Below are 288,358 nucleotides of genomic sequence, written 5' to 3'. Positions count from 1 at the left end.
CTCAAGAAAGCAGTCTCTATCCTCAAGGACCCCCCCCCCCCCACCCAGACCATGCCCTCTCCTCACTGCTGCCCTCAGAAAGGAGGTCCAGGAGCCTGAAGACGAGCACCCAGTGGTACAAGGACAGCTCTGCCATCAGATTCCTGAATGGACAATGACCTACAGCCTCATTTTCTCTTCTTTTTGTATGACTTGTTTATTCTTTAACCTCTTGTACTTATGGAAATGTAACAGCAATTTTGTGCCTGTTATGGCCAACACTGCTCCTTCAAAACAATGAGTTTCGTGACACGTGTTCATGACAGTAAAACCTGTTTCTGATTCTGAATTGAAAGTTGTGAACCTCCCCTTAAGATAGAACACTATCTTCAGCCCTCGATGTCATGCTGACCCCATATATTCCTACCAAATAAAAGGTATTAAATCATTCCAACCCCATGATCCTCTATTTTTCTTTCACCCATCTGCCTGTCTAAAGTCTCTTAAATGCCCCTTATGTTCCAGCCTCCACTACACTCCCGGCAAGGCATTCCAGGCAGCCACAACTCTCTGTGTAAAAAAATCTTACCCCTGACGTCCCCCGTAAACTTCACTTTGTACTCGTGTCCTCTGCTGTTTGCTAGTCCTGCCCTGGGAAAAAGGTGCTGGCCGTCTGCCTTATCTATGCCTCTCAGAATCTTGTAGACGTTGATGAATCAGGTGAAAGTGGCTGAGTCCAAAACACTGCCCCACTATCATGTCCTGGGACATCAAACGGCACATTCAGCTTCCTTTGCGTGAAGTATGCCCTCACATACTGAGTGCTTTTACATTGCCCTCACTTCCCAGGGTTCCTTGATGTTGTGATGGCAAGAACCTCCCAGTGGCTGACCACTACAGTTCCACACCCCACTGGTACACTGACATGTCTGTCCACGGCCTCATGTACTACCAGGTTGAGGCCGCCCACAAATTGAGGAACAATTTGTATCCATCAATATCGACCTCCAATTTCCATTAACCCCCCCCCCATCTCTCTCTTTCCCTCCTCCCTCTGTGGACCCCACCTTCTCAGGTGGAATTAGGGATGGGCGATGAATGCTTTGCCCGTGACAGTCAGATCCTGATGGTTTCATGTAAAAAAAATCCTTGCAATCAATACGTATCAGTTGGTCCCAGGGAGAGCCAGGTACAAGTAAACACTACGTGCAAGATGGGGGATTTCAGCAGGGGTCAGGCAGCATCCACGGAGAGACATGGACTGTCAACGTTTCGGGGTGGGATCCTTTATCGACTCTAAAGAGGGGAGAGAGCAGGCATAAAATATCCGAGTTTTGTGTAGGAGAGACTTCTCCACAAGAACATAAGAAAATTACATCAGGGCGGGTCAGTGGTGGTCAGCGCAACGCTGTTACAACGCTAACGACCCAGGTTCAAATCCCATGCTGTCTGTAAGTGTCTGTGTGGATTTTCTCCAGGGGCTCCGGATAATGCCCACCCTTCAAAATGTACCAGGTTCTGGGTGTATTTGGATGACACCGGCTTGTGGGCCAAAGGGCCTGTTACCATGCTGTATGTCTATTTTTGATTTAAATATTAAAATTTTATTTATTTATTTTTAAATTAAAGGAGGAGCAGCCCTGTTGAGCACGTCCAATCGTTCTGTAAGATCACGGCTGATCTGACCATGTACTCGGCTCCACTTATGCATCTGTCCCCAAGAACCCTTAATTCCCCATTCCACAAAAATCTACCGAACCTTAAATATATTTACTGAGGTCGTCTCCACTGCCTCAATGGGCAGCGAATTCCACAGATTCCCCACCCTCCTCATCTCCATTCATACCACCCTGCATCTTGATGCTATGTCCCCTCGTTCTGTTCTCCCCCACCAATGGGAACAACTTACCTACCTCTATCTTATGATTTTATGTTTCTACAAGATCTCCTCTCATTCTTCTAAATTCCAACGAGTACAGTCCCAGACAACTCAGTCTCTCCTCGTAGGCCAACCCCTCATAGAACCATAGAACCACAGAACACTACAGCATAGAAACAAGCCTTTTGGCCCTTCCATTCTGTGCTGAACCATTTTTTTTGCCTAGTCCCACTGACTTGCACCCAACCCTCCATACTCCTCCCATCCATGATTTGTCCAAATTCCTCTTAATTGTTAAAATTGAACCCACATTCACCACTTCAGTTGGCAGCTCGTTCCACATTCCCACCACCCTCTGTGTGTGAAGAAGTTCCCCCTCATTTTCCCCCTAAACGTTTCCCCTTTCACCCTTAACCCATCCTCTGGTTTGTATCTCACCTATCCTTAGTGGAAAACGCTGACCTACATTTACTCTGTCTGTCCCCCCTCATAATTTTAAATACCTCTATCAAATCCTCCCTCATTCTTCTGTGCTCCAGGGAATAAAGTCCTAACCTGTTTAACGTTTGCCTGTAACTCAGTTCCTCAAGTCTGGGCAACATCCTAGTAAATCTTCTTTGCACTTTTTCTATCTGATTAAGATCTTTCCTGTAGTTCAGTGACCAGAAATGGACACAATCCTCCAAATTTCGCCTCACCAATGTCTTATACAACTTTACCATAACATCCCAACTCCAGCACTCAATACTTTGATTTATGAAGGCCAATATGCCAAAAGCTCTCTTTACAACCCTGTCCACCTGTGACTCCTCTTTCTCTGTATTCCATGATCCCTCTGTCCTCCTCAGTGCCCGATCATTTACCACTTATATCCTTTCTTGGTTTGTCCTGGAATCATCTCTGGAATCAACCTGGTGAACCTCCTCTGCACCGTCTCCAAAGCCAGTCCATCCTTCCTCAAGTAAGAGCCCAGACTGAACACAATTCTCCAGATGTGGCCTCACCAGGACCTTGTACAGTTGCTGCAGAACCTCCCTGCTCCTAAACTCAATCCTTATCACAATGTAGGGCAACGTCCCATTTGCCTTCTTGATAACCGGTTGCATGTGCAAACCAACCTTTTGTAATCAACCTTTATTTGGCTATGGCCCATCCTGCTAGGACTCTGATCAAAGTTTATGGGGCCTCTTCCCTGTGAAGCCGTCAACTTTTGGTTTCTTCCATACTTCCGTACTGACTACATAAAAACCATGAAAAATATTGAAGCTCCACAAGGTGAAAGAAAACAAGCCTTTCACTAAAATGTGCTGTGGCTCCCTGAGGGCGGGTGGGAGGCATAGAGACAGGTTGAGAATGTCTGGTCGATTGCCTTCCTTGCACAGTGGATTCCATGGACTCCCCACTCTCTGGGAGGAGCAGTTCCTCCTCATCTCTGTCCGAAATCCACACCCCTGAATTGTAAGACTGTGTCTCCAAGTTCTAGTCTTGCCTCGATCCTGAAGGATCAGTTGAGAAAAGGAGAAATAGAATACTGTGTCACAACGTTAAAATCAAGAACTTGCTGGCACTGATGCAAGATGAAAAGGAGGATTATAAAATGCTCTTGCAGATTCTTCCTCATTTCTATCCTGAACCTGCTCCCCCGATTCTGAGGCTGTGTCCTCAAGTTCTGGTCTCACCTGCCAGTGGAAACAACCTCCCTGCCTCAATCTTGTCTATCCCTTAGAGGCAGAGCACAGTCACTCTCTGAAAGAAAGGGATCTTATTGGACGAATCTTGGGATGGAAAATTGAGTGAGATTGTCTGGGACTGTACTCGTTGGAATTTTGCCCATCTTCCAGGTCTTGAAACGGATACAGAGTTGAGATTGTTCACCTTGGGGTCTGTGTTTGCTCCATGCTAAGGAACATCAGCATTGAGTTGCATTAATATAGCACCTTTAACATATGGAACGCTGCTCAGAAAGTAAAAGAAAGAGGAAAGGGGGGGGAGGGTGGAGAGAGAGAGAGAGAGCGAGAGGGAAAAGAGGAGAGATGGAAGAGAGTTAAAGAGGGAGAGAGAGAGAGAGAGAGAAAATCCTGTACACACGCACACTGACTGGACCACCTGTTAAAGTGCCAGGCATTGCCCACCTCCCTATGATATTCAGGAGTCAGTCACTGAGGCAGTCCACCAAGCACTGGACCAGAGGCCCACTGATATCTTCCCTCGCCTCTCCTAGAATCAATGCTGGTGCTGGGAGGTTTCTCCCCTCCCCCCACCCCAACCCCCCCCCCCCCCCCCATCCTGACCTCTGGATTCTCAACCTACAGTGGGCAACAGGAGGGAGACTGTGGTCCCTGAGGTTGCGAGTGGACCCTTCGCTCCATCCCTTCCTACTCTCTCTCTCTCTCTCTCTCTCTCTCTACCCCTTTCTTTCTCTTTTCCTCTCTCTCTCGCTGACTCTCTTTTTCGCTCTTCCCCTCTCTTTTCTCTCCTTTTCTAGCTCTCTCCCCCTCTCTTTATTTTTTTAACTCTATTGTTCTTTTCTTCCTCCACCCGCTTGCCACACTCTCTCTCCACTCTTCCCTCCCTTCCCTCTCATTCTTTCTTCTGTCTCCCCAATCTCCTTCCCATTCCCTGTTTGCTCCCCTTGTGATCCACATACTTGCCCTCTGGTTATCGCTTGGTCAGATGTTCAGCCTGTTGATGTGGTGCTTAGCCAGAGCCAGAGAGGAGGTGGGAGGGCAGGAAGGGGGTGCTGACAGGGGACCCTGTCCATATCCTCCTGTAACCTTCAACAAACTTCATTTCATCCACAAACTTACTGACCCATCCTTCCACCTCTTCATCCAGGTCATTTATAAACATCACAAAGAGCAGGGGTCCCAGGACAGATCCACCTGTCCCCCACCTCCAGGCAGAATACTTTCCTTCCACTACTAATGGAGAATTTGTGAAGAGTTCGGGGCCTGAGTTGGAGAGGGCACTACTCTCAGTGCTGGAGCAATGAGATTAGGGTCTACAAAACTGGGAGGATGGACCTCCGGGAGACAAAACTGGAGGACATTGCAGAGAGACGGAAGGGTGGGAGGTTTGAACTTAAGGATGAGAAGTTTTCAGTGCAACAGGAGGATTTGAGATAGATTCAATCCTGCACACAAGGCGGACAAAGCTCTGGTGGTAAACAGGACGATCAGTCGGTGCTGGGGTCAGGGGCAGTACACAAACGTGCGGAACTTTTAGCAAAGCTCAAGGCTTCAGAAGGTGACAGGAGCCTCTTTAGTGATTGACAATGGGGCATCGTCCTTCTTTTTGAGGTCCAAGGACACCCTGGATCTCGGGGGAAAGAATCAGATGAAGATCATTTAAAAATAATCTGGAGTCCAGGAGCTGAGCAGAGGAAGCCGCAGTACCAGGCATCTCCAGGTAGGGGGCGGCGGTGGGCACAGGGTTGTCTTGTGGATAGGGCTGCCACCCCTAGTCCATTTGCTGGTATTGCAGAATCAGAATTTATTGTCACACCTTGAGGTCGTGTCTGTATCTTTATCCTTGCTGTATAAAGGACACTGTTTGACCTGCTGAGATTCTCCAGTGTCATGTTTTGACTTCAACCACGGTGTCTGCAGACTTTTCGTGATTTACTCATGTCTGTGGTTCATTGTCCATTCAGAAAGCTGATTGAGGAGGGGAAGAAGCTATTTTACTACCGCTGGCTATTCGTTTTCACACTCCTGTTCCTCCTTCTGATCGTGGCAGTGAGAAGAATATAAAAAAGTGGCTTGTAGGTGGAAAGCAGAGAGTAGTAGTGGAAGGAAAGTATTCTGCCTGGAGGTGGGGGACAGGTGGATCTGTCCTGGGACCCCTGCTCTTTGTGATATTTATAAATGACCTGGATGAAGAGGTGGAAGGATGGGTCAGTAAGTTTGTGGATGATATGAAGGTTACAGGAGGATATGGAGAGGGTGCAGAGTTGGGCAGAAAAGTGGAAGATGGAGTTCAATTCAGATAAGTGTGAGGTGATGCAGTTTGGAAGGACAAACCAGGAGGCTGAGAACAGAGTTAATGATCGGTTACTTAAGAATGTGGATGAACAGAAAGACCTTGGGGTGCAAATCCATACATCCCGCAAGGTCACTGCATAGATTGATAGGATAGTTAAGAAGGCCTATGGAATTCATTAATAGAGGGATTGAGTTCAAGAGTCCAGAGGTCATGTTAGAGCCATAGAACCATAGCAGCACAGAAAACAGGCCATTTGGCCCTTTTAGACTGTGTCAACCACTATTCTGCTAGTCCCATTGACCTGCTCCCATTCCACAACCCTCCAGACCTCTCCCATCCATGTATTTATTCAATTTATTCTTAAAATTGAAGATTAAGCCTGCATTCACCAAATCAGATCGAAGGTCATTCCACACTCCCACCACTCTCTGAGTGAAGAACTTCCTCCTAATGTTCCCTCTAAACCTTTCCCCCTTCAGCTTTAAACTATGACCTCTTGTATTTATCTCCCTGAATCTAAGTGGAAAAAGTTACTCGCATCCACTCTGTCTATAGCTCTCATAATCTTGTAAACCTCTATCAAATCTTCTCACATTCTTCACTCCAAGGAATAAAGTCCTAACCTGTTTAATTTTTCCCTGTAACTCAACTCCTGAAGACCCGGCAACATCCCAGTAAATCTCCTCTGAACTCTTTCAATTTTATCAATATCCATTCTGTAGTTAGGCGGCAAGAACTGCACACAATATTCCAAATTTGGCCTCACCAATGTCTTAAACCACTTCAATATAACATCCCAATTCCTATACTCAATACTTTGATTTTTAGTGGTGAAAATTCCAAAGACCCTGTCCACCTGTGATGCCACCTTCAAGGAAAAATGTATCTGTATTCCCAGATCTCTGCTCCTCCACAATCCTCGGTGCCCGACCATTTACTGTGTAGGTCCTGCCTTGGATTGTCCTTCTAAAATGCATCACCTCACACTTGTCTGCATTAAACTCCATCTGCCATTTTTTGGCCCAGTCTCCCAGCTGGTCCAGATCCCTCTGCAAGCTTTGAAAATCTTCCTCACTGTCCACAGCCCTTCCAATCTTAGTGCCATCTGCAAACTTGCTGACCCAATTTACCACATTATCATCCAGATCATTGATATAGACAACAAACAACAATGGTCCCAGCATCAAGGAACATCATTAATCACAGGCCTCCAGTCTGGGAAACAACCATCCACTACCACTCTCTGCCTTCTCCCATTCAGCCAATTTTGAATCCAGTTTACAACCTCTCCGTGGATACCTAGTGTCTTAACCTTCTGAACTAACCTCCCATGTGGGGCATCGTCCATGTAGACAACATCCACAGCCTTTCCTTCAACTACTTTCTTAGTAACCTCCTCAAAAACTCTAAGATTGGTTAAACATGACCTACCACGAACAGAGCCATGCTGACTGTCCTTCATCAGTCTTTTTTTAATTAATTTTTAAAATTTTTCACACTATGAACCCCATTAATCAAAATACACACAAACATTTCCCTCTTGAATATACACAGTGTCATTTTCTCCCCTGTTCCCCCCTCCCTTCCCTCCCTCATTCACCCCCCCTCCCCACCCACTCAACATTTAACATATATGATACATTAAACCCATTAAACAATGTCATCACACAATGAAAATAAACAAGAAAATTGTGTCATCTACTTTTACACACTGGGTCAGTTCATTTCGTCCTCTTCTCATTCTATCATTTTAGGCGGTGGAGATCCGCGGAGGGACTTCTCTGTTGTGTCCCATGTACGGTTCCCAAATTTGTTCAAATACTGTGATGTTATTTCTTAAATTATATGTTATTTTTTCCATTGGGATACATTTATTCATTTCCATGTACCATTGCTGTACTCTCAGGGTCTCTTCTGATTTCCAGGTTGACATTATACATTTTTTTGCTACAGCTAAGGCTATCGTAATAAATCTTTTTTGTGCTCCATCCAAATCGAGGCCAAGTTCTTTACTTCTTATATTACTTAGAAGAAAGATCTCTGGGTTTTTTGGGATGTTGCTTTTTGTGATTTTATTTAATTCCTGATTTAGATCTTCCCAAAACTTTTCCACTTTCTCACATCCGCAAATTGCATGTCCTGTTGTTCCCATTTCCTTCTTACAGCGAAAACATCTGTCTGATACTGTTGGGTCCCATTTATTTAACTTGTGGGGCGTGATATATAGCCCGTACAACCAATTATATTGTATCATGCGTAACCTCGTGTTTATTGTATTTCTCATAGTTCCGGAGCATAACTTTTCCCATGTTTCATTTTTTATCTTTATGTTTAGATCTTCTTTCCACTTTTGTTTGGGTTTACAGCTTGTTTCCTCGTTCTCTTTCTCTTGCAGCTTGATGTACATGTTTGTTATAAATCTTTTAATTATCATTGTGTCTGTAATCACATATTCAAAGCTGCTTCCTTCTGGTAATCTCAGTCTGTTTCCAAATTTGTCCTTCAAGTAGGTTTTCAGTTGGTGGTATGTAAACATTGTACCATGAGTTATTCCATATTTGCCCTTCATTTGTTCAAATGATAATAAATTATTTCCCAAAAAATAATTTTCTATTCTTTTGATCCCTTTTCTCTCCCATTCTCTAAAGGAAAGGTTATCTATTGTGAAAGGGATTAGTTGATTATGCGTCAATAATAATTTTGGTAGTTGGCCATTTGTTTTTTTCTTTCTATGTGAATCTTCTTCCAAATGATGAGCAGATGGTGCAGTACTGGTGAACTTCTATGTTGCACCAGTTTTTCATCCCACTTATAAAGTATATGTTCAGGTACCTTCTTCCCTATTTTATCTAGCTCTATCCTGGTCCAATCTGGTTTTTCCCTTGTTTGATAAAAATCTGATAGGTATCTTAATTGTGCTGCTCTATAATAATTCTTAAAGTTTGGTAACTGTAAGCTCCCTTGTTTGTACCATTCTGTTAATTTATCTAGCGCTATCCTCAGTTCTCCCCCACTTTCCATAAGAATTTCCTTATTATTTTCTTTAGCTCATTGAAGAATTTCTCTGTTAAGGGAATTGGTAACAATTGAAATAGGTATTGTATCCTTGGGAAGATTTTCATTTTAATGTGTAATTTACCCTTCCTATCAGTGTTAGTGGTAAATCTTTCCAATGTTCTAAGTCATCTTGTAATTTCTTCATTAATGATAATTTAGTTTGTATAGATGGCCTAGATTATTATCTAATCTAATACCTAGGTATCAGATTGCTTGTGTTTGCCATTTAAATGGTAATTCTTTTTTAAACTCTGTGTAATCCGCATTATTCATTGGTATCGCTTCACTTTTATTTGCGTTGATCTTGTACCCCGATACTTCTCCATATTCCTTCAATTTCTTATGTAATTCTTTTATTGATATTTCTGGTTCTGTTAAGTATATTATAATGTCATCTGCAAATAGATTGATTTTATATTCCTTCTCTTTTATTTTATTTTCTGTTCTTATCAGTTCTGCCAGTGGTTCTATTGCTAAAGCGAACAGTGAAGGAGATAGTGGACCTCCCTGCCTAGTTGACCTGCTTAATTTAAATTGGCTCGATATATATCCATTTACTGTCACCTTCGCCATTGGACCCTTATATAATGCTTTAATCCAATTAATATATTTCTCTGGTAGGTTGAACTTCTGTAATACTTTGAATAAATAATTCCATTCTACCCTGTCAAAGGCTTTCTCTGCATCTAAGGAAACTGCCACTGCTGGCATCTTATTTCCTTGTACTGCATGGATTAAGTTAATGAATTTACAGATATTGTCCATTGTTCGTCTTTTCTTAATAAATCCAGTTTGATCTAGTTTTACTATTTTTGGTCCACAGTCAGCCAATCTGTTTGCTAATAGTTTAGCTATTATCTTATAATCTGAGTTAAGAAGAGATATTGGTCTATATGATGCTGGTGCTAGTGGATCTTTCCCCGTCTTTGGTATTACTGTAATTATTGCTGTTTTACATGAATCTGGCAAGTTTTGTGTTTCTTCTATCTGGTTCATTACTTCCAGAAGAGGAGGAATTAGTAACTCTTTAAATGTTTTATAGATTTCTATTGGGAGTCCGTCCTCCCCAGGTGTTTTATCATTCAGTATTCTTCATTAGTCTTTGATCTGATCTCTCAGGACATCCTCCAATAATTTACCCATTACTGACGTCAGGCTCACTGGCTTATAATTACCTGGTTTACTTTTGGAGCCTTTTTTAAACAACGGAACAATATGAGCTTACTCTCCAATCCTCCTGCACCTCACCCGTGGTTAAGGGCACTCTAAATATATCTGCCAGGGCTTCTGTAATTTCTACACTAGTCTCTCTCAAGGTCTGAGGGAATATCAGGTCAGGCCTGGGGGATTCATCTCCCTTTATTTGAAGTAAGGCAGCAAGCACCTCCTCCTCGTTAAACTCTTTATGCTCCATGACCCTACTGCTTGTTTCCCTCCCTTCCTTATACACTCTGCCAGTTTTCTGAGTAAATACTGATGTAAAAAAACTGCTTAAGATTTCCCCATCTCGTGAGGCTCCACACATAGATGACCACTCTGATCTTCTAGGGGACCAATTTTGTCCCTTACCGCCTTTTTACTCTTAATATACTTGTAGAAACCCTTCGGGTTTACCTTCACATTATCTGCCAAAGCATCCTCATGTCTTATTTATGTCTTTGTGATTTCCTTCTTGAGTATTTTCTTGCATTTTCTATTCCCTTCTAGTACCTCACCTGCTCCTTGTTGCCTATACCTGCGACACGCCTCCCTCTTCTTCTTAACCAGACTAATATCTTTGCCTTTAACCCTGACAGGAACATGCAAACTGCACTCTCAAAATTTCACCCTTTCAAGGCCATCCACTTATTGACCACATCCTTGCCAGAAAACATCTTATCCAAATTCACTCTTCCTAGATCCTTTCCCATTTCCATGATATTGGCCTTTCTCCAATTCAGCTCGAGGACCAAGTCTATCCTTATCCATAATTAACTTGAAACCAATAACATTATGGTCACTGGACCCAAAATGTTCGCCGACACAGACTTCTGTCACCTGACCTATCTGGTTCCCTAATAGGAAATCAAGTATTGCATCATCTCTAGTTGGTACCCTCATATATTGATTGAGAAAACTTTACTGAACACATTTGACAAACTCCAAGCCATCCAGCCCTTTTACAGTACTGGAGTCCCAGTCAATATGTGGAAAATTAAAATCTCCGACTACCACAACTTTCTGCTTCTTACTTCAATCTTCTGTCTCTCTACAGATTTGCCCCTCCAATTCTCTCTGACTATTGGGCAATCTATAATACACCCCTATCAATGTGGTCACACCTTTCCCATTCCTAAACTACAGTCCTCTGTAGGGAAACCCTCCTGGCATCATACAGCTGAGATATTTTCCCTGACTAGCAATGCCACTCCTCCCCCTTTCATCCCCTGAAGCATTGGAACCCTGGAACATTGAGCCCCTGCCTCTCCTGCAACTAAGTCTCACTAAAAGCCATAATATCATAATCCCACGTGTTAATCCACGCCCTAAGATCATCAACCTTACTAACAATTCTCTTTGCATTAAAATAAATACACCTGAGAACATTTCTGTCACGTACAAACCTTTCTATCTGTACATGCAGTCCTCGCACCACCTTTGTCCTTCTTACTAACCTGCTCCCACACCACCCCCCCCACCCCGCAAATCTAGTTTAAACCCATCGGGACAAGACCAACAAGGATATTACTCCCCTTCCAGTTCAGATGCCATCTGTCGCATCAGTACAGATCCCACCTTCCCTGGAACACAGCCCAGTAATCTAGTGACCTGAAGCCCTCCCTGCCACATTGTGTCCTCAGCCATGTGTTCAGCTGCCTTATCCTCCTATTCCCTATTCACTACACTGGAGATCCTCTTCTTCAATCTGGTGGTCAACTCCCTTGCAGGACCACCTCACCCTTCCTACCTGTGTCATTGGTCGTCATGTTCTGGTCGCCTCATTATAGTAAGGATAAGGAAGCTCTGGAGAGGGTGCAGAGGAGATTTACCAGGATTGGGAAACAAATCTTATGGGGCAAGGTTAGCTGAGCAGGATGAGAGGAGACTTAATAGAGGTCGACAAGACTCTGAGAGGCCTAGACAGGGTGAACAGCCAGCACCTGTTTCCCAGGGCAGGAATAGGAAACACCAGAGGACATTTGTACAACGTGAAGGGAGGGAAGTTTAGGGGAGATGTCAGGGGTAAATTTTCCACACAGAGAGTTGTGGGGGCCTGAAATGCCTCACCAGAGATGGTGGTGGAGGCTGGAATATTAGGGGCATTTAGAACAGGCACATGGATGGAAGAAAATTAGAGGCTTACAAGACAGAGTACCTTTTATTTTAAGGAATATATGGGTTGGCACAACAGCAAGGTCCAAAGAGGCTGTACTGTGCTGTAGTGTTCCAACAGGACATGGCCTGGTGGTGAGGGGTCCTTGAGGATAGAGAGTGTTTTTTCATGACTGTAAGGCAATAATCACAAAGGCTGCTTGGTCCCTGGATCCAATCCCAGAGATATTGAGTGGAAAACATCACATCGATTCAGTGCCACACTTAGTTCCAGCGAAGTCCTTCAGAGGTTCAGACACCAGCATCGAGATCTCTTCACCTCGCTCAGTCCTGCATGTGTAAGCGAGGTTGGCGTCTGGATGGACTTGCTCTCAAGTGAAGATCTGGAGATTGCCTGACTTCAGCAGAATGGCCCACTTCCAATTCGGCATTGGGCGCCAGCTTAATGTGCATACCTGGCTGAACCCTGGGGCATCCAGACATGGCCAACAGATGTTACAGAAATGAAGCAGCAACCAGGCCTGGATTATCCATTAATTCAAATAAGTACGTGCTTCGGGCACCAAGGGAAGGGGGACCAAAGGGTTCTTCCCAGTGCCGGATTTACCCTGGTGCAGCTGAACTCAGGCCCCACAATAAATGAAAAAAAACAACATACTATACAGGTTCCATTTAATATCATTGTGGGGTTTGGCCTGGAAGAAAACAGAATTTTTAATCTATTATTTCACATTCAGCCCTTATTGAGTCTGAAAGTCAGTTGGACAATGGAAGGGTTGAGGGAGGAACTATTGTTGGGCTTTAATCCGACTCTTGTGACCACCCATTTCAATTCCCCACCCCTTTCCCTTGCTGACACGTCCGTTCATGGTCTTCCGCACTGATAGACTAAAACCACCCACAAATTGGAGGTTCAACACCTCATCTTCCATCTGGGCACCAGGTGGCATTAACCTCCAGTTTCTGTTAGTCTCCCTACCCCATCCCTCTCTTCCCCCCTTCTCTATTTCTTCTTTCTTCTCTCTCTTTCCCTTTGCTCTGTCTCCTTTCCTCCAGTTCTGCATTCACAGAACCACCCCCCTCCCTGATCAATTATCACCTCCCCTGCTCTTACCTTCCTTCTCCCCAGCCCTGTCGTCTTTTTACTCACACCTTGAAGAAGGGCTCAGGCCTGAAACGTTAGTAATATATCTTTACCTCCTGTGGACGCTGTGAGACGGCTCTTCCACCAGCATTTCTGTACTTGCACTAGAAGTGGAGCAGCGGAGAAAGGCGAGGGGTGGAGAGTACAAGGGGAGAGTCTGTGATGCGTGCTGAGACAGGGCACGAAGCATTAGTAATCACAGCTGACCTGTCAGAGGACGATGTAAATAGAGGGAGAGAAAGAAGCAGACGAGAAGGAGGGAGGGAAATGGAAACAATGAAGCTGGAACTCCTACCCAACTGGTGTTTAAACAGTTCCAGTGCCAGCTCCTGGATCCTGTGCTCCATGCTTCAGCCAGTGAGGGAATTGGCTCACTTACCCGACACACTCTCCAAACCACAATCCACTGAGATTTTGGGCGGACCTCCAGTTCGCTCTGAACAGGGGGGTCCAGTCTTGCAGACACCAGCCTAACACCAGAGGAATAAGGTGTGAAGCCAAGGTTCCATGCGGGGTGTCTGAGGAGAGCTCCTCCTCCCTCATTGACACCTGGGCATTCTGGACTGGAACTTGGATGGGAATTCCACACCCCATCCCCACACCGACATGTCTGTCCATGGCCTCGTGCACTGCCAACCCAAGGCCAGCCGCATATTCCACCTTGGCATTCTCCAACCTGACAACATCAATTTCCATTAACTCTCCCCCCCCATTTGTTTCTCTCTTTCCCTATCCCCCCTCTCTCCCATCCTCTAATCCCCCCTTCCTTTCCTTCTCCTATTGAAGAACTGCCCTCTCCCCATCACTTCTCAGCTTCTCCCCTCCCACCTGGACCACCAATGCCCTCTTACCTGTCAGCCTGTACTCCTCTCCCATCCGCTTCCTCCCCCCTCTCATTCTCCTCCCTTCTCCCCACCTTTTTACTCGCCTGTTTCTCCACATTCCCGACGAAGGGCTCAGGCCCGAGATGCCGACTCCAACTGACTTCCGATGAATGTTGCGGGACCTGCTGAGTTTCTCCAGCATGTATGTGCCCTGCCCTTGATCCCAGCATTCTGTTTTTAGCCTGGATAGGTGGCATAGAGGAAAACAGGCCTCATGCAGCCAATTGGCTGGCACAGTTAGAGCCACGCTATTACAACACCAGTGTGACTATCACCCACAACCTGTCCTGATCCAACCACATCAACTTGATGACCAGAACTCAACATTGTCAGTTCCCTCTGATGAAATTCAGCTGTCCCCAACAACCCTTTACGAGTCTCAATCATGGCCCATTGAAAGTGCTCACCACTGTGTCGGATGGGAACTACTCCACCCAGGAATGCAACTCTGACCACCACATCCACCCCCTCCCCTACCATCCCCTCCGTATGCACCACCCTCTGCCACCATATTTAAGGACATGTCCCACCCCGGTCAGACACTTTTATAACACCCCTCCCACCACTTCCATTGCGCAGAGGATAAAAGAGCTTGAAAGCTGACCGCCAGATTCAAGGAAAGTTTCTTTCCTGCTGTTATTGGACGTTTGAATGGACCTCCTAGTGGTACGTTCATGCCCATGCACTGTTCAACTGCACCTTTCTCCATACCTTGCCCTTACATGTTTGACAGCTCTTGGCCTGGACTCGTTGGAATTTAGGAGAATGAGGGGGGGATCTCATTGAAACGTTCTGAATGTTGAAAGGCCTGGAAGGAGTAGATGGAGAAAAGTTGTTTCCCACGGTGGGAGTCTAGGACAAGAGGGCACAAATTCAGGATCAAAGGGCGTCTGCTGGGAACAGAGATGTGGAGGAATTTCTTTAGCTCAAGAGAGGTAAATCTGTGGAACTTGTTGCCACAGGTGGTTGTGGAGGCCGAGTCATTGGGTATATTTAAGACAGAGATTGATAGGTTCTTTATTAGCCAGGATATCAAAGATTAAGGGGAGAAACCCGGGCAGTGGGGCTGAGTGGGAGAATGGATCACCTCGTGATAAAATGATGGGGCAGACATAATGGGCTGAATGGCCTATTTTTAAATTTTGTTTTAGACATATCATTTGGTAACAGGCTCTTCCAGCCCATGAGCCAGTGGCGCCCAATTATACCCAACTGACCTTCACACCTGGGACATTTTGAACAGTGAGAGGAAACTGGAGCCCCTGGTGAAAACCCACACAGACACGAGAAGAACGTACAAACTCCTTACAGACAGCATGGGATTCAAACCCACGTCGCTGGTGCTGTAACAGTGTTGTGCCAACTGTTCTGCCCGTTTCTGCATCTCTGACTTATAGTAATGATCCGTGTAAAACGACAGCCTGCACTTTTGGTCAACAAGCTGTCTATTGGAGGAACTTAGTGTGTCGAACAGCATCAGAATTGTTAACATTGACGAATCCTTTTCTCCCAATGTCACTGCCCGACCCCACTGAGGTTCTCCAATGGATTGTTGCTTCATATTCCAACATTTGTGGCTCAGAAGTTTTTTTATTGTACCCAAATACAAATTGACTTTCCTGGATAGAGAGGCATAGATAAGGTGGACAGCCAGCGCCTGTTTCCCAGGGTGGGAGTAGCCAACACCAGAGACATGTGTACAAAGTGAAGGGAGGGAAGTTTAGGGGAGATGTCAGGGCTAAGTTTTTTATGCAGAGAGTTGTGGGGGCCTGGAATCCCTTGCCAGGGGTGGTGGTGGAGGATGAAACTTTAAGGGCATTTAAGAGTCTCTTAGACAGACACATGGATGGGGGGTTATGGGGTAGGGAGGGTTTAGTACTTTTTTAAAGGAATATATGGATCAGCATAACATTGAGGACTGAAGGGCCTGTACTGTGCTGTAGTGTTCTATGTTTTAAAGCTTTTCACAGACTCTTGATACACATGATTCAAACAATTAAATTAAAACTATTGGGCTTAGTTTTAGGGATTGCGAGGGACCTGAGGTGGAGTTTGGAATCTGGGGAACACTGAGTGAGGTGGAGGGGAGATAGGAACTCTCCCCACAGTTATCTGAACAAGGACTGACTGTTGAGCCAGGGATGGTAACTGGGACTGGCGTAGATCAACACTGGATGGCCAGCAGGGGTTTGATGGGCCAAAGGGCCTGTGTGAATGCAGGGACAGACCGGTCTGGTGAGAAAGGGGGAAGAGGAAAGGGGGGAGGGGCTGGGGCAGGGAATGGCGGGGAGAGAGAGAATGACCCTTGTGGGGGTGGGGGTGGTGAGAGATGCAGCAGGGGTATGTGGAAGCGATGGGGAGGGGGGAGGGAATCACAGCAAAAGTGTGGACATTTCGGAGAAGAAATCCGAGTGCAGAGTTAGGCTAAAGTCCCACACAACAGATGTGAAGGATTTTGGAAACAGTTGGGAGATTGGCTGAAAATTCATTTCAAAATAATTTTTCTGAGTCAAGTGAGATTGCTGGAACATTCTTTGGCCAGCTGTCAAGGACAGGGTTTGGCTGTGGTGGATATTGTTCCTTGATGGGAGTGCGGGAGAAACGTCCACATGGGCAGGCTGGTCTCCGAGTGCCTTCACCAATTCCTGTCCCCCAGCAGGAGTGAAACCCTCCAAGGGGACAAGGGGGTGGGCTGTCACTTTAAATCGCCGGGGACACTCTCCTCCTGATGAACGGAACAGCCTGTTGCCGGGCGGAAATCCTGCTGGATAAATTACTTATGCACATTCAGCCACTGAGAGATCAGATTCCACTGTGTGAGGGCCAATCAAATCCACGGCGAGGACAGCAGTGGGAAATCCCAAGAGGGCTTCTCCTTCGACTGCCTTGCGCAAGCCTCCCACTTCATCCCAGCACGTCCCTCCTCTTCCCCCCGCATCTCTTCTGCAGGTTCGCTTTTCTCTCATGAGGCATGGATAAAGTCCACAGTGACAGAGTTTTCCCCCAGAGGTCGGGGAGTCTAAACCTAGAGGGCACAGATTTAAGGCGAGAGGGGGACCTGGAGTGGGGCAGTTTCCTCACACAGAAGGTGGTGGGTCTAAGGAACGAGCTTCCAGAGGAAGTGGTAAAGGTGAGGAGAATCACAGTGTTGAAGAAGCATTTAGGGAGGTTCATGGACAGGAAACATTTGGTGCCAAACGCAGACAAATGGGACCAGATTGGTCAGCATGGAGAAGATGGGCCAAAGGGCCTGTCTCTCTGCTGTCGATCTCTCTGAATGAATGAATCTCAGGGCTTCCCAAAGCATTTAAGGTCCACAAAGACCACTTGAGGTTCTGATAGCTCAGTGGTTAGAGCACTGGTCTTGTAAACCAGGGGTCATGAGTTCGACCTTGCTGGGTGAGGGGCGCTGGACAAAAAGGCAACTCTCTGGCTTCCTTATGGTAGACAAAGTTCAGGACCCTCATGTAAGTTACATTCTAAATGTAGTATTACATGACAATAATGGAATCTTTACCCTCGGCTTTTGAGATATAATAACACACCGAGAAAGATGTTGGTTTTGCACTGGACTTTTCCCTGTCACACTGCACACAGTTCTGTTTTATGGATTGCACTACTGGTAATGTGTAATGAACCAGAGTTCAAAAGGGAGCTGAAGGTGTCCTTAGGAGGCAGTGATAATTATGATTCTATCCTATCAATTCTACAATAGGATAGAATTCACCCTGCAGTTTGAGAGGGAGAAACTAAAACCAGAAGATTCAGTCGACCAGTGGAATAAAGGGGATGAGAGAGGAACTGGCCAACATTGATTGAAAGTGGACACTAGCAGGGATGATGGTGGAACAGCAATGGCTGGAGTTCCTGAGATTAAGGCAGAAGGCACATAACAGTGCAAGACTCCCCAAAGGTCAACTTATAGGTGGAGTCAGTGGAAAGGAAAGCAAATGCAATGCTGGAATTCATTTTGAGTGGGTTAGAATATAAAAGCAGGCACGTGACATTGAGGCTTTATAATGCAGAAGTCAGACTGCACTGAGAATATTGTGAGAAACTCTGCTTTCCATGATATCCTAAGACATAGGAGCAGAATTAGGCCATTCTGCCCATTGAGTCTGCCCTGCCATTCTATCATGGCTATTAACTGATCTCCTTCCTTCCCCCTGTAAACCTTATCTCAGAAATGATGTGTTGGCGTTGGAGAGGGTCCAGAGGAGGTTCACAAGAATGATCTCTGAAGTGAAAGAGTTTACATACGAGGAGAGCTGAAGGCTCTGGGACTGTACTTGCTGGAGTTTAGAAGGCTGGGAGAGGTGGGGATGGAGCAGATTCTCATTAAAACCTATCAAATACTGAAAGGCCTGGACAGTGTGGACGTGGAGAGGATGTTTCCTGTGGTGGGGAAGTCTGGGAGCAGAGGGCACAGCCTCAGAATATCCCTTTAGAACAGAGATGAGGAGGAATTTCTTTACACAGAGGGTGGAATTTGTTCTTGATCAGGAAGGGAATCAAGGGTTTCAGGGACAAGGCAGGAGAATGCGGTCGAAAAGGAGAGTATATCACCATGATGGAATGGTGGGGCAGACTCGATGGGCCGGATGGACCAGTCCCGCTCTTATGTCTTATGGATATCACGAAAATCAGCGTTTCTCACTGTATTTCGGTATGAGTCAAAACCTGGTGGGTTTCATCCAGTATTCTGTTTCCTCCCACCATTCAAAACATACCTGGCTTGTAGGTTAATTGGGCAGCAAGGGATCGTGGGCTGGAAGGGCCTGTTACCGTGCTGTATGTCTAAATGTAATTTAATTTAAATACACAGCTCCCACAAACAGTAATGTTACTCACAGACATGAGAGACCGCAGACGCTAGAATCTGGAGTGTAAAACTGTCTGGAGGTCAAGCAGCATCTGTGGGGGTGTGTGGTTGGGCTGAGGGAAGAAGGAATGGTCACACTTCAGGTCGAGACCCTGCATCAGGGCTAAGAGGCGAGGTTGGTCCAGAGCTCTCCCTGGATGCTGAATGAGGGGCAGGTTGTTGGATGTAGGACAGTTGGGAGATCATCCCTGCCCAAGACGGAGGCCGTGACTCCCCACATGCCCCTGAGAAGGCCATCACAGCCTCAGGGTAAGATGAGGGCCAAGAGGTACCTAGAACAAAAAAGCCCACACTGGTGGCTCTCAGCAAGTCAAGTGGCATCTTCATGTCCCATCCCAGATGGGACAGTTCACAGGCTGTCACTAGGCAGGGGAAGGCAAACGCAGGGCTGGAGTTAGGAGGGAAACCTCACTCTGGGTATAGAAATGCCTCCTGTATCCCCCAGTAATGGAGTTGAGCTGAGGGCAGCCTCGTGTCTGATTTATTGGGATGGGGCTGCAGAGAGGTCACGGCTGGTCACCCACCTTTCATTGTCCAGGGAAGGGGGAGCTCAGACGGAGGGCCGGCTGCAGCACAGCAGACATGGCCTGGCTCAAGATCAGGTGTCTGAGCCCAGCCAAGAGGGGCCCACAGAAGGGGTCAGGCTAACAGAAGGCCATCCAGATGTGTGAAGTGATGTGTGACCAGAACCAGAACATCGGTCAGCTCCGGGCTTCCCAGCCAGAACCTCCACATCACATACTTCTGAAGAGACACAGGGACATGTGTGTATGCACAAAACACACACACACACACACACACACACACACACACACACACACACACACACACACACACACACACACACACACACACACACGCACACACGCACGCACATGCACACGCACACACGCACGCACGCACACATCTCCCGGGCTTCCATGTTTGTTCCTTCTCCTTTCCCATCACCTCCCTCCCCCAGCTTCCACCTATCAGGTGCAAGCAGCAGAGTTTCAGTATGATTCGGACCATATTCAATACAAACACATGGGCTGAAGGGTCTGCTCCTGTCTGGACTGTTCTCTGTTCCACTATTGATCCCGGTGAACATCGCTCTCACTCTCCCCAGTGCAACATTGTGGATCGTGGAATCCGGTTTGCAACTTTGGCCAAGGATGCCCCATGTATGATGGGACCAAAATTAATTCTCACCTTTCTTCTGATCAAATCTAATTAACATGCCCTTGGCATGGGCCCAGAAAGTCTACCTCCCAGACCCACAGAGGCAGATGAAGCAAAGAGTAACACTGGTTTGGGAATTCGATTGCCCAGGAATGCAGAAGGCAGTAGAAAGAAACAAACCCAATCAGGTCCATCATAGGCTCTGATCTCCCGTCCACTGCCTCGAGATGGCACCCAATATCATAAAGGACCCCCATCGCCCTGGTCACAACCTCTTCTCACTGCCTGAAGCCTGAAGACCAGCACCTCTGTGGTCAAGAACAGTTTCTTTCCAACAGTTTTCAACCTATCAAACCTCCCCTTGTTACACTCGAATTCCCAAACCAGGCTGTGATGCAACCACTCAGAAGACTTTGGACAGTGCACGGGACGAATTTTGATTAGAGTATTTAGCATGGTGGTTAGCACATCTTTACAGCACCAGTGGATCAGGACCAGGGAGAAGGAAGGGGAGTGGACTGAGTGGGAGAATGGATCAGCTATCGATGGAATGGCAGAACAAACTCAATGGGCTGAATGGCCTGCTTATACTCCTATATCTATGGTCTTATGAGATGAACCTTTACTGTCATACACACGAGTACAATGTACTGATGCACCGAGATGCCTACTTGGTGCAGCCAGATAGGTATGTAAGATAGACTGACCTCAATAGTGTATATTCCATTACCATAACATGCCAAGGCAGGGAAAAAGATAATGAATATAAAATGATAGTAAGTTAAATGTTCACAGTTATGTGAAATACTTCAGTGGATGCAAACAGATCTTTGGTCCCGAAGTGGTTTATTGTCGAGGTAGGGTTGCGTGGGGAGGTTCAAATGTTGTTGGATGAAACTGTTCTTGAACCTAGAGGTGCTGGTCTTCGAGCTTCTGTACATGAATACTCTAAGTAATCTAAAATCACCAGTTATGAGAGTATTCTATAAATGGGCCTCAAACCTTGTCAAACTGAAACTTTTCATTTTTAATATTGTACCTAATTTTCTCAAAGCTTAGATATGACAGTACATCCTGTGGCCATTGTGAATGAGTCCATGAATCCTTCCATTTCATTAAAACTGCTCATCTGGATACCAACGTACTAAAAGCTAAAACTTTCTCTTGAGAAGTCAATAAAAGTTTATCTGGTTCATGTGAAAAACCAAACAGGGCAGTTAATCTAATTTAATCTTAAAAATCGTTGACAAAGAATGAAAAATCTTCCTAATTTCTTCCTAATTTAGGACATTCCCAAAACATATGAATCAATGAGGTGTCCTCTGTCCCCAATGGTTTTAATCCTCGTTATCGAGCCACTGGTGGAGATTATAAGGAGAGATCCAGATGTTAAGGGCTTCAGAGTTGGACAGGAAGAACATGAAATTAGTTTATTTGCTGATGACGTGTTATATTAATGTCTGACCCGCTGAATCACTGATAAAATTACAAACAATATTAGAAAAGTATGGAAGAATATCAGGTTGTAAAATAAATATGGACAAGAGTGAGATGATGCCATTTGACGAATTTTGATTGTGAAAGATGTCAAAAAGGTAGGAGATTTAAGTGGAAAATAGATGGAATTAAATACAGGAATAATGACAGATAATGACACAGAAATTATATAAATTTAATTCACTCCTCATAAAAAATAGAGAAAGATTTACAGAAATGGAAAGACTTTAGTGGGAAGAGTAAATTGTATTAAAATGAAGGTGATGTCAACATTACAGGATCTTTTTCAATCGGTACTTATTGCACTACCTAAAAATTTCTTAAAGTTATTGAATAAAGAAATTCCTATGGAATAGCCAAGTGCTGAGAGTTTCAATGGAAAAGCTAGCATGGGATTATAAACTAGGAGGATTTAGGCTTCTGGATTTTAAGAAGTATTATTTATCAGAACAATGGATCTCATGAGCTGATACCTGAGTTTGAGATATTGCACCAGTCACTAAGTAACGTCTGGCCTAATCAACTCTCAACCTATCACTGGATCATAAGCATGAGGTCATTGACCCATTATGCCTGTGCCATCCCTGTGAAGAAGCACTCCATTCCTCCCTCCCTACTCCCTGTTGCTCTCCCCTGTGAATTCAATGTCCCCATTCCCCTTTGAAAGTTCCCCTCAAATCCACGTCCACTCCCTCCATCCCCCCCTCCCCCCACTACATCACCTCGACCAATGGCACCAGGGCACTCTCTCCCTCTCATTCTAAAGGGGAAGGTGGGGGGGCTCCGGGGACAGCTATATTGGAGGAGGCATCCCATGCCCAGAAGGTGCCTCTGGTAGCTTCACCGATCAGACTGCATCTTCAGAATCAGAATTTAGTGTCATGAACATGTGTCACGAGCTTTGTTGTTTAAAATAAAATTATTACCCAAGAAAAATAGTGGGATGGTGTCTAGTTCATTGCCTGTTCAGAAATCTGATGGAGGAGGGGAAGAAGCAGTCTTTGTACCATTGAGTGTTTGTCTTCAGGCTCCTGGACCTCCTTCCTGATGGGAGCAGTGACAAGAGGGCATGGCCTGGGTGGTGGGGGTCCTTGAGGATAGAGGCAGCTTTGTCGAGACCGCTTCTTGTAGATGGCCTCAATGGCGTGAAGACTGGTGCCCGTGATGGCGTTGAGTTCACAACTCTCTGTAATCTTAATCTGTCCTGTGCATTGGCACCTCCGTACCAGGCAGTGGTGCAACCAGCCAGAATGCTCTCCCCAGTACACCAGTAGGTTGCAAGAGTCTTTGGTGACGTACCAAATCTCCTCAACCTCCTCATGAAGTGTAGTAGCTGACGAGCCTTCTTCATGACTGCATCGACATGAAGGGCCCAGGACAGATCCTCAGAGATGTGAGGAATTTGAAGTTCTTTACCCTTTCCCCTGTTGACTCCTCAATGAGGACCGGTTTCCTTTTCCTGAAGTCCACAATCAGTTCCTTAGTGGTGCTAACATTGCTAAGGTTCTTGTTGTGACACCACTCCCTCCTGTCCACTTCCTCATTGCTACCTGTGATTCTGCCGATAACTGTGGTGCCATCGGCAAATTTGCAGATTTCATTTGAATTGTGGCCGGCCTCATAGTCATGGGTGTAGAGAGAGCTGAGCACGCGTCCATGAGGTGCGCCTGTGTTGATTGTCAGTGAGGAGGAGATGCAGTTCCCGATCCGCACTGACCATGGGCTTCCTTAGCCCACTGCCTCTCCCTCCTATCACCCGATTTCTCCCACTGCTTCCCCCTTCCACTTGCATTCACCCCCCTCCCCCCCATCATTTTCCTGCTGCCTTCTTTCTTGGCGGTTAGGGCTAGAAACATCGACTGTTCATCTCTGCCTGAACGGCTGAGTTCATCCAGCACGTTGTGCGTTGCTCTGGTCTTCCACCGCCTACCGCCTCTCTCGTTTGTACTGCCTTTACTTCTCAATTTCCTCAGGGTGTCGGATTATTCAGTGACACTTTGTTTGCTTTCGCAGAGCAAACAAAGGAGAGATTGTACATCTTCAGTGCAGGACAGTAACCTGAATCCTGAATTCCTTGATTGATCATCCAACGTGGCTGTCACCATCCGTCCTCAGACTGGAGCTGACTTTGTCCCAGTTACATCATCAAGCAAAGGATCGTTGAGGAAACTGACAGCAGGGGTGGGGAACCTGTAGCTGCTCACCATTCACAGATCCTTATATTTCAGTGAGTGAGACACAAAAGCCTGTAGACGCTGTGATTGTAGTGAAAACACTACTACAGGAGGTAAAGATATATTTCCTTCCTCAAGGCTCAGGTCCATCCCTTATTTCTGTGTGTTTTTCTGGGCATTTGGCTGACCCCTAAGTTAACTAGATAACCAATTACCACTAATCAATATCACCTGCAAACCATGAACAAAAGCCCATCAAACGGAAAAGCAGAATTAGGCTGTTCGGCCCCTCGAGTCTGCCCCACCATTCGAATCACAGTTATCTATTCTTCTCTCCCATTCTGCTTTGGTTGGCATAGTGGTTAGTGCAACGCTGTTAATTCCCTAGCAATTGGGACCGGGGTTTGAATCCCACGCTGTCTGCAAGGAGCTTGTACCTTCGCCCAGTGTCTGCGAGGGTTTTCCCCAGGGGCTCAGATTTCTTCCCACTGTTCAAAATGTACCAAGGTTGTAGGTTAATTAGGTGTAATTGGGCAGTACGGGCTCGTGGGCCAAAAGGACCTGTTACCATGCTGTATGTCTAAATTATTTTTTTAAATTAAAATTTTTACATCGAATGAAGGGCGGTAACTGCAAAGCAGCAGACTGGAAGTCGAAACAAAGGACTGTTAAAACAGCCGAGAGGATCACTGGAGTTTCCCTTTCCCCTATAGACAGCATTTATTGGGACCGCTGACTAAATAGGGCTCAAGGAATTCTAGAAAACCCTTTCCAACTAACACACTACCATCAGGAAGGAGGTACAGGACGGCCAGGCTGGGAAATAGCTTCTTCCCACAGGCTGTGAGGTTGATGAACCGTGTCCTGTAACCAAGTAAACCATTCCAAAATATTTCTATATGTTTTGTGGCGCGACTGAGAGCTCTCAAGATCAGAGAGAGTACAACACACTTTTATTCAGTAAGTCTTTGGACTAAATTGGGGTTTTGGTGGGGTTCCAGGGTTTATACCGGGTTATGTGGGGGGCGGAGTCAGGGGAGGGGCCAGTCCTTAGGACATCACATCAATGGTGAATTCCCAGTTCACTCTACTGTTTGTTTTGATTCTTCATGTGGTTGTATCCACCCTGTACTGAGTGAGTGTGTATGTGTGTGCACCGGGGTCTGGAGAACACTGTTCCGTCGGGTTGTACGTGAACTTGACTGTCTGCTACTTCCCATGGATGATGCGTGACTGCACTAGACCCCAGCAGGTTATCTTGTTTACCTTCCACTCCCGTTTCTTACGTTGAGTGAGGTGCAGCCTTTTAAATTTAAAACATTTTCAATTTTCAATTTTATAAAAAAATTTAGACCCACGAGCCCGTGCTGCCCCAATTGCTTCTAATTCACCTACAAACCCCCTGCAAGTTTTGGAGGGTGGGAGGAAACCAGAGCTTCTAGGGAAAGCCCACACAGACACGGGAAGAACGTACAAGCTCCTTACAATCAACACGGGATTCAAACCTCAGTCCCGATCGTTGGAGCTGTAACAGTGTTGTACTAACCGCTTCGCTAACTGTGCCACCCTTGGGTTAGGTAGGCACATGTGGTGGACCAGAGAGGAGGGGTAGGGAAGGCAATGGGATCTCAGTCTGCAGCTTACAGAGGTTTTGCCCACCAGGGCTCCGGTGTCCTTGATCGGGACTCGATTCGAGTTACCAAGGTAACCCTGGGACGGAGCCTGCCTGCTGTCTGCTCTTCAGTGGGAGAGGAACTCTCGTTGCCGGGATACAAAGAATCTACTGTTGAGATGGAAACCTCCCCGTTCCTCACACGGAGGGAGGTAGACCACCGGCTGCTTCATTTTGTTTCTGGATGTGGGAATTGTAGTGGAGCTGAGCATTTGCTGGCCTTCCCTGACTGCCCCTGAGTTTCCGCCATGAACCGCTGTGGTCCTTTGGTGTCGGGCTTCCACGGTGCTATTGGGGAGGGGGAATCCAGCGATGATGAAGGAGCAGCGAGTGATTTCCAAGCTGGAGAGTGTGGGACTAGGAAAGGATGGTGAGGTTCCACTGCCACTGCTGCTTCTTGGTGGGAGAGGTGGTGGTCGGAGAACCCTAGATCAAGTTCAAGTTTATTATCACCCAATTACACAAGCAAAACCCAATGGAACAGCGTTCCCCGGTCCTCAGCGTAAACACATCCAGACAGAGGATACATGCTGTAAGGGCAGATGATACATTAGATTGTTTAATAAATAGCAGAGCCTTGGAGGGTTTAGTGTGAGCAGTGCGTCACTGCCCCAGATGTGAGTCAGTGGTGGAGCAGAGTCTGCCCCAACTTGGGGTCAGATGGAAAGGATCAGCCCAAGCACATAAAGCAGGGTTTCGGAGAAGATACCTGGAGACTTGAGTTGCACATGAAACAAATTGTTCAGAGGCTCAGATTCAGGACAGCCTCATGAGATAGTGGAACAGGTTCTGAGCAGAAAGACCACCCCCTGTTTAGTTAAACAAGAAAATCTGCATCCACCCACACTTCCTCCCCCATCACCATTCGGGGCCCCAAACAGTCTTTCCAAGTGAAGCAACCGTTCACCTGTAAATCCAGGAATAGGGCTGTAAGGTTAGAGTAGTGTTTAACGTGAACCTGAAATAGTGTCAGCACCTTGGGTTCAAATCCTACGCTGTCTGCAAGGAGTATGTGCAGACCCCCATGTCTGTGTGGGTCTCCTCCGGGTGCTCCGGTTTCCTCCCACCCTTCAAAACGTATAGAGGTTGTGTTTGAAGTATTTGGGCAGTACGGGCTCGTGGGCCAGAAGGGCCTGTTACTGTGCTCTATGTCTAAATCCACAGGGGTCGTCTACTGCATCTAGTGCTCCCATTGTGGCCTCCTCTACATCAGAGAGACTGGACACAGACTGGGAGATCACCTCGTTAAGCACCTTCACCCTGTCTGCTGCAACAGCAAGGACTTCTCAGTGATCAATGACTTCAATTCTGCTCATCACTGACACACCAACATCCTTGTCCATGGCCCCATGCACTAGCCACCTGAAAATTGGAGGAACACCTGGTATCTGTCTGGGCACTCTCCAACATGCCGGCATCAATATCGACCTCCAATTTCTATTAACCGCTCCCCGACCTCTCTTTCCCCATCCCTCTGTCTCTTTTCCTACAGCCTCGCCTATTCCTACAGCCTAACCCTATTACCTACCCTCTTTTGACCTTCTACCCTCCCACCTGTATCCACTTATCACCTCTTACTGGTTGGCCTAGGCTCCACCTGCCTCCGCTTCTCCTCCTCCTCTCACCTTTTTTATTCAACCGTTTACCTGTTTTTCCTGATTCCTGACGAAGGGCTCAGGCCCGAAATTTCGACTGCCTTTCAATTCCTGTATGGGCATGTGGATGCTGCATAACCTGCTGAGTTATCTTCCACCCCCCCCCCCCACCCCAGTGAGACTTATCTGCCTCTACCCAACCCCTTGGTTCTTCTCTCCCTTTATTGGCACTGGCCCATCTTACTTCACCCCCCCCCCCCCACCCCCGGTCCAGAAATATTCAGAAAAAACAGAGAAATTGGAGGTAAAGATATATGATCAGCATTTTGGCCCTGGTCCACCAATTCCACAGGGGTACCATGTCCCAGCCCTCCCACCCTGCCCTCATTCTGTCCAGGTGAAAGGCTTTGGCCTTCTCCCATGGATGCTGCTCAACCCAATGTCCCTCCATTAGACTATTTGTCTCTAGATACATCGTTTGCAGTTTCTTGTGTGTCTCCATTTCCCTCTTTGTACCATCTGCCTCGGCTGGAACAACAGATGAAGTTATTATTGACATAGCAAACACGAATTCCCCAACCTCTGTTGCCACAGTGACATGCATTTTCCAACTTCCCGCATCTTATCAGCGGAGCAGGAAATGTCAGCCATGGAGGCCTGGGTCTGGATTCGCACATAAGTGGATCTCAGACCCACCCTCAAAAGAGCTGATTTTTAAACTTTTTAGACATACAGGCCATTTCGGCCCATGAGCCCATGCCAATTAACCACACCCGATTCATCTACAACACCCATACGTTTTGAAGGGTGAAAAGGAAACCGGAGCCCCCGGGAAAAACACACCCACAGACATGGGGAGAATGCACCAACTCCTGACAGACAGCATGGGATTTGAACCCAAGTCCCAATTGCCGGCGCTGTAACAGCTTGCACTAACCGCTACACTAACCGTGTCACCCCTTGGCTGAGCCACATTAATCTGAAAGATGTCCCATAGTGAAGGAAAAGAGCTTTATCTTTGTAAGCAGGTGGAATGGGCTCCCCCAGTCAGCATGGACAAGTTGGACTAAGTTGAACAAATGAGTCTCAGAGGTTCAGGGTGAGCAGGTCCTTTGGTCGTTCACCATTCTCAGTGCCCGGGGGAAGAAGCTGTTCCTCAGCCTGGCGGGGCTGCCTCTGGTCCTCCTGTATCTCTTCCCCGCTGGGATCAGCTGAAAGATGCTGTGTGTAGGGTAGAAGGGGTCCTCAATGATTTTACACACCCTCTTCAGACAACAATCCCAGTAGATCATGTCGATGGGCGGATAGAAACTCCAGTGATCCTCTCTGCCACTCATATAGACCTGTGAATTGACCTCCAATCCATTTCCCTTCAGCGACCGTTTCGCACTATGTTGCAGCCAGTCAGAACACGATCGATTGAGCTCCTGTAGAAGGTTGACATGATGGTGGCTGGTAGCCTTGCCCGCCTCGATCTTCCCAGGAAGTGCAGTCACTGTTGCACCTTCCTGACATGTGAGGGGATGTTGAGGGTCCACAATAGGTCACTGATTAAGTGAATTCCAAGGAACTTGATGCTCTCCATTCTCTCCACTGCAGAATTGTTGATGTGTAGTGGAAGGTCATCTCTTGTCTTCTGAAAGGTGTAATTGCCCCTGCTTCTACTGCTCCCTCTGGCAGCTCGTTCCACACACCCACCATCCTCTGTGCAAGGAACCAGCCCCTCAGGCTCCCTTTTAAATCTCTCCCTTTTCACCTGATTTGAATTCGACCGCTCCAGTTTTATAACCACAGCGTAGATCAGCCAAGTCTCCCTCTTCCCCCTCCTCTCCCAAGGTACATTGGGGAGTGAGCCGCCCAGACTCACTAGTGTGCTAACTCCTGTAGGCACCATTTGATGTTGGGGAACAGTTCACCAGCAATCACAGAGTGGTCACAGCCAGGAGGAAGCCATTCGCCCATCCATCCATCCTGTACCAGTGGTCTGACAGCTGTCCAGCTCAGTTCTCTCTCTCTCTCTGCTGGGTTTTCCAGATGCACCCCACTCTCTGGGTGAAGGAGGTCCCCCTCACATGCCCTATACAACCTCATTATCCAGAACCTTCCATTTTCAGATCATGAGCTCTGTGTAAAAAATCTCATCAGATTAAAAGCTGCAGAAGGTGGTGAGTACAGCTCAGAACATCATAAAAACTTCTCTCCCCTCCACGAACTCCATCGACATCTCCCGCTGCCGGGAGCTGACACACTGAAGGACCCATCACACTCCCGAAGCGCTCGCTTCTCCCTCCTCCCATCGAGGAGAAGGCTCAAGAGTGTGAAATCATGCATCCACAGGCTTAATGGCAGTTTCTTCCCCACAGACATCAGGCTCCTGAATGAACCCCTTGCTTTCTGCTAATTGATCTTCATTTTCATTGCCACTCTGTAAGTTGCGATCTTCACACGGTTGCATGAATGTTAGAGATAACCTGTCAGATCGCTCACAAAAGAACCCTTCTCACTGTACTGGCTACATTGTGACAATGAACTGTTTATAGTTTTGGGCACCTCATTCAAGAAAAGGTGTGTTGGCATTGGAGATTAACTAGAATGACACCAGGAATGAAAGGGTTAGCATATGGAGGAATGACTGTTGGCTCTTGGAGTGTTCTCAGAGTAGAGAAGGATGAGGGGGAACATCATGGCGGCATCTTGGATGCTGTAAGGTCTGGACAGAGTAGATGTGGCAAGGTTGGTTTCCAAGGTCGGGGAGTCTAGGACAAGGGGGCACAACTTCAGGATAAAACCGAGATGTGGAAAAATGTCTTTAGCCAGAGGGTTGTGAGTCTGTGTTTGCCACAGGCAGCAGTGGAAGTGAGGTCATTGGGTGAGTTTAAGGCAGAGATTGACATGTATTTGATTAGTCAGGGCATCAAAGATTGCGGGGAGAAGGCTGGGGAGTGGGGCTGAGTGGGAGGATGGATCAGCTCATGATAAGAATGGCGGAACAGACTTGATGGGCTGATTTTCTTATCTTGTAAATTTAAAAACTGTTATAAGCTTTAATTTGGGAGAAATGTTTCCTGCAGTGATGCACCTCATACCCCACTCTTCACTTCCTCCATTCCTTGGAAAAGAGACCCTAAATCTCCCTTGACCCCCTTCCTTCACCAATGGACCAGGTTCTTTCCATCGCACCTCCTAAGTTCCCAACGCACTTGACTCAAGCCCCATCTCACCTACATTCCAGGAGCTCAGCCCCACTCTGCTGGTGAGAATCAGATTTGACTGGTCTATTTGTCCTGTCCGTGATTACTGTATTACCCCTGTTATATGCACCCCAGAATTTCTTCATTCATAGCTGTGATCATTTTAAATATCTCCAGAGCTCCTTGCAACCTTCTCTATTCCACCGAGAAACAATCCTGGCTTCTCCAATTCACCCGCAGAGGTAAAGCCCCTCATGTCTGGAGTCAAAGCCCCAGAAATGGCAGTGGTATAGGGCATGGTGCAACTGAAGAAATTCTGGGGTTGGTGTAACAGGGGTAATACAGTAACCATGGGCACATTTAATCATCAAATCAAATTAACAGCAACAAAAGGTTGTCTGAATTCCTGGAATGCATGTGAGTTGGGCTTTTAAGGTAGGGTTGGGAGCTGAGGAGGGAACAGGCTTTGAAAAAAGCCCCAGAAATGCTGGGGGGCTCTGCCGGTCTTGCAGCGTCCAGAAGAGGTAAAGATATGTGGCTGATGTTTCGGGGCTGAGCCACTTCAAGGTAAGCATTGTCCTACCTTGAGGATGGACTCAGGCCCAAAATGTTGGTCATGTATCTTTACCTCTGGACGCCGCGAGACCGGCTGAGTTTCCCCAGCTTTACTACAATCACAGCACCTGCAAGCTTTTGTGTTTGAGGTATTTTAGATGCAGTGCTGTGAAATGAGAAAAAGTTAATAAATAAATAACCCTTTAGGAGTTTGTACATTCTCCCTGTGTCAGCATGGGTTTTCCCCAGGGGCTCCGGTTTCCTCCCACCGTTCCAAAATGCACAGGGGGCGGCAGATCAATTGGGTGCAATGGGACAGCACGGGCTCATGGGCTGAAAGGGCATTATGTCTACATTCACATTTTATGTTTAACCTTGTTGTAAATGAGCTGCAATAAAAGAGTGACCACTGTGGTGAACTGTTGAACTGTATTGTATTCCTGATAACCTGGCTCCACCCTGTCCTGTGACTGTACCTGTGACCCCCTCCCTCTTTTGACCTTATATAAAGCCTTCATCACCCTGACCCTTCCCCAGAAAGCCTGGGTCACAACACAGGATGAGGTCTTTGTTCATTGTGAGAAAAAAACCTTGTAGATCAGTAATTCAGCCTCTCAAGATATTTACTGTGCGTCAACCACAATGTCATTTGATGTTCAGTTCGAAAGGGATCTGGTTCATGTTCAAGTTCATTGTAACATGCACCAAAGTGCGGTGATAAAGTTTGGTGTGCGAGCAGTTCAACGAGACTTCCCAAACGTAGTGCAGCAAGTAAGATGCAGCACAGATGTGCAGTGAACTGGGATTCACTGGTGGTGTGTTGTGCCGATGGCTGGCTCCGCTCCCATCTGCTCACATATAACCCCGGTTTCCTGCCTAAACCCAGAACCCTTCCGAAGACTACTGTGAGACCCTACCCTTAGTTATAAGCTCATGAAAGCTTTTGTTCTCCCTCCAGTTGAGAGACTTTATTCATGCTACACAGGGTTACAGAGAGGTTGGTTTTTATGGAGTTAAGGCAATATAATTCTACTGTTAAACAAGAAAGTCTGCAGATGCTGGGGCCGAGTGTGATACATCAACGTACCAGTGAAGGTTTGGCAGCATGGCTAGTGTAGTGGCCAGTGAAACACAGTTAGAGCGTCTGCGATCGGGACCAGGATTCGAATTCCACCCTGTCTGTAAGGAGTTTGGATGTTCTCCCCGACTCTGAGAGGGTTTTCAGAATCAAAATTTATTGTCATGAACAAGTCATGAAATTTGGTGTTTTGAGGCAGCGTCAGAGAGCAAACATTCATATTATAACCATCTTACAACATTACGATAAAAAATAATAGTGGATGAAATGTAAGGCAGTGTCTTTGGATCATTGATCATTCAGGAGTCCGATGGCAGCGGGGAAGAAGCTGTCCTTGTGCCGCTGAGTTCTCGTATTTAGGCTCCTGTACGTTTTCCTGATGGTAGCAGAGTGAAGAAGGCATAGCCTGGGTAGTGGGGTCTTTCAGGATAGAGGCTGCTTTTTTAAGACACCACCTCATGTAGATGTCCTCGATGGAGTGAAGTCTGGAGCCTGTGATGTCACAGGCCAAGTTAACAACCCTCTGGAGTTTATTCTTGCCCTGAGAGTTGCTGCCTCCACACCAGGCAGTGATGCAACCAGCCAGAATGCTCTCCACGGTCCACCTGTAGAAGTTTACGAGAGTCTTCGGTGACCACGGAATCTCCTCAGACACCTCAAAAAGTATAGCCACTGGTAAGCCTTCTTTGTGATTGCATCAGTATGGAGGTTCCAGGACAGATCCTCAGAGATGGTGACACCCAGGAGTTTGAAGTTCATGACTGTCTCCTCTACTGAGCCCTCGGTGAGGACTGGATCGTTCCCTTGACTTCCTCCTGACATCTACAATCATCTCCTTTATGTTGCTGACATTGAGTGCAAGGTTGTTCCCCGGGGGCTCCGGTTTCCTCTCACTGTTCAAAATGTATTGGGGGTTTGTAGGTCCATTGAATGTATTGTGTGGGACGGTATCATGGGCCAGAAGGGCCTGCAACTGTGCTGTATGTCTACATTTAAAAAAAATAAATTAAAAAAGAAACTCAGCAGACCATGCAGCACCCATCAGAAGTAAAGGGCTAACCAATGTTTCGGGCCTGGGCTGGGCCCTTTGACAGGTGTGAAGGAAACGCTGGTCACCCTCTATTTCCAATGGCGCTGCATGACCTGCTGGGTTTACGTTTGCATATTCCATCATTTTACTGGAGTGAGGTTCATTCAGGAGACAGAGGAACTGTCCCTGAATAATGTGGTGTAAGATAGATAGAGAGAGGGAGAGAGAGAGAGAGCGAGAGAGAGAGATGGTGAGAAGGGGGACAGAGAGAGAGAGAGAGAGAGAGAGAGAGAGAGAGAGAGAGAGAAGGCAAGGGGTAGAGGAGGCTGGGAGAGAGGGAGCAGATGAACCAATCTTGGAAGTTAATTTGGAGGAAAAGGGCAGTGCTGAGGGAGCTAAGAGTGGATTGATGGCCCAAATGGCCTGTATGGCTCTGTTCCTCATTCCTGCCCTGGTGTGGAGATAATTTAGATTGAAAGGATAACATTAGCACTTTGAGTTTGAGTGAGAGACAAGAGGTCATTCTGATCACTCGGGCTGCCTGTTGGGGGATGTTTCCAGCTCAGGACACTGGCTAATTTCTTTCAGGCAGGTTGGAAACAGTTCCAACTGTACAGGGAGCAACTAAATCTGACAAGGTCAGGCATTATACAATGCCCAATTCCGTCCCCTCTCCACCCTCAGTAGTCAGTAAGGGAGGGGAAACTGTTAGTTCCTGCCAAGTTTGAAATCAGAGACTGTGGTGAAGGAGGGTGTTACCACTCCATACTGGAGCAGCTGGACTCCCTACATTTCAGTGTAGCCCTCTCTTCCCTCCAGCATCTCTTTGGCCTCACCCTGACACTTTCTGAGTGCTCCCTCTATCCCATCATTCTCAATGCTCTCCCTCCCCTCCCCATCACTCTCCCCATCGACCCCTGTCATTCTTCCCATCCCTCTCCCCTTCACATCCTGTCCCAACAACCTTTACAATCTCCCCAACACCCATCACCCTCTCCTCATTCACCTCATCACCTGCCCTTCCATTCCCTCTTTGAATCACCCTCTGCTCAACCCATTATTCCTTTTGCCTCCTTCAATCTTTCCCTTTCCCTCTCTCCCTGCCCCTCCTTCACCCTCCCTCCCCATCAACCCCTCCACTCTATTCTCTTCTCCTCCAGGTTTCTCTGAATCGTCCCTCCTCTCTCCCTGCTCTCCCACATCTTCTGCCCACATGTTTCCTTCCTCCTCTTCCCCTCTCCCACCTCTCATTCATAGCCAGTGCCTGCTGTGTTTTCTCGAGGTTAGGGCTGCTAATTTACTACCACCAGCCCCTAGCCTCTGGAGTGGCTCAGACCATCACACACACACACACACGCACACACGCACACCCACACACACACACACACAAACACACACACACCCCTTCCCTTCCATCAACTATCTAAAACTCCTACTACCTCAGAAAAATAGCAACCTATAAAAGACTCACTCCATCTTGGCCGCACTCTCTTCATCCCCTCCCATCAGGAAGGAGGTTTATGAGATCATGTTCCCCCAGATTCAAGGACAGTTTCTTTCCCACTTACCATGACTCTGTTTCTGTTACTCTGCCCCCGTTCTGTGTGTTGTTAATTATCCATGAGGCGTAATAACAACCTCTGTTTCTGCATTTTCAAGACCAGAAGACATAGGAGCAGAAGTAGGCTCTTCAGCCCATTGAGTCTGTCCCGTCATTTCCACTCGACCCCATTGCCTGTACTTCTCCCCATAACCTTTGATGTCCTGGTAATCAAGAACCCATCAATCTCTGCCTGAGGTACGCCCAGTGACATGGCCTCCACAGGCACCTGTGGCAACAAGTTCCACAGATTTACCCCTCTGTGGCTGAAGAAATTCCTTTGCCTCTCTGTTTTAAGTAGGCATCCTTCAATCCTGAAATTGTGCCCTCTTGTCCTCACGCAGGGGTGGCCAAACTGCAGCTCATGAGCTGCACGCAGCTCTTTGACGTATATTGTGTGGTTCACAGAAACACGTTGGTAGAGACAGGAATTGTTTGAGTTGGTGCTCACAATGGTGGTGTTAGTGGGCTTGGCTTACGGTGGAAAAGGTTTGGTACATATGGCATATAATATACGTAAATGTCGGGGACCCCCTCCCCCAATTTTTGGTCCCAACTGGCCCACCCCTCTGAACTCCTAACACCCCGACCACATCTCTTGGCCAGACCCTGGTCCGCCCACCCTCCAGAGCTCCCGACACCTTGGCCACCCTCCCATCTGAGCTCCCGACACCCCAAATACGGACATATCAATATAAACAAAATATTTGATATGTATAGGTGTACCTTTTGATTATTGAAAGTAATACAAATTCATTCCCAGAATCATCCTTGCAAACCTCCTCCAAACCCTTTCCAACATCAGCGTGTCCTTTCTTAAATGAGGAGCCCAAAGTTGCTCAGAATTCTCCAAGTGAGGTCTCACCGGGGCCTTTCAAAGCCATGTGACAATAAACGAGCTTGAATTCCCCCTCCGTCAGGCCATTCCCTCCCAGACTTCCAGTTCAGTCCGCGGGAATCCTCCTGAAAGGTGTGTCCTCCTGGAATGGTGGTTGTAAGTCAGCATGAATGATGTGCCACCTTCAGCTCCTGGGACAGGACATGCAGGGTGAAGGCAATGGGAGCTCATTGGCAGATTACACTAGACAAAAAAGATTTTTCTTCCTGAACACTTTTGTGTGTATTTTATGGATTTCGGGCTGCTGTTTTTTAAAACATACAGCATGGTAACAGGCCATTTCGGCCCACAAGTCCGTGCCACCAAATTTACACCCCATTTACCTACATCCCCGGTACATTTCAGTGGGAGGAAACCGGAGCCCCCAGGAAAAACCCACAAAGACATGGGGAGAAATTACCAACTCCTTACAAACAGTGCAGGTTTCGAACCCCGGGTCCCATCCATGGCACAAAAATCACTCTAAAAATTTCCTATCTCGTACCGTGATTTCTGGTCATATTTTACGTCGACTTCAAGCAAACAAAACCACGAAATGCAACATGTCGTTGAAAATTCATTTTCTGCGTTCGCACTTGGACGTCTTCCCCGCTGATCTTGGTGCGGTCAGTGACGGACACGGTGAAAGGTTTCGCTGGGACATTGCGACCATGGAAAAGGGCAACTGGAATCATCAATGCCGGCCGACTATTGTTCAACACTGGCATGAGGGGCATCAGATGCTGAGTACAAGCGAAAATCAGCGGCAATACATTTTTAGGTCAGTTGAACTAACGCAATGTGTAAGGATCATTATGTGATTAAACCTGCTGAATTCAATAAAAGATAATTTGATGATTCACCAACTTCCTACGTGATTCAGCAAATCTGAAATTATTTCTGTGTTCAGCTTGAAATTGTCTGTCATGATCCCCAATTTTTTTTCAGGAAGCAAACCTTCTGAAATATTTCTTGTCCAGCGACATTCATGGTTGAAGTGCAAAAATTTGAGTGATGGACTTTCTGAGAATTTCCAGCCTTTTCTGATTTATTTTTGATTTCCAGCAGATTTTTTACATTCTATTTTTACGTTCACTACTTGCTGCCAGGGATTATTGGAACCTGAACCAGCTTCATTCCCTGGAACATAGAAGGATGAGGGGAGATTTGATCAAGGTATACAAAATGATGATGGTTTCGGATGGAGAAAAAACCAGTAAGTTTTTTCACTGAGGTTAGGAGAGATGCTGGAGGAACTCAGCAGGTCTCCCAGCATCCATAGGAGGCAAGACATATAACCTACATTTCAGGCCTTCAAGTTGTTTTGGGAGGCGCTGTTAGTGTAGCAGTTAGCTCAATGCCTTAACAGTACCAGCAATCAGGATGCGTTTGAATCCCGCACTGTCTGTAAGGAGTTTGTACATTCTCCCCATGTCTGTGTGGGTTTTCCCCGGGGGCCCCAGTTTCCTCCACCATTCGAAATGTACTGCGGGTGTAGCTTAATCTGGATACAAGGAAAGAGCAAATTAGGTCTTTATCCCTTGGAAGGTAGAAGGCTGAGAGGGGATTTAATAGAGGTGTTTAAGATAATGAGAGGGATGGATAGAGTTGATGTGGAAAGGCCTTTCCCATTGAGAGTAGGAGAGATGGATACAAGAGGTCATGGGTTGAGAATTGACGGGCAAAGGTTGAGGAGTAACATGAGGGGGGACTTCTTTACTCAGAGAGTGGTTACTGTGTGGAATGCGCTCCCGGGAAAGGTGGTGGAGGCAGGGTCAATTTTGTAATTTAAGAAAGAATTGGATAAGTATATGGATGGGAGGGGGATGCAGGGATATGGGCAGAGTGCTGGTAACTGGGATTAGAGGAGGGTACTTGGATCAGTGCGGACTAGAAGGGCCAAATTGGCCTGTTTCTGTGCTGTAATTGTTATATGGTTAATTGGGTGTAAATTGTGCAGCACGGACTATGGATGAAATAGCCTTTTACCGTGCTGTATGTCTAAATTTTAAACATTTAAAAAGGGCTCAGGCCTGAATCGTTGGTAATAGATTTTCACGGTGCTGAGAGACTGGCCGAGTTCCTCCAGCATTTCTGGGTTTTTACTACAAGCACTGCATCTGCAGACTTTCGTGTTTCATCAGGTGAGATACAAACCGGAGGAAATGGATTAAGGGTGAAAAGGGAGAAGTTTAGGGGAAACATTAGGGGGAACGTTCACACAGAGAGTGGAGAGCCAGCGATATTGCATTCGCTGTGGAGCGATTGTGACGACAGGTGAATTGCAGTGGGTCCAGACTTTGGCTTAGGGACGTGTTAATTCTGGCCATTACCAGCCTTTCATCGCAGTAGAAGTTGGTGCAACTTGGGCACCGGGATGACTGATGCCCTTTTGAAGCAGGTGGGAACTTCTGACCACAGGTTTTGAAAGGTTGAACATGTCTGTGAACGTTCCGGCTAGTTGGTTTGAACAGATTTTCAGTTCCCTGCCAGGTACACTGTCAGGGCCTGACACCTAGCGAGGGTTCACCTTCTTGAATGATGTTCTGACGTCACCCTCAGAGACAGCAATCACAGGGTCCTCAGCCTTTGCAGGGATTCTAGTAGGCACTGTTTGGCTCTGTGGTAAACCATTGATATGTATAATTGTCTGGTTAAGCACCCCTATTGGCCGGTTGTACCTGTGGCCCCTCGCCACAGGCTCCTGTATCAAGCTGACTGTTCCACTGCCCCCTGTAGCTCAGTGCAGGACAACCAAACAGTATGGATGTGCTTGTGTCCTTAAGTGAATAAAAGCCTATTGGTTTCTCTACTATAGTCTTTCAAGTAATTGATGGCACATCAGGTTCTTCTTCTCAAAGTGGACATAGAAAGTGTTCAGCTCACATCTATCTATAGTGTTCACCCTCGCTTTGTAGGCTGCAATGGCCTGCACTCCCTGCCATAGCTGGTGTGCATCTGTCTCTAGCTTCCTCCGGAATTGCATCAGAGATGGCCTTCTGGACTTCTTGTAGAGATCTCAATCCCTGGCCTTAAACGCCTTGTTCTCACTCTCAGTACGTTGCGAATCCTCTGATTCATCCAGGGCTTCTGATTGGGGAATACCCGCTATTTGTGCGTGGGCACACACTCGTCCATGCGGGTTTTGATGAAGTCGGTGACACCTGTTCCATATCCATTCAAGTCTACGGAAGAGTCCTTGAATATGTTCCAGTTCACCGATTCAAAGCCGCCCTGCAGTTGCTCCTCCAACTCCCAGCACTACACCTTCGCTGCCTTCACCCCTGGTGCTGTGGTCCTCAGTGTCTGTCTGTACGCCGGGAGTAGAAGCATAGCCAGGTGATCAGACTTGCTGAAGTGTGGCTGTGGAATGTGTTCTTCATGGTGGTGTAACATTGGTCGAGTGTGTTGGCTCCCATGTGACGGGGCTGGTGGTAATTTGTCAGAGACTTCTTCAGGTTGGCCTGATTGAAGTCCCCCATAATAATCGGGAAGGCATCAGGATGTGCTATCTCAAGGCTGATAATCACAGTATTCAGTCCCTCCAGTGCCAGCTGAAGTGGTGGATGCAGGCTCAATTTTAATATTTTTTTTTTTTTTAATTTTTTATTTTTCACACCATAAATCACAATAGCCATGATATACACTTTTTCTTTTCCACACATTTACAGTGACTTTTTCTCCCTCCCCCCTCCCTCCTCCCAAGCCACCCCCCCACCCCCCCCCTCTCATCCATTTTAGGTATACAATCTAGGTTGCATTAATTCAGTTAGACAATGTTGTCATTCAACAAAAATACACCAGAAATTCTACTGAGTCCATTCTTTTCTTTTCTTCTCCTTCCATCAACTTAGGTAATGTTTGTTCCCGGTAGGTTTTCGCTATTGTATTTAATGTAAGGCTCCCATACTTGTTCGAATATTTCAATATTATTTCTTAAACTATATGTTATTTTTTCTAATGGAATACATTTATTCATTTCTATATACCATTGTTGTATTTTCAAATTATCTTCCAATTTCCAGGTTGACATAATACATTTTTTTGCTACGGCTAGGGCTATCTTGACAAATCTTTTTTGTGCATCTTCCAAGTCAATTCCAAATTCTTTATTTTTTATGTTACTTAGGAGAAAGATCTCTGGATTCTTTGGTATATTGTTTTCTGTTATTTTATTTAATATCTGATTGAGATCATCCCAAAATTTTTCTACTCTCTCACATGTCCAGATTGCATGAATTGTTGTTCCCCTTTCTTTTTTACATCGAAAACATCTATCAGATACTGTTGGGTCCCATTTATTTAACTTTTGCGGTGTAATGTATAGTCTGTGTAACCAATTATATTGTATCATACGCAGCCTCGTATTTATTGTATTTCTCATCGTTCCAGAGCATAACTTCTCCCATGTTTCCTTTTTTATCTTTATATTTAAATCTTGTTCCCATTTTTGTTTAGTTTTACCATTTGTTTCCTCATTTTCCTTTTCTTGCAGTTTAATATACATATTTTTTATAAATCTTTTGATTAACATTGTATCTGTAATCACATATTCAAGGTTACTTCCCTCTGGTAAACTCAAGTTGCTTCCTAATTTATCTTTCAAGTAGGATCTCAGTTGGTAATATGCCAGCGCTGTATCTCCCGTTATATTGTACTTATCTCTCATTTGTTCAAAGGATAAGAATCTACTTCCTGAAAAACAATTTTCTATTCTTTTAATCCCTTTTTTTTCCCATTTTCTAAAGGCAAGGTTGTCTATTGTAAAAGGGAGTAGCTTATTTTGCGTCAATATTAGTTTTGGTATTTGGTAATTTATTTTATTTCTTTCTACATGAATCTTCTTCCATATATTGAGGAGATGGTGTAATACTGGAGAAGTTCTATGTTGTACCAATTTTTCGTCCCATTTATATAATATGTGTTCAGGTATCTTTTCCCCTATTTTATCTAATTCTAGTCTCGTCCAGTCTGGTTTTTCCCTTGTTTGATAAAAATCTGATAGGTACCTTAATTGTGCGGCTCTATAATAATTTTTGAAGTTTGGCAATTGTAAGCCTCCTTGTTTATACCATTCTGTTAATTTGTCTAGTGCTATCCTCGGTTTCCCCCCTCTCCATAAAAATCTCCTTATTATTTTCTTTAACTCTTTGAAGAATTTTTCTGTCAGTTGTATTGGCAATGCCTGAAATAAGTATAGTATCCTTGGAAAAATGTTCATTTTAATACAGTTTATCCTTCCTATCAGTGTTAGTGGTAGCTCTTTCCAATGCTCTAAATCGTCCTGTAATTTTTTCATTAGTGGATTGTAATTGAGTTTATATAATTGGCCTAGATTTTTGTTTATTTGCACACCTAGGTATCTTATTGCCTGCGTTTGCCATCTGAATGGGGATTCCTCCTTAAATTTTGAGAAATCCGCGTTATTCATAGGCATTGCTTCACTTTTATTTACGTTTATCTTGTATCCCGACACTTCTCCATATTCCTTCAATTTCTTATATAGTTCTTTTATTGATAGTTCTGGTTCTGTTAAGTACACTATCACATCATCCGCAAACAGACTGATTTTATATTCCCTGTCTTTTATTTTTATTCCTTTTATATTATTATCTCTTCTTATCGATTCTGCTAGTGGTTCTATAGCTAGCGCAAACAATAATGGTGATAGTGGGCATCCCTGCCGCGTTGACCTGCTTAAGTTAAATTGCTTTGATACATGTCCATTTACTGTCACTTTCGCTAACGGTCCCTTATATAATGCTTTAATCCAATTAATATACTTCTCCGGTAAACTGAATTTTTGCAATACTTTGAACAAGTAATTCCATTCTACTCTGTCGAAGGCCTTCTCTGCGTCTAAAGCAACTGCTACTGCCAGTGCTTTATTTCCTTCTACTGCATGAATTAAGTTAATAAATTTACAAATATTGTCTGTTGTGCGTCTTTTTTTGATAAATCCAGTTTGGTCTAAATTTACCATTTTCGGTACCTGTTCTGCTAATCTGTTCGCTAATAGTTTAGCTATTATCTTATAATCTGTGTTTAGCAAAGATATTGGTCTATATGACGCTGGTGAGAGTGGATCTTTCCCTTGTTTTAGTATCACTGTAATTATTGCTGTTTTACATGAATCTGGTAAGTTTTGTGTCTCATCAATCTGGTTGATTACATCCAGGAGGGGCGGTATTATTAGGTCTTTAAATGTTTTGTAGAATTCTATTGGGAGTCCATCCTCTCCTGGTGTCTTATTATTTGGTAAATTTTTTATTATCTCTTGTATTTCTACTGTTCCAAATGGTTCTGTTAATTTATTTTGTTCCTCTATTTGTAGTTTTGGTAGTTCAATTTTAGTCAAAAATTCATCTATTTTCCCTTCTTTCCCTTCGTTTTCGGTTCGGTATAATTGTTCATAGAATTCTCTGAAGTTTTCCTTAATTTCTTTTGGATTATATGTAATTTGTTTGTCTTTTTTCCTTGTTGCCAATACCATTTTCTTAGTTTGCTCTGTCTTAAGCTGCCATGCTAAGATTTTGTGTGTTTTTTCACCTAGTTCATAATATTTCTGTTTTGTCTTCATTATATTCTTCTCCACCTTATATGTTTGTAATGTTTCATATTTTATTTTTTTATCCGCCAATTCTCTTCTTTTGGTTGTATCTTCCTTTATTGCTAATTTTTTTTCTATGTTTATTATTTCCCTTTCCAACTGCTCTGTTTCCTGATTATAGTCCTTCTTCATCTTGGTTGCATAACTTATTATTTGCCCTCTAATGAATGCTTTCATTGCGTCCCATAGTATAAACTTATCTTCCACTGATTCCGTATTTACTTCAAAGTACATTTTTAATTGTTTTTCAATAAATTCTCTAAAATCCTGTCTTTTAAGTAGCATGGGGTTTAATCTCCATCTATACATTCTTGGAGGGATGTCCTCTAGCTCTATTGCCAATAACAGGGGTGAGTGGTCCGATAATAGTCTAGCTTTATATTCCGTTTTCCTAACTCTCCCTTGTATGTGGGCTGATAACAGGAATAGGTCTATCCTTGAGTATGTTTTATGTCTAGTCGAGTAGTATGAGTATTCCTTTTCTTTTGGGTTTTGTTTCCTCCATATGTCCACAAGTTTCATTTCTTGCATTGATTTAATTATAAATTTGGTTACTTTGTTCTTCCTGTTAATTTTTTTCCCCGTTTTATCCATATTTGGATCCAAATTCAGATTGAAATCCCCTCCTATTAGTATGTTCCCTTGCGTATTAGCTACCTTCAAAAAGATATCTTGCATAAACTTTTGATCTTCTTCGTTAGGTGAATATATATTAAGTAGATTCCAAAGCTCTGAATATATCTGACATTTTATCATAACATATCTCCCTGCTGGATCTATTATTTCCTCTTCTATTTTAAATGGCACATTTTTGCTAATTAATATAGCCACTCCTCTTGCTTTTGAATTATACGATGCTGCTGTTACATGTCCTACCCAATCTCTCTTTAATTTCTTGTGCTCCAATTCAGTTAAGTGTGTTTCTTGGACAAATGCTATATCTATTTTTTCCTTTTTCAGTAAATTTAGTAGTTTCTTCCTTTTAATTTGGTTATGTATTCCATTAATATTTAGAGTCATATAGTTCAGCGTAGCCATTTCATATTTTGTTTATCTTCTCTTTCCGTTTTTCCATCATTACCTTTCCTCCTTTTCCATTTCTGTTTTCTTATTTTCAACTCTTTACCAGACAACATTCCTACAACATCCAACATTTTCCTTATTCTCCTATTTCTATCTTCTTTATCCCCAATCTCCCCTTCCCCTCCTGAGTTGCCCTTTATCCCTTGTCGGACAACCACATCTCCCCTCTCCATTTGGATTTGCGAATCCACTCGCAAGCGTCAACTGATTTTGCAGTGACCGCTCTTTTCCCCCACCCAGCCCCCCCCAGAAAAGATTTCGCTTTTTATATGTCACAAAGGTCACTCTTTTAATTCCCTCCTTATTCTCTCTATTCCATTACCTTCCCTTATTAATTCTTGTCTATACTCTCTATGTTTTCCTCTAATTACAGATACTTTCACATATGCCCATTGTCTCTATTCACTCTTATACCTCTTTACCCGCATACATATCAATCGTGGTCATTTTTACCCTCCTTACCCGTCTTCATCCCTCAGTCTATTTTTGTCTTTACCCACATACATATCAATCGTGATCATTTTTGCTCTCATTACCCGTCTTCATCCCTCAGTCTATTTTTGTAATTGTTCTGCAAATTTTCGTGCTTCTTCTGGATCCGAGAATAGTCTGTTTTGTTGTCCTGGAATAAATATTTTCAATACCGCAGGATGCTTCAGTGTAAATTTATATCCTTTCTTCCATAAAATCGCTTTTGCTGTATTGAACTCTTTTCTCTTCTTTAGGAGTTCAAAGCTTATATCTGGATAAATGAAGATTTTTTGCCCTTTATACTCCAGTGGTTTGTTGCCCTCTCTTACTTTTTCCATTGTCTTCTCCAGTACCTTTTCTCTTGTAGTATATCTTAGGAATTTTACTACAATAGATCTTGGTTTTTGTTGTGGTTGTGGTTTAGGGGCCAATGCTCTATGTGCCCTTTCTATTTCCATTTCTTGCTGTAGTTCTGGACATCCTAGGGCCTTACTCAATTTTAATATTTAAGGAAAATTTGAACGGGCACATGAATGGGAGGGGTATGAACTGGGTGCATCAGTGAGACTAGACAGAATAGTACTTTGACAAAGACTAGAAGGCCTATTTCGGAGCTGTAGTGTTCTGTGGTTGCATGGCTCAAGGACGTGATTTTTCTGATGCCTGACGTGTCCTGAACTGAAGCTGCAGACAACACACACACTCTGCTCATGGGTCAAACAGCATTTGTGGGAGAGAAAGAATGGGCGAGGTTCTGGGCCAGAACCCTTTGTCCCTTCTTGATGAAGGGTTCCAACCTGAAACGTTTACCATTTTCTTTATCCTACTGATGCTACTCGATGCATTGAATTTGTCCAGCAGGTTATGTATTGCTCCAGATTCCAGTGTCTGTTGCCTGTCCGAGACATACAGCCAGGTCCACACCGTAGCACTGAGAGGTCAAGGCGGGTTCCCGCATCATCCTGCCCCTGACAAGGGAGTCGACCACCACAGGATGGAGCCTCAGTGCAGTTTGTTTCCAAATCTTCCACCTCTCCCCTGGAAACAGATCCACCCTGAACACAACACAACCTGTCTTATCCAAAACCCCATAAAACCCAAAGTTTCTCATCTCAGAGTTTTCAAGGAAAAGGCTTTGGAGGCAGTAGAAGTTGGTTATTATCTTCCAAAGTTCTAGCATTTCTGGATGTCAGAATCAGAATTAATTGTCATAAACATGTCACAAAATTCAATGTTTTGAGGCAGCGCCACAGGTACAAATATTCATATAAGGTACATTTAAAAATGAATGGGAGAAAATGACTCTTCTTTGTCCCCAGTTCAGAGTCATGCTATCTTTTTCGGCGCGGTACGCAATTTGACTGAAATGGTGCTGGCCCACCTACTCACGATCAGTGGTTACGGGGCATCAGGTCCTGTTTGAATATAGAAAGGATTCGTTAATAAATCAGAAGTAAGATTCCAGATGTTATGGGGTCATTTATGACTCACTATCTTATTTTACAATTGTTTGACGTATCTTTTCCGAGTTCTTTACATTTTCTACCTTCATTTTTCTTTTAAATATTAATCCTATTAAATGCCCCGCCGTTTAATCATGAGCTGATCCATTCCACTACCCGGCCTTCTCCTCATAACGTTTGAGGCCCTGGCTCATCAAGTCTTTGGAATTCTCTCCCCCATTGATGGGATTGAAGTAGAAATGGACCAATTCCAGGACATGGGAGTAGTGAGGACTGCACAGGAAACCAGCACTGAGAGGGATAATTGAAAAGATTACAGAGAGTTGTGAATTCAGCCAGCACCATCATGAGCGTGAAGGGCTCCTACAAGTGGTGGTGCCTCAAGAAAGCAGCCTCTGCCCTCAAGGACCCCGTACCACCCAGGCCAGGCCCTCTTCACTCTTCTACCATCAGGAAGGAGGTCAAGAATCCTGAAGATGAACATCCAGTGGTGCAAAAATAGCTTCTTCTCCTCCACCATCAGGTTCCTGGACGGACAATGAATCACAGGACACGACCTCACTTTCTCTTATTTTGCACTAATTTATTGAGTTAAAAATGTAATTTATGCTGCAAAACAACACATTTTGTGACATGTTCACGACAATAAAATCCGATTCTGATTCTGAACCCAATGAGGACTGAGATGAGGAGAAATGCCTTCACTCAGAGAGTTGGGGACATGTGAAATTCCCTGCCACAGAAATCTGTTGGGGCCAGTTCATTAGGTGTATTCAGAAGGGAGTTAGATGTGGCTTTTCGGGCTAAAAGGGTCCAGGGGTGGGGAGAGAAAGGAACATGGGACTGAGGTCAATAATCAGCCAATGTTATATTGAATGGTGGAGTGGGCATGATGGGCTGAATGGCCTTCTGCTCCTCCTGGTTTCTGTTTTTACATTTCCCAGGGTTGAAATGTATAATATTTCAAGGCACGGGTTTAAGCAAGTCTCAGAAACAACATACAGTAGCATTTAAACAATAAAAATACACTATTTGGCAGAGTTTAAATCTCCATTGGCTCTGGGATTAAAAACTGTCTGTTAGTCCATGATTTAATGGACCTGTATCGTCTACCCGAGGGTAACAGGTCAAACAAATGCTGGCCTGGGTGAATAGAGTCCTTAAGGGTATTGCTGCATTCCTGATACAGCGAGATCGGAATAAATCCTCTGAAGGTGAGAAGGAGCCCCCCAGTGATCTCCTGGGCTGTATTGATAACCCTCTGAAGATCCCTAAGGTGGGGGGGGGGGGGGGAGGTGGGAAGGATCTCTGAGGGTGTGAAGGTGAAGGTTTAAAGGCAATGTGTGAGTCAAGGTTCTATTTACAAAGATAGCAGTAGGTGCCTCAAACGTTCTGTCAGGGCAGCAGGATTGGAATGTTTAAGAGGTAAGAATTGGCGGGGAATGTGGGGGGGGGGGGGATAGAGACCCTGTACCAGGATGTTTTAAATTAGCATCACAGTAGTACAGGCAAGGTGGGCCGAAGGTCCTGTTGCTGAGCCGTGCCATCTTCTATTATTGGGCTGGATCGCTGGGGGTATTACATGTAAAGGTTCAAAGTTCAGATTTATTGTCAGAGTACATACATGACCACACATACAACCCTGAAATCCCTTTTTCCTGCAGGCCAGGCAGAATTACCTCTTATCGATAGTGCAAAAAAACTGTATTCAAGAAAAGTAACGTATAAAAGAGAAACAAACTGACTGCAATACAGAAAATAAATATTCAGAAATAAAGTGCACAAGTGAGAGTCCTTAAACGAGTCCCCGATTGAGTTTGTTGTGGAGTCTGAGGGTGGAGGGGGAGCCGCTGTTCCTGAACCCGGGGGTGCGAGTCATGTGGGACCGAGACCCCTTTCCTGACGGCAGCAGCGAGAACAGAGCGCGCGCTGGGTGGTGGGGGTCCTTGACGATGGCTGCTGCTCTCCGCCGGCGGCGTTCCCCGTAGATCTTCTCACCGGTGGGGAGGGTTTTGCCTGTGAGGTCAAATGTTGGAAAGATCAGAGGAACTGGTCGGAGGGAGTAGGTCAGCCAGGAAGAGAAGGAGTTGAGGTCAGATTGGAGGGACAAACGGCCTTCTCCCACTTGATGGGGCTTTCCCTCCCCAACGGAGGCTGCTCGACTCGCCGAGCTCCTCCAGATTCCAGCCTCTGCCTGTGCCCCAACCCCCCGTTTCTCTTTGAGCTGCCTGGAGGCGCCACAGAAATGCAAGTCTGTCATTTTTTTGGGGGCGAGGGCCTTGTATTAGCCTGAATACGGTAGCAGTAGGCTGGGGTTCTGGCAATGTGTGCGGTTTGAGCAGTAACATGGCGAGAGTGTCTTTTCCACTCTCCTCCCCGAATCCAGCACGGGGTTCTAGCAGTAAGGGCATAGCTACAACGGCCGGGGCAATAAGGGAACTGCGAGCCGGGGCAAACACACACACACACTCAGAATCCAAGGTAAGAGATTTCAAAGAAGCAGGAGCCTTTGGCAAAAAAGGAGAAGTGTTGTTGCAGAGACCCTGAAATTCACATCCTTTCGAACCCTATTTTTTTAATCGTGGGAGGAAACTTGGACTTTTTCTGGCGAGAGAGAGAGCAGCGAAGTTTCGATTGGCGAGAAAGGCGAGAGAGACACACACAAGGCGGACGGAGGGGGAGAGAAGTTGGGAAAAGTTGAAAACTTTTGATGTGTGAAGTTTTCTCCCTCCCGTTCGCGGCTGGACGGGGGTTTGGCGACTCTCAGCAAGTCATCCCCTTCATCCCAATCCCATTTTCCACAGAATGGCACTGAGGCGAAGAATGTCTGCGGAGGGGGCCAGCTATTAATTTGTGGAGAGATACTAGGAGTGTCCCCCTCCTCTTTCATCTGCCCCCCCCCCCCCCCCTCAGTATCAAAGTTAGAGTTCGGAGCAGGGAATCCTCGCAGTGGGGCGAGGAGTCACTTCAGGGGGTAAAAGGTTGGGGGGGGGGGGGGGTAAAAGGTTGGGGGGGGGGTCTGGAGGTGTTTGCCACGTATCTTGTTTTAACTAACGGTGGTTTCAGCCCATTTGGTAAAAACACACAGTGATTTCTCCTTCTCGAGAGCTGGTGCTTGAGAGAAAATGACCACTTGAAGAATTTTCCAGGCAGATCCAACGTGTCTTCACTCAGCCCCAGTTCCCAAGGAGGGGTGGAACAAAAAGGAGAGCACATTTTGGGACCCTGCCTGTTAGGGTCAAAGTCCGGGGGGGGGGGGGGGGGGTTTTAAAAAAAGAACAGTATGAATCACATTTAAGAAACAAAACTTCAGCCTCCCGGTCTGGACAAAACCCGAGGGTGGAGCGGGATGGGTCGGGGAGACGGGGCTGCCTTCCAAGGGACGCCGGGGTCGCCACACGGGCCAACTCCGGCCGAGCTGCGCTTCAGCATCAGGTGTCGCTCCCGCTCCGAGTCCCCGTCTCCGACTCTGCGAACAGGAATCTGGATGCATGGGTCACATTGGAGAAAGGATTGGACAGGCAGACGCTCTCCGGCTGCCTCCCCCCCCCCACCACCATTCTCCCCCCCCCACCACTCTCCCCCCCCCACCACTCTCCCCCCCCCCCACCACTCTCCCCCCCCCACCACTCTCCCCCCCCCCCACCACTCTCCCCCCCCCACCACTCTCCCCCCCACACTCTCCCCCCCACCACTCTCCCCCCCCACCACTCTCCCCCCCACCACTCTCCCCCCCACCACTCTCCCCCCCCCACTCTCCCCCCCACCACTCTCCCCCCCCACTCTCCCCCCCACCACTCTCCCCCCCCACCACTCTCCCCCCACCACTCTCCCAACCACCACTCTCCCCCGCCACCACTCTCCCCCCCTACCACTTTCCCACCCCCACCACTCTCCCCCCACCACTCTCCCCCCACCACTCTCCCCCCACCACTCTCCCCCCACCACTCTCCCCCCACCACTCTCCCCCCTCACCACTCTCCCCCCCCCACCACTCTCCCCCCCACACCACTCTCCCCCCTACTCCCCCACCACTCTCTCCCCCCCACCACTCTCTCCCCCCCCCACCACACTCTCCCCCTACTCCCCCCCCCCACTCACCCCCTCCAACCACACCCCCCTCCCCAAAATCTCCTGGCAGGCAGGAGGTGCGGGATAATTAATCCCCCCCCACCCCGCCCCCAAATCTGGACGAGATGCTGTTGTGTCTGGATTTCCAATGGGGTTTATTTCAGGGAAGAAAAATGCGGCAACTGCTTTGATCCGGTCACTTTCACACAAGATGAATCAGTGTGAAGAAGTTCAGACATTCCAGGGCGCGGATTTGTCCTCAACGCTGCGTCCAATCGGAAATCTGTCCCCAGGGACAGAGGGGTGAATGGTGGGGCACATTGTCCCAGGACTGGCTGGGGATCTGGACAGAGGGGTGAATGGTGGGGCACATTGTCCCAGGACTGGCTGGGGATCTGGACAGAGGGGTGAATGGTGGGGCACATTGTCCCAGGGCTGGCTGGGGAACCGGACAGAGGGGTGAATGGTGGGGCACATTGTCCAGGACTGGCTGGGAAACCAGACAGAGGGATGAATGGTGGGGCACATTGTCCCAGGGGCTGGCTGGGGAACCGGACAGAGGGGTGAATGGTGGGGCACATTGTCCCAGGACTGGCTGGGGAACCGGACAGGGGTGAATGGTGGAGCACATTGTCCCAGGGCTGGCTGGGGAACCGGACAGAGGGGTAAATGGTGGGGCTCATTGTTCCAGAGCTGGCTGGGGAACCAGACAGAGGGGTGAATGGTGGGGCACATTGTCCCAGGGCTGGATCTGGCATTGGACAGAGGGGTGAATTGTGCGGCACATTGTCCCAGGGCTGGCTGGGGAACTGGACAGAGGGGTGAATGGTGGGGCACATTGTCCCCAGGGCTGGATCTGGCATTGGACAGAGGGGTGAATTGTGTGGCACATTGTCCCAGGGCTGGCTGGGGAACTGGACAGAGGGGTGAATGGTGGGGCGCATTGTTCCAGTGCTGATTGGGTGCAGTGGGGGATCCCTGAGGAGCAGGGAGTCCAGTCCCACATGTATCTGTAAATGACCCTTCTCTATTCTGCTCTACCTTCCCACCCCAAAAGAAACATTTAAAATTTAAATGTAGATCCACAGCACGGTAACAGGCCCCTTCTGCCCATGTAGCCCAATTACACCGGTGCAGAAATATTTCTGCTTTGACTCAGTTCCCGAAGGCTGGTCAGTTTATAAAGTGAGGGACGTCCTGCTGAGGTGGTGAATCAATCCATTGGCTCCCTCTGCTCAATTCTCCCAGTGAGAATCTAGAGGAATTTCGGTCTCCCCCACCCACCTCTCCACGTGAGAACGTGGATCCTTCACTGATTCAGGAGTTAGTGGCTGATGTTCCTATACCCCCTCCCCCCTCCATCTAGACTCCATGAGGATTGTTACCCACCACGTACTTTCCCACCAGATATTCTCAGTGCAAGGCCCCGCTGTAGCTACTTCTTGAGACGTATGGCAGTGGTTTTGCAACCCTTTTCCCCACCCCCACTCACACACCACCTTCAGTAATCTCCGAACCACAGAGCACCTCTGTAGCATCTAATGCCGTGTCGTCAGTAAGGGATAACTTAAGGTGGTATGTGAGCAGAAAAGTGTTGCAAACCACTGATCCGTGGCCTTCCACAGATGCTCCCTGACAGCATTTGTTTCTCCAGCACTTTGTGTGTTGTTTTAGTTTCCCAGCATGTGTCGCCTGTCTCATTTGTCACTGCAATGTGCCCAAACACCAGACCCGATCCAGTGAGGGCTGGGCCTAAGGCCGAGAGCTCCAAGGTGTTTGGTGGCCAGATCCTGCTCTGTGCACATGCTAATATCTGTACACACTATCCCCTCACACAGCTGGACAACAAGCATTCTTCTTTCGCAGCCACTGCCAGCTTTCCATTCTCACACAACACAATGCTATTATAGTACCGATGGCCTGGGTTTGAATATGCTCCTGTCAGTATGTTCTCCCTGTGTCTGCGTGGGTTATCTCCGGGCAATCCAGTTTCCTCCCACCCCTCCAAAAATGGATGGGGTTGGTAGGTTTATTGGTCACATGGGTGTGCTTAGGCTTGTGGGATGGAAAGGTCTGTTACCGTGCTGGACCTCGAAATGTAAAATAAATCTTGCATCCTTTCACCATTGTCCCATCACACACTCTCGGGGTCAGACACAGAGTGAAGCTCCCTCCACACCGTCTCATCACACACACTGGGACAGGAACTGCATAGGTTTTTCTTGCCTTCTTAAAGTGAGCACTTTAAGTTGTGTGACTGAGGTACCAGCCACCATTGAGCATATGTGCAATGCTTAATCCTTGCAAGCACGTTCAAGCAACCACTGTTTCCCGACAGAATTGGGTCTGGCTAATCTGCCGAATTCCAGCAGGATTTTATGATGTGCTTCTCAATAGCGCCAAGTGACTTCTCACTTTGACTGTTTGGTTAGGAATAAGGCAGGGCAGTGTTCGTACCTCTGGTAGATCCCATCGGATTGGAATCCAAATAGAACGGCAAGCATGATGCTGAGTGAACTCTCTGGCTGGGAGATGGTCAGAATGTCAGGAGTTCACTCAGGTCTGAGAGTTGGCAAAGGATGTTTGAAGATGTGTGGAGAAACCGAGCTGTTGTGTGGGGGGTGAGGGGGAGGGTTTTGTGGTGGAAAGTATCCTTGGATTTTATCTTTGGAAGAGTGAAGGTTGGAGTATCCATAGCAGAGACCTTGGCAGATGGAGTCTGAGGGGAGCAGGCTTATTATAGTTCGGGTGTGAGCTCTCGTAACTGATGCCAGGAAATTGTATTGAACTTGGAAACCAATTCTCCTTTATTATTCTACGTCTCTGCAATGGTCTCTAGACTTGCGGAGATATTCAAAGGAGATGCACTTAACTGAGAGCCACCTGTAAACTTTCTCTTCTGGTGCTAACCGACTGAAGGAAAGCCACAGTGGTTCGGATTGCCTGGGCCGGCTTGGGGATGAACACTTGAATTCTGGCCTCCTAAAAAGGGGCATGGCCCTGAAATGTCGACTGCTGTTATTCACCGTGGGGCCTGCACGAGTTCCTCTGCATTGTTTCTATCTTGTTCCCGTTCCCGTTTGCTAGCATCTGCAGAGTCCCTGGTTACCTCCAGCATGGCCTCAAAGGGCGTCTCTGCTTCCAGGATTCGCGGTCATCTGTGAAGTCTTTGGCTGCTGTGTGCGCTTTGGGGGAGGTGCAGTGGGTCGCAGGTTTTACAATCTCCGCAGCAGTTGCAGTTACAGCTGGTACCATTGTTCTTGATTTTACATTTTCCTCACTCTCAGATCCTTGTCAGATTTAGTTTGGCTGCCATCAGTCGCACTGTCCTTGCTCTGTGTGTTGAGTGACCGGATGCAGGGAGACCCCAATGGGTGGGCTATGGGTCTCCATTTGTGCGTAGATGTTGGATCAAGGTCGGAGTACCATTAAGGGACGTGCACACATCTCTGTGGAGTCAGGGAGATGTGGCAGGCTGGCTCTATTGGGTCAGCTCAGGTGAGCTTTCCGGGGGCTTGGGTTTCAGATCCTTCAACAGATACTGTACGCCTGACCTCAATGAAACCATTGTCCGGGATTCTGCTGAGCCAGAAAATGGAGTGAATGCAACTCAAAAACTCTGGGAACATTCGGCAGGGCAGACAGCGCCCCGAAGTCAGGGATACCGAGTTAAGGCTCCAAAATGAAGACCCTTTGTCAGCGTCAGGACTGAGACAAGGCAGGTTTAAATGGGATGAGGGAGGGATGAATAGAACAAAGTGAACACTTTTGCTGGGTGAGGCTAGGGTTGTCATGGGGATAGGATGTTGAAGATCTGAAAAGCTAATGAGAAAAGACAAAGCCGTGAAGTGCAGTGTTAGACAGGCAGTTATACAATTATACAGGCCCTTCAGCCAACTGATCCATGCTGGCTGAGCCAGGCCCATTTAGCTGCACTTGGCCCACACCCCTGGAAACCTTTCCTACCTGTGTACCCACTCAAATATCTTTTAAACATTGCAATCGTCCCCGCTTCCAGCACTTCCGTTGACAGCTTTTTCCACATCTCCTCTGAGCCCCTCAGATCCCTTTTAGATCTTTTCTCACCTTACACACTTGCCCTTCCCTACCCAGGGAAGAGAGGATGGCCATCCACCTTATCCATGCTCCTCATTACCTTATAAACCTCCATCAGATCCTCCCTCAGTCTCCTAGGAAACTCAGCAGGTCAGGCAGCATCTGAGGAGACCCTGGACCAGGTCAGAGAGGACCTCCTTAAGGACCCCCCTCCGCCTCATACCCTCCTGGGAAAAGAGCCCAGTCTCTCCTATAACAAGCCCCCCCCCCCACCCCAACCTGGCATCATCCTCTCCAACTTCAAACATAGATCCCAGAGCACAACGTGGAAATGTGCCTTTGGCCCAACCGTGTCTGTTGGCCATGGTGCCAAATTATTAAACTCTACCCTCTCTGCCTGGTCAAGGTTTTATTCCCTTCACTCCCAGCCACTTTTTTGTCTGTGTAAATATTGCTGTCAACTGCTTCCCTCATCTCCAGACACCCACATGTCCTTTTAACTATCACCTATGGCACATATTTGATGCTTTCACCCTGGGGAAAATATCTCCGGCAATCTACCCTGGATATACTCTCATAATTTATATTCCTGTCGATTTCAACACATTCTAGGCAACCAGAGCTGAGCTCAATACTCCAAGTGCGGGCTCACCAATGTACTATACAGTGTAACAGGATGTTCCGACTCCTGGACTCGGTGCCCTGACCAATGAAGGCAAGTGTGCCAAACACCTTCTTCACTGCCCTGTTGACCTGCGTTGTCACTTTCAGGGACTATGAGCCTGTACCTCTGTTTCTTTGGTATTATAATGCTCTCCAGGGTCTCTGCCATTCACTGTGCAAGTCCTACCTGGCTTTCCCTTCCCAAACTGCAGCACCTTGCTCTTGTCTGAGTTAAACTCCATCTGCCATTACTTTCCCCCCCCCCCCCCCCCCTTGTCCCAGCTGCTCTTGACCCTGCTGTACATACCCAGCAGCAAGTTGGGCCTTCCAGTGGAGAGCCACCATCCCCATCAGCATCAATTCCACCTCCCTTACACCCTGCTATACAGTGGAAACCTTTCCTGTTCCCTCTCTGTCCAGACCCAGGCTTTCCACACATACTGCTTGACCCACTGAGTTTTTCCAGTGTCCTGCTTTTTGTTCTGGATGTCTGCATCTGCGGTATCTATTTCTTTCACAGTTGAAGGACCTGCAGTTATGAGATTGTAAAAACACAGAGATACTGGAGGAACTCAACGGGTCTCGCAGTGTCCATAGGAAATAAAGATATATCACCAACTTTTCAGGGCTGAGCCCTGAGACTAACCTGATTGTTTAACTCCATACAGAGCCGAGTGGGCCACAATATCACAGAGGGAAAGTGAGTTAAAGTCCTGATGGAAACCTGTGGAATTGTAAGGTCATAGCTGGAGGTGGGGCTGGTACAAAAGATTCTTAGACTGGCACATGGGTGCATGAAAAATAGGAGGGTTATGGGTGTGAGGTGGGGAAGTGTTCTCAACCTTTTTCTTTCCACTCACATACCTCTTTAAGTATTCCCTAAGCCATCAGGACTCTGTGATTAGTAAGGGGTTGCTTAAGGTGGGATGTGAGTGGGAAGGGAAAGGTTGAGAACCACTGTTCTAAAGTTTTTCACACAGTGTGATGAATCTCTGGAATTTGCTGCCGGTGGTGTAATAAGATGTTGAGGTAGTCTTGTCAATAGGCAAGGCATGGAAGAATCCAGACCTAATGCGGGCATATGGGATGTGGAGATGGGTGAGCATGGATATGTTGGGCTGAAGGGCCAGTTTCTGTGCTGTTTGACTCTGGGACAGACAGATGGGCAAGAGTGAGAAGGAGGATGAAAGAGTGTTGAAAGTGGAGAGTCAGGCTCACCCTCGACACGGGACGTGGTGTTCCACAAGCCATCTCCCAATCTGTGTTTGCCTTCCCTAATGTATGAAAGACCACAGGAAGGGTTCTGCATTGAATATCTCCCACATCATCCTTACACAGAGGTTTACTTGGTGTGATAGCAAGCGCGATCCAGCATCTTTACAGAACGTTGACAGCGGCTCCTTAGATCAGATTTCCAACTTCTGTGGCTTTTTGATTTTCAAATAATTTTAATTTATTCATTGCAAATGAGGCAGTTCATACAATATCCTGGGTCCTTAGGAATAATTGAATAGAGGAAAGGACACATTTTTAAAGAAAATATTGGTGATTTTTCATTTCAATGTGCAGTCACAGATCACAACTTCCTGTTGCCTGATTTCTGGTGAATCACCAATCAATGATTTTCAGCAGATAGACCCTATCAGACTGTAATGCCTGGTCGTCGGAGGAATCTCAGGTAATCCCCCTGCCCCACTCTCTCTCTCCGCATCCCCGTATCAGTCCCCAGACTAAACCATGGCTCCGCTCTCTCTCCGCATCCCCGTATCAGTCCCCAGACTAAACCATGGCTCCGCTCTCTCTCCGCATCCCCGTATCAGTCCCCAGACTAAACCATGGCTCCGCTCTCTCTCCGCATCCCCGTATCAGTCCCCAGACTAAACCATGGCTCCGCTCTCTCTCCGCATCCCCGTATCAGTCCCCAGACTAAATCATGGCTCCGCTCTCTCTCCGCATCCCCGTATCAGTCCCCAGACTAAACCATGGCTCCGCTCTCTCTCCGCATCCCCGTATCAGTCCCCAGACTAAACCATGGCTCCGCTCTCTCTCCGCATCCCCGTATCAGTCCCCAGACTAAACCATGGCTCCGCTCTCTCTCCGCATCCCCGTATCAGTCCCCAGACTAAACCATGGCTCCGCTCTCTCTCCGCATCCCCGTATCAGTCCCCAGACTAAACCATGGCTCCGCTCTCTCTCCGCATCCCCGTATCAGTCCCCAGACTAAACCATGGCTCCGCTCTCTCTCCGCATCCCCGTATCAGTCCCCAGACTAAACCATGGCTCCGCTCTCTCTCCGCATCCCCGTATCAGTCCCCAGACTAAACCATGGCTCCGCTCTCTCTCCGCATCCCCGTATCAGTCCCCAGACTAAACCATGGCTCCGCTCTCTCTCCGCATCCCCGTATCAGTCCCCAGACTAAACCATGGCTCCGCTCTCTCTCCGCATCCCCGTATCAGTCCCCAGACTAAACCATGGCTCCGCTCTCTCTCCGCATCCCCGTATCAGTCCCCAGACTAAACCATGGCTCCGCTCTCTCTCCGCATCCCCGTATCAGTCCCCAGACTAAACCATGGCTCCGCTCTCTCTCCGCATCCCCGTATCAGTCCCCAGACTAAACCATGGCTCCGCTCTCTCTCCGCATCCCCGTATCAGTCCCCAGACTAAACCATGGCTCCGCTCTCTCTCCGCATCCCCGTATCAGTCCCCAGACTAAACCATGGCTCCGCTCTCTCTCCGCATCCCCGTATCAGTCCCCAGACTAAACCATGGCTCCGCTCTCTCTCCGCATCCCCGTATCAGTCCCCAGACTAAACCATGGCTCCGCTCTCTCTCCGCATCCCCGTATCAGTCCCCAGACTAAACCATGGCTCCGCTCTCTCTCCGCATCCCCGTATCAGTCCCCAGACTAAACCATGGCTCCGCTCTCTCTCCGCATCCCCGTATCAGTCCCCAGACTAAACCATGGCTCCGCTCTCTCTCCGCATCCCCGTATCAGTCCCCAGACTAAACCATGGCTCCGCTCTCTCTCCGCATCCCCGTATCAGTCCCCAGACTAAACCATGGCTCCGCTCTCTCTCCGCATCCCCGTATCAGTCCCCAGACTAAACCATGGCTCCGCTCTCTCTCCGCATCCCCGTATCAGTCCCCAGACTAAACCATGGCTCCGCTCTCTCTCCGCATCCCCGTATCAGTCCCCAGACTAAACCATGGCTCCGCTCTCTCTCCGCATCCCCGTATCAGTCCCCAGACTAAACCATGGCTCCGCTCTCTCTCCGCATCCCCGTATCAGTCCCCAGACTAAACCATGGCTCCGCTCTCTCTCCGCATCCCTGTATGTCCCCAGACTAAACCATGGCTCCGCTCTCTCTCCGCATCCCCGTATCAGTCCCCAGACTAAACCATGGCTCCGCTCTCTCTCCGCATCCCTGTATGTCCCCAGACTAAACCATGGCTCCGCTCTCTCTCCGCATCCCCGTATCAGTCCCCAGACTAAACCATGGCTCCGCTCTCTCTCCGCATCCCCGTATCAGTCCCCAGACTAAACCATGGCTCCGCTCTCTCTCCGCATCCCCGTATCAGTCCCCAGACTAAACCATGGCTCCGCTCTCTCTCCGCATCCTTGTATGTCCCCAGACTAAACCATGGCTCCGCTCTCTCTCCGCATCCCCGTATCAGTCCCCAGACTAAACCATGGCTCCGCTCTCTCTCCGCATCCCCGTATCAGTCCCCAGACTAAACCATGGCTCCGCTCTCTCTCCGCATCCCTGTATGTCCCCAGACTAAACCATGGCTCCGCTCTCTCTCCGCATCCCCGTATCAGTCCCCAGACTAAACCATGGCTCCGCTCTCTCTCTGCATCCCCGTATCAGTCCCCAGACTAAACCATGGCTCCGCTCTCTCTCCGCATCCCCGTATCAGTCCCCAGACTAAACCATGGCTGCGCTCTCTCTCCGCATCCCTGTATGTCCCCAGACTAAACCATGGCTCCGCTCTCTCTCCGCATCCCCGTATCACTCCCCAGACTAAACCATGGCTCCGCTCTCTCTCCGCATCCCCATATCAGTCCCCAGACTAAACCATGGCTCCGCTCTCTCTCCGCATCCCTGTATGTCCCCAGACTAAACCATGGCTCCGCTCTCTCTCCGCATCCCCGTATCAGTCCCCAGACTAAACCATGGCTCCGCTCTCTCTCCGCATCCCCGTATCAGTCCCCAGACTAAACCATGGCTCCGCTCTCTCTCCGCATCCCCGTATCAGTCCCCAGACTAAACCATGGCTCCGCTCTCTCTCCGCATCCCTGTATGTCCCCAGACTAAACCATGGCTCCGCTCTCTCTCCGCATCCCCGTATCAGTCCCCAGACTAAACCATGGCTCTGCTCTCTCTCCGCATCCCCGTATCAGTCCCCAGACTAAACCATGGCTCCGCTCTCTCTCCGCATCCCTGTATCAGTCCCCAGACTAAACCATGGCTCCGCTCTCTCTCCGCATCCCTGTATGTCCCCAGACTAAACCATGGCTCCGCTCTCTCTCCGCATCCCCGTATCAGTCCCCAGACTAAACCATGGCTCCGCTCTCTCTCCGCATCCCCGTATCAGTCCCCAGACTAAACCATGGCTCCGCTCTCTCTCCGCATCCCTGTATCAGTCCCCAGACTAAACCATGGCTCCGCTCTCTCTCCGCATCCCTGTATGTCCCCAGACTAAACCATGGCTCTGCTCTCTCTCCGCATCCCCGTATCAGTCCCCAGACTAAACCATGGCTCCGCTCTCTCTCCGCATCCCTGTATCAGTCCCCAGACTAAACCATGGCTCCGCTCTCTCTCCGCATCCCTGTATGTCCCCAGACTAAACCATGGCTCCGCTCTCTCTCCGCATCCCCGTATCAGTCCCCAGACTAAACCATGGCTCCGCTCTCTCTCCGCATCCCCGTATCAGTCCCCAGACTAAACCATGGCTCCGCTCTCTCTCCGCATCCCTGTATCAGTCCCCAGACTAAACCATGGCTCCGCTCTCTCTCCGCATCCCTGTATGTCCCCAGACTAAACCATGGCTCCGCTCTCTCTCCGCATCCCCGTATCAGTCCCCAGACTAAACCATGGCTCCGCTCTCACTCCGCATCCCCGTATCAGTCCCCAGACTAAACCATGGCTCCGCTCTCTCTCCGCATCCCTGTATCAGTCCCCAGACTAAACCATGGCTCCGCTCTCTCTCCGCATCCCCGTATCAGACCCCAGACTAAACCATGGCTCCGCTCTCTATCCGCATCCCCGTATCAGTCCCCAGACTAAACCATGGCTCCGCTCTTTCTCCGCATCCCTGTATGTCCCCAGACAAAACCATGGCTCCGCTCTCTCTCCGCATCCCCATATCAGTCCCCAGACTAAACCATGGCTCCGCTCTCTCTCCGCATCCCTGTATCAGTCCCCAGACTAAACCATGGCTCCGCTCTCTCTCCGCATCCCTGTATGTCCCCAGACTAAACCATGGCTCCGCTCTCTCTCCGCATCCCGTATCAGTCCCCAGACTAAACCATGGCTCCGCTCTCTCTCCGCATCCCTGTATCAGTCCCCAGACTAAACCATGGCTCCGCTCTCTCTCCGCATCCCCGTATCAGTCCCCAGACTAAACCATGGCTCCGCTCTCTCTCCGCATCCCTGTATGTCCCCAGACTAAACCATGGCTCCGCTCTCTCTCCGCATCCCCGTATCAGTCCCCAGACTAAACCATGGCTCCGCTCTCTCTCCGCATCCCTGTATCAGTCCCCAGACTAAACCATGGCTCCGCTCTCTCTCCGCATCCCTGTATGTCCCCAGACTAAACCATGGCTCCGCTCTCTCTCCGCATCCCCGTATCAGTCCCCAGACTAAACCATGGCTCCGCTCTCTCTCCGCATCCCTGTATCAGTCCCCAGACTAAACCATGGCTCCGCTCTCTCTCCGCATCCCTGTATGTCCCCAGACTAAACCATGGCTCCGCTGTCTCTCCGCATCCCTGTATCAGTCCCCAGACTAAACCATGGCTCCGCTCTCTCTCCGCATCCCTGTATGTCCCCAGACTAAACCATGGCTCCGCTCTCTCTCCGCATCCCCGTATCAGTCCCCCGACTAAACCATGGCTCTGCTCTCTCTCCGCATCCCTGTATCAGTCCCCAGACTAAACCATGGCTCCGCTCTCTCTCCGCATCCCTGTATGTCCCCAGACTAAACCATGGCTCTGCTCTCTCTCCGCATCCCCGTATCAGTCCCCAGACTAAACCATGGCTCCGCTCTCTCTCCGCATCCCTGTATCAGTCCCCAGACTAAACCATGGCTCCGCTCTCTCTCCGCATCCCTGTATGTCCCCAGACTAAACCATGGCTCTGCTCTCTCTCCGCATCGCCGTATCAGTCCCCAGACTAAACCATGGCTCCGCTCTCTCTCCGCATCCCTGTATCAGTCCCCAGACTAAACCAGGGCTCCACTCTCTCTCCGCATCCCTGTATGTCCCCAGACTAAACCATGGCTCCGCTCTCTCTCCGCATCCCCGTATCAGTCCCCAGACTAAACCATGGCTCCGCTCTCTCTCCGCATCCCTGTATCAGTCCCCAGACTAAACAATGGCTCCGCTCTCTCTCCGCATCCCTGTATGTCCCCAGACTAAACCATGGCTCTGCTCTCTCTCCGCATCCCCGTATCAGTCCCCAGACTAAACCATGGCTCCGCTCTCTCTCCGCATCCCTGTATCAGTCCCCAGACTAAACCATGGCTCCGCTCTCTCTCCGCATCCCTGTATGTCCCCAGACTAAACCATGGCTCTGCTCTCTCTCCGCATCCCCGTATCAGTCCCCAGACTAAACCATGGCTCCGCTCTCTCTCCGCATCCCTGTATCAGTCCCCAGACTAAACCATGGCTCCGCTCTCTCTCCGCATCCCTGTATGTCCCCAGACTAAACCATGGCTCTGCTCTCTCTCCGCATCCCAGTATCAGTCCCCAGACTAAACCATGGCTCCGCTCTCTCTCCGCATCCCCGTATCAGTCCCCAGACTAAACCATGGCTCCGCTCTCTCTCCGCATCCCTGTATGTCCCCAGACTAAACCATGCCTCCGCTCTCTCTCCGCATCCCCGTATCAGTCCCCAGACTAAACCATGGCTCCGCTCTCTCTCCGCATCCCCGTATCAGTCCCCAGACTAAACCATGGCTCCGCTCTCTCTCCGCATCCCCGTATCAGTCCCCAGACTAAACCATGGCTCCGCTCTCTCTCCGCATCCCTGTATGTCCCCAGACTAAACCATGGCTCCGCTCTCTCTCCGCATCCCCGTATCAGTCCCCAGACTAAACCATGGCTCCGCTCTCTCTCCGCATCCCCGTATCAGTCCCCAGACTAAACCATGGCTCCGCTCTCTCTCCGCATCCCTGTATGTCCCCAGACTAAACCATGGCTCCGCTCTCTCTCCGCATCCCTGTATGTCCCCAGACTAAACCATGGCTCCGCTCTCTCTCCGCATCCCCGTATCAGTCCCCAGACTAAACCATGGCTCCGCTCTCTCTCCGCATCCCAGTATCAGTCCCCAGACTAAACCATGGCTCCGCTCTCTCTCCGCATCCCTGTATGTCCCCAGACTAAACCATGGCTCCGCTCTCTCTCCGCATCCCTGTATGTCCCCAGACTAAACCATGGCTCCGCTCTCTCTCCGTATCCCCGTATCAGTCCCCAGACTAAACCATGGCTCCGCACTCTCTCCGCATCCCCGTATCAGTCCCCAGACTAAACCATGGCTCCGCTCTCTCTCCGCATCCCTGTATGTCCCCAGACTAAACCATGGCTCCGCTCTCTCTCCGCATCCCCGTATCAGTCCCCAGACTAAACCATGGCTCCGCTCTCTCTCCGCATCCCCGTATCAGTCCCCAGACTAAACCATGGCTCCGCTCTCTCTCCGCATCCCCGTATCAGTCCCCAGACTAAACCATGGCTCCGCTCTCTCTCCGCATCCCTGTATGTCCCCAGACTAAACCATGGCTCCGCTCTCTCTCCGCATCCCCGTATCAGTCCCCAGACTAAACCATGGCTCCGCTCTCTCTCCGCATCCCTGTATCAGTCCCCAGACTAAACCATGGCTCCGCTCTCTCTCCGCATCCCTGTATGTCCCCAGACTAAACCATGGCTCCGCTCTCTCTCCGCATCCCCGTATCAGTCCCCAGACTAAACCATGGCTCCGCTCTCTCTCCGCATCCCCGTATCAGTCCCCAGACTAAACCATGGCTCCGCTCTCTCTCCGCATCCCCGTATCAGTCCCCAGACTAAACCATGGCTCCGCTCTCTCTCCGCATCCCTGTATGTCCCCAGACTAAACCATGGCTCCGCTCTCTCTCCGCATCCCCGTATCAGTCCCCAGACTAAACCATGGCTCCGCTCTCTCTCCGCATCCCCGTATCAGTCCCCAGACTAAACCATGGCTCCGCTCTCTCTCCGCATCCCTGTATGTCCCCAGACTAAACCATGGCTCCGCTCTCTCTCCGCATCCCCGTATCAGTCCCCAGACTAAACCATGGCTCCGCTCTCTCTCCGCATCCCCGTATCAGTCCCCAGACTAAACCATGGCTCCGCTCTCTCTCCGCATCCCCGTATCAGTCCCCAGACTAAACCATGGCTCCGCTCTCTCTCCGCATCCTTGTATGTCCCCAGACTAAACCATGGCTCCGCTCTCTCTCCGCATCCCCGTATCAGTCCCCAGACTAAACCATGGCTCCGCTCTCTCTCCGCATCCCCGTATCAGTCCCCAGACTAAACCATGGCTCCGCTCTCTCTCCGCATCCCTGTATGTCCCCAGACTAAACCATGGCTCCGCTCTCTCTCCGCATCCCCGTATCAGTCCCCAGACTAAAACATGGCCCCGCTCTCTCTCCGCATCCCCGTATCAGTCCCCAGACTAAACCATGGCTCCGCTCTCTCTCCGCATCCCCGTATCAGTCCCCAGACTAAACCATGGCTCCGCTCTCTCTCCGCATCCCTGTATGTCCCCAGACTAAACCATGGCTCCGCTCTCTCTCCGCATCCCCGTATCAGTCCCCAGACTAAACCATGGCTCCGCTCTCTCTCCGCATCCCCGTATCAGTCCCCAGACTAAACCATGGCTCCGCTCTCTCTCCGCATCCCTGTATGTCCCCAGACTAAACCATGGCTCCGCTCTCTCTCCGCATCCCCGTATCAGTCCCCAGACTAAACCATGGCTCCGCTCTCTCTCCGCATCCCCGTATCAGTCCCCAGACTAAACCATGGCTCCGCTCTCTCTCCGCATCCCCGTATCAGTCCCCAGACTAAACCATGGCTCCGCTCTCTCTCCGCATCCCCGTATCAGTCCCCAGACTAAACCATGGCTCCGCTCTCTCTCCGCATCCCCGTATCAGTCCCCAGACTAAACCATGGCACTGCTCTCTCTCCGCATCCCCGTATCAGTCCCCAGACTAAACCATGGCTCCGCTCTCTCTCCGCATCCCTGTATCAGTCCCCAGACTAAACCATGGCTCCGCTCTCTCTCCGCATCCCTGTATGTCCCCAGACTAAACCATGGCTCCGCTCTCTCTCCGCATCCCCGTATCAGTCCCCAGACTAAACCATGGCTCCGCTCTCTCTCCGCATCCCCGTATCAGTCCCCAGACTAAACCATGGCTCCGCTCTCTCTCCGCATCCCTGTATCAGTCCCCAGACTAAACCATGGCTCCGCTCTCTCTCCGCATCCCTGTATGTCCCCAGACTAAACCATGGCTCTGCTCTCTCTCCGCATCCCCGTATCAGTCCCCAGACTAAACCATGGCTCCGCTCTCTCTCCGCATCCCTGTATCAGTCCCCAGACTAAACCATGGCTCCGCTCTCTCTCCGCATCCCTGTATGTCCCCAGACTAAACCATGGCTCCGCTCTCTCTCCGCATCCCCGTATCAGTCCCCAGACTAAACCATGGCTCCGCTCTCTCTCCGCATCCCCGTATCAGTCCCCAGACTAAACCATGGCTCCGCTCTCTCTCCGCATCCCTGTATCAGTCTTCAGACTAAACCATGGCTCCGCTCTCTCTACGCATCCCTGTATGTCCCCAGACTAAACCATTGCTCCGCTCTCTCTCCGCATCCCCGTATCAGTCCCCAGACTAAACCATGGCTCCGCTCTCTCTCCGCATCCCCGTATCAGTCCCCAGACTAAACCATGGCTCCGCTCTCTCTCCGCATCCCTGTATCAGTCCCCAGACTAAACCATGGCTCCGCTCTCTCTCCGCATCCCCGTATCAGTCCCCAGACTAAACCATGGCTCCGCTCTCTCTCCGCATCCCCGTATCAGTCCCCAGACTAAACCATGGCTCCGCTCTTTCTCCGCATCCCTGTATGTCCCCAGACAAAACCATGGCTCCGCTCTCTCTCCGCATCCCCGTATCAGTCCCCAGACTAAACCATGGCTCCGCTCTCTCTCCGCATCCCTGTATCAGTCCCCAGACTAAACCATGGCTCCGCTCTCTCTCCGCATCCCTGTATGTCCCCAGACTAAACCATGGCTCCGCTCTCTCTCCGCATCCCCGTATCAGTCCCCAGACTAAACCATGGCTCCGCTCTCTCTCCGCATCCCTGTATCAGTCCCCAGACTAAACCATGGCTCCGCTCTCTCTCCGCATCCCCGTATCAGTCCCCAGACTAAACCATGGCTCCGCTCTCTCTCCGCATCCCTGTATGTCCCCAGACTAAACCATGGCTCCGCTCTCTCTCCGCATCCCCGCATCAGTCCCCAGACTAAACCATGGCTCCGCTCTCTCTCCGCATCCCTGTATCAGTCCCCAGACTAAACCATGGCTCCGCTCTCTCTCCGCATCCCTGTATGTCCCCAGACTAAACCATGGCTCCGCTCTCTCTCCGCATCCCCGTATCAGTCCCCAGACTAAACCATGGCTCCGCTCTCTCTCCGCATCCCTGTATCAGTCCCCAGACTAAACCATGGCTCCGCTCTCTCTCCGCATCCCTGTATGTCCCCAGACTAAACCATGGCTCCGCTCTCTCTCCGCATCCCTGTATCAGTCCCCAGACTAAACCATGGCTCCGCTCTCTCTCCGCATCCCCGTATCAGTCCCCAGACTAAACCATGGCTGCGCTCTCTCTCCGCATCCCCGTATCAGTCCCCAGACTAAACCATGGCTCTGCTCTCTCTCCGCATCCCTGTATCAGTCCCCAGACTAAACCATGGCTCCGCTCTCTCTCCGCATCCCTGTATGTCCCCAGACTAAACCATGGCTCTGCTCTCTCTCCGCATCCCCGTACCAGTCCCCAGACTAAACCATGGCTCCGCTCTCTCTCCGCATCCCTGTATCAGTCCCCAGACTAAACCATGGCTCCGCTCTCTCTCCGCATCCCTGTATGTCCCCAGACTAAACCATGGCTCTGCTCTCTCTCCGCATCCCCGTATCAGTCCCCAGACTAAACCATGGCTCCGCTCTCTCTCCGCATCCCTGTATCAGTCCCCAGACTAAACCATGGCTCCACTCTCTCTCCGCATCCCTGTATGTCCCCAGACTCAACCATGGCTCCGCTCTCTCTCCGCATCCCCGTATCAGTCCCCAGACTAAACCATGGCTCCGCTCTCTCTCCGCATCCCTGTATCAGTCCCCAGACTAAACAATGGCTCCGCTCTCTCTCCGCATCCCTGTATGTCCCCAGACTAAACCATGGCTCTGCTCTCTCTCCGCATCCCCGTATCAGTCCCCAGACTAAACCATGGCTCCGCTCTCTCTCCGCATCCCTGTATCAGTCCCCAGACTAAACCATGGCTCCGCTCTCTCTCCGCATCCCTGTATGTCCCCAGACTAAACCATGGCTCTGCTCTCTCTCCGCATCCCCGTATCAGTCCCCAGACTAAACCATGGCTCCGCTCTCTCTCCGCATCCCTGTATCAGTCCCCAGACTAAACCATGGCTCCGCTCTCTCTCCGCATCCCTGTATGTCCCCAGACTAAACCATGGCTCTGCTCTCTCTCCGCATCCCAGTATCAGTCCCCAGACTAAACCATGGCTCCGCTCTCTCTCCGCATCCCTGTATCAGTCCCCAGACTAAACCATGGCTCCGCTCTCTCTCCGCATCCCTGTATGTCCCCAGACTAAACCATGGCTCCGCTCTCTCTCCGCATCCCCGTATCAGTCCCCAGACTAAACCATGGCTCCGCTCTCTCTCCGCATCCCCGTATCAGTCCCCAGACTAAACCATGGCTCCGCTCTCTCTCCGCATCCCTGTATCAGTCCCCAGACTAAGCCATGGCTCCGCTCTCTTTCCGCATCCCTGTATGTCCCCAGACTAAACCATGGCTCTGCTCTCTCTCCGCATCCCCGTATCAGTCCCCAGACTAAACCATGGCTCCGCTCTCTCTCCGCATCCCTGTATCAGTCCCCAGACTAAACCATGGCTCCGCTCTCTCTCCGCATCCCTGTATGTCCCCAGACTAAACCATGGCTCCGCTCTCTCTCCGCATCCCCGTATCAGTCCCCAGACTAAACCATGGCTCCGCTCTCTCTCCGCATCCCCGTATCAGTCCCCAGACTAAACCATGGCTCCGATCTCTCTCCGCATCCCTGTATCAGTCCCCAGACTAAACCATGGCTCCGCTCTCTCTCCGCATCCCTGTATGTCCCAGACTAAACCATGGCTCTGCTCTCTCTCCGCATCCCCGTATCAGTCCCCAGACTAAACCATGGCTCCGCTCTCTCTCCGCATCCCTGTATCAGTCCCCAGACTAAACCCTGTCTCCGCTCTCTCTCCGCATCCCTGTATGTCCCCAGACTAAACCATGGCTCCGCTCTCTCTCCGCATCCCCGTATCAGTCCCCAGACTAAACCATGGCTCCGCTCTCTCTCCGCATCCCCGTATCAGTCCCCAGACTAAACCATGGCTCCGCTCTCTCTCCGCATCCCTGTATCAGTCCCCAGACTAAACCATGGCTCCGCTCTCTCTCCGCATCCCTGTATGTCCCCAGACTAAACCATGGCTCCGCTCTCTCTCCGCATCCCCGTATCAGTCCCCAGATTAAACCATGGCTCCGCTCTCTCTCCGCATCCCCGTATCAGTCCCCAGACTAAACCATGGCTCCGCTCTCTCTCCGCATCCCTGTATCAGTCCCCAGACTAAACCATGGCTCCGCTCTCTCTCCGCATCCCTGTATGTCCCCAGACTAAACCATCGCTCCGCACTCTCTCCGCATCCCCGTATCAGTCCCCAGACTAAACCATGGCTCCGCTCTCTCTCCGCATCCCCGTATCAGTCCCCAGACTAAACCATGGCTCCGCTCTCTCTCCGCATCCCTGTATGTCCCCAGACAAAACCATGGCTCCGCTCTCTCTCCGCATCCCCGTATCAGTCCCCAGACTAAACCATGGCTCCGCTCTCTCTCCGCATCCCTGTATCAGTCCCCAGACTAAACCATGGCTCCGCTCTCTCTCCGCATCCCTGTATGTCCCCAGACTAAACCATGGCTCCGCTCTCTCTCCGCATCCCCGTATCAGTCCCCAGACTAAACCATGGCTCCGCTCTCTCTCCGCATCCCTGTATCAGTCCCCAGACTAAACCATGGCTCCGCTCTCTCTCCGCATCCCCGTATCAGTCCCCAGACTAAACCATGGCTCCGCTCTCTCTCCGCATCCCTGTATGTCCCCAGACTAAACCATGGCTCCGCTCTCTCTCCGCATCCCCGTATCAGTCCCCAGACTAAACCATGGCTCCGCTCTCTCTCCGCATCCCCGTATCAGTCCCCAGACTAAACCATGGCTCCGCTCTCTCTCCGCATCCCTGTATGTCCCCAGACTAAACCATGGCTCCGCTCTCTCTCCGCATCCCCGTATCAGTCCCCAGACTAAACCATGGCTCCGCTCTCTCTCCGCATCCCTGTATCAGTCCCCAGACTAAACCATGGCTCCGCTCTCTCTCCGCATCCCTGTATGTCCCCAGACTAAACCATGGCTCTGCTCTCTCTCCGCATCCCCGTATCAGTCCCCAGACTAAACCATGGCTCCGCTCTCTCTCCGCATCCCTGTATCAGTCCCCAGACTAAACCATGGCTCCGCTCTCTCTCCGCATCCCTGTATGTCCCCAGACTAAACCATGGCTCCGCTCTCTCTCCGCATCCCTGTATCAGTCCCCAGACTAAACCATGGCTCCGCTCTCTCTCCGCATCCCTGTATGTCCCCAGACTAAACCATGGCTCCGCTCTCTCTCTGCATCCCCGTATCAGTCCCCAGACTAAACCATGGCTCCGCTCTCTCTCCGCATCCCTGTATCAGTCCCCAGACTAAACCATGGCTCCGCTCTCTCTCCGCATCCCTGTATGTCCCCAGACTAAACCATGGCTCTGCTCTCTCTCCGCATCCCCGTATCAGTCCCCAGACTAAACCATGGCTCCGCTCTCTCTCCGCATCCCTGTATCAGTCCCCAGACTAAACCATGGCTCCACTCTCTCTCCGCATCCCTGTATGTCCCCAGACTAAACCATGGCTCCGCTCTCTCTCCGCATCCCCGTATCAGTCCCCAGACTAAACCATGGCTCCGCTCTCTCTCCGCATCCCTGTATCAGTCCCCAGACTAAACCATGGCTCCGCTCTCTCTCCGCATCCCTGTATGTCCCCAGACTAAACCATGGCTCTGCTCTCTCTCCGCATCCCCGTATCAGTCCCCAGACTAAACCATGGCTCCGCTCTCTCTCCGCATCCCTGTATCAGTCCCCAGACTAAACCATGGCTCCGCTCTCTCTCCGCATCCCTGTATGTCCCCAGACTAAACCATGGCTCTGCTCTCTCTCCGCATCCCCGTATCAGTCCCCAGACTAAACCATGGCTCCGCTCTCTCTCCGCATCCCTGTATGTCCCCAGACTAAACCATGGCTCCGCTCTCTCTCCGCATCCCCGTATCAGTCCCCAGACTAAACCATGGCTCCGCTCTCTCTCCGCATCCCTGTATCAGTCCCCAGACTAAACCATGGCTCCGCTCTCTCTCCGCATCCCTGTATGTCCCCAGACTAAACCATGGCTCCGCTCTCTCTCCGCATCCCTGTATCAGTCCCCAGACTAAACCATGGCTCCGCTCTCTCTCCGCATCCCTGTATGTCCCCAGACTAAACCATGGCTCTGCTCTCTCTCCGCATCCCCGTATCAGTCCCCAGACTAAACCATGGCTCCGCTCTCTCTCCGCATCCCTGTATCAGTCCCCAGACTTAAACCATGGCTCCACTCTCTCTCCGCATCCCTGTATGTCCCCAGACTAAACCATGGCTCTGCTCTCTCTCCGCATCCCCGTATCAGTCCCCAGACTAAACCATGGCTCCGCTCTCTCTCCGCATCCCTGTATGTCCCCAGACTAAACCATGGCTCCGCTCTCTCTCCGCATCCCCGTATCAGTCCCCAGACTAAACATGGCTCCGCTCTCTCTCCGCATCCCTGTATCAGTCCCCAGACTAAACCATGGCTCCGCTCTCTCTCCGCATCCCTGTATGTCCCCAGACTAAACCATGGCTCCGCTCTCTCTCCGCATCCCTTTATCAGTCCCCAGACTAAACCATGGCTCCGCTCTCTCTCCGCATCCCTGTATCAGTCCCCAGACTAAACCATGGCTCCGCTCTCTCTCCGCATCTCTGTATGTCCCCAGACTAAACCATGGCTCTGCTCTCTCTCCGCATCCCCGTATCAGTCCCCAGACTAAACCATGGCTCCGCTCTCTCTCCGCATCCCTGTATGTCCCCAGACTAAACCATGGCTCCGCTCTCTCTCCACATCCCCGTATCAGTCCCCAGACTAAACCATGGCTCCGCTCTCTCTCCGCATCCCCGTATCAGTCCCCAGACTAAACCATGGCTCCGCTCTCTCTCCGCATCCCTGTATCAGTCCCCAGACTAAACCATGGCTTCGCTCTCTCTCCGCATCTCTGTATGTCCCCAGACTAAACCATGGCTCTGCTCTCTCTCCGCATCCCCGTATCAGTCCCCAGACTAAACCATGGCTCCGCTCTCTCTCCGCATCCCTGTATCAGTCCCCAGACTAAACCATGGCTCCGCTCTCTCTCCGCATCCCTGTATGTCCCCAGACTAAACCATGGCTCTGCTCTCTCTCCGCATCCCTGTATCAGTCCCCAGACTAAACCATGGCTCCGCTCTCTCTCCGCATCCCTGTATGTCCCCAGTCTAAACCATGGCTCCGCTCTCTCTCCGCATCCCTGTATGTCCCCAGACTAAACCATGGCTCCGCTCTCTCTCCACATCCCCGTATCAGTCCCCAGACTAAACCATGGCTCCGCTCTCTCTCCGCATCCCCGTATCAGTCCCCAGACTAAACCATGGCTCCGCTCTCTCTCCGCATCCCTGTATCAGTCCCCAGACTAAACCATGGCTTCGCTCTCTCTCCGCATCTCTGTATGTCCCCAGACTAAACCATGGCTCTGCTCTCTCTCCGCATCCCCGTATCAGTCCCCAGACTAAACCATGGCTCCGCTCTCTCTCCGCATCCCTGTATCAGTCCCCAGACTAAACCATGGCTCCGCTCTCTCTCCGCATCCCTGTATGTCCCCAGACTAAACCATGGCTCCGCTCTCTCTCCGCATCCCTGTATCAGTCCCCAGACTAAACCATGGCTCCGCTCTCTCTCCGCATCCCTGTATGTCCCCAGTCTAAACCATGGCTCCGCTCTCTCTCCGCATCCCTGTATCAGTCCCCAGACTAAACCATGGCTCCGCTCTCTCTCCGCATCCCTGTATGTCCCCAGACTAAACCATGGCTCTGCTCTCTCTCCGCATTCCCGTATCAGTCCCCAGACTAAACCATGGCTCCGCTCTCTCTCCGCATCCCTGTATCAGTCCCCAGACTAAACCATGGCTCCGCTCTCTCTCCGCATCCCTGTATGTCCCCAGACTAAACCATGGCTCTGCTCTCTCTCCGCATCCCCGTATCAGTCCACCGACTAAACCATGGCTCCGCTCTCTCTCCGCATCCCTGTATCAGTCCCCAGACTAAACCATGGCTCCGCTCTCTCTCCGCATCCCTGTATGTCCCCAGACTAAACCATGCCTCTGCTCTCTCTCCGCATCACCGTATCAGTCCCCAGACTAAACCATGGCTCCGCTCTCTCTCCGCATCCCTGTATCAGTCCCCAGACTAAACCATGGCTCCGCTCTCTCTCCGCATTCCTGTATGTCCCCAGACTAAACCATGGCTCTGCTCTCTCTCCGCATCCCCGTATCAGTCCCCAGACTAAACCATGGCTCCGCTCTCTCTCCGCATCCCTGTATCAGTCCCCAGACTAAACCATGGCTCCGCTCTCTCTCCGCATCCCTGTATGTCCCCAGACTAAACCATGGCTCTGCTCTCTCTCCCCATCCCCGTATCAGTCCCCAGACTAAACCATGGCTCCGCTCTCTCTCCGCATCCCTGTATGTCCCCAGACTAAACCATGGCTCTGCTCTCTCTCCGCATCCCCGTATCAGTCCCCATACTAAACCATGGCTCCGCTCTCTCTCCGCATCCCTGTATCAGTCCCCAGACTAAACCATGGCTCCGCTCTCTCTCCGCATCCCTGTATGTCCCCAGTCTAAACCATGGCTCTGCTCTCTCTACGCATCCCTGTATCAGTCCCCAGACTAAACCATGGCTCCGCTCTCTCTCCGCATCCCTGTATGACCCCAGACTAAACCATGGCTCCGCTCTCTCTCCGCATCCCTGTATGTCCCCAGACTAAACCATGGCTCCGCTCTCTCTCCGCATCCCTGTATCAGTCCCCAGACTAAACCATGGCTCCGCTCTCTCTCCGCATCCCTGTATGTCCCCAGACTAAACCATGGCTCTGCTCTCTCTCCGCATCCCTGTATGTCCCCAGATTAAACCATGGCTCTGCTCTCTCTCCGCATCCCTGTATCAGTCCCCAGACTAAACCATGGCTCCGCTCTCTCTCCGCATCCCTGTATGTCCCCAGACTAAACCATGGCTCTGCTCTCTCTCTACATCCCTGTATGTCCCCAGACTAAACCATGGCTCCGCTCTCTCTCCGCATCCCTGTATCAGTCCCCAGACTAAACCATGGCTCCGCTCTCTCTCCGCATCCCTGTATGTCCCCAGACTAAACCATGGCTCCGCTCTCTCTCCGCATCCCTGTATGTCCCCAGACTAAACCATGGCTCTGCTCTCTCTCCGCATCCCTGTATCAGTTCCCAGACTAATCCCCCTGCCCTGCTCTCTCCCCACAGCCTTGTATCAGTTCCCAGACTAATTCCACTGCCCTGCTCTCTCCCCACAGCCATTTTCCTTTCAAATATTATTCAATTTTGCTTTGACATAGCCAAAGGTCTCTTCTTTGACCTGCTCCCTGCAGAATGCAGTCAATACATGAGCAATCTTCTGTTTAATTGAATGTGTCCTGGCCTTTTCCTATCTCTCTGGTGCTTGGCTTCACATGAACAATTCTCATTTGCTTCTTCTCCAACCAATGCCCTTCACATCATGTATTTTTTTTTTAAGTTGAAAAGAAATCTCTTGCCCTAACCTTGCAGCAACATATCTGGAGCCTGTCTCCACAATGTATTTTGCCTTCTGTATTTTGAGATTTCTTCTGTAATTTGCAATCCACAACTGCAGGAAAGACGGCTTGGTTCAATTCGTTTCCATAAATCTTGTGGCTCTGGATGCTTTTTCTTATTTGCGCATCTGAACTCTCGACCTATGTGCCCGGCTGTCTGATGTCTTGTGCATTCTGTACCAATCCCCTTTCACCAGCCCCACACAGTTAGTGTAGCATTTGGCCCAACGCTATTAGAGCGCCCGATTCCAAACCAGCGCTATCTGTAAGGAGTTTGTACGTTCTCCCTGTGACTGCGTGGGTTTCCTTTGGGGTCTCCAATTTCTTCCCACCCAACCTAGGCCAGTAAGATTAGTGCAACACTGTTTACAGTGCCTGCAACCTGGGTTCGAATCCTGTGCTGGCTGTAGGTATTTATGTTCTTCCTGTGTCTGCATGGGTTTCCTCCGGGGGCTCCTGTTTCCTCCCACCCTTCAAAATGCACCAGGGGGTGTAGGTTAATTGGGTGCCATGGGCTCATGGACCGAAAAGGCCTGTTACCGTGCTGTATGTCTAAATTTAAATGTAGAAATGTACAGGATTGGTAGGTGTAATTGGATGGCATGGATTTCATGGTTCAGAGGGGACTTCTAGCATGCAGTATCGATAAGATTATTTTAACATCACATTCAGTGGCGTCTTTCATCTGGTTGTTAATCTCAGTTTCCCCTCCCCCCCCCCCCCATGCCACAATCCTAAACTAATCCCACCGTGACCCAGCCGAACTCTGCTTGCACCCCTGTGTCATTGCCAAACTTGCCCTTACATTCCTGAGGCAGTTCTGAACTGAGCCCACAGGCCTGCTTTCTGGGACAGGGGCACTGGGAGAGAAGTCACCCGGGATCCTGTTGAATCATGGTCGAGACAAACCATTTCACTGGATCCCCTGTCCTTTCCCTCCATCCAGCCCAGAGAATGTTCCAGCATTGCTTTCCACTCAAAGTGCAGTGGCTTATTTCCACAAATGTACGAGTTTACTGTCATACATGTTGTACAATGTACAGATGAATGCAATTTCTTACTTCTGCAGCTGAAAAGGTACTTGGTTAAAAAAACCTAAAAAAACTACAATAGCATAACTTAAATTAAAAAAAAGACAATAAATATGAAAACGCAAATATTACCATGACAAAGTGAAGGGATGGAGGTTTAGGGGAGACGTCAGGGGTACGTTTTTTACCCAGAGAGAGTTGTGGGAGCCGGGAGCTCCTTGCTGGGGATGGTGGTGGAGGCTGGAACATTAGGGGCATTTAAGAGACTTTTAGACAGACACATGGAATCAGAATATATTGTCATAAACAAGCCACGAAATTCAGTGTTTTGGATGAAAGAAAAATAAAGGGTTACCGAGGTAGGAAGGGTTTCGTTTTTTTTTGGTAGGAATATGTAGGTCAGCACAACGTGGAGGGCCGAGGGGCCTGTATTCTTCTACGTTATATTTGACAGATTTACAAACATTCACCAAATTTGTTAAATTATGGGTTTTGAAACTTGCTCCATGTTTACATCAGCCCCCGCTCCCTCTGCACAGCTTGAATCTATGTGCAGTCTCCCCTCACTCCCACCTCCATCTGTCATCCTTCCCTCCCAACACCCTCCCCACCCCCCGCTCTCTGCTTGAGTAGCGTTTATGCTAGAAACAAGAAGAGCAGAAGGCCAATCAGCCTAATGAGCCTGACCCACCATTCAACATCGCCATGGCTGTTCGTTGACCTCAGTGCCCTGTCCCTACTTTCTCTCCAGACCCCTGGAACTCTTCACCCATGAGGGCCATATCCAACTCAACGTCTGAATATCACCTTATCACATATCACCATATATAGCACAGAACAGGCCAGTTTGGCCCTACTAGTCCATGCCGGAACAAATCCCCACCCTTCTAGTCCCACTGACCAGTACCTGGTCCATACCCCTCCAATCCTCTCCCCTCCATGTAATTATCCAGTCTTTCCTTAAATGTAAATAATGACCCTGCTTCAACCACCTCTGCCGGAAGCTCATTCCACACCATAACCGCCCTTTGCAATTTCCCCTCATGTTCCCTTTATAATTTTCCCCCTGCAATCTCAAACTATGGCCTCTGGTTTGAATATCCCCCACTCTTAATTAAAAAAGCCTATCCACGTTGACTCTCTCTGTCCCTTTTAAAATCTTGAACACCTCCATCAAATCCCCCCTCAATCTTCTACGCTCCAGAAAAAAAAGCCCCAGGCTGCTCAACCTTTCTCTGTCACTCAAACCCTGACATCCTGTCAACATTCTCGTGAACCTTGTATAGCTCATGAATCAGCCTCAACAGCTCTCTGTGGGAGGGAGTTCCAAAACTCTCTGAGTGAAGAGGTCTCTCCTTATCTCAGTCCTCAGTGACTTCCCCCTGCCCCTGAGACTGTGACCCCTTGTTGTGGACTTTCCCCAACCTTGGGAACATCCTTCCTACATCCACCTGGTCTGGTCCTGTGAGAATTGCGTACATCTCAGTGAGATCCACCCTCACTTTTTGAAATCCCAGTGAATCTATCCAGAGTTCAGCCTTTCACTTGATTCTGAGGAAGTCACTATAACACAATTAGGCTACGCAACCCTCTCCATTGGTGCCCTGTTCTGTGTTCAATAGCACCTGGTCCTTTTCCAGATTTTACCTGCACTGAACTCCTCCCAGCAACTGAGAAGAGTTTGCAGCATCTTTGACTGCGCTAAATATTCCTTAAAATCGGGATTACTCATTGTGTAACTGTGAGGAGTATGTTTATTCCTCAAGGCAAGGATTAGTCACTGTGTAACTGTACACAGTTTATTCCATGTTGTGGCTTATGCACCCTATAGACGTACAGAGTTGCTCTTTATTCCCCAGAGTGAGAGAAATGGAATCGTACAGAGAACTAATACTGACAATGAGTTTATTGTCATATACATTGTACAGTGTGCGTATGCACCGAAATTCTGCCTTGCTGCAGCTGAACAGGTCGTTGCAAAGAGAAACTATAACAGTAAACTAATTGAATTAAATTAAAGGAAGCAATAAATAGATCAGATCAGATAGGTTTAAATATAAATCCTAGTGCAAAGAAAAAGTGACTTTGACGTAGTGCAGACTGTCCTTTTGTGGTGCGGGAGCCGTCCCTGATCAGTGTAACAAGGGGAGGTTCAAGAGCCTGATAGATGTTGGAAATAAACTGCTGTTGAACCTGCTGGTCCTTGGGCTTCTGTACCTCTTGCCTGAAGGTGGGACTGAGAAGAGGTTGTGACCAGGACGATGGGGGTCCATTATGATGTCGGCTGTCTTCCTGAGACAGCACCTCACGTTGATGTCTACCGTGGATGGGAGGTCGGAGCCTGTGATGGACCTGGCTGCAGCTTTCTGTGTTCCTGGACGGTTGAATTGCCAATCCAGGCTGTGATGCAGAATAACGTTCCACAGTGCACCTGGAGGAGTTGGATCCAGTATCTGATGACGTGCCAAATCTCTTCAGCCTCCTGAAGAAGAAGACCATTGTCCATGTCAACTATCCATCTCGATTACCTGTTCAATGGTAATTCTTCAGCTCTTAAATGTTGACATTCTCCTCCTCCACTTCCCTCTGAAAATGTTCCAGATTCCAGTTACCCTCAAGGGTGACCACAACCTTCTTTCTGGGATCTCCTCTCAACCTCTTTGACCCTTTCTCTGGATTCTGATGCCATTCTGCATGGAAATGCTCTGCCTTGTCCACCCCCCTCGGGTTCCCCTCAGCCTCCTCTGACGAAGCCAAGCCCAGCCTCTGCTCGTAATGGAAATGCCGCAGCCCAGGCGACGGCCTCGAGCATCTCCTTCACCTAGCTCTGCAGTGCGATCACGTCCTGCCTCTGACGACCACAGCTGTTCACAGTTTCTGGTGGCATCACCCATATTCATTAAAATTGTATCACAACTTCCCCAATTCCATCTTCTTAGATTTTGTGGCTACTCTGATCAAGGCCTTCCCCATCACCTTAACGACGTGTGATGTCACCTTCAGGGATCAGTGCTTTCTCCATTCTGTAGGGCTCGATCATTCATTGTCTGTTTATTAGTCCTGTGCATCACTTCATAACCATCAGGATTCTACTCCAGCTGCTGTTCTCTTCCTGCTGCATCAACACAATCACCAATTTTCGCTGACTGGGAGATCGCTTCGTTGACTACCTCGGTTCTGTCTTCTGCCACAGCAGCGTGGATCTCCCAGTGGCCACCCATTTCAATTCTCCATTCCATTTCCTTGCCGACATGTCTGTCCATGGTCTCATGTACTGCCAGACATAGACCATCTGCAAAATGGAGGAACAACACCATATCCTCCCACTGGGAATCGTCCAACCAGATGGCATTAATATTGACTTCTCTGGTTTCTGTTAACAGCCCCCCCCCTCCTTCTATCCTGTGTCTCCTTTCCTCTAGTTCATTCTCACTCTCTCTCTCTCTCTCTCTCTCCTTTCCATCGAGCTCATTTCACAGAGCCAAAGAAAGCTCCGTCCCCCGATCAATGTTCACCCCTCCTCTCCTGTTCACCTAGCCATGCCCAATTATCGCCTTTTGTGTTGGTCTGGGCTCCTCTCCTTGCTCTTACCTTTTTAATTCGGGTGCCTGGTTGCTTTTTACTTGTACCTTGAAGAAAGGCTCAGGCCCGAAAATTCGGCCATACATCTTTACCTCATTTGGACGCTGTGAGACCGACTGGGTTCCTCCAGCATTTCTGCAGGTTTAACTACAATCACAGTGTCTGCAGACTTCTGGGTATCACTCCAATGTTCGTCTCACCTGCAAACATACCAATGAATCCACCTACATCCACATTCCAATCAGTACTGTATATAACTTACAGTAAGAGTCGTTGGTTCTCCTGCCGCCTTTAGATTACTGTGGAGTAGGTTACATAAATCAACAACACATTGTGGGCTGAAGGGCCTGTGCTGTAATGTTCTGTGTTGGTTCTAAATCTACCCGATGACCCAACCTCCACAGCCGCCTATGGCAACAAATTCCACAGATTCACCATCCTCTGGCTGAAGAAATTCCTCCTCATCTCTGTTCTAAAAGGACGTCCTGTTAATCTGAGGCTTTTCCCTCTGGTCCCAGACTCTCGCATGGCTGGAAACATCATGTTGTAAAGTCACAGGCTTTGAATCACTCTCCACCTCCATTATTCTGAGGGACTTGGCAAGGCGGGGATTAAGGAGGACTGAACAAATCTGACTGAAATATAAACAGTAAGTCTGCATTGGGAGGCTGGAAGGACTCTGGGTCTGGCAGCAACCATGGAGAGAAATGGTCAGCCAACAAGTCAGGTCAGGAGCCTTTATCGAGACTAAATTAGGAAGGTGGTAATATTACGAATACACTGGGGGAAGGAAGCTGGGGGAGAGCCACAAGGTGATGGGGTATTGGCCAGGAGAGATGGAGAGACCGAGAGAGGGAGAGAGACCTGAGATGGAGGGGGAAGGTCAGAACAGGAGCAGGAAAAGAGGAGGTGGATGCAGAAGAGCCAGATGAAATTGTGTGGGTGGGGGGGGGGGGGTATGACCTCAACTCTGTTCTGTTGCTTGGAAAGCAGTGTGATTCGTTAGGAGAGAGCCTGTCAAACTAAACTAAGTGAATTTTTCGGAGGTAGCAGTGTATTGATGAGGACCGTGTGATTTCAGTTATCTCACAGGGGAAAACATTCTCTAGTTAAAACCCATGAGATTCAGGGCAAGTGGATCTAGGACAATTTGGATGGAAAATGAGAAGAGGGGTTGGGACAGGAGTGGTCAGAGCCAGTTGGGTGGGGTTCATAAACCTGTGTGCTGTACTGCTAAAACAGACAATCAAACAGACAAAGTCCTTGCGTGATACAGCGTGGAAACAGGCCCTTTGGCCTGACTCATTCTTACCTACCTGCTCCTGTTTGCTTGTATGTGGCCCACAGCTCTCTAACCTTTCCCACCAACGTACCTGCCGAGGCTGTTTTACACCCCATAATTGTCACCACCTTGACCACATCCTCTGGAACTTCATTCCACACTCAGTACTCTGCGTGAAGAAGGTTTTTCTAAGTTCCCTTTTAAATCTGTCACCTTAAATCAAAACCATCTTGATTTAGACTCAGTGACTCACTGAAAAAGCTTTTCTCCATCTAACCGATCCTTGTCCATTGAGTTTACAGAAACATTTCTGAAGTTTCCCCTCAAGCTCTGTACTGTCACTGTGTTATACTGGAGTACAGTACTGGTGGAGATGGGTCAGTCACTGTGTAACACTGGGGTGTAGTACTGGTGGGGACGGGCCTGTCACTGTGTAATACCAGAGTACAGTACTGGTGGGGACGGGCCTGTCACTGTGTAACACTTGGGTACAGTACTGGTGGGGACGGGCCTGTCACTGTGTAATACCAGAGTACAGTACTGGTGGGGACGGGTTTCTCGCTGTGTAACACTTGGGTACAGTACTGGTGGGGACGGGCCTGTCACTGTGTAATACCAGAGTACAGTACTGGTGGGGACGGGCCTGTCACTGTGTAACACTTGGGTACAGTACTGGTGGGGACGGGCCTGTCACTGTGTAATACCAGAGTACAGTACTGGTGGGGACGGGTTTCTCGCTGTGTAACACTTGGGTACAGTACTGGTGGGGACGGGTCTGTCACTGTGTAATACCAGAGTACAGTACTGGTGGGGACGGGTTTCTCGCTGTGTAACACTGGGTTACAGTACTGGTGGGGATGGGCCTGTCACTGTGTAACACTGGGATACAGTACTGGTGGGGACGGGCCTGTCATTGTGTAACACTGGGGTACAGTACTGGTGGGGACGGGCCTGTCACTGTGCAACACCGGGATACAGTACTGGTGGGGACGGGCCTTTCACTGTGTAACACTGGGCCCCTGTACTGGTGGGGTTGGCCCTGTCACTGTGTAACACTGGGGCCCTGTACTGGTGGGGTCGGGCCTGTCACTGTGTTACACCGGGGGCTGGGGGGGGGGGTTCAGCTGCTTCTGATTCTGGTTGTTGGTGAGTGTGTTGACACTGCAGTATCGAGAGTGATAATGTGCCTCCATAATCCACCCTCCCCCTTTCACCCCCAACCTCATGATTCCTCCTGAAACTTTGCCTGAGTCTTGCGGATAGCTGCAGTACTGTGTATTGCAAGGTCCAGGTGCGGGAGGTGCCACTCATTACATTGCCATCTCTGTTACTTCCCCTGCCTGCTGTCAACCCCACAGCATCAGACCACTGATTCGAACCATTCCCTTCATCCTCACAATGTACGGCTGCCATGCCTTTGCACTTTCACCTCCTTTTATTGCAACCTTGGAAAGGTGGTGACTTGCATCTGGGAGGAGTGCGCTTTCTCTCACCCCTCTGTGATGTTAAAGTGATCTTCGCTTGTTCCTACTGCCTCGTGTTGATTGGAGGAATGGTATCTCTGTTCTTCATTGTACGGGGAACAAGGGACTTTACACTGCAGGAATATAGAGGTAGCCCTGGCTGAACCTCTGTGATCGTACCTCCGGGGCACCTTGCCAGCGGAGTTAACCTGAATCTCTGGAGTTCGTTTGAATCTATAACTTTGCCAGCAGGAGTGAGAGTGGTGGGAAAGATTCACAGGAATTATGGGGATATTGTAGAGCCTGTGGACACTGGAATCTGGAGCAACAATCTGCTGGAGGAACTTGGTGGGGTAAGCAGTATTAGTGGGATAAAGAGAATGGTGAACTGGGATGGGGGAAGATGACGGGATATGGGGGTGCAGGCAGCTGATTGGGATGCATCAGACAAGGGGAGGCAAGGTAACCTCACGCATTTATTGCCATACACGTTTAAATGTTAAGAGGCACTAAATTATTACTTGCTGCAGTTGAACAGGTAGTTGTAAAGAAAAAATATAACAGTAAACTAATCAAATTAATTAAGTGGCAACCAATACATAAGATTTATATTCACAGTAATCCTTGAGCAAAAATGCAGTGCGATCTTGCAGACAGTTTTTTTGTGGTTTCTCCCTCCCTTCTCCACCTATCACCTCTTGCCTTTGTGACCACCCCCTCCTCATCTCTTGTTCAGATGCCTGCTGACATTTCCCCACACCTTGATGAAGGGCTCAAGTCCGAAACGTCAGTTCTGTATCTTTACCTTTGCTCTATAAAGGACAATGTCAGACCTGCTGAGTTTCTCCGGTGTCGTGTTTTTACTTCAACCACGGAGTCTGCAGATTTTCGTGTTTTACTTCCACTGAGTTGCTCAAGTGGAGTGTGTTATGCACCAGGGGTGTTGTTGAGACGAGGCAGTTTGGGTGATATGGAGAGGTCCGATAGACTGGAATTGTTTTCCCTGGAGGGTCAGGTGACTTTTACAGAGATTTATAGTATCACGAAGGGCACAGATAGAATCGGGGTGTCGGTATAAGGTGACGGGGGAAAGATTTAAAAGAGACCTGAGGGGCAAAACTTTCACACACAGAGGGTGGTGGGTGTTTGGATGGGGCTGGCAAAGGCAGGGGCAATTGTTGTACTTACAAAATACATTTTGGATGGGTAAGATTCGGGGGAAATGGGGTTAACATAGCTAACCTTCCTTCAGATTCCTTCAGTCGCACAGCATGAACTAGATGGGTTGAAGGGCCTGCGGTAGAACTTGCCGTCCTGGAGTGGTCTCTGAGCTTCAGTCAGATGCCTCGGGCAGGGAGTGGCATGTTTGTGGCAGGGAGCGCGTGTGTGGAAACTTCTTTAATGAGCACAAAGGATTAGTTCTGTGTGGCAGCATTGGGAACCTGCTCTCTCAGCTAAGAGCAAGCATCAGGCAAGAACAGAAATGCTCTTTAATCTGCAGCTGATAGGAGCTGTTCCACATGAATGCAGGGCTGTTGAGTGATGTCAGAGTGGTTTGTTACAGCTGGCATGCTGAGCTGTGATTGGCTGCGAGCCTCCAGTGATGACAGCACTGGAGAATGCATGTTGAACGACGTGGAGGGAGAAGACACATGGCTGTTTCAGTGCTATGGTGGTAGGACTTTGAACTAAAGCCTAGTGATCTGTTTAGAATTTCAAAGAGCCTTCTACATTGTGCCAGAACGCTGGTAGCTGCTTCCAACTCCCCAGTGCACGCAATCCCTTCCAGCTGACTTTTTCCCCCCAGCTTGAGCCTGGGTTACCATGGGCTCCATTTGTCCCTGGCTTGGAAGGATGTGTGTTCAAACCCCACGCTGGAGACTTTGTTTTTAAAAAAAAAACCTCATCTGACACTCCCGCTGTTCCCTTTCCGACAGACAAAGACGCCGCCTGCGCACTCAGTTGGAGTAAATAACCCCGTGGCTGTTATTTTTAAGAGGGGCTGATTTCCCTGGTGGTGTGGAACCCAATATTGGATCCTCGTTAACATTGCTGGGACAGATTATCTTTGCTCTCTGTGGCAGTTTGCTATGCACAAAGTAAAAATTCACTTCTTGTTCAAGACTACTGTCACGTGTGCCAAGATGCAGTGAGAAAGTCTGTTTGGCGAGCAGTCTAGCTGTGCATCTCATACATAGTATAACGGGGAATGCTGCTGTCGGAGAGCAGCAGCAATCATCAAGGAGCCACACCACCCAGCACACGCTCTGTTCTCGCTGCTACATCAGGAAAGAGTTATAGGTGCTGCAAGACTCTTACCACCAGGTTCAGGAACAGCGGCTACCCCTCCACCATCAGACTCCTGAACAACAAACTCAATCAGGGACTCATTTAAGGACTCTTTCTTTTGCACCTTATTGATTTTGTTTTATTCTCTCTATATTGCAGTCAGTTTGTTTACATTTCTTTATTTGTTTACATGTGTACAGCCTTTTTTGCATGGCCAATAAGTTGTAATTCTGTCTCAGCCACTGGAAAAGAGGGTGCACAAAATCAGTGAACCGGTGCGGACTCGAAAGGCCAACATGGCCTGTTTCCGCTCCGTAAATGGTTATATGGTCATGCGATCTCATATATGTACTCTGACAATAAATCTGAAGAAGTAAGACACAGCAGAGAGAGATCAGTGGTTAGAGCAACGCTATTACAGGGCTCAGGTTCCAATCTGCCACTGAACTAGAACAGGATAGCACAGAAACCTTTAGCCCATCTAATGTGCGTCAAACTATTATTCTGTCTCACCCCATTGACTGTAAGGAGCTTGCATCCAGTGCCTGCGAGGAGTTTTTCACTCTTGTTACAAAGACAAATATGATTAAGGTTAATTGGTTGCGTGGGTGTATTTGGGCAGCGTGGGCTTGTGGGTTGGAAGGGTCTATTACTGTGCTATGTCTCTAAATTACATTGGTACAGATCAAAGCCAACATTGAGGAAAGTCTCTGTTAGAGCGCTGCAACCTGCCTGGGCACCAATGACAGACTGATCAGTTAATCGGATCACCATTAGAGAATTGGGCAAGGTGGCACGAGGTAAAAGATCAGCCAAGATCTCGGGGAATGACTGAGCCCATGTGTAGGGCTAAATGGCCAATATCTCTAATTTCCCTCTTGGGAAGCTGCCGTGGTGCTCCCGGTGTTCCATAAGGTCGACCCGGCACTATTTTCACATCTGGATGGTGTGCACCTCACACACCTGAGATGGTGAAAGGTGCTACTCAAGGGCAAGGTGAACAGTGTTGCACTTGGATTGACATCCCTAATTCTGGCAAGGTCTACTAAGCATAGATTCAAGATTGCATAGATAACTATTGTATGCCTGTCAACCACTACTGCCATAAGGAGATTAGGGTGAAGTTGTTGAGGACATCAGATCTTTTAATTAGCTCTGTTCAGAGGATCATTTTGTGCAGTATCCCTCAATGAAGAACAGCGACTCATGTCTTATATCTCCTGTCCTCTAGTAAGTGTCAAGAGGTTTTTAGAAATTAAAAACAAATGAGGGTGTTCTACATTCAATCATAGGGTCAGCACAGAAAGGCCCTTAAGCCCTTTGTGTACATACTAGCCATCAACCCCCATCCATTCTGAGCACATGGTCCGTAGACATCATCATCCATAATCATATAACAATTACAACACAGAAACAGGCCATGCCAAACACCTCCTCCCACAGAGTCCCATTGACCCACATCCAGCCCATAACCCTCCACACCTCTCTCATCCATATACCTATCCAACTTTTCCTTAAATATTAAAATCAAATCTGCATCTCCCACTTTGGCTGGAAGCCCATTCCACACTCCCACCACCCCCTGAGTGAAGAAATTCCCTCACATGTTTCACCTAAACCTTTCCCCCTTCAATCTCAATCCATGTCCTCTTGTTTGAATCTCCCCACATTGACTATTATCTGTCCCCTCATAATTTTAAATACCTCAATCTTCTACACTCCAAGGAATAAAGTGCCAGTCTGCTTAACCTTTCCCTGTAACTCAAACCCTGAAACCTTGGCAACATTTATGTAAATCTCCTCTACACTCTCTCTCTCTATTCTGTTGATATCCTTCCTATAATTCGGCAACCAAAACTGCACACAATGTTTCCCATTTGGCCTCACCAATGCCTTATACAACTTCAACATGACATCCCAACTCCTGTACTCAATACTCTAATTTTTGAGGGCTGACATTCCAAAAGCTTTCTTCACCATCCTAATTACATCTGACTCCACTTTCAGGGAAATATGTACCAGAATTCCTAAATCCCTTTGTTCTACTGCACTCCTCACTTGGCGACCTTATAACACATATGACCTTTAATTATCTCTACCAAAATGTAGCACCTCACACTTCTCAGTATTAAACTCCATCCACCATCTTTCAGTCCACTCTTCTAACTGGCCTATATCCCACTGCAAGCTTTGAAAACCTTCCTCACCGTCCACAACACCATCTGCATACTTACTAATCCAATTTACCACACCAATTCACAAGATACCTTGTTGTGAGAGCGTCTTTCTCCACCACCTGCGATTGCTGACATAGTTTTCAGTGAGGTAGGTGCACAGCAGTTTCCCATGGGTGGCAAAGCAGAAATCAGATCACGTGCTGGAGTGAGTCAGTAGAGATCAAATACAGGCAGGATGCAGAGTTGGGCAGAGAAGTGGCAGATCGAGTTCAATCCAGGACAGTGTGAAGTGATGCACTTTGAAAGGTCAAACTTGAAAGCAGAGTTAAAGGTTAATGGCAGGATTCTTAGTAGTGTGGAGGAATTAATAATACTTCAGCACAGTCTAGAAGGGCTGAAGGGCCTGTTTCTGTGAGATATTGTTCTGCAGTGGCTATGAGTTACCCAGTGTACCTTCATTGGCTCCCCACCACACCGGTGATCTCGATGCTCTCAATCTCCTCCTCATGCATCCGCGATCCATCACAGTGTATGCAGCCCCCACGCCCCCCTCATTCTGACCTGTGCATGCACGCTACTACTCTTGTGTGTCGCCCCAGATACGACATTAGGATTGTGTGTAGACTGTGTAATTTATAGCCGCTATAGTTCTATGTTTCTAACTGACAAATCTTGGGGTTCAGGTCCAAGGATCCTTCAAGGAGGCCGCACAAATTGATAGGGTGGTTAAGAAGGTGGTCTACAGTTCTATGTGAATGGGGAAAACATCACTCTCTTTTGGAAAGAACAACCACCACAGGGTTACTTAAATTCACAAAAGTACTGGGGAAATTCAGCAGGTTATTGGCTTTTTTGTAAAAGGCAATCGACGTTTTGGGCCTGAACCTGTTGCTGGACAACATGTCCAGATCCTGACAAAGGGCTCTGCTGCTGACCTGCAGAGTTCCCCCAGCACCTGCAGACTTCAGGGTTATTTACTCCAACTGGAGTCTTTGTTTGTCTGAAGGGGAAAGTGGGAGTGTCAGATGAGACTTTTTTTAACGATGTCTCTGAGGTTTGGTTTGAACCCACAATCTTAAAACTCGGGAACAAATGCATTCCCCAATCAACCAGAGGTGAGAGCAGGAAGTCATCGGTGAGTCTCCCCAGCCAATGTGTCCTGAAGTCCATCAACTTCTGGGTGAGGACACAGTCCTCCCCATATCCCCTCCAAACCTTCTCCTCAGGTATGCCATCTCTGTGGAGAGGTTTCCCTCAATCTACTTCATTTATACCTCATTTTTTATTAAACTTCTGACACACATGGAAAACCAATCTGTCTATCCAGTCTCTCGTCATAGACTGAAAGCGGGGGGGGGGGTCACAGAGACGAGGTTGAGTGTAGGGAACAGAGAGGATTACAGAGACAGGGAAGGGTTTTGGGTCCAGAGGGAGTTACAGAGACAGGGAGATGTGTGAGAAACTGGAGGGTGTTACAGAGATAGGGGTGGAGTCGGGGTGTGTGTCAGAGATAGGGAGGTGTGTAGGGGAATGCAGGGGGTGACAGAGATAGGGAGGTGTTTAGAGGACTAGATGGGGTGACAGAGATAGCGAGTTATGTAAGGGACCGGAGGGGGGTGACAGAGATAGCGAGTTATGTAAGGGACCGGAGGGGGGTGACAGAGATAGCGAGTTATGTAAGGGACTGGAGGAGGTGACAGAGATAGGGAGATGTGTAGGGGAATGGAGGAGGTGACAGAGATAGGGCGGTGTGTATAGGACTGGATGGGGTGACAGAGATAGCGAGGTGTGTAAGGGAGGGGGTGACAGAGATAGGGAGGTGTGTAGGGGACTGGAGGGGCTGACAGAGATGGAGAGGTATGTATGTAGGGGACTAGATGGGTTACAATGACGAGGGTGGGTGTAAGAATCAGAGGTGGTTAAGGAGATGGGAAGGGGACTGATGAATTCCCATAGTGACATCCTGAGGCTAGGGGTAATTGACCTGAAGAACAAACAGCCCTCTTTGCCTCAGGTGAGGATCAAGCATGGGAGGGTTCTCCTGGAGGTGCCCATCTGTTTTCTCCCAGGCTCCTTGGCACCATGTGTGACCATGGTTGGACCAAGGTGGTGATAAGGTGTGAATCTGAGTGGTCCTGGCAAGACCTAAATCTGGCCGTTGCTTAGGGTAGCGCGACAGCCTTATGTCGTCATCTCCCTTCACCCGCATGGTAATTAGCTAGATTGGCTTAGCCTTGCCTTTAGTGAGCTGGATGTAGCTGGGCGGTCTTCCATGTGGTCGGGCAGATACCAGAGCTGTCACTGTGCTGGAACCATGGTGCGGAGCTTGTTTTGGCAGGGGAGGGTCTATCAGCTGGAGTGGTGTCTGGCCTCATGGTCTTTGCCGTTGTCACTCTGATATCAGGAGGAATGAAACAGATTGGTTAGAGCTTGGTTCTGTGGCAGTGGGCCTCAAGATGGAGATAGCTAGGTATTTAGGCAGATACGTTGACTTGGAAGGATGTGGACCTAAAGAGGTCAGCATAGATGAGTTGGGCCGAATGGTCTGCCTGTGTTGTATCCACTGAAGAAAGTGCCTCAGTGGTCTCCAACTCTCGCCCACTGTGCTCCATCAATTTTGGGGAGGGCAAAGTTCCTGCAGCTGTTTGTTGCCCACTGGCAGTCCCCACTGGAAGCCAGATCCCACGGCAGGTCTCTGAGAACATGGTGTTCTGTCTGGTTACGTGACGTAGCTTCATGTGGAGCAGTGTTTCAGCTTCACCAGTTTGGCAGCTCACTGTTAATCACTGGCTCTGTTGCATTCCCAGTTGCCCATTCTGCCCTCTCCATTGAACCACGATGGAGCCTCTGGACTGAAAATGACGATGGAGATTCAGGATATGTAGGGCCATGAGATTACTTATTGCAGAGGTCTACGATCCTGCCATGGGTGATGGACCACCGTGCCTCACCATGAGGTTACGATTTGTGGTGGTCTACGTTCCTGCCGTGGGTGATGGACCACCATGTCTCACCATGAGGTTATGGTTTGTGGTGGTCTATGTTGCTGCCATGGCGATAGTCCACCATATCTCACCATGAGCTGCCAGACCAATTCCCAGCCGGTCCCTCCACCAACACCCATCATGGAGGGTGATCTTACTGGAAAGGCACACCTCATCTCCTTGAGGCCTCTGTGTGGACAGGTTGGTGAGGACGAGGTCCAGTTGTTCCAAGTTCATTGTCACATTTACCAGGATGTATCAACAAGGTTTAGTTTGTGATCAGTGCAACAAGACATATCATACGTAATACGGCAAACAGGTCACTGTACACTTGTGAATCTTCTTCCCGATGGGAGTGGGTTGAAGAGATCATGGCTGGGGTGGGTGTTTTAATGTGCTTTTCCAGGGCAACCTGAATTTAGATGGTCGATGGAGGGAAGGGGGGAGATATGGACGATGGAGGGGAGGGGGTGTGTGATGGAGTTGATGGAGGGGAGGGGGTGGTGCGATGGAGTTGATGGAGGGGAGGGGGTGTGTGATGGAGTTGATGGAGGAGAGGGGGAGATATGGACTTGATGGAGGGGAAGGGGTGTGTGATGGAGTTGATGGAGGGGAGGGGGTTGTGCGATGGAGTTGATGGAGGGGAGGGGGTGTGTGATGGAGTTGATGGAGGGGAGGGGTGTGTGTGATAGAGTCGATGGAGGGGAGGGGGTTTGTGATGGAGGGGAAGGGGGTGTGTGATCGATTTGATGGGGAGGGGGTGAGTGATGGAGGGGAGGGGGTGTGATGGAGTTGATGGAGGGGAGGGGGTATGTGATGGAGTTGATGGAGGGGAAGGTGTATGCGTGTGTGATGGAGTTGATGGGGAGGGGAGGATGTGATGGAGTGTGATGGTCTAAGCGATGTTCTCAGCACTCTGCCGTTTCATGTGGTGTTGGACAGAACAGTTCCCGTCCCTCGAAGTGATGCACCCTGTCAGGATGGCCCTCATGGTGCCCCTGTAGATGTTGTTAGGGGATGCAGGGGACACGTGGAATCACCTTGGCGTTCTGAGGAAGTAGAAGCACTGGTGCAATTTCTTGGCCTTTGCATCGACGTAGGTGGGACCAAGACAGGAAATAGAGATTTACCCCAGGGGACCATGAAGCTGTGACAATTCTCCACTTCAGCACCATTGATGCAGACCAGGGGTGAACTCATTCCCTACCTGTCACCCACCCACTCTATCCTATAGGAGTCAGACAGTGTGGAATTGGGTGTTAGTACCAAACCTGCTTCTGGTGATGGACATCGAAACCCCATCGTTCTGCACCCTCTCCACCTGCTGTATTTCTGAGACTTGTGTCTCTGGATCTTTTAACCATCTGCCACCAGACTGACAGGTGATTCAGATTCCAGATTTATTGTACGTACATGACATCACATATAACCCTGAGATTTCTTTCCTGTGGGCCAGGCAGAATTATTACTTATTGGTGGTGCAAACTAAACTGCACACAACGTACACATGTAAACAAATATCCATTGTAAACCAATTGACTGTGCAATACAGAGAGGAAAAATATAAAATGCAAAAGTAGGGGTCCTTAAACGAGTCCCTGATTGAGTTTGTTGTTGAGGAGTCTGATGTTGGGGGGGGGAGCAGCTGTTCCTGAACCTGGGGGGTTCGAGTCTTGTGGCACTGACACCTCTTTCCTGATGGCAGCAGCGAGAACAGAACGTGTGCTGGGTGGTGTGGGTCGTGGATGATTGCTGCTGCTCTCTGACCGCAACATTCCCTGTAGATGTTCTCGGTGGTGGGGAGGGGTTTATTGCCCTGATTAAGCTTTACCTGGTTGTGTGCTTTTCATGAGTGAGAGTTTATCTGATTTTTTTTTAACCGGAGAAAACTACTATTTAGGGAAAGTGAGAGTTGCTTTAAAAGTTTGAACAACCATGAGCAAATTGGAGCATAAAGCAACCTGCTGAGGGAATTCAGCAGGTTGAATTGCTTCCCTGCTCCTGAGATGGTTCAGATGTGAGGTGATACAGGCCAGTGTAGTGGCGAGGGGCTGCAGTTCTCCTTGGGTTTTGGCTGGCCCTGGAGGGGGACTGGAGTGAGCTGGAGGCAACATTCCTCGCTGCATGTGTGACTTGGCACGCCATGGCACAGGGAGAGTGCTTGCTCAGCCTGTGTCAACATGCACGTTGAGTTCCTGTAGCGATGATAACTGGGGGCAGGTCATTGATAGCAGGGTGCAGAGGCAAGAATGTGCCTGCCAGGACCTGTGCTCCACAGCAGTTGATTCTCCATTCAAATCTTCTCCCACACCCGGTGCTCTCCACTCTGATGACCAACTCAGTAATCTTCATTATCCCTACTCCCCAGACGGCTTACCCCTGGCCCGACGTGGCCACATTCGATCGAGCTCCCCTCCTGGATTAGAGGATCTGGCTTCATTCCCGACCTCCGGAGCTGTCTGTGTGGAGTGTACCCGTTCTCCTTGTGGTGTCCTTATTTCCTCCTGCATCAGGTCTGTGGGTTAATCGGTAACTGTGATCAAATGCTGATGGTCGAACAAGTCGAATGATCACAGGAGTGTGGGGTGGGTGAAGGGACCGGTGTGGTTGTGCTGCTGGGAGTCAGCATTGTTGAGATTGGCAGTGTAGCCTCATTCATTCTTGTACTAAATAAACAGTGTCATGGACCCAGGTTCAAATCTATCGCTATCTCTAAGGAGTTTGTAAGCTCTCCCTATGTCTGTGGGTTTCCTCCGGGTTCTCTGGTTTCCTCCCAAGTTTCAAAGACATTCGGTTAATTTGTCACATGGGTGTATTTTGGTGGGAGGGCTCTTGAGCCTGATGGGCAATGAGCTATAAGACATAGGAGCAGAAATAGGACACTCAGTCCATCGAGTCTGCCCCACCATTTAATCACGAGCTGATCCATTTCCCCACTCAGCCCCAGTGCCTGGCCTTCTCCCCGTAACCTTTAATGTCCTGGCTAATCACGAACCTATCAATTTCTGCCTTAAATACACCCAAAGACCCAGCCTCCACATCCGCCTGTGGCAACAAATTCCACTCTCTGGCTGAAGAAATTCTTCTGCATCTCTGTTCTAAGTGGATGCCCTTCAATCCTGAATTTGTGCCCTCTTGTCCTAGACTCTCCCACTGTGGGAAATAGGCCTCCACTTGGCCTGTGGCAACAAATTCAAAGTTGTTCAGCACAGAACAGGGGTGGCACAGCTAGTGTAACAATGGTACAAGCAGCAGCAAGTGAGGTTCGAATCCCGGCCCTCTCTGAAAGGAGCTTTCACATTCTGCCTGTGTTTGAATGAGTTTCCTCTGGGTGTTCTGGTTTCCTCCCACCCTTCAAAATATATGGGGTTATAAGTTAATTTGTGTGTAACTGGGCAGTATGGGCTCGTAGGCTGAAGGGCCTGTTGCCGTGCTGTATGCAGCCTTTCTGCCCATTTTACCCATACTGACCTTTGTGACCATCTTCACTGAACATAGAACTTTATAGCACAGTACAGGCCCTTCGGCCATCGATGTTATGCCAACCCAAATACTCCCTGCCCGTAACTCTCTATTTTTCTTCCATCTGTGTGTCTAAGAGTCTCTTAAATGCCCCCAATGTTTCAACCTCCACCACCATCCATTCCAGGCCCCCCCCCCCAAAACTCTCTGTGTAAAACTCTTACCCCTGACATCTCCTCTAAACTTCCCTCCCTTCACTTTGTACACATCTCCATTGGTGTTTGCTATTCCTTTCTTTTTTAATATTTTTATTGAAATTGAAATTCCATAGAGTACATAAAAATAGAAAAGTTCAGACTACACGCCACTCAGATCATATTATTTCATCCACAGATTCCATATAACCATATAACAGTTTATGGCATGGAAACAGGCCATCTCGGCCTACAAGACAACGCCAGTTCACTCAAACACCTCCACTAGCTCCCCCCCGCCCCCGCCTATTCTCCACCCATAACCCTCTAACTCCCTCTTATCCATGTATATATCCAGCCTCCTTCTTAATCAAACAAAATATAGTAATATGTTATTATAAAACAATAATCTAATCCCACTACCAAATCAGAAGCTGTTTGGCAAAGAGAGAAAAAAATAATTTCCTGTCAAATTAATAAATGACCTTATTAGCCAACACATCTGCATTAATACCGAATCAGAGATTTTCAAAGCAATTCAAAAAGGGTCCCCACAGTGTTTGAAGATTTAAATTCAAATCAGAAATTGAGCATCGAATCTTTAAATTTAAACATGACGTCACGTGGCCATTGAGCATGACGAGATAGGGTAACGTCCCTCCATCTGAGCAACACCTCCTGCCTGGCCATAAGAGAAATAAAAGCTAATACATGCAATTCAGATGCTGTTAACGTTATGCCACTCTCTCCAACAATACCAAACAAAGCAGTTAAAGGATTAGGTTTAAAATTTTACTTTAAAAAGAACAGAAAATGTTTGAAATACTTCCTTCCAGTATTACCTAAGACTCGGACATGACCAAAATATATGCACTGTTGCATCTGTCACAATGAGGAGATACAGCCACATAAAAACTAGATAATTTGACTTTGGGACATGTGAGCCCTATGGACTACTTTAAGTTGTTGGAGGGAGTGGCGGGCACATAAAGATGAGGTATTAACCAATTTAAAAATTACATTCCAAGTTTCTTCAGAGATTGAAAACTGTAGGTCCTGTTTGCAGGGTTTTTTAAATTTCATCCAATGGAGCCTCTCTTACTCCCAACAACATGCCATGAATATTAGATATTAACCATTATAAAACAGTTGTAAATTAAAAATTACATCTACTAAATTCTTATCAAAGATCTGAGGAAACATAAAATTGAGATCGCATTAAATATCTCATCTGTAAATAATCAAAAAAAAAGAGTATTTGGTAATCTATCTTTAACTTTTCAAAAAAAGAGACTCCCCTCAACAAATAGATCTTTAAAACTTTTAATGCCCAGTCTATACCATTCTTTAAAAGCTGTCAATCATGGGAGGTTTAAATAAATAGTTAGTAAAAATAGGACTAGAAAGAGAAAATCTCAAAAAGCCAATATGTTTTCTAAACTGTATCCAGATCCTCAAAGTATGTTTAACTATCGGAGAGTCAGTTAATTTATTTAAAGACAAGGGAAGTGAGGATCTGAGAAGAGGAATAATAGAAAATTTTGTTACAGAATGTTCGCTATTCCTGTCCAGGGGAAAAGATGCTGGCTATCCACCTAATCTATGCTGCTCACAATCTGTCTTTTAGACATACAGTACGGTAACAGGCCATTTCAACCCTTGAGTCCGTACCACCCCATTAACCTACACCCCCAGTACATTTGAAGGATAGGAGGAAACCGGAGTCCCCGGAGAAAACCCACGCAGACAGGGGGAGAATGTGCAAACTCCTTACAGACAACATGGGATTGTAGACCTCTATTAAGTCTCCTCTCATCCTTCTACACTCCAAAGAGACTCTGTTAACTCTGTTAACCTTTCCTCATAAGACTTGTTTTCCAATCCAGGCAACATCCTGGTAAATCTCCTCTGCACCCTTTCCATCATTTCTACATCCTTCCTATAATGAGGAGACCAGAACTGAACACAATACTCCAGATGCGGTCTCACCAGAGATTTGTAGAGTTGCACCATGACCTCTTGAACTTAACCCCCCTATTAATGAAGCTTGGCATAGAACTTCTTAACTATCCTATCAACCTGTGTGGTGACCTTGAGGGATATATGGATTTGGACCCCAAGATCTCTCTGTTCATCCACACTCCTAAGTAACTGACCATTAACCCTATACTCAACCTTCTGGTTTGTCATTCCAAAATGCATACCTCACACTTATCCAGATTGAACTCCATCCGCCCAAGTCTGCATGCTGTCTATATCTTTTTTTAACGGATCCCATTTGATATAAATGTGCTTTTTCACTGTCTGTCTGAATGCCCTCCTAAATCGAGTGTCTTTAACTGATTCTACCACCTCCTCTGGCAGACGGTTCCAGGTGTCAACCACTCTCTGGGTAGGAAAATCCCAGCAAAGTGCCCCCTTCAACCTGCGTCTTCTTGTTCTTGATACGTCTCCTACAGGGAAACCATTCTGACTACCTACCCTGCCTATAACCCCGATTAGCTCACTCTTGGGCTTCCTTTCCTCTAAGGAAAGCGAGCCCAGCTTGGTCCTCCAATCCTGGCAAAGTCCTGGTGAGAGTTAGCGGATGCTGGAATCTGGAACAATTAGCGGGTCAAGCAGCACTGGTGAAGGAGGTTGTGGGGTGGGGGGAAGAGTGCTCAATGCCTCGGACTCCTTCACCGAGATGGACTCTGACCCGAAATGCCAATGTTTCTTGTTCTCTCACCGAATTCCTCCACTGTGTTTAACATCCTGGTGAGTGTCCTCTGCCCCCTCTCCAGTACAACCACATTCTTCCTGTAGTGTGGTGACCACCACAGCTCACAATACTCTGTGCGGTCTGACTCATTGCAACATAGAATCCCGTCTCTTGTATTCCCTGCCCCAATCTACGTAGACAAGCAATCCTTGTGGCTTCTTCGACTTTTAAGGTGGGTGGGAAGAGGTCAAGATATGATGAGGTATCACTCACTTCCACTGGATTTGTATCTCTCTGTTCCTCTCTGAACCCCCTTCTCCACCCCCAACCAGAGTCAAAATGAATGAGCACAGAGCCGACGGCCAGGGTTTAAAGCTTCCTGCCTCCTGCAGATCTTTCTTAGCGTCGAGCTCCTGCACGACCTTCCCCTTCTCAGTGGTACAGCCAATCCAGCCTTGTCTCTCAACTCCGGGGACTCGGCTTCAACCCTGACCTCTGGAGCTGTCTGTTTGGAGTTTGCACATTCTCCCTGTGACTGCGTGGGATCCCCCCCTCTCTCCTGGGAGGGGGGCTCTTGTTTCCTCCCACATCCCAACAACATGAAGTTGGTGGGCTCATTGTCCCTTGTGGGAAAATCTGGGAGGAGTTGTCCAAAATATGGGCAGAATCAGGTCCAGGAACAGCGAATGGGGGAGTGGGATAGCTCTTTAAGCAAGCATTGAATTGATGGGTCAAATGGTGTCCTTCAATGCCATAGAGAAAAGCTCCAGCTCTATAGCCCTGCTGATCTTCCCAACTCTCCATCTTCTGACAGTTCGTGGGTTTAAGCTCCTCCCGTGTACTTCCAGCTCCCTCCCCAAACCTCTGCACCACTCCCCCAGTTCCCAGTTCCTCCCCCCCACCCTCTCAAAGATACCTGCCCTTTTCCCCTCCCATCAGGGATCAATGTTGGGCACATGATGGGGGTCACAGGATGGTTCATGGGGCAGTAGAGAATTTAACCAACCGGGTGATGATTTCTCTGGGACTGGAATGGATCTGTTTCAGTCGGCCTCCCTGAGACAAGAAAAGCGGCCTTGTGTGGAGTTGGGAGTGAGGTCGGTCAGTCTTCAGGAGGCCAAAAGGCACTGTGTGCTTATTGATTCATCACCCTCTCAGAGCTGTGCCCCGGCTATTTCCTGCCCGGATGGAAAGGAAGAAGATCCCAAAGGAACGTCCCACACCGACTGAGGCTTTTGTTCTGCCCATTGTTTAATGGCCTTAATGTTGTGCATGTGTGCACGTGTTGGCTTGAACATGTGTGTGGGTTGTTACATGCATGTGGGCATGTATTCATGTGTGGGTTGTTACCCACATGGGCATGTTTGCTCATGTGGGCGCGTACGCACGTGTGGGGGTGTAGGCGTGTGTAGCAGTTATGCATGTGTGGGCATGTCCGCTCGTGTGTGAATATATATGCGCATATGTGGTTGTCCACGTGTGTGCGCATACGAGTTTACTTGGGGTTGTTCGCCGAGGTTCATCAGGTACGTGTGTGTTTGCTCATGATGGTGTGCGCTTAAGTGTGTATTTACGTGTGCATGATTGCAGCTTCTGCCCGTATCCTGTTCAACCATCAGTGCATCTTCCTACACTGTGACCATCCAAATTAGCCATTCTCAACATTCTTTTGGCTATGGACCCCCCCATAGGTCTCGGCTAATGTTTAAGCAGTCAAGTTTAGTTGATTTCTTCCATACTTCTGTCTTACCAACAACATAAAAAATTATTTGATAATTTCAGCCTGTAGCAACCCTTCCCCCCCTTAAATATGGTGTGGTCCCCAGGGGGATGTCCAGCCCCCGTTGAGAATGGTTGATCTCGAGTCTGCCTAGAGTTCACAGCCCTGGATGACGATGCAAGATCTCACATTTTTGGCAACTTTTCTCCTCGGTTTGCGCACTGAAATTATGCCAACTTGTGCAGCATCTGAGACCTGTTTCTCCAAGAGCGTATCCCCAGATGAACCTGCGCCTTATTTGTCCCACTCAAAAAGTATCTTGTCAGCAAAGATGGCAAAAACCCACTGGTGCTTGTTGAGCTGGCATCTGGTGGACTTTTGAGAACAGGCAGGAGGACCTTCATTCTTTAATTCCTGATGAGCCAGGACATCAAAGGTTATGGGGAGAAGACCGGGCAGTGGGGCTGAGTGGGGAAATGGATTAGTTCATGGTGGGGCAGATTCAATGGGCTGAATGGCCTGTTTCTGCTCCTGTGGTTCATTTCATCCTTGCTATTGGTTACCCGCGAATGAGACAAATGGGCAACTCAAGATTCTGGGTTCAGTTTATTGCCTTGTGCACAAGGTGCACAAAAATCTTTCCATTGTTTGCCATCAAAGGCAAAGCAAGTACCGGTAATTCAGTGCCATGCCAAGACAGAGATGCAAAAGGGACACCGAGTGTGCATGGATCCAGCCAACTCCTCCATGGTTAATGCCTCCACCGTCACCATAAGCTCAGCAGCCCCAACGATGAGCTCGAGGTATCCACGTTCCATCTCCTCGACTGCTGGGCGAGATCCCTGGCCTGGGGAAACAATGCTGGTGGAGTCAAACTCAGGATGATCCAATAATTGGAGGATCAGATGACATAAATCGAGCAGCCAAGGTTCCACTTGGCGAGCTCAAGTTCCTGCAGGCAGTCGAAGGGCCTAAAACAAACTGGGAGAAGTTGACTTGATATAAAAAGATGTTAGAATCAGGTAGAGTTGTGATGTGTGTCTAACCCAAGACTAAAGCTCCTGATTTCTCAATGTAGAGTAGGTGTTAATGAAACAGTTGAGAACATGGTGCAGTCCTGCGCAGGGATAGCCCCTGCGGCCCCTGTGTCTGTGCCGACCACTAATGCTGCCTGTGTGTAATACATCTCTGTTCATCCCCTTCGTGAGCTTTAGATCTGGGGCTCGGGCAGCCAGTGGATCGATCAGGGGTCTGTGTGGCTGGAGGAGTGCTGGAGGGAAATCCACGGACACTCAGGGACTTGATGGGGGGGGGGGGAACACCTCTCTTTTGCTTCCCTTGCTCTGACTGTAAGGGGGGCCAAATAATTTGTGCCGATGGTGAATCTCTGTCTGCCTTACGGTAGACGGAAGGAACTTTCATGTAATGTCACGTTCTCTGTTTTATTACGTGACAATAAAATAAAGTTGAATATTCATGGGTCTGTCTTGAAGCCTCTTAAACGTGATTGTATCTGCTTCCACCACTAGACCCCTGGTCCCCACCACTTTCCCCACACACCTCCTCATTGTTACCAGTCAGTTTCCTCTCCTTCAGCTTTTGTCTGCGTGTGTTGAATAACATTGAGAGAAGTTTAAAGTTGCAGGAAACCTGTACCTGCACTGGTTCACTATCACCCCTTCCTTCTTTAGTCTGGATAAAGGGTCCCGACCCCACATGTTGAGTGGACACGGACACTGTCTGACCCACTGAGTCCCTCCAGCTTCTCGTTGTGTGCTGGATATCAAGAGAGACTAACGATGGTGCTGGGCGAGAGAGGGAGCCGGGGGCTTGCCAATCGCAGTTGATCTGTCTGATCTGTTTCTGCTCCTATGGTTCATTTCATCCTTGCACTGGAAGTGTAATAAGAGGAATCTGAATGAGGACAGATGAGAGAGAAAGTGACACTGGAAAAAATCTGTAATGAAACGAATATTGACATCGTTTATTGTTGTCCACATTGTACAAGCACCAACATTCTTACTTGCTGCAGGTACACATAAAGAAAAACTACAACACTATACATTAAATTAAAAACAAGGTGAATAGAAAGGTTTCCATAGATCGGCACCACATTGTAGGCCTAAGGGCCTGTCCTGTTTGGTTTCTAAAACAGCTATTCTCAACGGGGACCACCCCACACTTCCCAGGGGCCACAGCACACTTAAGAGGTGGGGGGGGGGGGCAGGGACTGAAATCATAAAATTTATTTTATGATTTTTTTTTATGGAGAGGAGTATGGAAGAGACCGGCTAAAGTTGACGGCTTCACAAAGAAGGGGGCATCAACTTTGAGCAGAGCCCTGAGGGGTTCATAGCCAAAAAAACGGTTGATACAGAAAGAAATTGGCTAAATCCAACAGCATATAAATCAGCCATTCTCAACTATCTTTTGGCTCTGGTCCCCTTGGGACTCGGCTCAAAGTTTATGGGCCCCCTTCCCTGTGAAGTCGTCAACTTTTGGTCACTTCCATACTTCTCTCCTACTGACGACATCAAAAAATATTTGTTACGTGAGGTGAAAAGAAAACAAGGCTTTTAATTAAATGTGTTGTAGGGTCCCCGTTGAGAATGGCTGGTCTCGATCAGCCAGGACATTGGGTAAAACAATGGCAGATAGAATTTGTCTGACCTGTGTGGTGTTTGGAAAGTTGATGCAGAGCAGGATTTGTGGGGTCGTGGTGAGTGATATAGAATGTGGGGTTGCAAATACAGTAGTCCTTAAAAGTGGTGACACAGGGAGAGAGAATGGAGAAAGCGTTTGGCAAGTTGCCTTCAGCTGAAGGGGCACTGAGTGCAGGAGCTGAGTGTGACATGTTACAGTCGTGCAGGATGTTGGTGAACCACATGTGGAATATTGTATTTCTGGTCACCATGACATAGAAAGGATGTGATTAGATTAGAGAGGGATCCGAAAAGATTCACAAGGATGTTACTGGGACTAGAGCATTTCAGTTATAAGGAATGACTGGGCAGGGTGGAACTGTTTTTCTTTGGTCAGCAGGAGCCCACTAGGGCTCCTAGTGTTTATAAAATCATGAGGGATATCGATAGGTCACTGTCTTTTCCCCAGGTACAGGAGAATGGATCATCTTCTCTACCCTGGGAGCAGATTTGATGGACCAATGGGCCTACATCTTTTCTGATATCTTATGGGAATAACTGGAGGAAATAGCTCAAAATGAGTGGAAGGGGGATCTGAGGGGCCCTCTTCTTCATACAGAGGGTGGTGGGTGGGTGGAACAAGTTGCCAGAGGAAGCATTTGAGAGGGAGCAATGATGGTGGATAAGTCTGGACAGGGTCCATGGAGAGGAAAGGTTTAGGGGAATGCAGGCAAATGGAGGCAGCTCAGCTCGGCACCTAGGTTGGCATGGTTGGGCCGAAGGGCCTGATTCTGTGCTGTAAAACCTCCCAACAACCCCATGTGGAATTCCTTCTAGCGGCATGTTGTCAGTTGGAACTCACTGGCCAAGAAGGGTTGCAACATGGAACATTCTAGCACAGGACAGGCCCTTTGGCCCATGATTTTGTGCTGACCTATTTAAACCTACTCAACAAACTAAACCTTCCGTACCTCATATCCAAAACCCTCTATTTTTCTTCCATCCATCTGCCTAAGAGTCTTTTAAATGCCCCTATTGTACCAGCCTCAACCATCACTCCTGATAATGCATTGCAGGAATCCTCTGCTCTCTGTGTAAAATATTTACCCTGATGTTTCCCTGAACTTTCCTCTCCTCACCTTGTACACGTCCTCTGGTGTTTGCTATGCTCGCCCTAGGATAAAGGAGCTGTCTGTCCACCCTATCTATGCCTCTCATTTACAAAACCATCAGAGGGAACTGGGCATCCTGCCAAAGGAACTGAGTTGTGTTGATGGGGAAGAGCAGGGGTTTGGGATGAGTTTGTTGTTCTTGTTCGGAGACCCAGCACAGATGTGGCTTGCAGGGCTTTGTGAATACTGGGCGGGATTCATCAGCTGACAAGCACGTCGCGTCCAGCCACTTTCTGCAGATGCATCAAGAGTCACTTCCTTGGTATTTAGAACGAGGCCAAAGCCCCACTTGGCCACCAGTGATGCACCATGTTACCACGCATGGGTACTTTCCCCACAGCCAGGAACCTTGCCGAGTCTGTCACTGGATGTCCATGTGGAGACAGCCAATATCATTAACGACCCCTATCACTCTAGTCACAAGCTCTTCTCGCTGCTACCTTCAGGCAGGAGCCTGAAGACCAGCCCTTCTACGTTCGGCCCTCTCCCTAACTGTAAACTAGTCCAGGACCACCAAATGGATTTATCTGCATGACTGAAACACCACTTTATTTGCACAAATTGCAGTGGATAATATTTATTTATCCTTTGTATTTTTATTCTGTCACATGGTATGTGGCGCAGACCCACGGAGACTGGAAAACAGTCCTGCGGGGGTCTAATCACCCAGTCTGACTACTGTCAGCTCTGTGCAGGCTTTAAATGGCCTGTAAATGGAGCTGACAGTAGTTTATTTAAAATCCTGCAATCGCGGAGTCTGGGCCCAAGATGGCGGTGTCTATGATTGGCAGCGGCCACGAGGGGTTGCAGACTCTGGGGAAGCAGAGGCCTGGCACATGGCACCAGAAAACGGGGAGAACCCCCCTCCCCCGTTTGGGAAGAAGCAGAGGAGACAGACATCGAGGAGCTCTGAGGCAGCAGGTTGTTGGCGGCTCGAGGCGAGGAACCCACACAGGCTGCGGGGCTGCTGGCAACTGCGCTTGAGGAATTCACACTGGACTGTGGACTGCTGGAGACTGACTCAAGACAACTTGAAGGGGTACCGGGTAACGGAACCAGGATGTGAGAGGGTTCCTGATCATGTAAGAGGTTCAGATCTGGACCTCAGGTTCCTGTGTGGCTGTGGGGGCTTCAGGAGTGCTGGAGGTGAATCCAGGGACACATGGAGACTCTGTGGGGATTCTCTTTTAGTTCTCTTTCTCTGACTGTAAAAGGCGCTTCAGGCAATTTCTGCCGGTGGTGAATCAAATTCCGTGTGATGTGGCATTGTCTTCATTACATGACAATAAATTGAATCTTGAGTCTTGAACCTTGCATACCTGTGTGACTGCAGCAAGTAGGAATGTCAGAGCATCTTTACATTGTACTTGTGTGTATGACAATAAGTTCTCATCTCATCTCCCTGAGGTCATTGACAGAGAATGGGTAGAAACTCTGATCCTCATTTCTACAGATGGAAGCATTGACTGTCCACTTCCTTCCACAGGTATTTACAGCAGGGGATCTGTTCCATCACTCAGACTCTCACCCCCAAACCTTCAATTTTTCTGTTCCAGAATAGGAAAAGGTGTGTGTGTCAACTTGGAGTTAATAAAGCTTTGACTATGTGCCAGAGGCTGGGGCAAAGTGGAAGAGTGGCGGTCCAGGGTCTGAGGGAAAGGATGGGGCGGTCATGGAGGAGTAAAGGGGCAGGCAGCTTGCTAGGGGGTGGGACGGGACGGGCAAGATGTGAAGGGGATGTGGCTGCAGAGTAGGGGGTTCTGTGAAGAAGGAGATATTTGTTGCACTCTCTTACTGCCACTTCTCTGGACTGTTAGAGATAGGAGCAGATTTCATCAACATTAAGATAAATTTGGTGAAATTATTTGTAGGAAAGGGGACTTGTCTTTCAGCTTTGCTGGTTGAAAGCCTACATAGATCATAGAAATCTACAGTGCAGCACAGGCCCTTCGGCTCACAGTGTTGTGTTGACCTACTCTAACAATTGCCTAGAATTTCCCTATTGAAAAACCATGACCTACCTAATGATCTCTTAAAAGATCCTGCCTCCACCACCCATGGCCAGCAACACATTCCTTGCACCTACCCCTCTCTGTGTGGAGAACCTACCTCTTACATTCCCCCCCCGTACTTACTCCCAAGCACCTAAACCTTGTCTTGGTCCTGGGGAAAAGCCTCTGGCCATCAATGCCTCTCATCATCTTGTCCACCTCTATCAGGTCACCCCTCATCCTCCGTCTCTCCAAGGAAAAATGACCAAGTTCACTCAATCGATCTCCATGAGGCACACTCTCCAGTCTCAAGACTAAGACGGAATTACACTGAGAATGGGGAAAGCTGGGGAATGGCCCAGAGGTGCTGTCACAGCAGCATCCACACCTTCTGTCCCATAACCCGTCACCTCTGGGTGCCTCCTCCAGTTTTCTTTCCCCTAATTACAAATGTAATTTAACCTATTCCATCTTAGTCTTGAGAAAGGTTCATGACCAGAAATGTTCACTGACTATTTCCTGACAGATCCTGCCCAACCTGTCAAATTCCTCCAGCATTTCTTTGTCTGCTCAAAGTCATGGTTGCCGATCTTGCCCAGACCTCAGCTCCCCGATCTTTCGACAATTTGTCTACTTCATTTCCAAAGACCCAGTTTGGCAACTCTCTTGTGGAGAGATTGGGTGGATATTTGAGGAGGTGGGGTGGTCGGAGGTGAGATGGTGTCCCATGGGAGGTAGGGAAAGGAGCTGCATCATTGCCAGGAGGTGAAGCAGGAGCTACAGCTCTCTCTCCCCTTCGCCGAGGGTCTCGTACCCATCGGGAGATGTTGCTGGAGGGGCCTTTTTATCAGTATATATGTGGACTTTCTGCGTCACTTGTAAAAGAAAATGTGTTCCAACATTTTGAATGCCAACCTTCACTTCCTGTCTTGCTGACAACAGGAAACAAATCGAAATTGAGAAATGCTTAAATAAAGTTTGGGAAAGTGTCCAGCACTGTGGGCAATGAAAATAATTTGGACTGGGTTAACGACAGAGCTTTCACTGGGTGCTGGATAAAACAACTGGGCCTCACTGTGTCTCTGACCCAAACTCTCATTTCCTGCCAGTCAGCTATGAGACGGGATGTATTCACTCGATCAATAGCTGCAAGTTGAGATGTTGCCCATGTGAACAAATACTAGCCCCTCAAGCCTGCCACCCCTTATTCAATAAGGTCTCGGCACAATTAGCGTAGCGATTAGTGTAATGCAGAAACAGTGCCCGCAATCTGGATTCAAATCCCACGGTGTTTGTAAGGAGTTTGTATGTTCTCCCGTATCTGTGTGAATTTTCCCCAGGGCTCCGGTTTCCTCCCACCATCCGAAACATACTGGGGGCTGTGGGTCAATTGAGTGTAATGGGTAGCATGGGCCGTAAGGATCTGTTACCGTGATGCATGTTTAAATTTTAAAAAATAATTGAAAAAAATTAAATTTAACCTCACCATTTCCTTTAAAAAAATTTTTTAATTGAATTTAACATATAAATCCTACATTCAAAATCTTCTAATATAACAAAGAACAGGCCATATCAGGTATACATCACAGATTAAACATATGACGTAAATCACTTGTTTCTTTAAGACATCAAATTCTATCAAAATATGGAATTTAATCTGCTTCTTCCTTGAAGGGGTTCAGGCCCAACATGTCAGCAATATATCTTTGCTTTTTATGGATGCTGAAAAGACCGGCTGAGTTCATCTAGCATTTGGGTGTGTTTTTCCCAACTGTACCTCACTGCTGTCCGCCACCGACTGTGAGAGGATGATTGTGGCTTCAAGAAGCTGGAGGATGTACCAAAGGTCCTCTCCCCTTCAAGTTGCTTGAGCTCGTGACTTTTGGAATTCTTCATCACTGGAGACCACTGGTTGAGTGCGTTCAAGAGGCAGAACTGGCTCTCATTAGCCAGGGCTGTGAATACAGTTGAAAGGATACGCTTCACCCCAACAGACCTCAGCTGGAGAACTGCGTCTAGTTCTATAAGAACATTATGAGAGGTAGGAGTAGAATTAGGCCATTTGGCCCATCGAGTCTGCTCTTTCATTCAGTTCATGGCTGATATATTTTTCCTCAACCCCATTCCCCTGTAATTTTGATCCTTGCACTAATCAAGAACTCATCACCTCCTCTTTAAATTAGATTGTGGAGTGCCGGTAAGTTTATATTTGTTGGCGCGATGTTTTGATACTGTCGATCACGAACAACCCTGAGTTTCTTTTTCCTGCAGCCCAGGCCGAATTTCTACTTATCAGAAGTACGCGACTAAAATTCTCCATGATGTTGTATTTCAGTTCAGAGGTGAGACTGAACAAGGTCTGTCCTCTCCAGAGCAGGGGAGGCTAAAAGGGGGACTTGATTGCGATATATAACATTATGAGTTGTTTAGATAGGGTAGACCGCAGGAATCTTTTCCCCAACTTGGCCCCAGATAAGATGAGAGAACGTAGGTTTAGGTTAATGGGGAAGAGGTGGGAGGGAGACCTCCTTCACTTAGAGGGTGGGGAGTACTTGGAACTCGCTGCTGGAGAGTGGTGGCAGCCATAGTGACAGACAGTATTAAGCAGTCTTCAGATGAGCACTGATCACCCACCTGGACTCAGAGGTTTATAGACCGGGTGCTGAAGAGTCTGTATTGACTGGTTGGGCCAAATGGCCTGGTTCCATGCTGCACGGTTTTACCCCACTACTTGCTCTAGCCCTGACACCACATGTTGTGTGATGGTGCCTAGTAGCCAGAGGTTCCACCATGCTCCCCTGCTGTTCTCTGGGATGTTTGCGCTGTTTAAGGAGTCAGAAAGTTTGGCCTGAGGCCTTGGGGGAAAGCTATTAACACGCCTGTGGTGAGGAGTAGGGGGCACTTGTCCACTGGACCCCAGTGAAGTTGGAGCTCCTATATCGAGCCTCAAACCCACCTGGAGCAGGGACTGGATCCAGGGTCTCCACACTCACGGACGGGGATGGATTACTGAATTGCAGGCTCGTTCCTTTCAATATAAACCAGATAAACACCCATTCACTTCCTCGCTCTCCAAACCCCATCAGCTTTTCTCATTATCCGCAATGTGCAGAAGGTCTCTGCTGAGCACACTGTGGCTGAGGGGCTGCATTCAGAGCACGCAGAAGGGCTCTTTATTCCTCTCAACAGCCTTCCTCTGTCCTTTCTTCATTTGGTATCTCTGCTCGTTCCAATCCTCAGTCTCTTCACATATCTCCCTCTGCCTCTCTGCTCCTCATTTTCTTCCTCCCCATTCTCTCTCACTCTTTCAGTTTGTCTCCTTCGCACAGTGTGTGTGGGAGTGTGTGTGTATGTGCGTGTGGGCGTGCGCGTGTGTGTGTGGAGTTCCTCTGTCTTTCTCATTCTTTGTCTCTCTCTCTCTGTTTGTTTCTGTCACAGAGAGAAAGTCCCTCTGTTTCTTTCTTCTCCCTCTTTCTTTCTTTCTTTCTCTCACTCTGTCTCAGTATGTCTGTCTCTTTCTCACTCTCTCTCTCGCTCCCTCCTCCCTGACCCCCCACCCTTCCCACCCCCTCCACCTTTCCTGTGCACCTTCTCCAGTCCCTACCTCGTTGTGCCGGCAGGCCTCACTCGATGATGTGGCAACTCACTGATCATTCAGTCACTGCTCAGGAAGTTATCGAGCTGGACGTGTGCCTGGAACAGTTGCAGATGTTGAGTCTCAGTAACTGACAGGCTCCTCATTGTGGATTCAACACAGTGAGGTGCCTGATGCTTGAAACCCTGCTCCTGTCTGGAGATGTAAGCTGGTGAGTCTTTGGAAGCTGCTGCTGGACACCAAATGCTGAGAATCTGTAAATGATCTTGCTCAGATTTGAAAGAACCAAAACCCCAAGTTGATAAACTGCTCCTGATCTTAGACACAGAAGTAATCAGGCCGATGTCAGAAACCTGAAATGAAAATGGAAAAGCTGAAACTCTCAGCTGGTCAGTCAGCGCCTATGGAGAACAAAATTGCACTAAGGATTTGGGTTGAAGATGTTTAGTCGAACTTAAATTCAACATGTTTTAAGTTGTGGGGAAGGGGAGGTTTGGAGTGAACGGGAAGCCTGTGGTGGCATGGAGATGTTGTTTATTTAAATTCAGACGTACAGCACGGTAACAGGCTCAATTACACCAGATTGACCTACAACCCCCGGGTTCATTTTGAAGGGTGGGAGGAAATCGGAGCCCCCCGGAGGAAACCCGCGCAGACACGGGGAGAACGTACAAACTCCTTACAGACAGTGCGGGATTCGAACCCCAGTCGTTGGTGCTGCAACAACGTTGCACTAACCGCGTCACCCTGAGGTAAGGTAGGGAAAAAAATGAAAGGTGCGGTGGTTGAAGAGGGTGAGGGCACGTGTTAATCACAGCCGAGCCATCTTCAGGAGTTTAAACACAAGGAAATGAATGAGAACACGAAAGGAAAAGATGCTGGAACTGTCAGATGTGAAGCTGTTGGAAGTTTAATTTCAAAAAAATGTAGAAATACACCTCAGAAACAGGCTATTCTGCCCCACAAGATTGTCCTGCCCAAATATACCCATGTGACCAATTAATGCCAGACATTTTGAAGGGTGGGAGGAAACTGGAGCCCTCAGAGGAAACCCATGCAGGCACGGGGAGAACTCCTTACAGAGTGGGGGGGATTCAATCCCAGGTCGCTGGTGCTGTAATTGTTTGGCACTAACCATAATGCACCAAATCGGAAGTAAAAAGAAACTGTTGGACATAATGAGTAGGTCAGACAATGCCTTTGGAAGAGAGGGAAACAGTGAACATTATTGGCCACTTCAGGGCCCCAAACTGGGAAGGTCGGTGAGCTGAAGTTACTGACTTCTATTACCTGCCAGCTGAAGATGAAGTGCCGTTGCCAGAGCTTGGGCTGTTTCATTGGAGTGGCGTAGAACATAGGGACAGCAGGGGAACAGGCCCTTCAGCCCACATGTCTGCACCAAGCACGATGGCCAAATTAAACTGAAAGTTTAGACCCACAGCAGACTGCAGATGCTGGAATCTGAGCCAAACTCCACCTGAAGGAGGAACAGCAGGCCACGCACCATCTATGGGAGAACGTCTCAGGCCGAAACCCTGTATTAAGAGAAAGGGTTTTGGCCTGAAACGTCAACCGTTTTGTCTCCCACGGATCTGCTCGACCTGCTGAGTTCCTGCAGCAGATTGTGTTTAGAGAAACTAAAACTTTGCACATGATCTGCATCTTTCCAACCTTAAATAGTTCTGTAAATATCTGGATGCCTCTTAAATACTACCTTTGTATCTGGTTCCACACTGGAAACTCTTTCCAGACACTCACCAGTCTCTCTCTGTGTAAGAAAACAATGCTGTCCTGTGCATCTTCTTTAACCTTTCCCACCCCCACCCACTCATTCTTAAACACAGGTCCTCTCGTGCAGCCATTCCCAACTGCCCCCCACCCCTGGGATCACACCACATTGAAGTAAAAGTAGAATGTATAAGCATCTCATCTACTCATACCTTGAAGAAGGGCTCAGGCCCAAACCGTCAGAAATCTATCTCTGTCTCCTATGGACGTGAAAAGACCGGCAGAGTTCTTCCAGGTGTTTACTTCACATTACATAAATATCTTTTACATTTTTTTCTACGTACCCAGGAGGAGAAAAGTACAGAAGAAACCAAAACGACAACTTCACAGGGAAGGGGGCCTGCGCTGTCTGTCAGGAGTTTGCACGTTTTCCCCGTGTCTGCATGGGTTTTCCCCAGGGCCTCCAGTTTCCTCCCAACGTCCGAAATGTAGTTTAATGGGGTGTAATTGGGCGACATGGGCTCATGGGATGAAAAGGCCAGTCAACGTGCCAAGTGTCTAAATTTTAAGATTTAAATGTAATAAACTTTGAGCAGAGTCCGGGGTTGGGGGGAAGGGTGGTGGGGTTTGGGGGAGGAACATAAACAAAAAAAGGTTGAGAATGGCTGCTCCAGTGTGACGTGGGAAGTCACTGAAAGATCAAAGAAGAAATGGGATTGCCATGAGCTGGGAGTTAAGAATTAATCCCTTGGACTGAACAGAAGTCTTTTCTGGACAAGACCAGGTCAGCATTTGGTTTCCCCAGTGCAGTGGAGGTGACACTGTGAATACTGACTGCAGCCACTACGTCTGAGAGAAATGCAAGTGTCTGCTTCACCTGGAGAGAGTGTTTCGATCTCAAAGGTGTTCCCATGGTAATGTGCTGTGTCTGCCATCCTTGTGTCAGCCCCAGTCAGGGACCGCCCCCCCCCCCCACCCCTTTTAGTTCTGGACCCTGGATGACTGCCTCCTTCATGAGAACAGAATCCAGACCATTTTGAGTTTTACCACACGCCAACTTGTCTGTGTTGACGAGCGAGTCCCACTCGACTGTGTTTGGCCCTCTAAGAAGTAGAACACAAAAGTCTGCAGATGCTGTGATTGCAGTAAAAAACACAGAAATCCTGGAGGAACTCAGCAAGTCTTGCAGTGTCCATAGGAGGTAAAGATATTTAACTAATGTCTCAGGCCTTGAGGAAGGGCTCAGGCCAAAACATTGGCTCTCTGTGTTGTCTATTTCCCTCTAAACCTTTCCTTCAAAGTTTATAATTGTGCACTAGTTCCTCTGGCAGCTTATTCCACACTCCCACCACCCTCTGAGTGAGAAACTTTCCCCTAATGTTACCCTTACACCTCTCCCCTTTCAGCCTAAAGCTATGACCTCTTGTATTTATCTCCCCCAACCTAAGTGGAAACATCCTACTCACATCTATTCTGTCCATACCCCTATTTCTCTCCCCCTCTGTCCCACTCTCTATCTACCCCTCCTCTCTCCCTACTTTCTCCCCCTCTCTCTCCTACCCTACTATTCCCATCTCTCTCCTCTCTCTCTCCTTGCCCCCTCTTTCTCTCTATCCCCTCTCTCACTACCCCGCTGTCCCCATCTCTATATCCCCCCTTCTCTCTCTTCCTCCCCCTCTCCATCTATTTCTCCCCCTGCTCACCAGTGTGAGATCACACACCACCAGATTTCAGGACTGTTTTTCCCTGCTGTTATCAGTCTCCTGAATGAACCCCATACCAATACATTGATGCTGCCTTTGCTCCTTCCCTGGAACTCTGTACTTGTTGTACTCAGTCTGCTCGCAAAACAGTCTCTAACACAGCGCCTTAGCGCAAGTGACGACAGTCTTGAACCTGGCTGTGCGACGTCCAGTCATGCATGACTCCAAGATCTCCCAAGACACACAGGAAATAGACGGCTGTATCCAGAGGAAATTATTCAAAGTTGACATCAGAATTTCCTCAGAAAGATTGCAATATCCTCAGTGACTCATGGAATCCGTGGCCTGTGGACAGGAGGGGGAACATTTGAGGAGGTGTAGAGAATCTCCGGTCTCCTCACCAGTGAGGGTGGAAGGGTGACCTCCCATTACACCTGTCCCCTCAGTTCAGCCTTGCCAAGGCCCCAAACACCTCCTCCATATTCCTGCCTGGAGTGAAAGGAATTGTTCATTATCACGTGTATCAAGAGGCACTGAGAGGCTTTGTTTTGCATGCTATCCAGCCAAGTCAACTGAAAGAGTGCTACAATAATGCAGTGCAGGGTGTGGAACAGACCCTTATGTTCCACTTGTCCAAGCCGGCACTCTGGGCTAGTCCCATGTACCTGCATTTGGCCCATGGCCCTCCAACCCTTCCTATTTCTACATCTCTCACTGGCAGCTTGTTCCAGATACGGACCGCCCTCCGAGTGAAGATGTTGTTCCTCAGGGCCACTCCCCCTCACCTTAAACCTATTCACTGTCTTCGTCCATGCGGAGGGAAAAGCTGATGAGCATCGAATGTATCCATATCTCTCGTGGAATTGTTTAAGCCTATGTTGCTGTGGTCAGTGCAGGCCGTAGTATCACCAGGACAAGGTGCAGGACTGCAAGTAAAAACTATGCAAGGTCATCATTCTTCACCAATTCAAGAACCTGATAACAACGGGAAAGAAACAGAATCTAGAGCTTCATGTTTTCCAGCTCGTGTATCTTCTGAATGACAGGAGGGGAGGAGTGGGGAGGAAGAGTGTGACCGAGGTGGGACCGGACTTTAATATGGTGGCTGCTGTGAGACTGTGAGAGGTATGGACGGAGTTGATGAAGGGGAGGGGTGTGTGTGATGGAGTCACTGGAGGGGAGGGAGTGTCTGATGGAGTCAATGAAGGGGAGGGGGGTGTGATGGAGTTGATGAAGGGGAGGGAGGTGTGTGATGGAGCCAATGGAGGGGAGGAGGTATGTGATGGGGAGGGGAGTGCGATGGAATTGATGGAGGGGAGAGGGTGTGTGATGGAGTCGATGAAGGGGAGGGGGGTGTGATGGAGCTGATGAAGGGGGGGTGTGATGAAGGGGAGGGAGGTGTGTGATGAAGCCAATGGAGGGGAGGAGGTATGTGATGGGGAGGGGAGTGTGCGATGGAGTTGATGGAGGGGAGAGGGCTTGTGATGGAGTCGATGAAGGGGAGGGGGGTGTGATGGAGCTGATGAAGGGGGGGTGTGATGAAGGGGAGAGAGGTGTGTGATGGATCCAATGGAGGGGAGGGGTGAGCTGCGTTCATAACTCTATCAGATTTCTTGCGATCTTGGGCAGAGTGATTCCTGTCCCTTGCAGTGATGCATCGGGTAGGATTCTTGCCATGGTAGATCCATGATTTGGGGTCAAGAATTTCTACAGACTTCTAGGGAAAAGGCTGGAAATTTTAACTGGATGTGAGAATGGTTTAGCTCAGGGTGGAGAGGTGGTGCAGACTCAATGAACCGAATGGCCTACTTCTGTTCCTTTATCTTGTGTGATTGTGAAGTCAGTCTTTGGGACCCAGCTTTAGACTTGAGCAAACATTTTGACTTCACTTTGGCGCATGCAGCAGTGAACTTGAAGTGAACGTAGAAGGCAGTGACCACTGTTCCGAGCATTGGACACTTCAGGATGTCTCGAGGAGGAGAACGTGTCTGCTCAGAGGATCCCCTCAATGTCACGCACCAGCCTGAACTGGGAACTATGTCACCAGCCCTTCATCACGGCTGGAACTCTCTCCCTGACACCACCTTCACCTGAACTTCAGCACCTCAGGGAGGTGACATCACCGCTTTCTCAAGGGCCACACAGGCCAACTGTGTGAGGAGATGCATGCTCCACGAGGAAATGGAGTTCTGATTGTACCAAATCAGAATTTAATGAAAAATTTAACGAAATGTTTTCCAGCAGCAGTGATGCTCATGACATGCGCAAAATTGCTATAAATTACATTTCTGTAAACGCACTACTGTTAACGTAATGGTTAGTGGAACACTATTCAGCACCAACAACTGGGGATCAAATCTCACGCTGTAAGGAGTTCGTAGGGGGTGGCACGATTAGCGGTTAGAGCAACACTGTAACAGCACCAGTGATCGAGACTGGGTTTTGAATCCTGCGCTGTCTGTGAGGAGTTTGTACGTTCTCCCCGTGTCTGTGTGGGTTTCCCCTGGGGGGGGCTCAGGTTTCCTTCCACCATTCAAAACATATTGGGGTTGTAAGTGTAGTTGGGGCAGCACGGGCTCATGGGCTGAAGGGGCCTGTTACCTGGATGTCTCAATTTAATATGAAATTCATGCAAAAGAAGAACAAGTGAGGTGGTGTCTGTGGTTCATTCATTGTCTGCTCAGAAATCTGATGGAGGAGGGGAAGAAGCTGTTTTTGTACCATTGGGTGCTCGTCTTCAGGCTCCTGGACCTCCTTCCTATTGGTAACAGTGAAAACAGGATGTAGCCAGGGTGCTGAGGATAGCGGCTGGTTTCTTGAGGTGTGTCCTTAATGGAGTGAAGACTGATGGTGCTGGTAGAATTCACAACTGTCTGTGGTCTTTTCCTGTCATGTGCACCACCGTACCAGACAGTGATGCAACCAGCCAGAATGTTCTCCATAGTACACCTGATGGATCAAGCCTGAGGCCCTTGGCTTGGACCCAGCACTGCACAGATAATGTCTCTGGCCCTGCAGAGATCCCTCAGATTGAATTGTGAGGCTTGGTGGGGGTGAATGGCTGGAGTTAAAATGCCCCCCTCCTGAGCTGATGATTCCTCGGTGCCCCGTGACATGCCGTAGATGGAGTATGCAGAAAGCCCTGTGTCAGAGTTCAGGCTGCAGGCATCTGGGTTCAGAGCAGGGCAGGGCCTTTCCCCTTGCTCACGGAGCAGGGTAGATGGTAACTGCAGCAAGTCGAAACCCAACATCTGCAGACTTTCTTGTTTAACCCACAGAACTATGGATCAGTGATGTAATAATGGCCCCAAGCGACAGAAAACACACTTGGCAAGGCCCACTGACAGTGTTGGCCAGCTTCCAGATCCAGATTTAGGACAGATACTCCAAATGAATATAATATTTCTACAAGGACTAACATATAGATTTGAACTTCTCTAAATATTTAGTTACTGCTGAGTGTCGGTCTTTCCCCATTAGTGAAGGATAGGAGATGTGTTTTATGGAAGGCCAATACACCATTCAGCCCATCAAATCTGCTTCCCCATTTGAACTAGATCTCAACCCATTCTCCTGTCTTCTCCCTGCAACCTTTGACACCCTTACTGCTCGAAACCTCTGTTTTGATTTGTTCAGGAGTGGTAGCAACAACCCCCAAGCCTGGATTAATTTTAAACTTTTTTTTAAATTTAGACATACAGCGTGATAATGGGAACTTCCAGCCCACGACCCCGTGCCGCGCAAATACACCAATTAACCCCTTCCCCCTCTATTCACCTACCCATCGTTCCTCCCCTTGCTGGCTGCTCTCTCCTCCCTCCTTTCTCCACCTATCACCTCCAACCATTACAGCCCCCATCGCTTTTGTTCAGACGCCTGCCGACATTTTTCCACACCTTGAAGAAGGGCTCCAGCTCGAAATGTTGGTTTTGTGTTTTTACTACAACCCCCATATGTTTTGAAGGGTGGGAGAAAACCGTAGCACCCGGGGAAAATCCACGCAAGCATGGGGAGACGTACAACCTCCTTACAGACAGCACTGGATTCAAACATGGGTTGTTGGTACTGTAATAGTGTGGGGCTAACCAGTTGTCTCCTGGAGGCAGCTATCTGGCGGGCTAGGGGTGGGGGTCCTGAGGTGACCAAAGGTCACCTTGCAGTTATGTGACAACTTGGACAACATGGAGGGCTCTGCATGGTGGTGAGCATGGAATCATAGGGTCATACAGCATGAAACAGGCCCTTCAGCCCATCTTGTTCATGACAACCAAGTTGGTGTCATCTTGTTTGCTGAGATATGGTCCATTTTCTTCTAAACATGCCATTTCTTTTTTTTTAAATTTTTTAACTTTTCACACCATAAACCATACTGACCAAAATACATACAGACATTTTTCTCTTAAATATATACAGTGTCATTTTCTCGCCTTTTTCCCCCCTCCCTTCCCTCCCTCCCTCTTCCCCCTTTCCCATTTATTCAAAGTTCAATCTATATAGTCTTTCTGAACATGCCATTTCCATGTATCTTTTGAACATTGGAAATTTTCCCATTTCTATTGTTTCCTCTGGCAGACAGGGACAACTCTATTAGTGAAAAAGGTTGGCCTTCAGCAATTCTATACCTTCTCAACATAATCCTTTGCCCTCTAGTTCTAGAATCATCTATGCTTTATCCATGAGCATTCACCTTATCAACGCCCCTCATGATGACATAAACTTCCGTAACTCTCTTCTTAACAAATCTTTTCTAACTCATTGACATCCTCAGTTGTATTAATGTTGGCCTCGGAGATAACGCTACTGGCTACGGTATTGGTGGGGTCCGTCGCTGTGCAACACCGGGGTACAGTACTGGTGGGGACGGATCTGTCACTGTGTAACACTGGGGTACAGTACTGGTGGTGATGGGTCAGTCACTGTGTAACACTGGGGTATAGTACTGGTGGGGATGGGCTTGTCACTGTGTAACACTGGGGTACAGTACTGGTGGGGATGTGTCTGTCACTGTGTAACACTGGGGTACAGTACTGGTGGGGATGGGTCAGTCACTGTGTAACACTGGGGTACAGTACTGGTGGGGATGTGTCTGTCACTGTATAACACTGGGGTACAGTACTGGTGGGGATGGGTCTGTCACTGTGTAACACTGGGGTACAGTACTGGTGGGGATGGGTCTGTCACTGTGTAACACTGGGGTACAGTACTGGTGGGGATGGGTCAGTCACTGTGTAACACTGGGGTACAGTACTGGTGGGGATGTGTCTGTCACTGTGTAACACTGGGGTACAGTACTGGTGGGGATGGGTCTGTCACTGTGTAACACTGGGGTACAGTACTGGTGGGGCTGTGTCTGTGACTGTGTAACACTGGGGTACAGTACTGGTGGGGATGGGTCAGTCACTGTGTAACACTGGGGTACAGTACTGGTGGGGATGGGTCTGTCACTGTGTAACACTGGGATACAGTACTGGTGGGGATGTGTCTGTCACTGTGTAACACTGGGGTATAGTACTGGTGGGGATGTGTCTGTCACTGTGTAACACTGGGGTATAGTACTGGTGGGGATGTGCCTGTCATTGTGTAACACTGGGGTACAGTACTGGTGGGGATGGGTCTGTCACTGTGTAACACTGGGGTACAGTACTGATGGGGATGGGTCTGTCACTGTGTAACACTGGGGTACAGTACTGGTGGGGATGGGCCTGTCACTGTGTAACACTGGGGTACAGTACTGGTGGGGACGGGTCTGTCGCTGTGTAACACTGGGGTATAGTACTGGAGGGGATGTGTCTGTCACTGTGTAACACCGGGGTACAGTACTGGTGGGGATGTGTCTGTCACTGTGTAACACTGGGGTATAGTACTGGTGGGGATGGGTCTGTCACTGTGTAACACCGGGGTACAGTACTGGTGGGGATGTGCCTGTCATTGTGTAATACTGGGGTACAGTACTGGTGGGGATGGGTCTGTCACTGTGTAACACTGGGGTACAGTACTGGTGGGGATGTGTCTGTCACTGTGTAACACTGGGGTACAGTACTGGTGGGGATGGGTCAGTCACTGTGTAACACTGGGGTACAGTACTGGTGGGGATGTGTCTGTCACTGTGTAACACTGGGGTACAGTACTGGTGGGGACGGGTCTGTCGCTGTGTAACACTGGGGTATAGTACTGGAGGGGATGTGTCTGTCACTGTGTAACACCGGGGTACAGTACTGGTGGGGCTGTGTCTGTCACTGTGTAACACTGGGGTATAGTACTGGTGGGGATGGGTCTGTCACTGTGTAACACCGGGGTACAGTACTGGTGGGGATGTGCCTGTCATTGTGTAATACTGGGGTACAGTACTGGTGGGGATGGGTCAGTCACTGTGTAACACTGGGGTACAGTATTGGTGGGGATGGGTCAGTTACTGTATAACACTGGGGTATAGTACTGGTGGGGATGGGTCTGTCACTGTATAACACTGGGTTACAGTACTGGTGGGGGCAGGTCTGTCACTGTGTAACACTGGGGTTCAGTACTGGAGAGTTGGCTGAAAGGGGGGGGTTTCTTTTTTTAAAATATATATAAAATATAACGTTCATGCTTTGTTTATTGATATATATGTTACTTATTATCTGTATTTTGAATGAATAAATAAAGTTTAAAAAAAAGGATGATTCTGGGATTGAAAGGATTATCATGTGAGGAGCGTTTGACAGCTCTCTTCCTGTACTCATTGGAATTTAGGAGAATGGGGAATGATCTCTGAATTATTTCTGTTGTTGAAAAGCATGGAAAGAGTAGATGTAGAAAGGTTATTTCCTTTGGTGAGAGAGTCTAGGACAAGAGGGCACAACTTGAATATATCTCCACTTAGAACGGAGATGTGGAGGGAATTCTTCAACCAGAGAGTGATGAATCTGTGGAATTTGTTGCCCCAGGTGGTTTAGGAGACCAGGTCATTGGGGGTATTTAAGCCAGAGATTGAAAGGTTTTTGATTAGCCGGGTTATCAAAGATCATGGGGAGAAGACTGGGCAGTGGGTCCGATTGGGGAAAATGGATCAGCTCATGATTAACTGCTGGGGCAGACTTCATGGGCTGAAAGGCCTATTTCTGATCCTTTGTCTTATGGACGTGCCAAAATTCATAGGTCTTCTAAGAAACCAGAGGGTTGGTGTTGATGTGGTTGGTCCTGGCCTGGTGATCTAGTCACCACTGTCACCATTTCAATGCCATTAAGATGGGTGGAGCAGGAGGTGGGACATTGTTCCAGCACTGGGTGGAGCCTTCCCACCAACTGGACAATTAGTGGATTAGCAAAAGTTCTTGACTAACGATCTGAGTTCAATCGTACCATCATCTGTAGAACTAAACGTCATTAATGGATAACAAGTTCATTGTCATACACATTGTACAAGGTACATATGCATTGGCATTCATACTTGCTGCAGACACACAGGTACTTGCCAAGAAAAACTATAATGGTAAACTAATTAAATTAAAGAGACAATAAAAAGATGAAAGAAAATAAATATTTTCAGTAATCCAAGTCCAAAACAGCAGCCCCTTCGTGTTGTCGGAGCAGAGCCTGATTAATATAACAAGGGGAGGTTCAAGGGTTCAATAGTTTAATTTGAAAGTGTCTGTTTGTAGTGGACCACTGAACCATTCAATTGCTGTAAGCAGGAAAACACGGGCTGACAAATGACCATCATGGGGGGTGGGGGGGCGGGGGGAGACGCTGCTCTCCTTGTTACCCTGGGGGGCATGTGGGAGACAGCAGAGGCTTGAATCTGGAGCACACATCCTCTGCTCGGGGAACTCAGCAGGTCAAACAGTGTCAGTGGGAGAAAAGGAACGCTCAACGTTTTGGGCCGGAAACCTTCTTCAAGACTGAAGAAGGATGTGGTTTTTGTATTTAGTTTCATAAAGTTAGAATAGGTTTAAGGTGAGTGGTGAGAGGGACATTTTCTTCACACAAAGGGTTGGTTGGTGTGTGGAATGAGCTGCCAGATGAAGTGGTGGAGACAGGGACAGTTACAACATTAGAAGATATTTAGACTGGTCCGTGGACATTATCAATGAAGCATAGCAAATAGAAGCGAGAGGGCCATTCAGCCCTTCAAATCTGTTCATCATTCAATGCCATCATAGGTGATCATTGACCTCAGTCCCCTATTCTTTCTTTCCTTCCACGCCCCTTGATCCCTTTGACCATAAGAGCAACACCCAGCTCCATTTTAAATGCGTCTGGTGGGCTGCCCTCGATAGCTTCACGTGGTAGGAAGTTCTGTGGGTTTCAATATCTTTTTGCAGTGGACTTTGACCTCTTGCCCTGGACTTCCCCATCATCGGAAACATCCTTCCTGCATCTACCCTGTCTGATCCCAACAGGGATCTCAATGAGATCCCCTCTCATTCTTCCAAATCCCAATGAGTGTGACCCTGGCCCCTCCAATCTTTCTCTATCTGTCAGTTCCTGCTGTCCCAGGATAGGAAAGGTTGGAGAGGGGGGGCATGGGGACAAGTGAATGGGGAAGTGGGCCATCATGGGCAAGTTAGGCCAAAGGGCCTGTGTAATGTGAATTGGGCATTCTGCTCGACACAAATGTGGGCAGAATGGCCTGTTTCTGTGCTGTCCTGTGTTCTATGAGCTTGTCCGGTATGTAGCCCTGGTCGTAAATTGTTGTGAGTCACCTCTGCATTGTGCCATACACAGGGGCCCAAAAACTGCACCTCCTCCCCCACTTGGTGCTCCTGCCTGTGCACCTCCTGAAAGTGTAGCTTCTCCCACAGCTGAGACCTCCCCCTGCCTTGCAGTGCTGTGTCTCCCCTAGGTAGTGACCAGGAGCACCGGGCCAGGAGATGGTCTGTGCTGGTGTTAGAGTGTCCTTGTGCACATAATGGACCGATCATGTTGTACTGTCCAGAAGCAGACCCTTCAGCTCATCAATGTGCTTCCCTGCACTGATCCCACTTGCCTGCATTAATCCCTCATCCCTCAATGCCCTGTTTATTCTCTTCCATTGTTGTCACTGTTCCTCCTCTCCCACCTCTCCAGGACCTCCTTGAAAATAAAAACACACTCAGATCCCCATGAACCCTTCTCCCTCTCACCGTAAACTGATGCCCTCGAGTTTGGGGAACAGACCACTTTATCTATGTATTTATCATCTACCAAGCCTTTATATTTATTATTTATTATTTATTTCCATGATTTATTCCATTCATTTCAACGGGGAACCTACAACCCTCCTGGGGAGTGGGATGGGGGGCGGGGGGGGGTGCCATGGCCCATTTAAATAAAAGCCTTGTCTTCTTTTCACCTCATATAACGTAAATTTTTTTAAACATTTTTGTAGTCAGTGGGAGAGAAGTACAGAAGAAACCAACTAAACTTGACTGTTTCACAGGGAAGGGGGCCAGTAAACTTAGAGCAGAATCTGAAGGGGGCCATAGCCAACACAAGGTTGAGAGTGGGTGATTGATATGATTGTCATTGGTGTATCCGACGTACTGGTATGGCTGCAGTGGGGAGGCATTTCTGTGCATCTGTACGTTGTACTCATGGATATGACAAGAACTCAAACAAGGTTCGTTTAGTTGTGTACAGATGCCGAGATGATTGTAGAATGAAGGAACTGTTACTACTCTCTGACTTTCTGACACAAACTAAAGGAGGCAATTTGGCCAGTCAAATTAATCCTGGCTCCCAGCTGAACAATCCCATTGCTCCCTCCCCTCCCTCCAGTCCATTATCTCCATGGGACTGATGATTAAATATCTGGTCCCAGGCTCTGCAGGATGAGGGGTGTGTGTGTGTGTGTGTGTGTGTGTGTGTGTGTGTGTGTGTGTGTGTGTGTGTGTGTGTGTGTGTGTGTGTGTGTGTGTGTGTGTGTGTGTGTGGACTTGAGGGTGAGGGGTACTGAGGAGGGGCTGCCGACAATGGGTTAAGTCCATGCAGAAGGCTGCCACTCCTCCTGGAGAGCTGCATACTCTGCATTCCTGGTGCAGCCACTGTGTAATCCTCAGGACTCTTGCTTTGTCCCTTCTTGCTCTCAGACAGATTCCACGAGTGAGCTGAAAGACCCGGGGCAGAGCCCGGCATTCCAGGGGAGCTCAGAATTCCGCTTGTCCTTTTCCTGCCCTCGCTGCTCAGGCAGAGGGAGTCCACGGGACTTGTGCAGTAGGCTGCAGAGAGAGGGGTGCGGATTAGGGCATGACCTGTTGGAGGAACTCAGCGGGGCAGGCACCCAGACCTAAAGGGTCAGCCTGTGTCATGAGGTGTCTCGATGAAGGGTTCCGACTGAAAACCTTATGGTTGCTGCTTGATCCATGGAGTTTCTCCAGCAGAGTGGTCGTTGGCCTAGAGTCACAGGGTGGCCATCCCGAGGACATGGGATAGGTGCCCACTACATACAGGATGGGTGCCCACAGAATACAGGATGGGTGTCCACAGAACATGGGATGGATACCCACTATATACAGGATGGGTGCCCACAGAACATGGGATAGGTGCCCACCTTATGCAGAGTGGATGCCCACTGCTGTTACCCTCATTCCCTACAGTCAACTACTCACTCACCACTGTAGTATTTGGCGAACACTGCATGAGCTCCTTGGACACCCTTGGTCCTTGCTGAAGTTCTCATTGACTTGTGATACAGGGTGCCCTTCAGACCATCACGTCCATGATGGTTCATGGGGAAAGCCCAGTCCCCAACAACTTTCCCTGCAACCCCATCACCCGACCTTCATTACAACTCTGCCCACTCGCAGACCACTCCCCCCAGGATCAGCCTCCTGCACATTGCTGGCAGACGGCAGCAGACAATGAAGCCCCCAGAATGTACATCTTAGGGACATGGGAGGAAACTGAACCCACCTATCACAGGGGTCAACGTACAAACTCCACACAGACAGTGGCTGAGCTCAGGGTCTACGATGTGGCAATGAATGCACAGCAAGATCCCTTGGGGTAATCCTGAAAGTGATCAAATGGCTATTCGAGGCATGGGATATGTTCTACTCCGGGGCCTGGGAGCATAGCCAGGGAGAAGGATGTGGATGATATGCAGGGTGTAGGATCCCAGGAGCAGAGGGATTCAGTCCCTAAAGCAGGGCGTAGGGTCCCAGAGCAGAGGGGTTCGATCCCCAAAGCAGGGTGTAGGGTCCCAGAGGAAATTAGAAGTAGCCACAATTGTGACATTCTAAAGACATTTGGACAAACAAATGGAGAAGGGAAGGTTCAGAAGGATATCTGTAAACCGATAAAAAGATCACTGTGGTCTCCCTTTCCTCTGTTGGATGACCTTTATCAGGACCAAAGAATAAGGCTCAAAGAATTATAGAGGACCCTTTCCATCCAGCACCCAGTATCTTTGACCCACTACCATCAGGAAGGAGGTGCAAGAGCATCAAAATCAGGATGGCCAGGCTGGGGAATATCTATGGATGAATTATATCCTGTAACCTGGGGTCTCTTATAAATGAAACAAGTACATTACTCTGAAGTATTTATACACATTTGTTGTATGTTATAATTTTATGTACGTGTATATATGGTTATTATGTGCTGTGCATTGGTTGCGCGCGCGCGTGTGTATTATGTGCTGCACAATGTGTGTGCTTGTGTGTGCACACCGTGGTCGGGAGAAACGCTGTTTCATCAGGTTGTATATGTACAGACAGATGATAACTACCTTGAGTAAAACACAAAAGTCTCAGACACCATGGTTGAAGTAAAAACACAATGCTGGAAAACTCAGTGTACATAACCAACGTTCTGGACTTGAGTCCTTCATCAAGGTATGAGCAAAATCTAGGCAGGCATCTGAATTCAGATGAAGGGCTCAGGCCCGAAACATTGATAATAAACTTGAACTTGATCTGGACTAAATGCAGGCAGATGCTAACTTGGTCAGCATAGGCGAATGGGCCAAAAGGGCTGTTCCATGGTGTATGACTATGTGACACTAAGTGGAGGTCACAGATCGAATGTGGTTGGGAATTTAAGCAGGAGGGAGAGGCGTGAATGCTTTCAGGAAGTGAGTTGCTGTAATCTGGGCCAGGTTGACTGAGAAACTCAGCAGGTCAGGCGGCTTCTGTTGAGGGGGAAACAGAGTCAACAGGCCCTGTCATGCAATGTAAAAGCCTGACTGTAAAGGTGGAGGTTCTCCGCCCTTACGTCGGGAGACTTACCTTCTTGAACACACTGTGACCGGCTACAAGGTGCTGACAGCGATCCCTCTTGGAGAAGGGTAATCTGCTCCACCGCCTCACATGAATGTAATGCTGCTGTTGTAACTGGTTAGAGGCAGACTGATGGCGTCACAGTGACGTCGTCAGCCTGAGACGCAGGAGCGGGGCATTAATGGCCTTACTGAGGGTGCACTGGATTTCTGCCTGGATGCTAAGACCGGCTGAAAACATCACAAGCATCTGCAATGCTTGCTCTGGGGACGCCATGATCCACTGTAGGGGTCTTTCCACATCGGCGCATATGAATGACATCAACTCGGCGGATGACGCTATGGCACCAGTTGCCCCACCTCCATCGGCTCCGGAGGGAACTTTGAGGTGCCGTTCGACCTGAAGGTGATGCAGGAGCAGGCTTTTGGGGCTGCTTCATGAAAGGTAAGTTTATGCTTTCCTTCCGCGCTCACAGCCAGGTGGAGGCCTGGCACGAGAGGGCCTACTGCCCTTGGCCAATAACCTTGTGAGCAAGAAAAAATTCGGTGGAGAAAAGGAGGCGAGTGAGATCTCTTTCAACAGTGTGGCACAGTTAGAAAGGGGAGAGAGGCCTTCTCATTGTAAATGCAACGCACTGATCCAATTTCTGCTCCCAATTCACAGTGAGCAAGGCAAGAGATTGCTTCTGCTGAGAATTCCCATGGAATCCCAGTGGTTGACTGGTGGAGAAACCCAATCACACTCCTGCTCAGTAACTGGGAGATGTGATCTCAGCGAATGGGTTCAATACCAGTCAAATTCCTTTCCTTCCAAAAGCAGCCTCTTCCTTCAATTCCGTCATTGGTTGGACCCGCGCCATTTGCTACATACACACTCAAAAAAAATGAAGCAATTCTCAGCCTGACCCCAGCAGAAATTGTAGGAAATGACTTAGCTCTGAGATTCCAATCGCCTTGCCTTGCTGTCTTTCCCCAATGCACAGGCGACTGAACCATAACTTTAGAAGGCTCTTGGCCTGCACTCGTTAGAATTTAGGAGAATGGGGGTGGGGGGATGGGGGGGGTAGGGATCTCATTGAAAAATTCTGAATGTTGAAAAGCGTGGATGGAGTAGATGTAGAAAGGTTGTTTCCCATGGTGGGAGAGTCTGAGACAAGAGGGCACAACTTTAGGATTGAAGGGTGTCCATTTAAAACAGATGTGGAGGAATTTCTTTAGCCAGAGCGGGGTGAATCTGTGGAATTTGATACTAAGGGGGTTATGGAGGCCAGGCCATTGGATGTATTTAAGAGAGAAATTAAGGGCATTAAAGGCCGGACAGTGGGACTGAGTGGGGAAATTGATCAGCTCTAAATGAAATGGCGGGGTAGACTCGATGGCCTGAAAAGCCTATTTTTGCTCCTATATCTTATGGTCTTATAAAACACTACAGCATGGAGACCCTTCGGCCCTAACTGTGCAGAGCTATCATTCTGCCTCATCCCACTGACCTGCACCCAGTCCGTATTCCTCCATACCCTCCCGTCCATGTACCATCCAAATTTTTCTTAAATGTTAAAATTGAGCCCACTTTCACTACTTCAGCTGGCAGCTCATTCCGCACTCCCACCACTCTCTGTGTGAAGATGCTCTCAGAAATGTTCCCCCTGAACTTCCCCTCCTTTCACCCTTAACCCATGTCCTCGCGTTTTCGTCACTCCTAACTTCATTGGAAAAAGCCTGCTTGTGTCTACTTCCCTCCGAACATGGCCCTGTTTATGCCCCACCCCATCGAGATGTCACACCTCTGGAGGCCAAGGTTACACTCCCCTGTGACGTATTTCCCCTGCTTCTCTTGAACTCAACCCAAACACATTTGAGATTACTTTCCACTGCCGTAAAAACACAAAACGCTGGTGAAACTCAGCAGGTCAAACAGTAGCAAAGATAAAGAAATAGAACTGATGTTTTGGGCTTGAGCCCGGTTGGTTAATACCTTGAAACATTGCTTCTGTATCTTTATCTTTACCACATAAAGGACACCGTTTGACCTGCTGAGTTTTTCCAGCGTCGTGTTTTTACTTCAACCAGTGTCCGCAGACTTTTGTGTTTTGCTTCTTGCTACGCACTGCCTCTCCATCACCACTGTACTTTTGGTGACTAAGAACTCTACCATGTCAGTTTATCCCTTGGCCTTCTCTTATGAAATATCGTGCAACCAGCAACACTGAGCATCCTGGTCACCAACCGTTATTAGATCCCACCGCTGGATAACTCTTTGTGCTGTCCACACATCCATCTTATTGCAAATGCTACGTGAAGTCAGATAAAGACCATTACGGCTTGATCTTTAGGTGGGACAAAGCCTACACTTGCTTGGTCCTGTTTTGACATTAAGAAAATTCTGGGCAAGTACTTGGATGGGAGGGGTACGGAGGGATATGGTTTGGTTGCCAGTCAGTGGGACGAGGAGGGACCAGAAGCGACGAAGGGCCTGTTTCTGTGTTGTAATGTTCTCTGGGAGCTACGATTGACATGGGAGATATGAACTTTCACAATTCCCCACAGGCTCAGCTCCATGATGAACAGCATGTCCAACTGTCTTATTCCCACGTGCCCACACTAGGCCCAGAATCCCCTCTCATCCATTGTTATCCAGGTGGTTCTTAAACATTGATTGGAAAAATCGAACAGGCAAGGGTATTGTAAGGGGGGAATTAAACCATAGACCATAAGAAATAGGAGCAGAAGCAGGCCATTCAGTTCTTCAAGTCCACTCCACCATTTCATCATGAGTGGATCCATTCTCCCACTCAGCCCCACTCCCCTGCCTTTTCCCCATAACCTATGATATATGACTATTCAGAGAGCGATTAATCCCTGCCTTAAATACATTGATGGAGTGTCTCAGAGATTGCTTCTTAGAACAGTCTGTAATGAAACCTACTTGGGAACAGATCATTTGGTTGTGAATAATGGGGAAAGATTAAAAAGAGGTCTTGTGGTTAAGATCCCCTTTGATGAGAGTGACCACAATCTGATAGAGGTTAGATGCTCGACATCGGAAACCCTGGCAAATTTCTACAGAGGTGTAGTGGAAAGTGTGTCAACCGGCTGCATCACGGTCTGGTGTGGGGACACCAATACCACTAAGTGTAGGACCCTGCAAAAGGTAGAGGACACAGCCCGGGACATCACAAGCAAAACCCTCCCCAGTATCGAGGACATCTACAGGGAATGCTGCTGTGGGAGAGCAGATGCTCTGTTCTCATTGCTGCCATCAGGAAAGAGCCACAGGTTCCACAGGACTCACACCCCCAGGATCAGGAACAGCCTGCTACCACTGGTGTTTGCTATCTGTTCCATTCTGAGAGGCATTGATGAGGTAGACAGCTAACACCTTTTGCCCAGTCTTTTATGTGCTGTAGAGTTCTATATTCAATGTTCTATGGAAGTCCCCCCTCGGCTCCCATCACTCCATAGAAAAAGTCCCAGGCCTATTCAGGCCTGCCAGTCCCAGTACATCCTTGTGAATCTTTTCTGCTCAATTATATCATTGCTGGAGTTGGGTGACCAGAACTTCTCACCATTTCATACGTGGTGATGGAACTCCATCGATGTCTCGGCTGCACTCTGTCCTTGGACCCTGCAGCATTTTATTTTTAACTCACACCCACACTTTAAGTAGTTCTGAAATGTTTAAAACTCTCAGAGTTAGGGCAACGGTGACAAACTTTAAAGTTTGGGGGCAGGGTTTTTTCCAGGTATCAAGGGTTCCAAAGAAAGTTTGGGGCCAGTGGATCATTCTGACCCTCAGTATTATCCCAATATTCCCATCAAGGTCCTCCTGCCACTCAGACTGACTAAGGCATAGACAGTTAATTAAAACACGTGACATTCAGCCAGGACTAGACACAAGAGAGGTTTCAGTGGTGGTGTGACAAGAGTGATCCCGGAGAGGAGAGTGTTAACGTATGAAGAGCGTTTGATGGCTCTGGCCTGGATTTGCTGGAGTTTAGAAAGATGAAGGGGGGTCTCATTGAAACATTCTGAATATTGAAAGGGCTGGATAGAGTGGATGTGGAGAAGATGTTTCCAGCAGTGGGAAAGTTTAAGACCATGTCCAGCATGGGCACAGGCTCACGATAAAAGGATATCCCTTTAGAACGGAGATGAGGAGAAGTTCCTTCAGCCACGGATGGCTGTGGGAGCAAGGTCTGAGTAGATTTAAAGAAAACATTGACGGGTTCTTGATCAGTGAAGGTACCAAAGGGTATCAGCTACGATTCGAATGGTGGAGAAGACTCGATGAGCTGAGTGGCTCCTAAGTCTCATAGTTAGATACAGGAAGAATGTTCCTAGTACTAGGGAATGTCAGTACAAGGGGGTCACATTCTACGGATGAGGGAGAGGTCATTGAGGACTGAGATGAGGAGAAACCTCTTCATTCAGAGAGTTGTGAACTTGTGGGATGCCCTCCCACAAAAAGTTGTTGAAGCTGGATCATTAGATATATTTGAAAGGGAGTTGGATGAGGCCCTTATGGGGAAAGGGATCCAGGGGTCTAGAGAGAGAGCAGGAATAGGGAACTGAGGTCACATGATCAACCATGATTCCATTGAACAGAGGAACAGGTTCAAAGGCTGAATGGCCTTCTGCTGCTCTTGCATTCTATCATTCTCTGAAATGGCAGATACGTTCACCATGGAGGACACTGCAAATATTCCCAACCTAACCTTAGACCCATGGAACATTACTGCACAGAAACAGCCCCTTCAGCCCTTCTCATCTGTGCCAAACCATTTTTCTGCTAGACCCACTGACCTGGACCCAGTCCATAGCCCTCCATACCCCTCCCATCCATGTACCTGTCCAAACTCTTCTTAAATGTTAAAATTGGGCCCATTCACCACTTCAGCTGGCAGCTCGATCCACACTCCCACCACTCTCTGTGTGAAGAAGTTCCCTCTAAACCTCTCCCCTTTCACCCCTAACCAATGTCCTCTGGTTTGTATCTCACCTACCCTCAGTAGAAAAAGCTTACTTATATTTACTGTCTATCCCCCTCATAATTTTAAATATCTTTATTAAATCTTGCCTCATTCTTCTACACTCCAGAGAATAAAATCCAAACCTATTTAATCTTTCTCTGTAAATCAGTTCCTGATGACCAGGCATTATCGTAGTAAATCTTCAGTGCACTCTTTCTATCTTATTGCTATCTTTTTCCTGTCACAGATCAGCTCATTTCAAAAAACAGGGAGAAGGTAAATGTCCCAAACACAAGAGATAAAGGTATCAACAAAATTCACAGAGCTAAAAGTGGACAAATTGCCAGATCCAGTGACCTGCTTCCAAGGGTTTTAAAGGACGTGGCTTCAGAGATTGCAGCCTCATTGGTTGAAATTTTCAACATGCGCTGAATTCCGGGAACCTACCAAAAGTTTGGAGACTAGCCAGTGTGAATCCCCTGTTGAAAGAGAGAGCAAGGCAGAAGGCAAGAGACTATTGGCTGCTCCAGTAACATGGTTGTTGGCAAGAGGAGGGAGTCAATAAACAAAGAGGAAATAACTAATCATTCAGGAAATCGGAATAGAATCAAAGCTAGACAACATGGTTTAATGAAAGGTAAAGCTGTTTGACAAATTTGCTCCAGTTCTCTGAGGGTGATGAATCTGTGGAACTGGTTGCCATGGGCATATGTGGAGGGCAGGTCGTTGGGAGTATTTAAGGCAGAGATTGATAAGCAGGGTATTAAAGGTTCCCGGGGGAAGGCTGGGGAGTGGAGTTGACTGGATCAGCTCATGATTGAAAGATAGGACAGACTTGATGGGCTGAATGGCCTATTTCTGCTCCAATATCTTTTGGATTTCTGTGCACCTGCAAATTGGAGGAACAGCACCTCATCTTCTGACTGGGCGCCCTTCAACTGGATGGCGTTAACATCAACTTCTCTGGTTTCTGTTAGTCCCTTCCATCTTTCCCTATATCTCTTTTCCTCTCTCTCTCTCTTTCCTTTTCCCTCTGTCCCCTTTCCTCTAGTTCTGCATTCACAGAGCCATCCCCTCCCTGATCAATTCTCACCTTTTCTCTCTCCTGGCCTCCTACCCATGCCCAATTCTCACCTTTTGTCTGTGGGTCTGGGCTCCTCCCCCCTGCCCAAATTTCCCTTCTCCCCAGCCTTTTAATTCGGATACCTGCCTACTTTTCACTCACACCTTGAGGAAGGGGTCAGGCCTGTAACATCAGTTATAAAGCTTTACCTCCTATGGATGCTGCGAGACCTGCTGGGTTCCTCCAGCATTTGTGCTTTTACTTATGTCACAGGGAGAGTTGATGGAGGGAGAGTGAATATGTAAATGTAGTGTATTTAGATTTCTGCAAGGCATTTAAGAAGGTGCCCCATAAGAGACTGAGTGTGTGAATTAAGAGTCCAATGTATTGGAGGAAATTTGTTGGCAGCAATTACCTGGATAATCCCTGGGATGAGAGGATTGTTCTCTCAAGAAAGACTAGACCGTTGGATCTGTGTTCCTTGGAGTTTATTTTAAAAGTTTATTTAAGGTCCTGAGAGGGGAGTGAATCTCTCCAACACCCCTCTCTCCACCTTGGAGAAGCTCTTTCTCATTGAACTTTTGTTAACTTGCCCACATCTCACTTTAGAGCACCATGCCAATTATTAGGCAATAGTTCTGAAATGCCCCGATACCTTAGTCATGGAACTTTACAGCATGCAAGCAGGCCATTCAGCCCAACTTGTGTATGCTCACCAATTTGTCAAACCCAAGCTCGTCATACTTGCTTGGGCCTTAACCCACTAAAATTACGTTTCTCAGCAGTGGCCACTGTGAGGTCCCATGTGGGTCTTTAAAAATGTTATATTAAATACTTTGAATTAGATAAAGATGTATTTCTTACAGAGTTGCTTTTGACTTGAAAATATTGCTCAGGCATTGCCACTAGTGGGCCATGTCATGTTAGGCTGGAAGCCAGATGGGCCTTAGACCGATAAAGGTTGAGAATCACTGTGAGTAAACCCTTCCTATCCATGTACCTGTCTAAATGTATTTAACACTGTAATTGTCCCCACTTCTACCACTTCCTCTGGCAGCTCATTCCACACATCTGTTGTGTGCAACAAGGAGGCATCGTTCCTCCCTCACCTTCCACCCTCATCCTTTAGTCTTCGATCCTCCCTACCACTGGGGTGGGATAGGGGAGAGATTGTAACCATTCACCTTATCAATCCTTATCTATGCTCCACTTGATTAACTTCTCAGAGAGTGATACAGCACGGAACTGGGCCTTTGTCCATCTTTTCCTTGCTAGCCAAGTTGGAATTCTGGGTTAATCCCATTTACCTGCATTTGGGCCCCATCCTTCTGAAGCCTTCCCACCCATTTATCTGCCCAAATGTCTTCTGAACATTGTTCAAAACCTCTATTATATTGAAGCTTCTTTAATAAAATGTCCATGATATTGAAGGCATTTCAATAAAAGCTCTATTACAGTACATTGCAAGTTCCATTTTTAACCTTCTGCTTTACTGCAGGTTCTGAGAAAGACCAGGGTGCAGGGAAGTGGAGAGTTAACTGTGCAGGTTTCAGACTGGGGTCACATACATACAGGCACTGCTGTTGTTGAACACATTGAGCAAGTTAGTCTGGGGCCAGGTTCACTTGTTGGCAGCCTTTGTGAACTGTATTAAAGAGGGCCTCTGTTCGAGAAGCTGCCCATAGTTAGGACGCCAGTAGCCTCCTCCCTGACCACGACAGGGCTGTGAATGTTGTGCATCTCTGCAGAGTTGATAGTGAATTCAAGGGACATGATTTGGCTTAGCGTGCAGGAGACATTAATGTCATGGCTGTCAGAGCACAGTGACATTTTGCTCATTATAATTAGCCTTTCACCACCTCCGTTCCTTGGGGATACGATTTACAGCTCCCAATGTTCTGAGGGAGATCTCAATTAACATTTTTTACAACAACCGTGAAAGGTCACAGCTGCTCTCTCCAGATTTCATTCTTTTTCCAAGCTAACTTGCCACCGTGGGATTTGGGGAAAGCTCCATTCTCAGCTGTGGCCCAAGGCTGGGCACTCGAACCTCCGATAAAGATACAGAACTGAAGGAGGGGGTCAAGATCAAAACGTTGGTGCTGTATCTTTATCTTTCCTCTATAAAGGACACTGTTTGACCTGCTGAGTTTCTCCAGCGTGGTGTTTGTTCAAGAGATGAGGAGAAGTTTCTTCAGCCAGAGGGTGGGTGAACCTATGGAATTCTTCAGGTGACTAGGAGGCCAAGTCATTGGTAGATTTAAAGGAGAGGTTGGTTACTAAGGGCAGCAAAGATTATTGGGAGAAGGCAAGGAGAATGGGGTGAGGGGACAAATACCATCAGCCATGATATAAGTGTCAGAGCAGGCTCAATGGGCTGAATGGCTGAATTCTTCTCTGGTCTTCTTGTCTTAAATATATGGTGCACACTTTTTGTTTCTCACTGAGGGAATGCTACACTGACAGAGATACCAGCCATTAATCTGTTGGCCTTGTTTGTGATCTCCAGTGAAGGTCAGTGACCCTTGTCCGCTGGGAGACGAGCAACTGACTTTGCAGTCTGGAGGCCAACTTCGATAATGAGTTTATTGTCATACACATTGTACAATGTACATGTGCACCAAAACTCTTACTTGTTCCCAAAGAAAAGGTATTCGTAAAGAAAAACAATAACTGTACACTAATTGAATTTTAAAAAGTAATAAATTCATAAGAGAGGTAATAAATATTCATAATGATCCCTGTACAAAATAAAAGGGACTTTGCAATCATGCAGACAGTCCTTTTGTGATGTGGGAGCCGTCCCTGATCGATGTAACTAGGGGAGGTTCAAGAGCCTGATAGATGTTGGAAAGAAACTGTTCTTGAACCCAGAGGTGTTGGTCTTCAAGCTTCTGTACCTTCTGCCCGAAGGGAGTAGCGAGAAGAGGTTGTGACCAGGGTGATGGGGATCCTTCATGACGTTTACTGTCAGGGGTGAGAAGGACAGTGTGAAGAAACTGGAGCACCTGGTGGAAACCCACACAGATATGGAGAACATACAAACTCCTTGCAAGCAATGCCAGATTTGAAACCAGGTCACTGCCACTCTAATATTATGCTAACCGCTACGATTAATGTTGAAGCTGTTCTTGAGGTGCTGGTCTTACCTTCTGCCTGAAGGGAGCAGTGAGAAGAGGTTGTGACCAGGGTGATGGGGGTCCTTTATGACTTTTGACCCTTGATCACAAGCAAATCCTGTAGTGGCTTATTGTGCACAGTTTGGCTGCAGTCTTCTCTACATGTGGCACTGGCTGCAGTAGGGTAGACCACAAGATGAAGAATTAGTCCATTCCTCCCATTGAGTCTGCTTGCCCTTAAAATCTCTCAACCCGATTCTCCTACTTTCTCCCCATAACATTTGACACCCTCACTGATCAAAAACCCATCAACCTCTGCTTTAAATCTACCCAGGGATGTGGCCTCCACAGCCACCTATAGCAATGAATTCCACCGATTCACCACCCTCCGGTTGAAGAAACTTCTCATCTCCATTCTAAATTTATTCTGAGGCTGTGCCCTCTGGTCCCAGACTCTCCCATTATCGGAAACATCTTCTCCACGTCCAGTCCTTTCGTTATTTGGTCTCTCGAGATTCTCGCTCATCCTCCTAAACTCCAGCAAGTACAGACTCAGAGCTATCAAACGCTCTTCATATGTTAACCCCCTCATCCCTGGGATCATTCTCAAAAATCTCCCCTGGACCCTCTCCTGCACCGGCACACCCTTCCTTAGATATAGGGTCCAAAACTGCTCACAATGCTCCAAATGTGTGGTGGATAGTGTAGGAGGTTGTCTCAGGTAACAAGATGCAGAGTCGGGCGGAGAAGTGGCAGCTGGTGTTCGTCTGGATAAGTGTGAAGTGATGCATTTTGGAAGATTGAACTTGAAGGTGGTTAATGGCAGGATTCTTAACAGTGTGAAAGAACAGAGGGACCTTGGGGTTCAAATCCATACATCTCTCAAGGTCGCCACTCAGGTTGGAAGGGTAGTTAAGAAGGCTTCATTAGTTGGGGGTTTGAGTTCAAGAGTCATGAGGTGATTTGCAGCTCCATAAAACTGGTTAGATCGCACTTGGAATATTGTGTTCAGTTTTGGTCACCTCATTGCAGGAAGGATATGGAAGCCATGGAGAGGGTGCAGAGGAGAGTTACCAGGCTTGGATTGGATCTTATGACCAAGGTTGGCAGAGCTGGAGCTTTTCTCTTTCGAGCCAAGAAGGATGAGAGGTGACTTAGTAGAGGTCTACAACATTATGAGAAGGACAGGTAGGGTGGACGGCCAGCACCTGTTTCCCAGGGTGAGAGTACCGATCGCCAGAGGACATCTGTACAAGTTGAGGGGAGGAGAGGTCAGGGGTAGGTTTTTTTTAAACACAGAGAGTGGTGGGTACCTGGAATACATTGCTGGGGATGGTGGTGGAGGGTGGAACAGTTGGGACATTTAAAAGATGCTTAGACAGGCACACGGATGCAAGAAAAATAGAGGGCTCTGACTGTGAGACCCAGTTAAAGATTATGGCCCTGAGGTTCTTCTACCAAAGTGCATGACCACACAATGCTGTATTCCATTTGCCACTTTGCCCATTCTCCCAACCTGTCATTTAAAAATATTTTTAAGAGCAAGTTACTTTTTGATTTTTATCAATTTGTTTTACATTTAACAGCTGAGGTAGGAAGGATGAATCATGATTTGCTTTGCATTTGGCCTTGAGTGTTCTGCCGTGTGTATTGCAGTGAGTTTTGACTGATAGTTAATGATTACCCCTGGCAGTGAGGGGACACTATGTAGCATGTCAAGGACTTGGAGTGGGTGCAGAAGCTTTGAACTTGAACAGCCTCTGGGGCATAAGACCTCGGTGATGCTCGCAGGCTGGAAGGAGAGAAGATGAGAGAGAGGATCCACTTCTCCTGGCATTTAAGGGGGGGGGGGGGAGGGAAGTGAGGACGAAGGTGACAAGATACAGGGGGCTGGAGGACCAGATGGCAAGGAGAGGTGAGTCACAGAGCATGGAAGCAGACCCTTAGCCTACTGAATCTGTGCTGACCATCAGTTTCTATGTGTTCCAATCCAATTTACCAACACATGGTTGTTCCCGATCTTTGGTGTCAAATGAAATACAATGCTGGAAAGTGTACGGTCATGCACTTTGGTAGAAGAAATAAAGGGACAGACTGTTTTCTAAATGGAGAGAAAAGTGAAAATTCCCAGATGCAAAGGGACCTGGGAGTCCTCGTACAGGACAGCCTGAAGGTTGAGTCGGTGAAGAAGGCAAATGTGATGCTGGCATTCATTCCAAGAGGAATAGAATATAAGAGCAGGGATGTGATGTTGAAGCTTTATAACAGTGGTCATCTACCTTTTTCTTTCCACTCACGTCCCACTTTAAGTGCTCTGTGATTAGTAAGGGATTGCTTAAGGTGGGATGTAGGTGGAAAGAAAAAGGTTGAAAACCATTGTTTTAAATGTAATATGCATGGTTTCATAACTCCAAAGGAAATGGGCCAATGGCAATTTTTCTCAAGCAAAATATTTCAGTAACAATTGGGTCTAGAGCAGTTATTCTCAACCTTCCCTTCCTTCTCACATCCCACCTTAAGCAATCCCTTACTAATCGCAGAGCCCCAATGGCCCAGGGATTACTTAAAGTGGGACATGAGTGGAAAGAAAAAGGTTGAGAAATGCTGCATTATCAGGCTCTGGTGAGACCTCACTTGGGGTACAGTGAGCAGTTTTGGGCTCCTCATTTAAGAAAGGATGTGCTGATGTTGGAGAGGGTTCAGAAATGATTCCAGGAATGAAAGGGTTATCATATGAGGAACATTTAAAGGCTCTTGGCCTGGACGTTGGAATTTAGGAGAATCAGTGGGGGGGGGGGGGGGGGGGGGGGGGGGTGGAATCTCATTGAAACATTCTGAATGTTGAAAGGCATGGATGGAATAGATGTAGAAAGGTTATTTCCCACAGTGGGAGAGTCTAGGACAAGAGGGCACAACTTCAGGATTGAAGGGCATCCACTTAGAACAGAGATGCAGAGGAATTTCTTCAGCCAGAGGGTGGAATTTGTTGCTACAGGCGGTTGTGGAGGCTGGTGTATTTAAGGCAGAGATTGATTAGCCAGGGCATCAAAGGTTATGGGGAGAAGGCCGGGCAATGGGGCTGAGTGGGGAAATGGATCAGCTCATGATTAAATGAGGGGGCAGACTCGAGGAGCTGAATAGCCTATTTCTGCTCCGATATGGTTTTATTAACTTAATGTTTGCTCCCAGGACTTTGAAGCTATCTACTGTCTCCACCTCATTGCCATCGGTGCAGACAGTGAAGATGTATTGGAAAAGGCTGGAGTTTGCAAAGATTTGGAGGGGTGCTTTAGAATTTCTTTGAAGGGGGATTAAGAGGGGTGCCATTGAGGGAATGGTAGTCGTGAATATTTCCTGAACCACTGTACGCATGGACATTCTGTGATTGTCGCGAGTTGTGTTATTGGCAGCTGTGCTTCTGGTGGACTGGGCCTCACCTCCCCGGACTCCCCCACCATCTCTGCCTTCTCCTCCACATGTCTCCGCATCTCCTTGGTTACATAATCTGTCCCGCAGATCATCCAGGAGATCATGGCCACGTTGAGGGTGCTGTCGAAATGTGAGTTGTACGAAAGAGACACCCCCTTCTCTTTGAAACAAGTTACATTTCGGCAGCCCCGTCACCCCCGAATGGACTCAGGGCTTTGATGAACCTCCTCCACCACGGTGGGGTTTCCACTCCTTCCTGCACCCCTCGGCATGCCGGCCATGCACTCACCTCTTGACAAGATGTTCTGAAACCTTGCCAAGCCTGTGATTATGGCCTGCGGTTGTCATAGTGACTCCTGGAAACACAGACGCCGCGCACAGCTGTTACTGTGGTAACAGGCGGGGGACTTCAAGGTCTGGAGTGCTCACACACTGCAGTCTGCTGCTGCTCCTGTCCACCCTGATCACTCCGGCGTAGGGTCAATCCTCCCTCCCTCCTCACTCTCGCCCATGTGTCCTCACAGAGGTCGCTGCCTGCCAGCCTGAACGTTGCTACCTCCCCCCCCACCCCCCCCCCCCCCCGTGGCATCATAGCGTTCAAGGGAGATAGAGGCCATTTCAGGCCATTTGGCTCTTTGTGCCTGTATAGCAATTACATGACATGTCTGATCAGCAACATCTCCGGGTACTCCCATTGTGGCCTTCTCTCTATCGGAGAGACTGGGCGTTGACTGGGCGATCGCTTTCCTGAGCACCTTCACGCTGTCCGCGTTGGTGACAGGGACCTCCCAGTGGCCGACCACTTCAATTCTGCGCCCACTCCCATGCTCGCATGTGTGTCTGTGGTCTCGTGTACTGTCCCGTCAAGACCACCCATAAATTGTAGGAACAATACTTAATGTTCTGTTTCGGCACTCCCAGCCAGATGCCATTAACGTCAGCTTTTCCAGTTCCCGCTAACCTACTCCCCGTTCTCCCTCTCTTGTCCATCCCCCTGCCTCCTTTCCTCCAGCTCTCCAGCCCCTTCCTCTCCATTTACAGAGCCATCCCCCCTCCCCCTATTTGCTAGTGTGCCTTCCCTCCCTTCTCCACTTATTACCTCCTGCCTGTGGGACCATGCTCCTCCTTCTGCCCCTCTCCAACATTTTGTTTGGGAGCCTAATGACATTTTACTCACACCTTGATGAAGGGCTCAAGCCAAAAATGTTGGTTCCGTATCCTTAGCTTTGCTACATAAAGTCCACTGTTTGACCTGTTGAGTTTCTCCAGGATTGCGTTTTTATTTCAACAGTGGTGTCTGCAGACTTTCACACTTTATTCCTGCACTTATCTTCAGGTCCCTAGGAGTATCTATCACCCACGACCTATCCTGGTCCCAGCACGCTTACCCATCAACGAGGTAACAACTTCTGAACCTCCTCAGAATACTGAGATTTGGCATGTCACAAAGTCTCTTACCAAACTTTCCAGATGCACTATTAGAAAGTATCCTATCAGGGTGTATCACCCACTGGGATGGGAACTGCTCCACCCAAGACCGCAGGAAACTGCAGAGAGTTGTCAATGCAGCTCAGGACCTCACACACTCCCCTCCCTTCCATCCCCTTCGTCTACACCTCCATTTGTCCCGGGAGAGCAGCTGACATGCTAAAGGACCTGTCCAACCCCAGTCACACTCTCTTCTCCCCCACTTCCATCAGGCAGAAGATATGAGTTTGGGTACGTGCTCCTCCAGATTCAAGGGCGGTTAATTTCCTACTGTTACGATTCTTAATGAGCCTCTCACTGTTTAACTGTACTTTATCTTGGTAACTCACACCCTGAATTATTTGATTTACCGTTAGACTACCTCCTGCAGTTCCACAACCTGCTGGATTGAACTATGAGTTGACCTGGCTGGATAGCATGCAAAAAATGTTTTTCACAGTATCTTGGTGAACAATTCAATTCAAAATTCCCTTAATTCCTGAATATCTAAACATCTACCTTGAATCCATTCTGTGACTGAGCCCCATAGCACTCTCAGGTAGAGAGGTCCAGAGATTCACCATCCTCTGTGTGAAGATAAAACTTCAAACTTGCAGGTTGAGTTGACAGTGAAGCAGGATGTTATTTTGAGTCTTTATAATGCAGTGGTGAGACGTCACTTGGAGCAGTTTTGGGCTCCTCATTTAAGAAAGGATGTGCTGGCATTGGAGATGGTTCATAAAAGGTTTACAAAGATGATTCTGGGAATGGAAGGGTTATCATATGACACCATTTGACAGCTCTTGGCCTGTATTCATTGGAATTTAGGAAAATGAGGGGGGGGGGTGGTTATCTTAATGAAACATTTTGAATGTTGAAAGGTTTGAACAGAGTAGATGTAGAAAGGTTGTTTCCCTCAGTGGGAGAGTCTAGGACAAGAGGGCACAACTTCAGGATTGAAGGGTGTCCACTTAGAACAGAGATGTGGAGGAATTTATTCAGCCAGAGGGGAGAGAATCTGTGTAATTTGTTGGCCCAGGTAGTTGTGGAGGCCGGGTCATTGGGTGTATTTAAGACAGAGAGTGATAGGTTCTTGATTAGCCGGGGCATCAAAGGTTATGGGGAGAAGGCCGGGCAGTGGGGTTGAGTGGGAAAATGGATCAGCTCATGATTGAATGGTGGGGCAGACTCGATGGGTTGAATGGGCTATTTTGCTGCTGTGGTCTTATTTCCACTAGTGGGAGATCCTTGAATAAGGGGAGTGCACTACAAAGTAAGGGATGCTTCAAAATGTCTTCTCACTGAGGCTGGTGAATATCTTGAATTCTCTGCCCCTTCCCCAAGAAAAATTTGGACAGGTACATGGGAGGGTTATGGAGGGATATAGTCTGGGTGCAGGTAAATGTGACTATGCAGAATAAAGTTTAGTACAGACTAGAAGGGTCGAAGAGCCTGATTCTTTGCTGTAATGTTCTCTGGTTCAAGGATGGTGGAGGCTGATCACAAAATATATTCAAGGTGCAGCGGTAAATATTTGAAATGTTGAGGAATTGAGAGTTATGGGGAACTGACCCAGCAGACATGATGGGGGCTAGCACACGTCAACCAGGATGGCGCTGAGCAGTAGGTCAAGCTTGATGGGCTGAGTGGCCTTCTCCAGCTCCTGTTGCCTTGTGTTTGTCCACCTGGTCGTGTGCTTTTTTTTGGCTGCCCCAAGGTTTCGAGATGTAGACGCTGCATTCCTCGAAAAGAACACTCTGAAAGTCCTTTGACTGCGATTGGTGGTGCTGGATATTTTTGTGTTGTGAAGGGGGACCAATCTTTGAGCCGAGGAAGGGTCAAACAACCTTCAGCTGGGTCTGAGGGGAGAGGAAGGGTGCAGTATGTTTCACTCTGTTGGACCTTAAGACCATCAGAGCCGAATGAAGCCATTTGGCCCATCAAATCTGGTCCCCATTTCTATATGGCTGATTTACTCTCCTTTTCAATCCCCTTCTCCTGCCCTCTTCCTGCAAACCTCGATCCCCTTCCTAATCAAGAATGTATCAACCTCCGTCATAAATATTCTCAATGACTTGGCCTCCACAGCCATCCATGGGATTGAATTCCACAGATTCACCACCCTCTGTGTAAAGAAATTCCACTCATCTCGTTTCTAAAAGGACAATTTTGTATTCTGAGAATAAGCCCTCTGCTCCCAGACTCCCCCACCACAGGAAACGTCCTCTTCACGTCCACTCTACCCAGGCCTTTCAGTTTTCGCTAGGATTTGATGAGACCCCCCCCCCCCCCCCAACCCCACATTCTTCCATTAGCCAGTCCACACTCTGGCCAGGATTAACAGGTGTCCCTTGGAGGCAGCCAGTCAGTTAGTTGCCTTGCCTCAGCCTGGAGGGTTTGGTGAAACTGGAGACCTGTCGATGTTGGCAGGGAGAATGAGTGAAAGGGAGCTGCTCTTCACAGTTTCCATCCCCAGCCTGAGGTGTATCCTGGACAGGAGTTGACACAGATTGATCTCTACTTTCGAAGGAGACTGAAGAGATTTGGCATGTTGTTGAACACTCTATCAAACCTCTACAGATGCGTGCGGACTGATTGGTTGCATCATGGCCTGGATTGGAAACTTGAGTGACCAGGAACGAACCCAGAAGGCTGGAAAGAGTAGCAAACCTTGCCAGGTCCATCACAGTCTCTGACCTCCAATCCACAAGCGAGGCAGCCAACAACATAAAGGACCCCCATCACCCTGGTCACAACCTCTTCTCGCCGCTCCCTTGGGGGCAGAAGGTACAGAAGCTCGAAGACCAGCACCTCCAGGTTCAAGAACAGTTTTTACTTAACAGCTATCAGGTTCTTGAACCTCCCCGTACTACCCTAATCATAAACTACTCCGGGACCACCAGAAGATCTCTCTGCACTACTGAAACATGACTCAATTTTCTTGCATTAATTACAACTGTGTAGATAGCGACAATGCCCTTTCAGCACCAGTAAATTGAGATTGGAGTTCAAATCCCTCGCTGTCTGTAAGGAGTTGATACGCTCTCCCCTATCTGTGTGCATTTTCCCTGGGGGGCTCCGGTTTCCTCCCACCCTTTGAAATGTACTGGGGGTGTCGGTTAATTGGGTGTAAGTTGGGCGACATATACTCATGGTCTGAAATGGCCTGTACTGTGCTGTATGTCTAAATTTAAAATTTAAAATAATTATTTTGTTCTCTGGTGTGGCATACAGTAATTTAATGTGTACTTTGTGGATGGTGAATCTTACATATCTGTGTGGCTGCAGCAAGTAAGAATTTTGGAGCATCTGGTCCATTGTGCTTATGGATATGACAATAAGCTCTCATATTACATTAAACAAAAAGATTTGCAGATGTTGGGGTCAACAGGAAGTTAAAGGCAGTTGATGTTTTGGAATTCCAGATGAAGGGCTCAGGCCCAAATATTCGGCCACCTTTCTGCTTCCTATGGACACTGCGTGACCTGCTCCATTTCTCCAAGCTCTTCCATAATCTCATCGATCATTTACATTTTTTTAAATTTAAATTAAAAAAAAATTTAGACACAGTAACAGGCCCTTTTGGCCCACGAGTCTGTGCCGCCCAAATACTCCAATTAACCTACAACCCCAGTACGTTTTGAAGGGTGGGAGGAAACCAGAGCCCCCGGGGAAACCCCATGCAGACACGGGAAGAACGTACAAACTCTCTACAGGCAGCACCAGATTTGAACCCCTGTCGGGACCGCTGGCGCTGTGAAGGCATTGCGCTAACCGCAATGCCAACGGTGCCACCAATATCGAGGCACACGCTGCACTATTTTATCACAGCCTCAATTCTGCTCCTGCAAACATTGCCCAACAGCAGATTAAAAGGTACGCTGAGACCTTGCTGTATACAGATTGGTTGCCAAGGATACAACGAGAGTCTGCAGAGTATTGGACGTGAAGCCTGAGGTGTGATTTCGAGGGGATAACTGAAGATTCATCCTCTTTCCCTGCAAGTTTTTGTCTTAGAATCGCGCAGTGTATTAATTGCCCACTGAGGTGCAGTGACACGAGTGCAGCATTTCTGAGCCTAATGTGGGCTACGTGATTGTAGATGAGCAATTCCTCGCTCTCAGTTGGGAGAAAGGATGTGAAGGTCGCCAGATGATGCAGAAGGGCGACACAGTTGGCTGCCTCTGCCTCCGAGAACCCAGGTTCGATCCCGCACTCTGGCTCTGTCTGCGAGGGTTTCTCCCGGGTATTCCAGTTTCTCCCCACGTTCCAAAGAGGCGTGAGTAGGTCAGATAGTAACCCTAAATTGCCCCTAGAATTGATAGATGTTAAAGGAACCATTGGGAAGTTAATGGATGTATGTGAGAGAGAATATGAGGAAGGTGAAAAAGTGGAATTATGGGGCAGGAAAAGATCTTTGGCATGGACTTAAAGGGCTGAATGGGCTAATTTTGGTCCATATTGACTGAGTAATAAAGATCTTTTCTGGTGGTCCCAAAGGTTCAGGTGTGGGGTGGAGGTGCTTGGAATGAAGGTTGAGAAGAGATTTTGTTGGTTGGGGAGGGGAGAGGGGTGGAAAGAGGAGGAACCTAGTGACTGGTAGGAGAGTTGCGCAGAGAGTGAGGAGTGCTCTTGACTGGGAGTGGGATGTGATAGGAAGAACATGAATGCACTGGAGAGGGTGCAGAGGAGATGGGCCAGCAAGTTCTGATGAAAGAGCTTCTCCCTCTAGAACTGCTGCCTGACCCTTTGAGAGTTTCCAGCAGTTTTTTTGATTTCTATTCCTGAGGAAAGAAGATCCCATTCGAGAGGAGAAGCAGGAGAAGGCTGAGTTTGTGTACTTCGGAGTCCAGGAGGCTGAGGGCTGACTGGTTGGGGCGAATCAGGGCAAAGGCTGAGGTAGACAGTGAGAAACCTTTCCCCATAACAGAGGTTACATCCCCTCCTAAATCTCTTACTTAAACCACTACGGGTTTAGGATAAGGGATAGGAGGTTTAAAGGGGATCTGTGGAAGACTTTTTATCCCCCAAAAGTGATACAAACCTGGAACACTCTGCCTGAGGGGGCGGTGAAAGCAGAGACTCACAATATTTAAGGAATATCTGATCAAGACTATTGAGCCAATGGGCTTAATGCAGATGGGTTAACATGGACTTTGGGCCAAAAGCCTGCTTCTGCTCCACATGGCTGTATGGCTCTGCCCAGGGAGATGGTGGAGTCGCTCAGAGCCTGGAGAAAAGTCATTTAGGTCTCCATGAGGAAAAAGCAAGGAAATAAGATAACTGGATTCGTGTAGCAGAGACCTGGCATGGACGAGATGGGTCAAGTTGCCTTCATCTGTCCTGTGACCATTCAGCGCTCGTTTAACGCTCCAACGTTGTCTTGTTTGCGCGCAGGACGCTGGTTCGAGTGGGCTCCATGAATGTATGTCGCAATGATGATGGCGGACCAGATCCCCTTGGAACTCCCTCCTTTGCTGAATGGTGATGTTCCCATGATGCCTCACCTGGTCAACGGGGATGGCTCGCAGCAGGTGAGTGAGTGGGGGAGGGGGGGGTGAACGATCCTGGGGAGGGGCTGCGGCCTTGGTGCGGGGTGGCCAAAGCATGGGGTCAGCGCAGCGGAAGTGTGGAGAAGAAGATGCGTGCCTTTGGCCGAATCTTGAACCTGGGGTCACCATCCAGAAAGGACCACTGGCCCGTTTAAAAGAGAAATGAGCTTAATTGTATGAATTAATGTCATTTCGATGAATATTTTATTTAAATTTTCATATATCTTTCAAACTATTCCAATTTTTTAAGATTCCATCCATCACGTCATCATATATTTGGAAAATAAATGTCCTCGTGTAAGTAAAGTATATATCCAAAACATTAAGAAGAATGGAGCTTGGCTCTACCCAATTTCAGATTTATTATTGGGCTGTCAATATTCATTATGTTATATTCTGGTAGAAAAGCGGGTGGCCCTGCTTTGGTTGATCTAGAGCTGAATTCGACCCCAAAATTCTCTATTGTTTCAATACTTGGAGCACCTCTACCTTTACCTATTGGCAAAAAGATTGATAATCCAGTAGTTAAACATGCAATTAAGATTTAGTTCCAGTTCAGAAACTAAACTCCTTTGCTCCTTTGATTCTTTCTCTCTCGTACTGCAAGGGGCGCTGGGCAACACTAATGGCGAGTCTTTGTCTGCCTTATGACAGGCAGAAGGCAATTTCTTGTAATATTACAAGTTCTGTCCTATTACATGACAATAAAGGAATCTTGAATCTGGTATATAGGCGGGGTGGAGGGGAGGAGACAGTGGATCACAGGGTGCACTGTGAATATAATTACGTCACCTGTCACCACACACTGGATGCCCCAGGGAACCACAGCCCTGGTCCACTGACCCAGAGATCGTAACCATAAACCTTGCTCAGGTACTGTCAGCCTATCCATCAGAAAAACATCCCTCGTTAAATTATCCAGGACGGGTGAACAGTCAGGAAATTGCTCCCCAGGGTCAAAACATCACGCGCAAGAGGAAATGCATTAAGCTCTGGGGGCAAGTGTGTTTACATAGGGAGTAGTGGATGCCTGGAACGGACTACCAGGGTAGTGGTGGCAACAGATGCAGATGTAGTGTTTCAGAGACTTCTAGATAAATAAACGAGGGGGTGGAAGGAGATGGATCGGGTGTAAGTGGCAGAGATTCATTTTAAAATGGGTTTTGTGATTGACACGTCTGTCCATGGTCTCACGCACTGCCAGACTGAGAGCTCCCACAAACTGAAGGAACAACACCTCATCTTCCGACTGCACCCCCTCCATCTGGATGGCGTTAACATCGACTTCTCCGGTTTCCGTCAACCCACATCTTTCCCCATGTCTCTCCTCTCTCTCTCTCTCTCTCTCTCTCTCTCTTTTCCCCTTTTCCCTCTGTCTCCTTTCACAAAGCCAAAACCTAGCCACCTCCCCCCCCCATCACTTCTCACCTTTCCTCTCCCCTGCCCTCTTATATTCAAATGACACCTTTTGCCTCCACCCTTCCCATTCTTTGTCAGTCTTTTAAGACAGACCCTTTTTTTTAAAATTCGGGCCTTGAAGAAGGGCTTGGGCCTAAAATGTTGGGGATATATCTTTACCTCCTGTGGACGCTGCGAGATCTGCTGAGCTCCTGTAAACACAGCATCTGCAAACTTTATGTTTCACTCCATTGTGATTGGCACAGGCTTGCAGCCTGTTCCTGTGTTGTACTGTTCCATGTGAAGCACAAGGATGGTCAAATGTTCCCGACTGATCCACATCCTGTCGAGGAAGTCCTCACACATGATAGATTTACCAGGAGGGATATCAATCAATATGAAGGGATGTCAGAGAATTTTAGTTTGATTTTAATTTTTTTGAAACATTAAAAATTTTGACATACAGCGCAGTAACAGGCCATTTCAGCCCACGAGACTATCCTGCCCAATTTATACCCCATTAATCCACATCCCCAGTACGTTTTGAAGGGTGGGAGGAAACCAGAGCTCCCTGGGGAAAACCCATGCAGACATGGGGAGAACCTATGAACTCCTTACAGACAGCGCAGGATTCGTACCCTGGTCCTGATCACTGGCACTGTAACGGCGTTGTGCTAACTGCTACACCAAACATGCCACCTAAGTTCACTAGGATGATCCCGGAAATGAAAGGGTTATCATATGAGGAGCTTTTGACAGCTCTTGGCCTGGACTCGTTGGAGTTTTGGAGAGTGGGGGGTTGGGGGAAGTGATTTGATTGAACAACTTCCAATATTGAAAGGCGTGGACAGAGTAGATGTAGAAAGGTTGTTTCCCACAGTGGGAGAGTCTAGGACAAGAGAGAACAACTTCAGGATTGAAGGACATCTACTTAGAACAGAGAAGTGGAGGAATTTCTTCAGCCAGAGGGTGGTGAATCTGTGGAATTTGTTGCCACAGGTGGTTGTGGAGGCCAGTCATTGGGTGATTGATTATCCAGGGCATCAAAGGTTATGGGGAGAAGGCCGGGAGGTGGGACTGAGTGGGAGAATGGATCAGCTCATGATTAAATGGTGGGGCAGACTCGATGGGCTGATTGTTACTGGTGGCCTTGAGTCAAACCTGGTCATCCATGGCTCACGCAGTCTCCAGCACCCAGAAGTGGGTCGACAGTAAAGGTTGGTTGTGATAGCATCATGGGGTATGTCGTGGGCTGACGGTCAGGGAGATTCCGGAAGCTTCTTGGGCAGCGGGGATGTGTGGGAGGGTTGACTGCAGGATGGGGTGGGTCACACGGTGCGGAGGAGCATGCTGGATTCCAAGGTGGCCCACTCCTGTTACTCTCCCCCGAGAAACCCACAGGCATACTCTGCCCTGTTACCACAAGGGCACAGCAAGATCCCACAGTGAAAAATGCCTTGAGCCTGGGATCCATGGAACACTAAACAGTACAGAATGGGAACAGGCCCTTCGGCCCATGTGTCTGTGCTGAACATGGCATCCAAGTCAAACTGAAACTCTGTTAGCACCTGTTACATAACCCTTTACCCATGTCTATCTGGAAACCTCATTAACACCACTATCAGTGCTTCCAACACTGCTCACGGTAACCCGTTCCAGGCACCCATCATTCTCTCTATAATAAAAACTAGCCCCACAATTCTCCTTTAAAATTTCTTCCCTTCACCTCAAACACACGTCCTCCAATGTGGACACATGGCCTGGGGAGAAGATTCCAGCAGTCCGCACTATCAACTTATCTCATGATTATGTATACCTCCATTAGGTCTCTCCTCAGTCTCCCTCACAGAGAAAACATTCACAATGTCTGTGCTAAACACGGTTAGTGTAGCGGTTTGCACAATGCTGCCAGCTGGCGCTGTCCGTAAGGAGTTTGTACCTTCTCCCACTGTCTGCGTGGGCTTCCTTCTTTGTATTCCAATTTCCTCCAATCGTTCAAAACGTATTGGAGTTGCAGGTCAATTGCATGTAATCGGTCGGCAAGGGCTCATTGTCTGGACGGGCCTGTTACCGCGCTCTATGTCTAAATTTAAAAAAATTAAAAAATTAAATCAAACTAAAATTCTGCCTCTTATGTACCTCGACATTGATATATATCCCTCCTGATATATCTGTCATGTAGAGAGATATCAGATGCAGGTGGTCTTCCTCTGGAGAGCAGGTGGGATAGGTCAGGCATTTCAGCCGAAGGGTGGCCATTCTGACGGTTAAGGGATGGAAATGGGGCTCCTTCCTGCCAGTTTTGTTGCCTCATGCGATTATGTGGTCACCTTAGCATGCCATAGGCAACTCTTGGTTCGAGCAGGCTGTAGTCGGACAGCTGAAATGTCAGGCTGCACACAGTGATGGAATGCAGTCTGCCTGTGGAGGTGGATTCCAAAACCCTCTGCCAACACATCTGGCAATGTCTGCAAAACGTTGTACAGTCGCCAAGAAGCTTCACCAGCCAGCATGAATGGGGTGGGGGGGGGAGGGGGGAGGCGAGACACCACAAAACAAAATATCTGCTCTGCAGCAGCAAGAATGTTGGCACATCTGTGCCTTGTACAATGTAGATGGCTTAAAATTCCTTATCACAAAGGGATTTGCTGAGATTCCTTTGCATAGGGCAGTCAGATACACAGGGAGGTGGAAAACAGGAGCATCACCTCTGTAATGTTGGAATCTCGAGGGAATGCTAGAAGACTGAGGAACTCACCGGTTCAGGCAGTATCCGAAGAGACTCAATAAGGGATCCTGACAAGTTTAGGTGAGATTAGAGATACAGCACAGTAACAGGTCCTTTCAGCCCATGAGCCTGTGCTGCCAAACTACACCAGTTAAACTACAAACCCCAGGGTGAAAGCAAACCAGAGCACCCAAAAGAAACCCATGCAGACACAGGGAGAACATACAAACTGCTTACAGACAGGGTGGGATTTGAGCCCAGGTCACTGGCACAATGCCATCAAAAACTCTAATGGTCAGATGCAGGCTCCCTCCGCACCATCCCATCACACACTCCCGGGATCAGTCACGGAGTGAAGCTCCATCCACACCATCCCATCACACACTCCCGGGGTCAGACGCAGAGTGAAACTCCCGCCACGTCGTCCCATTGCACACTTATAGGGCATGGGCTAGAAACAAAGTGAATCTCTGACTAAACCTAAAACAGGGAAAATACATGTTATAGACACAGAGTAAATTTCACTCTGTGGCCTTTGTGGGAGAATATTAAGAAATCTCACTTCAGTGATTAATAGAGGAAATTAGATCTGGTGGTGCTGAGGGAAAAATCCAGACTAGGCCACAGGTTTGCAATGAGAGTATTGTGGGCATTGCTATGGTAACAGGAAGGAGCAGTAAATACTGATTTCTCTGCAGTGTGTGTAGGAAACGAGAGGATAATTGATTTCTATTCTCATCTGGTCTGAACACGCAACATGAGACAGGAGATTAGTCACTGAACGTCATGGCCCTTGCAGGAACCAGAACCTTTACTCTTTGCGTAACAAGCACAGAGAACAAAACTGGGCTTTGATAAAACAAAACAATCTTGCAAGTTCATCCCCTTTTTCATTGAGAAGGAGAAGAGGCCATCAATCTTACTGCAGGCCGAAGCCTGAATGTTGGCGGACTCCAACATCCAGCATGCCGTGTGTAGGCCCTGGGATATGTCAGGTTACCATGTCGACAGACAGTTGTCAGGGCAATGTCCTTGTTTGACTTGCCCTGTTAGTTGTTGGAACAAAAGCAATCAAAGCTTTTGGAGAGAGTGGTGGAATGTAACGATCTTACTCAGTCTGCAGACATCCCAGAGGGGCTGTGGATTTCTCATCAGCTCTGTTCTCTGGTGAAGCACAAGCCTGGCCAGCAACCAGCTCGGCCTCTTCCCTTTAATTTCTTCACTCTTCAGCTTCAGTATCTTTCTATTAATGCTGCTAAATCCGTAGGTCCTTCCAGGTAATGTTAGGGCGTCCAAGATCACGTGTGGCAAGTGGCAACAAGAGTTTGGGAACTGTTTCTGCAGCAAGGGTGGCTGGGGAGACCCAGGCAGTGGAGACGAAGGATCCCAGGAAGTCCCGGTTTATTTTTTCACAGGCTTCTAGGAGCTGGAGGGACTCAAAATGGTGGGTCCACATTTCTGGTGTGGACCTGTTATCCTTGGAGGATCCTCACCTGAAACATCCTCTTGACATAAACGTGCTGGAGAAACTCAGCAGGTCAACCATCATCCAAAGAAATAAAGGGTCACCAATGCTGCAGGGAGGAAGGGGCAGGGGGTGGGAGGAAGGGGCAGGAGAGGAGGGATGGAAGGGCAGGGATTAGAGGAGAGGAAGGAGGGGGTAGGGGTGGAGGAGAGGAGGGAGGAAGGGGGAGGAGAAATAGTGCACGAGAGGACCCATGTGGGTGAGGAATAGAGAAGGGACGGAGACTTCACTGTGGATGCGGCTGGGCTGGGGACCCCTGGGGGGCGTCTGAGGTGCTGTTCCTCTGGATTAAGTTTGGCCTCACCCTGTTAGTGGAGGGGGCTGAGGAAAAATGTGGGTTTGGGGACAGAAAGGGGAACTCCTCTGGCCTGCGACCAGGAGCTGGATGCAACCACTGCGGTCGAGCGGGGTCTTGGCCGACAGGCATCGGGCATAGCTCCCGTCCAGCTCACCTTCGGCTCTCCACGAGGGCCGGCCTTTCTCCCTCACTCCTGTGGCCGTGAGACCTCCTGCCAAGAAGGGAGCAGGCACGAGGGGCCACGCCACCACCTCAGCTTCCCCTTCAAGCTCCTCCCCACCCTGGAAATCCATCGTCATTCCTGCATCGAAACCCTGGAACACCCCACACCCCATCCCCATCACCCATATGGGGCTGTTTTGGTTCAAGAAGGTAGCTTAACCCCATCTTCTCAGGGGCAGTATCTGCCAACAGTTTCAGTCCACGTTTAAATTCAAGTTTATTATCGTCTGACTCTACATGTACAACCAAACAAAACAGTTTTTCTCCGTACCACAGCAAGCGGGGACACGTACACACACGCACACACATGCACGCGCGCGCACACACACACACACACACACACACACACACACACACACACACACACACACGCGCGCACATGCACATGCCGCATAATAATCAAAAATATACATATAGATATAAAATAAATATTCTGGAATAATTTGTTCATGTCTTTGATAAAAAACCCAAGGTTACAGAACACTGTGAAGAAGTTATTCCCCAGTCTGGCCGACCTGATTTTGATGCTCCTGTACCTCCTTCCTGATGGCAGTGGGTCAAAGGTCCCATGTGCTGGATGGAAGGGGACCTCAATAATCCTTTGAGCCCCATTTAAGCAACGCTCCTGGTGACTGTCGTCAATAGAGGAAAGGGAGACCCCAGTGGTCTTCTCGGCCATTTTGATGATCCTCTGTATTGACTCCCTGTCCGATCCTTCGCAGCCACCATCCCACACACTGATGCAGCCGGACAGGACACTCTCAATTGTGCTTCTATAAAAGGTTGTCAGGATGGGGTCCGGCAGCCTTGCCCTCCTCAGCCTCCTTAGGAAGTGTAGGCGCTGCTGTGCCTTACTGACTAATGAGGAGATGTTGTGTGTCCAGGTTGTCTGTTCTAGGCTTTCAACTCTCCACCACATTGATGTCCATTTACAAACAAAACATTGTGGCCTCAATAGGCAGTTTGATTTTGAGCAGTTAAAATTAAAAATATTTTCTTCAGCTTAATTAAAATCCCCAAAGAAATAAATGGAAGACTTTCTTTCATTGAAACCCTGCTGCAGTTCATCCTAGACATAACACCTCTGGGCATTGGAGCCTGTTTCAGCTCTTATCTACAGCTCTTGGAACAAAGATTTGGACTTATGAGATGCCAAATCACTGAAAATCTTTCAAAGAGCAACCTCCATAAACTTTTCCGTTGGGTTTCAGGGACAGGTGTTGAACTCTGATGGGGCTCCCCTTCACCCTCTCCTTATGCATGCTCACCTGTAAGAACAAAGCCAAACAGCGGCACCACAGCAGAGCAGTGCTCCCTCGGTGCCACTCTTCGACGGCCAGGTTGTGCGCAGTGAGATCCCATGGAATTTGGACTCAAAGAACTTTCATCCTCTTTACCCAGCTAAAATCACAACCAGTAGTAAAACACGAAAGTCTGCTAACACCATGGTTGAAATATAAACCCAATGGTGGAGAAACTCAACAGGTCAAACAGTGTCCTTTATATAATGGAGATAAAAATACAAAACCAAAGTTTCGGGCTTGAGCCCTTCCTGAACCCACAACCAGCTCCTTGCATGCTGCCCAGATGTGGAATCTTGCTGTGTGTAACTCAAGGGCTGGATGCCAAGGTCAAGATTATTGTCACGTGTATGAAGATCCAGTTATGGAGGTTTTTTTGAGAGCAGAGGTAGACATCTCATACGTAGTCCAACTAAGACTCAGTACTCAAGTGCATTTTGTGCCCCACTCCTGCGCCACAATGTCTGTCCATAACCTCATGTACTATGCCACCAAGTTCAACCGTAAATTGGAAGAGCAACATGTGATTTTACATCTTGGCACTCACCAGCTGAATTCCATTAATGTCAGCTTTTCCAGTTCCTGCTAAACGACTCCCTCTCTTCTCCATCCCCGTCTTCTTTCCTCCAGCTTTCCACCCCCTTCCCTCTACGTTCACAGAAACATCTCCCCACCCCTTGTTCTCTGGTGTTCCCTCCTTCCTTTATCCACCTATTACCTCCTGCCCGTGGGACTGTGCACCTCCCCTGGCCCCTCTCCCCACCATTTTGTTAGGTGCCTGTTGACATTTTGCTCACACCTTGATGAAGGGCTCAAGCCCAAAACATTGGTTCTGTATCTTTGTCTTTGCTACATAAAGGACACTGTTTGACCTGAGTTTCTCCAGTGTCGTGTTTTTACTTCAACCACGTTTGCAGCAGACCTTCATGTTTTACACCAGTGCAGGGTTACAGAGAGGAATCAGTTGGGACAGAGCAAAGGCAGCGTCATTGTACTGATGTGGGGTTCATTCAGGAGCCTGATAACAGCAGGAAACAAAGTGTTCTTGAATCTAGGGATGTGTGATCTCACACTGGTGAACCTTCTTCCTGATGGGAGGGGAGGGTGAATAGAGTGTGGCCAGGGTGGCACATCTTTCAATAGATTGGCTGCTTTACCACGCAGTGGGAGTTATAGAGAGAGTTGATGTATGGGGAGGGGCATGTGATGGGGGTCAATGGAGAGGAGAGGGTGTGATGGAGTCAATGAAGGGGAAGGAGATGTGTAATGGAGTCAATGGAGGGGAGGGAGTGTGAGATGGAGTCAATGGAGGAGGAGGGGTGTGTGATGGAGTCGATGGAGGGAAGGAGGTGTGTGATGAAGTTGATGGAGGAGAGGGAATGTGTGATGAGTTGATGGGGGGGAGGGGTGTGTGTAATGGAGTTGATGGAGGGGAGGGGGTGTGTATGATGGAGTCAATGGAAGTGAGAGGGGTGCGTGTGAGGGTCTGATCCACATTCACACACTCCGTAAAGATGGTTTCAATGGTGCCCCTGTAGAAGTTGTTAAGGGATACAGGGGACAAGTCAAATCCCCTCGGGGTAGTAGAGGCATTGGTACAGTTTCTTGGTCATTTCATCGATGTGGGTGGGTCAAGACAGGTTAGTGGAGATTTTTCCCCCGGGGAAGGCCAAGCCGTCCATCTCAGCACCTTTCCTGCAGTACTGTTGAGGTCTGCAGCTCAAGACAATTTCCTACCACATGGGGGGCCCTGAGGTTTTACAAGGCACTGTGGAAATGAACAGAGTTTGTGTACTTTTTGGAGCTGATCTGTAAACACTGGATTAAAGAAAACTAGGAAAGCAGCTGATAGGATTTAGCATGGGAACCACACAATCCCTTAGTGGAGACACAACAGAGCCCTACGAGGGAGACTGCCTTGACATTATCTCCAGCAACTTGATGCATATTTCATGGTCTAGTGATTTTCCCAAAGTGGGTGATGGTCAATGAAACACTTTCAAGGCCTAAGCATGCGGCAGCCATTTTGTGCACAACAAGATCCCACAAGCTGCAATCTGCTAGAAGTTGAACACGGAAGTCTGCAGAGGCTGTGATTGCCATTGAAAAAACAGAAATGCTGAAGGAACACACCAGGTCTCGCAACATCCATAGGAGGTAGAGCTGACCTTTGGAGCCTGAGCCCTTTCTGGGCCGGCCAACTCTTCCACAATTTCAAGGTTCCAGGTCAAGATTGTGACGTTGACAAATTACATGAGGTCCTTTCCTCTGTTTGCATGCCAGGAACCTCCTGGACAGCCAGGCCTCCCTGCCCCGAGGAAGGCGAGGTAAATATGGTGCATTCACCCACGGCTTCCCATTCACATCCCACCCTACCTCTGCTGCTTCCCCACCCTTCATTTGCAGAGTCCATGTCCTGTGGTTCTCGACCCACAGTTGGCATGTGATGTCCACTCACCAAAAGGACTGTAGTTGTTCAATGAGGTGACTCATCACCATCCTGATCAAGGGGCACTTACAGCCAGCACTGTCCCCATTCAATACATTCAACAAATCCCTTGTTTCCCATCACAGAGAATCAATTTGATCGCATGCTGATGTTGAAACCTAGCAGATGTTCAGTGCAGCTCCAGGAACGATTTGCGAGTTTGAGAATTTCATTTCTAATCCTTAGGACAGCATGGTTAGTGTAGCAGCTAGCACAACGCTGTCACGGCGCCAACAATCAGGACCAGGCTTTGAATCTCGCGCTGTCCATAAGGAGTTTGAACGTTCTCTCCGTGCCTGTGTGGGTTTCCCCCGGGGGCTCCAGTTTCCTCCCACCCTTCAAAATGTACCAGGGGTAATTTGGCGACACAGGTTCATAGGCTGAAGGGCCTGTATGTCTAAATTTTTGAAATGCAAAATTAAAAATTTCTTGTAGTAGTTTATTCCTATGGCACACCGGTTTAGATGGAATGGTGTTTTTGTTAGAGAAAAGTGATCCTCTGAATTCAAGATTGCATTTCACGTGAGTTCAGAAGGTCTTGCTAAAAGTTGGCATTCTTGTCAAACCCATCTGGTTTGCAGCCTTCCCATCAGGAATACAGCACAGTACAGGCCCTTCAGCCCACAATATATGCTGACTGATGTAAACATGATCAATCCAATCCTTCCCTCCCTCACAATCCAAAACGCTCCATTTTTCTTGTGTCTGTGTGTTTGTTTAAGAGTCTTTTAAATGTCCCTATTGTACCAGCCTCCACCACCTCCCCAGCAATGTGTTCCAGGCCCCCACTACTCTCTGCAGAAAAAAAATCTACCTTTGATATATCCACTAAAGTCAAGTTTATTGTCATCTGATTGTACAAGTACAACCCGTTGAAACAGCGTTCTCTGGTCCTCGGTGCAAAACATGCAGACACACACCCAGACATAGCACACATACAGACAAACAATACATATGCAGGACGAGTATTGATATATACAAATAAATACTCTGTGTATATGAGAGTCTTGGATGGTTAGTACGAGCAGTTCCTTTGGTCGTTCAGCATTTGCACTGCCCGTGGGAATGAACATTTCTCCACTCAAGTTAGACAGATGTCCTCTGGTATTGGTCATTGCCCCCCAGGAAATAAGGTGCCGGCTGTCCACCCTAACCATGGCCCTCATAATCTTGCACACTTCTTATCCTCCGTCGGTCCAAAGAGAAAAACCCTGGTTCACTTCACGGTAGACCCCCTCCCACGTGTGACTGCTTCAGTAACACAGCACACTGCTCAGGAGCTAAACACCCAACATTAAAATATCCATCCCACCTCCGCCACACTCTTTTCATCCCTCCCTTCTCCCATCAAGAAGGCTCATGAGTGTCAGATCATGCACTCCTAGATTCAAGGGAAGTTTCTTTCTTGCTGTTATCAGACTCCTGGATAAACCCCACACCAATGCAACTATGCTGCCTTTGTTCCTGGTAAATTTGTTCTTCACTGGTTCCCAAATTCTCTGCATCCTTCCTGTAATGAGGTGATGATGGGATGGGTTTACTGTGCATCTGGGGCTAATTCTTGTCTCTCTGTCACAGGTCATCCTGGTTCAAGTTAACCCCGGAGAAACCTTCACCATCAGAGCAGAAGATGGTTCCCTACAATGCATCCAAGGTAAGCCTGCAGCTGTGGGAAAGGGTTACCCAGGGAGAGATGGTGGCACTGGCTCCTTGCCAAACCACCCACCGGCATACCGTCTAGTGCAGCATTTGGGAGTGGCACCCTCTCACTGCACCAGTGATCCAGGTGCGAATCCCACACTGTCAGTAAGGAGTTTGTACGTTCTCCCTGTGTCTGCGTGGGTTTTCCCCAGGGTCTCTGGTTTCCTCCCACTGTTCAAAACGTTAAGTATGGGAGTTGTTGGCCAATTGAGTATAATTGAGCAGCACGGGCTTGTGGGGCAGAAGAGCCTGTATGTTGAAATTTAAAATTGAAATGTAACATTTAATTTAAATCTAGTTCTGTATTGCATGGGGGCACAGTATTGAATGATTTCCACATTTTAATGAGCTGGTATATGGGTGGGAAAGGTTTAGAAGCATATGGGCAAAATATAAACAATTGGGACAAACCTGGTTAAACACCCCCACCCCACTCTTCCCCTGTCACCTTCCCCCAGTTGTGTCTCACCCTTCCGTCTCCTTTCACACCAACATGATACATTCTTACCTCCTCCTGTATCAACCTTTTGTTGGTCTGGATCCCTCCCCCATCTGGCACCATCTCTATTCTGAGACTGTCCAGAATTTCCTGCTTCTGGCTCATTCTGCTTATTCCTTGAAGAAGGGCTCAGGCCTGAAACATTGGCAACATATCTTTGTCTCCTATGGATGCGGAAAGACCAGGTGAGTTGGGACCTTTCTCAAGGCCGACCTGAATCGATAACTGACTATTTCTGGCCACGGCTGCTGAACTGACCCCCTCCCCCAAGTCCCTCCACCTCCCCCTGGTTGGTTTGAGTGGGATGCAGTGGTGGTCAGTGGACACGAGAGATACGTGACCCGGAGTTTGCTCTGCTTGGGTGGGAATTAATTAGTGTGAGGGGGTCAGGAGGTCTGGAATCTCCAGTCCTTCATCCCAGCTCCTCCATGCTGCCGAGATTGTCTATCCAAGCGAGCCCCATTTGTTGGGCCTACACCCCTTCCACACCTTCCCTATCCATGTATCTGTCTGTCTTTTACAATTGTCCCCACCTCTGCCACTTCCTCTGGCAGCTCTTTCCATTTACCCACCACCCTCTGTTTGAAAGAGGTATCCCTCAGATCTCTTTTAAACCTTCCCCTCTCACATTACACCAATGCCCTCCAGTTTTGGGCATTTACCTGGGAAAATGTACTGTGGAAATTCACCCTATCAAGGCTCCCTCTATAGAGGTTTAGAAATGTCTATAAAACACCTCCCTCCCCCATCCCCTGTCAGCTTCCTTCACTCCAAGGAGAAGGTTCCAGCTTTATCATTTCTCCTCACAATTGAAGTCCTCCAGACCCGGCAGAAATCCTTGTGAATCTTTTTTGCATCCTCTTTTATCTTGGCGAATGTTGGGGAGGTTAAGTTGGGGGTAATGAGAGCTTTAATTAGAACATAGAACATTACAGCACAGTACAGGCCTTTTGGCCCTCGATGTTGTGCTGACCTATATATCCCTACCAAAAAACTCAACCTTTCCTACTTCATAACCCTCTATTTTCCTTCCATCCATGTGCCTGTCTAAGAATCTCTTAAATGCCCCACCACCAGCCCTGGCAATGCATTCTAGACACCCACAACTCTGTACGTAAAAAGTGTATTCCTGACGGCTCCCCTAAACTTTCCTCCCTTCACTTTGTACAGATATCCTCTGGTGTTTCCTACTCCCACCCTGGGAAACAGGCACTGGCTGTCCACCCTTGTAGATCTTGTAGACTTCGATCAAGTCTCCTCTCATCCTTCTTCATTCTAAAGAGAGAGGTGTTCAATGCATAAAAATAATTGGGGATTGGCTGTTTTTGGCGAGCCATCTCCTAGAGGATTCTCATTTGTGAGGAAACGCTATGTTGGTTGAGCTGGTTTCCATCAAAGAGATTGCAATTGAGAGAAAACACATTCCTACAGATTCAAGTTCAGCTTCTTTCCTGCTGTAATCAGACTTTTGAACAGGCCTCTCATTCGTAAATGATGATCTTTTGAAACATTCTCTGTAATACTATACACTGCACTTATTTTATTTTTGCATGACCTCTGGTATGGGTTGACAAGCCTGGATAGCACATAATACAAAGTTTGTTACCGTGCCTTGACACACATGTCAATAGATGGATGAGATGCTCCTTGATTCGGTGCCCTATGCCCCTCAGCTGCCCTTCCTCGTTAGGCCCGTAACTGTGCCCACCCATTTCTTTCCACAGGGGTCTTCTCACCCTGGCACATGAGGCAGGTGTTGTGTGACCTGAGGCATTCCACCCCGTGGGAAGGGATGATTTTGGGGATGTTTTCCTCACCTCATTTTCCCAGGAAAACTCAAGGACGAAGGGGTCAGGGGTGTGGGAGAGGCAGTGCTGTGTGGTATGTTCAGCACAGTTGCTGGGGACCGACAATACTCAAGTTCTAAATCTGGATCTCTTATCCCAGTGGCAGACGTAGAGGCTCCAACTCTTTTTTTGGAACGCTGTCGCCTGGAGAAAGAATCTGGGTTTTACAGAGTAAATGACTCCATGGTGAAAATAAAACAAGGAGGCATTGGAATGGGGGCATAGAACATTTCAGGCCCTTAGGCCCATAATGTTGTACAATCTAACCCTTCCCTCCCTCACACCCATAACCCTTTATTTTTCTTGCTTCCATGTGCCTGTCTAAGAGGCTTTTAAATGATCCTATTGTTCCAGGCCCCACCCCCACCCCTGGCAATGCATTCCAGGCACCCACCACTCTCTGAGGAAAAAAACTTGCCCCTGATGTCTCCCCGAAACTTTCTTTCACTCTCCTTAAACAAATGTCCTCTGGTAATTACTTTTGATGCCCTGTCTAGGCCCCTCATAATCTTATTAAGTCTCAGGGAGCAAAGTTCAGATCTCTGTGTGGTAGTTGTGGTATTAAAATTTGTTCGATAATGTGAAACTTGGAAAAAAACTACACCCAAAAGGCAATGTGCAGGTGAAGTAAGAGATTAGAAAGGCAAATAACATGTCGGTCTTTGCTTCAAGAGATCCAGAGTGCAGGAATAAAAGGGCTCTCACAGGCAAGATACAGAAGGTGCTGATGCCGGCAAATTGACACGGACATGGTGGTCCGGAGGGTCTGATTCTGTGCCGTGTCTTGGATGGCAGTCCAAACGCAGTTAAAACTGCTTGGTATAAGAGACAGCAAAACGTAGCCGAGATTGAGGCAAGGAGACTATGACAATGGTGCCAGAGGAGGGCGAGCAATGACCATCTCCCATAAGAGGAGCTAACCACCATCGTCAAGATGGTCACCATCCTACAGGAGGAGAGTCCGTTACAGGGCACTGAGGAGGGGGATAGAACAGAGGGATCTGGGAATACATACACTGGTGCATAATTCCATGAAAGTGATTCACAGGTGGATAGGCTTGTATAAAGAGAGCTTTTGGCCCATTGGCCTTCATAAATCAAAATATTGAGTATAGGAGTTGGGATGTTGTAGTAAAGTTATACAAGACATTGCTGAGACCAAATTTGGAGTAATTTTGGTCACCTATCTACAGGAAGGATATTGAAAGCGGCAGAGAAGATTTACTGGGATGTTGCCCGGACGTCAGGATCTGATTTACAAGGAAAGGTTAAACAGGTTAGGACTTTATTCCCTGAAGTGTAGAAGAATGAGGGGAGATTTGGTAGAAGTGTACACATTTGTGAGGGGTTTCGACAGAGTAAATGTAGGTTGGCTTTTTCCACTGAGGGTGGATGAGATACAAACCACAGGACCTGGGCTAAAAGTGAAAGGGGAAAAGTTTAGGTGGATCATGAGGTGGAACTTCTTCACACAGAGAGTGGTTGGGGTGTGGAATGAGCTGCCAGCTGAAGTGGGTGAACGTGGGCTCAATTTTAACATTAAGGAAGAATTTGGACAGGTACATGGATGGGACGAGTTCAGTACAGCCTGGAAGGTCCAAGGGCCTGTTTTCTGTGCTTTAATGGTCTAAGGCAATGATTCTCAACCTTTTTCTTTCCACTCATGACCCACTTTAAGTATTCCCTATGCCAGTGGTGCTCTGTGATTAGTCAGGGATTGTTTAAGGTGGGTTGTGGTTGGAAAGGAAAGTTTGAAAACCTCTTTTTTAATCGTCCTTCATTAACTTATTATGTGCACGGTTTCACAACTTCAAAGGAAATGGACCAATGACAATTTTTCTCAAGCCAAATATTTCAGTAACAATTGGGTCTAGAGCAGAGATTCTCACCCTTCCCTTCCCTCTCACATCCCACCTTAAGCAATCCCTTACTAATCACAGACCACCACTGGCATAGGGATTACTTAAAGTGGGTCATGAGTGGAAAGAAAAAGGTTGAGAATCATTGCCTTAGACCATTAAAGCACAGAAAACAGGCCCTTGGACCTATTATTGTGAAATCAATAGTTGAGTCACGGAGGGCTTGTATGAACAGGTCATCAGTTGTTCAGCATTCTAACTCCCCTTGGGAAGAAGCTGTTCCTCAGCCTGGTGGTGCTGGCTCTGATCCTCCTGTATCTCTTCCCGACGGGAACAGCTGGAAGAAACTGTGTGTGGGGTAGTAGGGGTCCTCAATGATTTTTCCAAGGTCTTTTTAGACAATAATCCTAGTAGATCATGTCGATGGGGGGGAGAGGGAGATTCCAGTGATCTTCTCAGCCACTCTTACGGTCCTGTGGATTGACCTCCGATCCATTACTCTGCAGCAACTGTACCACACTGTGATGCATCTGTCCAGGACACTCTCGTTAAAGCTCCTATAGAAGGTTGACATGATGGTGGCCGGTAGCCTTGTCCACTTCAGTCTTCTCAGGAAGTGCACTTCCTGACAAGTGAGGAGATGTTGAGTGTCCGCGATAGGTCACTAGTTAAGTGGATTTCAAGGAACTTGGTGCTCTCCACTCTCTCCACTACCAATCCATTTATGTGTAGAGGAGGATGTTTGTCTATAGTCCTCTTGAAGTCCACGATCATCCCCTTTGTCTTGTCCACGTTGAGACTCAGGTTGTTTTTCTCGCACCATTTCATGAGATTTTCTACCTCTTTGTAGTCCAACTCATCACTGTTGTGTCATCTGCAAACTAGATGACACTGTCGGAGTTGGATCTGGTGATGCAGTCGTGGGCCAGTAGCATGAACAGGAGGGGGCTGAGCAAACAGCCCTGATAGTGTGACAGACCTGGACAGATTGTGGTCTTTCAGTTATGAAGTTCAGGATCCAATTACAGAGAGGGTTATGAAGTCCCAGTGAGGACAGCTTCTCCACCAGCTTCTGGGGAATGATCATATTAAGCACCAAGCTGAAAGCAGCATGTCGTATGAGGTGTCGTTCTCCAGGTGGGTCAGGATGAAGTGGTGGGACAAGGCTATAGCATCATCAGCGGAAGGCTTCTTTCTGGAGGCGAATTGAAATGGGTCCAGAGGTGCACTTTGATGTGTTTCATCACCAGACACTCAAAGCATTTCATCATGGCAGAGGTCAGTACCACAGGCTAGAAGTCATTGAGGCCTGTTCCCTTTGCCTTCAGGTGGTGTGTCACTTTTCCTGCTACCTCCAGACAACAATCCATGAAGATTGGTAAGACCTTCTCCTCCACAATCTCCATCAGTACCAGAGCACCACAGGGCTGGGCTCTTAGCCCCCTGCTCTACTCACTTTACTCCTACAACTGTGTGGCTCGGTACAGCAATAACATCATTCTCAAATTTGTTGATGATACCACGGTAGTGGGTTGTATAAAGGAAGGGGATGAGTCACTATACAGGAGTGAGATTGAAAACTTGACTGAATGGTGCACCAACAACAACCTCACCCTCAATGTCACCAAAATTAAGGAGCTGATTGTTGACTTCAGGAAGGGAATGCCAGAGGTGTACGATCCAGTGATCAATGAGGGAACAGAGGTGGAGAGGGTGAGCCATTTTAGGTTCTTGGAATTCACTATTTTGGAGGATCTTTCCTGGACCCAACACACTAATGGTATGGTGAAGAAGGCTCGTCAGCACCTCTATTTCCTCAGGAGTTTGCGGAGGTTTGCTATGACATCAGAAACCCTGACAAATTTCTACAGGTGTATGGTGGAAAGTGTGCTGACTGGCTGCATCACTGACTGGTATGGAAACACCAATACCCCTGAAAAAGGTAGTGGACACAGCCCAAGACATCATGGGCAAAACCCTCCCCACCATCGAGAACATCTGCGGGGAACACTACCATTGGAGAGCATCAGCAATCGTCAAGGATCCACACTGTCCAGCACACATTCTGTTCTCGCTGCTGCCATCAGGAAAGAGGTATCGGTGCCACAAGACTCACACCCCCAGGTTCAGGACCAGCCGCTCCCCCTTCACCATCAGACTCCTCAACAAGAAACTCGATCAGGGACTCATTTAAGGACTCTCACTTGTGCACTTGATTTTCTTTCCTATCTGTATTGCACAGTCAGTTTGTTTGCATTCGTTATCTGTATACGGTTCTTTTGATTGTTTACATGTTTACACTGTGTACAGTTTTTTTTTGCCCGACCAATTCTGCTACACCCACAGGAGAAAGGAATCTCTGACTTGTATATGATGTAATTTATGTACTCTGACAACAATTCTGAAATCTGAAATCGACTTCAATCCAGACCCGCTTACGTGTGCTTGGCTCTTTTTTAGAAAGATTGCCTCCAGGTAGTACAGTTTTTACAGTGGCAGAGAGCTGGGTTCGAATCCCGTGCTCTCTGTAAGTTGTTTGTACATTTTTGCCATGTCTTCATGTGTTTTCCCTGGGGGCTCCTGTTTCCCCCCACCCTTCAAAACCTACGGGGGTTGTAGGTTAATTGGGTGTAATTGAGCGGCACGGGTTTAAATGGTCAAAATGGACCTTACCCTGCTGTTAAAAAAATTAAAAATTGAGACGGCAGGCGCAGGAATCTGGAGCAAAGATAGAACATAGAACAGTACAGGTCTTTCAGCCCTCAATGTTATGCAGACCCATATATTCCTTAATAAAATTACTAAACCCTCCCTACCCCATAACCCTCTATTTTTCTTCCATCCATGTGTCTCTTAAATGCTCCTAATGTTTCAGTCTCTACCACCATCCCTGGCAAGGCATTGCAGACACCCACAACTCTCTACATAAAAAACTCACCCTTGATGTCTCCCTTAAACTTCCCTCCCTTCACTTTGAACATACTCTCTCTGATGTTTCCTGATCCTGTCCTGGGAAACAGACGCTGGCCGTCCACCCTGTCTAAGCCTCTCATAATCTTGAAGACCTCTATTAAGTTTCCTCTCGTCCTGCTACACTCCAAAGAAAAAAATCCCAGCTTTGCTAACCTTACCTCATAAGACCTGTTTCCCAATCCAGGCAACATCCTGGTAAATCTCCTCTGCACCCTCTCTATATAATGAGGTGACCAGAAATGAACATAATAAATGTGGACTTACCAGAGATTTGTAGGGTGATCTCTCAAGTCCTGAACTCAATTCCCCTATTAATGAATCCCAGCTTCTCATAGGCCTTCTTAACTATCCTATCAATCTGTGCGGTTACCTTAAGGGATGAATGGATTTCAACGAACCACAAGGTTCCTCTGTTCCATCACACTGTTAAGTAACTGACCATTAATCCTGTACTCAGCCTTCTGGTTTGTCCTTCCAAAATATATCACCTCACACTTATCCAGATTGAACTCCATCTGCCACTTTTCTGTCCAACTCTGCATCCTGTCTATATCCTCTTGTAACCTTCTACAACCTTTAGCTCCATCCACAACTCCTCCAACCTTTGTGTCATCTGAAAACTTACTGACTCATCCTTCCACTTCTTCATCCAGGTCATTTATAAAAATCACAAAGAGTAGGAGTCCCAGAACTTTCCTTCCACTACTACTCTCTGCTTTCTTCTTCCAAGCCAATTTTTTATCCACATAGCCAAGGTTCCACTGATCCTTGCCTCATGACTTTCTGGATGAGTTCCTCATGGGGGACCTTGTCAAATGCCTTCCTAAAATCCATGTAGACCACATCTACCTCCCTACCCTCATCAATTTCTTTTGTTACATCCTCAAAAAACTCATTTAGACTCATGAGGCACAATCTTCCTTTCACAAAGCCACGCTGACTGTCCGTGAGTAGACTGGACTTCTCCAAATGCTCATAGATCCTATCCTTAAGAATCCTCTCCAATAGTTTTCCCACCACTGATGTAAGACTCACCAGAATATAATTTCCAGGATTCTCCCTATTACCTTTTTTAAACAAGGGGGCTACATTTCCCATTCTCCAATCCTCTGGCACCTGCCCTGCAGCCAAAGAGGATTCCTCACAGGGCAGAGAGGAGCTGAGTGTTTGCACTTTGGCCAGCGGCCTTTGTTAACAAGCTGTAGTTGATACAATGAGCAGGTCAGGGCAACTTGCTCCAGCTGTCAATCACTGTCACTCGTGCCAGGTCATTTTCTGGACTGTGGACCAGAGCTTCATTCAGGTGGCATTTGCTGGCAGGTAACTTGACCCCTGGGTCTTCTAGGAAACTCTGTAGTGGAGAGAATGGAGAGCACCAAGTTCCTTGGAGTTCACTTAACAAGTGACCTACTGTGGACATTCAACATCTCCTCACTTGTCAGGAAGGGGCCAGAGCGACTGCACTTCCTGAGAAGACTTAAGTGGGCAAGGCTACTGGTCACCATTATTTCAACCTTCTACAGGAGCTCTATTGAGAGTGTCCTGGCCGGCTGCATCCCAGTGTGGTATGATTGCTGCAGAGAAATGGATCGGAAGTCAATCCACAGGACCATACGAGTGACAGAGAGGGTCACTGGAGTCTCCCTCCACCCCGTTGACGTGATCTACTGGGATCGTTGTCTGAAGAGGGTGCTCAAAATCATTGAGGACCCTTTCCACCCCACACATAGAATCTTTCAGCTGCTCCCCTTGGGGAAGAGATATAGGAGGATCAGAGCCAGCACCACCAGGCTGAGGAACAGCTTCTTTCCACAGGCAGTGAGAATGGTGAACGACCAAAGGAACTGCATCCACTGACCCTCCGAGACCCTCATATGTACAAAACAATATTGATTTATTTATTTGTGTATATGAAGTTTTGTCCTGTATATGTATTGTTTGCCCTTATGTGTGTGTTATGACTGGTTGTGTGTCAGCAAGGACCAGAGAATGCTGTTTCACTGGGTTGTACTTGTACAATCAGATGACAATAAACTTGACTTGCAAACATGAAGTCTGCAGATGCCGGGGTCCAGTGCAGTACGCACAGTACGCACAATGCTGGAGAAACTCAGGAGGCCATGCAGCATCCATGGGAAGCTAGAGGCGGTGGAGCTGTGTGGGATCCAAAGCAGAGAAGACCTGTGGAGCTGCCTGATGTGGTCAATAAACAAGAGACGGCCCAACCTGACACACTACAAATCTTAGTTGGCGACTTTGACCAGGCCTGTGTCAAGAAAACCCTGCCTTAACTACCACCTGCCGTACCAGAGGTCTCAGCACACATGATCACTGCCTCACCAAGATGAGGAAGGCCCCTAAGTAACATAAAAAATAAAGAATTTGGAATTGACTTGGAAGATGCACAAAAAAGATTTGTCAAGATAGCCGTAGCAAAAAAATGTATTATGTCAACCTGGAAATTGGAAGATAATTTGAAAATACAACAATGGTATATAGAAATGAATAAATGTATTCCATTAGAAAAAATAACATATAGTTTAAGAAATAATATTGAAATATTCGAACAAGTATGGGAGCCTTACATTAAATACAACAGCGAAAACCTACCGGGAACAAACATTACCTAAGTTGATGGAAGGAGAAGAAAAGAAAAGAATGGACTCAGTAGAATTTCTGGTGTATTTCTGTTGAATGACAACATTGTCTAACTGAATTAATGCAACCTAGATTGTATACCTAAAATGGATGAGAGGGGGGGGGTGGGGGGGTGGCTTGGGAGGAGGGAGGGGGGAGGGAGAAAAAGTCACTGTAAATGTGTGGAAAAGAAAAAGTGTATATCATGGCTATTGTGATTTATGGTGTGAAAAATAAAAAATTTAAAAAAAAAGATGAGGAAGGCCGACTATTCTTTCCTGAGACTGCACTTTGGGAGGTCTGATTACTGGCTGTACTCCTGCCTTCGTACAGACAGAGACCACAAAGAGAGGCTCCAGAGATCAGGACAGCTAGAAGGTGGTCGCAGGCGGCTGAAGAACGGTTACAGGAGTTCCTCGAGTCAGTGGATTGGGCCCTGTCCAAGAATTCAGCTGAGAATCTGAACAAATACACCGAGGCTGTCACACACTTTCAAAATAGCTGTGGATGAGTGTGTCCCCATCAAATCATTCAGGGTTTTCTCCAACCAGAAGTCTTGGATGAACAATGAAATCCAGAACCTGCTGACAGCCATATCGCAGGCATTTAAGTCCAGAGATCCAGATCAGTACAGCAGGAGCAGGTTTGCGGAAAGCCATCGCCTGGGTGAAGTGGAGATTCCAGATGAAAATGGAAACAATGAGGGTCACTCGACAGCTGTGGCAGGGCCTAAATGGCAAAACTTGTTACAAAACCAAATCCGGTAAAGTAGCAGACGGCAAAATTTCTCTCCCAGAAGAACTCAACGCCTTCTACGTCTGATTTGATGACAGTAACGGTGAAGAACCTCCCCTCTGCGCCCCCACGTCTGCTGACGACCCCATCCTGTCCATATCTGAGGTGCGTGCTGCCTTCAGGAGAGTGAATCTGAGGAAAGCATCCAGCCCGGCCGAATATTAAAGATCTGTGAGATATTGATATCTCACTCCAGCAGGGAGTGGCACCCATCTGTTTCAAACGGGCGTCAATCATACCGGTGCCCAAGAAGAGGACAGTGAACCTGCCTTAGTGACAGTCAACCAGCAGCACCTTACATCAACAGTGGTGAAGGGTTTTGAAAGGCTGGTGATTAAGCAAAAATTAAATCACAAAATTCTCTGGACACTGTGATTGAAGATAAACATTCACAAGGCTGGAGAAACTCAGCAGGTCAAACAGTGTCTGTTATTCAGCCAAGGCTGAATAAGAACCAGGGCTTCATCCATTACCAGGATAAGGAGAAACAAACTTCCATGTTCCATCTGGGTAGTTAGTAACCCCACAGCAGGAACATTGAATCTTGCTCTTTAGTTAACCCTCATCCCGATGTCCAGCAGCTCCCTTTTACCATTTTGTTCAGATGCCTGCAGACATTTTTCCAGACCTTGATGAAGAGGTCAAGCCCGAAACATTGGTTACATCTCTACCTTTACTCCATAAAGGACCCTGTTTAACCTGCTGAATTTCTCCAGCGTTGCGTTTTTAATATATCCTGCTGTGTTCTTTGATAACCCTCTGCGCTGCCAACAATTCCACCAATCCTAGTATAATTTGCACCCCCTAAGTTTCATCCAAGTAGTTTATGTATGGCACCACTAATAGAGGTCCCACCACTGATCCCTGCAGAACATCGTGCTCCTCCCCTACCCCTCTCCACCCCCCCACCACCATTTTGTTCTAGCACCTGCTGACATTTTTCCAGACCTTGATGAAAGGCTCAAGCCCGAAACGTTGGTTATGTATTTACCTTTGCTACATAAAGGACCTTGTTTTGATCTGCTGAGTTTCTCCAGCGTTGTGTTTTTACTTCAACTACAGACTTTGGTGCTCTTCTCTTCTACTCTCTATCACTCCTCGTCCCACTTTTCTCCCCCCCTCCCCCACTCCTCAGCGTTCCCCTCTCCTACACCTATCCCTGCACCTCCCATCTTCATTTGTCTGGAATTTGGGAGCCTTCCCTTTTGCTGCCTTCCTTCTCCCCTCCCCATTTCGAGGAAAGATGCCAACAGTCCATTTTTCCCCATGGACGCTGCCTGTCCCGTTGAGCTCCTCCAGCATTTTTAGTTGTGGAGTTCTGTTGAGGACTGATCTCACACTGCCTTACTTTGTCCCACATTATTATCCCGTGTTGATATCAACAATATTGCTCCCCAATGATTCTGCCAACGAAGAAAATGAGCACTCTGTCTGATGCAGCTTTGAACAGAAGCATTGTCTGCCAGTTTGTTCATTAAACTCACTGTGTTGTAATTAACCTGTTCAGCCATGGCATCCTAATTGCTGTTTTTCCTTATGGGAGAATTAGTTTTAAGAAACCTCCACCTTTGATGTTTATGATGGAAATAAATCCTGGTTAATTTCACTCCCTTTAATGTGGATAGCCTGGGGGGCGTGGGGTGGAGTGTGGGGGAAGGAAGGTCGGGAAAGAGCTGTGATTGGAGGTGCCTGTGGAGGGAGGGGGGCAAAGGCTCCTTAAGGTGTGTGTTCAGGTGTGTGTCACAGACCTGTACCTCCACAGCCAGGCAACAGGAAGACTTGGGCACTCAGCAATTATCCACATCAGTCCAGTCCTGACAGGAGAGGACAGACCTTATCTTGGAAAGATCTAGAATCACAGCAGACAATGCATTGATAAGGAACTTCTCATTGAAGGCAGGGATGAGGTAAAACTCCTTTCTCTCACAGCATTAAAAACACTACATTGGAGAAACTCAGCAGGTCAAACAAATCTTCTTTGGCTTGGCTTCGCGGACGAAGATTTATGGAGGGGGTAAAAGTCCACGTCAGCTGCAGGCTCGTTTGTGGCTGACAAGTCCGATGCGGGACAGGCAGACACGGTTGCAGCGGCTGCAGGGGAAAATTGGTTGGTTGGGGTTGGGTGTTGGGTTTTTCCTCCTTTGCCTTTTGTCAGTGAGGTGGGCTCTGCGCTCTTCTTCAAAGGAGGTTGCTGCCCGCCAAACTGTGAGGCGCCAAGATGCACGGTTTGAGGCGATATCAGCCCACTGGCGGTGGTCAATGTGGCAGGCACCAAGAGATTTCTTTAGGCAGTCCTTGTACCTTTTCTTTGGTGCACCTCTGTCACGGTGGCCAGTGGAGAGCTCGCCATATAACACGATCTTGGGAAGGCGATGGTCCTCCATTCTGGAGACGTGACCCACCCAGCGCAGCTGGATCTTCAGCAGTGTGGCCTCGATGCTGTCGACCTCTGCCATCTCGAGTACTTCGACGTTAGGGATGAAAGCGCTCCAATGGATGTTGAGGATGGAGCGGAGACAACGCTGGTGGAAGCGTTCTAGGAGCCGTAGGTGATGCCGGTAGAGGACCCATGATTCGGAGCCGAACAGGAGTGTGGGTATGACAACGGCTCTGTATACGCTTATCTTTGTGAGGTTTTTCAGTTGGTTGTTTTTCCAGACTCTTTTGTGTAGTCTTCCAAAGGCGCTATTTGCCTTGGCGAGTCTGTTGTCTATCTCATTGTCGATCCTTGCATCTGATGAAATGGTGCAGCCGAGATAGCTAAACTGGTTGACCGTTTTGAGTTTTGTGTGCCCGATGGAGATGTGGGGGGGCTGGTAGTCATGGTGGGGAGCTGGCTGATGGAGGACCTCAGTTTTCTTCAGGCTGACTTCCAGGCCAAACATTTTGGCAGTTTCCGCAAAGCAGGACGTCAAGCGCTGAAGAGCTGGCTCTGAATGGGCTCTGAATAGAGCAAAGGTAAAGATACAGAATCGACGATTCAGGCTTGAGGCCTTCATCAAGGTGTGAGCAAAATGTCAGCAGGCACCTGAACTCAGCCACCTGCCTACATTTTCCTCAGTCCTCGATGAAGGATTCAAGCTGGAAATGTTAGTTATTTTAAAATTTTAATTTAACATACAGCTTGGCAACAGGCCCTTTCAGTCCATGAGCCCATGCCACGCAATTACTCCCAATTAACCTACAACCCCTGGTACTTTTCAAATGATGGGAGGAAATCAGAAACCAGAGCCCCCAGGGAAACCCCACGCAGACACGGGGAGAATGTACAAACTCCTTACAGACAGCGCGAGATTCGAACCCCAGTCCCAATCACTGGTGCCATAAGAGCACTAATCGCTACACTAACCGTGCCACCCCCTACAAACTCCTTACAGTCAGTGAGGGATTCAAATCATGGTCCTAGAGTTCTTTATCATTATTTATTCCATCTAAAGGACACGGTTTGACCTGCTGAGTTTCTCCAGCTTTGTGTTTTTACTTCAACCATGGAGCCTGCAGACTCTTGTGTTTTACATGTATCACAGGATAGCGAGTCTTTGAAGCATTTCCACAAAGGGTGCTCTTTGACTACCTCTAAGGCAGGGATAAGTGGATACATGAGAAGCCAGACGGAGCTGGAGGAAGTGCGGGAGTGCAAAATGGAGATAGTAATCCAGTCAGCCGAGAGCTTATTGAACGGTGGACCAGGTTCAAGGAGCTGAGTGGCCTTCTGCTCCAGATGCGTTCGTGCAATTATTTTTTCTCATGGACAGGAAAAGGCTACACACCCCCTCCTCTCCATTGACTCCATCACACACTTCCTTCCCTCCATCATCTCCATCACACAACCCCCTCTCCTCCATCGACTCTATCACACATTTCCCCCCCCCCCCACCTCTATTGACCCCAAAGATAACACCTGCTGCCACAGACAAACTGCCAACATATTACAAGACTCACTCCATCCCAGCTGCACTCTCTTCACCTCCTGTGATGGAGGTGTGTGATGGTCTGAGCCACGTTCACAGTGCTCTGCAGTTTCATCTGGTGTTGGACAGAGCAGTTCCTGTCCCACACAGTGACGCACCCCGACAGGATGGTTTCAACAGGGCCCCTGTAGAATTCGTTAAGGATACAGGGAACCCGTGAAATCCCCTCAGGGGTCTGAGGAAGGAGAGGATTTACGAGTCTGAGATCACTCCCCATTAGATTTGAAGACAGTTTTTATTTCCTGCTGTTAGTACACTCCTGAATGATGGGCGGCTGGGTTGGCATGGTTAGCACAACGCTGTTACAGCATCAGCGATCGGGACCGGGGTTTGAATCCCGTGCTGTCTGTAAGGAGTTTGTTCATTTTCCCCGTGTCTGGAATGTAGGTCAATTGGGTGTAATTGGGGGGCACGGACTTGTAGGCCAAAATGGCCTGTTACCTTGCTGTATATTGAGATCTTTTTAAAAATTAAAAGAATGAATCCCACACCAGTACAACGATGCTGTCTTTGCTCCATCCCAACTGAACTCTCTCTGGAAGTCTGTGCCTTACTTGTTGTCCTATGTAGGAGACGTCTAACTCGTCTGCATGCAGAACAATCTAAATCACTGCAATTTTGATATTTGTGACAATAAAGTTAAACTCTTTGAGATGTGAGAGGAAAGTGGAGCACCGAGGAGGAAATATGTTTAGGGACAACATGCAAAACTCCACACAGACAGCGCTGGAGGTAGGCAAACCTGTATTTCTGGAGCTGTGTGAGGCAAGCTCTACAATCTATACCATGGGACTGCCCAGTTTTGTTTTATCAGTATCTCCAGTGTCTTCAATAAATAATAGGAGGAGATACATAAATAAGGAACAATGCCTATTATTCCATCTCTCCAACCGGACATCGACTTGTCCGGTTTCGGCTAGACCCCTCCCCGTTCTCCCTCTCTTCTCCATCCCTCTGTCTCCTTTCCCCCAGCTGTCCACCCACTTCCCTCTCCACTCACAGGACCACTCCCCCTCCCTCTGCTGCAGATGCCCTCCCTCCCTTATCCACCTATTACCTCCTGCCTGTGGGACTGTGCTCCTCCCCCTGCCCCTCTCCACCACCATTCTGTTTGAATGCCTGCCTACATTTTTCCATCCCTCGGTGAAGGGATCAAGCCCGAAAAGTTGGTCACGTATCTTCACCTATAAAGTCCACTTTTTGACCAGCTGAGCTTTGTATTTTTGCGATAAAAATCCACGGGTCACTGTAGCTGTGCAACACCTTGGCTTAGCTGCGCTGGGAATATTGTGTGCAGTTTTGGTCACCTTACTTCAGGAAGGTGTGGAGGCTTTGGAGAGTGTGCAGAAGAGATCCTGCTGAGTCTTAGAGGTCGGATAAACTTGGGGTTGTTTTCTCTGGTGCATCAGAGGCTGAGGAGAGACCTGATGGAACTTTATAAAACCACGAGAGGCATTGATGGGGTGGGCAGTCAGGGTCTTTTTCCCTCAGTGGAAATGACAAATACTCGAGAGGGCATAGGTTTAAGGTGAGAGAGGCAATGATGAAAGGCATGGAGGGAGGGGGAGGTTTTGTTTACATTGAGCTGTGGGTGCCTGGAATGGGCTGACAAAGGGTAGTAAGGGAGTTCAGGAGGTATCTGGACACACAGGGAATAGAGGGATACAAGTCCATGTGCAGGATTCATTAGAGTGGCGTCGTGGTCAGCACAGACATGGTGGGCTGAAGGTCCTGTTCCTGTACTGTTCTGTTCTGAAGAAGGGGGAGAGAGTGTGGATGGACACAGGTTGATCAGCAAACCTTCTGGAGCAGGCAGAAGCCACATTGCACAAGTGAGTGTGACCTGGGACACACTTCCCAGCACTTTCCAAAGGTAACCGCACAACTGGAAAAACAAAAGTGACATTTTGTGTCTGGGGCAGGAGAGGGCGTGAATGGAATGAATTGGAGAGCTCGATCACAGAGCTAAAAAATTGTGACAGGCTGTATGGCCTCGAGAGTTGAGTGATTCTGAACTGACACGTTGGTAGTCACATGTTTCGGCTGGACAGGATTTCAAGCGTTCCCACACAGCGCTGCCTTGCTGTGGTCAAACTGATCCAATATTTAACAATCTTCTTTAATTAGAGCTGTATCTGGGCCATTAAATCCTGCCAGCAGGAACACATCTTGTTCCCAGGGCTGTCACTGCCAAGGATTTGTCCTACGATTGGAAGGGGTGTTCAGGAAAGCAGCTGGTATGGTGATGCTTCTCATTACGTGGGAGACCAGAACCAGAGCCATCGGTTCAAGTAAATCCAGAGAGGAAACCTTCCCCAGGGAGTGTCCCAGAGTGACTGAGACAAATCGCAGAACTGAAAGTAGGGACAAGTGAGGAAGGGCATCCAGCAAAGAGAAGCTGGAGGAACTCAACAGGTCAGGCAGCTTCAGTGGAGAGAGATGATCCGTCAACATTTTGCGTCTGTCTTAATAACAGGGTGCCGATCTCAAACACCCACCTTTATGCTGATGGTCAAGCTGAGTTCCTGCAGCTTCTCATTGCTCACTTAAAGTTCCATTATCTGCCATCCTTCTGTTTCTCCAGTGAGGAAGGGAGGAGTGGGAGGTGATGGAGGGAGATGGTGATGGAGGGAGATGGTAATGGAGGGAGATGGTAATGGAGGGAGATGGTAATGGAGGGAGATGGTAATGGAGGGAGATAGTGATGGAGGAAGATGGTAATGGAGGGAGATGGTGATGGAGGGAAATGGTGATGGAGGGAGACAGTAATAGATGGAGATGGTGATGGAGGGAAACGGTGATGGAGGGAAATGGTGATGGAGGGAGATTGGGATGGTGGGAGATGGTGTTGGAGGGAAAGGGTGATGGAGGAAGATGGTGATGGGAGGAATTGTGAAGAGGAGAGGAAGAACTGTGTGTGGACCTGCATTCTCCATACTTTACAAAAATGTGAGGAGATTGCATTGAGAATGGAAAAACTCGGTGATGGTTTGACAGATTCAGTGATGGTTTCACAGAATCAGTGATGGTTTCACAGCCTGAATGCAGGGAGGACGTTTCTCAGGATGAGGAGTTCAGAACTGGGGACAGTCTGAGAATAAGTGGAGAATTAGTTAGAATTGAAATGAGCCAAATATTTTGGGTTGGGACCCTCGAATGTACAACTAATTCATTCTCATTTTATGTTATATGAAAATAGTTCATGTATTCTAATACGTGTTGTTAAAAGGAAAGAAAAAGTCCCATGAATTTATCATGCCGACAAATATGTGCCATGTAGTATGAATCTTGTTCTGGTCACTAATCCAGTTCTGCTTCAGGAAGGGATATTTGCTTGAAGCTGCATCCGTGATGTGAGCTTTTCTGATCAACAATGTATTAACATACAAATGTCTTGCTGTTCTGTAGTCAGCTACGTTGGAATGAATAAATACCTGCTGCCATGTAAAAGAGGAAAATGTTTGGCTTAAGGGCCTCCTGACTCAACTGTTCCTCCCGCAGAGTCCGTGACACACTCCTACACCTCGTTTATGTGGTGAAGGAGCCACATCATCAGGAAATAATAGGTTGCTTCACGGCCGTCTGTGGCCATGTATGCCAAACTCCAGACAGTAGGCAGCCTTCAGGGGCAGGGAGAAGATGGGGAGCGGCAAAGAGATAGAGAGGGAGTGAGGGAGAGAGGGGGGAGAGGGAAAGGGTGTGGGGAGGAGAGAGAGGGAGAGGAAATGGGAGAGAGGATGGGAGAGGGAGAAGTGGGGGAGAGAGAAGGGGAAGACAGAAGGAGGAGGAAGGGGAGGGGAGAGAAATGAGATGGGGAGAGAAAGGAGGGAGAGAGAAAGACAGGGGAGGGGAGAGAGAGAAAGACGGGAGGGGTGAGAGAGAGCGATTGTGTATGAATTTTGGGAGGAGGAAGGGGATATATTTTGGGAGTAGCTCATGGCTTCAGGATTACTCAATAGAGAGATGCAGCTGGGAAAGAGGCCCTTTGGTCCCCTGACCTCCACACCACAGAACAGGACAGGAACAGGCCTTCCAGCCCACGAGTCTGTACCGAACATAAAGCTAAAGTTAGACTGAACCTGCTCCATTTCCCACTGTGCTCTGCATAGTTATGTGTGTCTCTGGAAGATTTTTAAACATTTCTATTGTATTTTCTTCCATGACCACCCCAGGCACCTCCTGGCCCCAGACGTCCCCCTTAAATCTCCCCACCCCTCACCTCTAGTGTGTGTTGCTTTTACCCTGGAAATAAGGACTCTGCCTGCCCACCCTGTCTACAGTCTTGATAAACTTTAATCACGACGATTCTCAGCCTCTGAGGCTCCGGAGAAGGCAACCCAAGTTTGTCCAATCTTTCTCCCCAACTCACATCCTCTAATCCGGGTAATATCCTGGTAAACGCACTCTTCTGGACAAACTCAACAGGTCAAGTAGCAGCAGTGGGAGAAGAAGATGTTTAATTGGGACTCAATAAAGTCGATCCATCTCGATGAAGAGTTTTGGCCTGAAACGCCGGCCCTTGGATGCTGCCCGGCCTGTGATTCCCCCAGAAGATTGTGTTTGGCTTCAGAGTCCCTCGGCAGCAGTCTCTTGTGTATCCCTTCTGCACCCTCTCCAAATACTCCACCTCCTTCCTGTAATGGGGTGACCTGAACTGTGGCCAAGTGTGGTCGAATTAATATTTTGCAGAGCTGCAGCACGACTTCCTTGCCCATGAAGTCAAGTCACAGATGCCTCCTTTACCAGCCCATCTCCTTAATTGCTCTGCCTGTGATTCATTAGGGGAAGTTTAGCAGCAAGAAAAGGAGATGTGTTGGCTGAGTTTCTGTTGCAGACAATGGTGGGTGGTGCCTGGAAGCAGATACAATGCAGGTGCTCCCCTGCTTCCAATGGCAACTGGGCCAACTTATGAGTTTTGGAAGTTACGATGGTTCAAATCCATACTTTCACATTTGAATTCCGATCTGTTCCTGTGGTAAACTACTCTCTCGCGATGCACCACGCCCAGTGGGCTTTTGTCAGTGTGGGGATGTTGAATGGTGTGGGGGTGGGGGGGGGAGAATAGAGTGTGACGAGGGGGCGGAAGAGTAACAGGATGCTCAGGGGGGAGAGTGTATCTGGAGTGGGGGAGAGAGTGACGGGGGGAAAATATGACGGGGTGAGGGTTGGGGTGGGAAGATTGTGACAGGGGTTGGGGTGAGTGACTGGTGTGGGTATGGGGGGGCAGTATGCATGTGACTGAGGGGGATTTCTGAGAGGAGAGAGTGTGTGGGGGTGGGTGGAAGGGGGCTGGTTGGCTGCTTTTCTGAGAGAGCGGAAGGTGTGGAGGCAATGGTGGGGAGGGTGGAACACTAAGTAACAACAGGGTTACGTCTACTTCATCTCCCCTTTTCATTGATAAGATTTTTGTATATTTAACTCCCTAAAAATGTTCCTGATTGCAGTGCACATGTTCACCAGAAGTTTCTGGAACATTATCCTTCCCCACAGTCCGTACACTTGGCCCATGTTGACAGAGATGTGTTAATCCTTGAACAACTGTGCGATTGACTTCAGGAACAATCATGATCCCTGTCTCTTCTGTATTCTCCCCGAGCACTTTTGATAGGAGTTGAAATTTCTGGCGTGCCCACAATATAATGCCTCGAACATTTAGAACCAGTGCCTCCCAGATCTATGGCTTCCTTATTGACACCCCCAGAAGGTTTCAGAATCGTAGTTAACTCTGTTTCAGCGCCAGCCAGCAACCCAAGATCGAATCCCACGCTGTCTGTATGGAGAAATGGGTCTTTCAATGTGTTGCCAGCTTTTTTGAGGCAGGGGGAGGGTATCTCACCCTGACCAGATATACTGTACTGGTTGGGTCGGGTCAGTCACTGTATAACACTCGGGTATAGTACTGGTGGGGACTAGTCTGTCACTGAGTAACACTGGGGTATAGTACTGGTGGGGATGTGTCTGTCACTGTGTAACACTGGGGTATAGTACTGGTGGGGACATGTCCAGTACTGTGTAATACCAGGGTACACTGCTGGTGGGGACGGGTCTGTCACTGTGTAACACTGGGGTACAGTACTGGTGGGGACTAGTCTGTCACTGTGTAACATCAGGGTACAGTACTGGTGGGGACATGTCAGTTTCTGTGTAACACTGGGGTATAGTACTGGTGGGGATGGGTCAGTCACTGTATAACACTGGGGTACAGTACTGGTGGGGACTAGTCTGTCACTGTGTAACACCAGGGTACAGTACTGGTGGGGATGGGTCTGTCACTGTGTAACACTGGGGTACAGTACTGGTGGGGACATGTCCGGTACTGTGTAATACCGGGGTACACTGCTGGTGGGGACGGGTCTGTCACTGTGTAACACTGGGGTATAGTACTGGTGGGGATGGGTCAGTCACTATGACACTGGGGTACAGTACTGGTGGGGACTAGTCTGTCACTGTGTAACACCCGTGTATAGTACTGGTGGGGACATGTCAGTTACTGTGTAACACTGGGGTATAGTACTGGTGGGGATGGGTCTGTCACTGTGTAACACTGGGGTACAGTACTGGTGGGGACGGGCCTGTCACTGTGTAACACTGGGGTACAGTACTGGTGGGGACGGGCCTGTCACTGTGTAACACTGGGGTACAGTACTGGTGGGGACGGGCCTGTCACTGTGTAACACTGGGGTACAGTACTGGTGGGGACGGGTTTGTCACTGTGTCACTGTCCATATTTGGGTCACGTGTTATAGTAACCAGGCTGGTCCATGTCTGCTGACTGCCCTGCTGGTGGATGACTTCATTCATGTGCTTCAACCCCAAAATCTGATCAGTGTCCATTCTAACTTCCCCTTCATCTATTACCAACTCCCTTTTACGTTGACGAGGAAATAATGAGCCCGAAGAAAATCAGCACCAAGCAAAGGTTGGGATACTTCTGCTATAATAAATGGCCAAGTGTAGAGATGATTCTCAAACTTGACATTCATCTTCCTGGGACTGAAGGATGGAATGTTAGCTGCTCTTAGTTGCAGGTCTGGGGTAAGGTGGCGGGTGTCAAAACCGAGGGGTGGAATACATCAACTTCTGAACCCGTGTCCACCAGAAATTTTCACTGGGACAACTGGTCCCATACATACAGTAGGCTTGCAGTTGTCTTGCCTACCACCGCATTCCTTACTGACGGTTGGCCTGGATGTTTCTCGCAAACAGGCAGGGTGGAAGGCACTTGTGGGCATTTACTCCCCAATGCCTGTGGTAATAACACCAAGATGAGGTGTCCACAGGCTGCTTGCCCGTTTTGGGGCTTTGTCTGTTTGTAGGGAGTGATGTGCTAGAGCACTAGAGTGCGACACGGGGTCAAGAGTTTGTTGCACAGACTTGCCTTTCCTTGCTGTCCTTTTTATCCAACCATAGAATGTCTTCCTCCACTGCTACAGCCCTTGGGTCTTCAAAAGAACACTTAGATAACAAGAGCTTAATATCATCTGGCATTCCCTCTAAAAAGAGCTGCTCAAATAACATTGGGCCTTTCGTCAACTGCCAGGAACAGCATTTCATTCGTTAATTCTGAAGGGGCACGGTCTCCCAACCCATCGAGATGTAGTCGTTTGGTTGCCCTTTCCCTACAGGACATGCCATATACATGTAATAAAAGTGCTTTTAAAGCGTCATACTTGCTGGTATGTGGTGGATCCCGTAGGAACTCGCCGACCCTCTTAGCAACGGCCTGGTCCAGGGCCCTGACGAGATGGTAATAAGAGTGGTGTCCAGTTTGACTTGGTGAAGGTGAAATTGAGCTTTAGCCTGTTGGAACTACAGTTCAGGCTCAGCTGTCCAGAAAGGTGGCAGCTTCTCAGCAACGGCTGCAGAGTCCATGTTTGTCCAAAAATACATTTTTGGACCTGTTGGGGTCACCCATTGTGGCCACTGGAATCACAGTGGAGACGATGAAATAACCACGCAGGGTCTTTTGAGTGAATCAAATGGATTTACTCTTCAGAATGCGAGCAACCTTTTAAAAGTCTGAATCATGCGCCCAACACGCGCTGACGTCATCACGCACTGATGTTACGTGGCCTGTTCGATATCTCCTGGGAGTTGTCACACTGCCATAGCGCCACTACGCACTCTTTGTTTTCTGGAGTTTCTTCCAGGCTGCTCTTCACCTGTGTGAAGACACAAGGTGCCAAATTATTCCTCTGGAGTCTCGTATGTGACGACACTTTGCATTTATGAAGCCTCCAGCATCTTCCTCAAGGTGAATCCTAACATTTTAGTGTGTATATAGATCTTTTGTTGGTCCAGTGTTTGTGGTCCAGGACAGTTAGTGTAGTGGTTAGTGTAACACCTTTACTGTGCCAGTGATCGGGACCAGGTTTGAATCCTGCGTGGTCTTTCAGGAGATTGTATGATCTCCCCGTGTCTATGTGGGTTTTCCCTCGGGGGCTTTGTTTTCTTCCCACCTACCAGGGGTTACTGGTAAATTTGCTGTAATTGGCTAGTGTGGCCTCATGGGCCAAATAGCCTGTTACCATGCAGTACGTCTAAATTTAAATAAATATTTAGGAAGGTGTGCATAATTAAAGATGTCGATAATGAGTTTATTGTCATACAGATTATGTACACGTTCACCGACATACTGCAGCCAAACAGGTACTTCAGGGGAATGAAAACAGCCACAAAAGTGTTCATTAAATTAAAAGTAGATTTTAAATGCACAACAGCCACTCATAAATATTCACTATTATCCCTGTGTTCCCACACAGTCAGTCCTTTTATGGTGTGGGAGCTGTCCCTGATCAGTGTAATAAGGGGGAGGTTCAGGAGCCTGATCACTGTTGGAAAGAAACTGTTCTTGAACCAGAGGAGCTGGTCTTCAGGTTTCTGCACCTTCTGCTCAAAGGGAGCAGTGAGAAGAGGTTTGGTGTTAATGTGGTTGTTGGTCGTCATGGATTTGATAGGCTGAATGGCTTGTTTCCGTGCTGTCTACCTCACCACTCTACTGACGGGCTAATCTGCTGCTAAAATCCTTCTCGTGTCTTAGAGAGGAGGTGTTCAGTGATGCACGGAGGAGGGGCTTGAATCTGATGGGCAGGGAAAATGGAAGAAAGGTAACCTCAGACTCCAGTCATGGTTTACCCATGGTATTCTCCTGCTCTGACCTCAGAGACCCAGCTAGCCAGGTCATTTCTACTTTGCCAGGTACTCCTATCAATGGGAGAGGCCTCTTGGCCCATCGAGCCTTGGATTAGACTTTGAAAGATCTTCAAAGCAGGAGTTGGACACTTATAAATTTGGATAAGCACAAGAGGGATAAGGCAGGTAATGATCCAGGTGCAGATCAGTGGAACCAAGCAGAATAAAAGTTCAGCATGGACTTGATGGACTGAAGGGCCAGTTTCTGTGCTATGGTGTTCTATCTGGCCCATTGAGCCTGCTCCAGCATTCAGTAAGATCACGGCTGATCTGGCCGTGGTCTCAGCTTCACCTGTTCCCCATGACCTTTACTTCATCTGTCTGTGTCTTAAGTATATTCATTGAGGCAGCCTCTACTGCTTCCTTAGGTAGAGAATTCCAGATTCCCCACTCTCTGCGAGAAGCAGATCCTCTTCATCGCTGTCCTAAATCTACTCCCCCGAATCTCGAGGATATGCCCCCGAGTTGTGTTCACATCTTGCCTGTGGAAACAATTCTGCCTTTATCTTAATTGAAATGTTTCTCCAAGATCTACTGAAACCCAGCAATGTGGGTCAGGCCCTAGATCTCGACCACTAACACAGGGCTGTATGGATCTTGACATGTGTGAAGGCCTCTGCTCGATACGACAGTGTCTGTACTTCAGAGAGTGCACCAATTGGCAAAGCTCCACCTGAACTTCTGGAATGCTGGACGCGTTCATGTGTCTCTGTCCTTCTCTTCAAAGAGATCTTTCAAAGACAGGATCCTTCGGAGAGGGGAAGGGGAAAGAGAGTTGGAGGAGAGGGAAGAAAGAGTGGAAGCAGACTGAAGTAGGAGAGGAGAGAGCAGACTACCAGAGGGAGAAACAGACAGTCACAGGTAGAAAGAGAGAGAGAAACTGAATGTCCAGGAAGGTGGAAGGAGAGAGTGAGGCAGGAGGAAGGGAGAAGCAGCCAGAGAGGAGATGGGACAGAGGGAAAGAGAGGTACACAGAGGGAGGGAAGGAGGAGCAGAGAGAGGAATAGACTCAGATGTAGAGAAGGAGGAAAGCTGAGAGAGAGAGAGAAATGGGAATGAGGGAGAGAGAATATTAGGTTAGCAGATAGACAGAGAGAGGGAGAGTGATGGAGAGGGAGAATCAAAGGCCAGCAGCCAGACTGAGAGAAAGAGAAAGAATGAGTGTGTGTGAGAGAGACAGAGAGATGGAGGGAGAGTGAGACAGACAGAGAGGGGGTGTCTGATGGGAGAGACATGGGAGAGCAGTGCATTCATCTCCCTGGGTCGTGTGTTGTCCCTGGGCTGGATTTGGACCGCGGACTCTGCCTGCACGGACGGTGAGGCCTGGTGATTCCCTCAGACATGGTTTGCTTGTGATTTTTCGCATCTTTCCTAGGAATAATATTGTGCTGCTATTTGTTCCTGATGTTTGGTTACTGTCTGATGTCAGACCTGCCAAGTACCGTAAATATCCTAACAGCAGACCACACTGATTCAGGAGGAAAAGTCCATGAATGGGGACTTAGGCAGGTCCTTGCAGGGTAGACTCTTGGCAAGTTCAGGGCAAGTGTTCTTGGTTTCTGGGTTATTAGAACAAAAGATCATGAGAAACAGGAGCAGGAGTCGGCCATTCGGCCTGTCGAGCCTGCTCTGCCATTCAATAAGTTCATGGCTGATCTGGCTGTGGACTCATCCCTATCTATCCATGGGCCTCAATCCCCCTCTTCTTCAAAAATCAATCTATCTGTCTTAAATATGTTCAATGAGGCAGCCTCTACTGCTTCCTTGGGCAGAGAATTCCCCTATTCCTCCTCATCTCTGTCCGAGATCTACTCCCCAAATTTTGACTGTGCCTGAATTCTAGATTAACCAGCCAGTGGAAACAGCCTCCCTGCTTTTAACATGAATTGCTTTCAAAATGTTCGATGTTTCCAGAGGATTCCACCGACCCCCCCACCCGACCCCGCCATCCTTCTAAACCCCAGGGAACAATCTCTCTTCATAAACATCCCCCATAGTTTTCGGAATCAACCTCGCCTGCATCACCTCCAAGGCCAGAATATTCTTTATAGAGTCACACAGTGTGGAAACAGGCCCGTCAGCTCATCCTGCCCACGCCAACCAAAATGTCCCATGCACTCTCATCCCTCTAAACCCATCCTATCCATGTATTTTCTTAAACATTGCAACAGTACCTGCCTCATCTACCTCCGGCAGGATGTTCCGTACACCCACCACCCTCCGTGTAAGTTACCCCTCAGGTTCCTGGTAAATCTCCATCCCACCTCACCTTAAACCTATGACCCTCCTTCCCCCCTCCCCCTCATCTACCTATTCCCTCCTGCCTTTGGGACTGTGCTCTTCCACCTGTTTCCCCCACCATTCTGTTCTGGCACCTGGATGACATTTTTCCAGACCTTGATGAGGGGCTCAAGCCCGAAATGTTGGTTCTGTATCTTTATCTTTGCTCTATAAAGGACCCTGTTTCACCTGCTGAGTTTCTCCAGTGTTGTGCTTTTAATAAATCCTGCTGTGTTTTTTGATAACCCTCTACACTGCCAACAATTCCACCAATCCTAGTATAATCTGCACCCCCTACATTTTCATCCAAGTTGTTTATATTCGTCACCACTAATAGAGGTCCCACCACCAATCCCTGCAGCACATCGTGCTCCTCCCCTATGCCTCTCCCTCCTACCATTTTGTTCTGGCGCCTGCTGACATTTTTCCAGACCTTGACAAAGGTTGAAACGTTGGTTCTTTACCATATAAAGGACACTGACCTGCTGAGCTTCTACAGAAGTGTATTTTTACCTCAACCACAGTGTCCTCAGACTCTTGAGTTTACCCCTTAAACCCATGTCTTCTGGTTACTGATTCCCCTACTCTGGGCAAAAGATCTCCTGATCTATTCCTCCCATGGTTTTGTCCATCTCTATGAGATCACATCTCATCCTCCGGCGCACCAAGGAATAAAGTCCCCTATCCTCTCTTCCCATCTCTTCTGATAACTCAGGGCTCCAAGTTCTGACAACATTATTGTAAATCCTCTCTCTGTTCCCTCTCCAGCTCGGTGACATCTTTCTCATGAGGTTCCCATGAGGTTGGCCACTCAGAGAGTACAGCCTGGCCTTTGGGTCATTTTCACACATCAGCTGACCCCAGCACACAGTGCCAGCTCCGCTGACCATGCGCAGGCACAACCTCCTGCCAGCTGCTCACAGGAACAGGATGGGCACCTCCCCTTCCCTGCTGACCGACCGTGTGGCTGTGGTGGGGCATTTAATCAAGGCGAGGTTGCTGCCCTCACATCCGACAAGGGTCCAAGCCGGTGGGCCTTCCCCAAACTGTGGGGCCCGCTCGTTGTGTGGAAGGGACCAAGCCCTGAATGGCAAACGTCTCTGGACCTCAGGACAGCAAGGGGCCTGGTCTGAGCTGCTAACGTCCTCATCCGATTTGAATTCCTCAAGTTTTAATTACTGGGTTTCAGATCTCAGCTGTGCAGCCAGAGCAGCAATTCACTTACAGGCTCGAAGGCAACAATAGGGTGCCCTGTACTCAGCTGCCCAAGTGCTGGTGAGAGCCCTCCCACCGCCCCTGCAGCTGGGCAGTACTTTACTCATGTTCCACTGGGGCAGGGGCTGTGGCTCCACACCCTTCTGATGCTGCTTTGCCACACTACAACACCTACTTGCATTTCTCTGTCACCTCCCCATCCTTCCCTTCTCTATCTGCCATCTCCCTCTCTCCCCTTCTCCTCTCTGCCTCTCTCCCCCCATTCTCACACCCTCTCTCTTCCACTCTCTCCCTCTCCTGCTTCTCCCCTGCCATCTTTCTCTCCTCTCTCCCTCTTCCCTATCTTAAACCCTGTTCTCACATTCTCTCTCCTTCTTCCCTGCCAACCTTTCTCTCCCTTGCCTCTATTTCCTCTTTCCCTCCATCCTGTCTCAAACCCTCTGCCACTCTCTTCCTTTATTATTTTCTCCTCCTCTCTTCGTCTTTTTCTCCTTTCATTCTCACACCATCCCTCTCTATCTTACACTCCCTCTTCATTTTTCTCTGACTTTCCCTCCACTGACTCCATTCCTCCCTCTTTCTCCCCTCCATCTCCCTTCCTGCTTTATCTCCTCCTCTCTCCCTCCAGTTTCAAACTCTGCCGCCTCTCTCCCCTACTTTCCCTCCCTTTTCATCTTCCCTCCTCTCCACCCCACTTCCCTCTCTGCCTCCTCACCACGATTCCCTCACCCACCCACCCCCAACACTCTCCCTGCGCTGAATGCAAGAGATCAGCTGGTGCTGTTTGGAGGAAGGGGAGACCCCTCTTACCTCCGAGGCGAGTCAGGGATGGACACCTATTTACCTGTGGGATCCTGCTGTGTCCAAGGTACTTGACACGTGCCCACAACCTAACGAGGTTTCCGTGCAAGGACGTATTGGGAGTGGGGGTGTCTTTTTACTGATTGCCCAGGGGTTGGGAGATGTCCAACTCCTGCAACCCCCATTCCATCAGACCATGATACAGGAGCTGAAATAGGATATTCAGCCCATCGAGACTGCCCTGCTATTCAATCATTAACTGATCCATTTCCACACTCAGTCACACTGCTGGCCTTCTCCCTGTAACCTTTGAAACCCTGGCTAATCAAGAACCCATTAACCTCCACCTTCAATGCACCCAATGACCCGGCCTCTACAATCACCTGTGGCAACAAATTCCACTGATTCACCACCCTCTGGCTGAAAATTTCCTCTGCATCTGTACTAAGCGGATGCCCTTCAACTTTGAAGTTGTGCCCTCTCTTCCTAGATTCTTCCCCCATAGGACCTCCCCTGGATCCCTCCGTTCAAGTCACTCCCAGGGCCTGGTCTCCAGAATCCTGACCTGTGACATCGGAGTGGGGCTGGGAACCGCTTGGTCTAACAGTTGCTCAGACAGCTGGGCACCCTGTCTCCTTAACCTGACCCCCTCTCACCCTGTGACCCTGACCTGATGTTGCGTCACTGAATCTCTCCCTCTCAGTGGTGTGACAAGACCCACTGAACCCCACAACTGCTCATGGCAGCAGAGGCCATTTAGCCCATGAGAACCCTACTCATTCCCCACTTCAGTTATTTTCCCTCTAACCTCTCCTCCATTCTCACCAACACTTACCAGGGATTTGGGTTCAATCCCAACCTCAAGGGCTTTTTTGTTGCTTTTGCTAAAAGCCCAAATATTTTGGGTGAGGCTATCATTTGGGAACTCACAGGATGCAGGATGGCTGCATTTCTGGCAAAACCAGGACCACGGGGTGACTAGAGGTTGCATTGCAAGCAGACCAGGACACATCCCATACATCAAAGTACAGTACAGATACAGAGAGAGATGAGTTGGGACAGAGCAAAGGCAGTGTCATTGTACTGGTGTGGGGTTCATTCAGGAGTCTGATAACAGCAAGAAAGAAACTGTCCTTGAATCTGGGGGTGCGTGATCTCACACTCATGAATTTTACTTATGGGAGGAGCGTTAAGAGAGTGTGATGGGGGTGGGTCTTTTAATATGTTGGCTGCTTTTCCAAGGCAGCAGGAGTTGCAGATGGAGTCAATGGAGGGGAGGGGGCTAATGTGATGGAGTTGATGGAGGGGAGGAGGAAGGTTGCACGAGTTCCCTGGGTGGGGAGTCGGGGGGGGGGTGGAGTTGGGGGGGGGGAGGTTGCACGAGTTCCCTGGGTGGAGAGTCGGGGGGGGGGGGGGGGGGGAGATTGCACGAGTTCCCTGGGTGGGGAGTCGGGGGGGGGGGGGGAGATTGCACGAGTTCCCTGGGTGGAGAGTCGGGGGGGGGGGGAGATTGCACGAGTTCCCTGGGCGGAGAGTCGGGGGGGGGGAGTTTGCACGAGTTCCCTGGGTGGGGAGTCGGGGGGGGGGGGGGAGATTGCACGAGTTCCCTGGGTGGGGAGTCGGGGGGGGGGGGGAGGTTGCACGAGTTCCCTGGGTGGAGAGTCGGGGGGGGGGGGAGTTTGCACGAGTTCCCTGGGTGGGGAGTGGGGGGGGGGGGGAGGTTGCACGAGTTCCCTGGGTGGAGAGTCGGGGGGGGGGGGGAGGTTGCACGAGTTCCCTGGGTGGAGAGTCGGGGGGGGGGGGGAGTTTGCACGAGTTCTTTGGCTGTTTGTCAAGTTTTCCAGCCAAGTTTCCTGTTTATCGGACGCGCTGCGACTGGACGAAGGCGGGGTGGGGGTGGGGGTGGGGGCGGTTGGGGGCGGGGGGTAGGGCTTCTGCGGGGCCGCGGACACGTGGGGAGAAGCGACACGTCGGGGCGATCGTGAACGAGCGCAGCGGAGTTTTGGCAGCAATTCCCGAGTTCGTTCCCAGTCGCGCTCCTGGGCTCTGGTTTGATTGACAGGAGAGCGGTGGGTGAGGGCGCCACCTGCTGGAGGCAACTGAGATCCGCAGCTCCCACAGATTCTCCCTCTCCCCCCCCTCTGCATCCACCTCCCAGCCAGCGCCCCGGGGAGGGGTCGACGGGCTTCTTGACCCAGCTGCCAGCTTTGCCTGGATTCCACTCAAGGGATTGCCCAAGCTAGTGTCTAAAAGGTTCCAGGTTCCTTTTATTGTCACATTAAAAATGTGATCTACCTGATGGAAGTCCGAGAGTCTCCGTGAGCGTTGCCCGGTGCCCCTAACAATAGGAGAAAGAAGCAAACGAGAGTCCCTTCAGAGTCACTGAGTGTCCGTGGATTTGCCTCCAGTGCTCCCGCAGCCTCTGCTGCCATACGGACTCCTGTCCGATCCATCGGCCACCCCGAGCCCCAGATCCAAACCTCCAAAACGATCAAGAAACCTTGAGTGCCCGAGACCCTTCGGGAGCCCCTCTTGCCCTCTCGAATCCCGGCTCCCGGGAGCCCCTTGCTGGCCCGACGCCATGCTCATCATCCTGCAGGGTCGTCTCCGCTACTTCTCCTTCTCAATGGGGTAGGGCGGCAGTATTCGCCCCGTTCAAGTTAATTATGGAGAAGGATATCTGCACCCTCTCCATAGCTTCCACATCCTTCCTATAATGAGGTGACCAGAACTGAACACAATACTCTTTAAGTGTTGTCTCACCAGAGATTAGTAGAGCTGCAACGTGACCTTGGTCCTCTTGAACTCAATCCCTTATTAGTGAATCCCAGCTTAACTATCCTCTCAACTTGTGCGGCAGCCTTGAGGGATGTATGGATTTGGACCCCAAGGTCCCTCTCTTTATCCACACTCTTAAGTAACTGACCATTAACCCTGTACTCTGCCTTCTGGTTTGTCCTTCCAAAATGCATCACCTCACACTTATCCAGATGCCTGTTGGAATGGGATGGGAACTTCTGAAACATCCCAAGAGAGAAAAAGCCAAGCATAAAACCAAGGATGATACAAGCTTTTCCAACTGTTTGCAGAGACAGCTATTGACATCAACGGGGGTAAAACACAAAGGTCTCCAGACACTGTGACTGAAGTAAAAACACAAAGCTAGGGAAACTTTATACAATAAAATCCCTGTGATCCAGAATTCAGGAAACCTGCAGCCTCAAGCAATCAGCAAAAGAAAATTACCAAAAGTAAATGGGTAAAAAATACGGACATTTAAAATTGGCGCCCCTTGCCGTTAGTTCTCCATTCAACTAGAAAATTCACTTATCTGGCATCTACCGATCCCCATGGGAGCCAGATACTAGGGATTTTACTGTACAGCAAAGATAACCAAACGTAACCAATGTTTTGGGCCTGAGCCCTTCATCAGGGTATGAGTTCAGGCACCTGCCTACATTTTGTTCATACCCTGATGAAGGGGTCAGGCCCAAAATGTTGGATACATAAAGATCACTGTTTGACCTACTGAGTTTCCCCAGTATTGTGTTTTTACTGTTGACATCAATGGTTCCATCATGGAGAGAGTGGAGGGCACAAAGTTCCTTAGTCTGCATAAATAGGATGACCTATCCAGAATCCACAACACCTCCTCATTAGTCAGGAAGTCTCAACACCAACACTTCTTCGGGAGGTTGAGGAGGGCAAGGCTACCGCCCCACATCTTGACAACAAAAGCACAATTGAGAGTGTCCTGTCTGGCTACATCAGTGTGTGGGACGGTGGGTGCAAAGGATCGGACAGGGAGTCAATACAGAGGATCATCAAAATGGCCGAGAAGACCACTGGGGTCTCCCTTTCCTCTACTGGGAGCGTTGCTTAATTAGGGCTCAAAGGATTATTAAGGACCTCTTCCATCCAGCACATGGTATCTTTGACTCACTGCCATCGAAGGAGGTACAGGAACTGCTGGTCTGTGAGATTGATGAACAGTATCCCATAACCAAGTAAATCATTCCAAAATATTTAAATGTATTTATTTCAAATTATATATTTACATTTATATGTGATTATTATGTGCTGTCCATTGTTTGTGTGCACAAGCTCCATGGTCCAGAGAAATACTGTGTTGTGGGGTTGTATATGCACAGTTAGACGATAATAAACTTGAACTTGAGATAGACGGCGATAGTGGTTCTAGTTTTCCCACCAGACAGACACTCGTTTGGCAGGGGCTGGGTTTAAGGCAGGGGATGGGGTTTAAAGTGGGAGGGGGTTAAGGCAGGAGATGGGGTTTAAGACAGGGGATGGGGTTTAAAGTGGGAGGGGTTTGGCAGGAGATGGGGTTTAAGGCAGGGGCTGGATTTAAGGTGAGAGATGGGGTTTAAAGCAGGGGATGGGGTTTAAGGTGGGGGTGGGGTTTAAGACAGGGGATGGGGTTTAAGGCAGAACTCAGAACGTGAGTTCTGATGAAAGGCACAGACCCGAAATGTTGGTTCACCTTTTCTTCCTATGGGCCTGCGTGACTTGCTGAGTTTCTCCAGCACGTTTGGGTACTGCCCTCGGAACCTGTGACGAGTTAACTGGATGTCAGTCAGGGAATGTTCGGCAACAGGAACTGGTGAGGGACTGGCTCTGGGAGGCGGGGGGAGGAGAAGGATGCCAACAGCTGCCACAGTTGGGTAAGGGGGGGAATGCAACACTATGGGAGGGGCAGCTCACTGAACTCAGGATTCCTGCTCTGAATGGACAGACCTGTGAATGTAATTGTACTAGTTTTAAAAAAGGAACTGAGAAAAACCCTACACTGGGGCCAGGTCAGTTTTGAAGGCAGGCACTTGAAAGGTTGATTGGGAGAGGCTCCATCTCTGTCAGCTGTCCAATACCTCATCCCCTCCCCCAAGCTTCTTCCACCCTTTGACATGTCGCTATTTCTCCTCACCCCTGGAGTCTTCGTAAAGGTTCCTGACCTGAAACCTTGACTGATTTGTTCTATCTGTGGGCACTGCCCAATCCCCTGAATCCCTCCTGCTCTTTGCTCCTTGAGTACAGGGATTGGGACCTCATGATACATTTGTGAGACCACAGTTGGGGCATTGTGTGCATTTCTGGAAGGATGTATTAAGCTGCAGAAAAGATTCACGAGGACGTTGCTGAGACGGAGGCTGGTTGGTCTGGGACTTTTCTCCCTGGAGCATCAGGGTGACCTAGTACCATAGGACGTCACAGCACAAAAAGCAAGCCCTTCTAGTTTACCTGGTCCCACTAACCATACCCAGTCCATATCCCTCCATACCCCTCCCATCCACGTACCTGTCCAACTCTTCTTTAATGTTAAAATTGAGCCCGCATTCACCACTTCAGCTGGCAGCTCGTTCCACACTCCCACCTCTCTCTGTGTGAAGAAGTTCCCCCTAAACTTTTCCCCTTTTACCCTTAACCCATGTCCTCTGGTTTGTATCTCACCTACCCTCAGTGGAAATAGCCGACCTACATTTACTCTGTCTGTCCCCCTTATAATTTTAAATACCTCGATCAAATCTCCCCTCATTCTTCACTAGGGAATAAAGTCCTGACCTGTTTAACCTTATAAAACCACGAGGAGCATAGTTAAGGTGAATGGCCCACATTTTATTTCCCCAGGGTAAAGATACATGACCAACATTTTGAATTTTGGGGTCAAAACATTATTATATATCTTTACTTCCTGTGGATGCTGCGAGACCTGCTGTGTCCCCCAACATTCCCATGATCAAGTCTTGTTGCAACCAAATAATATATTTCTCCTTCAACAAAGGTGGTTTATTCAGTGATTAAAATCACATTAATGCAGTATTACACTCTACTTCTAGTTAAACACATTTCACAGGTTCAAATTAAGATGTGGTCATTGTCCTGCAGAGCTCTCTGGTCCCAGAAATCACTCATCATCTCCAATGAGATGAGTCTCAAAAACTTTGGTGAGGCCACACTTGGAATTCTGTGTGCAATACGGGTCATCCCATCGCAGCAAGGATGTGGAGATTTTGGAAAAGGGTCAGAAGAGGTTCCCCAGGATGTTGCCTGGATTAGACGATAGGAGCTATGGGGAAAGTTTGGCCAAACATGGGTTGTCCCAGCTGATCTCTCTCTGTACCTCTGCACATCCGTACTGTGCCTTGCTTTTACTGTGTTTGAGATGCTGACTGGTCAGTTTACAAAACAACCTCTCTCATTGCCCCTTGTGACAATAAACGCACTTGAAGTGACTGAGGGGCGTATTCCTGCTTCAGTTTTGTATGTTCATTTGTTCCTAAGATGCTTCTTCACGCCAGTACCTGCCCTCCTTCATGGTGTGTGTTCATTGTCAGGTCCAGCAGAGGTACCCATGATGTCCCCCAATGGATCGATCCCGCCCATCCACGTCCCACCAGGCTACATCTCACAGGTGAGTCAGGGGGTCAGCAGCTGGGGAGGGGACATTCTGTAGGTTGGGGAGATGATCTTGGGGCAGAGTATCCAAGGGAAGAAGGGTGATGGGAAGAGTGATCGTGGGAGAGTGTCCGTGTGGATTGTCCGTGGGGAGAGTGTCTGTGGGGGAAGAGTGTCCAGTGGAGAGTGTCTAGGGCAGTGTCCGTGGGGAGAAGGGGTGACAGGGGAGAGCATCTGTGGGAGATTGTCCGTTGGCTGTGGGACAGATGTGGTGGGTGGGGAGAGTGGGTGATGGGGGAGATTGAGCAGGTGGCAGGAATTTGTGATAAGGGAAAGAACATGTATTTTGTGGTTTAATAAGGAGGAGGAATTCAGAATGCGGATCCTTTGAGCAGGATGTGGATTAGCCACTAGTTTAACAAAACAATCCTGACCTGTCTTTGAACTCAGGAGGTTAAAGAGAGTGTGTGAGGCCAGGTCAACGGGCTTTGCTGTGTCGCAATCAATGAGGGGGAGCATGTTTAACTCATGACTTCTGGAAATGTGTGTGTAAGGGGGGTGTATGTGTTTGTGTACATATTTGTGTCTGTATTAATTGGTGAGTAGTTGCGTGTGAATAGGCATGTGTGTGTGCATCACCCTTGACCTGTTTATAATGCAGTCGGACAGTGGATGGGAGGTGTTGGGGATGAGCACAGAGAGAGGGTTTTCTACAGTCTGGGGCTCTGGAGTCTCCATATTGCTGGAGATCATTCAGTTCGAACACCTTCTGGATGCAAAATAGAGGAATGCAGTCTGGATAAATGTCTTCAGGACTAACGTTCTCTCCCCCTCTCTCTGTTTCTCTCCTTTCCCTTTTCTCCCTCCCACCTTCTCTCCCTTTCTCTCACTCTCCTTTCCCTTCCTTTTTCGCTCCCTCCCTCTCCCTCCTGTCCCTCCATTCCCCCTCCCTCTCCCTCCCCTCTCCATTTCCCTGCTCCCTCTTTCTCCCTCTCCCTTCCTACTCTCTTTCTTCCCCTTCCCCCCTCCCTCACGCTTTCTCCCTCCCTCTCCCTTTCTTCCTCCTTCCCACCCCCCCCCTCCCTCACCATGCCACCTCCAGGTGATCGAAGACAACACCGGAGTTCGCAGGGTGGTGGTAACTCCTCAGTCTCCGGAGTGCTTCCCCCCGAGTTACCCATCCGCCATGTCTCCGAGCCATCCCCTGCCTCCATACATCACGCACCATCCCCCCCTCATCCCTCACTCGCATGCAGCCTACTACCCTCCCGTCACTGGCCCCGGAGACCTACCCCCTCCCTTCTATCAGCACCACCTGCCGCCTACAATCTACGGGGAGCAAGGTAACTGCCGCACAGCGCAGTAGTTCTGCGGGGGCACGCGTGAGAGGGTGGGGCACTCGACGGCCATAACAAAGGCCCCAGAGAGGGGTGAGAAGAAGCATGAAGTTAACACCGGCTCCTGGGGATGGTAGAGTCGAGGTGGTGCATGTGGGGAGGGAGGAGGGTATGGGGCGGTGGGGAGGGAGGGGAAATGGTGGGAGGGTGCAGGGGTGTGCCATGGGGGTTGAGGGTGGTGGGAGGAGCAGTCAAAGATGGACCAGGTCCTGCCGAGTGGGATTTCAGTCAGGATTGAGATCCCCCTTCCCCAGATAACCGTCTCTCGACACCAGCAGAGACAGAAGATGGTTCAGAATAATTTCCAAATGTCCACCAGAAAAATCGCTTTCCTTAAAAACACTCGTGTGATTTCAACTTCCAATAAAACTCTCCTCTACACCCACTCCTTATCAGATAACTAAACTATGACTGAGCTCAACATATAGAGGTATTGTACTATAAGATATAGGAGCAGAAATAGGCCATTCAGGCCATCGAATCTGCCCCACCATTCAATCATAAGCTGATCCATTTCCCCACTCAGCCCCACTGCCCAGCCTTCTCCCTATAACCTTTGATGCCCTGGCTAATTAAGAACCTATCACTCTCTGCCTTAAATGACCCGGCCTCCACAACCGCCTGTGGCAACAAATTCCACAGATTCACCCCCCTCTGGCTAAAGAAATTCGTCTGCATCCTTGTGCTAAGTGAACACCCTTCAACCTTGTAGACTCTCCCTCCATGGGAAACAACCTTTCTACATCTACTCTGTCCACACCTTTCAAAATTTTAAATGTTTTAATGAGATTTCCCCTCATTTGCCTGAATTCTGACAAGTGCAGGCCAAGAGCTGTCAAATGTGCCCTCATAAGCTCCTGAACTGGAGGGGTCTAGCATCCTTGCAGGTCCAGGGAGTTGAAATTAGATTGGCAGGAGGAGGGAAACAAGAGTGTTAGAGTAGATAGTGAGGTGGAGGAGGTTAAAGTTCATGCAAGGACTGCACGTAGAGACAGAAATCAAAGGTCCGCATGTGATAGAAATGTTCTCAGGTGTATTTATTTTAATGAAAGGAGTACTGTCGGGGATATGGGGAAAAGGCTGGCAATTGGAACTAGGTGTGAGTATAGTTCAGACTCGATGGGCCAAGTGATCTTAATCTTGTGAACTTAGGGCATGGGATTGTGACATAATGGCTTATGACTTGGTGGCAGGAGGGGCAGGACTGGCAGCCGGGGTTCCGTTGTTTCAGACGTGATAGAGGGGGAGGGATGAAAGGGGAAGGAGTGAATTTGCTAGTCAGGGAAAATATCTCAGCTGTGCTTAGACAGAACAGCCCAGAAGACTTGTCTACGGAGGCCATATGGGTGGAGCTGAGGAATGGGAAAGGTGTGACCACACTGATAGGGGTGTACTATAGACCGCCCAATAGTCAGAGAGAATTGGAGGGGCAAATCTGTAGAGAGACAGGAGACTGAAGTAAGAAGCAGAAAGTTGTGGTAGTGGAAGATTTTAACTTTCCACATATTGACTGGGACTCCAGTACTGTAAAAGGGCTGGATGGCTTGGAGTTTGTCAAATGTGTTCAGTAAAGTTTTCTCAATCAATATATGAGGGTACCAACTAGAAATGATGCAATACTTGATTTCCTATTAGGGAACCAGACAGGTCAGGTAACAGAAGTCTGTGTAGGCGAACATTTTGGGTCCAGTGACCATAATGTAATTGGTTTCAAGTTAATTATAGATAAAGATAGGATTGGTCCTCGAGCTGAGATTCTAATTTGGAGAAAGGCCAATATTATGGAAATGAGAAAGGATCTAGGAGGAGTGGATTTGGATAAATTGTTTTCTGGCAAGGATATGTTCAGTAAGTGGATGGCCTTGAAAGGCGAAATTTTGAGAGCGCGGAGTTTACAAGTTCCTGTTATGGTTAAAGGCAAAGTTACCAGGCATAGGGATCCTTGGTTTTCAAGGGATATTAGCAATCTGGTTAAGAGGAAGAGAGAGGCGTGTAGTAGGTATAGGCAACAAGGAACAAGTGAAGTACTAGAAGGGAATAGAAAATGCAAGAAAATACTCGAGAAGGAAATTACAAAGACATAATAAGACATGAAGGTGCTTTGGCAGATAATGTGAAGGTAAACCCAAAGGGTTTCTACAAGTATATTAAGAGTAAAAAGGTGGTAAGGGACAAAATTGGTCCCCTAGAAGATCAGAGTAGTCATCTATGTCTGGAGCCTCACGAGATAGGGAAATCTTAAACAGTTTTTTTACATCAGGAAACTGGCAGAGTGTATAAGGAAGGGAAACAAACAGCAGTGGAATGGAACATACAGAGGTTAACGAGGAGGAGGAGCTTGCTGCCTTACAGCAAATAAAGGGAGATGAATCCCCCAGCTCTGACCTGATATTCCCTCAGGCCTTGTAGAAATTACAGAGGCCCTGGCAGATATATTTAGTGTGTCCTTAACCATGGGTGAGGTGCTAGAGGATTGGAGAGTAAGCTCATGTTGTTCCATTGTTTAAAAAGGGCTCCAAAAGTAAACCAGGTAATTATAGGCCAGTGAGCCTGACATCAGTAGTGGGTAAATTATTGGAGGGTGTTCTGAGAGATCAGATCAAAGACTGATGAAGGACAGTCAGCATGGCTCTGTTTGTGGTAGGTCATGTTTAACCAATCTTAGAGTTTTTGAGGAGGTTACTAAGAAAGTAGTTGAAGAAAAGGCTGTATATGTTGTCAACATGGACTTTAGTAAGGCCCTTTGACAAGGCCCCACATGGGGGGTTAGTTCAGAGGGTTAAGACACTAAGTATCCATGGAGAGGTTGGAAACTGGATATGAAATTGGCTGTGTAGGAGAAAACAGAGGGTGGTAGTGGATGATTGCTTTTCAGATTCGAGATCTGCGACTGGTGATTTGCCTTAGGGATTGATGCTGGGACCATTGTTGTTTACTGTCTATATCAATGATCTGGATGATAATGTGGGAAATTGGATCAGCAAGTTTGTTGATGACACAAAGATTGGAGACGTTGTGGACAGTGAGGAAGGCTTTCAAAACTTGCAGAGGGATCTGGATCAACTGGAAAAATGGGCCAGAAAATGGCAGATGGAGTTTAATGTAGATAAGTATGAGGTTTTGCATTTTGGAAGGACAAACCAACGTAGAACATACATGATAAATGGTTGGGCACAGGGGAATGCGGAAGAACAAAGGGATCTGGGAATACAGATACAAGATTTGGTGAAAGTGACGTCACAGGTAGACAGGGTTGTAAAGAGAGCTTTTGGCATCTTGCCCTTCATAAATCAAAGATTAAGTACAGGAGTTGGGATGTTATGGTGAGGTTGTATAAGACATTGGTGAAGCCATATTTGGAGTATTGTGGGCAGTTCAGGTCAGCGAACTACAGGAAAGATATCAATAAGACAGAAAGAGTGCAGAGTAGATTTATTAGGATATTGCCGAGTTTTCAGGAACTGAATTACAGGGAAGGTTAAATAGGTTAGGACTTTATTCCTTGGAGCGAAGACAAATAAGGGGAGATTTGATAGAGGTTTACAAAGTTATGAGGGCTATGGAGAGAGTAAATGTGATGAGTAGGGATTTCCACTTAGATTGGGAGAAATAAATACAAGAGAACATGGCTTTAGGGTGAAAGGTTTAGGGGGAACATTAGGGGGAGTTTCTTCACTCAGAGTGAAGTGAGTTTGGAACGAGCTGCCATCTGACATGGTAAATGTGGGATCACATGTTTTAAGAATAAATTGGATAGGTACATGGATGGGAGAGGTCTGGAGGGTTTGGGATGGGTGCAGGTCAGCGGGACTAGAGGTATGATGTTTTGGCACAGACTAGAAGGGCCAAATGGCCTGTTTCCTGTGCTGTAGTTTTCTGCAGTTCTATGTGATAACCAGAATCATCCTAGTGAATCTCCTCTGAACCCTCTCCAACATCAACACATATGTAGGAAGGGTAGGGACTTATTTGGCTGGTGGTAATCAGTCTGACTGTCCTGCCAGCGCTTTCCTTTCGATAGTGATCTAATTCCCAGTCCAAAGTTCCCCTGAATGTGCTTCATTCATCTGGGGAGATTCTAGCTTGCTACTGCCTACTCGGTTTAAGGCTGTTGGTCTCTCTGCAGAATTCATCCCTCTGTATGGGATGTCGAGTTACATCACCAGGGAAGACCAATACAGCAAACACGACCGCCTGCACAAGAAGTTGAAGACAGAGAGGCAAAACCGGCTGAACAGCCCTCCCACCGCCATCTACAAAAGCCACATGAGCTCATGCACCACCATATACAATGGCTACGGCAAAGCTCAGTGTGTGGCGGGCGGGGGAGGGGGAAGCAGCCTTAAGAAGGCGGAGCGCAGAGCAAGGAGCAGCCCCAAGATGAACGAGCAGGAGATCCAAGGTGAGTAGGCTCCTGGTGCTACCACTGGGTTTGGGTGACTTTCCCCTCCCTGTCACCTGTCCCTCCACCTCCCCATCCTGACACCACTCCCCTGTCACCTCTCCCTCCTCCTCCCCACCCTGACACCTCTTCACTGACACCCCTCCCTCCTCCTCCCCACCCTGATTCTCCTCCCTGCCCCTCACCTCCTTGACACCGCTCCCCACCCTTACATTCCTCCGCACCCTGACACCCCTCCCTGCTCTCATCTCCCTGACTCCCCTCCCTGTCACCCCTCCCCACCCTGACAGTCCACTCTACCTCTCACCACCTTGACACCCCTCTCACCTCGTCACTCCCCATCTCGTCTCTTTCCATTGTGACACCCCTCCCTAACAGCCCTCCCTGCACCCGTCCCTGACAACCCTCCTATTTCATCATTCTCCACCTCATCTCTCCCCATCCCAACACTCTTCCCCACCCTGAAACCCCTCCCTGAAATCTCTCCCTGATACTTCTCCCATCTCGACCCCTCACTTCCCACCTTGTCTCTCCCCATCACTTCATCACTGCCCAACCTGAGACCCCCCTCCCATTCTACCACCCCTTCCTGACACCTCTCCCACTTCATCAATCCCACAAAACTTTCCCCACCCCTCCCACTGAACCATGAAGCACAGGAACAGGCCCCCTGGCCTTGGATATTTCCACACTGGAACAGTTTCTGGCAATTTATCCTCACGTTGCCCTCAGCCACCGACAGCCCAGAAAACACAGCCCCTTTGTCCTTTCAGTGAATACTCTCTAATCCAGGGAACATTCTGGTGAAAACTGGAGAAAGACCAGACTGTTGGTCAGAAGCTGGAGGAACTCAGTGGGCCAGGCAGCATCCGTGGAGGGAGATGAACAGACAGCATATCGTGCTGGAACCCTTTATGGGGCTAGAGCAGTGATTTTCAAACTGCTCCTCTAAACTCATATCCCACCTTAAGTCATCCCTGGGCTATCGGGGCTCTGTGATTAGTAAGGGTTTGCTTAAGGTGGGATGTGGGTGGGAAGGGAAGGTTGAGAATCACTGCTCTCGACCCAATTGGTACTGAAATATTTTGCTTGAGAAAAATTGTCAATGGCCCATTTCCTGCGGAGTTATGAAACCATGCACATAACGAGTCAATGAGGGACGATTAAAACAGTGGTTTTCAAACTTTTTCTTTCCACCCACAGACCACCTTAAGCAATCCTTTACTAATCACAGAGCACCTATGAATAGGGATTATTTAAAGTGGTCTGTGAGTTTAGGGGATCAGTTTGAAAACCACTGGACTAGAGGGAGAGGGGTGATGACAAGTATATGAGGGGGAGTTGGTGGGGGTCCAGGGATGATAGGTGTTGGACAGAGGTGTGAATGCTGGAGAGACTGGGTTAGGAGAGACAAATAGGAGGGGGGAAAACTGAGAGTGGGAGTACTTGGAGAATTAATGGGAACGGTGGAACTGTCTGTGAGTCCAATCTGGAGCTCTCATTTCCTGATTTTCCTCACCATTCCCACACAGTCACATTTATTCTCAATCTCAACCATCGCCCAGGGTGAGGACAAACGTAAACGTGGAATCGACACATCACATACCTCTCGGACAGCCATCGACATTGACTGACCCACGGAATCCCTCCAGCTTCTTTTTCTTGACTCAACATCTTGGTAAACCTCTATAAAAGCCTCCACATCCTTCCTGTATTGTGGTGACCAGAAATGAACACAGATCTCCAGATGTGATCTAATTAAAGTTTTACACAGCTGCAACATGTCTTCCTAACTTTTAGAACATAGAGTGTACAGGACAGTACAGGCCCTTCAACCCACAATCTTGTGCTGACCAATATAAACCTACTCCACAACAAACAAATCCTTCCCTCCCTCACACCTATAACCATTAAAGGTCTTTGTGTGTGTGTGTGTGTGTGTGTGTGTGTGTGTGTGTGTGTGTGTGTGTGTGTGTGTGTGTGTGTGTGTGTGTTCATGTACGCGTATGTTGGGCTGTGTGCGTATGTGTGTGTGTGCGCGTTCGTGCGCGCGCATCTTGGGCTGTGTGCGCGTGTGTGTGTATGTGTGTGTGCGCAAGTGTATGTGAATGAATGTGTGAACATGCGCAAGGGTGTGTCTGAATCAATATGTGAGTGTATGCAAGAGTGTGCGTGAGTGCATGTATGTGTCTGTGCATGAGTGTACACGAGTGTGTGTAGACATGTGTACGTGTGCACATGTGAATGTGTGAGAAATTGCATGTGTAAATGTACATGTGATGGCTGCACACACATGTGTCATTGAGCGTGATTGCATGAACACATGACTGGGAACGCGTTGCCCTGTCTCCACAACCTGATGGAGGACAGGACCTTTCATATACAGCTCAATGTCTGCCCAGTGTGATCCCACAAAGGTGTCGTATGAGGAGCAGACACTGGTCAGGAAGACAAGGAAGTCTCCCGCAGCTCACAGTCAGGGACGTCCATGTCCAACAGAGAGGACTTGCTTCACCCAAGAGGCGAGTCTCTTGCCAGCCTCTTCTCTGAAGTTGGGTACCAAGTTCCTCCCTGATGGCTGAGACCTGAACAGCTCTGTGAGGTCAGATCATTGTCTGCTCGTAACCCAATGGAAGCCTTCATCTGTATCCATTCAGACATCCCCGATTTTCTTCCTGTGGATACCAAGTGCTTTGAGTAAACTCTTCAAACGATGTCTGTTTCCATCGATCTGGGTTGAATGCCAAAATCTCAGCAGAGAACAGGAACACTGAAGAAGATAATAATTGCTTGATTTGTGTTATTTGCAAACTTATAATTCACTTAAACGTTTTATAATAGCGGTTTTATATAAAGGAGTAAACACGAGGTTATTTGGACATTGACTGTGGTTGGAGCACTGACCCATAACAAGACATGGAACACACAAGGACCACAAATGAGAGGAAAGGAGGGAGAAAGAGAAAGTCAGAGAGAACAGAGAGGCCAAGAGAGGGAGAGAAGACAGAAGCAGAGGGGTGAGAGAGGCAGAGAGATGGGGGGAGAGAGAGAGAGGGAGAGGTGCCGAGAGGAGAGAAAGAGGAGAGAGAGGATGTGAGGGAGGGAGAGAGAGAGTGAGAGGAAAAAGAAAGAGGAGAGAGGCAAGAGAGAGAAGGGGGAGAGGGTAAGTAAAGCATACACATTCTCTCCCATTTTCATCCATGAATCTGGACTCCTTATATCCCTCCACACGCCAATGCCAAGAGCCCTGTCATTAACTCTATGCTCCCTTTACATTTGTCAGCACCTCACACTTGTCCATTTGCCATTTATCTGCCCTTATCTATAACCGGTCCTATATCCTGCTATAAGATATAGGGACGTTGTGATTGAAGTAAAAACACAATGCTGGAGAACTCAGGAGCTCAAATGTTGGTTCTGTATCTTTATCTTTGCTCTATAAAGGACCCTGTTTGACCTGCTGAATTTCTCCAGCCTTTTTAATAAATCCTGCTGTGTTCTTTAATAACCCTCTACACTGCCAACAATTCCACCAATCTGCACCCCCTACATTTTCATCCAAGTTGTTTATATACATCACCACTAATAGAGGTCCCACCACCGATCCTTGCAGAACATCGTGCTCCTCCCCTACTCCTCTCCCTCCTACCATTTTGTTCTGGAGCCTGCTGACACTTTTCCAGACCTTGACGAAGGGTGAAATGTTGGTTCTTTACCACATAAAGGACACTGTTTGACCAGCTGAGTTTCTCCAGCAGTGTGTTTTCACTCAACCGTGGTGTCCGCAGACTCTCGTGGTTAACTTCTTACAACTCACTGTGGATCCCATGCATCTGCACCTTCTGGATCAGCCTGCCACAGGAACCTTATCAAATCCCTCTCTAACATCCATGCAGACAACATCCATGGCCCCACCCTCATCAACCACCTTTGTCACCTCCTCTAAATTCTCAATCAGAATGGTAAAACGTGACCTGCCCCTCATGAAGCCGACTGTCCCTAATCTGATCTAGACTTTCCAACTTTGCACAAACCCTATCTCTACGTTTTCTCCCCAGTAGTCTCCCTCCCTCTGATGTGGCCAGGGAACTGAGTGAGTAGCGTGTACACAATGGGCTGAACCGACCCTGATCCTAAGGCAGACTGTGGTTGTTACCAGAGTTGGGAGGCTCGTTCAGACCTGAGTTGTGGATCACTGATCCCAGGTTATCTAGCACTCCATGCCGTGGCGGGGCGTCATTCTCCACAGGGGAGGGGATCTCATTCTCCATGGGGAGGGGGATCTCATTCTCCACGGGGTAGGGGGGTCTCATTCTCCGCAGGAGAGGGAGGAATCTCATTTTCCACAGGGGAGGGGGGTCTTTCTCCACAGGGGAGGAGGGGAGATCTTGTTCCCCACAGGATGAGGGAGAATCTCATTCTCCATGGGAGTGTGAGGATCTCATTCTCGATAGGGAGGTGGTCTCAATCTCCATGGGGAAGGAGGCGGGGGTGTCTCATTCTCCATGGGGAAGAGGGGGGTCTCATCCTCCATGGGGTAGGAGGCAGGGGGTTCTCATTTTCTATGGGGAGGGGGAGGGAGGAGGCTGGAATAAGGAGAGCATCACATTGGCATCATCTGGTGTAGGGAAATGGCCCCCAGATGGTGGAGGTATAGTCTCGCTGCCATCCTGCTGCTTGGGTTAGACACTACAGACTTTGGACCTCAGCCCCATCTAGTGGCTGCTCACAACTTTAACCCATGCTGTGTTGTCATTGGATTTTCAGATTTCGACTCCGAAACAAAGAGAGTTCAAGACATGCTTTCTGGGATGGGCAAACCACAGGTATGTATGGAATCCTCGGCCTCTCCTGCTGCCTGCCCTGATCTTCTCTGGACAAACTATGGGCCGGCTTGCGACCCACTTCTCCTGAGACGCTTTTGTCCACTCCATTTGTACTTTGGCAACCCCAGAAGTGATCAAGATAAGAAAGTTGGGAGATTAGATTAGAGTTTTGGGGGTGGGGGGGAGAGAGAGAGAGAGAGAGAGAGAGAGAGAGAGAAGATGGTAGTGCTGAATGGATGAGAAACATATAAAACAGGAGCAGGAGAAGGCCATTTAGCCCTTCGATTCTGCCTATCATCCAATACCATCATGGCTGATCATTGACCTCAGTTCCCTATTCTTCATACCCCTGGATCCTTTTAGCCATCAGGGCCACATCCAATTCCCTTCTGAATATATCTAATAAACCAGCTCCTACAATTTTCTGCGGCGGGGAGATCCACAAGTTCACAACCCTCTGAGTGAAGAAGTTTCTCCTCAATCCTCAATTGCTTCCCCCTTCTCCTGAGGCTGTGACCTCTTGTTATGTACTTCTCTAACATCAAGAAAATCCTTCCTGCATTTACTTCAGTTGTGTGAAGTAAAAACGCAATGCTGGAGAAATGCAGAAGCTCAGACAGGAGCCCGAAACACTGGTTCTGCATTTTTACCTGTGCTGTATAAAGGACCCTGTTTGACCCACTGAGTTTCTCCAGCCTTGTGTTTTTACTTCAACCACGACATCTGCAGACTTTCGTGATTTGCTCTCGATAGAATTTTATGTCTCAATGAGATCCCTTCACATTCTTCTAAATCTCAGTGAGTGTAACCCTAGTCTATCTGGTCTTTCTTCTTCCATCTGTCCTGCCATCCCAGGGATCAGTCTGGTGAATCTTTACTGCACCCTCTCAGGTGCAAGAATCCCTCAGATTCAGAGACCAAAACGGGGCTCTGTGCTCAAGGTGTGGCCTCAATAATCAGCAGTGGTGGGCTAAACCAGTATGGGCAGGTTAGGCTGAAGTGCCAGTTCCTGTGATCAGTTTTCAAATAATTTATGGAGCAAAACATGAAATCTGAAGATGCTGTGATTGTAGTGAAAACACAGAAGCACTGGAAGAACTCAGCCGGTCTTCAGACCAGCTGAGTTCCTGCAGAACTGCTGTGTTTTTACTTCATCTACTTGATGCCTGGAATTGCCTCATCTCTCTTCCCATTTTCTCCTGTGGATCTCTCCTCACCAACTCCCAATCCTCATTCATATGCCATCTGCCAGACACCCACTGTATAAGTTTGTGTTGACTTGTCTTGATAGAACACCAAGCAAAATCTTTCACTGTATCTCAATGGACATGACAATAAACAAGCCCATTCTGTGACATTGCACGGAAACATTCTGTACGCTGAGAGGCTCCAGCTCTCCCTCCTCGTTCCCTCCCTCCACTCCTCCAAAGAAACGGAAATGCCCTCCTGTCAAGTGATGGGAAACTGCAGCAAGCTCTTTCTGTGTCCCGTGGCTGCCGGTTCCATCCCAAGGGTTTCCATCAGGGACCTGGAGAGGAGAGAGTTTTACAGTGCAGAATCAGGCCCTTCGACACCTCTTGTCCGTGCCAGTCAAATTACTGACACAAGCCAGTCCCTCTAAACTTTTTAACCGAACAATATCTATCTATTTATTTGTTTGTTTGTCTATGTGAATACTTATTCTGCATATGTATGTGTGCTGTGTCTGGTTGTGTGTTTGCGTGTTTTGCACTGAGGACCGGAGAACGCTGTTTCCTCAGGTTGTTCTTGTACAATCAGATGACAATAAACTTGACTCGATTTTTCCATCCACCTACCCATCCAAATGTAATTGTCCCCACCTCCATCACTTCCTCCGGCATCTTATTCTACACACTCACCACTCTCTGTGTGAAATATTTTCCCTTTAAAATCTTCTCCACCTCCACCTCCACCCCCCCCCCTCCACCAAAGTTAAACCGTGCCCTGTAGTTTTAGATTTCCCCTACCCTGGGGAAAAGACAGTAATGATCTACCCTGTCTATGTCCCTCATGTTTTTATAATCCGTAAGTTCACCGCTCAGAATTCCTCACTCCAGAGAAAGCAGACCCAGTTTATTGATCTGTCCTTGTAAGCCAAGGCCCCCAGTCCCGGTAACATCTTTTCGGACCCCTCTCTGGCTTAGCGTACTGGTTAGCGCAACACTGTTCACTGTTAGCCTCCTGGGTTAGAATCCAGCGCTTACTGAAAGGAGTTTGTATGTTCTCCTCATGTCTGCATGGGTTTTCCACAGGGTGAAATGTTCAAAATGTACCGGGGGTGTAGGTTAATTGGGTGTAATTGGGGCAGATCAGGTTCGTGGGCAAAAAGTCTACATTGAAATCTTTTTTTTAATGAATCTACAGGGCGATGATCAGAACTGCCCACAATATTTCCTCTTGTGGAGGGATATGGAAATGAGGGTGTGTGGCTCACTGTTTAAAATTAAGGGAACCACCCATTGAAGCCAGAGATAAGGGGAAGTTTGGCTCAGAGGGCGAGGAGCTGTGAGATGTCGCCTCCTCAGTATGTGCTGGAACCAGATGTTGAATATTTTCCATTCAATACGAGATCAAAGTCTGAAGTTCAGATTTATTGTCAGGGTACATACATTATATCATATACAAACCTGAGATTCTTTATCCTGTGGACCAAGCTGAATTGCCACTAATTGGTAGTGAAAAAAAAATTATTGAAGAAGAGATACGTGTACAAAAGAGAGAAATGAAAACAAATTGTATAATGCAGAAGATAAATATTCAGAAATAAATAATGTGCAAAATAAGAGTCCTTAAATGAGTTTATATAAATCAGAGTTTATTGTCATATACATAAGTACAATGTACAGAGGTACCGACATTCCTACATGCTGTAGCCACACGGGTACATGAGACACTACAACAGTAAATAATCAGGGTGAGAGGTCTCATATGGAGCAACACAGCTGTACAAAGCACAAGTGCAAGAGCACATTACAGTGCCCAGAGTTGCCATGAAAAGAATACACCACAGGAGAAATGTGAGAGCACTGTTATGGGGTTCCTCCAGGAGCCTGATGGCTCCAGGAAAGAAACTGCTCTGTGGAGCACAATTTCACCCTCTTGAGCCTTCTCCTCAATGGGAGGAGGGAGAAGAGAGCGTGTCCAGGGTGGGATGGGTCCTTCAATGTGTCAGCTGCCTTACCCAGGCAGCGAGAGACGTAGATGGGGTCCTTGGAGGGGAGGGAGGTTTGCGTTCACCACCTTCTGCAGCTTCTTCCAATCTTGAGCAGAGCAGCTACCGTCCTGCGCTGTGATACAGCTAGGCTCTAGTCTTAAGCAGACACCTGTAGAAGATGAGATAGATAATTCGAATGGTGTAGATCCGATGGTGGGATTCCTTCACCATAACAAAAGGACTGGAGATTGGTCCGTTGAAGGCTGATGTGTGGCCGTCACCAGCACAAAGCTGAGGGAGCGAATGGCTGGCTTGTCACTCAATTTTGTTTACTCTCCTTTGGCAGGTGTCCAACGTACAAGCCAGGGCAGCACTGCTGAGCTGGGCCCCTCCTGTCGGACTCATGAATGGGGACAAGCACACAAACAACCTGCCTTCCACATGCAACTATGAGGTGGCTTCATCAGACAGGGGGAAGGACGGCAAATACAAGATCATTTACAGGTGCGATAGCTGGGGGCAGGGGAAGGGTGGTGGGGGACAGGCACCAGGGGCCGCAAGAAGGATGGTGGGGGACAAGCACACATTGATCTGACTGATGCAGACTCCCGGGGTCAGACACAGACTGAAGCTCCCTCCACACCATCCCATCACACACTCTTGTGGTCAGACACAGAGTGAAGCTTCCTCCACACCGTCCAATCACACATTCCCGGGGTCAGACACAGAGTGAATCTCCCTCCACACCGTCCCATCACATACTCCCAAGGTCAGACACAGAGTGAACCTCCCTCCACACCATCCCATTAAGTATTCCCCAGGGTCACACCGAGTGAATCTCCCTCCACACCGTCCCATCACACACTCCCGGGGTCAGACACAGAGTGAATCTCCCTCCACACCGTCCCATCACACACTCCCGGGGTCACACCGAGTGAATCTCCCTCCACACCGTCCCATCACACACTCCCGGGGTCAGACACAGAATGTCAGGTTCAGCAGTAATAAGATACAGCATGAAGCTCCCTCTGGACCAGAGACTGCTCTGCTTCTTGGAAACAACACAGCTGATGTGACTGGAATCTCAGGACCAGATTCTGCATAACACCCTTTGCAGATTTCACCCCTCCTGATTTATGGAGAAATTTCCCACAGCTGGTAGCTTCTATCTGATTCACAGGAACTTTCAAAGCCACTTGGTTTGGAAAGGGATGGATCTGGGGGCTCTGTTAATGGCACCGAGGTCATGGTTTGAATAGTTGGGTAAGATTGCATGTTGTTGACAACTGTGTCGTGTTGCTTGCAGTGGCGAGGATTTAGAATGCAGCCTCACAGACCTGCGGCCAACTACAGATTACCACATCAGGTGAGCATGGGTCCCTTGTGGCCTTCCAGACTTGCTGGGAAAGGCAAGGAAAGAACATAGAACCCTGAACATGGGTATGTGGGATTAGCAACCCTGCAGAACCTTCCATACTCATGGATGGAGTAGATACAGGATGGATTGTACAGGGTCCAAACCTGGGGCATTAAAACTGCAGAGCATCACTTTTTTTTAAATTTTTTATTTTTCACACCATAAATCACATTAGCCATGATATACACTATTTCTTTTTCACACATATACAGTGACTTTTTCTCCCCCCCCCACTTTCCTCCCAAACCACCCCCCCACCCCCCCCCTCATCCATTTTAGGTATACAATCTAGGTTGCATTAAGCCAGTCAGACAATGTTGTCATTCAACAAAAATACACCAGAAATTCTACTGAGTCCATTCTTTTCTTTCCTTCTCCTTCCATCAACTTAGGTAATGTTTGTCCCCGGTAGGTTTTCGCTATTGTATTTAATGTAAGGCTCCTATACTTGTTCGAATATTTCAATATTATTTCTTAACCTATATGTTATTTTTTCTAATGGAATACATTTATTCATTTAAATTTAGTAGTTTCTTCCTTTTAATTTGGTTATGTATTCCATTAATATTTAAAGTCATATAGTTCAGCGTAGCCCTTTTATATTTTGTTTATCTTCTCTTTCCGTTTTTCCATCATTACCTTTCCTCCTTTTCCATTTCTGTTTTCTTATTTTCAACTCTTTATAAGACAACATTCCTACAACATCCAACATTTTCCTTATTCTCCTATTTCTATCTTATTTATCCCCAATCTCCCCTTCCCCTCCTGAGTTGTCCTTTATCCCTTGTCGGACAACCACATCTCCCCTCTCCATTTGGATTTGCGAATCCACTCGCAAGCGTCAACTGATTTTGCAGTGACCGCTATTTCCCCCCACCCCACCCCCCCCAGAAAAGATTTCACTTTTCATATGTCACAAAGGTCACTCTTTTAATTCCCTCCTTATTCTCTCTATTCCATTACCTTCCCTTATTAATTCTTGTCTATACTATCTATATTTTCCTCTAAGTACAGATACATTCATGTATGCTCATTGTCTCTATTCACTCTTATACCTCTTTACCCACATACATATCAATCGTGATCATTTTTACTCTCATTACCCGTCTTCATCCCTCAGTCTATTTTTGTCTTTACCCACATACATATCAATCGTGATCATTTTAACTCTCATTACCCGTCTTCCTCCCTCAGTCTATTTTTGTAATTGTTCTGCAAATTTTCGTGCTTCTTCTGGATCCGAGAATAGTCTGTTTTGTTGTCCTGGAATAAATATTTTCAATACCGCTGGATGCTTTAGTATAAATTTATACCCTTTCTTCCATAAAATCGCCTTTGCTGTATTGAACTCTTTTCTCTTCTTTAGGAGTTCAAAACTTATATCTGGGTAGATGAAGATTTTTTGCCCTTTATACTCCAGTGGTTTGTTGCCCTCTCTTACTTTTTCCATTGTCTTCTCCAGTACCTTTTCTCTTGTAGTATATCTTAGGAATTTTACTACAATAGATCTTGGTTTTTGTTGTGGTTGTGGTTTAGAGGCCAATACTCTATGTGCCCTTTCTATTTCCATTTCTTGCTGTAGTTCTGGACATCCTAGGGTCTTAGGGATCCACTCTTTTATAAACTCCCTCATATTCTTGCCTTCTTCATCTTCCTTAAGGCCCACTATCTTTATGTTATTTCTTCTGTTATGGTTTTCCATTGTATCTATTTTTTGAGCTAGTAGTTCTTGTGTCTCTTTAGTTTTTTTATTAGATTCCTCCAATTTCTTTTTTAAGTCTTCTACCTCCATTTCTGCTGCTACTGCCCGCTCTTCCATCTTGTCCATTTTCTTTCCCATTTCTGTTAAGGTCATCTCCATTTTATTTATTTTCTCTTCTGTGTTGTTGATTCTTTTTCTTAAATCCTTAAATTCCTGTGTTTGCCATTCTTTAAATGACTCCACGTATCCTCTAATAAGAGCAAGTATATCCTTTACCTTGCCTTTCTTTTCTTCTTCTATTTCACCATACTCTTCCTCTTCTTCTTCCTCCTCTGGGTTGACCATCTGTTGTTTCTTTGGTGCCCTTTCCTTCTCTTCTTTCTTGTTTCTATTGTCTTCTGTGGTCTCTTCTTGCTGCAGGTGTTCTGCAGCTGTCGTTGCCGGCTGTGGAGATCGACTCCCCAGCTGGTCCCCCCTCCCGTCGGTGTGTTTTTTTTCATGCGTGGTTGCGCACTTTTACTCGGCTCAGCGAGCCATTTTTGTAGTCCATTATTTACCGACCTGAGGGAGCGGGTTTCTCTCTCCGCAGCGGGCCTCTTCGGACAGGTAAGGCCTTCACCTTTTTCCTCCTTTGTCTTCTCTTCCTCTCTTCTTACCGTTGCTTTCGATTTTTCTTTTTTTGTCGCCATCTTCTTTCCACCTTTATACTCACTTTTCTGTAACTTTTATTTCTGTGCCTTTGTGTTTTCCTTTGTTTTTCCCGACTTTTCTGGAGAGGGCTGGAGTTCACTGTCCGGCCACTACTCCATCACGTGACTCCTCCCTGCAGAGCATCACTTTAGGGCTAAGAGGGTTCAGGGGGGTTCTAAGGAAGGACGTTTTCATCCGGGGTTGGGGGGGGGGAATGTTTGGAACTTGGGAGGCACTGCCGACATCAGTGAAGAATCTAGTTGAGTTGCATTACCTAGTGGAGATAGGTGTATGGTGGTCAGCAAGATGAAGGCGGCAAATGCGATGCTGGCGTTTATTTCAAGGGGAATAGAATATAAGACCAGGGATGTGATGTTGAGGCTTTATCAGGCACCGGGGAGGCCTCACGTGAGGATTGTGAGCAGTTTTGGACTCCTCATTTGAGAAATGATGTGCTGACATTGGAGAAGATTCTGGGAAAGAAAGGGTTATCATACGAGGAGCAATTGACAGCTCTTGACCTGGACTCATTGGAATTTCGGAGAATGAGATAGAGAAGCACATTGATATGTTTCAAAGATTGAAAGGTGTGGACAGAGTAGATGTAGAAAGGTTGCTTCCTATAGTCTAGGACAAGAGGGCACAACTTCAGGTTTGAAGGGTATTTTGTTGCAGCGTTATGGTGCAGAACGAGATACAAAATTACTATAAATTGCTTTTCTGTAAATACACCATTTAACAAAAGAAGAACAAGCGTGGTCGTGTCTGTGGTTCATTGTCCATTCAGAAATCTGATGGCAGAGGGGAAGAAGCTGGTTTTGTACCATTGGGTGCATGTCTTCAGGCTCCTGGACCTCCTTCCTGGTGAAGTGAGGAAAGGGCATGACTTGGGTGGTGAGTAATCTGCGAATAGTCTGTCTCTGGAGAGCTTGGCCATGTGGAGTGATCTTGGTGGCCTGTTTGGGGACCTTCAGATATCATGCCTGATACTCAATGTCTACACCTCAGCTAAACCTGCTTTTGCTGCTCCAGGAATCAACAGTTCCAATGTTCCCATACTTGATTCACTCAACACACCCTGCAAAAAAAGCCCGATCACCTGCCCTGATACCTCCCTCTGTTGTTTGGCAGCACTCCCTCTGTGAGGGCCTTTAAATGTGGCTGACAATCAGAGAAGACCATTGGACAGTAGAGGTGTTGTCCATCAGTAGCTGGAGAGGGCAGAGAGCCGAGCTTATTGGTCCAATCAGAGTTTGCAGCTCTTGTGTTGGTTGCGTCAAAAACTCATCAACCTCAAAAGTGATGGTTCAGGTTGGACCCAGATTCCTCACCTTTGCTGCAGCAGAGCATTGTGGGAGCACGATGAAAGTCTGTGTGAGGGATGCTGGGAGATACTTGACGATCCCAGTGAGATCTTCCTCCAGGCCTCCCCTCCTGCCTCTGCCCAACATTGACGGTGGTCTCCACCTTCTTCTGTCCTTTCCTTTCTGCAGAGTTTCCACCATCTATAACTCGGTTAAAGGGTCGTACTCTGAGCCAGTGAGCTTCACCACACAGAGCTGTGCTCCAGACACCCCTTTTCCACCAAAGGTTGCACAGAGAACTAAAAACACACTGACCATCCAGTGGAAGGTAAACAATGACACCAGCACAGCAAAGGTTACGTCACAGAAGGGTAGAAGTAACAGACCACACTGTTGGGCCAGACACACCGTTATGGAAGAGAGCAGGGCAGTGGGATTAGTGTGAAATTGTACAGGGTAATGTGGGGTTGATACAGAGCTCTGAGGAGAGAGTGGGGCAGTGGGATTAGTGTGGGGACTGATACAGGGCTGTGGGGAGAGAGTGGGGCTATGGGATTAGTGTGGGGACATTCAGGGCTGTGGGGAGAGAGCAGGGCAGTGGGACTAGTGTGGGGGCTGATACAGGGCTGTGGGATTAATTTGGGGTTGATACAGAGCTGTGGGGAGATAGTGGGACAGTGGGATTAGTGTGAGGACTGATGCAGGGCTGTGGGGAGAGAGTGGGGCTATGGGATTAGTGATGGGGCTGATACAGGGCTGTGGGGAGAGAGAGGGGCAGTGGGATTAATTTGGGTTGATACAGAGCTGTGGGGAGAGAGTGGGGCAGTGGGATTAGTTTGGGGACTGGTACAGGGCTGTGGGAAGAGAGTGGGGCTATGGGATTAGTGTTGGGACATTCAGGGCTGTGGGGAGAGAGCGGGGCAGTGGGACTAGTGTGGGGGCTGATACAGGGCTGTGGGGAGAGAGTGGGGCTATTGGATTAGTGTGGGGGCTGATACAGGGCTGTGGGGAGAGAGAGGGGCAATGGGATTAGTTTGGGGACTGGTACAGGGCTGTGGGGAGAGAGTGGGGCTATGGGATTAGTGCGGGGGGCTGATACAGGGCTGTGGGGAGAGAGTGGGGGAGTGGGATTAGTTTGGGGACTGGTACAGGGCTGTGGGGAGAGAGTGGGGGAGTGGGATGTTTGGGGACTGGTACAGGGCTGTGGGGAGAGAGTGGGGCTGTGGGATTAGTGTGGGTTTTGCATTAGTGCCCCGGGTTGAAATACTGTGTGAAGTCTTGTCACACTCTACTTGACGTGGATGTGACTTAACTGTAAATCCTTGTTTCTGCTTCTCCAGGCACCTCTTGATAATGGATCGAAGATAACCAGTTACCTTCTGGAATGGGACGAGGTGAGGGTTTCTGGTTTGATCAGGCCACCAGATAGCTCAGAGTTTTGAGAAGTCTGTGTCCGTGTCCAGTCTGTTGGCAGGAAGGGAGATGTAATTAATATTTTGATGCACAGAACACTAAAACATCCTCCTAATAAGTCAACTCCAAGTGAGAAGTAAATGTCCCTCTGTGTTTAACTTGCTGTCATACTCGTGGACTTGAGGAACTGTTTCTCTTCTGTATTTCTCTATACCTTATGGTCTCTAACACATCTGCATGAGCTGCTCTTTCTGTACAGAACTTTGGAACATGCAATGCGGGTAAACACTTTACTGTCTCTCCCAGGTAATCAGAAAGAGGACAGGAGTTGGCCACAGGGCTGTGGGGAGAGAGTGGGGCTATTGGATTAGTGTGGGGGCTGGCTCTACCATTCAATAAGATCACGGCTGATCTGGCCATGGACGTAGCTCCACTAACCTGTCCATTCATTAAAATTCGCAATTCCCTATTCTTCAAAGATGTAGTTATCTGTCGTAAATACATTTTTTACTTGTGCAGAGAATTCCAAAGAGCAGGATCCTGAAACTTCCTGATTGAGCACAGTTCAGGTCACCATCTCCGTGTCGTGTTTTTGCACAGTTGGGGAAATTTTTACCTCATAGGAGAATTAACAGTTCAGACCATCGAATGTTACAGCACAGAAACAGGCCCTTTGGTCCATCTCATCTGCCTGGTCTCACTGACCTGAACCTTGACCATTGCCCTCCATGTACATAGGAACATGAGTAGGCCAAAAATGTCTCATCGAGCCTGCTCCGCCATTCAATAAGATCATGGCTGATCTAATTTCTGACCTAACTCCACCAACCTGCCTTCTCCCCATATCTTAAAATATTTTTCTTAAAATTGAGCCTGGATTCACCACTTCAGCTGGTAGTTCATTCCCCTTGAACTTTTCCCCTTACACCCTTAACCCATATCTCATGCAACCTTAGTAGTTAAGGCAACTGGTATTTACTCCTATTTTTACCCCTCATAATGTTTAATACCTCTGTCAAATCTCCTCAATTCTTCTGCTCTCCAGGAATAAAGTCCTAACTTGTTTAACTTTTCCCTGTAACTCAGTTCCTGAAGTCACGGCAACTTCCCAGTAAATCTTCTCTGCCCTCTTTCTGTCTTATTGATATCTTTCCCGTAGTTAGGTGACCAAAAATGCTCATAATACTCCAAATTTGGCCTCGCCAATGTCTTATACAACTTTACCATAACATCCCAACTCCAGCACTCAATACTTCGATTTATGAAAGCTCTCTTGCAACTCTATCCACCTGTGATGTCACTTTCAGGGAATTATATATGTATATTCCCTTTGATGTGTTCCATCAGCAGATCCTTGAAGCATTTCATAATGGTGGAGGCCACAAGGTGGTAGTCATTGAGGCCTGTTATTGTTGCCCTCTGGTTCTGGGCTGTCCTGAAACCCACGGGGATGATGGACTGCTGCAGTGAGGCGTTAAAGACTTTCTTCTTTCTTTGTGCTCAGGGGAAAAGGAACAATGGATTCCGGGAATGCTACCTGGGAAGCCAGCGGCAGTGTAAACTCACCAAGCTCCTACCGGCGATCTGCTACACCTTTCGCGTCGCGGCTTGCAACGAGATCGGGACCAGGTAGGTGGCGTTCTCCGTCTGACCCAGCAAGAGGGGTGGGGTGGCACCATCCAAATACCAGCTGTCCATGGAACCTTGCTGGGCACCGGGGAAATGGGGTGAAGCTCAGACATGGGGCAAAAGCCAGATCGGGGTCAGGTAAAATACCTCTCCCTTCACAGACATTTACATGCAATGGGTGCTGCAGATGCTGTGATTGCAGTAAAAGCACTCAGTAAATGGTGGGGGAACTCACCAGAGGGTGGAGGTGGGAAGGAGGATGGGGTGGAGATGGAGGGGAGGGAGGATGGGGAGATGGGGGAAGGAGGATAGAAGTGATAAGGAGGGTGTGGGAGGGAAGGTTGGAAGTGGGAGGGAGGTTGGAGGGGAGGGAGAATGGGGTTGGGAGAATGTAGGAGGGAAGGTAGGGGAGTTTGAAGGGGAGGGTGGGTGTGGGGAGAGGAGGGAGGTTAGAAGTGTTGGGGAGAGTGAGTGGATGGGGAGGAGAGATGGAGGGCGAGTGGAGGTGGATGGGAGAGGGTGGGTGGGGGTGGCGAGGAGGGGCAGGAGCCTCATGGTGGCCTTGGCTCTCATTGACGGGTTTCCTTCCTCTCTCTCCCTCGTTCCTCATTCACTATCATCCCTCGAACTCTCCCTCCCCTTCCTCCCAACCCATCCCTCCACTCCACCTCAATTATTCTTTCTCTCCTTCTTCCTTCCTCTTCCTCGCTTCCCTTCCTACCCCCTCCCTCTTCCTCACTCCCCTTCCCCTCTCCTTTCCCCATTTTACACCACCCTCTCTCTGATCCACCACATTGCTGCCTCCTCCACCACATTGCTGCCCCCCTCCACCCCACTCCCTCCACACCCTCTCTCTTCCCCATCTATTTCCACACTGCTCTCATCACCCCCTCCCTTGCCCACTCTCTCCTGCACTACCCATTCTCTCCCCACTCCCTCTCCCCACACTCTCCCCATTTCCCTTCTCTTTTTGACACTTTTCACCCATTCTTCTCTCATCTCCCTCTTTCTCCCCTCCCTACTCTCCATTCCCTGCTCATCGCCTTCTCTCCCATCTCTCACCTCTTGCTCTCCCCTCTCTGCCACCTCCTCTTTTTCCCACACTGCTCCCCCCTCTCCTCCTTCCCCCTCTCTCCTCCCTGACTTTCCCCCTCTTTGTCCTCCCCATCTTTCTTCCCCCTCTCCCCTCCTCCCCTGGCCTTGCCCCTCTCTCACCCTTTCCCCTCTCTCCCCTCTATTTCTCCCCCACTCAACCCTCCTTCCTCTCCCTATCTCTTTCCCCTCTCCCCTTCTCTTCCACTCTCCCCATCTTTCCTACTCTCCTCCCATCCATCCCCTCTCTCCCCACTCCTCTTTCCCTCCCTCTCCTTCTTTCACTCTCCTCTCATCTCTCTCTCTCTCCCCCAACTCTCATCTCTCTCCCCCACTCCCCCGTCATTCTCTCCCTCCTCTCGTCTCTCCCCATCTACTCTCCTCCCACCCTCCCCATCTTCCCCATTTGCCCATTGTCCCCTCCTCTCACTCCTCCAACTTTCCACTCTACCCCTCTCCCCCACTCCCCCCTCCCTTCCTCCTTCTTCTCCTTCCCTCTCTTGCGACCGTGCAGTGCGTTCAGCCAGGAGCTGGTGTGCTACACGGAGGGGAACCTCCCACAGACCCCGGCAGCTCCTCGTCTGGTGAAGGCTGGGGTTACCTGGGTCACGTTAGAGTGGAGCCGCCCTCAGGGTTCCCAGCCAGAGGAACACATCACGTACACGTTGGAGATGGAGGACAGCAGCACGGTGAGTTCCGACCGCCTGTCTGAGCCCAGAGTACCACCTTGGGACAGGGAGACCCAGCTCCTCCCAGCCTTGGGCTTCCAGACCTCTGTCCTCGCTGACCAGATGAACTCTCCTCACTTGACCCTACCCCAGTCCCCCTCATCCTGCCATTCACCCCGTGGTCACTGATCTCCACTCTGGTCCTAGCCCTGCCACACAGCAGCAGGCCCTTCCTCAGAAACAGGAGCAGGAGCCGGCCATTCGGCCAGTCGAATCTGCTCCCCCATTCAATTAGATCAGGGCTGATCTGGCCATGGATTCAACTCCTACCTTCCTGTTCCCCCGAACCTTTCATTACCCAGCTATTCAAAAATCTATCCGTGTCTAAAATACATTTAATGAGGCAGCCGCCACTGGTTTCTGGGGCAAAGCAGTTCTTCATCTCTGTCCGAAATCTACTCCCCTAGAAGCTATGTCTCCTAGTACTGGACTCGTCTGTCAGTGGAAACAACCTCTGTCTTATCTATTCCTTTTGGAATATTTTACAAAGCTTTTTGACTCACATGGCAAATGCAAATGGTTCCCAGCACTGCCCCCAGCACCGATCCCTGTGGTCCACCCCCAGCACTGATCCCTGTGGTCCAAACCCCCATCGCTGATCCCTGTGGTCCACCACCCCCCCCCCCCCAGCACTAATCCCTGTGGTTCACCCCAGCACCGATCCTTGTGGTCCACCCCACAACACCAATCCCTGTGGTTCACCCCTAGCAGCGATCCCTGTGGTCCAACCCCCATCACTGATCCCCGTGCTCCACCCCCAGCACTGATCCCTGTGGTCCAACCCCCATCACTGATCCCTGTGGTCCACCCCCCAGCACCAATCTCTGTGGTCCACCCCCCCAGCACTGATCCCTGTGGTCCACCCCCAATCATAGCTGAATCCCAGCACCGATCCCTGTGGTACACCCCCAGCACCGATCCTTGTGGTCCACCCCCCAACACCAACCACCCCCAATCACTAATTCCTGTATTCCACCCCTCAGCACCAATCTCTGTGGACAACCCCCCAGCACTGATCCCTGTGGTCCACCCCCAATCACAGCTGAATCCCAGGACCGATCCCTGTGGTACACCCCCAGCACCGATCCTTGTGGTACACTGCTGGTCACAGCCTGTACAAACACATTAATGACCATCCCCTTCCTCTCACCTAGCTGATTTTGGATTGAATTTGCCAGATTGTGTAGGATCCCAGGGATTGTACCTTAGGGAACAGTTTCCCCTGTGGGGAGCTTGTCAAAGATCTCCCCATCTCTCTCGGAGTCTGCCCTCTTGACCAACCCGAACTTCCGTCCGTGGACCATGCTACTGTCCAGCACAGGAACAGGCCCTATAGCCCATATGTCTGTGCCGAACATGATGTCGAAACAAACTAAATGCTGCCTGTGCCTGATAGATATCCCTCCATCTCATTCACATTTATGTGTGCATCTAGATCCCTCTTAAACACTACTATTGTATCAGTTTCAACCAGTACTCCCAGCATCCCATTCCAGGCACCTATCACTCTCTGTGTAAAAAATTTGCCCCACACATCTCCTTTAAACTTTCTTCCCCCCTTCACCTTAAATGCATGAACTCCAGTGTGTGACACTTTTGCCCTGGAGAAAAGATTCAGATAACCACCCTATCAACCTCTCTCATGGATTTATACACCTCTCCTACCGTTCCTCTGGCATCTTGGGAAAGCTTTCCCGAATCCTCACTCCCATCCGAATCTCTCCGTAAGACCCTGCCTCTCAGTAATGTTTACATCCCCCGTCATGTCGCTCCGTCTGAGCCCATGAGCTGCCCTCTGCCACAGTGCATAGGAAGGAGGTTGGGCTTCGTTTAACGCAGACATTGCTGCTGTTCCAGGTGTCCGGCTTCCAGTCAAAGTATACGGGCGAGGATCTGACCAGCACGGTGAAGTCACTGATCAGGAACACACAGTACAAGTTCAGGGTAAGGCCAGCCCTTCCTGCCTTCAGTGCACCCTCTCAGGCATACAGAACACCAAGAAGTGGTTGGGGTGTTGGCACACAGATATCTGTTCACCCCTGGAAAGGGTTAACCCCTCCAGGTATCAGCCCTGTCTCTTGTCAAGTTTATTTATCATCTGATTGTACAAGTACAACCTGACGAAACACTGTTCTCTGGTCCTCGGTGCAAAACACACAGACACACAGCCAGACATAGCACATACGGACAAACAATACACATGCAAGACAATTATTTTATCTATACAAATAAATAAATGTGTTGATTCACCCAATTGTGAGTCTTGGATAAGCAGTTCCTTTGGTCGTTCAGCTTTCTCACTACCTGTGGGAAGAAGCTGTTCCTCAGCCTGGTGGTGCTGGCTCTGATCTTCCAGCATACACTGCCAGCTGGAAATTGGAAGAGCAACACTTAATTCCATCTGGACGCTCTCCAACCAGATGGCATTAATATTGAATACTCCAGCTTCTATTAGGCCACTCCCCCCCCACTCTTTCTCTTCCCTATCCCTCTGTCACCTTTCCTCCAGCTCACCACCCCTTCCCTCCTCCATTCAAAATGCTATCCTCTCCTCCATCACTTCTCAGCTTTTTTCTCGTGCCCTCCCGCCCATATCCACCGATGAGCTCTTCTCTGTGACCCTGCGCTCCTCCCCCACCCCTTCCCCCACCATTTTATTCAGGGGCCTCCCTGCATTTAGCTCACACCTTGACAAAGGGCTGTCGGAAACGTTGGTTCTTTATCTTTGATACATGAAGAACGCAGCGTGTCGTACTGAGTTTCTCCAGCATCTTTGTGTCAACTTCAATCAGAGCGTCTGCAGACTTTCTTGTTTAACTCGACACACTCACCTGTCCCTCTGAAGACCTGGGAATCATCCAGGAAGAATCACCTGTCTTTCTAGCCTACTGTCCGATGGATGAAATCCCTCTGCCATTGTTTTGAAGAAGATTTCAAGAACTCTCCCCAGCGTCTTCAAACAGCAGCAGGAAAAGCACCATCTAAATTTAGATGCACAGCCTTTCTCTCCGTAAGACCCTGCCTCTCAGTAATGTTTACATCCCCCATCATGTCGCTCCGTCCGAGCCCATGAGCTGCCCTCTGCCACAGTGCATAGGAAGGAGTTTGGGCTACCTTTAACGCAGACATTGCTGCTGTTCCAGGTGTCCAAGTTTGTACTGCCCCAATTAAGCCCAATTACCCCCAGTACATTTTGAAGAGTGGGAGGAAACCAGGGCACTCTGAGAAAGCCCACGCGGATATGGGGAGAATGTACAAACTCCTTACAGACAGCATTGCTGGCGCTGTAACAGCGTTGTGTTAACTGCTACGCAAACCGTGCCATCCTTCCTTTGAATTGTATTGGTTGAGGGAGGGAACGAGAAGTTGGGTGGACTCAGCAGGTCGGGCAGCATCCATGGGGAGAAATGATCAATTGGCATTTCAGGGCTGGACCTTTATCGAGATGACAATGGGAAGGAGGGACAACAAGGTGAATCTGAACCCCGGACGAGCCCCAAGGATGCTGCCTGATCCCACTCCACCCACCCCATCTTCTCTTTGTTGGCATAAGGTTCTAACATCCACAGTTCTGGTTTTTGGGATCTCGTGGTCCGCACCACTGCAGTCCCTCCCTGCAGTCTGACTCCTTCAGTGAGCTGGTTAAGCAGTGCCCCTCACCCTCTACCTCTCTGTAAACTCAGTCCTACTCCCCCTCCCCACAACCCTCTTCCCCTTCCATTCTCCCCCTTCCTGTCCTGGCTCCTTGTGTAGTCTATGGGACATGGGGGATGGGGGGGGGGTCTGTGTATCCCTTTTTACAGGGCATGGGGAGGGGGGGTTGTATAATCCTTATGTACGGGGTGGGGGAGGGAGGGTCGTGTATCCTGTGTATGTGGAGGTTGGGGAGGTGTATAATCCCTGTGTATGGGGGGAGTGGGTGGAGTGGGCCATGTAACCATTTACATTGACAACCCAGCTCTCATGATGTCTGTTTCCTTTCACAGCTGATAGCTTCAAACCCAGAAGGCAAGAGCAGTCCCAGTGAAGTTCTCGTCTGTATCACCAACCCTGAGCAGCCGGGACCTCCGTCCACACCCTACCTGGTGGGTCCCACAACCTCGCACAGCCTCCACCTCAAGTGGGGTGAGTAAACCTTCTACTGACCCTCTGCTCTTCCTGTCCCTGAGCTCACGGAGAGGACCTCAGCTCTCACATCATCTCTGCACTATAACAACCTTCCAATTCATGGCTCTGAGGAACTTTTGATGGCTCCAAGAAACGTTTAATAGCTCTTGGACTGTACCCTTGCCATTCAGAAGAATGAGGGGGTACGTCATGGAAAAATTTTGAATGTTGAAGGCCCTGGACAGAGTAGATATGGTTGACATGATGTAGATGTGGTTGACATGATGGTGATCATTCGCCTTGCCCGCCTCATTCTTCTCAGGAAGTGCAGTCGCTGTTGCGTCTTCTTGACAAATGAGGAGATGTTGAGTGTTCACGATAGGTCACTAGTTAAGTGAACTACAAGGAACATGGTCCTCTCTACTCTCCCACTACAGAGTTGTTGATGTGTACTGGAGGGTGGCCATTCCATGGGCGAAGCTCAGCCTGACACCCTGCTCTCTGGTTCTGGACCCTCCCATAAAGGGAAACATCTCAGCATTTATCCTGTCTATAAGGATCATGTATGATCTGATGTAATCATCTCTCATCCTTCCAAACTCTAGTGAGTAAAATCCCAGACTGACTTCCCCTTGTTGGACAACCCCTGGGTGTTCTGCATCATCCTAGTGAATCTTCTCCGAAGATGAAGTAACATCTTTCTGTAAATGCAGAGAGCTTGCTTGCACACTTCAGGTTTAGTGCAGAGAGATTGGCTGATATTTTTAACATACCCCGCAGTAACAGGCCCTTCCAGCCTACGAGCACATGCCACCCAAATACACCGAATGAACATATAAAAGCTATACTTTTTATTTGAAAAGTGGGAGGAAACTGGAGCACCTGGAAGAACCCCATGCAGTCATGGGGAGAATGTTCAAACTCATTACAGTTATATTTTATTTTCCAAATATTTTTCCGTAGCTTTTGAAAGGTCCCGTTGAATATTTCCACTGCCCTTTGAGGCAGATCCCAAGCCGCGCTGAATAAGAACACTCAATGACCCCATTCCTCTGATTGTCCTGCTGTTTGTTTTCCATCCCTGACCTCTGGTCTCCAACCCTCTGTGAAGCTGCTCAGTGTCTCCTCTGTGGGAATCCATCAATCCATCTTTCACACATTAGCTTAAGGACCTCTGCTTTTGGAGAGTAACCAGTACCTCTGCAGTTTATCTCCGTCTCCAGTGATGTGACACCTCTCCTATTGATATGTGACTTACATGCTAATCCATGACTTCTAACGTGGATCACCAGAGCTGAAGTTTCTCAACAGGACCCCTTGGCCGGCAACCCCACGGCATATCAATATGTCCAAATCCTTTTCTCATCTCACTCCTCCCTTTCCCTCTTTCTTCCTTCAAAACCTGTTCTAGCCCTTGGACATCAGGCCCTCTGGTGGCCGTGCCTTCAGACACCTGCACCCTGAGTTCTGGAATGTCTCAGGCCTCTCTGCCTGTTTCTCCACCGTTAAGAAGCTCCTGGAAACATTTAACCATTTCTGGTCACCATCTCTCCTCCTGTGTCAGTTTGTCTGACACTTACTCCTGGAGGTGTTTTGGAATGCCCACACACCTTAAAGTCACTTCAATTATGTTAGAATATAGAGCATTACAGCACATTTCAGGCCCTTTGACTTACGATGTTATGCTGACACATACATTGCATACCTACCAAAAAACTACCTCATAACCCTCTATTTTCCTTCCATTCATGTGTCTGTCTAAAATTTCTCCAATGTTCCAGCCTCCACCACCACCCCGGCAAGGAATTCCAGCCACCACAACTCTCTGTGTAAAAAACATACGCCTAACGTCATCCCTGAACTTCCCTTCACTTTGTACTCATGTCCTCTGGTGTTTGCTACTCCTGCCCTGGGGAAAAATGGGCTGACTGTCCACCTGATCTAGGCCTCTCATAGATTTTTACTAACTCACTTCTCATCCTTCTTGGCTCCAAGGAGAAAAACCCCAGCTCTGCTAACCTTGCCTTATAAGACATATTTTCCAATCCAGGCCACATCCTGGATATGCTCCATGGTCCTGGAACAACACTATCATCTTTACCGTGCGAGCATGGTATGAATAAGAAATAAAGGTGACTTGACTCGACCCTGGTAAATCCCCTCTCCACACTCTCCAGAGCTTCCACAACCTTCCTGTAATGTGGTGACCAAAACTGAACACAATATGCCAAGTGTGGTCTCACCAGAGATTTGTAGAGCTACAACATCACCTCAGGACTCCTGAATTCAATCCCCGACAAATGAAGCCCAGCATCCCATAGGCTTTCTTAACTGTCCCGTCAAGCTGAGCGTCAACCTTAAGAGATCTATGTTGATGCAAGGTGGCTGATTATCCTTTTGGTGAATGCTTTTCTTACAAACTCTTATGTCTTTTTATAGACTCCCCAGAAGACAATGGTGGATCGGAAATTCTCAAGTACCTGCTGGAGATTTCAGAGGGAAGTTCAGAAGGTAAGATATTATTTAATGTTAAACATTTTATTTCTCCTTTTTGCCTTTGTCTCCTTTCCCATTGGGCCTAGGATTTCCTTGGAGTTTCAACTCTATCAACATTGGAAGGCCTCTTGTGGACTTGTGAAGATTCAGGCCATGACGCTGGATGATTGCCCCAGAAATCCCTGCCCAATATCCCAGCACTCCCAGGGAAACGCTGCTCAATATCTGATGCATATGAAGGAAGACGAGTCAGATAAATCCAAGGATACTGTGGGAAGCTAGAGAGGAAACTGCAGGAGCCCTGGCTGAGATTTATGAGCCGTTATTAAGTACAGGTGAGGTGCTGGAAGACTGGAGGGAGGCAAATGTTGTGCCTCTATTCAAGAAGGGCTGCAGGGAAAACCCTGGGAACGACTGGCCAGGGAGCCTTACAGCTGTTGTGAGTAAATTACAAGAGAGAACTCTGAGAGAAGACAAATTTGTAAGGTAGACAAAGGCTGAGTAAGGAATAGTCAGCACGGTTTTGTAAGTGAGAGGTCTTGTCTGGCAAATCTGATTCTTTTCTGAAGATGTGACCAAGAAGGTTGATGAAGGCAGAGCTGTAGATGAATATATGGATTTCAGCAAGGTATTTGATACTGTTCAGAACCGTAGACTGCTCTGGAAGGTTAGATCGTAAGGGATCCAAGGAGAGGTGCCAAATGGATAAAAACTTGGCTTCATGGGTGTAAGCAGAGGATGATGGTGGATGGTTGTTTTTCAGACTGGAGGGCTGTACCCCAGAGTTCAGTGCTAGGCCCATTAGTTCATAGCACAATTAGCAAGTTTGTGGGTGACACTAATGTGACTGGGGTTGTAGAGAGTGAAGATGGTTGCCAAAGATTGCAGCAGGATCTTGATCAGTTGGGCAAGTAGATGATGGAATCTTATACAGAGAAATGTGAGGTGTTGCATCTTGGGGTCTTAGAGTAGGACCTACACAGTGAATGGAAGGGATCTGGGGGCCATTATAGAGCAGAAGGATCTAGGAGTGCCTTGAAAGTGGCATCACAGGTAGATGGGGGAGTTAAAAAGGTTTTCGGCATATTGGCCTAAATTGGTCAGAGTATTGAATATAAAAGTTGGGAGGTCATGTTGCATTTCTACAAGACATTGGCGAAGTACAGTGTTCAGTTCTGGTCACCGTGCTGCAGGAAAGATGTTGTCAAGCTGGAGAGGGTGCAGAGATTTATGAGGATGTTGCCAGGACTCAGCGGCCTGAGCTACAGGGAGAGGTTGTGCAGGCTGGGGCTTTATTCCTTCGATGAGGGGTGATTCATTGAGATGTTCAAAATCTCATTCCCGTATCCCCTGTTTCCCGATGCAGTGAGTTGGGAACATATTCCTGTATCGCCCGTTCCCCGTGCAGTGAGTTGGGAACACATTCCCGTATCCCCCATTCCCCGGTGTAGTGTCGAGCAGCCTTTGACAGAGAGACTATATTGGGTGATTCCCCTTAGGGAAATGAGGTGCGGACCACTGGACTCTAGGACATGAGGTGCTGGGGGAAGTGCTCCTCATGCCTCGATCACCTGTGGGATCATCTGGATGGTGAATGGATGGGGTTGCTTCCCGAAGTTCTCAGAATCTTTCTCAATGTCCTGCTGCAGGAAGCCAGTGGGAGGTAGTGTACAGCGGATCATCCAACGAGAACGTCTGTGAGGACCTGAAGCCGGGCACGTTGTATCGTTTCAGAGCCTGCTGTATCAGCACTGGGGGCCACAGTCAGGTACCACAGCAGCAGCCTATGTTTTATAGCCCCTGTCATCCTGGGGAAATCCCCAAGGCACATCAGAAAGAATAATAAAATAAAAACCCATGACCGACCACACATCCAACAGCAACCTGAGCTCAAGATCCAAACCTTTCTCCCTCAGGAAGCCTTCAACACCCAAGGCCCCTCAGGAGCACTTCTTGCCCCAACAACCCTCTCAAAACCGAGAGAGGGAGGTGATAGATAGAGAGAGAGAGAGAAAAAGGGAGAGGGAGAGAAAGACAGAAGGAGGGAGTGGAGAGTGAGAGAGAGGGAAAGACAGGGTGGGAGTGGAGAGAGAGAGAGAGAGAGAAAGGGACAGGGAGGGGAGAAAGATAGATGAGAAAGAGAGAGAGGGAATGAGTCAGAGAGACAGGCAGAGAGGGATGAATGGATAGAGAAACGGATAGGTACCTGGATAGTAATGTTGTTTGGGCAGCAGGGTTGGCGTGGCAGTTAGCACAACACCGTTACGACGCTATTGATTGGGACTGAGGTTTGAATCCACGCTGTCTGTAAGGAGTTTTTACGTTCTCCCCATGTCTGCGTGGATTTTCTCCAAGGGCTCATGTTGCCTCCCACTGTTCAAAATGTACCAGGGATTGTCAGTTAATTGGGTGTAATTGGGTGGCACGGACTTGTGGGCCGAAATGGCCTGTTACCGTGCTGTATGTCTAAATTTAAAAAAAAATTAAATACACTTAAAAGTGTAGTTAGATGTCGAGATAGATTGACTGTAACACTGACCCTGGCAGGTCGTTTGGTCATTGGCCTGAGTGAAGGTCTTTGTCCTCGGCACTTCCACCCTTCTCTTTGTGTGATGGTCCCACCATGAATCTGAGCCCAGTTAATTCTCTGTCTTTCTGCCCCTTTCTGCCCTGTTGCTGCAGTGTTCCGAGAGTCTGTCCATCCTGACACAGAGTTTGGCACCCAGCGTCTGTCCACCACCCAGGCTTGTTGGGAATCCCAAACACAGGGAGCTTCAGATTGAGTGGGGTAAGTGTGGCTAATGAGGGAGATTCTAAAGGAGAGGCTGATGGGGAGAAGGGCCAGGGAGGGAACGCCAGAACTCAGGGCCACAGCAGAGGCAGTCAATGGGAAGCGATGTGATAAAGAGGTTGGAAATGGAATGGGATGTGGCTGTGTTCTTTGTGTGGGGTCACTTGTCCTTGGCACACCTCAGGAATATCTGGTCTGGTTTGGAGGGCCCTATAATTCAGTGTGAACTCATACACTTCATTCCTCAGATGCAGCAGGCCTCCTGGCATCTTGATTCAACCTCCCTCCTCCAGCTTGTTCCTCCTGGGAAAGTGTCTCACCGCATTGTGGGCTTGACCATGGAACTGGGGGGGCCAATCTCAGGAGGAGCAGTCAGTCCATTAGGATTCAGACGAAGGACAATTTCTTCATGCTAAGCACAGGGAATTGTCTGTCCTGGAAGCCCGACTGTTGAGGAGAATGGAAACAGAACGGGAAGGCGATGAGACAAATGATCTACCATGGAAGGACAAATAGAAGCTCAGATCATTATTTAAATGGTGAAAGATTGCAGCATGCTGTTGTGCAGTGACTTGGGAACGCTCGTGTATGAATCGCAAAAGGTTGGTTTGCAGGTGCAGCAGGCCATCAAGAAGGCAAATGGGACGTTGGGCTCCATTGTGATAAGGATTGAATTGAAGAGCAGGAAGGTTCTGCTGCAACTATACGTGGTCCTGGTGAGGCCACACCTGGAGTTCTGCAAGCAGTTATGGTCTCCTTACTTGAGGAAGGATCTACCGGCTGTGGAGACTGAAGGTTAACTAGGTTGATTTCAGAAATGAGGGGGTTAGCCTATGAGGGGAGATGCAGGTGCCTGGGACTGTACTTGCTGGTCTTATAGAAACACATAAAATTATGAAAGCAATAGATAAGATAAAAGCAGGAAAGTTGTTTCTACTGGAAGGGGAGAGTGAAACATGAAAGTCTGCAGGCACAGAGAAATGCTGGAGGAGCCCAGCTAGTCTCACAGGAGGTAAAGATATATTACTGACATTTCAGGCCTGAGCCTTTCTTCATGGTATAACCTAAAAACAGGAAGACTGGGGAGATAAAGGGGGAGGAGTCAACAGATAAAAGGAGTTAATTGGATATGATAAGTGGAAAGATGAGAATTGATTTTGGCTCTGCGAAAGGAAATGGGAAGAGAAAGAGAGAGAAGTCAAGAGGATGGGAGACAGAGGGGTTAACAGAAACTGGAGAAGTTGGGGCTCATGCCATCTAGTTCAGGGCGTCCCATATGGAAGATGAGGTGTTGTTCCTTTAATTTTCAGGTGGTCTTAGTCTACCAATGAATGAGACAATGGACAGATATGTTGGCCAGGGAATGGGACAGGGAATTGAAAGGGGTGGCCACTGCGAGATCTGTGCTATTGCAGTGGACAGAGCTAAGGTGCTCAACAGAGTGATCTCCCAGTCTGTGGCTAGTCTACCCACTGGTAGGTGAGTCTAGAACTCGGGGGTCTCAAGATTTGGGGGAATGAGGCAGATGAGGAAGAACTGCTTCTCCCCGAGAGGAGTGAATCAGTGGAATTCTCTGCTCAAAGAAGCAGGAGTGCTGCCTCACTAAATGTATTTGAGAAAGAGTTAGATTTTTGCATCGTTGGGGAATTAAGGGTCATGGGGAACAGGCGGGTAAGTGGAGCTGAGTCCACAGCCAGATCAGCCAGGAATTTACTGAATAACAGAGCAGGCTCGATGGGCCAAATGGCCAACTCCTGCTTCTAATGTTCATATGATCTAATTGAATGACAGCACAAGCTGGGGAGAACTTTTCCTTCCTCACGTTCCATCTTCCACGACCAGTCACAGGAGACTGTCCAACCCCTCTTCTGCCACTGGGTAGAACTTTGGTGGCTGAGTGATTCACAGTTCAATTCAATTTTTTTTTGTCAGATGTAATATTACACAAAATTGCATTTACTCTTCCATAAGGCAGAAAAAGATTCGCCACGAGCATTGCCCAGAACCCCTTACGGTCAGAGAAAGAGAAGGAAAAGAGAATCCCTTCAGAGTCACTGAGTGTCCGTGGATTCGCTTCCAGCCCTCCCACAGCCGCACACACTCCTATTCGATCCATCAGTAACACGAGCCCAGATCCAAACTCCCGATACAATCAGGAAGTCTTCAGCGTCTGAGGTCCTTTGGGAGCCCTCTGGAATCCGGGCTCTGATACCTGGGTCCCATGAGCCACTCTCCCGCACCCTTTATGGATCCCTTGACACCAAGTTGCTCACAGTCTGTGTGGGTCCCTCAGCCATGGAGCCCCTCACTGGTCTGCTGCCATGCTGTAGGGTCACCTCCTTTTGTGGGGGGGGGGGGTGTTCTCCCTATTTCTGTCATCCTGTGCCAGTCCGCTTTTTCCCCGGAGTCTGAGACCCCCTCGTGGCCTCTCATCTTAGGGACAGACCTTGCATCGCAGGATTTTACTGGTAGCTGTTTAAAGCCTGTACAGAGCTGTCAGCTCTAAGACCGGGTGGATGAAACCCAGAGCTAGGTCTCCAGTCTCTGCTTTCCTGGGTCCACACCAGCGGCACCACCTGCCGTTTCAGCATCTCTGGCAGCACTACCTCTTTTTAGTGCCGTAGTCGTGGCAAGAAAAAGTGGTGCTTCAACGGTGCAGACCAAATCCACCGCACATCCTGGTTCTCCCACCAGCCCCTCCTTCCCACAGACTGTGCATCAGCCTCTGAAGTTTAGTTTAAATCACGGACACTCAAACAGAGTGCGAATGGATGGCTGGCAGGGCTCGTTCAGGCACATGAATTATAACATGTCCAGTTCCCCGCTCACTGAACCAACTCTCCATCCTTTCCTTCTCAACAGCACCAGCCAAAACAATAATGGCCCACAGATATTTTCCAACCACTCTTCAGGGGAGAGTGGACCAACTCAGGATGTTTTTACTGATAATTTCTCACCATGAATTCGGGAATCCATTGCAAAGCAAACGTGAAACGACAGTGAGATAAATGGCAGAACTTGTTCTCACTCTAAACTTCACTTCTTCCTGGACCAAAGACCCGACCCATCCCTCTCTACCACCATCCCCATCTGCCTAGCAGAACCTGTCCTAACCCTAAACTCTTTGGGAGATAAATGAAGTGGTTTAATGATGGTGATTAAGGGAGAGGGGTGGGAAGGGAGGTTGGGTTGGTGAGTTCTGGTAGGATGGAGGGGATTTGGGATGAGGAGTCAGAGAGGGTTGAAGGAGTTGGGGTGGGAGGTATGGGGTTGGGTGTGGGATGGGGTGGATCATGGTGGGATGTATGGGGTTGGGTTAGGATGGGCTATTCACAGATGTCAGGAAGGAATTGGGTGGGGGTTCATGGGGGTTTGGTGTGGGATGGGGTGGATCATGGTGGGAGGTATGGGGTTGGGTTAGGATGGGCTATTCACAGATGTCAGGAAGGAATTGGGTGGGGGTTCATGGGGGTTTGGTGTGGGATGGGGTGGATCATGGTGGGAGGTATGGGGTTGGGTTAGGATGGGCTATTCACAGATGTCAGGAAGGAATTGGGTGGGGGTTCATGGGGGTTTGGTGTGGGATGGGGTGGATCATGGTGGGAGGTATGGGGTTGGGTTAGGATGGGCTATTCACAGATGTCAGGAAGGAATTGGGTGGGGGTTCATGGGGGTTTGGTGTGGGATGGGGTGGATCATGGTGGGAGGTATGGGGTTGGGTTAGGATGGGCTATTCACAGATGTCAGGAAGGAATTGGGTGGGGGTTCATGGGGGTTTGGTGTGGGATGGGGTGGATCATGGTGGGAGGTATGGGGTTGGGTTAGGATGGGCTATTCACAGATGTCAGGAAGGAATTGGGTGGGGGTTCATGGGGGTTTGGTGTGGGATGGGGTGGATCATGGTGGGAGGTATGGGGTTGGGTTAGGATGGGCTATTCACAGATGTCAGGAAGGAATTGGGTGGGGGTTCATGGGGGTTTGGTGTGGGATGGGGTGGATCATGGTGGGAGGTATGGGGTTGGGTTAGGATGGGCTATTCACAGATGTCAGGAAGGAATTGGGTGGGGGTTCATGGGGGTTTGGTGTGGGATGGGGTGGATCATGGTGGGAGGTATGGGGTTGGGTTAGGATGGGCTATTCACAGATGTCAGGAAGGAATTGGGTGGGGGTTCATGGGGGTTTGGTGTGGGATGGGGTGGATCATGGTGGGAGGTATGGGGTTGGGTTAGGATGGGCTATTCACAGATGTCAGGAAGGAATTGGGTGGGGGTTCATGGGGGTTTGGTGTGGGATGGGGTGGATCATGGTGGGAGGTATGGGGTTGGGTTAGGATGGGCTATTGACAGATGTCAGGAAGGAATTGGGTGGGGGTTCATGGGGGTTTGGTGTGGGATGGGGTGGATCATGGTGGGAGGTATGGGGTTGGGTTAGGATGGGCTATTCACAGATGTCAGGAAGGAATTGGGTGGGGGTTCATGGGGGTTTGGTGTGGGATGGGGTGGATCATGGTGGGAGGTATGGGGTTGGGTTAGGATGGGCTATTCACAGATGTCAGGAAGGAATTGGGTGGGGGTTCATGGGGGTTTGGTGTGGGATGGGGTGGATCATGGTGGGAGGTATGGGGTTGGGTTAGGATGGGCTATTCACAGATGTCAGGAAGGAATTGGGTGGGGGTTCATGGGGGTTTGGTGTGGGATGGGGTGGATCATGGTGGGAGGTATGGGGTTGGGTTAGGATGGGCTATTCACAGATGTCAGGAAGGAATTGGGTGGGGGTTCATGGGGGTTTGGTGTGGGATGGGGTGGATCATGGTGGGAGGTATGGGGTTGGGTTAGGATGGGTTATTCACAGATGTTAGGGAGGATTTGGGTGGGTTCATGGGGGTGTTTGGTGTGGTTTGGGTGGATCATGGTGGGAGTTATGGGGTTGGGTTAGGATGGGTTTTGTGGGTTTTGATACACAAAGTAGATGGGGGGTGTCGAGTCTGATTGGAGGTGCTTTACTGTGGGGGGGTGGGGGGGACAGGGGTGGAATGGAGTAGAATTGGGGATAGAGTAGGACAGGATGTTTTGTTGGGGTGGGATGTTGAACAGATTGGTGTGTGATGTGAAGTGTGGTGTGGTGGGCCAGTGTGAGCGTCAGTGTGGGGGGTGGGTCAACTTGGGGGGGAGATTTCAGTGAGGGGGGGTGGGTCAGGGTGGGAGTTCAGACAGTGTGGGCATCAATGTTGGGGGGAGCCAGTGTGTGGGGGTCAGTGGGGGGTTGGGCCAATGTGGACGGTTGGTTAGCGTGGGGTTGGGACAGAGTGGGGGAGTGGGCCCGTGTGGGTGTCAGTGTGGGGTTCAGACAGAGTGGGGAGTTCCAGGGCATTCTCAGTCACCTCCCTGGGCTTCAATGCTGCAGAGGGGGTATGTTAAAGGAACCTTTCAGAACTGAGTCATGGTGAGTGGAGTTTTAGGTGACGTGGCCAACCAAGATGGGGACGGGGGCTGTCTCTCCGGGGCAGTGGGTCTTGGTGGAGATGGAGAGGAAGAGGTGGAAGCCTTGGGATAATAGTCATCGGTTTTACTTAATGCTTTCCTTCACATTCTCTCTCCCTCACTTTCTCCCTTTTTCTATCTCTTCCTCACCTTTCCCTTTCCTTTCTCTCTTTCTCTTCCCTTTTCCTTCCTTCTCCCCACGCTCTCTTTCTCCTACACTTGTTTTTTCTCCCTCTCTTTCTCTCTTCCCCCTCCCCCACCTCTCTCCTTTCCTCTCCCTTTCTCTCTTCCCCATATTCTCCCTTTTATTACTTACCACTCCTCTCTCTCCCCCTCTCCCTCCCTCTCCCCTTTCCCTTCCCTTGCTCTTTTTCCCTTCTCTCTTCCCCATTCCCTCTCTCCCTTTCTCTCTCTCACACTACCCCTTCTTTCCTTTCCCCCTTCCTTCTCTCCACTCTCTCACTTTCTCTCTCTCTCTTGCACTGTGTATGTGATTGTCTCCCTGTTATTAACGCTGTTCCGTCTGTCGGTGTTTTGGTCCTTCCTCCCCACTGTCTGCAGGTGCCCCGCCGGATGAAGGTTCACTGGTGACGGAGTACACTGTGGAGATGAGTGGGGAAGAGCACGAACCCATTGAGGTTTACCGGGGGTCTGAGCTTCACTGCTCCGTCAGCAGCCTCCTCCCTGGAACCATGTACCGGTTCAGGGTGAGGGGGATCAGCGATGCAGGGGTGAGTCACAGCTGCCACATCTTCCACCACTATGGTCTCACCACATTGCTCCTTCTGCTGCATCCACGAACCCACCCCCCCACCTCAACTTGCTCTTCCTGAAGCTGAGCTTATCCAGAGTTCTACTGCCCACATCTGGACTCCCACTGAGCCCCCTCTCCTAGTGTCTGCCGAGCCCTCTCTCCCCCAATACAGGGAGAGGTCCTTGGGCACTGGTGCTGTATCATAAGAAACATTACAAGGCAAGAGGAGGCCAATCGCCCCACTTACTGGTGCCAGTCACATTTCACCATCAAAGGAGGCCATTTGTCTCATCGAATATATGCTGGGTATCAGAACAATGCTACTCCCTCATTAATATTTCCCTGCAGCCGCAACTCCCCACATTCCCATCAGCTGCCCCCTCCCAGATTCTCAACTCCCCCCAGGTTCTACCTCTCACCAACACAATGGTGGGTAGGGTCAATGTACAGTGGCCAATTAGTGGAGACGTGGGATGAAACTGGGCACACCCTGGGTGGGGGAGGGGGGGTTGGTGTAATGAAGGGAGGGGGGAACCATGCAGTAACAGATATAACATGCAAACTCCATACATACAGTGCCATAGCTCAGTATCAAATCCAGGTCTCTGGAGCTGTAAGGCATAGGCTTCACAAAACACAGTCTGCTGGAGGGACTCGGCGGGTCGAGCTGTGTCCGTGAGTGAAAATAGAACGGCTGAAGAATTTCTCTCCCGCGGACACTGCTCGACCTGCTGACTTCCTCCAGCAGACTGTGTAATTGGCAACAGGTCCCTCCGTCTGCAGTCTCCCACATATCTCCTGCTTTACCAACTCCTGCTCTGTTGCCCATTCACTCGGATCTATCATCCTACAGGCCAGAGCTATTCCACTCATGTGCTGAGACGTTCAACCTCTCAGTCAATGAAATTTGTTGCTCTGTGGCAGTATTTGGAGAACAAGGTGTAAAAAAATACATTAAATTACAATTCTGTAAATACAAGAATTTTTTAAAAATGTGCAAAATAGAGAGAAAGTGAGGTGGTGTCTGTGGGTCATTGTCTGTTCAGGCAGAGGGGAAGAAAGGGTTTCTGTACCATTGGGTGTTTGTCTTCAGGCTCCTGTACCTTCTTCCCAATGGAAGAGGGCATGGCCTGGGTGGTGGGGTCCTTGAGGATAAAAGCTGCCTTTCTAAGACACCAACTCTTGTAGATGCCCCCAATGGAGTGGACTGATTCCCATGATGGCACTGGCCAAGTTCACTATGACCTGGAGCCTTTTCCTGTCCTGTGCATTAGCACCAGAGAGTGATAATGATGCAACCAGGCAGAATGCTCTCCAAGGAATACCTGTACAAATGCCTGTACCTTGAATGCTCTCCAAGGTATACCTGTACAAATACCTGTACCTTGAATGCTCTCCAAGGTATACCTGTACAAATACCTGTACCTTGAATGCTCTCCAAGGTATACCTGTACAAACTTGCAAGAGTCTTTGGGGACATGCTGAATCTCTTCAAACTCCTAAGGAAATATAGCCACTGGTGAGCCTTCTTCAGGATTGCATCGACATGATGGACCCATGTTAGGGCTTCAGAGATGTTGACACCCAGGAATCTGATGTTTTTTGTTCTACATCCTGACAGCATGGACCATATTCGGAAGTGACAGAACTCACCACAGCAGAAGGTCGACCAGTACAATGTAGAGCACCGATCCTTTCTTGTACGTCAGTCACCAGTGTACTTGTGAGCTGGGAGGTAAGTGCCAACTGAAGGCAGGGTTCTTGTGTCATCGGAGGTACCACCTCCACTGTCGTAGGACTGACCCTGAAACCCTCCTGCACAGCGTGAGCTATCAATGACACTCTGAAGCCTTGCAATGGAGAGGGGGAGGGGGGCATTTCATCCAAGCATTCTACATATCGAACAGGCTGGATAGAGTGGATGTGGAGAAGATGTTTCTGGTCGTGGGAGAATCCAGGACCAGAGGGAACAGCCTCAGAATAAAATAGATGTCCCTTTAGAACAGAGATGAGAAGATTCTTCAGCCAGAGGGTGATGAATCTGTGTAATGTTTTGCTACAGATGCTGTGGAGACCAGGTCACTGGGTAGATTTAAAGTGGAGGTTGACAAGATCTTGTTTAATAAGTGTCAAAAGTTAAGGGGGTGGAACTTGATTAGTAAGGTTCTGGAAGAAGGCAAGAGAATGGGGTTGAGCCAAGGATCGAATGGTAGAGCAGACTCAATGGGCCAAATGGCCTTTCACATTGTATTCTGGACTTATGGAAATGAAGAATTTGCACAGCACATCTGCTGGAAACATCGCTGAAGGGGGCTGGCTCTGCCGTATTTTCTGGATCGGCAGCCAGAAGTGTGACTACTGATGGTCAATCACAAGTTCAACTGTCACCACGGCTACTGGCCGTGGGTCAACTAAGTAAATCAATGTCGATTGATTAATTATGAGTGAAGTTGATAAAATAATTATATCAAGCTCTTAGCTTAATTTAGTTTCGAATCCAGCACGGTTCCAGGGCCTTCCAGCCCATGAGCCCACTCTGTGTGGCCAATGAACCTACTCGGTTCTTTGAAACGTGGGGGGAAAGTAGATCATTCGGAGGAAACCCACGAAGACACAGGAAGCATATCCAAAATCCTTACAGATAATGGCGATTAGAATCCAAGTCACTAGCACTCCAGTAGTGTTGGGCTAACCACTACCCTAACCACACCTCGTCCTCCAAAAGGAATCCTGCCATCCATACCCTCTCTACCCCCAGGGTCTTGATTCTGAACATTCTCTTTGTTCAGAATAAACAACAAACACAGGCAATCTCCATATTTTGTAAATAAATGAAGCAGTCAGTAATCAGGGAAGCCATCCTGGCTGCTATTTCAACCACTTCCTGTTCCCACACTGACCTCTCTGCCCTGGGCCTTCTCCACTGTCCATAAGTTCCTTTCTCACTGCCATCCCTTCTAGGGAACGGGAACATCTACAAGGCAAGCTGACCCCAGGAGCCTTTCACACCGCACCTTCATTTGCAGGGATTTTAAAGGGAGTCCCGCCTCCAGTGGTGACAATGCGAGAACAGGTTGTGCTTTTTCCCACTGCCAAAAGGCGATTGGTGAGTTAACTCAGCCGGGTTCTGACACTTGCTCCCTTCGTGTATCAGAGCCTGGTTGAAATCTTCTTGCCCTGCCCGGTTATGTCATTTCACACCACGAGATTCGCACGATTTGACCCGCGATATTGACAGGTTAACTCCAATGTAATCGGCGATGTGAAAGGGGCTAGAGTGAGGCCCAATGTAAACTAGAAGAACAAAACATCGTATTTCCCCTGGCAATCTACACCCAATGGTATTTAAAATCTCCACCCTTCAAACCAGTTCCATCCAATCCCACCCAACTAATGACCCAACTCTGCACTTCTTTTACTTTTGGAGGGTGGGAGGAAACCAGAACACCCCTGGGAAAAGCCACATAGACATAGGGAGGACGTACAAACTCCTTTCTGACAATGTAAAATTTGAACTTAGGTCGCTGGCTCTGTAATAGCGTTGAGCTAACCGTGACGCCCATGATGAGCATTGTTGATCAACAGCAGGCATATCCAACAAGTAATTAAGAAGGAAAGAGCATGTTGGTGTTCATTGAGAAACAGATGATATTTAAGAATAGGAAGGTTTAGTCACTGTTGTACAGGACGTAGGTAAAGGGTAGGAATATTAAGCATAGTGTTGGTCCCCTTCCATTAAAAAAAGAGATCCACCAGGCTATTTCTTGGAAAGAGAGGGTTGTTCTAGCAAGAGAGACAATAAGACTATAGGATATGGGAGCAGAAACAGATCATTCAGCCCATCGAGTCTCCCTGTTATTTAATCATGAGCTGATCCATTTCCCCACTCAGTCCCACTGCCCAGCCTTCTCCCCATAACTTTTGATGCCCTGGAATCAAGAACTTATCAATCTCTGCCTTAAATACACCCAATGATCCGGTCTTCACAACAACCTGTGGCAACGCATTCCACGGGGAGAGCGTACAAACCGTAAAAATGTTGAAATCACTGAATAGAGGGGCTGAATGGCCCCTAGTTGTGGGCAGTCACGAAATGGAGGAGCTGAATGGTCTTTCCTACACATGGTGGGCCCTGCGGGCGGTCAGTGTGAACGCACTGTGTAACTGTCCCTCAGTAATGTCCACTGTGGTTACAGAGGCCTGACAATCAAGGACAGGACGTCTCAGAGTACAGACTGGAATGGGGTGAGGCAGAGGACTCCATGGAGCTGGCTTATTCTGGCATGGAGACAGCGTTCGAGATCGACAGCCTCACTCCAGCCACACGGTACTGCTGCCGGTTGCAGGTAAGGCTCACAGTTCTTGTATACCTAAGGCTCCCACACCTAGTGGGGCAGGTCAGTCAGTACTGGTGGGGATGGGTCTGTGACTGTGTAACTCTGGTGTGGCTTCGTTGTTTGTCCCATGCAGTCATCACTGGTAGCAGCTGACCACCGTTCTGGACTGTGGGGCTTATTGGCTGAATATATCTCCATTAACTACAATAAACAAGTTGGTGATTTATGCACAAACCAGTTTGCAATTGTAAATGTTTTTTAATGACGTTTGGAGTCAGATTTCTTTTACCTGGTTCATTTATTATCTTCCTGTTTGCGTTGCAAATATAAAGTTTCTCCCCTCACTATCTCTCTTTTCTTTAAATTTATCCCCTCTCTGCCTCTCATTTTCCCTTCTCTTTCTTCTATTTTCTTTTTAATTCCCTCCTGCTCCCATCTATCTCTCATTTCTCTCTCCCCTTTGCTCTTTCCAGTCCCTTCTATCTCATTGTCTCTCCTTTCTCTTTCTCTCTTTTGTTCTACACAGGTACACAGTCCTTTATCCGGAATCCTTGGGGGACAGTGTGTTCCAAATTCCGGAATGATCCATAATTCGGAAAGCCAGATTTAAGCCCTAACCCACCCCCTTCCAGTCATGCTGCTGGTCTCTCGCCCGCCCGACTCGCGCTGCCAGTCTCTCCCCCTCGCCCACTCGACTCGCGCTGCCAGTCTCCCCCCCTCGCCCACCCGACTCGCGCTGCCAGTCTCTCCCCCTCGCCTGCCCGACTCGCGCTGCCGTTTCTCTATCCACTTGCCAGAATTTGGAGCTTTCTGGATTGTAGATGTCCGGATAAAGGATAGTGTACCTGTAACTTTCTTTCAATCCTCCCTCTCGCTCTCTCCCTCTCCCCCTCTCTCCCCTTCTCCCTCTCTCTCTCTCTCTCTCTCTCTCTCTCTCCTCCTCCTCTCCCTGACAGTTTCAGTGAGCCTCACATCAGTGGTTTCAGGAAATGTCTCTGCATGTGACTTATGTGTGGAAAAGCAAGAACTGATTGTGGAAGGTGAACATTGACTCTACATGTCTGAGAATTATGTCAGGTGTTTAATGGAGTTTATTGAAGAGGTGGCCAAGAGGATTGTTGAGGGCAGGCAAATGGACCTTGCCTACATGACATCTGGCTAGGCTTTTGACAAGGTCCAGATGGTGAACTGTCCTGTCCATTAAACTTATCAAAATGCAACACCTCAGGCATATATCCCAGAGTTCAATCCCATCTGCCTTTCCTTGGTTCATATCCCCAGTTGATCTTGTTGTCTCTTATAAACTTAGACAACTTTCCTCACTGTCCACTGCACCACCAAGTTCAAGGCCATCCTTAAGCACAGCAGCCTTGTTGATTCATTATCATTCTAATTCATTAATCCTGACGACAAATGCACCATGTGTCTCAGGCCCTAATCTGAGTATCACCCCTGTATGACCACCCTCTCTCCACCATGAAGCCAATTCTGTGTGCTTATGGCCAGTTCACTCTGGATCCCATGTGATCTGATCTAGTGGTCTAGCCTACTATGCCAGGTCCCTGTCAAATGCCTTGCTGAAGTCCATGCAGACTCTGCCTCCACCCTGCACTTGTCTGTCCTCTCCTCTTGGTCACTCTTCCAAAGACTCAATTCCCATGCACAAAGCCATGCTGCCAACTGCTTCTGGAAACAGAAAGGAAGTTTGATGTGAGGCGGGACCTCCTTCACTCAGAGCATGGTTTATCCGAAATGAGAAGCCAGAGTAAACTGTAGAAGCAAGAACAATTAAAACATTCAAAAGACAGTTGGACAGAGTTATGAAAAATCTCAGAAGGCATCTTGGTTGGCATGGGAAAATTGGGCCAAGGAGCCTGTTCCATGATGTAGGACTCAATGACCCTAAAAATCATGGAGGACCCATTCCACCCCACACACATCTTTCAGCTGCTCCCGTCATGGAAGTATCAGAGCCAGAACATCTTCTTCCCACGGGCAGAGAAAATGGTGAATGACCAAAGGAACTGCTCACACTGACCCTCTGAGACTCTCCTATTCATGAAACAATATTTGCTTAGAAACATAGAAATATAGAAGATAGGAGCAGGAGTAGGTCATTCGACCCTTCGAGCCTACTCCGCCATTCAACGAGATCATGGCTGATCTTAAAGTTCAGTACCCCGTCCCCGCCTTCTCTCCGTAACCTTTAATACCCTCATACTGAAGAAATAGATCTAATTCCCTCTTAAATATATTTAATGAACCTGCCTCTACTGCCCTCTGTGGCAATGAATTCCACAGATTCACCACCCTCTGGGTAAAGAAATTCCTCCTCATCTCGGCCCTAAATGGTTTGCCTATTATCCTCAAACCATGGCCCCGGGTTCTGGATTTTCCCATCCTTGGAAACATCCCATCCGCATCCATTCTGTCCAGTCCTGCCAGAATTTTATAGGTCTCTATGAGATCCCCTCTCAATCTTCTAAACTCCAGCGAGTACAATCCCAATTTGCACAACCTTTCCTCATAAGTCATTCCTGCCATTCCAGGTATCAGCCTGGTGAATCGCCTCTGCACTCCCTCCATTGCAAGAACATCCTTCCTTAGATAAGGTGACCAAAACTGCACACAATACTCCAGGTGGGGTCTCACCAAGGCCCTGTACAGCTGCAGTAAGGTATCCTTATTCCTAGACTCAAACCCTCTTGATATGAAGGCCAACATACCATTTGCCTTTTTAACCGCCTGCTGTACCTGCATGCTCGCCTTCAGAGACTGATGTACAAGTACCCCTAGGTCTCTCTGCACTTCCCCATCTCTTAATCTATTGCCATTCAAATAGTAATCTGCCCTCCGGTTTGTATTACCAAAGTGGATAACCTCACATTTATCCACATTGTAGTGCATTTGCCATGGATCTGCCCAGTCCTTCAATTTATCCAAATCACACTGGAGCTTCCTGACCCCCCTCTTCCGTGCACACAACCCCTCCTAGCTTAGTGTCATCTGCAAATTTGGAGATATTACATCGAATCCCCTCATCCAGATCATTAATGTAAATTGTGAACAGCTGGGGTCCCAGTACAGATCCCTGTGGCACCCCACTGGTCACCGCCTGCCACTCAGAAAACGAGCCATTTATCCCAACTCTCTGTCTTCTACCTGCCAGCCAGTTCTCAATCCACATCAATACTTTGCCCCCAATCCCATGAGCCTTGATTTTGGAAGCCAGTCGTTTATGTGGGACCTTATCGAAGGCCTTTTGGAAGTCCAGGTACACCACATCCACTGGCTCTCCCCCATCTATTTTACCTGTCACCATCTCAAAGAATTCCAATAGATTTGTCAACCATGATTTACCTTTTGTAAATCGGGGTGTTGACTCCGTCCGATCCCTTCTCTGCTCGTCATATGCTCCGCTATTACATCCTTAATAATGGATTCCATCATTTTGCCCACTACTGATGTAAGGCTCACCGGCCGATAATTCCCCGCTTTTTCTCTACCCCCCTTTTTAAATAGTGGGGTAACATTAGCTAACCTCCAGTCCATGGGTACTGATCCTGAGTCTATCGAGTTCTGGAAAATAATTCTTAAAGCATCTGCTATCTGAATGGCCACTTCCTTGAGTACCCTAGAATGTAGATTATCTGGCCCTTGGGATTTATCTGCCTTCAATCCCATCAATTTCCCCAAGATCATGTCCTTAGAGATACTGGTTTCTTTCAGTTCCTCCCTTGCATTAGTCTCTATGTTTCCCAACATCTTTGGGAGGTTATTTGTATCCTCTCTTGTAAAAACAGAACTAAAGTAAGAATTTAATTGGTCTGCCATTTCCTTATTCCCCATTATATATTCCCCTGATTCCGACTGCAAGGGACCTACTCTGGATTTCACCAATCTTTTCCTCTTGACATATTTATAAAAGCTTTTGCAGTCGATTTTTATATTTGCCGTAAGCTTACTTTCGTAATTTATTTTTGCTCTCTTGATTAATCCCTTTGTCCTCCTTTGGAGCATCTTGAACTGCTCCCAGTCTTCGGTTGTGGTACTTTTTTTGGCCAATTGATATGCTCTCTCTTTGGACCTAATGCTGTCTCTAATTTCCCTTGTTATCCACGGTTGAGTCACCTTTTTTGGTTTATTTTTATGCCAAACTGGTATAAACGATTTTTGCAATTTCTCCATTAGATCTGTGAATGTTTTCCATTGTCTATCCACAGTCAACTCCCCCATAAACACCACCCAATCAATCTTACTTAACTCCCGTCTCATACCATCATAATTCCCTTTATTTAAATTCAGGGCCTTAGTCTTGGTTTTAATTTCATCACTCTCCATGTCGAGTGAGAATTCAATCATATTGTGATCGCTCCTACCCAAAGGGCCTCGCACAACAAGATTGTTGATTAGCCCCTTATCATTGCATAATACCCAATCTAAAATGGCCTGCTCCCGAGTTGGTTCCTCGACATATGGGTCTAGATAACCGTCCCGTAAACATTCAAGGAATTCCTCCTCCTCAGTATTTTTACTAATTTGACTAGTCCAATCTATATGCAAATTAAAGTCTCCCATGATAACAGCTGTTCCCTTATTGCACGCTTTTCTAATTTCTCTTTTAATGCCTTCCCTCACCTCTACACTACTATTTGGAGGCCTATATACCACCCCCACTAACTTTTTCCGCCCCTTGCTATTCCTCAGTTCTACCCTTATAAATTCCGCATCTTCTGAGTTAATATCCTTCCTGTCAATTGTGTCGGTCCCTTCTCTCACCATCAATACTACCCCACCCCCTTTTCTTTCTTGCCGTATACTTGTCCTGCATATTTATTGTTTGTCTACACCATGTGACTAGGCTAGGGCTAGGCCATAAAGCCTCGGGATCACAAAAGAGAAGGAAGCAGTGTGCGAAGTGGAGAAAGCGCGGTGGAGAAAGCAGGGGTCCATGCCACCCGGCTCTCCTGTCTATCCTGCCCTCCCACGTCTGCTCCCTGGTGAATAAAATGGACAACATCTGACTCCAGAGGGCCGCGCAGCAAGAGTACGGGGGTTGCTGTGCTTTGATCTTCACCGAAACATGAATCAGTGACAGGATTCATGGTGCCATTATTCAGCTGGACGAGGTCACTTTATTTTGGGCTGACAGAGATGGTGCTCTGTGTGGAAAAGCCTGTGGCGGTGGATTGTGCGTTTACATCAAATTCAGCGAACGTGATGATGTGGTTCGAATCAAATTCGGTACGAATCTTGTCACTGCTCAACGGTGGTACGATTTATGACTGTCAGATGCGACCATTTTATTCACCATGGCCCTCATAGTTGGAGTGTACATCCCCCCCACCCAGCGCAAACACTAAAGAGGCAATCTGGGAACTGTACAAGGCAACAAACGAACTGAAGACCACACACCTTGACAGTCTGATCTTTGCTGGTGATTTCAACTGGGAAAACCTAAAGTCAGGGCTGCTTAAATTCCACCAGTATGTGGACTTTTCTACGAGAGGGGTGAGCACGTTAGACCTTGTGTTCACGACCATCTCCGACACGTATCAGGCAGAGCCCCGACCCCACCTCGGTTACTCAGACCACATCTCTGTAATACTAATCCCAGCATACAGACTGCTTGCGAGACACTCCAGATCAGTCCCAAAGCAGGTTAAAACTTGGCCAGTGGAGGCCATTCACGTGCTTTAAAACTGCTTTGAGCTTGCTGACTGGAGCATGTTCAAGGAAGCAGAAACTGTTGGCGACAGCATGAATCTGGAGGAGTATACGGCATCAGTGACCAGCTACATTAGTAAGGGTACTGACACACGAAGCCCAAGCCCATCACTACTCGCTCTAATCAGAAGCCATGGATGACTGGAATCAAGACGCTGCCTTCAGAGCAGGTGACGAGGCAGTCCTAGCGATGGCAAGAGCCATCAGGGAGGCTAAGCCTGTGCAGGCCCAATGCATTCACAGTCACTTCCTGGACAGCAAGGTCACATGATGGATGTGGAAGGGCATCCAAGATATCACCAACCACAAGACCACACCATCTGCCCGTGCTGGTGATGCCTCCCTCCCTGATGAACTGAACAACTTTCACATGTGGTTTGAGGTGAAAAATGGTGGAGAAGACCACCCCTCCTCCAAACGATCAGTTGCTGTGTCTTGCAGTGGCCGACGTGAAGGGAGAACTAGGCAAGGTCAACCCAGGGAAAGCTCCTGGACTGGATAACGTTCCCAGCAGAGAGCTCAAGGGATGTACAGCTCAGCTAGCCGATGTTCTCACCGACATCTTTTACATCTCCCTGAGAAGTGCCGTGGTCCTAACGTGCTTCAAAGGCGCCACCATTGTCCCCGTGCCGAAGAGGACATTTGTGTCCTGCCTCAATGATGCCCTGTCGCATTCACGACCATCATCATGAAGTGCTTCAAGAGGCTCATCTCGGGGCACATCAAGCTGCTGCTGCCCCTCTCCCTGGACCCCCTGTAGTTCGCATACAGTCCCAACCGCTCTACAGACGATGCCATCGCCACTGCCCTCCATCTAGCCCTCACCCACCTGGAAAACAAGGACTCGTATGTTCAACTGCTGTTTATTGACTTTAGTTTGACATTCAACACAGTCATATCACAGTACCTGATAAGGAAGTTGGTCTTGTTGGGTTTAAACTCTTCCCTCTGCAATTGGATTCTTGATTTCCTGTCGGGGAAACCTCAGGCAGTCTGGATTGGTATCAGCACATCCAAGACCATCCCACTGAAGACGGGGTCGCCCAGGGATGTGGGCTGAGCCCACTGCTATTCCCTCTGCTGACCCACGACTGTGCAGTTAAACACAGCTCGAACCACATCATCACGTTCGCTGACGACGTGATTGTGGTGGGCTTTATTAGTGAGAATGAGGAGTGAGCGGACACAGATGAGGGGCAGTCGCTAACGGAAGGTCCAGAGCCAACAACCTGTATCTGAACATTAATAAAACAAAAGAGACAGTTGTCGACTTCAGGAGGGCCCCGGGGGGACCACGTTCTGCTGACCATTGACGGCTCGACTGTTGAGGTTGTCAAGACTATCAAGTTCCTTGGAGTACACTTGGAAAATATCACTGGGTCCCTTAACACCAGGTCCATAGCCAAGAAATCCCAGCAGTGCCTCTACTTCCTGCAAAGGCTGAGGAAAGTCCATCTCCCACCCTCCAACCTCTCTACATTCTACAGAGGATGTATCGAGAGCATCCTGTTCAACTGCATCACTGCCTAGTTTAGAAGCTGTACTATCTCAGACTGTAAGACCCTGCAGAGGATAGTGAAGTCAGCAGAAAAGATCAATAGGGGACCTCTTCCTACCATGAAGGACATCGACAACACTCGATGAAGGTGAAAGTTGATAAAAATTGTGAAGGCTCCACACACCTTTCATGTAAACTGTTCTCCTTTCTGCCATCAGGTAGGAGGTACCATAGCACTCGGGTCTTTACGTCCAGATTGGGAAACAGCTTTTCTCCCCCAAGCCATCAGGCTCCTGAACTCCCAGTTCAGATGTGGATAGTGCACCATGGTCTTTCAGTGTACCTTAATATTTTAATGTGTTAACTGCTTTCCTAACACATCTATGTAAATATGCCCTGTGGTCCTGGGGAAATGAAATCTCATCCTACTGTGCAAGCACGATATGAACGATAAATAAAGGTGACCATGTATGACTGCTTTTGTTTGTATCAAGGACCGGAGAAGACTGTTTCATTAGGTTGTCCTTGTACAACTACATGACAATAAACTTGAGTTAACCCTGCCAGTGGATGTCATACCCGAATAGATCTCACACCCCTGGAATGGGTCTCACACCCTGAAGTGGATCTCTCACCCCTGGAATGGGTCTCACACCCCTGGAGTGGATCATACCCTTGGAATAGATCTCACACCCCTGGAATGGGTTTCACCCTAGAGTGGATCATACCCATGGAATAGATCTCACACACCTGGAGGGGATCTCACACCCCTGTATCTCAAACTCTTGTGATAGATCTCATAGCCCTGGAGTTTACCTCAAAACCCTTGAACAAGAAACTCATTGAGTTGCAGTCAGAACGCAGAAATGCTGGAGGAACTGAGCCGGTCTCACAGCATCCATAGGAGGTAAAGATATATTACCGACGTTTCAGGCTTGAGCCCTTCTTCAAGCTCAGGACCGAAACATCTGTTATCCATCTTTACCTCCTATGGATGCTGCGAGACCTGCTGAGTTCCTCCACAATTTCTGCATTCTGACTAGTTCACTGAGATGGGGGCGTGAGGAGAGACTGGACAAGCTGGGATTGTCTCCTCGGAACCAAGAAATGAATAACCCCACAAGGGCACAGATGAGATGGAAACATATCTCTGTGGCAGAGGTATCTTAATTTACAGGGCAGAAGGTTTAGGGTAAAAGGTTTAGAGAGGATCTAAGGATGAGTAGAACTGTAAATCAGCTAATGATAAGGTGGTGGAGACAGATTCTTAAATATGTTGAAATGCATCACCAAAGCTACAGGTCAGATGTGAGGACACGAGATAATAGATTTGACGTTCCAGATAAACAACCCAAGATTGTCCGACCTCTCCTTAGAGAGGCCTCCCCTAATTCAGGCAACATCCTGGTGAGTCTCTTCTGCACCTTGTCTGAAGCCTCCACATCCTTCTGGTAATGCGGCAACTGAACCACACACAATACTCCAAATTTTGCACCTAAGTTTTGCGCACCTGCTCTCAGTGTTCAGCATGCCCATGGTGAGGCCAGTGTCTTGTTCCCCTCCTCCACACTCGATGACCATTACGAGTAAATGTTCCCACTGCTGAAAACTTTGCCGATGCCCCAAGAAAAGTAAAGCTGTTCAGAGATCAGGGCAGGTGTAGAAACGAGTCCTTTAAATTCAAAATGCAGAGAGGTAATCACAGAACTTGGAATGCCACATGGATTGATGGAGAGAATTAGAAGGATATTTTGTCTGTGTCTGTAACCACACAGCTCGAGGCTGAGTCTATTTAGAACTCATCAAAGCACAATCAAACTGCTGTGATGCCAACCACGTAATTATCCTCACTGATCACTGCACTCCAAGATCCACCTGTAATTCTTTCATCAATATTTATCGAGCAGTGTGGCTGAAACTTAATTTAGAGTGGAAATGATTCACGACATCCTACTTCAATGTTGTCTGCAGTGCGCTGAACTGAATCAAAAGAGAAAGTGGATTAGCCCGAAAAACAAGTCCCTTCTCAGAAACTAATTTTGTCTGATCAGTTCCCTCAGCTGCTTTCATTCACGTAGGTTTCAAAGAGAATGACAAACTGCAGGTGCTGGGAATCTAGATTGAAAGCAAAGACGTTTGCAGGTCAAAGACCTGGAAGGTTGGGTCTGTGTGTGTCTCTCTCCATAGACGCTGCCTGACCTGCCGAGTGTTTCTAAGTAGTTTACGGTTTTTATTTCAAATGACAACCACTCCCCATGATCTACGTGCAAAGACCATCCACTCACTATACCACTTGGGTGGTACGGGTAAAAAAGCAGTTAGCACAAAGCTATTGCAGCATCAGTGAGCCAGGTTCGAATCCCGCGCTGTCTGTAAGGAGTTTGTACGTTCTCCCCATGTCTGGATGGGTTTCCCCCAAGTGTCCAGTTTCCTCCCACCCTCCAAAACATATGGAGCTTCAGGTTAATTTGGGTGTAATTGGGTGGCACAGGTTTAAATGGTCAGGATCGGCTTCTAATTTTTAAAAATTTTTAATTATTTTTAACATAAGAACAGTAACAGGCCCTTCCGGCCCACAAAACTGTGTTGTCCAAATGGACTACAACCCGGTATGTTTTGAAGGGTGGGAGGAAACTGGAGCCCCCGGGGAAAAACCATGTAGACTCGAGGAGAAGGTACAAACTCCTTACAGACAGCGTGGGATTCAAACCCGAGTCACTGGGTGCTGTAACAGTGTTACGCTAACCATGAATAAAATTTTTAAAATTAAAATAACCTCATCCCAACTCTTCTCCCTTGCACAATCAAAGCCTGCCCACCAATCTCATCCCCATCCCAAACCCTTCTCTCCAAATTCCTACCTCACACTCCAATGCTTCTTATATCCAGCTCTCCTAAATCCCTGACACCCCTCCACCCCATCACTCTTTGTCCCAGTTCTGGAACCCACCCGCCCCACCTTCTCCTCAAGACCTTCTCAGCCACCTCCTTCTCCTTTCACAATCCCACTCCTCCTATCATCCCAGAATGGAATGTTTAACCATCTGTGGTTGTGTGACTTTGCAATCTCATCTCAGAAGCTGGGTGGTCCAACTTTGGATTAAACTCCACCTGCCATTTCTCCACCATACTTTCAACTTGACCTACAACCTGCTGAATCCTTTGACAACTACCCAATGTTTACACTCCCTCTCATCTTCCAGCTGCTAAACCTCTGGGGTTCCCTTCCTCCTTAAATCCTCCTATAAACCAGACCATTTCATCAAGATCTGAGGTCAGGCACCCCAATATGTGTCCATGGATCAGATTTCCTTCATACCTTGAAGTGTGTTGTGGTGATGTTTGACGCTGACTGGTGACTTCAGTAAGTCTGCAGTAACATGGGGCGAAAGTCGAGCAGTGGCTCAGTGGGCAAATGGATCAACTTATGAATGAATGGCAGGGGCAGAATCTGCCCCGAAGTCTTACTCTCATTCACCTCAAGTTCAATGCAGCATTTGCGTCAAAGTCTCATACTTCTTCTTTGGCTTGGCTTCGCGGATGAAGATTTAAGGAGGGGTAAAGTCCACGTCAGCTGCAGGCTCGTTTGTGGCTGACAAGTCCGATGCGGGACAGGCAGACACTTGCAGCGGTTGCAAGGGAAAATTGGTTGGTTGGGGTTGGGTGTTGGGTTTTTCCTCCTTTGTCTTTTGTTAGTGAGGTGGGCTCTGTGGTCTTCTTCAAAGGAGGTTGCTGCCCGCCGAACTGTGAGGTGCAAAGATGCATGGTTTGAGGCAATATCAGCCCACTGGCAGTGGTCAATGTGACAGGCACCAAGAGATTTCTTTAGGCAGTCCTTGTACCTCTTCTTTGGTGCACCTCTGTCTCGGTGGCCAGTGGAGAGCTCGCCATAGAACACGATCTTGGGAAGGCGATGGTCCTCCATTCCCATGACCTACCCAGCGCAGTTTGATCTTCAGCAGCGTGGATTATAGCTGAAATAAATATAACTGTCAGTGAGTCCTAACAGTTAATGAGCTACAATCAGATTTGTGCTACATTTGGAGTGAGATACAGACTGCTTCTCTGCCTGGAGATGCGTTTGAGTAATTGCTTCAGCCCAAAGTACTGAAGGTGGTGGAATCAAATCTAAGTACTGCATTATATTGAGACAGCGTCTTACAAGGATATGGTCCTAATGTGGGCGCATGGAGTGTGCACAAATAGGACAGCATGGATATGGAAGGCCGAAGGGCCTGTTTCTATGTTCTGTGACTCTGTTAACATCGCCTCATTACAGGAAGGAGGTGGAGGCTTTGTAAAGGGGACAGAAGAGGTTCACCAGGATGCTACCTGGATTCGTGGGTGTGAGCTGTGTGGAGAGGTTGGACAAACCTGGGTTGTTTTCTCTGGAGCGTCGGAGGCTGTGGGGAGACCTGGTGGAAGATAATAAAATGAAGAGAGGCATTGATAGTGTGTACTATTAGAATGGCACTATTACAGCCCCAGAGACCCAGGTTCGAATCCCGCGAGTCTGTAAGGAGTTTATACATTCTCCCCGTGTTTGAGTGAGTTTCCTCTGGGTGCCCCAGTTTCCTCCCACTCTCCAAAACGTATGAGGTTGTGGGTTAATTTGGGTGTAATTGGGTGGCACAGATTCAAAAGGCCGGAATCAGCTTCTACCATGCTGTATATAAAATTGAATTTAAGTCAGGATGGAAATGTCAAATACTAGTGGGGATTACAGTGTGATGAGTGCCTGAAACTCAGTCCCAGGAGAGGTGCTGGAAACAGAGAGCAGAGTAACTGATAAGATGCATTTCAATAGGCACACAAACAGGCAGGGAATTAACATAAGAACAGAAACAGGAGCAGGAGTCGGCCATTCGGCCTGTCGAGCCTGCTTCACCACTCATTAAGTCCATGGATGTTCTGCCCATGGGCTCAGCTCCACCTGTTCCCCATAATGCTTAAGGTCGGATTACACCTGAACCGAAAAGGATTCAATATCCTGGTGAGCAAGTTTAATAGAGCTGTTGGGTTTGATTTAAACTAATTTGGCAGGGGGTTGGGAACCTGAGTGATAGGGCAATGGATAGGAAAGAAAAAATAGGAAAAGTTCGGAGAGGTAGTGAAATTAATAGGGCAGAAAGGGATTGAAGAGTAACGGGCGAAATTATGCTGGAAAGCAAGGACATGACTGACGAGTTTAACAGATACTCTGGATCTGTCTTCACCAGGGAAGATACAGGTAAAGGTCAGATGGGGGTAGAGGTCCTGCAGTATTGAAGGAATTGATTGAAATTCCAATCATAATGGAGGAATTGACGGAAATCCAGATTTGGAAACATGTGTCTTGAGTAAATTGAATGGACTGAAGGCTGATAAGTCCCCAGGGCCTGATGGGCTGCATCCCAGGGGGCTCAGGGAAATTGCTCTTGAAATTGTGGACACATTGGACAACATTTTCCAATGTTCTATCGATTCAGGAGAGATGCCTGTGGATTGGAGGTGGCTAATGTTGTGTCACTTTTTAAGGAGGGAGGAAGAGAATGGGCAATTACAGACTGGTTAGCCTGACATCAGTAATGGGGAAGATATTGGAATCTATTATAAAAGAAGAAATAACAGAAAACTTAGACAGAAATAATAGTATAATTGCAAGTCAGCGTGGATTTCTGAAGGGAAAGTCATGCCTGACTAATCTTCAGAATTTTTTCGAGGATGTGATGAGGAGGGTGGATGTGGGAGAGCCAGTGGATGGGATGTACCTGGACTTTCAGAAAGCTTTTGATAAGGTCCCACATAGCAGATTAGTAGGCAAATCAGAGAGCATTGTATTGGGGGTAGGGTGCTGACCTGGAAAGAAAATTGGTTGACAGATTGGAAACAAAGAGTTGAGATTAACGGTTCACTTTTGGGAATGGCAGGATGTGACAAGTGGGGTTCCGCAGGGCAGTGCTGGTTCCTCAGTTGTTTATCATATGTATTAATGATTTAGGTAAGGGGATTATAAATAACATTAGCAAATTTGCAGATGACATGAAACTGGTTGGCAGTGTGAAGTTTGGGGAGGATGTCAGGAAAATGTAAGGGGACTTGGACAGGTTGGGTAAGTGGGCAGATGCATGGAAGATGCAGTTTAATGTGGATAAATGTAAGGTTATCCACTTAGGTGGCAGGAATAGGAAGGCAGATTATTATTAAAATGGAGTCAAGTTAGGGAGTGGGGAAAGGCAAAGTGATCTAGGTGCACTAAAAGCTCGCATGCAGGTTCAACAAGCTGTTGAATGGGAAAATGGCATGTTGGCCTTCGATAAAATGGGATTAAAGAATAGGAGTAAAGATGTCCTTTTGCAGTTGTATAGGGCCCTGGTGAGACCACACCTGGACTATTGTGTCCAGTTCTGGTCTCCTAATTTGAGGAAGGACATTGTCACTATCGAGGGAATGCCGCGTAAGTTAGTTTCTGGGATGGCGGGATTGGCATATGCTGAAAGGTTGGATAAACTGGGGATGCATGCGTTGGAATTTAGAAGGATGTGGTCTATAAGATTATTAAGGGACTGGACACAATAGAAACTGATTGCATGTTCCCGATGTTGGGGGAGACTAGGACTAGAGACCGTAGTTGAAGAATACAGGGAAGGCCCTTTAGGACAGAGATGAGAATTTTTTTTTACCCAGAGAGTTGTTGGTCTGTGGATGCTTTGCTACAGAGGGTGGTGGAGGCAGGTTCTCTGGATAAGTTCAAGAGGGTTGTGGACTGGGGAATGAGGAGTTATGGGAAGTAGGCAGGGATCAGGGTACTGATAGTGGAAGATCAGCCATGATCTAAATGAATGGTGGCGCTGGTTCGATGGTCCAAATGGCCTGCTCCAGCACCTATTGTCTATTTAACTCCCCTATTCTTCAGCAATCTAATTGTGCCTTAAATACATTCAGTGAGGCAGCCTCCACGGCTTCCTTGAGCAGAGGATTTCACAGATTCCCCTCCTCATCTCCACCCTAAATCTATTCCCCAAATCTTGAGGCCGTGTCTCCTAGTTTTAGTGGAGGGATATGGACCATGAGCAGGGAGGTGGGATTAGTGTGGTCAGCATGAATGTTGTGGGCTGATGAGCCTGTTCCTGTGCTGTCGTGAATGATGTGTGCACTTAGGCCCCTTGGTCTTCAGTTCTAAGCCTCAGTTAATTGTCAGCTTCCCACTTGCCTTTGAACTGCTCTAGAAGCCTGTATTGATACCATTAAGTTGTTCACTTATTATCACCTGTACCAAGATGCATTAAAGTTGATTAGTGAGCAATCTTGCTAGTCAACCCATACATAGTTCAAGAGTTTAAAAACACAGTACATCATCAATGCAGCCGAGAAGACCCCTGGGGTCTCTCCTCTATTGACGACAGTCACTAGGAGTGTTGCTTAAATGGGGCTGAAAGGATTATTGAGGACCCTTTCCATTCAGCACACGGGATCTTTGATCCACTGCATTCAGGAAGGAGGTACAGGAGCGTCAAAATCAGGAGTGCCAGGCTAGGGAATAGTTTCTTCCCACAGGCTGTGAGATTGATGAATGGTGTCCTGTAACCGAATAAATCATCCCAAAATATTTAACTCTGTTTCACTGGATTGTATATGTACAGTCCGGTACTAATGAACTCGAAACTCATTATCAATACCCTGCTCCAGGGGTCCTGCAGTGTCGTGAATCTTCTTCCTGATGGTGGGGGGAGGGGGAGGCGGGTGTGAAGAGAGTGTGGTCAGGGTGGGGTGGGTCTTTTAAAGTGTTGGCTGCTTTTTCAAGGCAGCAGGAGTTATAGACAGAGTGGATGGAGGGGAGATGATATGTGATGGAGTCAATGGAGGGGAGGGGGTGTGTTATGGAGGGGAGGGGTGTGTGTGTGTGTGATGGAGTTGATGGAGGGGAGGGGAGGTGTGTGATGGAGTCAATGGAGGGGAGAGGGATGAGATGGAGTCGATGGAGGGGAGGGGGCTGTGTGATGGAGTTGATGAGGGGAGGGGGCTGTGTGATGGAGTCAATGGAGGGGAGGGGGTGTGTGATGATCTGGGCCATGTTCCCAATCCTCTGAATAGGGTGGCAGGGTGTGAGGGGAATTTGATGAGACATTGAGCTGGATTAACAAGAGGTTCGCACGATTGCTTCACTCTTCCACACCTCTTAATATCCTGCTCTTTCTTTGTGTACTCAGCGATGTGCTGATGCATTTGCCTCTGCTTGTTTGTGCACAGGCCACGAACCCGGCTGGCTCAGGGGCCTACAGCAGCCTGGTCACCTACACCACTCCTGCCTCGGTCCCTGGTGCGGTGTCCAACGTCTCTGTCCTGGATGACCAGCAATCAGACCCCAGCCTGACCTCCAGCTGCCTGGCTTTGAAGTGGGACGAACCTCCGAGCAATGGGTCCGACATCCTGAGGTACAACATTGACCTTGGAGACAGCCAGCTCACCGTGGACAACGTTACAGCCTATGTGGTACCCCACCTCCTACCGGACACATCCTACAGGTAATTCAAGGGTCCTTTATTCTCATGTGCGCAATGAACATTTGTTTCCCAGCTTTAAAGACGCACACAGAGACGCCACTAGTGCAGTGCCCAGTCGAGACGAGAAAGAGAACCAACAGGGAGTTCTCTCAGAGACACCGAGTGTCCGTGGATCCCACCTCCTCCGATGTGCTGGCTCCTGTGATGCTGTGACCTCTGTAGCCGCACGGCTCCTGCCCGTCCTATCGGTGAACCCGAGCCTCATCTGCCTGAGTCCCTTCCTCGAACCCTGGTCCCCAACCCCCGATGTGATCAGGGAGCTGTCAGCACCCGAGGCCCTTCAGGAGTCTGCCCTGCCAACGGCACCCTCACGGATCCCAGTCCCGAACCCTCGTTGCCGTGAGCCAGTCTCCAGCAGCCTGCAGACCGGTGTGAGTCCCGTGACTACCAAGCCCCTCGCTGGTCTTTTGCAGTGGTCTCCTCCCCTGCGGGGTTATCTCCAAGGCTTCTCCTCTTCAGTGAGGCAGTGTTCTTCTGATCTGCTGCTCTGTGCTGGTCTGCTGCTCTTCCTGGAGTCCACACCCCTCGTGGTCTGGATCCAACCCCAAACCATTGTTGGGAACGTACACCTGCTTCCATCTCTTGTGTTCCTTCTCCTTCTCGTTGGCTGGGTCATCGACGCAAGGAGTTTTTAAATTTAGATTTTAAATTAATTACATCTAATTGACCTACAGTCCCCAGTACGTTTCGAACAGTGGGAGGAAACCGGAGCCCCCAGGAAAAACTAGAAACTCCTTACAGACAGAGCAGGATTCAAACCCCCGTCCCGATCGTTGGTGCTGTAATAACATTGTGCTCTCTGCTAAGCCAACCCTGACACCCCTTGGGATACTATATTTGGCTGTTCAAGTTGTGTACATCATTGCTTAGGCTGCAAAGGGAGAATTGTGTGGATGTGTGCATGTGTGTGCGCGCGCGAATGTGACTGGGAGTGTGTGTGTGTGTGTGTCTATTGTTGCATCTCCTGTTGAATCGAGCCATCTGTCTCCGTGAGGTGAAGCAGTTCACAGGTTGAATAAACATTGCAGTTGGATGGTGAGTCGCCCTGTTCTTTCCCGTGAGGCCTGCGCTGCCCAGATCTGGCAGGAACTCATCAGGAGTTCACACAAAAGGAGCCATTCAGTCCATGTGTCTGCGCTGGCTCTGAAAGAGCTGCCCAGTTAACCTCTGCACTACTCCCCTCCCACAAACCTGCACATTTCTCTTTTAATTATGTATCCAAGTTCCTACTGAAAGCCCCTGCATTACACAGCAGCATTCTTCTTAAAAATATTCTCCTCCTCTCCTCTCTCTCCAATCCTCCACCACCCTCCCGTGAGCCTGGAGCCCAGTGACCACTATGTACAGGGCTCGCCGCTGTACATTGCATGGTACAGCACAGGAACATGCCCTTCAGCTGAGGGTGATGCCCAGGTCAACTAGTATATCGTCTGTCCATCAGGAAGCCTTGGCAACACCACCATTGTATCTGCTTTGTTCCAGACCACCCACCACTCTCTGTGTAAAATATTAGCCCCACACATCTCCTTTAATCTTCCCCTCCTGCACCTTAAATGCATGTCCTCCAGTGTGTGACATTTTAACCTTGGGGTAAACAGATTCCGACTGCCCACCCCATCAGTGATTTCATTCACCTCCATCAGGTCTCCTCTCAGCCTTGGATGCTCTAGAGAAAACACCCCAAGTTTGTCCACCCTCTCCCCATAACTCACACCCTCTAATCCAGGCTACATCCTGGTTAAATCTCTTCTGTCCCCTTTCCAAAGCCTCACATCCTTCCTATATAAGGCAACCAGAACTCCAGCCAATACTCTTTGACCTTATCAGTTTTATACAACTGCAACATGACCTCCTTTCTCTAAAACTCAAAACCCTGCCCAATGAAGCCAAGCGTACCACACGCCTTCTTTCCCACCCCGGCTACTTATGAGGCCACTTTCAGTGAGCTGTGGACCTAGAGTCCCAGATCCAGTGACCACCTGTTTCAATTCCTCGCTCCATTCTCATGTCTGTCCATGGTCTCATGCTCTGCTTGTCTGACACCACCCACAAGTTGGAGGAATAACATCTTGTCTTCTGTCTGGGCCCCCTTCAACCGGATGGCACGAATATTGACTTCTCTAGCTTTTGTTAAACACCCCCACACCCCTCACTTCTTTCTCCGTCTCCTTCCCCCAGCTTTGTCTCTCTCCCTTCCCTGTCTCCTTTCGCACAGACATGATAAATTCTCACCTCTCCCCTTATCATATCCAACAAACACCTTTTGTTGGTCTGAATTCCTCCCCCCCCCACCTCAGCCAGCACTGTCTAAATTCTGAGATTTCCTGCTTCTTGCTCATTCTGCTTATTCCTTGAAGGTGGGCTGAAAAGACCGGGCTGAGTTCCTCCAGCATTTTGGTGTGTTTTTACTACAATCGCAGACTTTCGTATTTCCCCCAGAGCCCTCTGCACATCAATGCTTCTAAAAGCCCTTCCATCAACTGCATCATTTCCCTTACACGGCTTCCCAAAGTGCAACACCTCTCACTTGACCCGATTAAACTCCATCTGCCATTTCTCTGCATATATCTGTAACTAAGTACATCTTGTGGTATTATTTGATTACCTTCTGCACTCTCAAAATTCTAATCTTATGCTACGAACCCACCCACCTACTTTTCCAACCCAGTCACACAAACACCCTCCAGCCATTGCAACAACCGGACAACATGACAGAATGGAATGAGGTGTTGGGTCTCTCTCCTCTTGCCTGGGTGAGTGCGTCTTCAACAACACTCAGGGACAATCCTGAACACAACAGCCCCTCTCCACCCATTCACTCACTCCCAGATACAGCAGCAGTCTGTAGCAGGCCAGGACGGTTAGCGTCGTGCTTTAGTGCAACGATGTTACAGCGCCAGTGATCTGGACTTTGGTTCAAATCCCGCACTGTCTGTAAGGAGTTTGTACGTTCTCCCCGTATCTGGGTGGACTTTCCCCAGGGTCTCTAGTTTCCTCCCACCCAGTAAATGTACTGGGGGTGTAAGTTAATTGGGTGTAATTGTGTGGCATGGACTCATGGGCTGAAAGGACCTGTTACCATGCTGTACATTTTTAAAAATGTAATCTACAGGATGTGTGGCAGCAGCTCACCAAGACCCCTCAGGCAGCACCTTCCAAGCCCACCCCCTCCACCCTCCATCCACTGCTGGGTCAAAGTCTGGGACCCCCTTCCCTAACGCTGGGGGTGCCCCACACCTCGAGGACTGTGATGGCTCAAGGAGGCAGCTCCCCACCACCTTCCCAGGGGAGGACGAACGATGGAACACTGGCGCCGCCTGTGAAGCCCACACCCTTTGGGGGAATGGGCTGGTGGGGGTAAAGGTTATGTGCGGTGGGTGAGGCACGGTCTCAGGTAGAGGGTTGCAACTTGAGCCTTGACTGACCTGTCCGTTCTGGTGCAGGATTAAGGTGCAGGCAGTGAATGGGATAGGGGCTGGACCCTTCAGCCTGCCCGTGAAGGCCAGGACACCACCCCTGCCCCCTGCTCCCCCCCGCCTCGAGTGTACTGCTTCCGGGCCCCAGAGCCTCAGACTGCGCTGGGGGGATGGCAGCAGTGCCAAGGCCATGCTGAGCGTGGACGCTGAGACTACCTACACCCTCCAGATGGCAGAGCGGAGTGGCAGGTGAGTATGCCTTCTGGGTGGGTGTGGGGGGTGGTTGGGTGGGGGAGCAGATGATCGACCTATCCCCTCCCCACCAATACCCCCCACCCCGGTACACTTCCAAGTGCCACACTTCACCCACACTTCCTCCCTCACCACCATTTGGGGCCCCAAACAGGCCTTTCAAGGGAGCAACACTTGTGTATCCGCAGAAGTGATCCAGGGCTCCTGGGAGATTGCTTTCCTGAGCACCTTCACTCCATCCACATCAGTGACAGGGACCTTCCAGTGGCCAACTTCAATTCCATGGCCCACTCCCATGGCCCTCATGTATTATCCCAACATGACCTCCAGTAAATTGGTTGAACAGCACTTGATTTTCCATCTGGGATCTTTCCAACCGATGGTATTAACATTGACTTCTCCAGTTTCCGTTAGCCTGCTCTCTGTTCTCTCCCCCTTCCTTTTTCCTCTGTCTTCTTTCCTCTAGCTCTCTAACCGTACAGCTCAGTGCAAAAGGCCTGCTTGCCTTTACCCTATCGACACCCCTCATAATGCGGTATAGCTCGATCCAATCCCCCCCTCCCATTCTTAGATTGTGGGAGCTTGCTGTGTTAAATAAATTCCCAACACTATGCGTCAGTGACTGTGAAGTATTCATGGGACATTCGGAGAATCATAGAACCATAAACCCTAGAACAATACCGCACAGAAACAGGCCCTCAGGCCTTTTGGCCCTTCTAGTCTGTGCTGAACTACTATTCTGCCAAGTTTCAATAACCAGAGGTTCTGAACAGTTTTAGAAAGGATTAATAGTCATCCCTCCCTGCAAGATTGGGGTTGGACTTGTCTGGTTAATTAGTTACAGTCACAAAACTACACCCCATTCAGCCCTCTGGATCCATGCTGACCCATTTCCACTAGTTCTATTTTACCCTCCCCACTTTTGCATCATCTGCTCAAGGATTAAAGGGACAATTTACAGCGGCCAATTATCCCACCATCCAGCGTGAGGTGGGAGGATGTAGCAGACAGCAGCAAAGGTCAGGATTTCTGTTCTTTCCGTCTTTGTTTCTGTGGGAATGGACTGCGAGCTCTAGGTGAAGGCTGGACTCACCATTACTGGTTCCTGTAAATTCTAGCTTGTTGGGAGATGAGATTTTACCTGGTACCAGCAAGCTGAAGAGATAGAGAGGGCCTCGAGTGAGACTCAACATCCTGTTTGCCACTGTAGGCTGCAGTTAGAATATGAACACCAGCTCATTGATCACTGGGCATCCAGGGGCGAAGGGAATAAATGTGGTTCAGCGAAAAGCTGTTATTAGTCCCAGCACAATTGTTCATAATATTGTTCATCGTTCTCACACAATGGTGGAAGGAAGGAAGGTCAACCCACGATCTCTCATATCACAGTCACAGAGCTTGTGAGAAAACACACAAACACATACACAAACACACACGTACACACACACAGATACACACACATACACAAAAACACATATACACACACACATACCAGTCATCCTTGTGGTAAAAGCAGATTGTTGGTTGTGGAGGAAGGATTTGCAATGTTGGTGAGGGACTTTTCTGTTGACGCGTTGTGTACTTTTCCGCCACAGGTTCATTCCAATCTACAGGGGGCCGAGCCACACCTACAAAGTGCAGAGACTGATGGAATCCACATCCTACAGCTTCCGAATCCAGGCGCTGAGTGAGGTTGGAGAGGGACCATTCTCGGACATTTACCTCTTTAACACCATCAAATCCCTGCCTCCTGGTGTCAAAGGTCAGTCGACAGGGAAAAGGCTAGGTCTGCATGTGACCTGAGATTGGGGATGGAGAGCTCGTGTGATGGAGATATCCTGTGGGAGGAAGGGCGGTGAGAGGGGAGGTTGTCCATTGAAGGATTGTCCCAACCCATGGGCCATCCACACAAGACAATCTGAGGACAAATTTCTCTCAAACTCTCTCCTGTCAGTCGAAACCCTGGAAGAGGGAGGGAGGAGCTGGCAGTTCAACTGCAGAAGGAAATGATGAAGGAAAAATTTGTCTCCCACAGCTGGGCTCCTCTCTCACAGCTGCATAAACCTCTCCCGCAGCTGGGTTCCACTCCCACAGCTGGGTACACATCTCCCACAGCTGGATACACATCTCCCACAGCTGGGCTCCTCTCCCACATCTCCCACTGTTGGGCCTCCCTCCTCCCCCATTACTTAGCACCATGCATTGAGTTCAGCGGGCCCCCAGCGGATGTTTCATCATATCCCCAGTCTGTCCCAGAGAACAGAAGGAAAACCCTATCCCCTGACTTGCTGCCTGTCATCTCCCCCCCCCCCCACCCGACCCCTCCCCCAACCCCATCATGTATAATTTAATTTAATTCAGACCTACAGCATGGGAACACCCCTTTCAGCCCACAAGTCCGTGCTGCCAATACACCAATTAACCCACATCCCTGGTCCATTTTGAAAGGTGGGAGGAAACCAGACCCACCCCCCCCCCCCCCACCCACCCTGGGGAAAACCCATGCAGACATGGGGAAAATGTACAAACTCCTTACAGACAATGCAGGATTCAAATCCCGCTCCCGATCGCTGGTGCCGTAACAGTGTCGTACTAACCGCTACGCTAACCCTGCCATATTGAGTGGGAAGTTCCAAAGAAAGGTTCTGACGGGAGCTTTGCACGGTTGGATTCCAGCCCCACGTATCGCTCAGCTAGAGGGAAACACATGTGAGGTCTCGTGGGAAGGAATCCCGCCAATGCGAGGTGACCCCATCGGCTACATCCTCCAGGTCACTGTTGGGAGGGAGCTGGACTACAAGCAGGTCAGTGTTGGGGGGGATGGAGTGGGTGTGGGGTGGGCAAGTGGATGGGATGGGAGTGGGGTGGGACAAAGAGGTGATTGGAGCCATCAATCATGGTGTGACCTCGGAACATCAAAAACCGGAGCAGGAGTCGGCCATCCAGCCTGTTGAGCCTGCTCCACCATTATGGTTAATCAGTCCATGCACAGTACAGGCCCTTCAGCCCACGATGTTGTGCTGACCAATGTAAACCTTTTCCACAATAATCCAACCCTTCCCTACCTCTCACCCATGGTCATATAACAATTACAGTATGGAAGCAAGCCTATCTCAGCCCCTCTCGTCTGTACTGAACTCCACCTACTTATTTCCTGTCCATAACTCTCCAATCCTCTCACATCCATGCATTCATTCAACCTTCACTTAAATGACCCTCCATTTTTCTTAGATCCATCTAAGAAATGTTGAATGTCCCCATTGTACCAGCCTCCACCCACCCCCCCCACCCCGGCATCCACCACTCTCTGTGTAAGAAACCTACCTATGACGTCTCCCCTAAGTTTTCCTCCACTCACCTGAAATGGATGTCCTCTGGTATTTTCTGCTGTCATCCCAGGAAGAAAAGTGCTGGCTGTCCACCCTGTCCAGGCCCCTCATGTTCTCGTACACCTTTATCATCACACCAAAGAGTGTAGCCCTAGCTCGGTAAACCTTGCTTCATAAAAGCATGTTCTCCAATCCAGGCAACATCCTGATAAACTTCCTGCACCTCCCCCTCAATCCACTCTCTCGATAGCTCTCAGAATTTTATAATCTCTCAGCCCCTGACACTCCAGGGAGAACAACCCAAGTTTTCCCAATCCCTCCTTCCTTCCAGCTAAAAGCTCTCTGATCCAAGCAGCTCCTTGGTGAATCTCTCCCATGCAACAGAAGAGCAGAAATAGGCTGTTCAGTCTATCAGGTCTACCCCGACATTTAATCATGACTGATCCATTTTCCCACTCAGCCCCGCTGCCTATAACCTTTGACGTCTTGGCTCATCTCCTGCACATTGCGCAGGTCACGGACACACTGAATTAAGTCAAGAGGTCAGAGAATCATTGAGAAAGCTTCTTGCGTTCTGTGCTGTTGTGTGGAGAGTGTGTATTCGGCTGCAGCCGCACTGGGGAGGAATTCATTGACTTTTGTCTGTTGCTATGATAACGGCACCCATACAAATCCACGGCCAGCATCCAATCCTCAGTGGTAGTAAACAATAATTAGGAGAGCAGAATGTGCTGAATGCTGTCAACAAGTGTACTTTCAGTTCCAGTCAGGGAAGGGGTGAGGGCAGAATTGTCTGTTTACTTGTGTCCAGGTATTGATTGCAACTTGACAGGAAGGGGAGCGTACACATGCCCACATTAGCTGAGCCATAGAACCACAGCACACAAACAGGCCCTTCGGCCCTTCTAATCTGTGCCAAACCATATCTTGCTCAGGCCTGAAATGCTGGTTATATATGTCTTTACCTCCTACTGGTGCTCCAAGACCTGCTGAGACCCTCTGGCATTTCCGTGGTTTTACAAACCATCATTCTGGCTGGTCCCATTGGCCTGCACCCAGTCCATAGCCCCCCATACCCCTCTCATCCACGAACCTGTCCAAATTCTTCTTAAATGTTAAAATTGAGCCCACATTCACCACTTCAGGTGGCAGCTCGTTCCACACCCCCACCACTCTCTGTGTGAAGAAGTTCCCCTTAAACACTTTACCTTTTCACTCTTAACCCACGTCCTCTAGTTCTTGTCTCAGCGAAACTCAGTGGAAAAGCCTGTTTGCATTTCTCTATCGCTAGAACCATAGAAGCCTCATCTGTAGTAATGATAACGTTTATCAAGCCCATCAAGTCTGCTCCACCATTGACTATCCCCTTCAACCCCATTCTCCAGCCTTCTCCCCGTAACCCTTGACTCCCTTCCTGATCAAGGACGCGCCTTCTTCTTTCTTCTTTGGCTTGGCTTCGCGGACGAAGATTTATGGAGGGGGTAAATGTCCACGTCAGCTGCAGGCTCGTTTGTGGCTGACAAGTCCGATGCGGGACAGGCAGACACGCCTACTTCTCCCTTAAATATCCCCCGAGAGTTCACAGAAACCTCGAAAGAGATTCAAATCTGATTGGGATCACTGTATGTATCACCAGCATTTACAGAAGGACCTCGGGTATTTCATTGGACCAATGAATCAGTCTCATTGTCTGGTCCTAACACCCTGGTTGTGTGACTGTGAGCAACAGCATTGATGGTCAAAACAATCACATCACCTCATCTTCTTTAAGACCTGCTGTGACGCATGTTAACAAGGAGCCTGTGATTAAGGTCAATCTCATTTGATATATTAGCTCTAACTATATAAACCATAGTGAGAAAATACAATCAGTATCAAGAAATATACAGAGGTGTCATTAATATTCATGTCGAAACAGAAAAAGGGCAATGAGACAAACACAGACCAGTTCAACACAGGAACTGTGTCTCTGCCACGTTAAACTAATCCCATCTGCCTGCACATGATCCATATCCCTCCATTCCCAGCCTGTTCCTGGGTCTCGAAATGCCTCTTAAATGCTCCACCATCGTCTCAGGCAGCCTGCTTCAAGCACCTACCATTTTGCTTCACCAATCCTATAACCATATATACAGCACAGAACAGGCCAGTTTGGCCCTACTAGTCCATGCTGGAACAAATTCCCACCCTCCTCGTCCCACTGACCAGCACCTGGTCCATACCCCTCCAGTCCTCTCCCCTCCATGTAATTATCTAGTCTTTCCTTAAATGTAAATAACGTCCCTGCTTCAACCACCTCCACCGGAAACTTATTCCACACCCTAACCGACCTTTGCGTGAAGAAATTTCCCCTCCTGTTACCCTTATAATTTTCCCCCTGCAATCTCAAACCATGGCCTCTGGTTTGAATATCCCCCACTCTTAATTGAAAAAGCCTATCCACGTTGACTCTCTCTGTCCCTTTTAAAATCTTGGACACCTCCATCAAATCCCCCCTCAATCTTCTACGCTCCAGAGGAAAAAATCCCCAGGCTGCTCAACCTTTCTCTGTAACCCTGACATCCTGTCAACATTCTCGTGAACCTTCTCTTTCCCCCTCCCACCTTAAATGAATCCCCCTGACTATTTGAAATGTCTGCCCTGGGATAAAGTCTGCGCCCTAGATGCTTCTATTGGGTCTCCCCAGGCCTCGATACTCCAGAGAAACAATTCAACTTCTCCTTCCATCAAACACTTTCTCGCCCAGGCAACATCCTGGAGAATCTCTTCTGCACCCTCTCCAAAGCCGAACCAGAGTTGTACACAGCTGCAACGTGACCTCCCAATTGATGGAGGCAATTGTGCCAGATGCCTTTTGACCACTCCATCTACATGTGTGACTATTTTCATTTGTGCCCAAGATCCCTCTGACCGTTCATGCTACCACGGTCCCTGCCTTTTGCTGTATGACATTTGACCTCTCAGAGTGAACCCCTCTCACTGATGCAGATTAAACTGCCTGCCATTTAATCCACTGCTACATCCTTTAACAACCTCCTTCACAATCCATAGCTCCAATTTTTGTGTCTTCTTCAAATTTACTAATTGGCGCGTCGACATTTTCATCCAAATCATTCATGTATTATCTCCAACAACAGAGGTCCCAGCACTGATCCCTGCAGGATTCCACTGAGTCAGAGAAACACCCGACCGCCACTGCCCTCTACTTTCTAGGACTGAGCTCATTTTAAATATGACTATAAGATACAGGAACAGAAGTAGGCTATTTGGCCCGTCGAGTCTGCCCTGCCATTCCATCATGAGCTGATCCATTGCCCCACTCCCCGGCCGCCTCCCCAGAACCTTTGATGCCCTGACCATTCAGAAACCTGTCAATCTCTGCCTGAAATATCTCCAATGACTTGACTGCTCGTAGCAGCAAATTCCAGAGGTTCCCCACCCTCTGGCTAAAGAAATTCCTCCACATCTCTGTTTTAAATGGGCGCCCTTCAGTCCTGAAATTGTACCTTTTTGTCCTATAATGGGAAACAAATTTTCCACATCTACTCTGTCCAGGTCTTTCAACATTAAAAATACGTCTATGAGATTCCCCCCCCCCCCTCATTCTTCTGAACTCCAAAGAGTACAGTCCAAGAACCGTTAAACGTTCCTCATATGTTAATCCCTTCCAATCTCCCAAATCACTGTGAATCCTGTGTTTTAATTCTTTTGGCTAAGTCCAGTAAGAGGGATATTGTCAAACACGTACTCTCTGTCACCTCTGCATAGACCACAAGGTCAGGAAGCATGACCTCCCCTGCACAAACTTGAACACCTATAAATTAAATTAAATTCGATGTACAGCACGGTAACGGGCCCTTCCAGCCCACAAGCCTGTGGCACATAAATGTACCAACCAACCTACTGCAAACCCCAGTATATTTTGAACAATGGGAGGAAACCGGAGCCCCCGGGGAAAACCCACGCAGACACGGGGAGAACGTATAAACTCCTCACAGACAGCACAGGATTCGAACTCCGGTCCTGATCATTAGTGCTGGGACAGCGTTGCGCTAACCGATAATTTGGTGAATGATCCCGATAAAACAATGGAACAAATTCTGGCTGCACTCCAGTCCTCTGGGACCTCACCTATGTCTAGTGAGGATACAACGACATTTGTCGAGGCCGCAGAGATCTCCATCTTGTTTCTCTCAATGAATCGGGACCAATCCTATCAGAAGTAAAACACAAAATACTGCAGAAACTCAGCAGGTCAATCGGTGTCCTTTATGTAGCAAAGATAAAGATACAGAACCAACGTGGTATGAGCAAAATCTAAGCAGGTGCCTACTTTAGGATTGATAGCATTATTACTGGGGAGAGAGTGGGGCAGTGGGATTAGTTTGGGGTCTGATACAGGGCTGTGAGGGAGAGAGGGGCAGTGGGATTAGTTTGGGGTCTGATACAGGGCTGTGAGGGAGAGAGGGGCAGTGGGATTAGTTTGGGGTCTGATACAGGGCTGTGAGGGAGAGAGGGGCAGTGGGATTAGTTTGGGGTCTGATACAGGGCTGTGAGGGAGAGAGGGGCAGTGGGATTAGTTTGGGGTCTGATACAGGGCTGTGAGGGAGAGAGGGGCAGTGGGATTAGTTTGGGGTCTGATACAGGGCTGTGAGGGAGAGAGGGGCAGTGGGATTAGTTTGGGGTCTGATACAGGGCTGTGAGGGAGAGAGGGGCAGTGGGATTAGTTTGGGGTCTGATACAGGGCTGTGAGGGAGAGAGGGGCAGTGGGATTAGTTTGGGGTCTGATACAGGGCTGTGAGGGAGAGAGGGGCAGAGGGATTAGTTTGGGGTCTGATACAGGGCTGTGAGGGAGAGAAGGGCAGTGGGATTAGTTTGGGGTCTGATACAGGGCTGTGAGGGAGAGTGGGGCAGTGGGATTAGTTTCCTGAAGCTCTTGGACAGAGTACAATGTCCCTCTGGAAGGTAACCTGTCCATTAATGACCCGAGGGATTTGACCGCTTCCCCAACAGGTGTACAAGGGGGAGGACACGACGTTCCAGATCTCAGGCCTCCAGACCAACACGGACTACCGGTTCCGAGTCTGCTGCTGTCGTCACTGTCGTGATCTGAAGCAGGAGCTGAGCGGTCCCTACAGCCCGTCCGCCATCTTCACACTGAGGAGGAAGGAGACCCCTCCCTCCGGCGAACTGCGGACAGTGGAATCAGCCAAAGCGCGCAGCGTTCTAGCCAGTGATGAGCAGTTTGCCGCCCTCATCCTGGCCGGATTTGCTGGTTTATCCATCTTCATCGCCTTTATATTACAATATTTCATCGTGAAGTGACCAATCAACAAACAGGAAAGGCACACTCATAATTCTTGAGGTATAAACTAATGCCAGCACAACTCATTTAACTATTTCCTTCGTTGACCTTGCTATTAATCATCTTTTTACTTTTAATTATTTTTAATTGATTTTGTGTTTTAATTCCCTTGTACTCCAGTGCCCCCAGTCGAAGCGCCAAGTTTTTCTCTCTCCAGACGCTCTTCAGGGGTGGGGTGAGGCCAAACAAATCACGCTGCCTCCTTCCGCACTTTCCCCAGCAGAAAACCCCTTCGTTGCCCCCGCCCTCCCCTCCCTCCGCCAGGTGACGACCCCCCACCCCCGCACACCCTTCTTCGAGGTTGGGGGGAAATGCACTGCTCCATGAGCAGGGTCTAACTGGTCAAACCCGCAGTCTCTGCCTCTCGTGGTTTTTACATTTTTATACATATAATAGATATATATATATATGAATATATATAGATATATATTTTTAAGTAAAATTTTCCCACTGAGAGGCGATAGCGGGCAAGCCTTGACCCCCTTGTACAAGGCGGGGGTGACTGGTATGGTTGGAGCCCATTTATTCACCATTCCCAAAGTGTGGGAGGCCAGTTAACAGTGGATTCTGGATGAGAGACCATGGCCTCACTGACTCTCTCCTTGGTCTCTGGACGTGCAATTCTACCTGGCTCAAGGGATTACTGTTATCACTCCCCGGTCCCGGTTTTGGTTCCCTGACAGTGGCGGTGAGGCTTCGGGGTGTATTTACAAGAGGCTTGTCTCTTCTCTCTGACCTCTCACTCAAGTCTGCAGGGGCTGGAACCTGGGCCACACCCACTCTGCTGGAGGAACTCAGTGGGTCGAGCAGGGGGGGGGAAGAACAATCGAACTTTCGGGCTGGAACTCTTCATCAGGGCTGGGTGAGGGGGGTTTGATTCCAGATTTCTTGTGAACCTGGCCACCTTCAATCCCAGATCCTGGAGCCCCTCTCTGGGTGGGGTTAGGGGGTGGGGTTAGGGGGGTGGGGTGGGGGAGCTGCCATGGTGGTTCCAGCTGCCGTTCAATTGGCAGCTGCACCTCAGTTGAAATGGCCCATGGCCTCTCAAGAACCAACAGCCTGAAGGTAGTGGAGGGACTCGGCAGGTCAGGCAGCATCCATAGATGATTCAGGCCTGAGCCCTTAGTCCTTCTACTCCCGATGGCTGCTGTGTGACTTGCTCAGTTCCACCAGCACTTTTGTTTGTTGCTCTAGTTCTCGGACCTCTGCAGACTCCTCACTTACCTCCGTTGGGGAACCTGGTGCTGCTTACATCTCAAGACCTCTGTGTGCAGTCCTTCAATCTCTGGGCAGTCAACGCTAACTCTCCCTTCCCTCAGGAGATCCAGCTGCCATATTCAACACTGCCATAAAATGGGGAGTGGATGGTGGACTCTATCGCCCCGCCCCAACACTGCCAACCAGTCTCCCTACCCCCTCCATTCTGCGCTCTCCCTTTCCCCAATTCCGGGCTGCCTTGGGGGTCATTTCATCCCTTGCACCTTACTCAAGCGGTACGATCCACAAGGAACTCCCGACCCAGCCCCCCCAGCCCAGGTTGGGTGGCCGGGGACAACTGAGAGATGCTGCAGATGATTGCTCTGGGATCTGGGGTGGGGGGAGGAGGGTGAAGGGAGCAGTGGTAAGAGGTTGAGCCAGCAGGGCCTAATCTCTACTTACTGTGTCCATCCCTGATTCCTGTTATTCCTCTCCTGGGCAACCAGCTTCTGGTACTGACCCCTCTTGCCGCATACACGGCAACACACTGAAGTACCTTCATAATACTTGTGTTAAGCTCTGTGTAATTAAAAAGCTGCTATCAAAGAGGTGTTGATCCCTGTAAAAAACCCCTGTTATACACACCACATGTGAGCTTGTGAACCAGTAGTGTCAGCTCTTTGGTTTTAGTTACTGAGTGGAATTGAAGAAATCAGCACAGGCATCCATTTTAGAACTAGGCAGCCATTTTGGAAGGAGCTATCCCAACATGCATTTGGCATTGCGCTAAACGTATCAGCCCCTCATTGGTGGTGACACTTTGGATGGAGTCTGTCGATTCCACGAGCTACCAGTTACAGTCCCACAAGAGAACAGACCAAAAGGCTAATCTTTGTTGCACTTTAGCTCGTTTTTGCTCTTTCTGCATAGAAACTAGATAAGAGTTGCTTCCTGGGTCTCTTCAGAAGAGCTGGGTAAGATCTTCCCCTTCTTCCTGAGGGCCAGAGAAAGGTCTGCGGTTTAAATCCAGAAACTCAGCCATGGGTTCCCTCCCGACTCCGCTGGGAAAGGCAACCAAGAGTCTCTGAGGTGGGAGTTGAACCCATGACTTGCTGAAGAACTGGCCCTCAAACTAAACTCATTGAGCAATGGCCAGCCGATGTGCACGGAATCCCATAGAGCACCTGGTGGTCCACTTCAACGGCAGAACCAGTGACCGACACTCTAAAACAACCATCCAGGATGGTAACAGCTGAGGTGTCATGCCCAGGAATGGGCCTTTCATCCCATCAGTCCCTGCTGACCATTGATAGGTCACTGGTTCTCTCTACGTGGGATTGTGGCAGGAGATACAGTTGGACTTTAACATTTGAGGCCATGTTCAGCACACCATTATGCTGGGATGCGAGCTTAAGTGCAAGGAAGGCTATCCTCGATAAAACCATCCTTAAGATGGCTGTCCTCTTTAATGGCCATCCTTACGTCCAACATGGTGAGGACCAACTCTTGGTGCATCTCAGTTTAGTTCCTGAACATTTGGCTGCTACTTATCTCAGCCAGAGGGCCACAAAATGGTCTGGGGAAGGGAAGGTCCCATAGACCTGAGGTTGATAAGGCAGTAACTACTCTTACCGTGCCCACTCTCATGGGCGGAGACCTTGAGGAGCCTGCTTTTAGACCCCCTCTGAGGTTCCCGGTAAACCAGCTTTCTGGTGCAGTGTCTCAGTGCTCCATCCATGTCTCATAAGACAACTAAGAGCTTGTGCTTTCATTGAAGGTGCTACATAAATGCAACTGATTGTTGTTGGCCCCAGTTCCTTGCATGTGATGTCTCAATGGTATTGTTTGCCTGCAGCTAATCACTGCCGCAACGCAGCTGAATCCAGTGCCCCAGTGCAGAGCAGACATGAGCTTGAACACTAAACAAGCCCCCCACCCCCAATTAAAGCCTTGTCCTCTGCCATCCCTCTGAGTCATCCTCCCAACCCCAATGATCTCCGGTCATGCTGGGATTATTGACGTGCTGCCTTTCTGCCATGGTGCAATTACCCCGGGCAGGACTCTCACCTCTGATAGCTCATTGAACCAGCTCTCCCACTGGCGTCCTGTAGACCCCTCTCCTTGACCTTTCACTCCCTCCACCGCCATTCTGCTCCGTCGGCAGGCTCTGTGTGTTACCCCGACAGCACCTCCCACATCCAAGGGCTCTGCGCTAAAGGCAGGTGCAGGAGAACGCCTCCACCTGACTCAGAAGTGTACCTCGTTTCCTCATCATAGCTGAGTGAATCCCAGAACTCCCTCTCATGGGCATGGTGGGAACAGGCTGCTTCCTCTCACGCCCATCTTCTCAATGGACACTTTGGGGAAGGCCTTGTCATTGACGTCCAGATCCCAGAAAACCAATAGCTACAGAAAAGAATTTGCCCCAGTCCACGACCCCTGGTTAAGACCCTCCTGCTCTTACTCTTGAATTGCCTGATCTGAGCCCCTCTTGAATGCCTTGATTCATTTATACCTGAGCCTCCTCCACCCTAATGCAGTGAAAGACCAGAGTCTGTAGATGCTGAGATTGTCATCAAAACACACAGAACTGCCGGAGGAACTCAGCTGGTCTCGTAGCATCCACATGAGGTAAAGATATATTCCTGACGATTCGGACCTGAGCCCTTCCACAGAGCCAATTCAATTCTCACCTTTCCTTTTATCATCTCCAACTGTGGGTCTGGACTTCCCTCCCCCCTCCCATTCTTCCCCCTTTCTCGCCCCAGCCTGTCTTTTTTCATTCACACCTTGAGGAAGGGCTCAGGCCCGAAACGTCGGTAATCACCTCCCATGGACGCAGCGAGAGTTCCTCCAGCATCTCTGAGTGTTTTCTTTTCTCTTCCCTAATGCCTGTGTCTCTGCAGAGCCCTCTAACCTGCCCTGGCATGTAAGGGGTGATCAGAGCTGGTCACTGCCAGTCCCCCAAAACCCCCCCACCCCGTTCCCTGATCTTTCAAATATTTACCGATCTCCGCCTTAAATATATCTAACAATCCTGCTCCAACAGCCTCAGATGCCGAGAATTCCAAAGTCATCACCTCTGTGAAACAGCCCCCTTAGTCTGCAGCAATATGTTCTTGAGTAAAACATGAGAATCTGCAGACACCGTGATTGAAATAAAAACACCACGCTGGAGAAACTCAGCAGGTCAAACAGTGTCCTGTTTCAAAAGGATGCATAACCAACGTTTTGGACGAGCCCCTGATCAAGGCATGAGCAAAACTCCAGCAAGCACTACTCTACTACCACCCCCCCCCACCATCCACCTTCTCCATTCACAGAGCCATTTTCCCCCTCCCCAGTTTGCTGGTGTGCCCTCCCCATTATCCACCTATTAACTCCTACCTGTGGGACTGTACTTTCCCAACCCTCTCCCCATACCATTTTGTTCTGGTGTCTGCCGACATTTTGTTCAAACCTTGATGAAAGGCTCAAGATGGAAATGGTGGTTATGTCTCTTTATCATAGCTGCATAAAGTGCCCTAACCCCCACCACCCCCCCCCCCCACTTCCCCCATCTTCTCTCCTTTCCCTGTCTCATTTTCCACAGACATGATAAATTCCACCTAGTCCCTTATCACATCCAATTAACACCTTTTGTTGGTCTGGATTCCTCCCCCATTATTTGAATTCTGAGACTTTCTGATATATTCTGCTTCTGTCTTCTGATTTTTTCTTGAAGAAGGGCTCAGTCCTGAAACGTCAGCGATGTATCTTTGTCAAAAAGATCCTAGATGGTGAATAAAATAGCTGAGTTCCTCCGGCTTTTTGACACTGTTTGAGCTACTGAGTTTCTCCAGCATTGAGTTTTTAACTATAATATATCCATGTGTGAGACTCTTCCACACATACATACCAACACAAACACACACCCCAACTTACCCACCCACCCACACACCCCCAACACACACCCACCCACCCACACACCCCCAACACACACACGCACACACACCCCAACACACACACACACCCCCACACACACACACACCCACCCACACATCCCCCACACACACTCACCCCAACACACACACACACACCACATGATAATCACAGAAAACATGAAGATTTAGTATAAAATAAATATCCATAAATATTGTGAAATGATTTGCCTGGTTACAGGATACTGTTCATCAATCTCACAGACTGCTGGAAGCAGCTTTTCCCCAGCTGGGCAGTCCTGATTTCTGTACCACTTTCCTGACCCCTATGTCTTTCTCACATCTCTCTCCCTCTATCGAACAACTGCCTCTGTCTGTCACTGTTCACCCCTCCCTGGTTCACCACACCCTCTCTGGCCCTTGTCCAACTCCTCCCACCCTGTCCACATCATTATCATCTCCCTCTCAGTCCTGATGAAAGGTCTCAACCGAATCGTGAACCATTTTCTCTCTCGCATGGGTACCACTCGACCTGCTGAGTTCCTCGAGGAGAGTACACGCTGCCTTGTATCACTTGCTCGCTCCTTTGGGCAGGCTGTGAAGTCACCAACCCCTGTCAGGGGAAGCTGTTGATGCAGTGACGTTCAGAGATGGACAATTAACGGGGACAGTGACAGAGCATTCCCAGCCAATAAATGATCAAAAGTTTCTCCGCGGCTCTCCGTAATTCCCAGCTTTTGGGAACCCACTGAAGACCCAAGTCAGGCCCTGTCACCTGACTCTCCCTGACCTCTCCAGTATACCCCTCTTTCTCTCAGACTATCTCAGTCCTTACCAAACCCCACTTTGCTCAGATCAATTCCAGCCTGTCTCAGGAGCAGGCAAAGATGCCAAGACTGGCAGTTGTGCACGGAGATGAAGGTGGAGACCTTGGATGGTCCACTCAGTGTGGAGTTGGCACATTCTCCTGCTGGATTCACCCCGTCTGCTCTCATTCCCTCTCACATCCCAGGTTGCCTGGTTCAGTACCTGTCTTGGAAAGAATGGAACGAGAGTTGATGGACATGTGTGAGAGAGAGGAAGCGATTAAGGGCATTCTGGGAAATGAGGGGGAAGGGGATTGAAGGGGTCACTCTGCTAGAAGCCAGCATGGGCTGAATGGCCTGATCTGTCTTGTCATGAGAGGTTGTGATTAACCTGGAAGAGCCTGCCAGTAAGTTTGTACTCCATCCTAATTGTTATTTATAAATTTGTGGTGGACTTGGCGGAGTGTATTGGAGACTTAGAGGTTTGAAAAATTTCATCTTCTTTCCAGTTTTTCCTTCCTTTGATCTCTTTTTGGCATCAAAAGTCTGTATGGTTCCTCTGGAAAAATGGATCTGGAATGACTGGCTGGGAATTTCTCCTAGAACACTCCCTTTCCAGCCCTGGAAACCCTGGTTAAATCCCACAGGGGAGAAGTTCTGGGGTTGGACAACCTGTGGAGTTGCCTGAAGAAGCCTGAGGAGAGGGGTGAGGGAGATCAATCTGCGCCGGTCATAAACTAATTGAAAGGAGAGACAGAATCACGACCAAAGGAGTATGACAGTTCACCTCCCCAGTAAAGGGACCACTGGAGATAAGGCCCTTCATCCCCATCCCATTAGTCCAACACTGCGAGGTCATCGAAGCTGTGGACCCATCCAATGTCAGAGCCTCCCTGGAAAAATCCCTCCATCTGCTGTCTCTTCCTCAACATGAGATGTTCCCACTGTCCTAAACTCGTCCTTGGGTTCACCTTTGTGTCAATCTCCCTACTTGTCTCTCTCTCCCCATCTTGACAACGGTCTCTTTCTATGTCTGACTCTCTCTTTCTATCCACATTCCAAATGTCTCTGTCTTTCGCTCACACTTTTTTCTACATCTGTCTTTTTTCACAAAATCTCTCTTTCACACTCTTTCTCTGTCTACCTTTCTAATCCAGTTCTTAACCTCTTCGTTGGAATCTTCTGAAGCTCCATCCATGTGAGTCGTGTGGACTCGCAGGCACAATGAGAAGGAGAGCCTTCTGTTAGCGTAGAACATGAAGATGTGTGCGGACGGGTTAGGAGAGCCCTTTGTCACTGCACGTACCAAACCCCAATCCCACCAGCCGCCCCCTGCCCCCTCCCCCCCACCCCACGTTTAGCCCCAGGTCTGTGCACAGAGTTCGGGTGCGGAGCAGCGAAGCAGTCGTGCGCTTAACAAGCCTGCAAAGCAAGCGCCTGCCCGAGGGAGCGGTGGGAAGCAGCTTTCCCTTCCTCACGCGTTCGGAGATCAATTTCAGGGCGAAAACCAAAAAGAAGTGAGGCAATAAAACTGCAGCCCTCCCTCTGTAAGCTGCATCTTCCCCTCCTCCCCTGGCCAAACCCGAGACCAAGGGGAGGGGACCAGCATTTAATTCAGTTTCTTATTTATACTTTTTATTGCATTCAGTACTTTAAATGAAAAAAAAAGCCAATTACAGTGCAATCCTATTATTTATTGTGTTAGCTTATGTACTCGTCATTTTCTCTGGGTCATAGCGCTGTTTATTTTGTTGTGTTTTGTCTGTTTTATGAACTATCCCTTCTTTAGAAGTTCTTGCCAGAGGTGTCTCCAGGTTTTAGATACATTAAGCTTTGGATCTCAAATGCAGAGATGATTTATTTTCTACCCCATGTTAGTGCGCCTGTGCACAGGCACACGGGCCTTTGTGTGTCGTTCGTGTGTGTGTGTGTCTGTGTGTCTGTGTGTGTGTATGTGCAAAGATCACCAGAAGCATTACTCGTGAATGAAATGTTTACACATAGCCAGGCTCGTAACCATATTTTGTTTTTTTTTGCATGTGTGTTGGGTGGGGGGGGGGAACGTCATCCACCCAGCCCAACTATCAGCAGGGAGAGGTTGGGGAAAGCACTCTCTTCTCCTTTCTGGGTGTGATTTTCCTCTCATTTCGCCCCCCCGCCTCCTCCGAATTACCATCAGGCAGTTTGGCCGCTCAGACTATCAGTTGATGTAGCAAAATATTAGACATGTATTATAGTTAATTTTGTGCTGCCTTTTCCATTATTTACAATACCGAGCTTGATAAAAGCAGTCACAACAGGTAGTTACATTTCAGCATTTTTCTTTGAACTAAAGATAATCTATTACCAAAGCATCAGGCTTCTCTGCTTTAACCTTTGTTTAAATTTAAATCGTTATTTGTGTTTCATGAAACTTGCTTAATAATAAACTTTGCAGTCCCTCATATTCATGACATTCATAGTCTCCATTCGAAAATGGTGTTTTATAAGGAAAAAAGAAAGTGGGCTCCTCGAGCTTTGTTACTTGTTCTGCATTCCATCGAAAACTCGCTTCCACCAAACACTAGGATGACTCAACACTACGGCTCAGTCTCAGTTCCCCGTCCTCCACTCCATATGATTCTTGACAGGATGCTGTGCGATTTCAGAAGACAAGGTCTGGAGGCACATGGATGGGGTTCCTCTCGTACTGATGAAATCTCACGGAGAAATCTTCCAGTCAAGATTTTATTTTGTTGTAAAAGTTCTTGGAATGGTGTAAGGTTTCCCACATGTTCACTGCCCAGCATTCAAACCTTCACTCCTGGCATCACACAGCATTGTAAATCCCTCCCTCCTCCCTACCCTCTCTCCCTCCTCTCCTCCCCTCCCTCTCTCCTCCTCCCTCCCTTCCCTCTATCCTCCTCTCCTCCTCCCTTCCCTTTCTCCACTCCTCCCCCTCCCTTCCCTCCCTCTCTCCCTCCTCTCCCCTCCCCTCCTCCCTTTTTTCCTCTTTTTCCCCTCCCTCCTTCCTCCGTTCCCTTCCTCCCCTCCCCTCCCCAACCCCTCCATCATTGAGAATCCAACTCTTTTCTCCTTCCAGTGATGCAGATCCTCAAACAAAGAATCTGAAATTCTGACATGTTAAATGCCTCTCTTTTACCTCAAGTGTTGACCGTACATTCCAAGCTTTTCATTAAAATGGTAAATAGAAATGAAATCATAAACATTTGTATTGTAAATTTTAGATTATTTCATCAACAGTATATGAAACTGTCGTATCAATTTTAATGTATAGATTTTGCAAATACTACCCTGTGTATGTAAGACTAAACCTTATCTGTAGCGTATACAGTATATGTAATATATTTATGCCCAAATAAATGATTTAATTCTTTCTGGTATTACAGATTGTCCTTTTTGATTGTATTAAATAGCTCACATATTATCAGCTTTTGGCCAATGTTTCCAGCGTTTGATGAACCATGGAACATTACAGTACAGAAACAGGCCCTTCAGCCCTTCTAGTCTGTGCTGAACTATTTTTCTGCCTAGTCCCACTGACCTGCATCCACGTACCTGTCCAAATTCCTCTTAAATGTTAAAATTGAGCCCGCATTCTCCTTTTCATCTGGCAGCTCATTCCACACTCCCACCACTCTCTGTGTGAAGAAGTTCCCCCTAAACTTTTCACCTTAACCCATGTCCTAACTACAGGAAAGATATCAATAAGATTGAAAGAGGGCAGAGAAAATTTACTAGGATGTTGCCCAGACTTGAGGAACTGAGTTACAGGGAAAGGTTAAACAGGTTTGGACTTTATTCCCCGGTGTGTAGAAGAATGAGGGGACATTTGATAGAGGTATTTAAAATTATGAGGGGGGTAGACAGAGTAAATGTAGGTCGGCTTTTTCCACTGAGGGTAGGTGAGATATAAACTAGAGGACATGGGTTAAGAGTGAATGGGGAAAAGTTTAGGGGGAACATGAGGGGGGAATGTCCTCACACAGAGAGTGGTGGGAGTATGGAATGAGCTGCCAGATGAGGTGATGAACACAGGCTCAATTTTAACATTTAAGAAGAATTTGGACAGGTAGATGGATGGGAGGGGTATGGAGGGCTATGGACTGGATGCAGGTCTGTGGGACTAGGCAGAAAAATAGTTCAGCACAAATAGGAAGGCTGAAGGAGCCTGTTTCTGTGCTGTAATGTTCTAAGGTTCTCTAAAGGTGTGAAGTGCCAAACTTTGGAAGGTTGAGTATGTGGTTAATGCCAGGATTTTAACCTTGGCGTCCATGTTCATGGATCCATCAAGGTTGATAGGGTAGTTAGAAGGAATGTGCTGTCTTTCATTAGTCATGGCATTGAGTTCAAGAGCTGTGAGTTAATGCCGGTTCGACCACCCTTGGGGTATTATGTTCAGTTTTGGTCACCTCATGACAGGAAGGATGTAGAAGCTTTAGAGAGGGTGAAGAGGAGATTTACCAGGATGTTGAGTGAAACACAAAAGTTTGAAAAAGGGCTCAGGCCCGAAATGTTGGCAATATATCTTTGTCTCCTATGGACATTGAAAAGACTGGTTGAGTTCCTCCAGCATTCCTCTGTGTTTTTACCAGTACGTTGCCTGGATAAGAAAATATGTCCTCTGAAGAAAAGCTGAGCAAGTTGGGACATTTCTCTCTGGAGCGATGAAGGATAAGAGGTGAGTTAATACAAGGGTACAGTGGAAGTCCTAAAATCCAGACTGGTCGGGGATGGGGTTGGTCCGGATTTACGGAAGTACTTTAAAATTCTAATTTAAGGAGGAATAAAGAAGAGATGAACAGGTAAATGTTGATAGTTTATTCATTAGCAAATATGGTACCTTCATTTATCAATACGAGTAGCAAAGAAAAATAAGTCAACACTTGACAAAAACATAAACATGAAGTGTTTCACTGCATGAGAAGAGCTTGTAATGCTTGAAATTGGGTTTAAAATGAATATTGTAAAAGAAAAATACAGTATAGAAATGAATTTCTTTGTGGTAAGGTTTCCTGTGGTTGCCTGTGGCCGTTGTGCATCTGTGGCGTTTACACAGTCCATGTGCACACAAAAGCTTGCTGAATTTTAAAATTCTGAGCATTTTAAGTGTAGACATACAGCACGGTAACAGGCCATTCTGGCCCACGAGCCTGTGCCGCCCAACTTACACCCCATTAACCTACAGCCCTGGTACGTTTCGATCGATGGGAGGAAACCAGAGCCCCCAGAGAAATCCCACACAGACACAGGGAGAATGTAAAGCAGACAGCACAGAATTTGAACCCCAGTCCCAATCGATGGCATTGTGCACCAACTGTACCGCCTTTTTTCGATAAGCCTGGATTCACACGTGGTCCGAATTTTTGGCACCTGGATGTTTGGACTTCGATGTAAGATTTTGAGAGGTACACAATGGAGGGTACACAAAGTAAGCTGCCAGAGGAAGTGGTAGAGGTGGAGACAATTCCAACATTTAAAACACATTTGGACATGCACAGATTTCAAAGTTATCGGGCAAATACAGTCAAATAAGGCTAGCTCAAGAAGGATCCTTGGTCAGCATGCACATTAGGTCAAATGGCCAGTTTGCTTGCTGCGTGGATCTGTTCCTCTTAAGGACACAGTTGCCCTTGAGGGAGAGACCGAAGATTCACTGTGCTGGTTCCAGGGCTGGCGAGCTGGCTACGTGAGCTGGAGTTGACCAGCACTGTATTCTCCAGAGTTCAGAGGAAGAATGAGTCCTCATTGAAACTTCTCCCAGCAGAGGGTTCCAAAACCAGGCTTCTCTGCCTCAGATTTAGCGATCAGCCATTAAAGACAGGCGAGGGGGTAGTTTACTCACCCAGAGTATGGCAAACCTTTGGAATTCTCCAAGTCTGGAAGTCTATGCAGACTCAGTCTTAATAGATTGCTGGATATTTTATGGACCTGTTATGGAATTGTAGAGTCCAGAAATGAGCCCTTCAGCGCAATGCCAAGATGGCATCCTGGACTAGTCCCATTGGATCCATATCCTTCTAAACTCTTCCTATCTACAAATCTGTCCAAATGTCTGAAAAGTTGTAATTGTACTCACTTCTATAGCTTCCTCTGGCAGCTTATTCCAGATACAGACCCCCCCTCCTCTGAGTGAAAAGGTCACCCCTTAGATCCCTCTTAAATCTCTCCCCTCTCATCTTTCTAGTTCTAGAAACATCTATCCTGAGCATTCACTTTATCTGTGCCCCCCATGATTTTATGAACCTTGCACCCTTGCCAAATACCAAGTACCAGCTTTCTACACTGCATGAATAAACACTCAGTCTTTCCAACCTCTTCCTCTCACCCGTCCAGTCCCAGCGGCGCAATTACACTAGCAGCGACAGGGACTGACTGCAAGGAGTTTGTATGATCTCACCATGTCTGCATGGGTTTCCTCCGTATGCTCTGGTTTCCCTCCAACTGTTCAAAACATGCGGGGAGCTGTGGGTTAATTGGGTGTAATGGGCTGGAAGGGGCTGTGACAGTGCGGTATGACTAAATAAAAATTTTTAAAACATCCTGGTGGATCCCCTCTGCACCCCTTCCAACTCATGGACATCCTTCCTATAGTTGGGCAGTACTCTAAGTGTGGTCTCACCAGTGCCTTGTATAATGAGATCCCAACCTTTGCACTCTCTACCACACCCTGCAGTGGCCAGCAGTTCAAAAACCTTCTTCACCAGTTTGTCCACCTGGGTTACCAAGTGTGCCTGGGCCTGCATTCCTCCAGCTCTCATCTTCTATACGCTCTGCTACGTGGTCCAACGGTGTTTCCTCCATGTACAGACATTTAAGGGTCAGTGCCAGAATTCCATCGACTCTTTGTGGGTGTGGGGTTTTTTAAATTTGCGTTACATGGAATAATTAAACCATTCTGTATAATAAAACATATATAAACTCAATCAAAACCATAATTCTTTTAAAATATTTAATTTTTATCTAACGCATTAGTGTTAGGATTAGGTTAAAATTTAAACATTTCATTTATACAAGAGTGTGTTTCTAATCAGCTGAGACCTTTTTCACAGAAAAGAATGTGGCTCTGTTTTCCACGCTTCAGAATGCACTCTTCCTGATAGACCCAGTCTATTTTGCCCAACCCTTTTGGATTTACAATTTTTCACTGACAAAACATTTTCCTGGAATAAATTCCTCTCTTAAATCGAGGAATTGCTGTATTTCAGTGAACTCAGCAAGTCATTTGCTTACAATACAATTTTTGGACTGTTTACTCAAAATTTTGCCAAAAAGGACTTTAGTGAATGATGACTGAAATGGAGTTAAAAATCTTAGTTCTAAGTACAGTATCACGATTTTGGATGTAACAACTCACAAAATAAATTTCACCCCCCCCCCCCTCCTCCCCACCTTTCATCGCTATCTTTGACAGTAGTCTATTGTTCACAGGGAGGGTCTGTGACCTTCATCTGGATGAGCCAACTCAACTTGGTATGAACAGTGCAGAGGATGAACTCCCAGAATGTGTCCACTTGGATGTGATTTCCTACCTCTGATCTTGGGAACCTCCTATTCCCATTCTACAAAAATAAAGAGTTAATGATCACAGTCATATATTGTCTATTGAAGAGAAATTCACTTCAGAATTCCAAATCTATGTGTCCTTCGTGGACACCATGCACGAAGGTGATAGGATGGGTAAGAAGACCGAGGGGATGCTGAGCTTCATTAATAGGGGGATTGAATTCAGGAGTAGAGAGATCATGTTGCAACTCTACAAATCTCTGGTGAGACCCCACTTGTGTCAGTTCTGGTCTCCTCATTATAGGAAGGATGTGGAAGCTGTGGAGAGGGTGCAGAGGAGATTCACCAGGATGTTGTCTGGATTGGAAAATAAGACTTATGAGGCAAGGTTAGAAGAGCTGGGACTTTTCACTTTGAAGCATAGAAGGATGAGAGGAGATTTTAATAGAGGTCAGCAAGATTATGAGAGGCATAAATAGGGTGGACAGCCAACACCACAGGACAGGTGTACAAAGTGAAGGGAGGGAAGTTTAGGGGAGACATCAGGGGTAAGTTTTTTTTTAACACAGAGAGCTGTGGGGGCCTGGAATGCCTTGCCGGGGATGGAGGTGGAGGCTGAAACATTATGAGCATTTAAGAGACTCTTGGACAGACACATGGATGGAATAAAAAAATAGAGGATTAAGGGATAGGGAGGGTTTAGTACCATTTTTTCAGGAATATATAGGTCACCACAACATTGAGGGCCCAACTTGTCTGTACTGACTATGCTGTCAAGACAAGCAGGTCCCATTTGCCTAAGTTCAGCTGATATCCATCTTAGTGTCAAGTACAGGATGCGTAGATCATAGATCATTACAGCGCAGTATAGGCCCTTCGGAATGTGAGGCAGCTGCTCTGGCGCAAAGGGAAATTTTACATTTCCGATTTCAGATTTATTGTCAGGGCACATACATGACATCACATACAACCCTGAGATTCTTTTTCCTGCGGGCCAGGCAGAATTACCACTAGTTGGTACTGAAAAAAAAACTGTACACAGTGCAAACCTGTAAACAAATAAGAAAATATTTAAAAAAAAACTGACTGTGCAATACAGAGAGGGAAAAAAATCAAAAATCAGAATCCTTAAATGAGTTTCTGATTGAGTTTGTCATTGAGGAATCTGATGGTGGAGGGGGAGCAGCTGTTCCTGAACCTGAGGATTTGAGTCTTGTGGCACCTAGACCTCTTCCCTGGAGGCAGCAACGAAACAGAGCGGATGTTGGGGGGTGTGGATCCTTGATGATCCCTGCTGCTCTCCAACGGCAGGGTTCCCTGTAGATGTTCTTGATGGTGGGGGAGGGTTTTTCCCATGATGTCCTGGGCTATGTCCACTACCTTTTGCAGGGCTTTTCGCTTGGGGGCATTGATGTCCCCCACACCAGACTGTGATGCAGTGGGTTGGCACATGGAGGTGGGAATTAGCCATCACCTGGTTAGATGTGGGGATAGGGGGGATGGGCAGCCTTCCATGTTCCACACTAACGCACTAAGAATGGAACAGCATTTCTTGCTTTGCTGAATCCTGTACCAGATGAGTGGAAATCTTAGATAAAGGCACAGGAGTATTAAAAGTGATGTATTGAGTGCTAAACAAAACCATCAGAGATAGTCAAGATGGAATTAAATGGAGAGGGTTTTGCTGTGACTCACTGAGAGATAAAATCGTTGAAAGTTTTTTTTTATCTACACATTCCCCTCTTGAAAATGAGAAAGCTGTGGGTTTTTTATATAAATGTTTGCAGATTAGTTGATGAAGCTTGATTCATGGTCTGTTCCATGGAGGGATGATACACACAGACTAGCCCACTGTTTCAAATGCGTTTCCACACACGGCCGTCTCCATTGTGATCTCAGCCGGAGATTCCATCAAAACATGGCAGTACGGGGAGTCCATGGTGGAGAGCACCCTGATACTGATACACACACTCACACACACACACACACACACACACACACACACACACACACACACACACACACACACACACACACACACACACACACTCACACACAAACAAACTCTCACACACACACAAACTCACACACACAAACTCTCACACACACACACACACACACACACACACACACACTCACACACAGGGACAGATATGCATGTTCTAACAAATATCTGTATACAGTTTACTACTTTTCTCTCTCACACCAACAAACACAACCAAGCAACCTCCTCAAAACGTGTAACCACAAATACTCAAAAGAAGTCCTTCCCTTTGTAAGTGTGGAGATCAAAACTCAACAGAATACACCCATGAAAGACTTACTAAGTCCCTGCAGAATGGTCCAAGAGATTGTAATTCCTGTGTTCAATTTTTCTTGCATGAAGGTTGAGTTGCAACTGGTCAAGACACTGATGAGACCACATTTGCATTATTGTGCAGTTTTGGTCTCCCTGCTATAGGAAAGATGTCATGAAACAGGAAAGGGTGCAGAAAGGATTCTCCAGGATGTTATCAGGACAGGAGTTATAAAGAGAGGCTATCTCGGAGGATCTTTCCTGGACCCAACACACTAATGGCATAATGAAGAAAGCATGTCAGGACCTCTACATCCTCAGGAGTTTGTGGAGGTTTGGTATGACATTAGAAACTCTGGCAAATTTCTACAGAGGTGTGGTGGAAAGTGTGCTGACCGGCTGCATCACGGCCTGATATGGGAACACCAGAGCATAAAGCCCTGCAAAAGGTAGTGGACACCGCCCAGGACATCACAGGCAGAACGCTCCCCACCTTAAAAAAAATGTGCATGGAATAGACCCCCACCACCCAGCACATGCTCTGTTCTCGCTACTGCCATCAGGGAAGAGGTCTTGGTGCCACAAGACTCGTGCCACCAGGTTCACGAACAGCGGCTGCCCCTCCACCGTCAGACTCCAACAACAAACTCAACCAGAGACCATTTAATGAGTATTGCACAGTTTGTTTACATTTGTTATCTGTTTACAGTTCTTGATTTGCTTGCAGGTAAACTCTGTACAGTTTTTTTTCAACTACCAATAGGTGGTCATTCTGCTTGGCCTGCAGGGAAAAAGGGATCTCAGGGTTGTATGTGATTGCCATGTATGAACTCTGACAATAAATCTGAAATATATATGGTTGTTCATTACAGTCTGTGATTCTGCCACAACCATGTTGTCATTGGCAAATTCATAGCTGGCATTTCGATGGGATTGAATTGAATCTGGTGGAATAGTGTCCCGGTTACTGGGATGCGGGTGCCCTTGATCAAACAATTGCTGAGACCATCCACCTCCTTGCAGATGATTGAGAATAGACAGATATGGTGGTAATAAGGTGGATTGGATTCTTCCTGCTCATTGAAGTGGATATTTCTGGTCAATTTTGCACAATTTCAGGGACTATACTCTGTGTCCCCATTTTCCAGACTGGTTTTATACCCCACCACCAGCTGGGTCATACTGGTGTCCGTACTGTAGTTTACCCATGGACACAGACATATTATGAAAGGTTAAAAATGGGCAGAGTCCAAAGGGTTAGTCGTGGAATCGAGTTCAAGTGCCGTGAGGTAATGTTGCAGCTATACAGGCCTTAGTTGAACCTACTTGGAATGCTGTGCTCAGGAAGGATGTGGATGCCACAGTGAGGGTGCAGAGGAGATTTTCCAGGAGGTTGCCCAGATTGGAGAGCACAGCTTATGAGAAATGGTTGAGTGAATGTGGTCATTTCTCCTCGGAGTGACGGAGGATGAGGGGTGACCTGACAGAGGTGTAAAAGACGATGAGAGGCATTGATCACGAGGGTGGCCAGTGGCTTTATCTCAGGGCTGAAATGGCTAACATGAGAGGGCATAGATTTAAGGTGCTGGAAGTAAGTACAAGGGGGGGATGTAGAGGTAAGTTCTTCACACAGCAAGGGGTGGGTGCATGGAACGCACTGCCAGCAATGGTGGACCTGCACATCGCTGGGATTTGGGAGGAAACTGGAGCACTCAGGAGAGTGTGCAAACTCCACACGGCCAGCATCAATCCTGGGTGCTGAAGCCTTGAGACAGTGACTCCACCCACTGCAGCACATTTTCACAAGTGAATGGTTTTGGCGGGGCAGAGGGAGAGGAACGTTGCCACCCGTAGGGAGGACTCTAGTGGGGAAGTGAAGGGGAAAAATTCCTTCAGAAAGGTTTAGGAGGATATGGGCTGAATGCAGGCAAAGGGGTCTAGCTTGGTCAGTATGGATGAGTTGGGCTGAAGGGCCTGTTCCTGTGCTATGAACACGCTAAATAAGGACCTCCGGGGACCCAAAGCACAGGTCAGGAGGTCAGGAGGGGATTCTGAATCTTGGGTCCTGATGAGTTATGTATTATCTCATTGAAACATATTGAATGTTGAAAGGTGTCGACAGAGTTGATGTAGAAAGGTTGCTTCCCACGGTGGAAGAATTTCGGACAAGAAGATACAACATCACAATTAAAGGGAGACAACCTAGAACAGAGATGTGGAGGAATTTATTCAGACAGAGGATGCTAAATCTGTGGAATTTGTTGCCACAGGTCAATATTCAACTAGCTGATCTTTCTTGTGGAGGCTGGGTCATTGGGTGTATTTGATAGGTTCTTGATTAACCATGGCATCAAAGGATATGGGGAGAAGGACTGAGTGGGGAAAATGGATCAGCTCATGATTAAATGGTGGGCAAGCTCAAGGGGCTGAATGGCCTTTTTCTGCTTCTATACCTTATGGTCTTATACCATAGCCCTCCATTCTCCTCCCATCCGTGTGATATCAAATAAGGGGGTCAAGGGGAGAAATTGAACGGCATATTGCACTGGATTGGAATACAAGGATATTTTGGAGAAATGACTGGATTATTTGGTTAAAAGGTGAAAAAAATAGACAAAGTTTAATTTCTTGATGGGGAACCATTGTTCATCAGTCAGCACAGGGACGAAGGATGAGCAAACATGAACAAAGTGAGGTCTTGCCTCATCTCTGGAAAAGGTTCAGAAGAGGATGAAATACGTCCTCAAAATTGAGCCTCCACTTGTAATGTTTATATATATATATTTGGATCTCTCAAATATACTTCACAAATTTTCATTAGGGTTGAAGTGACTGATGTCACTGAGCAGCACACTTAATGTAGCAAGGAAAAAAAATTAATGGTTTTGGATAAAAGCCTCAAGGTGATAATTCACCACTTTAATGCTCAACATCTGGTCCCCAAATTATAGGAAGGATATCAATAAGGTAGAGATGTTGTCTGGATTACAGTATCTAGAATACAAAGAAAGATTGAGTAGACTGGGTCTTTGTTCGTTGGAGCGTAGAAGGTTGAGGGGGGATTTGATAGAGGTATTTAAGATTATGAAAGGGATAGACAGAGTGGATGTGAATAGGCTCTTCCCCTTGAGGGTAGGTGAGATTGGAATGAGGGGTCATAAGTTAAGGGTTAGGGGGCAAACCTTTAGGTGTAAAATATAAGAGGAAGCTCCTTCACTCAGAGAGTGGTGGCTGAGTGGAATGACCTTCCGGAAGAGGTGGTCGCAGCAGGGTCAATTCTGTCATTTAAGAGAAGGTTGGATGAGTGCATGGATGTGAGGGGGTGGGAGGGTTATGGACAGGGAGCAGGTAGGTGGGACTCGTGGAGTTCACTTAAATTGGTGCGGACTAGAAGGGGTGATATGGTCTGTTTGCATACTGTAATTGTTATATGGTTATAACTTGCAGTGTACCACCTTGTCCAGCAAAGGGCACAGGGTGAATGTCCTCTACTGCACTCCATCCCTCCGCAATTCATCTCAACTGATGGGAGCCACTGATGTAACAGAGGAAATGCAACAGACAATTTACCCACAGCTGGCTCCCATTAACCTATAACCAAGCAGGCCAGCACCTGCTCATTGATTCATCACCTCAGGACAGAGCAGAAAACTCTTCTTCTGAAATAATAGCCAGATTTCTTTTTGCCACAGAATGAAAGGACACAATAGCAGGTCCACAGCTTCCTGACGGAGAGTTGCTGGCCCCTCAGCAGACCACTCTCGCTGGGCTGCCATGGAGCATTGGTGGGAACTGGTCTCCATCTCCCTGCAACTCAGAAATGAAGGGCCGTGCCCCAGAGAAATGAGCAATGATTTCTAGTAACTTGGGGAAGCTTTGTTGAACTCTCCCCTGTTACTATGGATGTTTTATTCCCCAGCAGCCCGTAACTGCACATGCAAGGGGGAGGCTGGCTGTGTGTGTCTGAGGGACTCACGGTCATCCTGGTGGATGCTTGCACATCCAGCCATAGTATTGAGACTGTCAAGATTTCTCGACGTGCATCTGACTGATGCTCTCCGTGCCTCCATGGCAAATCATTTCGTTCCTTTTGTAGCTCTTACAGAAAGAGGTCATTCATTCCCTCCCCCAGTAACTCCATGGACAATCTCAAACACTTTGGCTGTGCAATCTCGACCTGTTTTTCAATTGGACAGAATGCCGGAGAATCTCTCAAAGCTGTCAAATATCTGAAGTTCTGGGCAAATCACCAGAAATGTATGTTTACATTTAATTTTCTTTTTAATTTAATTTAAATTTAGACATACAGCACCTTTTGACCCATAAGCCCATGCACCCAATTAACCTTTAACCTCTTATGTTTCTGGAGGGTGGGAGGAAAGCGGAGGAAACCCACGCAGACACAGGGAGAACGTACCAAGCTCCTTACAGACAATGTCGTGTCCTTCTACTTGATTCCCAGAATTCCAGCTTCTCTGAGAAGTTTGAAGTGAGATCAAACACAGAAGCTTCACCACTGACATACTTCACATGTAACCCCCTGTATCAGATGCAGGTCCTCAAGGAGTTTGACTCAAGTTACACACTCAGTGCAAGACACTGGCAATGAGGAAATATTGTCCCTTCTCAATGCTTGAGGGTCCACCAACACTCCTTACTCCCCTTTAACAGTACATGATCAGGGGTGCGAAGGAACAATCTCCAATTGCCAGGATGAGTACTGCTCCAGTAACTTGTAAGGAGGTCAACACCATCCAGGGAAAAGTAGCCGTGTGTACCAACTCATGAGAGGAATAGACTGAGTGAACGCACAGTGTTTTGCCCAGAGTAAGGGACTCAAGACCCAGAGGACGTAGGTTTAAGGTGAGGGGGAAGATTTAACAAGAACCTGAGGGGTAGCGTTTTTATACAGAAGGAGTGGGTGTATGGAATTTACTGCCAGAGGTGATGGTTGAGGCAGGTATTATTGCAACATTTAAGAAAAGATTGGATGGATACATAGTGCAAAAAAAAAAGTGGTGCAAACAGCCCTTTTGTGGTGTCGTAGCCGTCTGTAACAAGGAGAGATTCAAGAGCCTGATCGCTGTTGGGAAGAAATAATTCTTGAACTCTCAGGTGCTGGTCTTCAGGCTTCTGCAGAGAAGAAGTGGTGACCAGGGTGGTGGGGATCCTTTATGATGTTGGCTGCCTACTAGATAGATAGATAAATAGATGGATGGATGGATGTCTACAATGGGTGGGAGGTCGGAGTCTGTGATGGACCTGGATGGGTTTTAGTGTAGTAGTTCTCAACCTTTATCTTTCCACTCACAATACCACTTTAAGTATTCCCTATGCCATCGGTGCTCTGTGATTAGTAAGGGATTGCTTAAGGTGGGATGTGGGTGGAAAGAAAAAGATTGAAAAACACTGTTTTAATTGTCCCTTGTTGACTCGTTATGTGCACGGTTTCATAACTCCTAGGGAAATAGGCCAATGACGATTTATTCTCAAGCAAAATATGTCAGTAACTATTGGGTCTAGAACAGTGATTCCCAACCTTCCCTTCCCACTCACATCCCACCTTAAGTCATCCCTTACTAATCACAGAACACCGATGGCATAGGGATGACTTAAAGTGGGATGTGGGTGGAAAGAAAAGGGTTTGAACCACTGGTTTAGTGCCTTCTGAATTTCTGGGCAGTTGAATGAGTAAACGAGCCTGTGATGCAACCAGTCAGTAGGCTTTACATTGCACCTGTAGATGTTTGATGGCGAATTCAATAATGTGCCAAATCTCCTTAGGAAGTTGAGGCAATGGTGTGTCTTCTTCATGGTCGCCTTGATGTGCTGAGGTTAAATTACTGAGGTGTAAATAAACTGTACAATATTGATTATAAAACATTGAATATAGGGAATGGTTTGTTTGATTAGTGACCATTATCACCTAACAATGGGCTGATTGGCTTTCCATTTGGTCACACAGTGGGTAGATTGGCATGTCGGATGACCTATGCCAGAGCAGTGTAGTTACCAAAATTTGGGGATGGAACACAAAACCAGACAAGACAACCTCTACATGGAAACTACTTCAAACCATGCTCCGCTTTCCTCCCACATTCCAAACATCTGCAGATCGTTGAGTTAATTAGAATCATACAGTCACTGACTGAGTAACAGGGCATGGAAACAGGCCCTTCAGCCCATCCTGCCCATGCTGACCAAAAAGTCCACCCCCCCACTATTTTGTGCATCTACAGGACGCCACCGTCGGAGAGCAGCAGTGATCATCAAAGACCCTCACCACCCAGCCCACGCTCAATTCTTGCTGCTACCATCAGGAAAGAGGTATCGATGCCACAAGACTTATACCCCCATGTTCAGGAAAGCTGCTCCCCCTCCACCATCAGACTCCTCAACGACAAACTCATTTAAGGACTCTTACTTGTGGACTTTATTGAATTTTTTTCTCTCTGTATTGCACAATTTGTTTATATTTCTTTATTTGTTTACATGTGTACCTATCTTTTTGAGTACAGTTATTTCGCTCTACCAATAAATGGTCATTCTGCCCAGCCCTCAGGAAAAAGAATCTCAGGGCTGTTTGTGATGTCATGTATGTTCTCTGACAATAAATCCAAACTTTGAATGTTGATGGTTGGCAGGAACTCTGTGGGCCGAAGGGTCTGTTCCAGTGCTGTACTTGAGGGATGTGTGTGCGGCAGGTGCTGAGCTGGTGATGTTAGCCTTGAGATTGGGTAGATAAAATATCGCAGCAAGGAGAGAAACGAGAAAGTCTAATTCATTACAAATTTTTTAGTGCTACCAGTTAAAACTGAACACATCCCCCAGTGATCTTCACTTTTACTTGGTGTACTCTGATCCACATCCTTGAGACCCTGAGGTCTAACGTACCTGAGCGTTGAATGTTGTCAGTTTTTGAATAGTTATTTGCGCTGTGATTCATTGAAGCGTCTCCTGTCAGAATTTTCCCTTTGTGCTTTTATGATGCTTGTACCTTTCTTCCTCTTGCAGCAAACAAAACCCATCATGTGAGACATTTTCAGTGACAGAATGTTCCGGTTAATTAGACAGGCAGTTCTTTCTGGTACCATCGGCTGATTATTGTTAAATGTACAGCACAACAAGCCAACAAGCCTTTGGCTCTCAGTTACACCCAATTGATCTGTATCACTGGTATGTTTTCAGCTTCTCCCATCCGCATCAGGCTGAGGAGCAGCTTCTTCCCACGGGCAGTGAAAATGCTGAACGACTAAAGGACCTGCTCGCACTGACCATTCAAGACTCTCATAATCACAAAACAATATTTATTTATTAAAAAAACACACAAGTGCTGGAGAAACTCAGCAGGTCAAACAGGGTCCTTTATGTAACAAAGGTAAAGATACAGAACCGAGGTTTCGGGCTTGAAACCTTTGTCAACATGTTCAAATGTCAGTTCTGTATCTTTACCTTTGCTACATAAAGGCCCTGTTTGACCTGCTGAGTTTCTTCAGCATTTATGCATTTTTTCACTTAACCATCAGTGTTTTACCAATATTTATTCATTGGTATCTAGGAATACTCGTCCTACATATGTATTGTTTGTCTGTATGTGTGTTATATCTGGGCGTGTGTCTGTGAGTTTTGCACCGAGGACTGGAGAACACTGATTCATCAGGTTGTACTTGTACAATCAGGTGACAATAAACTTGATATTTTGAAGGGCTGGAGGAATCTGGAGCACCCGGAAGAAGCCCATGCAGACACAGGGAGAACGTACAAACTCCTTATAGACAGTCCCAGGTTTGAACTTTGGTCGCTGGAGTTGTAACAGCGTTGCGTTAACTGCTACACGAACCGTACTGCCCAATGTGATCTGCCATTGTGCTGTATGACCCTTATAACCCTTGCTCTAACATATTTTCTCACTTTCACAGTTGCAATGAGGGATTTTTAACTGAAAGCATTAACTTGGGTTCTCTCTCCACAGATGCTGCCGCACCTGCTGGGGGTTTTGAGTATACTCAGCATCAACTGTGTTTTAAATCATTTTCATCCACATTCCACTCTCAAAGAGTGTCCGAGAGTAGGTGCTGGCAACCCGGAGGCACTGCCTCACCAGCTGTAACGGATGCCATCTAATGTTGTAATTACCTAGACCTGTAAAGGTGCATCTCCCCAGTGTTAGTCAAAGAGTCACAGAGCACAGAACAGGCCTTTCGGCCCAACGAATCCATGCTGACATGGTTGGTATTCTGGGCCCGTCCCATACGGCAGCATTTGGTCCATAGCCTGTTAAACCTTTCCAACTCATAAATCTGTCCAAATGTCCTTTGATCCATGTAATTAGAACATCAGACATGGAACATTACAGCACTGTTCAGGCCCTTCGGCCCTTGATGTTATGCTGACCCATATATGCCTTCAAAAAAAGCACAAAATCCTTTATACCCCATAACCCTCTATTTTCCTTTCATGCATGTGTCTGTCTAAATGCCCCAATGTTTAGCCTCCACCACCACCCCTGGCAAGGCATTCCAGATATCCACAACTCTCTTACCCCTGATGTCTCGCCTAAACCTCCCTCCCTTCACTTTGTACACATCTCCTCTGGTGTTTGTTATATCTGTCTTGAGGGGGGGGGGGTAAAGGTGATGGCTGTCCACCCTAACTATGCCTCTCATAATACTGTAGGCCTCATTTTTTTTCCCCTTATCCTTTGCTCCAAAGAGAAAAGTCCCAGCTCCGCTAACCTTGCCTAATAAAGACATTTTCCAGTCCAGGTAACATCCTTGTAAATCTCCTCTGCACCCTCTCTGTAGCTTCCACATCCTTCTTGTAATGAGGTGACCGAAATGCCCCCAGCCCATCCCAGCCATAGACCACACTCTGTGTGTAAAACTCTGCCGCTCTGGTCCCTCTTTAAACTCTCTCCTCTCACCTTTAAACTATATCCTCGTGAAACCATCTACCCTGGGAAAAGGTCTGTGAGCATTCACTTTATTTCCACCGGCTCAGGGAATAAAGACCCAGCCTATCCAAACTTCCCTATAACTCAACCCCTCCAGTCCCAGCAACATCCGGGTGAATCTCCTTTGCACTCCTTCTTATTTATAGAGATCCTTCCAATAGCCAAGCCAGGAACACTTCACATGGACTCTCCAACGCCTCGTGCAGCTAAATCATAAGGTTCCAACATTCGTATTCAGTAGCAAACCAATGAAGGCCCAAATGCCTCCTTAACTACCTTGTCCACCTGAGTTGCCATTTTCATGAATCTTTAACTTATGTGTTTTATACTTTCTTCAGAGTTCAAATTCATTGTCATAATTTCACATACAACCCTGAGATTCTTATTTTCTACGGGCTTATTAATTTCTCTGCTATTCTCATCAGGAACTGTAAACAACCTGATTGTGCAAGTATAAATATGCAGTAATAAATCTTGAGCATATAAGTTTCTAAATGGGAAAAGTTTAGGGGAATGTGAAGGGGAATTTCTTCACACAAAGAGTGGCGGGACTATGGAACGAGCTGCCAGCTGAGGTGGTGAATGCAAACTCAATTTTAACATTAAGAAGAATTTGGACAGGTACATGGTTGGGAGAAGTATCTGGAGCTATGGACTGGGTGCAGGTCAGTGGGACTAGGCAAAAAATAATGGTTTGGTACAGACTAGAAGGGCCAAAGGGGCCTGTTTCTGTGTTGTAGGGTACTATGGATCTAAACAAGTCCCTGATGGTGGAGGGAGGGGGAGCAGCTGTTCTTGAAACTGGTGACACCAAGACCTCTTTCCTGATGGCAGCACCGAGAATAGAGCGTGTCCTGGGTGGTGAAGCTCTTTGACAATTGCTGCTGCTCTCCGACGGCAGCGTTCCCTGTGAATGTTGTCGATGGTGGGGGGTTGCCTGTGATGTTCTGGGCTGTGCCCACTACCCTTTGCAGGGCTTTACACTAGGGGCATTGGTGTCCCCACACCAGACCGTGATGCAGCCGGTCAGCACACTTTCCACTGCACACCTGTAGAAATTTGCCAGGGCTTCCATTGTCATAGCAAACCTCCACAAAATCCTGAGTAGTAGAGGTACTGATGTTCTGTTGAGCCCTTGGTTGGTGCTCGAAATGTGCATTTAATACTATAGCTGCTTAACACACCAATTAAGAGTGACCTTCATTTTCTAAGCAACTGTGCTTACTCAGTTCACACCAGGCATCAATGAGATCCTTAAACATATTTATTTCAATAAAATACTGACAAATGAATCCAGCAGATTAAGAAGAAATATATATGTCTGGTATTTGAAAGGAAAAAGAACAACTCACAATAACAAACAACTCCCCTTAGCATCTACATTGATAAAATATACAGTTACATTTACACTTTCCAACTGGCCACAAGAATTCCAATTCTGTCTGAAGTTTGTGCAGTAATAGTCTTGTTGTGGGCATGAAGATTATTTATGCCTTAACTAATCCCTTACTAACCACAGAGAACCTATAGCATCCTAACCCTTCCCTGTCCCACACCCTTACCAGTTAGCACAGCGGTTAGCGCAACACTACTACGGAGCCAGCGACCCTGTTTCGAATCCGCCATTGTCGGTAAGGAGTTTGCACGATTTCCCCATGATGTGAGTAGGTTTCCTCTGGACCCTCCAGTTTCCTCCCATGTTCCAAAGGCGCATGGGGTTATTGTTCACATAGGAGTATTTGGACAGCATGGGCTTGTGGGCCAGAAGGGCCTTTTACCAAACTGCGTCTCTACATTATATTAAATGCAATTGGTTTCCTGAGACAACTCGCTTCCAACAGTCCAACATTAACCACCTGTGAGAAACACAAGAACTGCAGAGGAAGGAGGGGAGTTGTGTGAAGTATGTAGAGTGGTTCTTTGCAGTCAGTAGGACACATATAAAGGAGGTGAATTGGACCTGTTGCCAATAACAAGAAAACAAAGCACAAGTGGAGTGGTCACTGTGGTGTGTGTGTGTGTGTGTGTGTGTGTGTGTGTGTGTGTGTGTGTGTGTGTGTGTGTGTGTGTGTGTGTGTGTGTGTGTGTATTTGTGTGTCTGAGTGTGAGAGAGAATGTGTGAGTGTGTACATGTGTACGTGTGTGTGTGTGACAGAATGTGTCTGTGTCTGTATGTGTGTGTGTGAGAGAATATGTGTGTGTGTGTGTGTGTGTGTGTGTGTGAGAGTGTGTGTGTGCGTGTGTGTCTGTGTGTATGTGTGTGTGTGTGTGTGTGTGTGTGTGTGTGTGTGTGTGTGTGTGTGTGTGTGTGTGTGGTCAGTGTGTGAGGGACTTTGAAGCTTCAGGAAGCAGAGGCTGAGATAGGGCCTTAAAGCTCAGTGACTTGCTCCAGTGTGGACAGGTGGTGGTTGGAGCTATGGAACACTAACTACTCCTGCCGGGTGTGGGAAGTCAAGGATCCTCTTGCCCACCCTGCTGACTATATCTGTGGGGGGCACCCAGCTGTAGCTCCAGAAAGACAAGGTCAAGGAACTGGAGGCTGCAGTCAGCTGGAGGGGCAAGGGGAGTCATCAGACAGCTAGAGTGGCAAGGGGAGTCAGCCGACAGCTAGAGTGGCAAAGGGAGTCAGCAGACAGTGCAGGATTCCCACATCGTCAGTGGGAATTAGAGGGGCAAATATGCTGGGACAAGCTGTCAGCCAAATAAGGTCATCATAGTCAGGGATTTTAACTTTCCAAATATTGACTGGGGAAGTCATTGTGTAAAAGGTTTAGACGGGATGGAATTTGTCAGTGTCCTCCAGCAACATGTAATGGGCAATGCTTGATCTCGTCTTGGAAAACTGGGGATGGCAAGTAGATGAAGTGTTTGTGAATGAATCTTTGGGGACCAGTGACCATTGTTCTATTAGGTCTCAGGGACAGAGCTGGCCATAGCCAAAAAAAAAAAGGATTGAAAATGGCTGATCTAGATAGACACACACACAGGATAGAGGGCTCTGGATCATGTGCAAGGAGCAGAGATTTAGCTTAACAAGCATCATGTTCAGTGCAGAGATGTGGGGCGAAGGTCTTGCTTCTCTGTGTTCCATCACCCTCAGGATTGAACATTTCCGAAGATTGGGAGATATCTCAACCAAGAAACGTTCAGAAAACACAGGAGCTCTGAGACCTGGAAAGGCAATTGCTGAAGCAAAAGCAGAGGTCTGATGCGTGTGTGTTGGAATGTGCGTAGGGCAGAAGACCAGAGCCAGAGGTTGTCCCATTTCTAATTAATGAGGAACTGGAAGATACTATAAACATGGCCGTTTTTGGGATGTGCAGAAATTCCTGCAAGTATAAACACAGCAAAAAACTTGTTTTAAGGGTAACACCTAGTAACTCGAATATCTTCCAGAATCATCTACAGTGTTGCACGACTGTGCTGTATTTATTAATTCACAGACGCAGAGCTCAACAGCAGGGCAAGGGACTCTGACAGCTGGTATAGCTTTTGTCCTGTAGTCAAGTATTCATCCTAATTGTGAGATTTATCCCTTTTTGTTAACTGGTGTTAGAACAAAGAATGGGCGAAGGCTGAGACAGCTCACTGAATCCATTCGATGGTTCTGCTGGGGACCAGCATTGTTCCCTGAGCTTGTGGTCTCACTTCCTTATGGTCAATCTCACCTGGCCAGGTCCGTCCCATTACCCCGACCTCCCACCTACTGCAGTCATTGATGTGAGACCACCAATATCATAAAGGAATCCACCCCCCCCCCCCCCCCCCCGATCCATCACCCTGATCACAACCTCTTCTCACTGCTCCCTTCGGGCAGAAGGGATACCTGCACCTCTGGGTTCAAGAACAATTGTTTATCCAACAGCCACCAGGCTCGTGAACCTCCCCTAGTTACATTGATCAGGGACGGCTCCCACACCCCAAAGATCCTTTTATTGCTCCTGCACTAAAACAACTGTGAATATTGATATCTTTTTGATGTATTTGTTATCTCTTTTAATTTAATTCAATTATGTTTATTATTATTACACTTCTTAAAATGTCTTTTCAATATTTTTATTGGTTTTATCATATAAACATTCCCTAGGTCCATGACAATAAAATGAAGTATTAATGAATCTCGTCCGTAACACAAATAGTTACTGAGGCCTGTGTTAGAATGAAAAGGCAGGCACTGTGCTTAAGTATCCAATTCAATTCCCTCCCTTCGAAGGCGACCGACAAACCAAATGGTCCACCACTAACAATGAAAAAAAGGATGGCAAACGTTGGGTTCAAAAGCCAAAAAACGAGTTCATCTTACAAATGTTGAAAGCAAATAAGAAAAGAACTCCTTAAAGAAACAGATTCATTTCAGTCGTGGAGCATCAAAGTCATCATTTTGAGTGGGAGGGGCAGCAGTGTCTTTCCATCTCATTAATATGGCTCTTCCAGCAGTAAGGGAGGCGAGGCCAATGACATGGGAAGGTGAAGCCATCAGAATTAAATCCGTTGGCCCACTTACTCCAAAGAGAGCGAGAAAAGGATTTGGAATGAAAGTAATATTAAGAACTAAGGACAAGGTACAAAAATTGGAAGGGGAAGGGCATAACCAGAATATATCATCCAGTGAATCTTCTTCAGTTATACATTTAGAAGCAAAATTAGAATAGAATTTAGCCATATGGACTTTAGAATAGTGGGCCCGGTGAACAACCTTGTCTAACACAAAGAGAGGATGAATGCACTCGTTTCACAATCGAGACCCATGTAGTTTCAGAAAATATCTGTAGAAAATCTTAGTCCCTTCATTTTTTAATTCTGTCCAGGGATCAATTTAGAAGTGATTCATAAAGGCCAGATCCCACACCTTTATAATTCAGTTGGAAATGATCAATCATCCCTGTCATATTAAGTTCCAGGTCTTTGGGAAGCTTCAAAACTAAAGGATTTTAAAAGCTTCTAACCTGTAAATAATGAAAAGAAATGATGTCGAGGTGTTGTAAATCTGGTGGATAATTGTTCAAAAGAAGCAAGATTTTAACAATTAACAATTACAGTAAGAAAACAGGTCATATCGACATTTTGGTCAGTAAAAAATATCTAACAAAGATCAGATAATTAAATTTAACCCACGATGAGTGCTTCCTTGAACCAAAGGTTAAAAAAAAATGACCTAAAATAGGACTAATTAATATATTATTAATTTTTTTTAAATTTCATTTCATTTCATTTACAACATAGTAGAAGTCGATTCTGGCCATTTGAACCCATGTTGCCCAAATACACCCAAATTAACCTACATTCCCCGTACACTTTTGGAGGGTGGGAGGAAACTAGAACACCCGGGGAAAACCCACGCAGACACGGGGAGAACGTACAAACTCCTTCTAGACAGTGCAGGATTTTAACCCAGGTCGCTGGTGCTGTAACAGTGTCGCACTAACTGTGCAGCTTTACGAGTACCTCTTCAACTGCAGCAAGTAAGAATTTTGGTGCATGTGGATATTGTACAGTGTGTTGACATTAGCAGTAAAACACGGGCACGGACACTGACTTGCTAGGAAACCGAATGAAACCTTTACCATTCATACCCACAGTTCTGAACTGTGGGATCCTCGACAGAACCTGTGAATCTGCGGGGATCACCATATTCTTGTCGTGGTCTCCTCTACATCAGAG

The 288,358-nt window shown here is 48.1% G+C and overlaps 1 protein-coding gene across 5 annotated transcripts; it reads left to right on the top strand.

Moving 5' to 3' along the window:
• The first annotated feature begins 47,516 nt into the window (after window positions 1-47,516).
• Window positions 47,517-258,948, top strand: fndc3ba (fibronectin type III domain containing 3Ba). Of its 5 annotated transcripts, none has more exons than XM_069897577.1 (26): window positions 47,517-47,659; window positions 139,854-139,990; window positions 151,547-151,622; window positions 186,089-186,165; window positions 187,252-187,492; window positions 191,673-191,948; window positions 196,716-196,774; window positions 200,296-200,453; window positions 201,256-201,315; window positions 205,252-205,390; window positions 206,403-206,456; window positions 207,980-208,104; window positions 209,711-209,885; window positions 211,782-211,868; window positions 213,911-214,049; window positions 216,471-216,542; window positions 218,177-218,295; window positions 219,210-219,315; window positions 225,360-225,529; window positions 227,174-227,287; window positions 229,749-229,898; window positions 245,344-245,618; window positions 249,101-249,322; window positions 250,921-251,087; window positions 252,002-252,129; window positions 257,668-258,948. In XM_069897577.1, the coding sequence occupies exons 2-26, from the start codon at window positions 139,880-139,882 to the stop codon at window positions 257,977-257,979; spliced, it is 3,612 nt and encodes a 1,203-aa protein (XP_069753678.1). In that variant the 5' UTR covers window positions 47,517-47,659; window positions 139,854-139,879; the 3' UTR covers window positions 257,980-258,948. The 5 variants fall into 5 exon arrangements, with proteins under 5 accessions (XP_069753678.1, XP_069753682.1, XP_069753681.1 ...); XM_069897580.1 differs by lacking the exon at window positions 47,517-47,659 and adding an exon at window positions 100,698-100,780; XM_069897579.1 differs by lacking the exon at window positions 47,517-47,659 and adding an exon at window positions 129,334-129,518.
• Window positions 258,949-288,358: the final 29,410 nt, after the last annotated feature.

Source organism: Narcine bancroftii, chromosome 9, assembly GCF_036971445.1.
Source record: "Narcine bancroftii isolate sNarBan1 chromosome 9, sNarBan1.hap1, whole genome shotgun sequence".
Classification (NCBI taxonomy): domain Eukaryota; kingdom Metazoa; phylum Chordata; class Chondrichthyes; order Torpediniformes; family Narcinidae; genus Narcine; species Narcine bancroftii.
Note: the sequence above shows the minus strand (reverse complement) of the source record. Positions and strands in the feature narration are given on the sequence as shown.

Bases quoted from the DNA above. Each gene is read 5' to 3' on its own strand.
- fndc3ba (XM_069897577.1), top strand. From the start codon at position 139,880: ATGTATGTCGCAATGATGATGGCGGACCAGATCCCCTTGGAACTCCCT. The intron at 206,457-207,979 runs GTGAGGGTTTCT...CTTTGTGCTCAG, and splicing joins ACCTTCTGGAATGGGACGAG to GGGAAAAGGAACAATGGATT. The intron at 216,543-218,176 runs GTAAGATATTAT...GTCCTGCTGCAG, and splicing joins TTCAGAGGGAAGTTCAGAAG to GAAGCCAGTGGGAGGTAGTG.